This window comes from Pinus tabuliformis, chromosome 1_2 (assembly GCF_031772625.1).
Source record: "Pinus tabuliformis cultivar Carrire ecotype Pingquan chromosome 1_2, CPIR1, whole genome shotgun sequence".
Taxonomy (NCBI): Eukaryota; Viridiplantae; Streptophyta; class Pinopsida; order Pinales; family Pinaceae; genus Pinus; species Pinus tabuliformis.
In genome coordinates, this window is record NC_142298.1 from 74,541,044 (window position 1) to 74,829,401 (window position 288,358).

General features: G+C 39.0%; 2 pseudogenes; both read right to left on the reverse strand.

The window, feature by feature from the left end:
• Window positions 1–80,532: 80,532 nt before the first annotated feature.
• Window positions 80,533–81,899, reverse strand: LOC149204485 (eukaryotic peptide chain release factor subunit 1-3 pseudogene; annotated as a pseudogene).
• Window positions 81,900–237,172: 155,273 nt separating this feature from the next.
• Window positions 237,173–238,420, reverse strand: LOC149204486 (eukaryotic peptide chain release factor subunit 1-3 pseudogene; annotated as a pseudogene).
• Between the last annotated feature and the right edge of the window lie 49,938 nt (window positions 238,421–288,358).

The window sequence follows — 288,358 nt, forward strand, 5'->3', positions numbered from 1 at the left end:
CCAGTTTTGAACCTTTTCATATCTTTCATGGAGCCTTGCACTCTTCTTCCCTCGAGGTGTTTTTCGAATCGTGAAGATGTCTCCATCTTGGGGAAGATTTTCGATCTCTTGTCCACTCACATGTATGATGGTGAAGGCAAAGTGGCCTAGCCTGAACACTTACAAAACTTTCTTTCTGTGATTCATGAGGAAGATGAGTTTTCTTATGAACACGCTGGTTTGCTGCTTGCATACACACTTCACGAATCCCCATTTCATTGTGGGCTCAGCCTACCAGCTAACACAATACACTCATTTGAGCACTTCCATGATATTATTGAAGACATGTTCTATCATTTTAATCCAGACGATCTTGACTAAAAACAGTTACAACAACGGAGGGCTCCGCATGAATCCGTTATTGATTTTTGGTAGTGCTTCCGTGACTTGCAGTTTCAAGCTCTGAGGAGCCAGACGAAATTTGCTTATCTTTGGGACCAGTTCGAGTATTTCCTTAAGAAATATATTCGTACCAAGAGGAAGCTTGAAATCAAGCCTCTCTCAACATTCTTCATTGATGGAATTGCACAATCTCATGTGGGAGCAGGCATTGTCTCAACTGACTGTCTACCTTGCTCTCATTCAACAGCTCCACCACTACCTAGTGATGTTGAGGATCATGCTCACACACCTGTTCATCCTTCACACTCTCCCAACATCACCCCACCCAATTTTCACACTGATTTGGTTGTGAGTCCTTTGATTTATCATATGCATTCTTTTCTTCAACCTCCGTCTTCGCACTCAGGTCTTCCTCCGGATGATGTTGTCTTGTGTTTGTCCATTCTGGACTCTTCACTTTTTGTGAACAAGGAACAACCCATTGATGGAGTTGGTGTTGCGTAACCAACATGCATTGTCATTCATGAAGAGTATGAGTGGGAGCTTGAACATCAACACTTGGCGAAGGATGACTCCCTTATGTCCGAGTCCCCTCCCTTCTTTCCTAACCTCTTTGGTGAACCTATCATCCATGATTTTGCATGTGTGTCCTTATCCATAGGTGCACCCATTGTTGATGACTCGTGGGACTCACCGAATGTTAGTCTATTATTTGACAATGGAGAGGATAAGTTACTCATCAAAAATCCACTTGATCCTTTATCTTTCTTTTCCAGAAACACAGAGGATGAGTTTGTTCACTTGTCATCTACCCTTCTGTTCAATTCATCTGATCATGAGGATGCCGAAGAATTCATTGATTTTTCTGATCGTTGTGGTTGTGATCCATTTGCTTCCATTTATGATCAAAATCATGAATCTATCACAATTGATCTTTCGAAGCCACCAATGTATGATGATCTACCTGATGATGAAGTTGAGATACCCAATATTATCGGGGCACTTCAGCCTGAGAGGATGGTTATGTCATGTCCTCGCTCTCTTGGGATAGTCTCACTTCTGATCATGAAACTATTCAATCACCCAAGGCTCCTCATCACTCATCTATATGCATTGAAGATCCATCTCACTCACAGATCACACTTCCTCCACTTGAACTGCATGATGCCATTGCTCATGCATTAGAGGAGTCTTACATTGCAAGCACTCGTTTGTGATGCAAGTTATCTTTGTTTCTTTCATTTGCTTTCATGTCATAGTCAAGAGTGTGCTTATGCTTCAAAGTTGTAGGTAGTGTCACACAACACCACGATAAGTCCACGGACTGCCTGTCATGCACATGCACTCACTCATGTCTCATGGGCACTTTGAAACATGAAGTGTGGTTGTCTTCATTGTTATATATTTCTTGTTTGTTGGTTTGCACCACTGGGTTGCTCACGGACCAAGCCTTCGCCAACATGGGTCTACCAATGTGCCGATGGCTGCATTGGAAGTATCACTTCACATGATTAGGCCCTTGCACCATTAGTGTAGGAGTAGGAGTAGTTTTTTCTTTTAGTTGTTTTCTTGCATGCTTGTCTGCTTATATGATTTGTTTGCTTGTTTGTTTGCTTACATGCTTTTCTTTAACTTTCTCTTCTTCTTTTTCTTTGTTTTGATTTTTTTCAGTTCGCTTGGTTCGTTCGTAGGATAGTTTTTCAAGAAACCATGTATGGCTCTCAATACGAGCTGGGTAAAGTACAAGAGGGCTTGTACAACTATTACTACTTGTTTATCTATCATCTTGCCTCTGTGTGATGAGCTTGTTACTTTTAGTCCATGATATGTCGAAGGAAAATACGTACTGTTCAAAGTGAACCTTGGTGAAAGTACAATGCTTGCGTGCTAATTAGTGTCACCTTCTCTAGTCAGTTGTTTTTGGGTTAACCCTTGTCAGCTCAATCAAGTAGAGTAAGGTGAGGGGGGAAACCTTATCAGGCACGTCAGAGATACAATAAATTACTTCTATACTGGAACAAACTCCTCTGCTCTCAATAAGTCAGGATCCCCCTTCTGCCTCTGAAATGAATAAGTGCTATGCACAGTGAAAATGAAAATAAATAAATGAAAAGTAAAAATAAAAAATAAAAAATAAAAAAAATGAAAAATGAAAAAAGAATAAGGCAAAAGAAGAGAAAGGCTTCATGCATAAGGAGGTGATGCAAGTAACTCCGTCGGGGTACTGACTAGTCTCGCTCGCAGTGGAGCCATGATTTTGTTCCTATGTGACTCCACCGGGGTATTGTCCAGGACTGCTAGCAGTGGAGGAACACTAGAGATGAAAATAAGACTCTGACGACTATACTGTGTTAGTGTCGGTATCTTCATCCCTCCATCAGTGACCAAAATTCTCTTGTTGCATTGCATTTTAGGTGTCTCATCCAATCAGATACATTCCATTAGGATCATGGATCATCTGATGGCAGTGGCGTATTATCAATTCTCCCTCATGGTCTTTATCTGCTGGCCTATTTTTTACAAATTCATACCATTTACAGTTATTTCTGTCTTTACACTTATAAAATCCATTTTTAGGGTTTTAAGTCTCATTAGGTCTAGGGTTTGTCATCCAAGTCTTGTAAAATCTCAATAATGGTCAACAGGCATAGAGGAGGTCAAATAAGGTTTCAGAATCAAAATTTTCAATAAATCACATGCTCAATGATTGATTTTTCCTCAAAACCCTATTTTGAGGAAAAACTGAGTTTTATATTCTATGTATATAAATTTTCATGTAATTTTAATCTTTCTATATGTAATAAGTCCGTAAATGTAGCCCTGGTCACCTTGCCAAGCTCTTGCACTCCAGATCCTGCAAAAGAGTCAGAAATTCAAAGCATTAGTCCATCAGAAGGCAAAAGGCAAGTCAAACTCCCAAAACAGAGTTTTAAAAGAACAAGTGAAAAGCAAACATTAGAAAAGTGGGTTTATTTTAAATGAAAAATTAAACTCCAAGGGCATATAAAGTGTTTCTTATGATTCAAGACATCATTTGTGCCAAAGAGAGAGAGAGAGAAAAGCCAAATCGTGTTTGAGACCGAAGGAGAGAATTTGCAGCCAAAATTGTGAAAGTTCTTTTGGCGCAGCACACCTGAGTTGAGGCACGGTGCACAAAGCACAGTTTTAACATTGGAAAGTGAATGAGCGCGATGCACCAGTGGGGTGCGGCGCACCTGTTAGTGGGCATGGCACACTTGCCTTCCAAGCCCGAATTTCATCAAATCAACATTGCCAAGCTCAAAAATCCTACAAACTTCATTCAACAAGTAAGTCAAACACTCCATTGTGCCATTGCAAGAGATTTCATCAGCTTTCATGGTGTTTCAAAAGGTGAAAGATAAAACCCTAGTTTGTTGCACAGTCCATTGAAAAAGTTGTCTAGGGTTTTCAAAAATTGTCATTGTTGTTGTTTGCTCCCTACAATCATTTTCACATCCCCTTCACTACATTTCACTAATTTCATTTCATTTTCCCTCCCATTTCTCATTCACACTCATCTACCCCCCTATCCCCAAAACTAAAAACCCTAATACCTAATTCCTACTATTCCCAAACCCTAATCTGTATACCCTAACCATATCACTCCCAAAAACCCTATAGTCAACACAAAATCCCTCATTCACAGTCCCCACTCATCAATCTCTTTCATTAGATAGAAAACACCTATTCTTCATATAAAATCTCTTCATACTCATCATTGAAACACCATACAATGGCAAACATGGAGACAGATTCATCTTATGAAAGGGATGAGGAAACAGTAAGTGATTCCTCCCAAGAAATTCATGCACCAAGAAAACCACACAAAGGAAGAAAACACATCCAGGAGGAGCCCACTACACTCACAGAGCTATTATCTTGTCCTCTTGCAATGGCATGTTTCAAACATCAGTCTTGCTATCAGTTTTTTGAGATGGTGGAAACATTCAAATACCACCATGAGCTTGCTAGATTGTTTGTCCTCCATCTTCACAATGGCCAAGTCAATTCTCCAGGTGTTACATTCACTTTGACACTTGAAACTATAGCTGAAGCAATAGGTATTCCAAATGTGGGTGAATAGTGGAACAAGGGACAACTAGTGGACAAAGAGCATTATGAGCCTTATATCAAGGCTGGCTATCAGAAGCAAATCAGTAGGGTCTTTCCTTTCAGATACCTACAGGGCACATATGCTCCACTCATGAAGCTCATAATCAAATACTTCAGCTGTGAAGGCAGATTTTCTCGCTTATACACCTATCATGTCAGATTATTAATGCATTTCACTAGAGTGAGGATGATGAACATCCCCTATTTCATATGCTGGAATATTGAGAAAATGACCACATTGGTGCAAATGAAACCTCCTCATCAACAATATAACAACATCTATCACTTTGCATTGCTCAAGATTGTGGTTTTGCATCAGCTGAGTTTGCTGAATGTTTCATGGGATGATTTCATTTCACATGAGGTTTTCACAAGTCCTCAAGTGCCCCCATCAGTTTTTCATGAGGCAAGAGGGCCTTCACAACAACAAGAAGTGCATGAGACTCAAACTACCAGTGTGCCAGTATTTGTCACTTATCAAAAGGGCACAAGGAGATTATTTGCAGCAACCAAACGAGTACTATCTCCACCTAGGGTGGAAGGGGTCTCGTTTCCTTCAACAACAAAGTAGGTACAGGACAAAGGCAAACTACCATTGCATGATGAGGGGCCTTCTGAAGGTCAAGAGAGAGATTTCATTCTCATTTAGGACAATGACACTGATTTGGGCTCCCAAAGCTCAAAACTCAAGGAGATCATCCAAGAACAAGAAGCTGACATTCATGACTTATCTCTTAATCTTGAAAGAGCTAAGTGGATCATAAACTATCTTGAGCAAACAAAAAAGTAGTTGGAGGACCAGAAAACTAACATGGAGCTACAAAGCATAAGAGAAAACCAGCAAGCAGCCAAGAGGAGGAAATTTAAGTTGACACCAATAGAGCAAGAAATTGAAGCTGGTCGTGAATCTTGGCTAGAGAGGGAAAACATGCACTTGGAGAAGCTACTGGAGAAGGCCAACAAAGAGAAAAAGATGTTGAGGCACATGGCCTATCACTATTTGGCAAGAAACAAGATTTGCAAAGCGAGAATAAGGACCTTGAAGGCCAAGTTGAGGAAAACTTTGAGGAGGAAGAAAGAGCAAGATAAGCTCAATATCTTGGTTGAGGCTTACTTAGCCCAAAATAGTACTTAATGCAGGTCACTCAACCCAAATTTCAAGAAATTTGGCACACTTTTTGACAATTTTGAATTTTTGAAGGAAAAAACAGATTTTTCTGCCTAGTGCATAGCGCCACCTGGCGCTCACTTTTGCTAGGGACCTCCTCTGGAGGAAAACTCTACATTTTTGGATTCCTCATGCAAAATTATGAATACCCAGAAATTACTAGAAATTTTTGTCAAGTTTTGAGCTTCCAAAAGGGTCAAAAACACCTCAAAAATGCCCTTTTTGCCCCTTTTTGGCCACACAGGAAGCAGTGTTGGGAGAACTCACTTTTGGAGGGGCAAATGGACACCAAATTCAGAAATTCCACTTGTTATGGAAAGTAGACAGATATACCTTTCCAACAAGGCCACTTCAAGCAAATTTTGTGCATGGCAAGGCCTCCAACATCAGTTGCAAAAAAGTGCTACGCACAGGGATAGTGGCACAGCGCACAGGATGGAAAATTGCTATTTTTCCCAAAAACTCTGTTTTTCGCTTAGTTTTTTCTCAGTTTGACTTTTTCATTCTCATGGTCAAAATCATGATGTAATTTGATGTAAATGGATGGACTTTGATGTAAAAATGATAAAATTTTACTCATGGAGGTAGATACATCATGAAAAGGTAGTTTTGAACTGAATGAATCAGTTTCCTAGGTTTTAGAGGCAAGCTGTTCCACTACCTACTTTTCAGTTCTTAGTTTAGATCTTGTTGAAACAACTCCTAAACTCATGAATTCAACCCCTAAAGCCTAGCATGAGTTGTTTTTTGCCTATATCTAGTACTTTTTCAGTCATTTGTAAAGGTTGGACTCTTGTGAATGCTTTGAGCATTATTGTACATTCATCTCTACAGTTTGGGAAAGGAATAGACTAGGGTTTGCAGCATTTTGTGGGATTCTTGTGGAAAATTGATTTGGTATTGTTTTTTCCTTCTGTAATTCAATTTTACATGTGTTTATGTATGCTGTCATCTCTCTATGTTCAGCTTAACTAAATGAATCACAGATAAAGGTAGAATTCATTGATTTTGCAGTGCTCTACCTAGGGTTTGTTTAGTTATTCATGTTTTCAACTGTTTGAAGAGGATTCCTGAGACTTTCATGCCCTCTCAAACTCCTCACCAGTCTTAAGACTCTCCATTTCACTTATTTCAAAGTACTAAACCATTTACCTACCTCGCCCCACAGAAAACTCTGCAAGACTGAGTCCATTCCCCAGACCCAAATCTGCCTTTCACATTTGATCTATCAACCCACCATAAAATTCAATCAAACTCCTCTGAGCATATACCTAGCTTAAAATTAGTCTTATTATTAGTCATCTCAAGCCTCATTTGCTATATTTTCCTGAGATTGACAAGGAAAGAGCCCTCTCCCGACCTGGCTAACTACCAGGTTAAGCGTGGTTTGATGTTACCCTAGATTCTGCCTTTCTTAGCCTGAGGTAGATAGGCCATAACATAATGCTTGTGCACCTATATACCCCTCAACCCCAATCAAAAAAATTGTGTTGCCCTATCTTGGAATGTTTGTCAATCGACCAAGGGCTTGGAAAATTATACATCTTACAATCAAGTTAGTGTGACACCAAGATGAGCTAAGGATTGAACAATACTTCTGGAGGTGTTAGACTTGCTTTTCACGAACAAGGTCTATGAAGAGAGCTGGAGTTCTACCAGTGTGTCACCAAGTGTTGTAGCAGCTACAACCACCCTCCAAAATTCTTCCTTAGCCTATTTTGGAGCCTCCCTACCAACCTTACATGGCACTTTGTCTTGCTTTGTTAAGTACTCAAGCTTTAGTGTTTTCCTCACATAAAGGCAGCATGTCAATCATAGTTGATCCATTCCCATCACAGGCTACTGACCCGAACTTGGTCCAACTACAGGCTAAGTAGCTTCCCCTTAAAAATTGCACATTTATGGAGGGAAATCATCCTTCCCTCCAAGAATTGCGCAATCCTCTCTGACAATCAACTGGGCTCCAGGATTGTGCAATCCTTCCAACCAACCCTCCCAGCAGGATTTGCACAAATTTTCACAGTAATAGACTGTTCAGCCCATGATTTGTGCAAATCTGGGCAGTAGTCAGCTGCTCTGCTTAGAAATTGTGCAAACCACCTGGGCAGTTAGCCCAACTCCCAGCCAGGAATGCACATTTTTCCCAAATAGTTGAGCACTTGTGATCCACTAGTGGAAATGGTATTATAGACTATGTGTGAATTTGCTTATGTTACTTAGTGCAACAGATCGAAAAGATTGCGAGTAAAATAAAAGCATAAATAATTTTAAAACAAATTTAAACACATCAACACAACCAATTTAACAAAGGAGTTCACCAAACTTTCTGGCTATGTCTCCTAGTCCTTTCGCTTCCAGTGCTGACCTCTTTATTTTGTCTTCAATATGCTGTTACAAGTATGAGCTCAGAAACAGAGTCTCAAATAAGAAAATGGACATTACCACTACGTCCATCTCGAAATTTCGATTCAAATGAGTATAAACTCGACCATATTTGGTCACAGTGACCTCCATAGCCCCTGGAATGGTCCAAAACCACCTCTATACCTACAAAAACACCTATGCCCGCAAGAAAACCACTCTCTGCAATACAAAACCAGTTTCAGAATGCGTGTTGTGGTATGGCAGGTTTGACACCTACATAAAAATTAAATACAGTTTGGGTGACTTGAATACCAAGCTCCACCGCTTGGTCTATTGGCTCCCGGACTTGTAAGGCATTGGTATATATAGTATTTTGGAAGGTCGGTGGTTCAAAACCTCCACCCGACCCTTCCGCCATATCTCCATTTAATCCTATGGTGAATGTGGGATTGGTTCGACACTTGTGATAACAATATATATGCCGATGGTTAGCAATAAATGTTAAGGGTCCGGTGGTTGTGGGGTTGACCCTGACCGTCCGGCCCTTTTCTGGCAGTGAAATCCTGTTCAAAATAAATGTGATACCCGCACCTTCCATAACAAGAAGTAACATAGCTCAACAACCTTTCCGAGAGGTTAGGGGTTCAATCCTCCCTAACCCGAAAATGTTGGGATTTCATGCCAACATTGGGCAAATCTGAGCTGCCACGTGTCAGCACCAGATTGGCCCGTATCAACCAATCAAATCACAACACATCACCAACATTGATGACATCACCCTAGACATATGGTGCATTCCCAGGATGACATGTGTCCTGCTGACATCACCCTGTGTTGACCGTTGACCTTTGACTTTGAATTTTCTTCATTTTGCCGTAGTTTGCCTTGAAACTTTGACTGGCTTTAACTTCTTCATCCAAACTTGGATTTACGCATTGCTCACACCGTTGGAATCATATCGATGATCACTTTGATTTGATTCAACTTTCAACTGAATTTGAAGACTTTCATCTGGAGGAAAAATTGAATCCATTTTGGATCACTCCTCCCCACTAGAAGCTTTTGGACCACCAAAAGTTGGTTTTAGCTGTCGAGTAAGTGAGGATAAACTTCCTTCACTTTTCCAATCTCTATCCATCATGTTTTACTTGGATTTGTACCTTTGAGTCCAACTCGAAGATACTCAACATTTCCCCATCACAAAGTCCTTATCCTCCTCTCAAGAATTGTGTCCTCCTGTAGCTCATGGAGATACTCGAGTAGAAAATCTTCAATGGAAGGTAGCTGACCTTGCTCTTTGGGATCTTTGATCAATGAAGGCTCATACAATTGCAAGTTTTCAACATTTACAATTGAATAGATCTGCATATAAGCTGGTAGATCTATGTGGAAAGAACTTTCACCAATTTTATCAAGTATTTTGAAAGGACCATATCTAATTGGTTTCAACTTTTTACCTTCCCCTTGTAGTCTTTCTTTGTTGATGTACAACCAAACTTGATCACCAACTTGAAAACTATGCTCAACTCGATGCTTGTCATGTCCTGCCTTATACTTTGCTTGACTTATTTCTAGTTGTTCCTGTATTGCCTAATGAATTCCTGGATTTGTTCAATCAACTTGGCTGCTTTGTCCACATCACTATGTCCATCAAATTCTATGTCTTTACCAAAGGAAAAATCCAAGGGAGACTTTGGTATAAAACCAAAACACGTCTCAAAAGGAGATCTCTGAGTAGAAGAATGTTTTGCATGGTTGTAAGCATGCTGCACATAACACAAATGTTCATCCCAAAGTTTGGGATGCTTGCTACAATATGTTAGAAAATTATATATTACAGAGCAAGGGAACACATAAAATATTGCATAAATATAAACACAAAAAACGCATAAAACAAGGGAGACACAGATTTACGTGGTTCACCCAGTTTGGGCTACGTCTATGGAGAAATAGTCAATCCTTCCTTTTATATTATCCAACAAACTAAAGAGATACAACCTACAGCAGATTCGCTATAACTCCCTCTTTGCTCTCAATCTCCTCTCTCTTCTTCACTCAGAATACAGATCTACCTAGATGCAATACAATTCCCTCATATATAGCGAGGGGTTACCTTCTAGGGAAGAAAACATTAAATTAAACATAACTTCTATCGTCATATCTCCGCCTAATGAACAGCCCAGATTGACTATGAAATTACAACATTTTACAAGGCAATTTTACATCTATTCTTAGCTTTGGGGGCGTTGCCCTCGATCCCCCCGCTAGGGGGGGGGCTTCAAAAGGTCACAAGCGCCCCCCCCCGGATGCCCCCTACAGGGAATATTTTATGGGCGGTTTTGCCACCCCATTACAAACTGGGGTCCAATGCAGCGATACATTTGAATACAGAAGATAATCAGGCTCCATACCCAACAATCTCCCACTTAGATACTAATTATAGCAACTCCACCACTACTTCATTTTCTAGAAAATGACTCCACTTTGGACCTGGCTGTTTCTCATCTTCTTCATCATACTTGAAGATCAATTGAAACTGAGTAAATTCTCAGTTTCTCCCTGGTTACAACTTTTTTTAACATATCTGTAGGATTCTAGCTACTGTGTATCTTTTCCAGCTTCAACTATCCATGTTTCAACTCTGACCATATGAAAAGGTTCTTGAGCTGTATATGTTTAGTCTTGGAATGAAATGAAAAGTTATTTGCAAGATGTATGACACTCTGGCTGTCACTGCATAACTTGCCCAACTCCTACTTCTTACCCAATTCATCTAGAAACCTTTGTAACCAAACCATTTCTTTACTAGCATCTGTAGCAGCAACATACTCTGCTTCTGTTGTTGAGAGTGCAACAACACTTTGTAGTTTTGAGACCCAACTGACAGTTGTTCCACTTATAATAAACACATGCCCTCTTATGCTTCTCCTATTATCTCTATCACTCGCCACATTTGCATCAACATATCCCTATAGACCAATGTTTGAAGCACCAAAGCATAATGCTTGATTTGTGGTACCTCTCAAATACTTGAGAATCCACTTCACAGCTACCCAATGTTCTTTTCCTGGATTGTTCATGTACCTGCTTACAACTCCCACTGCATGTGCAATATTAGGCCTTGTGCATACCATTGCATACATTAAGCTTTCAACTGCTAATGCATATGGAACTTTAGACATATGAGCCATTTCTTCCTAAGTCTTGGGACACTCCTCCTTACTTGATTTGAAATGGCTAGCCTAACTGGTTTTGTATTCTGCATATTAAACCTTTTCAACACCTTTTCTATGTACTCACTTTGAGACAATGTTAATTTGCGATTCTTCCTGTCTCTAGTTATTCTCATACCAAGGATTTGTTTTGCAGCACCCAAATCCTTCATTGCAAATGAGTTTGCCAATTTTCTTTTGAGCACATTTATTTCTTGCATGTTAGAACCTGCAACAAGCATGTCATCTACATACAATAACATTTTAATATAGCTGCCATCATTTTTCCTTTTGAGATAAACACAATGATTGGAGTGACATCTAGTATAACCTTGTTCAAACATAAACCTATCAAATTTTAGATACCACTGGCTTGGAGCCTATTTTAATCCATACAAACCCTTCTTCAACATGCACACTAGTTTCTCCTTCCCTTTTACCTCATATCCTTGTGGCTACTACATATATATCTCTTCCTCCAAATCCCCATGGAGAAAGGTTGTCTTTACATCTAACTGCTCAAGATGCAAATCTTTAGCTGCTACTAAACTTAAAATAGTTCTAATTGAAGTCATTTTAGCAACAGGAGAAAATATCTCATCAAAGTCTATACCCTTTTTCTGTGCAAACCCTTTCACCACAAGTATAACTTTATACCTTTTTCTACCTCCATTTTCTTCCTTCAACTTGTAAACCCATTTATTCTGCAATGTTGTTTTACCTGCAGGCAACCTAACTAAGTCCCAAGTCTGGTTATGTGCTAAGGAGTCCATCTCTTCTTTCATGGCTTGCTCCCACTTCTTCCTAGTTTCTACCTGTACTGCTTCTTCATAACAATTTGGTTCACTAGAAGTAGTCAAAAATACATAATATAATGAAGGAGAGTATCATTTAGGGGGTCTACTTATCCTGGTAGATCTTCTAACACCACTTTCAGGTGTTTGAGGTGCTTGTTGCTGTTGTGGTTGTTGTTCTGGCTGTTGATCATTGTGATTTTCAGGCACCATCACTTTTTCTGTGATATCGTCAAGCACTATGTACTCTCTATTTTCTTTTTCCTGTTTCTTTTCCCGCGGTTGATCCTTATACAAAAAGTTTTCATTGAATATGAGATCTTTGCTCCTAATGATTTTGTGTTTTTCATAATCATAAAAGCGATAACCAAAATCATTAACACCATATCCAATAAAGGTACATTTCTTTGATTTTGCCTCAAGCTTTGTTCTATTTTCTTTATTAATGTGGACAAAGGCTTCACAACCAAAAGTCTTTAAAAGGGAGTAGTTTACCTTTTTACTTGTCCATGCCTCCTCTGGAATACCACCATCCAAGGAACATGAAGGCCCTCTGTTTATTAGATAAACAGCAATATCTATAGCATCTGCCCAAAATTGTAAAGGTAATCCTACATGCAATCTCATGCACCTTGCACGCTCCATGATTGTCCTGTTCATCCTTTCTGATACACCATTTTCTTGTGGTGTTCCTAGAACTGTCTTCTCTCTACATATTCCATTCTCTGAACAGTACCTATCAAACTCTTTGCTGCAATATTCACCTCCACTGTCTGATCTGAGATACTTCAACCTTTTTCTTGTCTCATTTTCAACCAAAGCTTTCCATTTCTTGAAAATATCAAATACATCAAATATATTTCGAATACAATAAATCCAGTTTTTTCTGGTTGCATCATCAATAAAAGTAACATAATAATGAGAGCCACCAAGAGAGCATGTCCCCATACATTTGTATGCACAAGCTCTAATTTTTCACTCTTCTTTTCTTTCCCAACTCTAAGGAATCTGACTATCTTCTGTTTTACATAAACACAATTCTCACAGAATTTTAAATCAACATGCTTCAAACCTAGCAACAAATTTCTTGAGTGAATAGTCTGCATCCTCTTCTCACTCAAGTGCCAGAGCCTATGATGCCACAATGACATATGTTCTCCTGTAGATGTTAAATCATTAACAGAATTAGAAATACCATTGCATAAATACAATGTACGAACCTTTCCTCCTTTCGCTATTACCAGGGATCCTTTAGTGACCTTCCAAGTTTTATTTGTGAAAGTAGTTACGCAACATTCACCTCCCAACTACCCTATTGAAATCAGATTTTTCTTCAGATCTGGAACATGCCTTACCTCCTTCAATAACCACTGATTTCCATTTTTCTGTTTTATGAAAACTATACCCATTCCAATGATTTTACGGGGTTTATCTTTACCCAATTGAACCTGTCCAAAATATCCTTGAACATAATCATAAAAATGTTTCCTATCAGGTGTGGCATGGAATGAGGCCCCTGAATCTACCACCCAAGCATCAATAATATTTTCTAATGAAAGAATCAAAGCATCTTGCAACACATCACCTGTTACATTCGCTTCATGATTATTTTCTTGTTGCGCGTCTCCTTCTTTTCCCTTTCGAGACTTGCAATCTTTCTTCAGGTGTCCTTTCTTCCCTCATTTCGAGCACACTATCCCCAATCTAGACTTGGATCTGCTTTTTCTTGACTCACTGTGATATCTTGGGCTCTTTCCTCTTTCCATTTTTCTTCCCCTAGTCTCTACAGTGAAAGCATTACCCGATGTCTCACCGGAGATTTTCCGTCGCACTTCCTCACTAAGGATTGCACTAACAACATCATCAAACTTTAAAGTACTAGCTCTAGAGAGAGAGTTACTAATGGCCATAACTAAACCATTCCAACTTTCTGGTAATGAGCACAGAAATAATAGAGCCCTAACTTCACCATCAACAATTACCCCTATAGAGCTTAACTTACTGGTAACTGTATTAAACTCATTTAAATGATCAGAAATAGATCCACCTTCTGACATCTTCATATTAATTAAATGCTTCATAAGAAATACATTATTTTAGGCCGAGGGTTTTTCATATAGTTTGGCCAATGTCGACATTAAACCCTCTATTGTCGTTTCCTTTGAAATATTTGTAATACCCCTTATCAGAGATATCCCTCAAACACAAGCAAACTCCAACCAGAGAAATAATAATAATGCAACATACAAAAATGTATACATGGAATATAAGCAGATACTCGAGAAATGCAGAGAGAAATGCTAAGCCATTTTATTATACTGAGTAATGGAAAGAGTACGAGAGGTGATCAGAAAGATAGCACCTCGACTTGCACATGGCAAGTGAAGAAATACACTCAGAATGGTAAGGAAATGGCCTCTCTCTGAACTGCGTCCAAAATGTTGGAGAACTATTGTGCTGCTGCTACTGCTGGAATCAAATGAGGATTTGGGGCTACTCCCCTCCTCAGAAAATGTTGAAACTTTGGAATCAGCCTCTAATCAATAAACCCAGAAAAGCCCAGAAAGCTTTTCTGAAATAGCTGACCCCCAAAAATCACCCCCTTGGGGATCTACGCAATCCCTCAAGGCTCTGCACTACCCCTGAAGAGAATCCTCCAAAACTCCACCTGAAACTCTACTAAAATCATCCAATAGGCAAGGGTTGATCCCTTGCTCAATCTCCCAGCTCAAATCCTCCATACAAACCCAATCCGGAGCTCCTACCAAAGGAGACTGCATCCTCCCCTCTCAAGACTGCGCAGTCATCAAAATGCTCAGCTCCTCCTCAACTCCAGAAATCGCTCCTCCTGTAAAATACTGATGAAACTACCTTGACTAGGTAGGCACTCGAATTGCCTGGGGCTAAGGTTGAGATCTCTGAACGGAGACACTCGATGCACTAAACAGTGCTACAGACAGGCAAAACAGCCAGCGTGCTCTAAGTTGAAGTGACTAGCTCAAATGAAACATAATCAAATAATCAAAATGAGGAGGCTCCTCTCTCCTTTATAGCGTTGGCCTCTCTCAAAACCCTAAGGCCCACCTCCTCCAACGTAACCTCTCTCTTGCCATGTGTTCCTTCTCCATCTGCGTAGTCCCTCTAAGAATCTACGTGGGCCCCTTCTCTACATGGTCCTTGGACCCCCTTGGATCCCCTTTTAAGTTACAACATTGTGCTACTAGGAATGAATTTATTCATAAAGTTAGTTATGTCCCCCCTTTCCTCACCTTTTTATTTATAAATAACTATAGAAGGCAAAATTGAGCAAAATCGAATATTCCAATTAGCCATAGCTAATTAGGAATATTACAGTCTCCCCCGGCAAAATGTTGCTTGTCCTCAAGCAACTGAAGTGATGGATGCTGCAAAATTTTCTCACTCTCCCAAGTGGCATCCTCATCCGGTAGATTCTTCCACCTCACCAAGAATTCCCGGACCATCCTGCTCCATAGCTACCTGTCCCTGGTATCAATAATAGCCTCTAGCTGCAACACCAAATGCCCCTTATCATCCGTGGATGGTAGCTCATCTGTCACTGTCACCTGCTGCCCCAACGCCTTCTTCAAGAATGATACATGAAAAACGTTATGAATCTTGCTCCCTTGGGGTAGCTCCAATTCATATGCAACCTGTCCAATCCTGCATATCACCCTGTATGGCCCATAAAAGTGGGGCTTGAGCTTACCAGCTCCCTTCTGCTTCAGTGACGACTATCGGTATGGCTGTAATCGTAGGTAGACCAAGTCCCCTACCTCAAACTATCTCTCCACCCAACCCTATCAGCATATAGTTTTTGTTGGTTCTGCGTTGTAGCCATATTATCCTTGAGAGCTCAAAGGATATCCTGATTCTCTTGGATCCAAATCTTGGCTCTCAGAGCCTTGCTAGCACCAAACATCACGTCAGCAAAAGATAAAGGATGATATCCATACAAAGCATAGAATGGTGACATACTAATGGACATGTGATGTGTAGTGTTGTAGCAGTAGTACCCCAGATGCAGCCAGTTATGCCATGCTCGCTGCTACCCACTGACATAGTTACGCAAGTAGCCCTCTAGCCACTTGTTAACTATATGTGTCTGCCTGTTCATATGTGGGTGATAACTGGTACTTGATGTCAACTCCATCCCCACCAACTAGAAAAGCTCCTGCCAAAACCCACCCATGAAACAGTTTTCCCTGTCACTGACGATGGTCTTAGGAAGACCATGTAACCTGAAGACCTCTCTGAAGAACAGCTTGGCCACCTGCGCTACTGTGTAGTGTGAAGATATGGCGAAGAAATGTGCGTACTTTGTCAGTCGATCAACGAAGACAAAGATACAATCCTTGCCCTGCACCATGGGCAACCCTGTGATAAAGTCCATTGAAATACTCTCCCATTTCCCCTCCGGAATGGGAAGAGGTTGCAATAATCCTGTGGGATGGCTCATCTCCCCCTTGTAACTCTGGAAAATATTGCACTCTCAGATATGCTGGAGTACATCCTCCTTGAGGCCCTTCCATGAGAACCTCTCTCTAATGGCCTTGTAAGTTTTGGTAAACCCCTGATGGCCAGCCAATGGTGAATCATGTGATGCCTAAAGTATCTCCTTCTTGAGCTGAGATCCCTCAATAAAAAAGATCTGGTCCGTATAGTAGATTATCTTGTCAATTACCCTATACCTGTCATCCCACCTGCCCATCCAGAACATCACATGAAAATCTGTCCTTGGAGTACTCGACTAAGAGTCGAGCCCTCCAGTATGTGTCCAAGCTCATAAGAGACAATGTGGCTGGTCTACATGAAAGGGCATATGCTAACACGTTGTTCTTACCCTTGACATACTCAATGTCAAAGTCATACACTTGGATCTTACTAATCCACTTCTGCTGCCTCTCCTGTAGTTGTTTCTGCTCCAAAAAGAACCTAAGGTTGTTGTGATCAGTCCTCACCCTGAACCTGTTACCCACTAAATACTGCCAGAATTTGGCCAATGCATGCATAATGGCCAGCATCACCTTCTCATATATAGAATACAAACTCTCATGCGGAAGGAGCTTCTGGCTCTCAAAGGCTATAGGGTGACCTCCCTGCATAACACTGCATCGATCCCCTCTCCTGACGCATCACACTCCAAAACAAATGGCTACGAAAAATCAGAAATACAAGCACTGGTCCCTGCACTGTATCTGACCAACTGAATGCCCCCTTCCTCGTCAGATTTGTCAGGGGTGCAGTGAGAAACTCTTGACAAACTTCCGGTAGTAAGTACAAATGCCAATGAATCCCTGAAGTTTTGTCACTTTCCTCGGTTCCAGCCAATCTTCGATGGCCTTGATCTTCTCCTCATGGAATCTCACTCCGTCCACCCTTATGATGTGTCCCAAGTACAACATCTCTGTCAACCCAAACTCACACTTGGAGAGCTTGGTGTAGAACTGCTACTCCTCCAAGATGCACAACACTGTTTCAATGTGCTGGAGATGCTCCTTCCAAGTCCTGTTGTAAATGAGAATATCATCAAGGAACACCAACACAAACTTCCTCAAGTGACTGCGGAAGATGTGATTCATGTAGTGTTGGCATTATGATGTATGTGTTGTACTTGATGGCAACCCTCTCATAGAAGATCATCTCACTTTTATACATTCAGATAAATCTACAGAAGAAATATCAGATGTGACAGAGTGCATGGGTTACCGGACAGCACAAAGGGATCAGATGACAGTTCACAAGTAAGCTTTGCCATCAAGTCCAAAGGGGGAGATTGTTGGCATTATGGGTAAAGTGTTTTCCTTGATGGCAACTCATTCAGGTGATAGATCATAGTACTTCAAGTCAGCAGCAGAGATTGATGATCAGCTATCAAATATTGAAGAAAATAAGGGGTACACAGGTACACCTTACAGACGGTGCGTACACGCAGGCCGGTGTTACATACAGTGCGTACATATCCGCAGTTATCCCATTCAGGAGGTGTGTACCCCCAGTTCACTTACTTCAAGGCAGATAAAAGCACACGTGGGGTTTCTTATGTTTAACCGTTGGTATTTAGCCGACAGTATTGTGTTACTATGGTTTTGGCTCGTGGTATTGATCCATGATTTGAGGAAGAGCTTGCCTATATAAAGCAAAGGAGATCATTTGGCTTGAGTATGCTTGGGTTGAATATCTTATGGGAGTTTGATCTGAAATACTATGATCTCGTGGTGAGTAATGTCTAGATCTATAAGGCGAATCTTCTAATGGGTCGAGATCATCTTGGCGCAAGATCAGATCTGTAGATCTGATAAACTGGGGTATGCTTGAAGTCCGAAAAGCACCTATAACCTCAGGACGCAGGCGCAACACAGTGAAGGTGCGGAGGTACGCGGCACCACAGAAGACGCAGGTGCGGAGGTCCGCGGTGCCACAGAAGGCGCAGCTGCGGAGGTACGCGGCGCCACAGAAGGCGCAGGTGCGGAGGTCCGCGGCGCCACAGAAGGCGCAGCTGCGGAGGTACGCGGCGCCACAGAAGGGGCAGCTGCGGAGGTATGCGGCGCCACAGAAGGCGCAGCTGCATAGGTACGCGGCGCCACAGAAGGCGCAGCTGCGGAGGTACGCAGCGCCACAGAAGGCGCAACTGCGGAGGTGTGCCGCACCACAGAAGGGGCAGGTGCGAAGGTCCGCGGCGCCACAGAAGAACAATGCGTACTTGTACGCAGGCATTACATGGGCGAAGCTACGTACTTCTCTTGAAATATATTTAGCTGTCCATGTTTATCATTGTTGTGTTCTGGGTTTTGAAGTGATGTCTGGTTTCTGATATTATGACAGTATTCTGAGAAGTGATAGAGTATGTTTCAGTTTTGATAGATGAATGGATCGGGTTCATAATGACTTATCTTCATGTGATCTGATGGACTAGATCTGGTTGATGACTCACTTGTATATGTATGGATCTAGTGCTTGGATGATTCAGAAGCTTGTTTATGTTGTTGTTGGGTCCAGTATGAAAATTGGATGAAATGTGGCCTTTCAGATTATGTGTTGTGCTTCAGTGTATCCAGTCTGAAAATTGATGAAACGTGGTACCTGGAGGAGAAGAAGATTGTAGGCCGGTGCCTACATACTAGTATCTAAGCTAGTACAAGAGCAAAGGGGGTTGTAGCTCCCGTACTGGTATAAGACTGCACCAGTACAAATATTGTAAAAGGATTTTCTTATTAAGAAGAAGATTGAGATGACTTGCAGCAGGTGGTTTTCTCCCGCATTGGGTTTCCACCTTATATCATGGTGTTCATATGTGTGCCTTATGTGTGATGATCTAATTTATGTTACGGCATCTGTTAACTGATAATATGGTTAATAATGTTCTAATGCACTCATTAAAGATCAATTAACTTAATCATAAGAAGTTGTGGAAGTAGCATATATGAATCAGAGTTTGGAAATGAAAAAGTTTTATTAATGTGATAATACTGATTCACCCCCCCTCTCAGTATTATTTCCAACATGTAGGACTAGAATGTAACTGGGGTGTTGGTTAGCCCAAAGGGCATCTCCAAAAACTCAAAGTGCCCATAGTGACACCTCAAGGTGGTCTTGGGAATGTCTTGCTCCCTCACGCGAATCTGATGGTAACCAGATCTCAAATCAATCTTTGAGAAGAACTGTGCTCCTCTCAACTCATCCATAAACTCATCGATCTTATGTATGGGGTACCTTTTCTTTAGGGTTTTCTTGTTCAGGGCCCTATAGTCAATGCACATCCTCAATGTGTCGTCCTTCTTCTTCACCAACACCACGGAAGAAGCAAAAGGACTCGTGCTCAGCCGAATGTGCCCAAGAGTCAACAACTCCTGAATGGCCTGCTCAATCTCATCTTGATAGGCCTTGGGATGCCTATATGGGGTAGTAATCACTACCTGTATGCCCTGCTCAAGCTCAATGGTGTGCTCAAACCCCCGGTCCGGTGACTGTCCCAGCGGAATCTCCCCAAACACTGTGGCATACTAGTCAAGGATGGACTGTATCTCTGGGTGCATCGTCTACCGTGTAGTCCCTGCCTCTGTTGCACGCAACTCCACTGCCCACTCTACACCTTCCTTCTGGAAGATTGCCTCCATCCGATGAGCCAAAACAGTCTGGGGTGGATATGTGTGTTATCCCCATATCTTCTCATGCCTCCCTGTCTTCTCATCATCCCACTCCATCTCTAGGGCTTTCCAATCTGTCATGACCTTCCCTAGAGTGATAAGCCACTGAACACCCAGTATCATGTTGGCGTCTGGAATATAAACCATGAAAAAGTGGCCAGTCAATGTGTAGGTGCCCATCGTCACTGATAACTCTAGAACATAATGAGTACACACCATGGTCTGATCGCTTGGGACCAAAACTAAAAATCCATCGAAGCTCTCTGTCTGTATACCTCTTCGCTCAACCATCTATGCATCGATGAAGTTGTGGGTTGCCCCACTGTCAACCGAAACTGATACTCGTTGGCCACATATTGTCCCCCATACGCGCAGCGTCAAATACTTGGGAACTCCTCGCAATGCTACAAGGGCCCCTCTGGTAGGTGCAAAAGCTGCACCACCTACTACTGGTGGTGGAGGTGGCAAAGGATCCTGTACGGCATGACTGTCTCCTACCTCCACATCATCCTCCCCATCCTCTTCCCAGTTGCTCTCAGAGAAGACCTCAATAAAGTGTGCTTTTCCAGCAGCACATCTATGTCCCGGTGCCCACGGCTCCTGACAGGTAAAGCACAACTGCTTCTTCTTCAGCTCCCTCCTAGCAACATCATCAAGCTGTGCTCGTCCTGGATTCCCCTTTGGAGGTGGAATCCTCACATCCTTCCCCTTAGGCTGGAAAGCCTGTCTCTGGGGGTAAGGTGTCTAGGTCCTGGGTAAGGCATCCTATAAGTCTCGGGTCCTGCTAATAGCATCCTGGAGTATGGCTGGTCTAGTGGATCTGACTAGACCCCGAAGTGGCTCTGCTAACCCCTCAACAAACATGTAGATCCTCTGTGTCACGGATAGATCTGGCACCATCATTGAGATCCTCAAGAAGTTTGCAATGTAGGTCTCTGGGTTCCTAGTCTGTTTGAGCTCGTCAACTCAACAAAGTGTTGTTCTGGATCCCTCCGGTCAAACCTCTCTATCTGTCTCCTGGTGAAGTCGGCATATTTCATCATTATGGAGTGTCCGAGTGTAACCAACCCATGGAACCACCAGTCCTGGGCCTCACCATCCAAATGTAATGTCGCCATCTTGCTGGCCTCTGTCTCCGACATCTGGTTAAGCTGGAAATAGATGTCTAGCTTCTCCACCCAAGACTTTGCCAAACTGTTTGATGAGCCATCAAATGTAGGCAAGTGGAATCTACTAGTTGTGTGGTGGGTGTCTCCATCATGATAATGCCAGTACCCTCTGTGATGATCGTAGGGTCTACTATCTCGCTAGAGCTGAACAAAGTCTCTGAATGAGAGAGAATCCCTGAACTCTTGCACATAGGCCTGGTACTCTACAAAAATAATTGCCCATATGACCGAGCTCTGCCTCGTGCTAGGTTCCTGCCCCCGTGTCTGCTCCTAGGAAAGTGGGCATGGTAGAGCGTGTAGGGGCGTGTGAGGCCATTTGCTGAGTAGTATCATGTTGAGTGGCACCTTGCTCTGGAAAATGGTGGGATGTACCCGATCCGTCACCAACTTGGAGAACCCGTGGGTTCTCATGCTGTCTAGCCTCGACCGCCGTGAAGCTCTGCCCATCACCTCTATCTACCTCGACAAATCCTGCACTTATTTGAGGAGCATGTCCACAAATCTCTTCCCGTCCTCATTTGCCATCAGATCCTCCTTCTTTGCGTCCACCACAGGCTCCAACTGTTTTGTGTTCACCACAGGCTCCTCCTGTTCTGTGTCCACCACCCAAACACAGTCTCCCTCTCCGTAGGTGTTCTCCAACCTATGCTCAATATATCTGTATTTCCTACCTCTGTGATAGATGTAGGGCTTCTCCCTCGGTGTCATAGACTGCTAGCTCCACAGGCTAAGCCAGATCTATGCTCTGATACCACTGTAATATCCCTTATCAGAGATATCCCTCAAACACAAGCAAACTCCAACCAGAGAAATAACAGTAATGCAACATACGATAATGTATACATGGAATATAAGCAGATACTCGAGAAATGTAGTGAGAAATGCTAAGCCATTTTATTATACTGAGTAATGGAAAGAGTACAAGAGGTGATCAGAAAGATAACACCTCGACTTGCACAAGGCAAGTGAAGAAATGCACTCAGAATGGTAAGGAAATGGCCTCTCTCTAAACTGTGTCCAAACTGCCGAAGAACTACTGTGCTATTGGTACTGCTGGAATCAAATGAGGATTTGGGGCTGCTCCCCTCCTCAGAAAATGTTGAAACTCTGGAATCGGCCTCTGCTCAATAAACCCAGAAAGCATAGAAAGCTTTTATGAAATAGCTAACCCCCGAAAATCACCCCCTTGGCGATCTATGCAATCCCTCAAGGCTCTGCACTGCCCCTAACGAGAATCCTCCAAAACTCCACCCGAAACTCTACCAAAATCCTCCAATAGGCAAGGGTTGATCCTTGCTCAATCTCCCAGCTCAAATCCTCCACACAAACCCAATCCGGGGCTCCTACGAAAAGAGACTGCGTCCTCCCCTCTCAAGACTGCGCAATCATCAAAATGCTCAGCTCCTCCTCAACTCCAGAAATCTCTCCTCCTGCAAAATACTGATGAAACTACCTTGCCTGAGTAGGCACTCAAAGTCCCTCGAGGCTAACGGTAAGATCTCCGAACGGAGACACTCGATGCACTAAACAGTGCTACAAACAGGCTAAACAGCCAGCGTGCTCTAAGTCAAAGTGACTAACTCAAATGCAACATAATCAAATGATCAAAATGAGGAGGCTCCTCTCTCCTTTATAGCATTGGCCTCTCTCAAAACCCTAAGGCCCACCTCCTCTAACGTAGCCTCTCTCTTGCCACGTGTTCCTTCTCCATCTGCGTAGTCCCTCTAAGTGTCTACGTGGGCCCCTTCTCTACATGGTCCTTGGGCCCCCTTGGCTCCCCTTTTAAGTTACAACATTGTGCTACTAGGAAGTGACTTTATTCATAAAGTGAGTTATGTCCCCCCTTTCCTCACCTTTTTATTTATAAATAACTATAGAAGGCAAAATTGAGCAAAATCGGATATTCCAATTAGCCATAGCTAATTAGGAATATTACAGTTATTTGAGGCTGAGGGTTTTTCATATAGTCTGGCCAATGTCGACATTAAACCCTCTGTTGTCATTTCCTTTGAAATATTAAACGCTACCGACGTCGCTAGGCACAACCATATTTTTCCAAGTACTTTTCTGTCGAGAATATCCCATTCTGTTTTTGTCATACTCGTCATCTTCTTTGTCTTTTTGCTCAATGGTTGGTACATATATATTTGGTACAAATAATCTTCCATCTGCATCTTCCATGGCTGGTAGTTTTGGCTGTTAAATTTTTCGACCCTAAACCTACCATCTTCCGCCATTGCTCCCACTCGAACCAGGAACCTTTCTCTCCTGTGAATTTATCAGCCAAAAATACCTTCGACTCTAATACCAGTTGTTAGAAAATTATATATTACAAAGCAATGAAACACATAAAATATTGCAGAAATATAAACACCGAAAACGCATAAAACAAGAGAGACACAAATATACGTGGTTCACCCAGTTCGGGCTATGTCCATGAAGAAACAACCAGTCCTTCCTTTTATATTATCCAAAAAATTAAAGAGATACAAACGACAGCAGATCCGTTGTAACTCCCTCTTTGATCTCAATCTCCTCTCTCTTCTTCACTCAGAATACAGATCTTCTAGATAGACACAATACAATTCCCTCATATATAGCGAGGGGTTGCCTTCTAGGGGAAAAAACCCTAAATTAAACATAACTTATACCGTCAAATCTCCACCTAATGAACGGCCCAGATTGACTATGAAATTACAACATTTTACAAGGTAATTTTACATCTATTCTTAGCTTCGGGGGCACTACCCCCGATCCCCCTGCTAGGGGGGGGGGGGGCTCCCAAAGGTTGCAGCCGCCTCCGCCCCCGGAACCCCCCTGCAATGAATATTTTACGGGCAGCGCTGCCGCCTGATTTTGAACTGGGGTCCAATTTGGTAGTACCTTTGAATATAGAAGATAATCAGGCTCCACACCCAACACAATATCCTCAAAGCAACTGTTTCACTGTCCTGTTGACCACTTCTGTCTGACCATCTATTTACGGATGAAATGTCATGCTATTCTTTAACTTTGTGGCCATTAACTCCCATAGAATTGACCAAAATTTCCCGACAAATGGATAATCTCGATCGGATACAATAGAAGTGGGTAACCCAAAATGAACCCATACATTTTGAAAGAACAACTTTGCAGTTTGTTCAGATGTGACTTGTTTATTACATGGTGTCAAAATAGACATCTTACTAAACCTATCCACAACTACATACAAATAATCATGACCCTTTCTAGACTTTGGAAATCCCCCAACAAAATCCATGGAAACACTTTCCCAAGGACAAGAAGGAATTGGTAATGGAGTATACAAGCCTAATTTTCTATTACTTGGCTTTCTTGTAGCCCACATAGTACATCCTTTAATATATCTAGAAACTATCTCATTCATTCGTGGCCAATAGCAGAATCTTTGTAATTGTGCAACTATTTTACTTACACCAAAATGACCTGATATGAGAGAAGTATGTGCTTCTTGAATAATATTAACTCTTTTAGTTTGTGGAATGCATAACTTTTCCAAATGATATAATAGTTTGTCCTTTATGCAATAATCCAATTCTTCTACCTGCTTTCCATGACTTGAAGTTGCATATACATCCTTAAAATTTGTCTTGAGCATATTGTTCAATGTAACTTTCATGAATTATTGAATTCTTCTTAAGTATTGTGGATGCATTTATGATTGGTCTTGATAACATATCTGCAACCTTATTATGTATGCCCTTCTTATATCTGATAACAAGATTAAATTGTTGTAGAAAACCCATCCACCTATAATTTTGTGATTGTTGCAATTTAGTTTATGAGCGTAAATATTGAATTGGTTGATGATCTGTGTGTATGATTGTTTCTTTACCCATTATGTAATGTTTCCACTTTTTAACACAGAAATAATGCATATAATTCCTTATCATATGTAGGATAGTTAACTACTATTGAGGTGAATTTCTCAGAATGAAACCATATAGCCTTTCTGTGTTGCATCAACACTGCCCCCGTGGCATATTCACTTGCATTTGTCTCGATCTCAAATGGATGCTGAAGATATGACAGTGCTAGTACTGGCATTGTACTAATCATTTCTTTCAATGTGTCGAAGGATTTCTGTTGTTTGCCTCCCCATTGAAACACATGTTTCACACTTGCCAAAGCATGTAAAGGAGTTGCAATCAAAGAAAAGTTAGCAATAAACTTTCTTGAATATTGTGTTGCCCCTAAGAAACTTCTAACTTCTGTAGCAGTATTGGGCTTAGGCCAATTTACAATGACTTTGACCTTAGAGGGATCTATCTTCAATTCACCACCCCCTACAATATAAGCCAATTAATTCAAAGATGTTATGCCAAATTCACATTTTGACAGTTTTACATAAAGATTTTCTCTTTTCAAAACATCTAAAATCTGCTTTACATGCTTTACATGTTCATCCCATGTTCTACTGAAAAAAAGAATGTCATCTAAAGAGACTATTACAAAATCATCAATGAATGGCCTAAATACATCATTCATGACTCACATGAATGTAGCTGGAGCGTTAGTTAAGCCAAAAGGCATAACCATCCATTCATAGAGTCCTTGCTTCGTTTTGAAAGTAGTCTTCCGTACATCCTATTCTGTAACTCTGATCTGATGGTAGCCGCTTCGCAAGTCCAATTTAGATAAGTAAACAGAATATTTTAACTGATCTAACAAATCATCAATACGAGGAAGAGGATAACAATTCTTTATTGTGATTTTATTTAATTCTCTAAAATAAATGCATAGTCTCCATCAACCGTCCTTCTTTCACACTAACACAATGGGCGATCTATACTGTGATGTGCATGGTCGAATAAACCCTTGATCGAGCAAATCATGTACCTGCTTCCTTATCCCTGCATTCTCTAGAGCTGATAACCTATACATTCCAATGTTAGGTAGTGGAGCATCTTGCTGCAAATAAATCTCATGTTCTATCTCTCGCTTGGGTGGAAGCCCTTTAGGCTCTTGAAACAAAATATCATAATCGGAAACAACTTTAACTAGATCTACTTTCTGTTTAGGATTACAGCCTTAGAAAGCATTAGATTTATCAATATCCTTTGCTTTTGCAATCATAAGTAAAAATTGTTTACTTGCATTTACTATTATTTTCATCTGTCCAAAATTTATGAGAGAAGTTATCTTTGAGTTTATGAGCCCTTACAATATATTCAATTCCATCCTTAGTGAGTTGATACTTATTTTTAGTTCGATAGAAGATATCATTTCTATCATACAAGTATGGACTTCCTAATAAAATTCCACATATGTCCAATGGGACTATGTCTAACTCAACCACATCTACAAACTTTGACTCAATAGGAAAATGAAGTTTACATTGTTTCTTAACTTGTAGCTTAGTTTTATCACACACCCAACCTAATGGATATGGATTTTAATGAGGTTTTGTTTCTAGACCCAACTTCTTTACAATTGCTTCAGAAATCAAATTAACTTGTGACCCACTATCAAATAAAGTAACAATTTTAGTATGCTTGGAAATGACTCTTATATGAAATAGCTCATTTCCTTTCCTCTCATCATTATCATTATCAATAGAATGCGAAGAAGTACTTGTAGATGCTTTAGAATCTTTACCTTTTATACCTGTAGCTATAACCGTTGCCTCGTCACTTGAATCTGATCCCAAGTCCTTTTGAATAGCAACAACATTCTTTCGCTCTTTGCTCCCAAACTTCTTAGGCTTCAATTCCAGATGGAATGACCAACAGTGTGCCTCATCGTATCCTTTCTTCTTACAATGAGTGCATGAAGGTTTATCCTTCTTCACAGTGATTGTTTTCTTCTCCTTCCATCACATTTTCTTCTTGCTTTTATTCTTGCTTTCAATAGGTTTGTATGATTTCCCAACATCATGGATTACACTTTTGTCTCTAGCTTCTAGATGAGTTTCTTGAACCAACAACTAAGCTAGTTGGATTAAACATAAGTAAGGTATGCCTCAAATAACTATGAATACCACCTATGTATTTCAAAAATGTTTCTGGTGAGTCCAATGATATGCCTAATGTTAAAGCTCTCTTACGGAATTCCTGAGTATAACTTTGAACACTTTGACCTTTTAATTGACGTAGTGTTTTCCAACTCGTCATTACTTGTTGCATATAAGCCAAAGGATACAGTTGCTTTTTAATGGTATAAACAAATTCATTCCAAGCTGAAATGATTTTACCATGATTTTGGATATCTTCTTGTGTCTTGCATTCCCACCATACAAGTGCGGTTCCTCCAAATCGAAGGCTAGCAAGCTGGATCTTCTTCCTTTTTGAAACAAATTTCTGCACCCTGCAATATACTTCAATTTTTCTTATCCAATTATCAAGCTTCTCGGTGTTAATTTCTCCATCATAAATCGACAAATCAAATCTTACACCTAATTTGATCAAAGAGGATTTCTTCTTTTTCTTTTTAGAAGGACTAGATTTATGAGAATAAGAGGATGATGATGACGATGATGGTGATGAGGGAGGAGATGGTGGAGGAATAATTTCTCCCTTTCCTTTATCTTCTTTGTCTTTAGGTGATGAAGTGCCTTCACCCTTACCCTTTCTTAACTCATTATACATCTTTTCCACCATTGCACGTATCATCATGAAACTATCCAAGAATTGAGATTCTGACCCAAGTGTGTTTTCTTCCGTCATTATTCATTGTGAAAAGACCCTTCCAGTTTTTGGATTTGCTTCAACAAGCTCTCTTTCACCTTGTTTAAGCCTCAACCTAGTAAGCATTCAAATATTCACACAAACTTGTCAAACCTTAAAAACCTTGCTGCTCTAATACCACTTGATCCACTAATGATAAAGGTATTATAGACTATGTGTGAATTCACTTATGTTACTTAGTGAAATGGATCGAAAAGATTATGAATAACATAAACACATAAATAATTTGAAAACACATTTAAACACATCAACATAGCCAAATTTAATAAAGGAGTTCACCAGACTTTCTGGCTACGTCTCTTGGTCCTTTCACTTCCAGTGTTGACCTCTTTATTTTGTCTTCAATATGTTGTTACAGGTATGAGCTCAAAAATAGAGTCTCAAATAAGAAAATGGACATCACCACTGCATCCAGCTCAAAATTCCGAGTCAAACAAGTATAAACTCGACCATATTTGGCCACAATGACCTTCAAACCCCCTGGAATGGTCCAAAACCACCTTTGTACCTGCAAAACCACCTCTACTTGCAAGAAAACCACTCTTTGCAATAGAAAACCACTTTTGGAATGTATGTTTTGGTCTAGTGGGTTCAACACCTACATAATAATTAAATGCAGTTTTGGCGGCTTGAATACCAAGCTCCACCGCTTGGTCTATTGGCTCTCGAACTTTGTTAAGGCATTGGTATATATAGTATTTTCGAAGGTCAGCAGTTCGAAACCTTCGCCGAACCCTTCTGCCATATCTTAGTTGATTATATATATATAGCATATACCATTTAATCCTGCGGTGAATGTGGGATTGGTTCGACACTTGTGATAACAATATATTCTAGCGGTTAGCAATAAATGTTAAGGGTCCGGAAGTCGTGGGGTTGACCCTGACCATCTGGCCCTTTTCCGGCAGTCAAATCCAGCGAAATCTTAGCCTTTCTGTGAGGTCAGGGGTTCGATCCTCCTTAACCCCAAAATTTTGGGATTTCATGCCAACATTGGGCAAATCTGGGCTACCACATGTCAGCATCAGATTGGCCTATATCAACTAATCGAATCACAACACATCACCAACCTTGATGACATCACCTTGGACATATGGTACAATACCAGGACGACATGTGTCCTACTAACATCACCCTGTGTTGACCGTTGACCTTTTACATTTCCTCATTTTGCCCTAGTTTGCTTTGAAACTTTGACTAGCTTTAACTTCTTCATCCGGACGCGAATTTATGCTCCATTCACACCCTTGGAATCATATAGACGAGCACTTTGATTTGATTCAACTTTGAACTAAATTTGAAGACTTTGATCTGGAGGCAAAACTGAATCCATTTTGGATCAACTTGCATGCATGGACAATCCAGTTGACCTGTTCTACCCGGGACTGAGGATACTTGACTTGCATGCATACATGACTTGATCTTCCCATAATAGCAAGAGACAACATGCAAAAGGCATCCCATGATTTAGGGAACTATTTTTAGCAGCCGAAGATTACATGAAAAGTTGTTTTAGAATTTTCCCTCCAAGTGTCATTTTTTCCTAGATTTGTGGCATGCGCGTCATGAGACCAAACTTATTTATTCGACGCATCAGATCTCATTCATTCACATCGATATTGGAGCTCTAACATCCCACAACACATCCAAGACTCTTTGACACATCCGGCTCAGCTATTCACGGGTAAGTAGCCTCAACTTTTCTTTTTAAGCATTTTTGTCACTTTTTGTGTATTCGCTTGCATGTGTGTTGTTTGCTTGATTTATTTGAAATCCTACTATTTTTTACATGTATTCTAGCTTTTCCTAGCTTTGTTTCAGTTTTCGTTGCTATCTCACTGTTGTCACATGCATGAAACTGTTTTGCACAAATATTCACCCAACCGGTGAACTGCCTCACCCACATGCATGTTGATTTGTTTGTTGAATCTTTCATTCATGTTTTTCATGCACTGTCAATCACTTCTACTATCACTTAGTGTCACCATGCATTTATTGTCTTAGTTTCTTTCAGTTACCCATCTACGAGTTGGGCAAACTTTGGCCTGGGCTCTGCCTTCACCAAGGTTGCATTACGTAATCTGGGAAAGGAAGGCTCACCTTCCTTTACAAAAATGTGCATTCTTGACTAGCACTGGCATCCAGGACTGTTTTGTGCCTTTCTGGAGGACACTGGCTACATGCCCTAAGAAATTGTGCAAATATGTCCCTGGGCCAGAAGTCCTTCCCAGTTGGAATTGCGCATTGCACAATCCCAGCAGCCAGCTTCCTGAATCGATTGCACATTTCGTTGATCTAGCATCCAATCCTACCTTCCAGAAAACCCAGATTTCCTTTTGTGCAGTTTTGGTAGCTATTCACTCAGCCTCCCAATAAAATTTGTGCAATATTTCTCATCAGTTCCCCAGGTATGTGATGTGTCCTTCCCCGATTTTCTTTGTTTTCACTGACATATTTCTTTCCATGCATGCTTCTTGTTTCCAGATCTTTTAGGTGTTCATATGTCTCAATGGCTTCCAATAGAACAAGATCACAGGACACTAACGGACTTGCAGCTGGAGCGACAATTCAGCAAGTGTCCTATAGTCTGTTGATTTATGAAGGTACGAAGTTGTATCTATACAAGGACATCAAACTAAAGTGGCAAGAGGTTAATTAAGCATTCACAGGAACTTTTGGGGAAGACATCGAAGACTATCAGGTGTACGTGAACATTCACAAGTCCGACTTGTACCGGATTGCATGCAGATACCCCGCATTCCCATGTGCAGACATGATTCACTAGATCATCTCTCACACTGACCCTGAGACGATGACCTTGAGCAGTGTCAGTGGGACGAAACTTGCAACCTTCTAGGCATGAGATTATGATGATATGTATCAGATGGCTGAACCTGTGACTGTCATGACCCCTCCATTCAGCTTTCCCAATAATAGAGCTCACTCCAGAGACATTATGAAGGATTGGGTAAAGGAGCTAGCTCACTTTAGGATGACAACCAACCAGATCTATAAGAAAAATATATTGAAGAAGGCATACTAATACTTGGTCATATTCACATGTCGATTGAGTGGCCAAGCAAGCACTGAAACCTTTCCTCAGAGTTGGGTGATCGCATTGGACCAACTGGCTAGAGAAGGAAGACCATGCAACTGGTCCAGCATACTGGCTCACCAGCTAAAGGAAAAACTCACAAAGGCTTGATAGTCACTCGAGGGTATGCATGTAGAGATTTATATGTCTTCTTACATTCTAGATGCAGTCTGTGCCCGACATGAGTTCCTAGGCTTGGAGTGGGCATGGTCATCGACGGAGACTATTGTGAGCCCGTATTTCAAGATGTTGTCTGAATGTTGCCTTAGAGGAGTGATCATATGGTTGTCCAACCATTTTTTCACCCCAGTTTACAAGCTGATATTCAAACAGGATCCACCTTGCATGTCTAGGGAAACGAGGAAGGCATTGCTAGGCATTGCAGATTGGTATGCCTCATGTCCGGCATGTACATCGGAGTGTTCAGTGCGAAGAAGTATCTGCATGTTCTACCAAAGTTCACCTTAGACATGCTTGTCATGCAGGAAGTAGCGTACCACATCTCGACAGGATTTATAGCTAGACTGTAGCAGAAGAAGAAGGCACCTTGACCTGCTCTTCCATTGTAGATTGGGTTATATGAGATCCTAAGTATCAAGAAAGTGGATGTCAAAGTAGAACAGATGAGGAAGTATCCTTTCAACCTCTAAAGCTTCAACCCGTGTGACCCACATTTCATTGTGAAGGATCATTGTGTGAGAGTTCAATTCAACTAGACCCATGGGGCATGTCATTAGGCTGAGGAGGACTCATGGAGGTACTACTACAATTCCTCCAGACCCAATGAACAGGTCAGATTCGCTGTAGAATTCTTAGCACAACAACATGAAGCAGCATCACGAAGAACAACATCAATAGCAGTAGTACCAGCAACAACAGAGACAACAGATCCAAGCATACCTATGCATGACAAAGGGAAGAGGAAGATTGTTGACCACATGGAGGAGGAGAAAAGATGCAAGTTTCAAGCAGATCCACTTGTAGACAAGAAACTATGGCTATTTAGGCAAAGAGGTAGCAGTGCATCGTACTAAGGCAGAGGGATAAGAAGATAATGAAAGAAGTAGAGAACGAGTTGCATGAGCTGAGGGAGAAAATCCGGAAAGAACAAGAGTTGCACCAATAGGAGAAGGAATTGTAGCAGCAACAAATATAGCAGGGGGTGCATCACGTGTAGATAGACGAATCAACACCCATACAAGTAGTTGATTCATTTGAAAAGCTAGCATCAGGCGAATAGGGTGAACCATTGCAGGGGCAAGACTTTGCTCATGAGATAGAGCAGACACTTGAACAATTGGATGCAGACATGGAGCAACAGGAGTTGGAATGGGATACCGACCTCATGCCTCACCACAAAGAGGCCAAATCACCCCACTTCATTGCATCCTGATGATGAGAAAGTCTCAAATGACCAAGGGGGCATTGAGATACTTGGTAGTCAGCCGGAAGCAGAGATGCACAACATCTCCTTTGATGAATCTCATCACAGAGTTGTGCAGTCTCAGAGAGTACCGACTCCGGAGGACCAAACATCCCCTATGCAAGTTGAAGAACAAGTGATCGTGACTGATGTGCATAGTCATCCAACTGCTTTGGCCGATGCAACTAGAGTGTATGTTGAAGCCACTAGCTCAAGTGTTTCTTTCCTCATAGTTGAGAATGAGCGAATGACAAAGGAACTACAGGTGGCCAAGCAAGGAGGAGACATAGTGACAAGTTCATCTCGAGCTGAACTGAAGAAGGCAATACTAGATGAAGTATTTTCCATGGATACAGTTATGCGAGCATTGTACTCCAAGTTTGGTACCGTGCACCAAGCAGTCGTCCATCTCCATGGATGGCAGCAACGATGTGCGAGAAGAACACACATCTTGAAGAACATACATGTTGTTGTTGATAACATGCAAGCATGGATGATGAAGTACAAGGGAGCCCCGCTTCACTTGCCAAAGATGATGAAGGCCAATGCGGTCGAGCTGCAAGCACATATTCGAACTTAGATCTGAAACTATGAAGACCTACCATAACTCATCACTATCATACAAGCTTCCCATGCATGAGTATTTAAGAGAATTGATGTTATAGTGCACAACCACATGATCCCATCACTTGGGACTCTCACCCAGGAAAAGAGAAAGAAGTAGGTCTGACAGGAGCTTGACTCGTACTTCGATGGGTTGATGCACACTGCCACGAGCCCAGACTTTCCTATCAGTGTAGACATCATGCACAAGTACATCTCTGGTCTGGTCACATTGAAGACAATGATGTGCATGCTCTCAGATGAGTTAGATAGAGGAGCCTGAGAATTGTACCCATATGCTATGGAGGCAATGTACATGTTTCAGAAAGATGTCACAATAGAACACATGGACACTATCAAGGACTACCAATCTTGGCATCAATATGTCATTGTTGATCAGCATGAGGATGTCGAGTTGTTCGACTTCAATGGTTTTCTAAGTCCGAATGATGTCTAGTTTTCCTTGTTCAAGCCATTGTTCACATGGGTACATGTGCATTGTAATGTTGAGTCATGTCGAGTGTAAGTCAAGTCCCAATAGTGGATGTTACATTCATAGAGTAGGTGAAGAGTCATGAGGGTAGTGAATGGTAACAAAGGGGAATGTGAAGGGTCACCCCACCCTTTGCTATAAATAGCCCCTCATAACTCATTGTATAGGCTTTTGGTCAACCAAGCTTCTACTAAGACTATCTTGAAGAAGGATTGGACAATATTGTAATGTGCCTTGGCTTCTCCACTACACAGAGCTAGTACATCTCTTTGGAGGAGCAGGCAAATGTGGTTGTAACGTTCCACTATTGGGGCTAGTAGGTTTACATGGATGTATTGTATGATTGAGACTTACACTTCTTTATATAATAAGAGCCAACACATTTTCATGCATATGTTGTTATTGTAGTTGGACTGTTCTAATTGCCTTAATGATATATGTTTTTTAACTTACGTACTTGTGTGTGAATAGATTCACATGCAATTATATGAATCTTTTTGTTAATGTGTTGTACACGTTTTTAATGTTGCCATCGTCCATGTCAACTGCTCTGCCCGACATCAGACAGACCTTTCACATGAACCTTGCTGTAATAACCATCGCACTCGTCTTGGACTAATCCATGAGTGTTGTACATGTTATCTTACCTTGTATGATGTGACTGCCACATCTAAGTGGATTGCTCTGCTAGAAGTTGTGCATGTACTTTGTGTTGTGTGTTCCTAGCCCAGTTAGGACTAATCCCTTTCAACCTAGAACTCACCTTCAACTTATTCTCCCTTTGAAGTGTTAGAATCTCTCATACACCTTCCTTGAATAACTGCATCAGTCACACCCTTGCTACTGACAGAGTTATCTTACTTTCCTCTGTGCGACATCGTGGTCAGGGCATTACCTTATGACCCACTGCTGGGACTCCTACACCAAACGGTCTAAGGTCTAATTGTGACTTCTTACCGGGAGATCCCCTTGACATGTTAATGGGTCCAACACTATCAATAGGTCCCCTACATCCTTCAAGTGTCAAACCAATGAAACTCCTTATGGTTTCACACCCACAATCTTGGCTGAAAATCCCACACCTTGGGTTCTAATCCCACAAAGCTACTTGTGGTGCTCCTTCCTCCAAAACCCAAACCCTAAGGCTTAGAGTACCTCCCAAGTTACCAATCTCAACACTTCATTTTAACAAGCTAGGTACTTCCAAGAGTAGGAATTAATTCATCATCATCACTATCACTATTGGTGACACTATCCCAACTCATACTACTCATAACTACAGTAATTCCTATAGCATGAACTACGCCTCTCTCAGACGTGTCACTATCATTAGAATATTCATGCTTCTTCTTCTTCTCCTAAAATTCTTCTAGGTATTTCCATGATTCCTTCTTTCCAGTTGTATAAGTACTCTTTCTCCCCACTGACCATGCCCTCTTCTTAGGTTTCCCATTGCCCCTTTGAACCTACAAAGTCCCACTAGAAATCATCTCCCTCTGAACCTCTAGAACTTGGACCTTCTTCTCTAAAACTTGTACCTACTCCTCTGAAACATGTACCTATTTTTTTTCTTCTTCTCATGATCTATAATTTTACCCACCAACCTATATAGACCATGCTCTCTAACTCTAATCACAACACCTATAAATATAGAGCATCTAGGCTTGAGTCTCGCCTTCCCACCCTAGATTAACACCTCAAAACCCTTATGCTCAATCGTTGAGACAGAAATCACATTACATATGAGTCCTGGTACAAATAGATCATCCTGAACTCACATCACTTGAACCTAACTCCATCTTGAATGGCATGACACTTGATTTTGCTATAGGATAAAATGCACGATGTATGGAGAATGGAGATACCCTCGAAGGTCTTCTTGAGACCTTTGGTAGACTATAAGATTATCTGTGATCGTCACAAAGTTACATGCATTTCCATAAACAATAACTAACTATCAAAGCAAGATAGATTCATTAACTCAAGCCTTCATGTAGATTTGATGGAGAGCACAATGCAGCTAGGCGGAAGTCCCCTGAGCCGGCTCCAGATCAAGTCCTGCACATAGAAGAGACAAGAATAATCACAACATACAACCTTGATAATTGATATATGAATATATAAAAGACATATAATTACACATAACTAAGCTACTCATGCTAAAAGGTATTTGAAAAACAACTAAATGAATGATAGTACCAACACCACGAAGTAGACAGTACAACTGCACTTCTATATTAATGTTGGAAGAGTGATTACAACCATATATTGCATCAGCCTTCCCTTATCCCTCCAGCTCTCTCTCTCTCTCTTCTTACCAACTTCTTATGCTTAGATTTGAGACTATGCTCGACAAGAAAGTATGCTATCCTTTTAAATGATCTGATCTCTATCACAATAGCCTTAGCTCTACTTATGTAGCATTCAAGTTAGGGTTGCCAAGTTCCTCCATGAGTTTCTTTAGGTAAAATCAATGATGTTGCCATGCTTTTTAGCTCTTTCCCATTTTCCTCCTTCATTAGGATTAGAAGTCCCACAAATAGGTTGAACTTTAGATGTTTCCTTACTTTTCTGAGTACATTTAAGAGGGAATATAGAGATATTTATGAGTCAATTCAATCCTTTGACCTCTAGATTCTCATTAGGATCCACTAACATTGTCCTCGAACCAACAAGTAGAGTTAGTGGGGTCACTAACACTCCCTTAGGCTTATATAGAAGCTTTATAAATCATGTTTTCAGTGTACAGACAACGTTAGTGTGGAAACAAGGCCTGTGATTTTGGCTATTGCTTCATCCATCATGTCTTTCTCCTCTGAGCTGATGAGGAGGTCATTTTGATGTATAACAGATACCCCTAAAGTGTGAGATCAAAGGCTATGATGATGGCTAAAACACTTTACTTAACTATAATTTTCCTTCTTTGACAAAAAGAGAGAGAGGATCGGAGCTTCGAGTGGTATAGGAAAAGTGATACAACACACACACACACACACACACACACACACACACACACACACACACATATATATATATATATAACAACTAAAATCATGTCCTGAGTCAGGCATTCCTACACTCAGTAGCTATATTAGAGTGATTTTCTCGTAAAAGAGATATGACGATTTTGGCCGCCGGTAAGCATAATGCGGATCCGGTGTCATAATAGGATCATTCTGATGATCTGCCTCCAAAAAAGAATATATGCAACTTGGGAGAGGAAACAAGGTTGAGTGATGCAAGCCTCTACCCAAGGTCTTGATTTCCGGTTCACCGAACAGCATAGATCAATACATGTGAATATATGCATTGATTTCAAACATGCACGAAATCATTTGATTACCAGTCAATAGTGGAGACCATTAACAGACTTGACAAAATCCACCAATAATGGTGATGGTCTCCAAGATACACAGTACAATCTAGCGAGTGTGAAAAATGTTTTTTGTCGTCAAACACATGTAGAATTGCTTAACCAGGAGCTAATAATGAGAACTACTAATCAAACAAAAGGTGACCTGCCACTAATGTCTACAAGTACTAAGGCATTGAATGTGTTACTGGGTTGTCTTACTAGATAGAGTGTTGAAGTCGATAGGAAGATACCTGTCGAAAGGTTGGAAATAATGTGTCCTACATCAATCGACATGAAACAAGACAAGAATGATTTGTTTTTTGAGGAATATTTGATTATTGGGTCTAAATGAAAGAGGGCATGATGAAAGGATATGCTTGATGGGTTGATGGAGGAAACAAAAGATTAACCCTTGAACAATAGAAGGCACAACAATGGTTTTAACCATGAAACACTAGACTCATGAACACCAAAGAGTGTAGGATACAGAGATGCAAGAACATCAGGGTATTTAGGCTAAACTCATAGGATGGTAGGGTTCATATTGAGAGGCCATCATAAGGAAGGTTTATCTGAGGAAGTGCCATGTTAAAGGGAATGACTGCTTCCAAACCACGCTTTCTAATATTGAATACAATTGTACTATCCACTTTGCCCCACCTGATTAGTTTAGTGAGTCCAGATGGGTAAACTCATCGATATTTTCATATTTTAAGAGTCTGAAAAGGACTGTAAAAAGAGTGACTCTATGCCCTATCTGATTAGTTTAATGAGTCCAAACAGGCAAACTCATCGATCTTTTCATGTTTAAAGAGCCTGAAAAGGATCATAAAAAAGATTGACTCTATACCTCGTCTATGTGATTTAATGAGTCCAGGCAAGAAAAATCGGAAGTCTTTTCATATTTAGAGAGTCTGAAAAGATCATAAAGAACGACTCTAGGGTGGTCCCTTTATCATAGTTTTTAACAAGGTGCGACAAAATTTTAATAGTATACCTAGATCGGTTACTTTTCTGTGAGTTAATCTATTGAGTTCTGATAAAGAGAAACCTATGTTCAATAGATGTTGACCTCATTTTGTTATGAGTATGAGGAGACGAACTAAACTCATTTTTCATCGTGAATTTTTAATGAGTCATGCGACGACAAACTCAATACCTGCATCAAATTTTAATGAGTCAAATGAAGAAAACTCCAGATATCTTTTTCAGTTTAGTGAGCAAGGAAAAAAGAGGTAAAAGAACTGCTCATTCCTTCTTCATAGATTGAGCGAGCCCGAAGAAGGGAAAAACTCGGGGATTTTTTCGATTTAAGAGCAAGAAATGGTCCCAAAAAAGTAAGTGTTGTGGTTGTTGTCGTAGATTTTTAACGAGCCCGGTGACAAAAATGTAGGATTTTTCAGTTTAATGAGTGAGAAAAGTATCTAAAAGAATTCTCAAGTCATCTTTATAAATTTTTAACGAGACTAAAGAAAAAACTCGGGATTTTTCAGTTTTATGAGTGAGAAAAAAGTGCCTAAAAAGAATGCTCTAATGATCTTTTTCAGTTTAATGAGCTAGAAAAAGAGCGAAAAATAGTTGCTCGGATGGTCGTTGTATGTGTTTAACGAGCCCAAAGATGAAAAAGTCAGGGACTTTTCAATTCAAGAGTGAGAAAATATCCCATAAAAGAACATGCTCATATCTTCTTTGTAGTAGTTTAACGAGCCCAAAGAAGGAGACTCGAGGTTTTTCAGATTAACGAGCAAGAAAATACCATAAAAAGAATGCTCACTCTTCTTCATGGTAGTTTAACGAGCCCAAAGAAGGAGACTCGAGGATTTTTCGGATTAACGAGAAAGAAAAATACCATAAAAAGAATGCTCAATACTTCTTGATCTCATGCTTGACAATAGAAGGGTCTATGCCATGCATTTCCTCACAAGACCAAGGGAAAACATCGCAGAAGTCCTTAAAAGGGTAGGTGAAGCTCACAATTTCCTCAAGATTGTGATTGGCTCCAATATGTATGTTTTCCATGATGCCTGCCTTGACTGAAATATCTATGAGCAATGTCTTTGAAAGATTTTCCATGTTTCCCTCCGAGTCCAAAGTTTGGATAGTTGTATAAGGTGAGGAAACGATTTCAGGTGCGTTAGATGACAAGATTTGAAGAGGCATCATGTCCGAATTAGATATCGAAACACGATAGTGTGTGTCCTCCCAAGGTCACTCTTCTAAACTCATGATATCTCTAATAGCTTCGTCCGTAGGTAGGACTTGATTGAGTGGATCAAAAGAAGGAGCAATTATGGAAGGGGCAATGGTACAGTTGGTCGTAACCAAAGTGACCGGAGATTCAGATGTTGATTGAATGGCTTGGTAGGCCAATTCAACAGGTGACAACGGAATTTGTTCTCTGTAAGTGTCAATGTCTGAAGGAGTCGATAGGATCCATGGATCATTCTGTCCATGAGGAATGGATGAAAGGATATTCACTGTTTGTGGAACCTTTGGTAGCTGAAGAGGGAAACAACCCATCATGGAAGAAGCCTTCAAAAGACCGGTACCGATACTGACGTAAGAGTTAGGTACACCACCCACTAAGGGTACAGAGCTGCTAGGTAACAGGGTGTAATCTAGGGTGCAAGAGGATAACTAGTCCATTGTGACTATCTTTCCATCCAAGGGAAATAGGATGATGTGGAAGACCGCAGGAACAATGGCATTCATGGCCTAAGTACAACTGCGGCCCAAAAGCATATTATAATCGAATTTATGGTCCACGACTTGATATCCACCATTATCGTTTTCCCACTCAAAGTGATGGGGTAGCTAGCTAGGTGATCTTTTGGGATGAAAGTGTGGCCATCAAAAGCTTTAAGCGAATTCGACGGTGGGGATAGGGTTGGAGAACCCAAAGCAAGCCAACATGAAGTCGACATGACGCAGGTAGAAGCACCTTCGTTGATGACGGTTCTATGTATACCTTTACCTTTCAAAAATATTTGCACCTGAAATGCAAGCTGGTGGGAAAGCAGAGGTTTACACTTTTCCATATTGAAAATTGCAAGCATGGAATCCTATGGGTCGATACCACCAATGGCCAAAAGCAAAGCTTTCCTTTGTGCTGGACATGTTTGTAATACTTCGAGAATCAACATAACTGATGGCTTTTGTGCCAAGTCTTCTACAATGCTCTAGTTTTGGGCGGTACATGTAGATGTATTATGTGTTGTGCGTCAAAGTGCCCCTTTATGGGGCAAATCAAAACGTTAGCAACTAGCCTTTCAATATGAAAATCCTTAGGCGACGGTGCGTTTTGACTTGAGGAAGGTTCCTCTACATGAGCGACAGGAGCTCCATAAGATTTGGCTCTTGTCTGTAGATCTATTGTTTCAAAGGTGTAAATGGTAGAGGGTCCTTCACCAACTAAAGGATGTTGCGAACCACCATTTCCCCCTTGCGAGGGTTTGGGTTGGTTTGCAATAAGGTGTTGCTGCTACTGAGTGGGGAAAGGATTATTCAGGATATCCGGGGTCCTATTAGTATCTTTTTTAACAATGAAATCTGTGCATTCTTGAAGACGCAGGCAGCAATAGGTCATGTGGTCTTCAGCATAGATTTTGCAAGGGAATCTGGTGGGTTTTTCCTTTCCATCGTCAAGAGGCGTAGTAGCCTTCTGCTTTGGGTTTTGCTGCTTTGTTGACTACTCCTCAAAAGGAGAGGTTTTTTTCTTATTCTTCTTGTTCTTACCACTGGGTTTTTGTGTAGATTACATAGAGTTTATCACGGTGGTAGGAAGAGAGGTCAATTTGGTAAGGGGTTCCATTGACATCTAGCCAATGTGACATTGAGTTGTTTCACAGCCACCCCAGAGGTTGCACCGATAATCCCATCGGCATGTGCTCTGGGTTGCTAAGTAGCGGGAGAATTGGAGTTGCGAGGGGCATTGGGGATTACATCGTAAAGAGTGCCAGATTGAAAATATATCAGATCTAAGTGTTGGGCATGACCTATGGATTGGTCTTCTATGACTGCACCACCTAAGGTGACATCCTTAGCAATTTGGGGGCGTAGAGACTTGTAGAACTAGTCCGCTAAGAGATAGTCTGGGATGGGAACTTTGACTAACCTCCGCCTACGGCTCCATTCATGTATATGATCAAAGATGTGGGTGGCAGTATCCTGATGTAATGGAGTGAGTAGTTCCATCTCAGTCTCATTGCGGATGGGTAGCTAGAAGTGCTTTAAGAATTCCATCGCTAAAGCGTCAAATGTATTGACTGACGTGCGTCGTATCTCAATGTACCACTTGGTTGCGTTGCTAGTAAGGGTGTGAAGGAAAAGACGTAACCGGATACTATCATCCACCATGGAGTTAGAAACACACCAAAGATGATAGGTGGTGATATGGGTACCTAGATCCTCCCCTTGTTTCCCTTCGAACTTAGGGATGTCTATTAGAATTTTATGCGGGATTGGCAGCCAGAGTAAGTTATGATAGATGGGGTCATTTGTAATTTTGTACAAGTCGGGGATATCCAATGTTGCCAAGAAAGGAAAAGTGTGTGATGCCCCCGAATTGGACTAAGGCGATGACATATGACTTGAGGATCCTTGCGGTCTTCCCATCATTTAATTCCCAATATTATACAAAGGTTGCGTGGTATAGTAGTTGCTTTGGGGTATGGCATTGTAATGTGGATTTCCATGGGGATTGTGATGTTGGGGTATAGAATTTCCCCCAGGATAAGCAGTGCCCCCTTGACTCATTTGAGGTTGTGAGTAGGGTGTCCCCATGGATTGGTTGGGACCTCCTTGAGGATTTTTTCCAGCCACAAAGCTAGCCATATGTCCTTGACTACCATAAGGGGTATTCATGTCAATCAATGACTGACCATGCATGCCTGAAAACGGAGGGGGAATTGTTACGTTCCCAAGCGGTATATGCATATTGGGAGTGCCCCTCGATACTTGAATCTAGGGATTAGAAATATACAATGGATACCAACAATATTGTTGGTTGAAGGGACCCGCGCTAACTGTGCTATATTGAGTGTTATAAGGAGTGTTGTATGTAACACTTGTCAAACGTTGGGTTGTGTTATATTCTTTCCATGACTAACCCACGTAGTGAACTGAGGGGTTAGAGGCGGGGGGGGGGGGGGAAGCCGCCCCTTTGTTGCACCAATTGCGCAACAGGGGGGGGTCACAAGGGGTTTGAGAGGGGTGGGTAGCCCCCCCCTACAGGGTCCAGGGCAGTGCCCCGGGGAAATTTTTTGGACCCTATATTAGGTTGGGTGAGCCTACCTATGGTTTTTAGTCCATGGTTTTGGATGCGATGGTTTTCCGTCCATGGTATTGGATGCTTCGACATGTATAAATATGTATTGTAACATTGAAAGGAATATAATGAAAAATCAAGCTAGTAGTCCCGATTTTGGGATCCAGAGGAAAATATCTGTGTACCTGTGTTATGCTCTCGCATTGTTTATTTTCTATGTTTTAGAATTTGTATGCAGGTAATTTCTGTACAGGGGTTAAAACCTACATTTGGTATCAGAGTTGTTTTGGCTTGAAGGGGACACCCTTGTTGCTGAGGGGTTTCACTCAGGCCTGTGTTAGACCCTGTTTAGTGGGAGATTTGTGGGATCGATTCTGGTGGTGAAAGAAGATGGCGAGCAGTGGAAAGATAGAGATCGATAAATTTAATGGTCAAAGTTTTGAGTTATGGAAACTGAGGATGGAGGATTTGTTGGTGGATAAAGGTCAATGGATCGTGGTAGATCCAAGTACTAAACCAACGAGAGTGTCTGATGAAGAATGGAAGAAGTTGGATCCGAAGGAAAAGAGCACAATATGATTGTGTGTCTCAAATTCAGTATTGGTGAATGTATCAGGGGAAGCTACGACGAAGGCTTTGTGGGACAAGTTAGGGACTTTGTACCAATCTAAGTCTCTAGTGAATAAATTGTTCCTACGGAAAAAGTTGTATAACCTGAGGATGAAAGATGGAGACTCAGTGAGAGAGCATCTAAATGCGTTTAATATTGTGGTAAGTCAATTATCGTCTGTTGTTATCAAAATTTCAGATGTAGAAAAGTGCATTAGTTTGTTGTGTTCTCTACCATATTCATGGGATAGTCTGGTTATTGCAATAGGTAGCAATGCAACTGCCTTGCAGTTTGATGAAATAGTCTCATCCTTGCTGACGGAGGAGATGGGACGGAAAAATATGGAAAGCCAAAATGGTGTTGCCTTGTCTGTACGAGGACGGTCCCAAAACATAAACAAAAATAAGTCATCGAGTGGGAGATCTAAATCTAGAGGGAGATCTAAACCTCCAATAAAACCTGTAAAGGTGGTGTGCTGGAAATGTGGAAAGGAAGGGCACTACAAAATGGACTGTAAATCTAAAGCTCCTGACAAAGGAAAGGGATCTGATGATGCTTCTTCTGCAGAGGCGAAAACCACCTCAGATGAAGGTGGGGATGTGTACTTGGCTTCTTCAAGTACACATGTAGATCATGAGGCATGGTTGATTGACTCAGGTGCATCCTTTCACTTCACTCCCCATAGAGAGTGGTTCTGCGAGTATGATAAATACGATGGTGGTGATGTCTTCTTAGGGGATGATAGGAAGGCTAGAATCGTTGGTCGCGGAAAAGTAAAGTTGAAGTTGCAAGGTGGAAGGGTTAGAAAACTTTCGGGTGTTTTGCATATTCCTGCATTAGCTAGAAATCTGATTTTTGTAAGCAAGCTAGATGATGCAGGTGTAAAAACAATGTTCGAGAAATATACTGGCAAGATGGTTCGGGGAGCACTGGTATTGATGCGGGGAGTTCGAACTAGAACTTTGTATAGGCTGCAAGGTAGCACTATTATTGATGGGTGCAATAGTTCTGTGGTTCCTAAAAGTGGAGGAGAAAATCTAGTGGTCTCTAGAGAGAAGACCATGTTGTGGCATCAAAAGCTTGGACATATTGGAGAGAAGGGCCTTCGAATACTTCATGGTAAAGGTATGGTAGAAGGTATGAGTAATAGCTCTTTGGATTTTGATTTCTGTGTAAATTGTGTATATGGGAAGAAGAATTGGGTGAGTTTCCCTTCTGGTGGTAAGAGGGCGAAACAGATATTAGAGCTTGTGCACAATGATGTGTTTGGACCTGTGAAGGTTCCATCACTAGGTAAGTCTGTGTACTATGTATCATTTATATATGACTTCTCAAGGAATACATGGATATATTTCCTTAAGAAGAAATCTGAAGTCATTAATAGGTTTAAAGAATTTAAGGCTCTGGTGGAAAACCAGACAGAGAAGAAGATAAAGATGTTGAGGACAGATGACAGTAGAGAGTTTTGTAGTAAGGAATTTGAAGAATTATGTAAGAAGTGTGGTATAGCACGGAAGAAGACTACTCCATATACACCTCAGCAAAATGGAGTTGCAAAAAGACTGAACAAGACGTTGATGGAAAGGGCAAGAAGCATGCTCAGTGGTGTCGGGTTAGGACAAGATTTCTGGGCAAAGGTGGTGGAGACAACATGTTACCTAGTCAACAGATCACCTTCATCAACGTTGGAGGATAAGACTCCACAAGAGGTATGGACTGGTAAGAAACCCTCTTTTTCACATCTGAGGGTATTTGGATGTGGTGCATATGTACATGTTCCAAAGGAGAAATGAACCAAGTTGGATAGTAAATCCGAAAAGTGCATCTTTATTGGGTATAAGGATGGTTTAAAGGGTTAGAAGCTTTGGAACCCAACAACAAGGAAGGTTGTGTACAGCTGAGATGTGGTGTTCAGAGAGGTGAAAGATGTTATTAAACATGAAGTCCAACCAAAGGAACCTGAGAAGATAGAGTTTGAGCTAAAGGAGGAAGAATCAAACTCTATAGCAGAGGAGGAATCAGAAGATGAAGAGCCACAAACTCCAGGTGTAAGAAGATCAGTTTGAGAAAGAAGGCAGCCATAAAGGTATATTCCATCTGATTTCTGTTCAAATTTTGCTTTATCTATTATTAATGATGACCCTAGAACTATGAAGGAAGTAGTTGATTCAGAGGATGGAAAACTCTGGAAAGAGGCCATGGATGATGAAATGGCATCTTTGCACAAAAATGAGGCTTGGGATCTAGTGGAGTTGTCGACTAGAAGGAAACCCATTGGTAGCAAATGGGTGTTTAAGAAGAAGAAAAATGCAAAAGGAAAGATGGAGAAATACAAAGCTCAGTTGGTAGTAAAAGTTTATTCCCAGGTGCCGAGAATTGATTTTGGTGATATTTTTTCTCCTGTTGCCAAGGTAACTTCTATTAGGTTACTTTTATATGTTGTTGCTTCTTTTGATTTTGAGGTAGAATTGATGGATGTGAAGACAACATTTCTTCATAGGGATCTGGAAGAGGAGATCTACATGAAGAACGCTGAAGGCTTTGCAGTGAAGGGTAAGAAAGAACTGGTATGCAAGTTAAAGAAGTCTCTGTATGGGTTAAAACAGTCACCAAGGATGTGGTATTAGAAATGTGATACATTTATACGGGGACTTGGATTCACCAGAAGCAAAGCAGATCACTGCGTGTATTTTAAATTAATTGGTGACCATGTTATTTATCTAGTCTTGTATGTGGATGATATGTTGCTAGTTGGAAATGGCAAAGAAACTATCCAAGATTTGAAGACCGAATTGTCCTCCAATTTCGACATGAAAGATCTTGGTTCTGTAGACTATATTTTGAGCATGGAAATTAAAAGATATTAGGTAAAAAGGAAGCTCTGGTTAAACCAAAGGAAGTATGTCGAGACAATACTACAGAGGTTTAATATGTCGGGTAGTAAACCGGTGAAGGTTCCTATTCCTGTAGGTGTAAAGTTTATTTGTTGAATAGTGTCCCAAGGCATAAGAAGAGGAAGAGGATATGTCCTATGTTCCATATGAAAGTGTAGTCGATAGCCTGATGTATGCAATGTTCTATACTAGACCAGACATTGCACATGTAGTGGGAGTATTGAACAAGTTTATGCCAAAACCAGGTAAGGAGCACTGGACAACAGTGAAGCAGGTTTTCAGGTATTTGCGTGGCACTACTGATTATGGTTTGTGCTACCAAGGAAGACTAGGATTGGACAGAGTGTTGGATATTTGTGGCTTTGTTGATGCAAACTGGGTTGGATATCTGAATCAAAGAATATCTACAAGTGGGCATGTTTTCAACCTATTTGGAGGTGCATCCAGTTGGATGAGTAAGAAACAATATGTAGTGGCACTATCAACTACAGAGGCAGAATACATGGCAGCCACTCATGCAAGCAAGGAAGTATTTTGGTTGCAGATATTGTGCTCAAGTATGGCATTAGTACAGGGAGATATAATGATAGACTGTGACAACCAAAGTGCAATTTTCTTGGCAAAGAACCCTGCTTATCATTCAAAGACAAAGCACATTAAAGTTCAATATCACTTTGTGAGGGGTATGATAGAATACAAAAAGGTGTTGTTGGTAAAGGTGGACACTTTGAAGAATACTTCAAATGCATTGAAAAAATCTGTGAGCTCTGAGAAGTTCTCCTAGTGTAGAGAAACAATGGGCATTTCAGGGGTGGAAAAATGACTAAGCTCTCCTGTGGCCCCTTGTGGAAAGAAAACAACAAGTGGGAGAATGTTGGGTTGTGCTATATTCTTTCCACGACTAAACCACGTAGTGAACCAGGGGATTAGAGGGGGGGTGAAGCCCCCCTTTCGTTGCATCGATTGTGCAGCAGGGGGTTTGAGGGGGGCAGGTAGTCCCCCTCTATGGGGTCTAGGGCAGTGCCTCGGGAAATTTTTTTTGGACCCTATATTAGGTTGGGCGAACCTACCTATGGCTTTTAGTCCATGGTTTTGGACGCGATGGTTTTCAGTCCATGTTATTGGATGCTTCGGCATGTATAAATATGTATTGAAACATTGAAAGGAATATAATGAAAAATCAAGATGGTAGTCCTGATTTTGGGATCCAGGGGAAAATCTCTGTGTATATGTGTTTTATGTGTTATGCTCTCACATTGTTTATTTTATGTGTTTTAGAATTTGTATGTAGGTAATTTCTGTATGGGGTTAAAACCTGGTATATAGTTTGACACTAAAGGGGTGGAACCCGGCATAAGCTAGGTTCCACTCGTGGAGGCTGTCATGTGAGGGTTTGTACCTGGGACAAATGGGATAGCAGGGTTCGCCATCAAAGGTGTGGTAGTGATTGTCGACTGGGGAAGTGGTGGGGGGCCAAAAGTGTCCAAAAAGTCCCATGACCCGTTAGTCGTCGACAGGATGGGTGGAAGTGTTCCAACTAAAGATAAAGGAGGTACAGGCGCAACGCGAACCAGGAGTGGGTCCAACAGATTCGTGATCAGAGGGTTATATGGAGGAAGAAATCCTGGAGTAAAGAATCATCCGATAAACATGAATGTTCGATTGTCCAAACTGATTCTGTGTGAGATCTTGGAGACTGATTTCCCAAAGATGGGGAATCTAGTTCACTAGAGATCGACGGATCTTCCAAAATGAGTGGAGGAAGTCCTAACAATCGTCTAGATTGACAACAAGGGCTGGATGTAGCCATGGTGGCTGATAATTTTTATCAATAAAATTTATTTTGATGTTTATTAAATTCTCAATGATAACACTCTGGCACTTAAAAAATAAAATACACTAAGTGAATCAATAAGAAAGCAGAGAGAAATGACCCTGTCTGATAAGCACCAATCACTGGAGATGAAACCTAGTATCACAATGAATAATAGAGAGGGATGGCCAAATGTACAGTTACAGTTACTCTCGTGAAGACGAGCACCCTCCCAAAAATAGAAGATAGAGTAGGTCCATCTGTGTTAGGTACCAGGGTAGCCCACCCCAGTCACCTTGCATAAGTCCCTAAAAGTATGGCCACTAAGGATACCTCAGATCATAGACACTACTAGGGGGGACATAGTCGCAGATAGTACACTGTGTGGGAAGGATACCTAAGTCCCCGACTCAGCTCCGAAATCCCTGAATGGATCCCCAATACAAAGAATACCAATAGGAGTTGTAAGTGAAGGCGGGATACCTTCACTTACAGTCCGATGTTGTCTAATATTTACCTTTGATTTTACTGGAGTGGTCCCGGTAGTATGAGTGAAGAAGGAATTTTCTCTCTTTTAATGACACTATTTTGGTTTCTGACCTTGGGCAGTTTAATCACACTACCTATCCTAAGATCCTAGCCTTAACTAATGTTTGTTTTCTCTAGAAAGAGTTACTGATTGATTTTAGGTATATTTTAAGTGTAATTTTTTAGTGTCTTCGGTAGGGGTGTTGACGTATGATATTTGGTGGGACTTAGACTCAAAATCATGCAAAAGACAATGCTTGTAAACATTAAATTCGATAAAATAAGTTGTATTCTACAACGGAAAGTATTTCATACATCAATATTCGTTCCATGCATCCTTTTCATTACAACCCTAGCATAGCCGATAGAAATTTTTCAATGCTTTCTAACAACTATTGAAACCAAATAATGCAGAACTTAACCAGCTAAGTAGAATAATGAATAAAAAATTTTGATTTTTCCATTATGAAAATAAAAACTTTTAAGAAGAAAAGCTATTTCATTTAAAAATAAAAAATAAAAAAATATTTCAGGACATAGATCTTGCAAATAAAATACAGCTACAAATCCCTTATCAATCCAGAAGCAAGTTTCCTAACCCTTTGAGGTCACGAACACAACTGCATATCAAAATTTGGGTGACTAATGCTATGTGCTAGAGGCCACAGAGAGTTACTAGAGGTACTAACGCATTGTTTATGCAGACACAGAGCTTTATAAAGCTCTATTTACATTGTTAACCTGTGTTAGTGTGGGAAAACACTTCAAAATAGGGCTTTGGGGATCAGATCCAGGGCTAAATATATGAAGGAAGAGTGCTCCAAGGTCTTGATGGGTCAGAAAAGGAATGCAGAAGTACAGGAAGGTCTAGAATAAGGATGAAACTAGGAACTTTTTGGGTGGACCAAGAACTAATGTACAGTCCCCAGCAAAGTTGCCAATTCTGCTATAGGATACAATGCACGTTGTATGGAGAATGGAGATACCCTCAAAGGTCTTCTAGGGACCTTTGGTAGACTATAAGATTATCTACGGTCGTCACAACGTTACATGCATGTCCATAAACAATAACTAACTATCAAATCAAGACATATTCATTACCTCAAGCCTCCATGTAGATTTGTTTGTGAGCACAATGCAGCTAGGCAGAAGTCCCTTGAGTCGACTCCAGATCAAGTCCTACACATAAAAGAGACAAGAATAATCATTGCATACAACCTTGATAAGTGATACATGAATATAAAAAATACATCTAATTACGCAAAACTAAGCTACTCATGCTAAAAGGTATTGGACAAACAAGTAAATGAATGATAGTACCAACACCATGGAGTAGACAGTACAACTTCAGTTCTATATTAATGTCGGAAGAGTGATTACAACCATTTGTTGCATCAGCCTTCCCTTACCCCTCCATATCTCTCTCTCTCTCCCTCCTTACCAACTTCTTATGCTTATATTTGAGACTATGCTTGACAATCAAGTAAGCTATCCTTTCAAATGATCTGACCTCTATCACAATAGCCTTAGCTTTGCTTCTGTAGCATTCGAGTTAGGGTTGCCAAGTTCCTCCATGAGTTTCTTTAGGTAAAAGCAATGATGTTGCCATGCTTTTGTGCTCTTTCCCATTTTCCTCCTTCATTAGGATTATAAATCCCACAAATAGGTCAAACTTTAGATGTTTCCTAGCTTTTCTGAGTAGATTTAGGAGATAATATAGAGATATTTATGAGTCAATTCGCTCCTTTTACCTCTATATTCTCAGTAGGATCCACTAATGTTGTCCCCAAACCAACAAGTAGAGTTATTAGGGTCATTAATGCTCCCTTAGGCTTACAGAGAAGCTTTATAAAGCATGTTGTCAGTGTACAAACAACGTTAGTGTGGAAACAAGGCTTGTGATTTTGGCTATTGCTTCAGCCATCAAGTCTTTCTCAAATGAGCTAATGAATAGGTCATTTTGTTTTATAACAGATCCCCTAATCTCTTTCTGACTATTATTGCCCAAAGTCATGTGCAAATTCGAGTCCCACTTAGCTAGAGTCTCGAACACATCTTGCAAACCCATTGTTATCTATGATAACCCCCCTTTTTTATACCCTTTGTTTTTATAACTCTAGCCTTAAATCCATTTTCCCTTTATTTATTTAAAAGTCCCAAACATGAAACCTGAACTACCCCTGATGTAATAAACCAGAACCCACTCCTAGATATGAAATGGCATAAAACACAATATAATAAGATGTTGGGTCCACCCATGGTTAAACCTCACACAAATTCCTAATCCCAATCACAATCTTGTTTTAATCTGAGGCTCTAAGGCCTTTTCACCCACCCTCGTGCTATGTTTCTCTTTATCGGCAAGGTGGGGGGGGTTTGAAAATGTGGTTTCACCATTGCTACATGTCCTCCCCTCATCATTTCGCACCCCCCTTCTCAATAACATAAACCACTTTGACCACCCTCTGAAAATGGTTTTCCCTGCTCCCGCCATAACCCACAATCCCAGTTACATCACCCTCTACTTCTACTTCACCACCACACCCCTACTTCCACTTATCTCTTTCTACCTATCACTTTCCACCAATGCTCCTCACCCCACCTTCACGTCATCTCACAGACTCCATCCACATGCACCTACGCATCCATGGACATCCACTCTTGTCCTGATAGTATGTTCATTCCCTTCAATCCCCAACTGCCATGTGGCCAATCCTGCATGAATAGTTCTGAGAGAAGTGGCCCTCTTGCTTTCCTTCGTAAACACACACCACAATGGGATTTCCAGATTGATCAATGGTCTATATCAACAAAAAATTCTGCTCCATGAGACAACAAAAGTGTTTTTCTGCATTTCTTGAGTAGCATGGTCATTAAAGGGACAGAAAGAAAACATGTTAGAGACACAATGGAACAATAATGGAACTTTCAAACACATTTCAAACAAAAAACAAAATGCTTATCAGTAATATAAACAATATTGCTCATTTAAAATCCCAGAGACAGTGCAACAGAATTCAAAAGGATGAATAATCTGAATTTCCACAAATACAACACCAAGGCCACAACAATTTTATTTCCCTAAAAAATTGTAACTGTTAGATAGGCTCTGTTCATACGACTTCCATTTGTATTCAAATTTTGTTGTAACATAAATCTCGATGAAGTCTCAAATTTTTATTAATCGGATAGGAACAGGTCTCTAGAACAATGGATTGAATCAAGCCTAGGTGGCAAGATATGTAAAGAGATCTTTCTCTATAAATAAGTAGATTTCTGACTCTAAGAAGGGTTGATTTGGAATGTGAGAAACTGGCCTTCTGTAATATTTTGTTCTTGTAATAGAAAACTACAGCACTCTATTTTTTTACCTGATATTCTTATTATGGCTTTTATGATTTTTTATTATGTTGATATTAGTTTTAGATAGTATCTTGATTACTTGGAAATCTGTCATACAACTCCAATTTCCTTCATTTACTGTGTATCACTGTGGGTGTTCATTTGTATTAGTTTTAAAACCATAGATGCCTCAACTTCCATTAAACACTATTTTTTATCATTTTTTGTTTTAATTTGACTCCATGCCCAATGTTGGCAGTTATCACATTTTTCTTCACCCACAAAAATCACAAAAAGGAGATTAAAGTTAGTCATCTGAATTTTGAGTTTATCACAAGTCATTTTAATAATATTTTGAGAGAGACCTCTCAGATTGGAAGGACTAACTTCCATTATAAAGTTTTCTTGAAATAGTTTCATTTGGTTCAAGGTTGATACCACCCAACCTGTCCCAGCCAATTGATGACATTTTGGTGCATCTGTCGGGAGTCTGAAAGTTATATCATCTTGGATGTTTCATTTCAAAAGCTGAGCTCTTTAGGTAGTAGGAGATCATATTGTTCGAGGCTACATTTCTACCTCAGTGACTCCACTAATACTTTAAAGTTAAAGGTGGCTTTTATGAAGATTCATACAAGGAGAAATCTAGACACTAATCCACCAGAAATAGTTGATGATCCAAAAAAAATCTCAGAAAAGATGCTAGCTCATCAAAATCAAGTACTTCATTTCTCTTAATATCTACCTCATTACCCTCAGGAGATATCAAATATATTGAATGTATTATATTTGATGAAGATTATAAGCCTATATTGCTCAAATCTAAATCAAAGAACAATTTACCAAAACTAGAGTTAGATTCTATTTTGAGATTCCTAAAGAAGTTAAAGATAGGTTTTGGGAAATTTTTGCATTAGAATTGTCACTTGAACAAGAGTCTTTAGAAAAACTAAAAGAATTTGATCCTTTTTAACTTTTTTCAAGAAAATAAATTGGTTTCTCTTTACTTGAAAGAAGTACTTTTACTTCGAAAACAAAAGTCTCTATCACTCAAGCCCCTTCGAGTACATCTGCTTTCATCACTACCCTTACTAGTTTCATTTTTACCCCTGATGTTGGAATTTCTGCTAGTATTTCTGCTATGGCCACCCCTATTAGATATGCTCCTCTTGTTTTATCAGCCGTACTTCATGACTTACCTCAAGGGTACTCCACTACAATAAAAAAATTTAGAAGTGCGGAGGGGATAGCTTCAGAACAACATGTTGACCAGTTTAATGACTTTATAGACCTAGAAGAGGTAGATTATGAAGATGTTAAAATGAGATTGTTTGTATAAAGTTTCATTGGTGAGGTGAAAAAATGGTTCAAAGCTTTAACCCCTAGGAGTTTACATGATTGGAATGAATTAGAAGATGCCTTCTTAAGGAAATGGGGAAGTAAAGTTAATCATGTACAAGCCTTGACTGAATATAATATTTTGAAGAAAGCCAACCATGAATTAGTGCAAGATTTTTCAAAAAGATTCAATAAAATCTATAATTCCATTCCTGCTCACATTAAGCCTCCCCTAGGAGCTGCTCAGTTACACTATGTTGAAGCCTTTGATTATGAGTTTTCCATCGTAATAAGAAAGAGATAATCTATTACCTTAGCTAACATGCAGAATGATGCTGTGAAAGTGGAAGTTAATATGGCTGCAACAAAAAGATCTAAAGTGGATAATGTTGAAAATGCAACAAGATGATGGAGCTTAGTGAAAAGAAGTCGCCTTCACTAAGTGGGCCCGCAGGCTATTTTTGGCGCAAAGTCTATTTTTAGACATATGGATCATGGTCTATGAGTTGCAGGATGCTATTTATGGATGATTGGTCATGTTGGTAAAAATAGATGGACCTCTATTTTTAGACATATGGGCGAAGTCTACTTTTAGATTGCCAGTCAAAAAATAGAACAGTAGAATATTATTAGCTCTTAATAATATTTGGACTATAAACATTATCTTATCCTCTTGCAACACTTTAGTTTGAGCTACGGATGTGGCACATGCAACTACCAGAAGGAAATACGCTTTTCCTATGGGTTAGTTGAGCTATTGCATGATGGACTTTAGTTAGAAATCAAGTGATTGAGTTTGGTGGAGTTGATTGAGGAGTCGATGGAGTTGTGTTTAGTTTGACTTAGTTGAACTAGTTGTATTTAGTCTAACTTCCAAATACACTAGTGATGAGTGATGTGAATTAATTATTAATTAATTCACTAATTATTAACTCATAAATCAACTAAAGAATACATCAGTTAACTCAGTGCATGGACAGTTCAGTGGAGACAAGTTTTAGAGGTGGGTGAAAGGGTGAGACTACTATCAGTTGTGACTATAGCTGTGCATGAGATTTGCACAATCATTGATTGAGATTGCTAATGAGGATTGTGTAGTACAAGCCAAGGGAATTCGAACTTGGATCTGATCTATTCTCAACTTGGATTGCACAGTAGAGGCATGCAAACAGTGGAGGAGATTTGAACCCGTGACTTGTTCAGATTGAGCTAGTTCGTGTGTAGCATGTGGAGATAGTACTGAGTACTTGTGAGGAGTATTGTACTATGTATTGTTACATGTTCTCTATCATTATAATATACAGATAGTTGGGGGTTTTCAGCTGTATGCTTTCCCCATTACATACTGTGTTGATATGTGTGATTGATGTTTCAATGTGCGCATGCGATTGTTTTTTAATTCCGCAAATTGATGATCAATGGTAGAGGAGTTTATGTATTATGCATGCATTCTGCAAATAGTGTATAATCAGGATAATATCTGTGAATAAGTGTTATATTATTCAAATTTCTACATGGTATCAGAGCGAAGTTGATCATCATATCTATTATTCAGAAAGTGATTACATTTTATTTCTTCAGGCAGAGTCTGTAATCGGGCCAGGTAGCCTCTGGATTCATCCTTCTTTTTGAAGGTGAGATATCCGGTAAATGCCCATACAGTCAATCTCTGTACAAGAAATACTTTGTTCTCACGAATTTTAGATCAGAAGCGGTTGAGTTTTGAGCTGGTGGAATTTGAATTTGCAGCAGTGTTTCCTTGGTGTCAAAGTTGAAATGTCTTTCAATGAATTGAGATTGGAGTATGCCCTTGAAGGCAGCTCTAATTATATTGCATGGAAATACAGGATGGAGGCGGTGTTAGATGACAATGGGTTGAAGGAGTTCATAGATGTTGAGGTCCCAAAGCCTACTGATGCTGCTCAAGTTGAGGCTTGGCAAAAGAAGACATCAAAGTGTCGAAGGATTCTGTTGGAGGGTGTGAAGGATCACATTGTATCCAGCCTGCATGGAAAGGCTTCTCCATACTTGATGTGGAAAGCGTTGACAGATTTATTCCAAAGCAAGAGTGACCAGATGAAGTTGGCACTCAAGGATAAACTCAGAAACATTAAGTGTGAGAAAGGAGACAGTATGTCCAAGTATCTCACGAAGTTCACCCAATGCTGGGATGAGCTGGGAAGTGTGGGGGTGACTATCGATGATGAGGACTTGGTGAGCTTGGCTCTCCTTGGTCTTCCAAAGAGTTGGCATTCCTATCAGGACTCTGTCAATGGTCGGGAAAAATTTCCAGGATGGGAGAGACTTTGGTCTGATCTTGTGCAAGAGGAGATCAAGCGGAATACCAGGGACGGATCTTCATCAAAGGCATCTAATGAAGAAAATTGTGCTTTGGCTGCCAAAGCAAAGAAGGGAAAGAACAAGAAATCTTCTCATTCCGGTGCGAAACGCAAGAAGTAGGACATGTCCAAGGTGAAGTGCTTTCACTGTCACCAGCACGGACATTATGCCACAAATTGTCCGCAGAAGAAGAAAAATAAGCAAGTTGCTGGATCTGCAGCGGAGAGGCCTTAGCCTCGCAGTTTGGGTTGGATTTTTCGCTGATCGCATGCTTCGTATCAAGTGTGATGGGATCGGTATGGTTCTTGGACAGTGGTGCGTCTTTTCACATGCCAGGAGATCGAGATTTGTTTTCTGATCTGGATGAGAAAGATCTTGGAGTGCACATCGAGATGGGAAATGATGGTAGATACAGTGCGACCAGTATCGGTACCATTTCCTTTGAGAGGGAGTCTGGTAAACCCTTCGTATTGAAGGAAGTGATGCATGTTCCAGGATTGAAGAAGTATCTTATCTCTGTGGCGATGTTAGAAGACAAGGGATATGATGTTGTCTTCAGCGAGGGAAAGGCTTTCCTGCGCAATAAGACAACTGGAGAAACCTGGAAGATAGGGGTTCGAGTCAAGAACCTTTATCAATTGCATGTAGATGACTGCATAGCAATGGCATGCAAGGTAGAAGGATTGGTGAGCCGGGATGATGACGAGTTGTGGCACTGGAGATTGGGCCACCTTCACCATGGAGCTTTGAAGATACTGCAGCAGATTTCTACTGGGCTTCCTAAAGGCACTCTTGCGCAGTCAGATCAGTGCAAGGGGTGTACTTTGGGAAAATTTATGAAAGCCACCTTTCACGAGAAGGATAGTCACGCCATGATGATCCTTGAGAGAATCCACACAGATGTGTGTGGACCTTTCTCAGTAGCTTTGATAGCAAAGCACAAGTACTATGTGATATTTGTTGATGACTTCTCTCGAAAGTGCTGGATCTTCTTCATGCAGAAGAAGAGCGAGACATACTCAAAGTTCTATGAGTTCAAAGCACTGGTCGAGAAGGAATCAGGGAAGAAGGTGAAGGCTCTTAGGAGCGACAATGGTGGTGAATTCATCTCTGGTGAGTTCATGGACTTCTGCAGTGCAGAAGGGATTCGAAGAGAGCTCATAGCTCCCCATAACCCACAGCAAAACGGGGTTGCTGAGCGGAAGAACAGAACAATCGTGGGTGCTGCACAGGCGATGTTGAATGATCAAGGCCTACCCCTTCACTTGTAGGCGGAGGCATGCAATATTGCAGCATATGTGTAGAACCATTGTCCTCACAAGATACTTGGCATGAGTACACGCGGGGAGGCTTATTCTGGTAAGAGGCCTGATATTTCCCATTTGAGGATTTTTGGTTCTCCTGTTTACATGCATGTGACGAAGGATGCCAGGAATAAGCTCGAGCCGACCACAAAGGTTGGGATATTTGTGGGGTACACTGATATGCCCCACAACTATCATGTGTATTTGCCAAATAGTCGCAAGACTGTTGTGCGACGGGATATCAAATTTCAGGAGGAGAAAGCCATGAAGTGTTCGCTTGAGAGGGAGCCACACTTGCATGCAGATGAGGAGCTATTAGTTCCTAAGGATGAGCTTTAGGATGTGGATCAGCCACAAGATGAAGTTCATGGAGTGGAAGAGACCACTCATGCAGTGCCAACCATCAGAGGGCGAAAGCGCACTACAGAAGCTGAGCGACTGGCTCAAGATGCAGAGAAGGTTGTAGGACCACCTACAGCACAGCGCAAACAGAGACAGTCACCTGATCGGTACACTGGATACATGGCTCTTGTGAGAAAATGTGTCGTGACTGAGCCATCCTCTTTCGAGGAAGCTGTGGAGGATCCCGCATGGGTAGATGCCATGGTGGAAGAGTATGATTCGATTGTCAGAAACAGTGCATGGGAGATTGTCCCAAGACCAGAGGGGAAATCAATGGTGGGTTCGAGATGGATCTACAAAGTGAAGCAGGCAGATGACGGGAGTGTGGAGAAGTACAAGGCAAGATTTGTTGCCCGAGGCTTCTCACAGATAGAGGGGATCGATTATGAGGAGACCTTTGCACCTGTCGTAAGGTATTCTTCCATACAGACGATTCTTGCTCTCTCAGTGTAGATGGGGTGGCACATCCATCAGATGGATGTGAAGACTGCATTCCTCAATGGAGTCATTGAGGAGGAGATGTACATAGAGCAGCCCGAAGGTTTCGAGATCTTCAGCAGCGAGTCACATGTGTGCAGGCTCAAGAGAGCGTTGTATGGGTTGAAACAAGCACCTCGTGCTTGGCACACACAGATAGATAGTTATTTCACCGGACTTGGATTCTCCAAGAGTGAGGCAGATCCTAACCTATACCAGTTTTTGGTGGAGGGTAAGTTGTTGATCATTGTACTTTATGTAGATGATTTGATTTTGACAGGAGATGAGCTGTTGATACTTTCATGCAAGGAAGATCTTGCTAGAGAGTTTGAGATGAAGGACTTGGGCCTCCTTCATTATTTCATGGGATTGGAAATTTGGTAGTGCAGTGATGGACTATTTGTTTCTCAGGGTAAGTATGCTTGGGAGGTTAGAGGAAGGAGGATGCTACTTTAGCAGAGGTAGTGGATGCCACTGTTTATTGACAGTTGGTGGGGTCGCTTATGTATCTGCTCAATACACGACCCGATATATGCTATGCTGTTAACCAGCTTTCACAAGTTATGGTTAAGCCAACCAAGCTCTTCTGGAAGGCAGGCAAGCATGTATTGTGTTATCTCAAAGGCACATCGGGATATGGATTGTGGTACAGACAGGAGGATGAGGTGAAGCTATGTGGCTTCACAGATGCAGATTAGGCAGGGAGCCCAACTGACAGAAAGAGCACATCTGGAGGGATCTTCAGTATCGAGTCGACAGTAGTTTCTTGGTAAAGCAGGAAGCAGAGATCCGTGGCACTCAGTTCAGCAGAGGCTGAGTATATGGCAGCAAGTTTGGCTTCATGCGAGGCTATATGGATGAGGTAGATCCTGGTCGGGTTGTTCGGGTCACACTTGGAGCCTACTGTGATTTATTGTGATAACCAAAGTTGCATTAAACTCTCAACTAATCTAGTATTTCATGATAGATCCAAGCACATCGACATCAAGTAGCATCATATCAAAGATTGTGTGCAGCGGAGAATCATGTTACTTTCATACATTCCCACGGAGGATCAGGATGTCGATATCTTGACAAAGGCTCTCACCAGGAGCAAATTCGAATACCACAGAGGCAGGATAGGGGTTGTAGATAATCCATATCTTGTTGAGAGGGAGTGTTGAAAATGCAACAAGATGATGGAGCTTGGTAAAAAGAAGTCGCCTTCACTAAGTGGGCTCGCAGGCTATTTTTGGCGCAAAGTCTATTTTTAGACTATGTCTATTTTTAGACATATGGATCATGGTCTATGAGTTGCAGGATGTTATTTATGGATGATTGGTCATGTTGGTAAAAATATATGGACCTCTATTTTTAGACACATGGGCGGAGTCTATTTTTAGACTTCCAGTCAAAAAATAGAATAGTCGAATATTATTAGCTCTTAATAATATTTGGACTATAAACATTATCTTATCCTCTTGCAGCACTTCAGTTCGAGCTACAGATGTGGCACATGCAACTGCCAGAAGGAAATACACTTTTCCTATGGGTTAGTTGAGCTATTGCATGATGGACTTCAGTTAGAACTCAAGTTATTGAGTTTGGTGGAGTTGATTGAGGAGTTGATGGAGTTGTGTTCAGTTTGACTTAGTTGAACTAGTTGTATTTAGTCTAACTACCAAATACACTAGTGATGAGTGATGTGAATTAATTATTAATTAATTCACTAATTATTAACTCATAAATCAACTAAAGGATACATCAGTTAACTCAATGCATGGACAGTTCAGTGGAGACAAGTGTTAGAGGTGGGTGAAAGGGTGAGACTACTATCAATTGTGACTATAGCTGTGCATGAGATTTGCACAATCATTGATTGAGATTGCCAATGAGGATTGCGCAGTACAAGCCAAGGGAATTCAAACTTGGATCTGATCTATTCTCAACTTGGATTGCGCAGTAGAGGCAGGCAAACAGTGGAGGAGATTTGAACCCGTGACTTGTTCAAATCTGAGCTAGTTTGTGTGTAGCATGTGGAGATAGTACTGAGTACTTGTGAGGAGTATTGTACTATGTATTGTTACATGTTCTCTATCATTATAATATACAGATAGTTGGGGTTTTCAGCTGTATGCTTTCCCCATTACATACTGTGTTGATATGTGTGATTGATGTTTCAATGTGCGCATGCGATTGTTTTTTTAATTCCGCAAATTGATCATCAATGGTAGAGGAGGTTATGTATTATGCATGCATTCTGCAAATAGTGTATAATTAGGATAATCTCTGTGAATAAGTGTTATATTATTCAAATTTCTACAGCTAAAGGAAATTAAAAGGAGGAAGAAAAGTATTCCACCTCTTCTGATGTTAAATTTGATACCATGATGAGAACAATGGAAATACTCATCGATGGATTAGCCCTTGGAAATAATCCTCCTACTGCACAACCTAAGACACAAGTTAGAAATCCAAACTTCAGAAGGGTTCAAATGCAACAGAGGCAAAGAGAATAGAGAAATTAGCCTGACCAACAAGTTAGGCCTCCTTTCCATCAAAACCTAGTAGTTGATGATGAAATGCCACCAGAAGTCGGAGAGGATACCATTCACTATCTGGATGAAGATGAGAAAGGAATGTTTTTAACAAAAGAAGAACATGATGAGTCTTATAATGAATTGCATGGTGATGAAACTAAGCCATAATCAAAATACTTAGAAGGATATCAACATGTTATTCTAGATATGCAAAATCAGTATGATTTGAGAAACATAACAAAAGAAAGAAATCCCAACAAAAGAAGTTGAGAAGGCACAACTAATTTTCAATTTGGAGAATGAATCTCAAAGATAAATATTGTTGTTCCATTTGGAGAAATAATAAGAATTACAAAATACAGAAAGAAAATTGTTAGGATGCTTTATGCTGAAGTTGCATCATCTGATATTTTGAATTTGCATGAAGATCATCCTATTGTGTTCCTAGGGCCAAGAGAAGAAGATGAGAAGAAGGAAGAGGTACCACCTTTCTATGTGAGTTTAAAGATCCATGACATGCCAGTACATAATGTTATGTTATATTCAAAGGCATATCATACAATTTAATGCCTAAGGTCATCATGGAAAGATTAGGTTTAGACATAACCAGGCCATACAAAGACTTGTTTTCATTTGATTCAAAAAATGTGAAATGTATAGGTCTAATCAAAGATGTGGTTGTTGCTTTAAGTCAAATTCCTACTAAGACTATATTGATGGATATTATTGTGGTTGATATTCCACCAAATTTTGGCATGTTTCTATCAAGATCATGGGTTGCCAAAGTCAAAGGAACTATTCAGATGGATATGTCCTATGCTACTATCCTGGTTTTTGGTGAACAAAGGAGATTATACAGAGAATCTAGGATGGCATATATGGTTAGCAACAAAGACAAACCTCAAAAATTTCTAGTATATGCAGTGGAGATTGAATTGGGCTCATCTATACTCTTCAATGAAATCACCAACAACACAGAAAATCAGCATGCAGAAAAGGAGCAACAAGTTGAAGAAATTGATAGGAAAGGGTGGTGGCACATGAGCTTTGATGGTGCTACAGGAAGAGATGGAGTTGGTGCAGGCATATGGATAATTAGCCCAAGAGATGAAAGTAATTGTTTCTCTTATAAATTCAATTTCGATTGCACAAATAATATGGCAGAGTATGAAGCATGGATTTTGGGTTTAGAAGTATTGAAGAATTCAGGTGCAAAGAAAATCTCTCTTTTTAGTGATTCAGAATTGATCATCAAACAAGTTAACAACACCTATCAAATGAAGGATGTTAGGATGAGAGCATACGGAAATCTGATTCTTGAATTACTGGAAAATTTTGAAGAGTATAATTTCACCGTCAAGCCTACAAAACATAACAGTGTTGCAGATTCTTTGGTTGTTTCACCATATTTATTTACAATTCCAATTCATTCCAGAAATAAAAAATATGAAGTTGAAATTAGGCATAGACCTGCAATACCCGATAACATACTAAACTTGAAAGTGTTTGATAATGATCAACAATTCAGAAATTTCTTGGAATTGAAAGAAGAATTTGAATCTATTCAAGTTGACCAGCAAAACATCTATGTTGAAACAAAATCCAATATCGAAATTCTTCATATTAAAAACAATTGTATTCCAAAGGGACTAATTCCTCTTAAGAAGTTATTTGACCAGAATGATGTGGCCCAAAATCTGAAGATGAAATTTGATGATGAGGAGGTTGAGACTTATAATCTTGGTACTGCAGAAAATCCAAAGAATGTCAAGTTGTCCAAATTTCTTTCTCTTTAGGAAAAACAAATATGTCTATTTTTATGAATAAATATGTAGATCATTTTTCATGGAGTTATGCTGATTTGAAAAGCTATGATCCAAATGTTATTCAATGTACCATACCAATAAAAGAAAATGAAAAACCTTTAAAGCGAAAACTGAGAAGGATAAATCCATTTCTTTTAGCATTAATTGAAAAGGATATCAAAAAGTTGTTTGAAGAAAAGATCATAGTACCATTGAGGTTTTCCAAGTGGCTAGCTAATCCAGTGCGTGCGAGAAAGAAGAATGGAGAAATTAGGATATGCATTTATTTCAAGAACTTGAATAAAGCTTCATTAAAAGATAATTATCCACTTCCCAAAATGGATCATATTTTGCAAAGAATTGTAGGATCACAAAGGATGTCGATGCTAGATGATTTCTCGGGCAATAATCAGATATTGGTACATCACGATGATCAAGAGAAGACAACTTTTACCACACCCTAGGGAACATTTATGTATGCAAAGATGCCTTTTCGACTTATGAATGCAGGAGAAACTTTTCAGAGAGGTATGGATATTGAATTTGCAGATGAGATAAACAGGTCTTTAGTAGTATATTTGGATGATATTACTATGCTTTCCAAAAAGGAAGAAGAACATCTCAAACAATTGGAGAGAGTCTTTCAAAAATGCAGAAAAATCGGTATTTCTCTAAATCCTACTAAGAGTATTTTTTCTTTAACAAAGGGAAAGTTGTTGGGTCATATTATATCAAAGGAAGGAATTAAGATTGCTCCAAGTAGGGATTCTACTATCCAGAAAATTGGTCAGCCCAGAAATAGAAAATAAATTCAATCTTTTTTAGGCAAAGTGAATTTTGTGAGAAGATTTGTTCCTAACTTTGCAGAAATTGTGAAACACATCACAAAGATGCTTAGGAAAGATTGTGATATTAAATGGACAACAGAGGTTAAACATTCATTTGAAGAATAAAAAAGGCTCTTACTCAGGCTCCAATCCTTATAAATCCTGATTTTTCAAAGCAATTTCTGGTTTTTACTTTTTCTTCAAAACACATAATCGCTAGAGTATTGTTGCAGAAAGTACAACAAGGTTATGCTATTTCATTTTTCAGTAGAACACTTGGAAATTCTGAATTGAAATATATCATGGAGAAGCAAGCTTATGCTTTAGTGAAATCTCTTAAATATTTTCGAGTGTATGTCATTCATTCACATTATTGCCTATGTACCTAATGTTGTAATAAAGGACATATTAATTCAAGCTAATCCAGATGGTAAAAGGAGTAAATGGATTTCTACTCTGCTGGAGTATGATTTGGAAATCATACTTACAAAATCGGTAAAAGGACAAGGGTTGGAAAATTTGATGTCTCAATCAAATTTTGACTGTCTAGATATAAATTATGTAGCTGAAAATTAAGATACAATTGAAGATGAAGAGTTGATCCCTGTTGAAGAAAAGTTTACAATGTCAGATTGGTATAAAGATGTTATCTTTGTACTACAAAATCATAGATCTCCTCCTGAACTAACAAAGTCAAAATCCAGATTTTTCAAGTTGAAATCAGTGAGATATTATATTTTGAATAAATGTTTGTATTGGAAAGATTCAAGTGGAATACTTCTTAATTGTCTATTGGAAGATGAAGTTGAAAAGGTGATCGAAGAGTTTCATAAAGGTGATTATGGAGGACATCATTACTGGAGAGAAACAACAAATAATATACTCAGAGCATGATTTTATTAGGCTTCAATGTTCAAAGATGTATATGGAAAGGTTACTGCTTGTCATGAATGTCAAATATTTGAAGGAAAAAGGAAGTTACTCTCATTGCCTTTGAAGCCCATTTTTGTTGAGGCACCTTTCCAGTAATGGGGGCTAGATTTTATTGGCGAAATACATCCTACATCTTCAAGCCAACATCGATGGATCCTAACCGCCACTGATTACTTCACAAAGTGGATTGAAGCTATTCCCACAAGGCAAGCTACAGATGCAGTCATTATTCAATTTCTAGAAAATAACATCATGTCAAGATTTGGCTGCCCAATGAAGATCATCACTGATAATGCCCAAGATTTCAAATCAAAGAGGCTGGTAAGCTTTTGTAACCAGTATAATATCACTCTTGGCCATTCTACAACTTATTACCCCCAAGATAATGGCTTAGTTGAATCATCAAACAAAAGTCTAGTAAGAATCATTAAGAATATTTTGCAGAAAAATAAAAGATCGCAACATTTAAAGCTCCAATTTTCTCTGTGGGCTGACAGAATTTGTACTAAAATATCTATAGGAGTTTCTCCTTATGAGTTAGTTTATGGAACTAAAGCTGTTTTTCCTAGTTCTCTTGAAGTTCCTGTCATGAAACTGTTGTAGGGACTAGAAGAAGAACCGACTACTATCCAAAGGAGGATCAACCAAATAATTGCTCTGCAGGAAAAAAGAGAAGAAGTCTACATCAATCATCAACAATCTCATAACAGAATTAAAAATACTTTTGACAAAAATACCAAAGAAGGAAATTCCAGTCCTCAAGACGTAGTTTTGAAGTGGGAAGCTAAGATTGAAGATAAAGGAAAACACGGAAAGTTCAAGAATCTCTGGAAGGGGTTGTATAAAAAAAATGCTTACCATGGGAATAATACATTTATATTGCAAGATATGGATGGTCAACTATATGCAGGAGGACTAGTTAATGACAGTTTTCTCAAACATTATATCTCTTGATCCCGTTAAAAGAAATACCATTGTATATATTCTATTTTTTTCTTTCTGTTTTTATCATTTGCAGGTGTGGATGATATATTTGACAAGTTTGAGCTTGAAGTGAAGGCCATAAAAACTTGGAGATTATGTCGTAATTTTAAGTTTTCAATAAGGAAATTGGTCTACTAGTTCTTTACTACACCATAGGAGCGCAACATCCTCATTGGAGCCATTATTATCTATGATAACCCCTTTTTTTTACCCTTTGTTTTTCTAAATCTAGCCTTAAATCCATTTTCCCTCTATTTATTTAAAAGTCCCAAACATGAAACCTGCACTACCCTTGATGCAATAAACTGGAACCCACTCCTGAATGTGAAATGGCATAAAAAGAAATCTAATAAGATGTCGGGTCCGTCCATGGTTAAACCTCACACAAGTTCCCACTCCCGATCGCAATCCCATTTTAATCCAATGGCTCTAAGCCCCCCCCCGCTATGTTTCTCTTTATTGACAGGGGGGGTAGAAGGTCGTTTACCCACTGTTACATGTCCTCCCCTCATCATTTCACACCCGTCCCCTCTCAATACCATAAACCACTTCGACCCCCCTCCGAAAATGATTTTCCCCACTCCACCATAACTCACAATCCTAGTTATGTCAGCCTCCACTTCCGCTTCATCGACTCTCCCCTACTGCCACGTAGCTCCTTCTACCTATCACTTCCCATGAACGATCCCGACCCCACCTTAAAGTCAGCTCCCAACCTCCATCTACATGCGCCAACCCAGCCATGGACGTCCACTCCCATCCTGATAGTATGTTCATTCCCTTCAATCCCCAGATGTCATGTGTCCCATCCTGCATGAATAGTTTTGAGAGAAGTGGCCCTCCTACTTTCCTTGATAAATGCATAACACAATGGGTTTTCCAAACTGATCAATGTCCAAGATCAACGAATGCTTCCGCTCCATAAGACAACAAAGTGTTTTTGGTGTTTCTTCAACAGCATGGTCATTAAAGAGACAAAAAGAAAATCAAGCAGAGACATAGTGGAACAGTAATGGAACTTTCAAACATGTTTCAAATAGAAAACAACATGCCTACCAACAAGATAAACAATATTTCTCATTTAAAATCCCAGAAATAGTGCAACAAAATTCGAAAGGTCGTATACCCTGAATTTCCACAAATACAGCACCAACGCTACAATAGTTTTATTTCCATAAAAAATTGTAACTATTAGATATGCTCTATTCATACGACTTCCATTTGTATTCGAATTCTGTTGTAACAGAAATCTCAATGAAGTCTCAAAGTTTTATTAATCAGATAGGAACAGGTCTCTACAAAAATGGATTGAATAAGGCCTAGGTGGCAAGATATGTAAAGAGATCTTTCTCTATCAATAAGTAGATTTCCAACTTTGAGAAGGGTTGATTTGGAATGTGAGAAATTGGCATTCTATAATATTTTTTTCTTGTAATAGAAAATCTGCAGCACTCTGTTTTTGTACCTAAGATTCTTATTATGGCTTTTATGATTTTTTATTCTATTGTTATTAGTTTTACATAGTATCTTGATTACTTGGAATTATGTCATACAACTCCAATTTCTTTCATTTATTGTGTATCTCTGTGGGTGCTCATTTGTATTAGTTTTAAAGCCATAGATGCCCCATCTTCCATTAAACACTGTTGTTGATCATTTTTTGTTTTAATTTGACACCATTCCCAATGGTGGTAGTTATCACATTTTTCTTCACCCACAAAAATCACAAAAAGAGTTCAAAGTTAGTCATATAAATTTTGAGTTTATCACAAGTCATTTTATAAATATTTTGAGAGAGCCCTCTCATATTGGAAGGACTAACTTCCATTTTAAATTTGGTTTGAAATAGTTACATTTGGTTGAAGGTTGATACAACCCAACCTGTCCTAGCCGAGTGATAACACCCGTCATGTGATTTTATGCACCACTTTCCATGTACCATGCAGCCTCGTCGATGGTACCCATATATAAATGAGAGATCAAAGAAAAGTCTTGAATCTCCAATCTCCTAGAGAGGTCATTAATATTGATAGAAGTGGTGATACCTACAACTTACTTCCCCCTATTCTTCTCATCATCTCCCTGCTTCTTCCACAGGCACTTCATCAAATAATGACTAAAATCTCTCCAATTAAAATAATTTATCTTACTCAAGTCCTTCTTCTACTCGCCCTTCATTCTAGCTGCAAGTGCCACATCATCATCTGAAATCTTCTTGTTCGAATGAAGATCCTTGTCTCAAAACTATTTCTCAATGAATTCATCCCATAACCTATTCTAGTATAGCAACATGTCACTAGAAATTATCCCCTTGATGAACGACTTCCACTCTAGGGTAAACCCCTTCAACGCGACCCTCAACATATCAGAATCTGAAGCAGTCTCACAGATGGTGAAAATATCATCTCGAACCTACGACAACCTCATCAAATATGAAGTCACCCCTTCACCCTACATCATCTTGGTGTCCTTCAACTTATCCTACAATACAAATACTCCGTTCTCGTTCTTATTATGGAAAAACTTATGAAGATCCTTTGACATCTCATGGGTAGTGTTCTTCCTAGACATATGAGGTATTGAGGAATCTTTGATACCATCTAGGATGATCAACTTCACCTTTGTATCCAACTCTTCATAGACTTCTAGCTCCTTAGGGTATGTTAGCTTCTTGATTGGTTTCTCGATGAAGTCCCAGATCTTGTTCACCATCCAAACCAACTTGATTTGTTCCTTCCATGTACTATAAATGGATAACTCTTCCATCCTTTCCTCATACTGGATCCCAACTTGCAACTTCAACATTGCTACGAGCCTTTCAACATCAATGTGACCAACAACCTCTTAATTTGTACTTCGTTGTGCACACTAGGATTCACTAGCCCTTCAAAGTACCTCTGATACCATGTTATTTTTTCATGATACGAGAGTCTAGGTTATAATCTTACAATCACTAACAAGATACTCTGACAATATAGTTGATGTAGTCGACGATCACAACTCCTCTTGTCATACCCTGAACAAACTAATGGTCCTTATGCTCCCAATCTGCAACTCCTACCTCTATCAATGTACCAACTCCTTTAGGCCACTGGACATGGCTCCAATCTACTCTCTAGTTGATAATTAGTCCATCAACGTATCAACACATTGAGACTCTTTTTGAGTTGTTAACAAATTTTTGTGAACAAATCTCAATTTCCCACTACTGCTCCTCAGCTCCTTTGGGACTTCTTTCATTTAATTTCTTGTTGCGTTGCTCCAATGAAGACAAAATTTGAGCTAAAGGGATTCCACCTATCACTGCAAGATTTCCTTCTCTGAAAATGAACTTGGGCTGATGTGATATGCTCTCTTAACCTCCTTTCTTGTCCTTCAAGAATTAATCATGGGCTCACCCAATCTTCACTCGTCCTTCCAACTGTCAATGTACTTTTGGAAACTGACCTAGGGATAGTTTTAGCACCTACTTGTTGCCCTCAAATAACTACAAGATTCCCAACACACGTTTTTCCAATTTGTATGTATCCTCTAGCAACAAATTCAACTTGAATACATCAAAATCATACCTTTCTATGTCTGTTCACACTGTTGTAGATTCAAATCTTGTTAGGGAAACCAAACAATCATTTTTGACCCTTCCTTCTTGCTCCAACAATACTCCAAATATGTGACTTTCCTATGTCCTTAAAATTATCCTATTCGTTGTTTCTTTAGGTGGGTCTGCACCTAGTTTTAGGGTGTTATCACCAAAAAAATTGTCATCTAGCCTAATTTACTAGATGGATCGAAGTACACCATGTAAAGCCAATTTTACTATAGTAAAATTGCTTTCACTATGAGAAATTACCTAATAAACCACCTTTGTTAAGCAAATTTATAGTTAAACCCATGAAGAATAATTAAATAAATCCTTATTTGTTTATTATTCCTTAACTATTTCCTTGAGTTAAGAAATAAATCATTTATTTATTTATTATTTCTAAATAAAAGTTTAAATATTTTTTCCCTCCTAAACAAATATAATAAAATATTCCATGTGGTTATTCCAAGAATGGGATCAGTAATATTTTATTATTGCTCATTACTCAAGAATAACTCAATATTTTGTTATAAATAGAAGGGTTTTCCATTCATTATTCACTTTTGATTATTTTCATTGTTGCACTCACTGTTGTAACTCTTATTATTTTCACTGTCGCACACCATATTTTTGTTTGGTTTATACATTATAGAGGAGAGAGACTCTAACCAAGCTGAAGACGTTTGAGGATAGCCAAGAACCCATCCCATAGAGCACGACTGGTAACATTTATTTGTTCCATTCACATGTGTTAATAAAACTACTATTTGTATATCTGGTTTCCATTGGATGATTGGAGTTATTAATCTTTCTTTTTGTTGTTTAGCTATGATTATGGCATACATCCGGACTTTGGAAGGTTTTGTTTCTTCAGTCACTACAGATCTACAATGTTTAGCAGCCATTTATATTGTTTAGATTGTTTGTCATCCACAATCTTAAGTGGGTTCTTTTCATACATCTTTGAGAAGAAAACATTACAACAAAATTGGTGATTCCAATGGGTTTTTTACTTTAGATCCAGAAACCTGGGTGAACTTCGGTTTTCAGCTTAGGGTTTTTTTTTCAATTCTCTTAATGTTTCCTAGGTTTTTAACCATAGACCTATTAAATTTCTGACTTTCGCATGCTTCCTGGTCTTTTCTACAGCTCACAGGAACCAACCGCGACAAAGGCAACACTTTTTTCCTAGATTTACCAACCGAGATCCACGAAGTATAAATCACACTTTTTTGCCAAAAAAGTGCGATCTAGAGGCCAAAACGCACGTAACAACCCAAAAAGTGTGATCCCTACAGAGAAACAAGTCAGTACCTGTGATTTCTGGGTTTTAGGGTTTTTCTCATATCTGTTTCTGGGTTTTGTAGAGAGTTGTCTGTTGGGTTGTCTGGCCTTTGTCTCATCCCACTTAGGCCTTGATCCACTCTAATTTACTTGTCAAAGTTGAATTTAACCTCACCTAGGGCTTCTAGTACGCTTCCAACTTTCTAGGGGGAGTTTAGTTGAGTGAGTAGTCTAAGTTTCTGTAGCGCTTTCAGCCACATTTTCCAGATCTGTACCCTTTTGTTTCAGATCTATTAAGATAGGTTTTTACCATCCATAGTTTCACATTTAAACTTGTTTGGTCATTTTCCTTAGGGTCCCATTAGTTTCCCTAGGTGTTTCACCCATCTCCCTATCTTTTTGCAGCGATCTTCCTCTCTAGTTTTTTGCTATTGTTTCACCACTTTCTAGTAGCTTCGTGTCACTTGATCCTTGTCACATCGACATTTAGATCTCTTGGCCATTTTAGTATATTTTCCATCGATTTAGCCACCATGAAGTATAGTGTCTGCAAACCCAGTTTGGGTGGGGTTTAGTTAATTGTTTTGCTGTTCATTTTCTGTTATTTATTTTAGTTTATTTTCAGCAAGTTTTTTCCTTTTTTTACAAACTCAATTGGCTTAATCAATCAATACACTTGCACACACAAGAACACCTTAAGCGAAGGGCGCTTGGTTTACACCGCCAAGCCAAGACTTAACATAATAAATTTATCTCCTCGCATCGAGACAAAGATATATTGTTGATCTCCCTTCACCATTTCTATGTCATGTATGCCTTATCACCATTGCACCACCAAGGCATTTGTTGCAGAGACTATTAGGCCTTCACCCCCAATTTCCCCTTGGGCATATTACCCCTCCCCATTGGGTTTGAGTTCATAGCCCTCTGAGTCCCCATATCGACTCTTCTCTTGGTCCTTCTGATTCCTCATATGGTTCCGAGCCTCCTTCATTGCATATCGTCACCATGTTTGGACCCACAACTGGTGCAGGAACCACCTCGGTTCTATCTCGGTGGTCACATTAAGTAGAACAGTCTCAATAACCACTCCAACGGCCCCCATGCTCCCCTTTATAGCTGGGTTAAATCTACCAGATTTTAACTAGTTGATAAATGACCCCTTACACCATGACGTTGGTTGGCTCTCTATGCCAACTAATCTTCTCTCCGACATCCAAAGTTTGAGGGTAATGCTGGAGAGGGTCCTACCAACCATGTTCGATCCTTCCACATGTGGTGTTCATCCAACTCCATAACCAATCACTTCATTCATCTTCAGCTCTTCCAATGCATGCTCAATGGAGACGTTGAAAAATGGTATGTCTATACAGTCATTCCATACCTCCCTCATCCTGGAAGTGCCAAGCAGGATATGTCTATACCGTCATTCCATACCTCCCTCATCCTGGAAGTGCCAATGCACCGGGGGAATCTCACATTTCTGACAGTATCATTAGATCCCTTTCACACTCTTTGCCATATACTCAGCAAAGTTATGGCTACCCGCAGGGGGCCACCAGTTCCTCCAACACTTATGCCCCTCCTGCTAGCAACATGTTTCCAGGGCCCCAACCCGTCTACCAAACTATTGCTCATCCTTATGCATAGTCGAGTGTTCCAGCTCCCCAAGCATTAGTGTTGTAGCCTCCCATGCATCCTCAGCCCCAACAATTGCCGCCCCCTTAGGGTCAGGTGTTTGCACAGCAGAGTGCTACCAATCCCCCAAATTCGAAGAAAAAGAATAAGGAGAAAGGTAACAAGGGTAACCAAGGTAATCAAGATAACCAACTTAGTGAACCCCAAGGGAACCAACCTAACACCAACAACTAGTAACAAGGTGGCCAACCCAAGAAAAACAAGGTTATTCATACGACCAAGCCTTGCACATGTTGTGGTGTACATGGCCATTATACACATGAGTTTCCTCTTTTACCCTAGATGCGCCAAATGTGGGAAGCTCAAGTAGCTTCTAGAGGTCAACAATCGCCTCAGAATCCTGCGCCAACTCAACCGACAGTGCTCACACATCCTTTCCCTTAGCAAGGATTTGTTGCTGCTCAACCTCAGCTAGGTCAAGTAGTATATCTCCCCCAACCTTCTAGTATAGGTGACTACCAGATCCTTATGATGAACTCTAATGAGGTTAACCCCTCCAATATCAACCTACAAACTTGGGCGTGTCAATATGACAAGCCCTTGACTTCGTCTACTACCAAGTCCAAAACCAAAGTATTTTTTGAGCCTCTTACGACGCCAAATGGTCCTTTACAGATCCCTCAACCCAAAGTTGAGGCCATTTACAAGATCCCAAAGGGGCTATTACACCATAATGCGGCTTGTAACAGAGTTGCCCATACATACAGTATAATAGATGACTTGGCACAATCACCTGTTGCCATGTCGATGTTAGAAGTCCTCTAGTTGTGCCCATCCTAAAAGAAAGCTCTACTAATTGCCTTAGGTGCAGTGGATCCTTCCGACGATTGTTTGATTGTCTTCTCGGTTGATACATCAGAACATCCCCCATTGCCTTCATCTTTTTCTTTCTAGATACCAGTTAGGGTCCATAATGCCATCATCTCTAGATGCATTATTAATGAAGGTGCATCCACCTGTGTGATGTCTACTGCTGTTTGGAAACAGCTTAGGTCACCTGATTTGTCCCCCTCCACCATCACTTTGTGTGCTTGGGATGGACACCCCTCCCAGCCGCTTGGCATGTACCACAATTGTCTAGTGACCCTTGCGGGCAAGAATGTCCATGTCGACATTGAAGTCATTGATGCTCCTTTGGATTACACCATTCCCTTAGCTCATAGTTACACATATTCTATGTCAGTCGTCACATTTGTGATGTTCTGCAAGATGTGCTTCCCCCATGAAGGGAAGATCATTACCATCGATCAATTGACTTACTATGAGCCATCATCCATGACCTCCCCCAAGTCTATTATCTCATCGGTGTCTAATAAACAATCTTCAAATCCTTCAACCAGTGTTTCACCCGTAGTCTATAAAGATTCCTCATTATTGGGTACTTTCTCTGGTCCTCCCCCTCCCATCTCAGAGCCTACCTCTATGAGTGTTTTCATGTTACAAGTGTCACAGGCTGCTCTTAAGCAATCTGGTACACCTGATCTACAACCAGCTCCTCAACAGCCTATTGTTGCTCTTCCAACTGAACCCTCTAGACCCACTCCCCAGGACCTCCTCCATTTGTGGGTACCTCTCCTATGTTCCCACAAGGAACTATTCCTCTAGGTATCAACTATCCAGGAGCTATTCTGTTAGGACATTATCCTGTCAGCAAGATACCTTTCTTATTCCCCCCTCCCGAATTTTTTTTTGTACCTGTCATGGCTTAAATGGTCCTTCCTAACATGAATTTGGGGATCCCAGTTTGGTACATCAATCCCCCTGCAAACATTTTGCCTGGTCAGCCAAGACCATATCATGCTTTGACCCCGGTTCAACCGGTCCCCATGACCCCTGTCGTTGCTTCAGTTCCATCACAACCTCAACAGGAACCAGCTCCTGTTGTGAATGCATCCAAACAAGGGGGAAAATATAAAAGGAAAGAACCAAAGGACAAGGTTCCTCAACCTCCTCCAGCGCCTAAGGTCTTAAATTCGACACCCCCATGTGCTTTATGTCAATTTGTTGGGAAAACCACCAAAAATTGTCCTAAACTTCCTCAACTTAAACCCTTGGTTCATGAAGCATTCCCTAAGTCGAACATTTTAGAAGTCCATGTTAAGTTACCGGTCCCACCTAAGAAACTAAAAAAGTTGAACACAAATCACCCTTGTGCCCTGTGTGATCAGCATGGTCACTATTCTCACTGTTGCCCTCGTCTCGATGAATTTCATGATTTCCTTGGGGCAATTCACAAATACGAGGTCAGTTGTAGTGGATCATCTAACCCTCTACCTGTGGATTCTAGTACCACAAGTCAACCAGAATGGGGAGACTCTGGCCCCACTATTGTGATCCCCCCCCTACCCCCAGATATTGAGATGACGGACACCACATACCCCATTCTTTACCTGTCGTCATCCTTGAGTTCCTCGTAGATAAACCTTTTTGAGGTTTCTGCACATGCTTCTATCGAACCTCTTTTGATAGAATCCCAGGTCTTAACATCCGTAGATCCTCCATCTACTAGTCCGTCGTTTACCATTCAAGATGATGCGTATGTGAACCTTATTTCTTAGGTTGATGCACCAGGTAATGATACTGCATCATGTAGTCAGTCTTCCTCCCGTCCTGCCATCTCTCAGCCTGATGACGACACCATGGAAGTTATGTCTACCCCTGATTACCCCTACCCTTGAGTAAGGGAGCATTTCTTTAGAGGATTTTGAAGGCCATCTCCTTCCTAATTCTCCCAAGGCACTCTACCTCAGGAAACTTCGCTCATAGCACATCCCTTTTATTTGTGTGTCTTTATTTCTTCCATGAAGTTAGGTTGATTACATCATCTCATCAGTTATCTTTTGCACCTTTTAGATGGATCCATCATCCACACTATATATCAGTCATGCCAGTGGTGCAAGTCAGTTTTCTTGGAATCTAGCCTCAGTAGCCTAGGCCATTTTTACCCCCTTGCATACATTAGTCCTTTCAAACGACGTTTGCATTGGATCTGCCACCAATAATCAAGCCAAATGTGATGCAGTGATAGGTTTGTTAGTCGATGTCCTCGCTCATCTCACCCTTCATCTTCATGTTTGTCTAGGTTCCTTACTACTTGTCATGCAATTGAATGGTGTCTATCATATGCATAACCAAGTCCTATTTAGAAAATATCTATGAGTGAAGCTATTGGAACATGAATTTGAAACCATTACTTTCAATCATGTGCCTAGAGCCCAAAATCACTATGTAGATACCATTGTGAACAACATTCTAGACTGAAATTTATCACATGTATACCACATAAGATAACCATAAGAAAAACAAATGATGAACCATCATCGTCATATAAAATGCATAATCATATTATGTATCATAAAAGTGTTTGGAGCCATAACTCTAAATACATCCGACATGCCCACAACATGTTACAAAAATCACAATCAATGGGACCCACATGTCCTTGCATCTAGTCACTATCCGGCGGATCTCGCGCCAAAGGCTCTGCTCCACCTGCACATAGATCACATACTTCTTGACTTGCCATCGCCATGCATCACATGATACCTCGCCACTCTGAGGGAAGACCGATGCACTCATCTGTGTATCGATCCTCTAAGTCATGCCATCTGCGCTCTAAAACCCCGATCAAGAGTACATCAAACCTACAATGCAAATCAGCAAGCAGTGCAGTATCCTCTGGACCCTACTATGATGATGATGTCCCTCGATCTACAGCCCCACGCGCTGTGGCTCGGTATGCATATCCTGCCAGATTTATAGGTGATATGTCTGCATAAAACATATTTCACACTCAATACCATCTACATGTGATAGAAATATAAAATGCACCATAAAAACATAGCAACTTAACACTTACCATCTTGTCCGCATGCTCGTCCAGCAGAAGTGGCAAGTCAGGATCCCCCTGATAGTTCATCCCGCTATAAGGGTAATCGTCAATGTAAAGGGGAATCTGATCCCAATGTGTGAAAAACTCAGGTCGGAACACCCATCCGACTCCCCCTCCTCCTCTCCACAATATCTGCCCCCAGCGGCAAATCCTGGGCTCCTGTGGACCCCCATCTTGGATCTGTACATGAGGATGGATAGTGGGTATCTTCTCAAAGAAGAATGAACATAGTATTGTACCAAAAGCACAGTCATGATTCACTTGCCTCTTGCAAAGACTCAATTGTCGTTTCACCAATGATAGCATCATCTAGGCCCACCCATAGTAGGTCTCGACCAAAACACTCTCAACTAACATCATCTGCCCACCAGTGATGTGGTGGAACACCTGGCTTCCCAAGACCCGTAGCATAGCTGCGACAACAACCTGTGTCTCTAGCCTCTCTAGATCAACAAGTGGGATAGTCGTGCCCTTGACACAAACACCCCGTTGACAATGGCGCTCCACGAACTCAGTAATGTTCCTCCCACAAGGTAACACTGGATGAATATCCCCCACCACTCCAAGGGGAGGCAGTCCAGTTAAGAAGTAAATATCCTGTAATGTGAGGTCGATCTTGTGCCCCTGCACAACAAAGACCTCCTGGTCTGGATCCCAATACTTCATAATTCTCGATAGCAAAAGCTCACCTACCCTCATCAGTGGGTTCTCTACCAACTTCAGAAACCCATAACGAGCCACTGCCCCTCAAACCACCTAATCCCCCTGGCCTAATTGATCATCTAGCCTAATTTACTAGATTGATCGAAGTACACCATGTAAAGCCAATTTTACTATTGTAAAATTGCTTTCACTGTGAGAAATCATCTAATAAACCACCTTTGTTAAGTAATTTATAGTTAAAACCATGAAAAAAAATTAAATAAATCACTATTTATTTTATTTTCTTCTAGGAATAATTAATTAAACCATTGTTTTATTATTATTCCTTATCAAATTGATCCAATCATGAAAAATAAATAGATATCAGCATTTATCTTATTTTCTCTAAGAATAATTAATTAATTATTATTCTTTGTTAAATTTGATTAAATCCCTTAGGAATAATTAAATAAATCCTTATTTGTTTATTATTCCTTAACTAATTCCTTGAGATAAGAAATAAATCATTTATTAATTTATTATTTCTAAATAAAAATTTAAATGATTTTCCCCTCCTAAACAAATATAATAAAATATTCTAGGTGGTTATTCCAAGAATGGGATCAATAATATTTTATTATTACTCATTATTCGAGGATAACTCAATATGTTGTGCAACTTCCTTGACTAGTCCACTTCAAACCTCAACCCAGTCTGCAACAAGTACAGGAATTACACCTCACAAAAATAGAAAAGTCTACCTCCCAAACATCCCAAAAACAACACCAAACAATTTGGCCTCCACTTATATCCACTTGTCCTCGAAATAGCCAGAAAAATATACTTTCTCTAGCCTCCTTCTCCTTCACTCATATTTTTCCCTAATATGCAGCTCAAACAGATGTATTCATATGAATTTCGTTGCACTTGGATGTTCCAAATAGCCTCAACAAAACTCTAATTTATACAGTTCTTATGTGGTTCCAATGAATTTTCATGAGGAGCATACTTTACCCTTGTCGAATTGACTTTTTGTGGCACAAATCCAACCAACATACAAATAGTTTAATGACACTCAAGCCACATGACATCATCTTGTGTTTAATGTGTCCCCTTGCTCCTCTAAGGGTCTCGTACATCCTACAAGTGTCAAACAAATGAAACTCCTTGTGGTTTCACACCCACAAGCTTGGATTCAAATCCCACACCTTGGGTTCTAGCCCACAAAGTCACTTGTGGTGCTCTTTCCTCTAAAACCCTGAACCCTAAGGCTTGGAGTACCTCCCAAGCTACCAATCTCAACATGTCCACACAAAAGGGATATTGAAAGATGAGGATGAAGTAGTTTTCAAATCCTTAAATCCTTTGGCATTTTCTTCTAGTTCCTTTGAATCCTATTCTTCTTGTTCTTGCCTCATATTCCTTGTTTGTTCTCCACTCTAGTTATCAAAATTTGGGGAGAATCTTCCTAATTTATCCCCACTAAAATGCATGTGTTCTTATCAAAATAATTTATTAAAGATGGAAAATAAGACCACTTGCAAAAGGAAACTTTTGAGAACTTTAATCCCTTATCCATTTATAGTTGAATCCCCATTCATTAGTGCCTTCTTGAATGTTTTAGCACTTCCCCAAGAATAGTGAAAAAATGTGATTAGCTATAGAATTGCAGTAAGAAAAGTTGTTGAATTCCCAAGTTACACTTAAGTTATCAACAAGGGGAACCATAGACTTACACAATTTTGGAATACATTCATTACCTATTTTTACTCATTTAAAACTATGTAATATTCTCATTCTTAGAATAAGTTTAAGTTAAATGTATATTTTTATTCTTCACCAAGTGAGGCCCAAATTCAAAAATCTCCATATTCTTTATACTAAATTGTTATATCATAACCAATGGTGTTACAATATAAAGAACTCAATGTCGGGGTCCTACAAAATGCATGATGAACGTTCATACATATTCTCTAATTCCTTGACTAGATGTACTTAATCCTTTAGATTAGAGGCGTTAAACTCTTCTCTGAGAACAAGACAAGAAATGGTCACCATTTTATCATTATAGACTTATAAAACATGTAAACGAAGGTAGAATAAGGTTAATTTCCCATATAAAGAATTGGTCACCATTTTACCACTATAGAACATTTCTTGGAAACCAAACAAAATTACTCTGGAGTTAGATTTTTGATTTTGGTACATCATCAACTTATGAGATATTTCCCAATTTAACCAATCATGGGCTTTGAATATATCAAGCTTAATTATTATACCAAGTATTTTGAATTTTTTGAGGGTGTGCACTACTTCATGGGTAGTGAATATCCCTTCTAGAATTTGGCAGCCCTCCACAAACCTTGTTTGTTCTAGGGAAATTATTTGGTTGAGGAGGAGTTTGAGCTACTTGAAAATTACAACCAAAATGATCATATACATTTAACTTAAACTTAACATTGCAAAGAAATATTGGTCAAAAGCCACTAAGATCACTGGATTTTCCATTCTTTGGAATAATAGTGAGAAATGTAGCATTAAGACCGGACCATAATTGATGAAGACAACCCAACTCCTCAATGAGAGCATGAATTATTTACCAATGAATGACTAGAAATCTTTGAATAAATTTGTTGTAAAATCATCTAGGCCTTGAGCCTTGTTTCTGGGAATGTCTACAAGTTGTAGGTAGAGACAAGTGCAGCAAGGCAAGGAGGTCTCAGAGTAGAGAAGTAGTGGTTGAGTGAGAGCAAGATAGAGCTCTCAAGATGGAGCCTTAGCTGGTATCTCAATTTCAGTCTAAGCTAGTTGGAAGTTGGGTGGGCCAACAAGATGATGAGGAGCATAGCCTAGGGTTAGCGGAGGCAGCCATTCAATCAAAGACTTCCAGTATAGGGAGAGTTCGAGCTAAGTGGGTAGAGGAATTGGTTAAGAAATGTAAAAAAGAGTTGAGTCTCCCAACATCAAGAAACATACACAGAGGTACATCAGGTTCATGACACTTATGACTAAAGTGGGGGACTCAAAGAGCATGGTGGGAAGGAATAGGTCTTCAAAGTAGGTTCTATAGAAGAAATCTAGGAAGTCTTCTAGTTCAAAGGGAGTAGCTACAATAGCGGAGAACATGGTAGTGTTGGAGACAGATCCAGGTGGACAAGGTTCTTCTAGGAAAACCTTCCTCGCTAAGATGGAGTGTTGAAAATAATAGCAAGAAAGGGTTCCTTGAATTGTGCCTTAATCAAGGGGACCACAACAAGTTATTTTTTAGCATGTTCAAATTCCTATAAGTTAGGAGTTAATCCCTATAGGTCAGGACAAATTACTAAGATTTAGGATGAGTCCATACAAATTAGAACGAGTTCCTCTAATTTAAGATTAGTTCCTAAAAGTGAGGAGTTATGAAGCAATTAACTGATGTGTTAAAGTGGAACGCTAAGTTATTAGTCTTCTAGTGTGAGTTAATTGAGGAAAAGAACATGTGTTTCAGTGTCAAGTCCTTGATTTGTAAGAATTTTGCACAGGTTTATGTGCGGATCTTGTGGGAGAAGGTGGGCCAAGAGAAGCTTGTATGCATAAATTTATGAGGAAAGGATCAATAATCTTGCAAAGGTTTCAAGCCTAGTTCAAGGTAGGAAAACAAGGTTGTTTTCAGATTGAAACAAGTTGTATTTGTAAGAGATCTATTGTTTAAATTTCTTCAATAAAATTCTCAAGCAAGCAAAGGGTTTTCCTAGTTGGGTTCATGGTGTTGGACCTTTCATGACCCATGCATAAATATGGTGATTTTCATTAACCATCATCATTTCATAAATAAAAAATGACTTTTGATGATGGCCTTTTAACGACCCTCACTACTAATACATATAGAGGGACAAAAAGTGATCGTCACTATTCCTTATGAATAATAAGGCACGGTGGAATCGAACCACCAACCACCTGCTTGTAAAGTAGGTGCTCTTCCATTGAGCTAGCACCCTTCAAAGAATTAGACTTTAAAAATTTATAAAGTTTTATGCAATCAAACATAATTTCTCAAACATTTAATTCACGATTTTAGAATGATGCTAAGTAAACAAAAAATTGCACTAAATCCCATCTAACTTTAATGGTTGTTTTCTCAAGCATTTTAATTCAGTATTTTAAAATAATAAGTAATAAAAAATAATTATTATGCAAATAATTTAATTTAGAATTTTAGAAAAATAAGTAATAAAAAAATAATTTTTATTCTCTACAATTGTCATTCTCTGCACGGAGGCTTCATTTGGAATATTCTCATGCACTCTACCAATAAATTAATTAATTAATTAATTAAAAAAAAAAAACAAAAAACAAAAAACAACGCTTAATTTTACCAGTTTATTTAGTCCCTAGGTTTCGGGTCCCATACTACCCATAACCTCCAGGATCCAACCTATTTCATTATATTATTTTAGGTCATTAGATGACAAGTGCTGTATGCAAAGCATGAAATAAAAACCAGGCTATGGAGAACCTGCATTAGCACAGCAAACGATTCAGACCTCCGTTCCAAAGCCAATATGGCTAGCAGGTGTTCCTGCCACATTCAGAGAGACACTGAGATTTTATATATTACAATTATATCAGACTCCAATTATGTAAAAATATTTCAAATTTCAAGCAAAATTTATTCACTGTAACAATCATAGAACGCAGATAATAAGAAAAGTGAAGTCCCATAACAAAACATAACTGCAAGCTGTGCAATGAAAATACTTAAAATATCGAATCATTTACTGTGCACTGTTGTATTATCTGTAAAAACCCCACCTTGACATGATCCTTGAATGAAAAAACCTGTTTCCAGTATGACCCAATGAAACAGAGACATGATCCTTGAATGAAAAAACCTGTTTCCAGCATGACCCAATGTAACAGAATATGCCTATCTCAAATTTGCCTAGTCTTGAAAATAAAACAATTGAATTCCGAAGGCCTGATGCCAAGCTGTAGTCGGCATTCTTAGGATACTTATTCAGAATCTTCATACACATCCTCCACATCGGACAACTCATCAAAAGTCCTCATATCCAGCTGGTAACGAAGGATCCCACCAATACCACCAAATCCCCTGCAAAACTGAGAACCTTCCTGCGATTTGTTGGTCACAAATTCAAGAGTGCAGCCAAAATTCTTGTATTCATTTGCGAACCACTCCAACAAGGATATTTTGTCTTGAACTTTCAACTCAGCATGTGAGCCTAGGTCCCTGAAATTGTTTTGATCAAGTTCTCCATCTTTGCTCAAGTGCTTAGTGACAGTTTCACCAGTAACAGAATTCTTCAGAGTATATCTATTGACATTTAAGCTCTCCCACACAATTAGGATTTCAACAGCTCCCATCTCCAGCGCCTTTAAAGAATCATCCACACCAAATACGTACTTGCCTGTATCCTGGCTGATTTCATCAAAACATTTACCAATCAAGCGCTTTTCCTGAACAAACTTAACAGTTGACAGAATCTCAGCAGCTAGTTCAATCGCTTGATTAAATCCATTCTCTCCTCCATACGACACATCCACAACATTCAATATCTTAGCCTGAAGCCTTGGGTCAAACATGTCAGATTGACTCAGCTCTGTCTTAAAGTCTGCGGATCCAGCCAAAATCAAACCAGAAACATTGGGTTGACTCGTTGCTGAATTAATGTAAAACTGAGTTGCCAGCTCTGCTGTTTTTCGAACATAGTTGTGACGCTTCTCCATCCGAAGACGTGCAAACCGCAGGGCTGACTGCCCTCCCCTTCCGTGCTTTTTAGGCAGGTCTACAGTAAACTTGTGAAGCACTTCACGAGTGTTACCACTCAGAGTACCAAAAAGGGTGCCATTACCATCCATAACTATAAAACCAAATTTATCATCAGACTCTAGAAGTTCATTCAGTGCCTCTGTATGGAACTTATTATCACAAAGATAAAGAGAGGCATTAATAGGCTTGAAAGGCTCAAAATCAATAGTAACCTTCTTCTCTTTTCCGTCTTCTGTGACAATAGTTCCTGTGTACAGCACCAAGCCATTAGGCGGAACCCTGCTGTAGAGCAGAAGTTATTGCTGAGCAGAAGTTATTGCTCCCAAAACCGATTGCCGGTTCACTCGACTCTTAATGTTTGATGCGGTCCCAAACTCATCACCTAGCATTTTAGTGACACGTGAAATTTGATCCTTTGGCGGTATTACCAAGGAAATCATACTTGTACCATTGCCCCTGGCTGCCTCCAGGGCCTTGATTAACTTCTTGATCTTCCATATCTCAATGTTCTTATCAGTTCCCTGTCCCTCCACCATCTTTAACTAATTGAGCCTAGGTACGCAAATTTTACAAGGGCAAACTGCAGCCTTTGTCAGTCCTCTCTTTAAATTGGTGCTGATATTATCAAGACGGCTATTGGCACCTACAAGACCACACAAGAATAGAATAATTTAGAGAAGAGTGTTCAAATCCTACGTTTCTAACCCTAATCCCAAAAAGAGAAGATGCCTCTGCAATGGGATATATAATATCATCTCAAAAATAATAGCGTCCGGACCAGGACCAAGATTTCAGCTGAACAGGGATAATATTAAAAGAACAAGGAACAAAGATATGCTTCTTAAACTAGAATTCGCCATGGTATCCAGCACAGAAATGCTTGCTAAAACCATTACTTTGCCAAAGTAGCCAGACCCAAATAGACAGAAGCGAACATCAGAAGGCTGAATTTAGTCAATTTGGCATCCAGAGCTAAATTACATCCAGCCTACTGATCGAAATTTGGAAGAACTTCTAATACCCTCCCTAGAAGCTCAATCAGTCGATGACATTCAGTGGAATGCGACGAATCCAAATGGTGAATGAAACGCATTGCAATTTAATTGAAGGGGATGAGAACAATTTCATTCAGAATTATGTCAAGCACGTGAAATATGTATATACAATTTTAAAATTGGGACAGGATGCAGGAAGCAGTATGAATGTTGCACTCAGATATTGGTATCCCCCATTCAAAATATATACCATGAAGCTCTGAGCAGTGAGAGCTAATAAGGAATAACCAGCATTCCCTCTTCCTTTTCGAAGTTCATGGTGCAATGAGAGAAAAGGAAGAGCTATCAGCAGAGATAGCGAGAAAACGAAGAGCTATCAGCAGAGATAGCTAGACAAGAGCTTAAAGCAGTGTTCGAATCTTTCTTAAAAGCTAAATTCCCAGGCTCTGGTGTGTGGACAGTGGTGTTCTATTTGGATATTTAAGATCTGATTGAGGATCGAATGAAAGAGAGTCTTCGGGGAAGGTAATTAGTTCCATCATCCCAAAAAAGGATAATTCTCAATACTTTGAGGAGTTCAGGCTAGTAAATTTATGGAATATCTTTATAGCAAACAGGTTAAAGAAAGTTTCTTCCTGAATCTTTATCTGAAGAGCAGTTAGGCTTTTTACGTTGAATGCATATTCATGATGCTGTATCGGTGCTTCAAAAATGAATTCATTCCATTAAAGTAAAGATGATCCCGGCATGGTTTTAAGGCAGATTTTTTTTTCTAGAAAGAAAATCTTTATATTATATTGAGGAGATATACAGCGAAAAGGTTCAGATGGTCCTGTAGCATCTGAACAACCATGAGGCATATCTATAAACAGGCAGGATCTATAAACAGGCAGATGAGGAAAAATGCAGGAAATTCAAAGGAAACCAAATTATTGGCCTTACCCGATAATTTGCCAACAGGCAACGCATCCGGATTTGAAACTCTCAGAAGCAACCGTCCCGCTAAAAATTGCCAACATGCAACGCGTCCGGATTTGAAACTCTTCTAAAACCCCAATACAATCATTAACTAATTACCCTCTAAATCCGCCCTAAAAATTTTGGATATATACAGTAACTTGTGTTTATTTTCTTATGGATAAGGATGAAATTGGCGTCGGTTTGGGCAATGACGAGGGTGATCTGTTAATAAAATTTGACTAAATTTTTTAATAATAATTTTAATTTTTTTTTTTAATTATTATTGAAAGTAAGTTATGTAATTTTTAGTGCTATTATAATTTTTGTTATGGAATTTTTATTTTTATTTTTAGCTATATAAATAAACGGAATATTTTTTTTTTAAATTGGGTAATTGTAATAATTAGTATTTAAAGTTATAGTTTTTTTTTTTAATTTTTATTAAATTTTAGGTAAAAGTGGTAAAAGATTTAAAAATTAGTGTTTAGTTAAGTTATATCATTTTATCTTTATATGTAAAAGAATATTGTAAAAAGATTATGTGTTAAAATGTAATGTGTATGATGTGAATAATCTTTTGAGTGGTGTGAGAGATATAACATTTATAGGTCATGTGAAAAATAATATTAAGGGTTTAAACATGGGATTAAAAGGACTCTAAAACTAGAGACACTTTTCTACATGAGCTCTTAGACATAGAATAGACCAAATAGTGGTGGTGTAGTGTTGAGTGCTTTGTTGTCATATGCTTTACATGTAGTCCATCCAAAGGCATCAGCATATAATTACCAATTTATTTGATATGCTTATTGGTGATGGTGTTATGCTTGGGCATTGTCTTCCTCCTTCAAAGATGCATTGAAACAATCTATCAATATTAACATGGAACTATCTTTTGGAGACCATGCATCTTGACTACTAACATTTTTTGAGTGTCACATTTGTCACACTTGTGATGGAGAAGTCATCAAAGGAGTGGAAAGATAACGAAGTTACAAAGGTTACAAGGCCTTTATAATTATTGGACTTGGGCAAGAAGCATTTATGTGTAGAGAGGTTTTATTTGCTATTATTAGCAAATCAAATGTGTATTTTATACAGAGATATATAAAAGTGATTAATGTTTGTTACAAGAAAGTTTGGACAAGTCTCATGATTCTTAGCGAAATGGGGGAAGATATATGAGAAAAATTATAAATTAAAACACCTTGAATGAGATAACAAGAAAAAGGGTTTCAAAAGAGAGATGTCACATGGAAACCATGTTATGGAAGCATTACACCTACCCATCGATTCATGCATGGCATCATGGTGCTTATCATAGCCACCATGGAGTGTAGTGCCTTCAAGCCCAATAATAATGACCATCCATTCATCACCGAGCCCAATAGCATCTGAAAAATAACTTTATGTGTTTTCATTGATTCTATTATAAAATCACAAATATTTATGGTACGATTTGAATCTTGAGTTTTCATTGTGCAAATCAAACCATTGAGTTTCATGCAAATCAAACCATTGGGTTTCAAAAGAGAAATGTCACGTGGAAGCCATGCTATAGAAGCAATACACCTACCCTTCGATTCATGCATGGCATCACGGTGCTTATCATAGTCACCATGGAGTGTAGTGCCTTCAAGACCAATAATTGTGACCATCCATTCATCGTAGAGCCCAATAACATTTAAAAAATAACTTTATGTTAGGAAGGAGCAACACATAAGAGACAATGCAACAGTAAGGAAAGAGGCAGTTCGAACTGCTGGAGTTGTAGGGAGAAGGTAGCAGAAGAAAAGGAGAAGGTATAAGATGTTGGAACAACACATCATAAAAGGAATAGAGGCTATTTGAACTGCTGAAAGAGGATAGTTGAATTGTTGAAAGAGAACTCAGAGAAAAATTCCCCTCGGACTCTGGAATTTGGCTCGGGAGCGATAGCTGCAAGTGAGGACTGGCTACAATTGTCTATGGTTGGGTGGAGATTCATTATCCCAGACTCAGTTTCCCACAAGTTTTTTAAGATAAGTGTCTCTTATGTGATCTCAAGATTTTATTAACAATAAATATGTGTCTACATTCTGATTGAATTGAAATTGTCATTGTATGAAGTTTAGTTTGGATTTCATTGCTTATAAAAGCTTACTAGAATGTTGTTGGGTGTTGAGCATGATTATCTTCCTTATTCGAGGTCTTTTTTCAGTCGTGTTTGGATCCCAGACCCTAAGAGGCGGTTGTGGGGGGGATTCCCCCCCACTAGTGCTAATGGGGGGGCAACAATTCTTTGGAGCCCCCCCTTAGCGAGGTTCAGGGGCAGCGCCATAGAAGCAAAAATTAAAGAAAAATTGCCTTGTAAAATATTGTAATTTCGTAATCAATCTGGGTCGTTCATTTGGTGGAAGATCTAACAATAGAAGTTATGTTAATTTAGGGATTTTTTCCCTAGAAGGCAACCCTCGGTTTATATGAGGGAATTGTATTGTGGTTGTGTATTATTCTGTGTGAGAAAAAGAGATGATACTATGTTAGAGCGAAGAGAAAGTTACAACAAATTTGTTGTAGGTCGTATCCCTTCAGTTTGTTGGATAATATAAAAGGAAGGACTAATTGTTTCTCTATGGACGTAGCTCAAATTGAGTGAACCACGTATATCTTTGTCTCTCTTGTTTTATGATTTTTTTTTTGTGTTTGTGTTTTCACAATATTTTATGTGTTCCATTGCTCTATGATTAAATTTCTAACAAATGTTGCTTCAAAGGTGTTGGAATGATGTGGAAAATTATTTCTTGAATAGATGGTTACAGTCATGGTACTCAACGTAAATTATATCGTAATTGTGTGTGCATAATGGTTAATTTTCTAATGGGAATAAAACCTTACTTCTTTGCACTATAGAAGGGATTGCCTCACATTCACAATGAGTGTGTATGTTTCCTGGATTTGGAATGATCTTGTATTCATGTTATATGTGTGATGAGTCTTGTTTTCTCATAGATAAACGCTTCATAATGCATGTTCTAGGTGTTTCCACGTGGTTGCTAACCCTGGTAGATTCCATGATTTAGGAAGGTGAATCTGAGATATGGCTAATTTCATTCTAGTTAGGGATAGTTATGGTCTCGGTAACAATGTTAGAAATAATAATAAGCTATCTATGTATAAGGCTAGGCTAGAGAATCTAGTTGTCTGCATAATGGATTGTTGTTGATATTGATCTTCATAATGAATGAATATTATGATGAGCTCACAAGTGAGAATTACATAATTATATGGTGTACAATTTTAGCTTCACTATAATGAAAATGTTGTGTGAATATGGAAGTTTGGATTGCGCAAGGATATGGGGATTTGACTAAATGTGAGCTCAGTCCTTTTGAATTGAGTTAATGATAAATTAGAACCACCATATACCATTTTTTGAAAACTTGTGTTATTCCCATGACACTAGTAAATTCATGGTGTAATTTGCATAAAGAGGCATATAAACCTCATTAAAAGAAATGTAACAATGCATAACAGTTCCCAAGCCTTCGTTGTGAGGTCAAGCGAGAATCCATTAATTCTTAAGGCATATATCTATATGTGGGTCTCTCTCTCTCTCTCTCGCTCTCTCTCTCTTTGTGTGATATATATATATATATATATATATATATATATATATATATATATATATATATATATATATATATATATATATATATATATATATATATATATATATATATATATATATCTAGATAGATATATCTATATATATATATAATATATATATATAGTTGAGTAGACATTAAGAATATTGGGCTCAATGCCCAAGTTTTGTTATCATAGGTCATGATATATCGTAAGGGCAGAGTAATAAAACTTACAACAATCCTTTAATGGTAGCTCAATCTATAGGTCTTCTCCAAGGGACTCTTGGTTTAACTACGGGCATCACAAATCCTGTATGGCAGTGATTATCTATCAACATGGATATATCTATATATATATATATATATATATATATATATATATATATATATGATGATGATGATGATGATGATGATGATGATGATGATGAGTAATTTCCGTGCACCATGCAATATTTCAAGCCAATTGTATAAGCCATTAGTGAGAGTCAGAAGGTCGGGGTTGGGTCACACAAAGCTAAAGCAGTTTTGTTGGCAGTAAGTTGGGTCGACCTTTGAGTCAGGGTTGGAAGGTCGGGGATGGGCCCATGGGAGGAAAAAATGGTAATTGATAACATAGAGAGGCCTGACCTCCAATTAAGAGCCCTATTGAATCATGCGACCACATTATATATGGTGGGGTTATATATATATAGTCAGGGTTGGAAGGTCGGGGACAGGCCCATGTGAGGCAAAAATGGTAATTGATAGCATAAAGAGGCCCGACCTTCGATTAAGATTCCTATTGAATCATGCCACCACATTATATATGGTGGGGTTATATATATATATATATATATATATATATATATATATATATATATATATATATATATATATATATATATATATATATATATATATATATATATATATATATATATATATATAAGGATTATGACTTGTTGTGTTACATATATGATATACATATATGGTGCATTGGAGCATAGAGTTCAAATCGACTGTGAAGGCTTATCGTCATAGATCAATGGCAGAGGATGTAGCAGGCCTCACCCCCTATAACATCAACAAGGGAATGGGGAGGCCCTGCTACCACCAGGATCGATGCAAGGATTATGACGGGTTATGTTACATATATAATATACATATATGGTGCATTGGAGCATAGAGTTCAGATCGACTATGAATGCTTATTGTCATAGATCAATGGCAGAGGATGTAGCGGGCCTCACCCCCCATGATGTCAGCAAGGGAATGGGGAGGCCCCGCTACCACTAGGTTCATCAGATGGGCATCAAGTTTGGATGGTGGAGATTCCGACAAGGGCTCCTCCCCTATGATGTTAGTGGAAGAGAGTCGAGCCTCACCCACCATTAATGTGATCAACCAATTCTTAGTCATCAGATCATGTGAGTGAGTCCCCATGCTTATATGAGCACTGTGACATGGCTTGTGAATCATTTTATATGCATGTCACATAAACCACCACATAGGTGGACGTGTAATATATTTGTAATGTAAACCATCAGTACATGGACCCCAAACCACATGGGCAATGTTATGTATTCCATTATAATGTATAACATGTAGCAGTGCAAGTGTCATGACATAAGTATATATAAGTTCATATATTATTACATTATGTGAATGGGTTTGCATGGTATGGGTCATGCTAAGTTGACCACTAGATCTAATTATATCAGAGTGATATGCCACGTAGGTGCCACGTGGTAGAAAAGGAGAAATTAACTATGTCAAATGAATAAAAAATTAAAAGGGTGTAACTTCAAATCCAGGAGTCTAAATTGGTCGAAATTTTATATCACCAGAAACATCTTGCTAGGACGAATGCAATGGTAACATCTATTTTCAATTTTGAGAACTCGAAAGAAAGGATAAAAAAAATGTCCCATTTCTCTAACTGTACAAGAGAGATTGGATTAATAATTGAACACTTGATTGAGGTTAAGGTGGGATGTTACAGGTGGTATTAGAGCATCCAAGTTCAACAACTGGACTAAATGGATCTATCATGAGAAAATGATAGCAAAGTTCCTGAAAAAGGGCTTTCATAATGAATTTTAGAAAATTAACTAAACTAATGTTTAATCGGTTTGTCGCTCACATAGTAGATATGCTACTATGTGAATTAAGTGTGTAGCATGATAACAATGCATGGATCCTTGGTATTGGGAAGGAGCTCAACTCTAAGTATAATATTTGAATGTGAGTAGGACGGTATCCTGCTCATAATATTGATTTGAATTGAATATTAACTGTAATAATGTTAGCCATATAAATGCCTTGGCAATGCATGTATTTTCCATCTAACATCTTAGGGTTTTGGACAATTGGTGGTTGTGGCCTTGGAAGTTGTTTTTTCTTTAATTATGAAAAACTCCCTATAGGGCGATGAGTTAGTCATAGCATATCATCACCATTGGTCGGGTGAAGCGATCATGTATACTTGGAACAATTACGCACAAGAATTTTCATGCGACTTGAGGGATTTGGGGAAGGAATTCATGTGTGATTTGCACTCGACATACCACCATTTGACTTAGTAAAGGATAGACATATGTATTATTTTCTAGTTGGAATGTAAAGATCCCATGGTCTGAATGTTGTTGAGGCCAAGAGCCTTGGTGCATGTTGGCTACTTTTATATGACAATTTAGCTATTATGTTCTTCTTTATGAATACTTGCCTTTTGTGGTTAATGACTTCCTTATTTAAGGAGGGGGGGACCTGGTGAATGCTGATGTTGGTTGGGAAAGATAGTTGATTTCTACTTATAGTTGAACCTGTCAAGGGAAATGAAATATTTGAGAGCTGATATGTGCATGTGCATGTAACAATTCTGGTTTCTAAAAATCTATGATCTTATTTATTGTTGAAAATGCAACACGAAAATCCTAATTTAATTTTTGTTATTGAATTTTTATTTTTATTTTTAACTATATAAATAAATGGAATATTTTTCTAAAAAATTGGGTAATTGTAATAATTAATATTTAAAGTTATAGTTTTTTTTTTTTTTTTAATTAAATTTTAGGTAAAAGTGGTAAAAGATTTAAAAATTAGTGTTTAGTTAAGTTATATCATTTTATCCTTATATGTAAAAGAATATTGTAAAAAGATTGATGTGTTAAAATGTAATGTGTATGATGTGAATAATCTTTTGAGTGGTAAGGGAGATATAACATTTATAGGTCATGTGAACAATAATATTAAGGGTTTAAACATGGGATTAAAAGGACTCTAAACCTAGAGAGACCTTTGTACATGAGCTCTTAGACATAGAATAGACCAAATAGTGGTGGTGTAGTGTTGAGTGCTTTGTTGTCATATGCTCTACATGTAGTCCATCCAAAGTCATCGGCGTATAATTACCAATGTTATTTGATATGCTTATTGGTGATGGTGTTATACCTGAGGGGCATTGTCTTCCCCCTTCAAAGATGCATTGATATAATCTATCAATATTACATGGAACTATCCTTTGGAGACCATGCATCTTGACTACTAACATTTTTCGCGTGTCACATTTGTCACACTTGTGATGGAGAAGTCATCAAAGGAGTGGAAAGATAACGAATTTATGAAGGTTACAAGGCCTTTATAATTATTGGACTTGGGCAAGAAGCATTTATGTGTAGAGAGGTTTTGACTTGGTATTATTAGCAAATCAAATGTGTATTTTATATAGAGATATATAAAAGTGATTAATGTTTGTTACAAAAAAGTTTGGAATGGTCTCATGATTCTCAACCAAATGGGGGAAGAGATATGAGAAAAATTATAAATTAAAACACCTTGAATGAGATAACAAGAAAAAGGGTTTCAAAAGAGAGATGTCATATGGAAGCCATGTTATGGAAGCATTACACCTACCCTTCGATTCATGCATGGCATCATGGTGCTTATCATAGCCACCATGGAGTGTAGTGCCTTCAAGCCCAATAATAGTGACCATCCATTCATCGTCGAGCCCAATAGCATCTGAAAAATAACTTTATGTGTTTTCATTGATTCTATTATAAAATCAAAAATATTTATGGTACGGTTTGAATCTTGAGTTTTCATTGTGCAAATCAAACCATTGAGTTTCATGCAAATCAAACAATTGGGTTTCAAAAGAGAAATGTCACGTGGAAGCCATGCTATAGAAGCAATACACCTACCCTTCGATTCATGCATGGCATCATGGTGCTTATCATAGTCACCATGGAGTGTTATGTTACATATATAATATACATAAGGATTATGACGTGTTATCATAAGGATTATGACGTGTTGTGTTACATATTTAATATACATATATGGTGCATTGGAGCTTAGAGTTCAGATCGACTTTGAAGGCTTATCGTCATAGATCAATGGCGGAGGATGTAGCAGGCCTCACCCCCTATGATGTCAGAAAGGGAATAGTGAGGCCCTGCTACCACCAAGGTCGATGCAAGGATTATGATGGGTTATGATACATATATAATATACATATATGGTGCATTGGGGCATAGAGTTCAGATCTACTATGAAGGCTTATTGTCATAGATCAATGGCAGAGGATGTAGTGGGCCTCACCCCCTATGATGTCAACAAGGGAATGGGGAGGTCCCACTACCACTAGGGTCATCAGATGGGCATCAAGTTTGGATGGTGGAGATTTCGACAAGGGCTCCTCCCCTATGATGTTAGTGGAAGAGAGTCGAGCCTCACCCACCATTGATGTGGTCAATCAATTCTTAGTCATCAGATCATGTGAGTGAGTCCCCATGCTTATATGAGCACTGTGACATGGCATGTGAATAATTTTATATGCATGTCACTTAAACCACCACATAGGTGGACATGTAATATATTTATAATGTGAACCATCAGTACATGGACCCCAAACCACATGGGCTATGTTATGTATTCCATTATAATGTATAACATGTAGCAGTGCAAGTGTCATGACATAAGTATATATAAGTTCATATATTATTACATTATGTGAATGGGGTTGCATGTTATGGGTCATGCTAAGTTGACCACTAGATATAATTATATCAGAGTGATACGCCACGTAGGTGCCAGGTGGTAGAAAAGGAGAAATTAACTATGTCAAATGAATAAAAATTTAAAAGGGTGTAAATTCAAATCCAGGAGTCTAAATTGGTCGAAATTTTATATCACCAGAAACATCTTGCTAGGACGAATGCAATGGTAACATCTATTTTCAATTTTGAGAACTAGAAAGAAAGGATAAAAAAAATGTCCCATTTCTCTAACTGTACAAGAGAGATTGGATTAACAATTGAACACTTGATTGAGGTTAAGGTGGGGTGTTACAGGTGGTATCAGAGCATCCGAGCTCAACAATTGGACTAAATGGATCTATCATGAGCAAATGATATCAAAGTTCCTGAAAAAGGGCTTTCATAATGAATTTTAGAAAATTAACTAAACTAATGTTTAATCGATTTGTCGCTCACATAGTAGATATGCTACTATGTGAATTAAGTGTGTAGCATGATAATAATGCATGGATCCTTGGTATTAGGAAGGAGCTCAACTCTAAGTATAATATTTGAATGTGAAGTAGGGGTTTTTTTAATTGGGAAGGTGTATTGGGTTCATATTGGTAGGGGGTTAAATAATATGATTTTTAGGGTATTTTCCAATATGTATTCAAATTAAGGGTAGTGTTTAATATGCCACGAACGCATGTGATAGGTCACAGGTTCATTGAGTGAAGCCCCCATGCCAAGACACTAATCCTCTTCTCTGTCACTATTGAGATCATCATCATCATAGCTATACCATAACTGCTCCTTCATCTAGACCTTCATCACTGTTGTGCCAGTGCTACACCTTCATTGAGAATTTGATGTACCACTGCTTCACCTTCACCAAGAATCTTATTACACCAATGAGATATCAATTTAGAGGTATATATATAGTTGTACCAAAATCTTCATCTTCGTTAGAATCATGACTGTTATCATGCTCACAGTAATTCCGAGGACATAATGTGTCTAGGATATATATATTATACCGAGATCCTTCTCTATCAGGAATGTTGAGATTATGATTGTATCTTTGTCTGCACTGTGATCTTCACCGAGATTGTAGCCCTGTTCTTGTTGTACCGAGGTCAACTGCAACTATACCGAGACTGTATTACAGTGACCCTGTAACTAGGCCGAGACTGCAGCGAAGTATGCGAGGAGATCATTGTACTTATCACCAAGATTTTGTACCTTCCTGTAACCATCTGAGATTGCAGACTTGTCTAAGATTCTTCCTTTCTGTAGTGACCCTACATGCCTATTTATAGTTATTATGTCTCCATAAATAAGCCAACATGTCACAGTTAAAGGATGTGTCTATTATTTGAGCCGACTTGACATTAATATATATTTTGAGGCCAACATAGCCACTCTTCTTCAACGTTTAGCTTGCAGACTTTTTCTTGTGCTTGTCTTGGAGGGTTTTTTACACTTTGTACACATTACACATGAAATTTATTGTTTGACATCCTAAGGCTCTCAATGGGAGCCACTAAATAAATAGACCTCTTTCTCATGAAACCCATGCAACAAGGAATAATAAATTCATTTTACAAAAATCATAATTACAATGTCATGAAGACCGAACCTAGTTACAGTTTCTTCAACACTCCCTCTTAACTAGGGAGGTATTCATGATGGTACTTGGTCATTCTCAATCTGAAGAATTTCTCATAAGAAGAATCGGATTGGTAACCCATTTGTATAACATCATAGTAACCAACATTGTTTCCATAGCAAGGCCTTGACTGACAACTACATCTCTCATTAGATTAGAGCACATTGTTGAAGAGACCAATGATTATAGACACCTTCATCATTATCTCTCAAGGTACATACCCACCTGGGTGTTCACTGAGTATGACCTTCTAGGACTATTCTTATCTTAGGTTCCCAACCCTCAAAGAATATCAGTCCTCTTGCCTACTCTTATCTTGGATGCCCTACACATCCTCAAAGAGCATCGAATTCCAGATGATTACCCAACCCTCCATTCTTTCTTCCAATGTGAAGACAAGAATGTTGTGTCTATCTCTCCCTCTCAACTAGGGAAGATATGCCCAAGCTCCCTCTGATCGGGAACTTGCCCAAGCTCCATCTGATCAGGAACTTGCCCAAGCTCCCTTTAATCAGGAACTTGTCAAAGGTCCCTCTTAGCTAGGGACATTGTTATACATCAACAACTTCTTCTTCATGGGTCCTTTAGCTGCTTGATCAACTTCTCTCCTTGATGTTGTGAAATTTAGTTGAGCTTCTTTCTTGTAGGGAAACAACCATCGATCACTTACCTCCTTAGTTCGTCATGTCATTTCTTTCTTCATGGAAATTGGCCTTCTTCATATCTGGAACCTTTGTTATATGACTACTTCTTTCTCATCATGCTTCTTCCATCCATCACATGGATGCTAGTTGTACTTGTATTTACAACTCTTGTTCGAGTAGCCTTGCATTATCCACATATTATTCAAGAAAACATTACATCAAATTATACATTACAAGATGGTTCTTAATCATGATATATTTTTGTAGGTATCAGCATCCTGCATACATGTTGACACATCTCTCAAAGATATCCATTGTTAAGGGTCTTCATCTTTTCCATTAGTCTAGCCTTCACATCTTTCCAGGACATTTTCCAGTCAAGTCTTCTTGATCTTTTGGATGTTGATCACCTTCATCAAGGTTGCATATCTCACGATCTCTTCCTTCCTCTAACATTCCATTCCCATTATCTTTCAATCAAAGTTTCTTCATTGTAGTCACCCACCTCATACTTCGTATGAGGACATATTATGTTGATTTCCTCTAGTGTGACTTATGCCTTCCTGCATCTTTTCAGGGGAGGAGATCCTTTTTCTCTTGATCATGCTTAAATGATCCATGTTACCTACAACCATATGACATGAAATTATAATATTAAACACAAGAATACATACCTTATTTAACCTTCAGTTCATCGAGGCTTCTTCCAACAACTTTCTTGATTGAAAAGATCTTCAATCCCTTGATCTGCTTCATGTCATCACACCATCATATCATGGGTTCAGTAAGTTGGAGTTCTTGTTGAAACACTTGCTTCCTCTCTATATTAGAGAACCCTCCGATGAGGATTCCATCAGAGAAGTTTTGAGGATCTTGTATATCCCCAACTGGAAGATGTTTTCCTTTTTGACTTGATGTATGATGATCCTTGTCCTAAACGACTCTTTCCTTCAATGTCCATTGAGGTTCCCAAGAGCTATATCCTTCATGTTTTGTCTGTCATGGATTTTTTCTTCATGATTCCCATGGTGATGTCACGAGATCTTGTTTCTAATGATTTCATGATGCTACGATGCATCCTATCATCATTGTCATATCTTATAATAGAATCTTATGATAGAACCCTTTTGTGAGGGATACCATCTTACTCATGGGAGAAATTTGTTATTCCCTCTTTTCTTGGCCCTTTTCTTCAGCTTCCTCCATCTATCTAGTGATATGAGCTTCTTTCTATAAACTTTCCATAGCATTGAAATTTAGCTATCCTATTCTGTCTTGCTTGAGGACCAAACTTGCCTTTCCTTTCTGCACATGTTTTAGTCCTTTAACCTTCAATAATTTTTCTATCGACTTGTCTTTCTCTATTTAGCATAGATACCATATGTTTTCGAATGAGGTAACTTCCTTATCTCATGGATACTTGTTACCTTGATTATTTTTTAGTGCATTATAGATCAATGATGCTTATCTCCCTTCCTAGATCTTGTATGAGACCTTATGAATATATCCTACATCCTTTGATACCATTTACTTTCATGAAGATCAGATTTCATGTGACCTTCTTCATTGCACCTTCATAGAATGAGTTTATCATATACATCTATTTGATGTCTCTAATGTTGTTATATGAGGGGATCTTTCATAATTATCCATTTCCATGAATTCAGAGGAGACCTTTTGATATGTTCAATGACTTCAACTACTTTGATAACTATGTCTATCCTCCTACTTTATGCAATGAATCTTGATAACCCATCCAACTTATAGATGTCCTTGCAATCATGAAGTCATTTAACCAAACTTGATTATAACATGAGAAGATACTTACTTGTCATGTGAAGATGAAATATGCACCTTGTTGATTTCTTGAATAATTTCCTTCAATGAGATTCTTGCTTGAGCTTCCTGAGTTCCAAGACTTTCCTTGAGACTTCCTTGCATTGTTCACCACCAAGAATTGTTGCTTTTATAATATGTTGAGATTACTTGATCCCTTGAATGTGAAGGTGTGATATTTAAATCAATAATTTTAAGAGCATTATCATGATGCTCATCTGAGATGTGGCATTGTGTTCTCCTTCTAAACTGATATCGTTGTAATGTATGATTTAATTGTATATCCTTGTGGTCTTGTTGTGATTCTCCTTGCTGGAGTAGAATCTTATAGATCCTTGTTTGAGTTGACTAGCATGAACAAGGATTTCCTTTGAGACATTATAACATGTGAGAGGACTGCTTCTCAGATTTTTCGACCTTCTCCAAGATGATGTGATTTTTTACTTTGAGTTCCTTTGAGTTATCTTGCTTTGTACACATCTTGATAAGGTTCTTGGTGGCCTTTTAGATGATGACTGTGAAGAAAAGGTTCTTGCTGTTGTAGACTACTTGTTGTAGACTTGATCCTTCAATCTAGAAAAAATCCCTTTAACTTGCTTTGATGCCCTTCTTGAAGACTGATCCTTGTATGTCTCTTTTGTTGCCCTTTCTTTGACTTTAGCACCTTAGCTTTGATTCCATGTTGAAGAATCTAAGGCAGTTATAATTAATGAGATTCTTCTAGTCATGATAACTATTTGTGAGGTGTTTTCAATGTTTCTTCTTATTCCAATCTTCACTTATTATTATTTGAGTGTGTCTTCTTTAGTTCATCAAATAGCTATAAAAAAAAAGAGACAAGAACACAATATGTTGGCATTCTTCCAGGGCCAAAACCTCTCCCTCTTGGAGAGGAAAAACCGCACAAAATTCTTCTTATAGAGATTCCAATTGACAAATATCAAGACCATGACCTTTGACCTACTAGGCCACTCCAAGACCAAGACACCAATCCTCTTCTTTGTCACTATTGAGATCATCATCATCATAGCTATACCATAACTTCTCCTTCATCTAGATTACTGTTTCACCATGACTGCTTCTTCATCTAGACCTTCATCATTGTTGTGCCAATGCTACACCTTCATTGAGAACTTGATGTACCACCGCTTCACCTTCACCAAGAATCTTATTACATCGATGAGATCTCCATTTAGAGGTATATATCTATCTTTACCAAAATCTTCATCTTCGTCAGAATCATGACTGTTATCATGCTCACATTAATGCCAAGGACATACTGTGTCTAGGATATATATACTATATCGAGATCCTTTCTCTATCAGGAATGCTGATATATATACTATACAAAACCTAGTTACACTTTCTTCAACATGGTAGGTTGTGGAGGAGTCCACTTGAATGGCTTTAGGTGGATCATCCTCGTATTTTGTGTTTGTAAATTCAATGTTTGCTAAGTGTTTGGCTAGGATATTGATCTTCCTATCCATCTTACTGATCTGTCTTTGTGCTTCATCTAGTTGTAAAAATCTTTTTTCTTCTTCTTCTGACCTTTCCATAAGGACCATATATCTTCAAGATGTCCACCACTTGAAGATATATGGTCTAATTAGATCTAGTACAACAAATTTCTAGCACCCAACAATTAACTTGTTCTATTACATCAATGTCAAATATAAAACTTCTCTTTTGTCGAGCCTTATCCTTAGCTTCTACAATTACTTGTTTGATTTGTGATGGGGTGTTCATGTAGCAACACTCAATGACAAGCTGAGCTCTTGAAGTGGTAGTTTCCTGCCCATTTCTCCTACCACTCCTTCCCCCATGTTCTTTTCCTCAAGGAATTCTGTAATTGTTGTTGAAAACGCTAATGATTTTTCTTTCCCTTAAGTATTTTTCCTCACTCATTTTCCAAACATCTTTGTAACTTTGAAATTGCGATATTGTGTTTGTTTTATTTCTATATGCAAATTTCTATAAAATCTATAAATGAGAATAATTTTAAGAAGATTAAAGGAGGCATGGTATTTGCAAGACATAGGAGACATCCATGTGTCAAGAGGTTTGGTGTGACATTGTTAAAAAAGTAGAGGTCAACAAGATTACATCAAGATTCAAAACAATCTTAAAGGTTGTCTTGGAAAATCGAGAACTGGCGTGCACAAACTATTTCATCTAAGAACATAAACTCTATAGTGGAAAATATTTTATGATGTACTCATTTGTGATAGACTCGGCTACATTTCCATTTTTTAAATGCATTATAAATATGTCATGTATTTTAATTACAAAAAAATGGGTTGAGTTAAGGGACACATATTCCAAATCCTGGGGGATGTCACTTGCCTGGGTGGTTGGATATTTTCTTGTTGCAAGAAATAAAAACTGAATTGGTCATGTCAACTCTTGAAAGTTGGGTGGTGAAATCTAATGCGTGATATTTTTCAAAACTGATGGTTGCAAGAGGAGAAATGAGGCTCATGCTTGCTTTAGAAAATTTTACAAGGCAAAAGGAAAATAAATTAAAAGAATAGTGGGCAAGCCGCCAGTTAGTATGGTATGATGGCCACCCATTGCAACGAGACAACCAACAAAGAGAAAAAATTGGAACTTGTTGGATAGGTGGTTCCCTTCCAACTAGTTGGCAAGATTGTGGTAAGTAGAGGTCCCTAGCTAGAAGAGAAAATTTGAACAACCAAGGAGTAGTGTAGGAGACAAGGGCAAGAAATATCATTCGAACGATAGGAGGGGAGGCATTTGATGGTCATACAATGCAAGAGAGAGATCAAGGTAACAACATTTTTTTATTAGGAAGGATCTGCGCATAAGATACAATGCAACAGTAAGGAAAGAGGCAGTTCGAACTGTTGGAGTTGTAGGGAGAAGGTAGCAGAAGAAAAGGAGAAGGTATAAGTTGTTGGAACTACACATCTTGGAAGGAATAGAGGCTACTTGAACTGTTGAAAGAGGATAGTTGAATTGTTGAAAGATAACTCAGAGCAAAAGGCCCCTCAAACTCTGGAATTTGGCTCGAGGGTGATAACTGCAAGTCAAGACTGGCTACAATTATCTATGGTTGGGTGGAGAGTCATTGTCCTAGACTTAGTTGCCCACAAGTTTTTTCAATATAAGTGTCTCTTATGTGATCTCAAGTTTTTAATAACAATAAATATGTGTCTACATTATGATTGAATTGATATTGTCATTGTATGAAGTTTAGTTTGGATTTCATTGCTTATAAAAGCTTACTAGAATGTTGTTGGGTGTGGAGCATGATTATCTTCCTGATTCAGAGGTGTTTTTTAAGTCACGTTTGGATCCCAGTCCCTAAGAGCGGGGTGTGGGGGGTATTTCCCCCACTAGTTCTGTTCGAGTGGGGGGCAACAATTCTTTGGAGCCCCCCCTTAGTGTGGGTTCGAGGGCAGCACCACCAAAGAAAAAATTAAAGAAAAATTGCCTTGTAAAAAATTGTAATTTCGTAGTTAATCTGGGTCATTCATTTGGTGGAAGATCTAACAATAGAAGTTATATTAACTTAGGGATTTTTTTCCCTAGAAGGCAACCCTCGGTTTATATGAGGGAATTGTATTGCAGCTATGTATTATTTTGTGTGAGAAAAAGAGAGGATACTATGTGAGAGCAAAGAGAAAGTTACAACAAGTTTGTTGTAGGTTGTATCCCTTAAGTTTGCTGTACAAAAGCAAGGACTAGTTTTTTCTCTGTGGATGTAGCTCAAATTGACTGAACCACATATATTTGTGTCTCTCTTGTTTTATGATTTTTTTGTGTTTGTGTTTTCACAATATTTTATGTGTTCCATTTCTCTATGATTTAATTTCTAGCAAATGTTGCTTCAAAGGTGTTGGAATGATGTGGAAAATTATTTCTTGAATAGATGGTTATAGTCATGGTACTCAACTTAAATTATATCGTAATTGTGTGTGCATAATGGTTAATTTTCTAATGGGAATAAAACCTTACTTATTTGTACTGTAGAAGGGATTGCCTCACATTCACAATGAGTGTGTATGTTTCCTGGATTTGGTATGATCTTGTATTCATGTTATATGTGTGATGAGACTTGTTTTCTCATAGATAAATGCTTCATAATGCATGTTCTAGGTGTTTCCACGTGGTTGCTAACCTTGGTAAATTCCATGATTTAGGAAGGTGAATATGGGACATGCTAATTTCATTCTGGTTAGGGACAGTTGTGGTCTCTGTAACAATGTTAGAAATAATAATAATCTATCTATGTATAAGGATGGGCTAGAGAATCTGGTTGTATGCATAATGGATTGTTGTTGATATTGATCTTCATAATGAATGAATACTATGGTGAACTCCCATGTGAGAATTACATAATTGTATGGTGTACAATTTTAGCTTTGCTATAATGAAATTGTTGTGTGAATATGGAAGCTTGGAATGTGGTGGTGTGAATTCATGTTAGTGTGTTTTGAACTATTGACACAATTGTGCTTGGGCATGGTGAATCATTGCGCAAGGATATGGGGATCCATGGTTATTTGACTAAATGCGAGCTCAGTCCTTTTGAATTGAGTTAATGATAAATTAGAGCCACCATATACCATTTTATGGAAACCTGTGTTATTCCCATGACACTAGTAAATTCATGGTGTAATTGGCATAAAGAAGCATATAAACCTCATTAAAATAAATGTAACAATGCATAACAGTTCCCAAGCCCTTCATTGTGAGGTCAAGCGAGAATCCATTAATTCTTAAGGCATATATCTATCTGTGGGTAGCTCTCTCTCTCTCTCTCTCTCTCTATATATATATATATATATATATATAGAGAGAGAGAGAGAGAGAGATAGCATAGAGAGGCCTGACCTTCGATTAAGATTCCTATTGAATCAGGCCACCACATTATATATGGTGGGGTATATATATATATATATATATGCAAGGATTATGACGGGTTATGTTACATATATAATATAAATATATGGTGCATTGTTGCATAGAGTTCAGATCGACTATGAAGGCTTACCCTCATAGATCAATGGCAGAGGATGTAGTGGGCCTCACCCCCTATGATGTCAGCAAGGGAATGGGGAGGCCTCGCTACCACCAGGGTCATCAGTGGGGCATCAAGTTTGGATGGTGGAGATTCCAACAAGGGCTCCTTCCCTGTGACGTTAGTGGAAGGGAGTCGAGCCTCGCCCACCATTGATGTGGTTGATCAATTCTTAGTCATCAGATCATGTGAGTGATTCCTCATGCTTATATGAGCACTGTGACATGATGTATGAATAATTCTATATGCATGTCACGCAAACCACTACATAGGTGGACGTGTCATATATTTATAATGCGAACCATCAGTACATGGACTCTTAACCACATGGACTATGTTATGTATTCCATTATAATGTATAACATGTAGTAGTGCAACTGTCGTGACATAAATATATATAAGTTCATATATTATTACATTTTGTGAATGGAGCTGCATGGTATGGATTGCGCTAACTTGACCACTAGATATAATTCTATCATAGTGATATGCCACATAGGTGCCATGTGGAAGAAAAGGAGAAATTAACTATGTCAATTGAATAAAACTTTAAAAGGGTGTAACTTGAAATCCAGGAGTCTGAATTGGTCGAAATTTTATATCACCATAAACATCTCGCTAGGACGAATGCAATGGTAACATCTATTTTCAGTTTTGAGAACTTGAAAGAAAGGATAAAAAAAAATGTCCCATTTCTCTAACTATACAAGAGAGATTGGATTAACAAGTGAGCACTTGATTGAGGTTAAGGTGGGGTGTTTACAGGTGGTATCAGAGAATCCAAGTTCAACAATTGGACTAAATGGATATATCATGAGAAAATGATAGCAAAGTTCCTGCAAAAGGGCTTTCATAATGAATTTTAGAAAATTAACTAAACTAATGTTTAGGTGTTAAAAGTTGGTCTATAATCGGTTTGTCACTCACATAGTAGATATGCTACTTGGTGAATTAAGTGTGTATCATGGTAATAATGCGCGGATCCCTGGTTTTGGGAAGGATCTCAACTCTACGTATAATATCTGAATGTGAGTAGGATGGTATCATACTCATAATATTGATTTGAATTGCATATTAACTGCAATGATGTTCACCATATAAATGCCTTGGCAATGCATTTTTTTGCTATCTAACATCTTAGAGGTCTAGACAATGGTGGTTGTGGCCTTGGAAGTTGTTTTTCTTTAATTATGAAAAATTTCCTATAGGGCGATGAGTTACTCATAACATATCATCACCATTGGTCGGGTGAAGCGATCCTGTATACTTGGAACAATTAAGCACAAGAATTTTCATGCAACTTGAGGGATTTGGGGAAGGAATTCATGTGCGATGTGAAATCGACATACCACCGTTTGACTTAGTAAATGATAGACATGTGTATTATTTGCTATTTGGGATGTAAATATCTGATGGTCTGAATGTTGTTGAGGCCAAGAACCTCAGTGCAGGTTGGCTACTTTTGTATGACAATTTAGCTATTATGTTCTTCTTTATGAATACTTGTCTTTTGTGGTTAATGACTTCCTTATTTAAGGAGGGGGGGACTTGGTGAGTGTTTGCCTATGCGTGTGGGTGTTGCCTATGGCACCATGATTGGATGACTATATATATATATATATATATATATATATATATATATACATATACATATACATATACATATACATATAGATATATATATATGTATATATATATATATATATATATATATATATATATATATGTATATATATATATATATATATATGTATATATATGTATATGTATATATATATATATATGTATATGTATATATATATATATGTATATGTATATATATATATATATATATGTATATGTATATATATATATATATGTATATGTATATATATATGTATATCTATATATATATATGTGTGTGTGTGTGTGTGTATATATATGTATATATGTATGTATATGTATATATGTATATATGTATATATATATACATATATACATATATACATATATACACACACACACACACACACACACACACACACACACACACATATATATATATATATATATATCCATTGATTGTGAGACTACTTGCATGCACATAACATACTTCACAAATGGGAAAAGTAATAAGTTTTGAAGTGATATATATGTATATGATAGTCAAATTTATAAGATACTTGTTATTTCTTCCCTTATACAAAGAGGGTGAATAAAATTAATGATTTTGGTTGGGAAAGATAGTTGATTTCTACTTATAGTTGAGCCTGTCAAGGGAACTGAAATATTTGCGAGCTGATATGTGCATGTGCATTTAACAATTTTGGTTTCTAAAAATTTATGAGCTTATTTATTGTTGAAAATGAAACAATAAAATCCTAATTTAATTTTGTTCTTGAATTAAATTAGGAATAAAATTGGAATTCCATATCTCATGACAACTTGTATTAGTTAAATAAGTTAATTGGCTCAATTAATTTGAGTTGAGGGTCTAACTAGAGTCATGTAGAGTGTCTCCTACATTATAGGAGCCCTGGTTGACTTTATTTTGAGTTGTAATTAATTAATTAATTAATTCTAACCGAGTTAAAGTCAGTTAAACTAGTTCCAACTGATGGAGGAACTAGTGGGAGGCCTAGTAGTGTGGTGCTTCCTGCAGTCGAGTGTGGTGTTGCCTGAAGTGCAATGTGGTGCTGTCTGAAGTGCAGTGTAGTGCTACCTAAAATGTAGTGTGGTGTTTCCTGAAGTGTAGTGTGGTGCAGCCTGAAGTGCATTGTGGTGCTGCTTGAAGTGATCAAGCAGTAAACTGACGATTCACTCATAAATAACTCATGCATGTCCGATATGATCAAGACCCAGTTGAAATTGGAGTTCAGGGATAGTGTACTATCAGTCGTATAATCATATGAATTGTACAGGTGGTGGATGTAGTTAGAGGAAGGCCTATGATGGATTGTGCAATTTCTTTGAGGAATTTCCCTAACTAATATGGGGCTAATTCCCAAGGAAACAATGCAAGGAAGTAGCATTTTGGAAGGCTAGGAAATTGGCTAAATGTTGGCCAGAGTCAGCCTAGGAAGCTATGAGACAGATAGAGATAATGCAGATGTTGCTTGGGCTTGAGAAAAGCATTGTAATCTTCTCATATTTTCTGACTAATGCAATATACAGATAGCAGGGGTTTTTAGTTGTGGCTTTCCTGAGGAAATCATTGTGTAATGTGTTGATTGAATTCCTTCTCTTGTATGCTTTGTGATTCGTGATCATTTAATTTTTTCTGCTAATGAGTAGAGTAGATTCAAGTCTTTTATTTTATCATATTACAATTAGTATTTTAAATCTACAAGGAATTTCTACATGGTATCAGAGTTCAAATCACTATAGATTAGGAGAATACGGGTTTGCCTTTTGTAGGTGAAATCAAATTTGTAGTATCATACTTCAGATCTAGCAGGATGTCATTCTACGGATTGAGACTCAAATATGCCCTTGAGGGTAGTTCGAACTATATTGATTGGAAGGATAGGATGGAGGTAGTGTTGGACGACAATGATCTTAAGGAATTCATAGACAAAGATACTCCTAAGCCTCCAGAAATTGATGCTCACGATCTGGCAAAGTGGAGGAAATGTGTGGCAAAGGTGAGAAGGATTATCCTAGAAGGAGTTAGAGATCATATTGTCTCAAACATCCATGGTAAGGAGACTCCATATGCAATGTGGAAGGCCTTGAAAAAAATGTTTCAAAAAAACAGTGACCATGGGAAGATGGCACTAAAGCACAAGCTTAGAAAAATCAAGATGGAGAAGGACGACACAATACCAAAGTATTTGACCAAGTTCCCCCAATGTCGGGATGAGCATGGAAGTGTTGGTGTTACAGTTGTTGAAGATGATCTGGTCAACCTAGCACTTATAGGCCTTCCCATGAGATGGAATAGTTACCAAGACTTAGTAAATGGGAGGGAGGAGTTACCAGAGTGGGAGCGTTTGTGGTCCGACTTGGTGCAAGAAGAGATTTGACGGAACACCAGAGATGGATCCTCATCGAAGCATGATGATGAGGAGAATTGTGCCTTATATGGAAAGGTGAAGAAAGGGAAAGGGAAGTCATCCCATTCCAAATCAGATTCCAGTCAGGGCAGCAAGAAGAAGGACATGTTGAAGATTAAATGTTTTCACTGTCACGAGCTGGAACACTATGCCATGAAGTGTCCGCACAAGAAGGGCAACAAGAATCCCTTGAGAGGAACAACATGTGAGGCTCTTACTTCACAATTAATGTTGGTTTCACCCTCATCGCTTGCATGGTGACATCGGTGATGGGTAATGTGTGGTACCTAAATAGTGGAGCCTCATTCCATATGACCGACAACAAATAGTTCTTCAGTGACTTGGAGGAGAAGGACCTATAGATGCACATCGAAATGGGAGATGATGGGAGGTATAGCGTGACCAACATCAGTATTGTTACCTTTAAGAGGGAGTTTGGTTGTCCTATCACATTAAAAGATGTCATGTATTTTTCAGGTTTGAAGAAGAATTTGGTTTCACTTGCCATGTTGGAGGACCCTGGCTACGTTGTGATATTTAGCAAAGGAAAGGATTTCCTTCATCACATAGCCTCAGGACGAGTGAAGCGGATCAGGGTTTGGGTGAAGAACCTCTATAAATTGGATGTAGAAGACTGTGTTGCTTTGAGTACAAAAGTAGAGAAGGTGCAGAACTAAGACATCGGTGAGTTGTGGCATAGAATATTGGGTCACTTGCACCACAGAGCTTTGAAGATCATGCAACAAATTTCTACAGGAATTCCCAAGGGTACACTAGAGCAAAGAGATACATGCAAAGGGTGTACGTTAGGGAAGTACACCAAATATTCCTTTCATGATAAAGATAGTCAAGCACAAGCGATTCTTTAAAGAGTTCACTCAAATGTCTGTGGACTATTCTCAACAGCCTCCATGACCAAGCATAGGTATTATGTAATATTTGTAGATGATTTTCCTCACAAATGCTGCATTTTCTTCATGCAGAAGAAAGATCATATGTTCGCTAAATTTTGTGAATTTAAAGCACTTTTCGAGAAAGATACTGGAAAGAAAGTTAAAGCTCTGAGGAGTGATAATGGTGGAGAATCTGTGTCGAATGAATTCAAGAAATTTTTTGCATCAGAAGGCATTCAACGAGAGTTAATAGCACCCAATAACCCACAACAAAATAGGGTGGCTAAAAGGAAGAACATGAGTGTTGTAGGAGTTGCACAGGCGATATTACATGATCAAGGCCTACCATTGCATTTATGGGCTGAAGCATGCAACATAGTTGTATATGTGTAGAACAGAAGTCCTCATCGAATTCTCGGGATGAGCACACCAAAAGAAGCTTTTCAAGGTAAGAAACCAAATGTGGCACACTTCATAATATTTGGTTCATCATTTTACTGTCATGTTACCAAGGATTCAAGGAAAAATCTAGAACCAATTACTAAGTTGGGCATATTTGTGGGGTACATTGATACACCTCACAACTATCGGGTGTACTTGCCATCTCATAGGATGACAATGATTCGTAGAAATGTGAAGTTTGATGAAGAGAAGGCCATGTGATGTTCCCTTGAGGGGGAGGTTCAATCACGTGGAGAAGAGAATATTTTAGCTCCAAAAGAAGAACCTCAGGATGATGTGGAACAGCCACATGCAAAGGAGCAGAGAGTGGAAGCACCCACTCATTCAGAGACTTCCAGAGATGGAAGGAAGTGCACTAGAGAGGCTTAGGTTGATGCATGATGCTAGAGAGAATGTGGGAACACCCGCATCACAACGCATGCAAAGGAGGTCACCAAATTAATACACTAGATACATGGCTCTGATGAGAGAGAGTGTAGAGGTTGAGCCATCCTCATTCGAGGAAGTAGTGCAACAACCAATATGGATTGATGCCATGGTTGAGGAGTATGACTCCATTATCAAAAACAATCTTTGGGAAGTGGTCCCAAAACCAGCAGACAACTCAGTGGTGAGTTCCATATGGCTTTACAAGGTAAAGCAAGTAGCAGATGGGAGTGTGGAGAAACACAAGGCCAGATTTTTGCCCAGAGGGTTCTCTCAAGTCGAGGGAATTGATTACGAGGAGACCTTTGCTCTAGTATCAAGGTACTCTTCAATCAGATTTATTATAGAACTTTCAACGTAGATGGGATGGAAGATACATCAAATGGATGTGAAGACAACATTCCTAAACAGTGTGATTGAGGAAGAGGTGTACATTGAGTAGCCGAAAGGATTTGAGACCTTCAATAGAGAGTTGCATGTGTGCAGACTCAAGCGAGCATTGTATGGAATGAAACAAGCACCCCGTGCTTGGTACACCATGATTGACAACTATTTCACCAAGTTGGGCTTCACCAAAAGTGAAGCAGATGTGAACCTTTACCATATTTTGGTTGAAGGTAAATTGTTGATTATAGTATTATATGTCGATGATTTACTTCTAACAGGTTATGGGAAACTAGTAAAATCTTGCAAATAGGATCTTATAAGATAATTCGAGATGAAGGACCTAGGGCTCATGCATTATTTCCTTGGTATGGAAGTATGGCAAGGAGATGAGGAACTATTTGTCTCTCTGGGAAAGTATTCCAACGAGATAATGAAGAATTTCCACATGGAGAGAAACAAACCCATGGAGACTCCTCTAGTAGGTAATTGGAGGAAGGAATATGCCACTTCAAGTGAAGTAGTGGAGGCTATTGTTGGCTTGATGGGGCTTGACCTAGGTTCAACGTTATCTGTGCCAACCAAAAAAACCATAACTACTGGCCCTTTTGGTAATAACCTGCATAACGCATGGTGCAGTCTCACCTAAAGTAGTATTGGGGGATGCTAGAACTAGGTTTCTGCATCCAAAGGCCTGTGTAATGGTTTCCTGAAGTTCTTATGGCTTAGATCTACCTTCATGCAACTCTAATCCTTCCGAATAGATAACTACTGTAAATCTATCTAAACGACTTCCAGATCTTCACGAAGGTATTTAAGTGTACTTATCATGCATAAATATTATAGATCTACCACTTTCGCGCAGTAAACAAGCATTAATTCATATAAATAATAACACAAAGCGAAGATATATAAACTTTGTAGAAGTAAATAATAAGACACAGATGCATCAATTTCAGCCCAAAACAATCTTTATTAAGTATAAGCATTCAATTATAGGCTTCTTTCTCATGCGCACTCAACTGCAGGGGCCTGCGCACTCAGCTTACGGACTTATCAAGGTCTCTACCCACTCAGTAGCAGGAGCCTTCCCCTTTCACCTAAGTATAGGAAACAGACCTTTCTTGCCTTAGCACCTTTCCCTTACAATGATTCTTCGCTATTAGATACCTTCTAAGACTCGCTATGGTTCATCTATATATAGCATTTGCTTTACAATACCATGGTCCATGGACCATGGGCGAGTCTCAAAACAACTCTATCACCTACCCAGCTAAGGGATTAAAGCCCCTTTTACTTCTACTATCTTCGCACTCTGCTTCCACATTTCAGGGAGATTTTACATTCGCTACAAAAAGATATCACAAAATTTGCCCAAAACTCAACAAAACTGACCCCAGGGACCTCATCCCAACAACTACTATTTACAGGAAACTTGTGGGTTCACTTATGTATTTGGTGAATGCACAACTAGACATATGTTTTGCAGTTAACCAACTTAGTCAAGCATTGGTTAAGCCAAGCAAACTATATTGGAAGGCAACTAAACTTGTGTTGAGATACCTTAGAGGCACCACTCAGTTTGGTCTTTCATATAGGAGGGACTGAAGCTTAAAGGCTTCATAGATGCAGATTGGGCAAGGCTTCCATCCGAAAGGAAGAGAACATTAGGGGGAATCTTCAGTATTGAGTTAGCAATAGTCTCTTGGTACAACAGGAAGAAGAGATAAGTTGCACTCAGTTCATCAGAAGCAAAGTACATGGGTTCTAGTCAAGTAGCTTGTGAGGCTATATGGACAAGGAAGATCTTTGTTGGGTTATTTGGTTAGTAGATGGATCCTACAGTGATTTACTATGAAAATCAGAGTTGTATCAAACTCTTTGAGAATCCAGTTTTTCATGATCAGTCTAAGCATATCGACATCTGATATCACCATCTACGAGATTGTGTGCATAGGAGAATCATGTTGTTGGATTACATTCCTACAAAGGAACATGATGCAAATATTTTGACAAAGGCATTGTCAAGATTAAAATTCGAGTTTCAGAGAGGCAGGACCAGGGTAGCAGATAATCCCTTTCTTGTTGAGAGGGGGTGTTGAAAATGCAACAAGAAAAGCCTAATTTAATTTTTTCCTTGAATTAAATTGGGAATAAAATTGTAATTCCACATCTCATGACAACTTGTATTAGTTAACTAAGTTAATTTGACTTAGGTTGCTCTGTTAATTCGAGTTGAGGGTCTAACTAGAGTCATGAAGAGTGTCTCCTACCTTATAGGATCCCTAGTTGAGTTCATTTTGAGTTGTAATTAGTTAATTCAGTCTAACTGAGTTAAAGTCAGTTAAACTAGTTCTAACTAATGGAGGAACTAGTGGGAGTTTTAGTAGTGTGGTGCTTCCTAAAGTGCAATGTGGCACTTCTCGAAGTGCAGTGTGGTGTTGCTTGAAGTGCAGTGTGGTGCTGCCTAAAGTGCAGCGTGGTGCTGCTTGAAATGATCATCTAGTAAACTGATGATTCACTCATAAATAACTCATGCATGTCAGATTTGAGAAAGACCCAGTTGAGATTAAAGTTCAGTGATAATGTACTATTAGTTGTATAATCATCCGAATTGTACAGGTAGTGCATGCAGTCAGAGGAAGGCATATGATGGATTTCACAATTTCTTTGAGGAATTTCCCTAATTAATAGGGGGTAATTCCCAAGGAAACAACGCAAGGAAGTAGGAGCTTGGAAGACTAGGAAATTGGTTAAGTGTTGGACAGAGTCAACCTAGGAACCTGTGAGATGTATAAAGATAGTGCAGAGGTTGCTCGGGCTTGAGAAAAAAATTGTAATCTTCTCATATTTTCTGACTAATGTAATATACAGATAGCAAGGGTTTTTAGCTGTGGCTTTCCCCAAGAAATCATTGTGTAATGTGTTGATTGAATTCTTTCTCTATTATGATTCGTGATTTTGCGATCGTTTAATTGTTTCTACTGACGAGTAGTGTAGATTCAAGTATATTGTTTTAGCATATTACAATTAGCAGTTTGAATCTACAAGAAATTTCTACATTTATTTCAATGGATTTTGAGACATGTGGCTAATATGTAAACTGATATATGTATACAGTTACAGGGTAGTGTGCTTGGTACAACAAAGCAAGGCAACTAGTATATTGGCTTTATTTTTTAGTGCGCTAACAACTGAGTGTATGTGGAAACACATAGCAAGACACGGCGATAGTGAAAGGAAACATGTATCGTGGCATGGTGCAGTAGGATATGGACCAAGACCATCGAGAACGAGAAATAGGGACATCCCTCCAAAGGAAAATAACCTTCAATAATTTGGATGTTGAGCTCAAGGACTTGGAATTTGAGCTAAAGATTTGCAAGGTAAAACTTAGAAATTTCACCAGTAAACAACAAGAAATAGCTTAGTGGAATGTTGGGCTACAAAAACAATTGCAAAGGATGACATATCAAACTGATTCCTCAAAAAGGAAAAATGGCATTGGTGGGAAGAGGCCTCATGAAATTGAAAAGAAGAGGATATTCTCTTGTTGGTGTTGTGGAGAAGAGCATCTGAAAAAGGATATTCCCCGCATGTAGAAGAAGAAACAAATTAGCCCCTACAAGACATAGGGATATCAATCAATAATTCAGGACACCCAGAAGGAGGAGGGGGCACTCCCTCAAGCTCCTTGACTTTTATTAATTTTTTGCTTCTTTCTTGAATTTTCTGAAATTTCTGCTTCTTCCTTGACTTTTCATCAAAGAGAACTTGTATCATTGTCATGGAGAGTTAGGTTGTTACTAGCTTGTATCATAACTCAGCTTACAAGAACCTCTATCATATTGGCTTGAATTCAAAATTGTGCTCAAATTTGAGATTTTCCTAATCTCAGCATGATCTAGTCATGTAGTAACAAACCAAGAGCCTTGGTCCTTCTCCTATAACAAATATATAATGTTAGACATGTTCTAGGTATTTTTCTTAAGACTTAGACGAAACTTAGACTTAGACTTTCTGCCTTTGCATGTAAGTCCAATCTGCGACTGTTCCCCCAAGTAGAATTGTTGTAGTTGGTAACCTTAGTGACCATAATCGTAGGGCTATTACCCGAGGTGAATGATAGAGGGAAGATCCTGTTGTACCTAGAACAGACGTTGACTAGACTCACTTGTACTTTTTGGGGTGTAATCTTCACTCGAGATGGCATAAGTGAAGTTACTTGCACCAGATTGTCTCATTAAGTAGGATGTCAGTGTAGCTGGTTCCACTCGCTCATATCTACAACCACTTTTTACTTTGATTTCTGTGACGTTGGATTTCATTACCAACTAGTGATTTCATTGTGAAAAGCTTGTTTGCATGGTTTGAATCCTTAAATGTTTTAGCGTGTGTCAATTGTTTGTTTTTAATTTTTATAGATTTTAGGATTGGATTGTGAATATTATTGTCCTCACACCAGAGATCAACCTAAAACTTCGAAAATGTTATAATCATTTCAACAACAATGTGATCAATGCCCTCTTAAGTTGTACTTCATTGTTATTCACTGTGCACAAGAACAATTTAGTTTGAAAATCTAGTTGATGTAGTCGATGATCACAACTCCTCTTGTCATACCCTAAACACATTATTGATCCTTGAGCTCCCAATCTGCAACTACTGCCTCTATTAATGTACCATCTCCTTTAGGTCACTGAACATGGCTCCAATCTTCTCTCTAGTTGATCATTAGTCCATCAACTTATCAACACATCAAGACTCTTGTTGAGTTGTTAACAACTTCGTTTGTGAACAACTCTCAACTGCCCACTACTACTCCTCGGCTCTTTTGGGACTTCTTCCCTCTAATGTCTTCCTACACTGTTATAATAAACACAAAATTTGGGTCAGAGTGTTATCACTTATCACTACAAGATGTACCTCTCCAACAAAGTACTTGGGCTTATATGATCTACTCCCTTGACCTCCTTTCTTTGTCCTTCAAGAATTATTCCCAATCTCACCTAATCTTGACCCTTCCTTCCAACTATCATTGTACTTCTTATCAACTGTTCAAGGGCTACTTTGAGCACCTACTTGTTTCCCTCTAACAACCACAAGATGCCCATTACACATTTGCCCAATTTGGACCTATCCTCTAGTAATAAATTCAACTTGAATACATCAAAATCATACCTTTCTAGGTATGTTCACATTTTTGTAGCTTAAGATCTGATTAGGGAAACCAAACAGTCATATTTTCACCCTTAGTTAATGCTTCAATAGTCCCCCAAGTATGTGGCCTTCCTCTATCCTTAATATTCTCCCATTCATTGCTCCTTTAGGTGGGTCTACACCTAGTTTTAGGGCTTGTGTCTTCCTTAACTAGTCCACTTTAGACCTCGACCTAATCTGCAAAAAATACAAGGATTATGGCTCACAAAAATACAGAGTTTTTCCTTCCAAACAACCCAGAAACAACACCAAAAATCTCAACCACTAAACAGTCACAACAATATGCCTTTGTTATCCTCCTTCTCCTTCGCTTGGAGTCTACCCTGATCTACGCTCAAACAGATGTATTATTATGAATTTCATTGCACTTGGATGTTCCAAATAACCTCAATGAACCTATAATTTATATGCTTCTTATGAAGTGCTAATGAAATGTCATGAGGGGCATACTTTACCTTAGCCAACTTAACATTTTGTGGCATAAATCCAACCAGTGTATAAATAATTTAATAACTCCCAAGCCACATGAAATTTATTGGTGTTTAAGGTGTCCCCTTGCTCCTCTAAGGGTCCCCTACATCCTCCAAGTGTCAAACCAATGAAACTCCTTATGGTTTCACACCCACAAGCTTGGGTGAAAATCCCACACCTTGGGTTCTAAGCCCACAAAGCCACTTGTGGTGCTCCTTCCTCCAAAACCCCAAACCCTAGGGCTTGGAGTACCTCCCAAGTTACCAATCTCAACACTCCCTTTTAGCGAGAGAGGTACTTCCAAGAGTAGGAAGTAACTTGTCATCATCACTATCATTGTTGGTGACACTAACCCAACTCATAGCACTCATAACTGCAGCAATTCCTATAGCATGAACTATGCCTCTCTCAGAAGTGTCACTATCTTTGGAAGCCTCGTGCTTCTTCTTATTCTCCTAAAATTATTTTAGGTATTTCCGTGATTCTTTCTTTCCAGTTGTATAAGAACCCTTTCTCCCAACTGACCATGCCCTCTTCTTGGGTTTCCCATTCCCCCTTTGAACCTACAAACTCCCTTTAGAACTCATCTCCCTTTGAACCTCTAGAACCTAGACCTTATTCTTTAGAACTTTTACCTACTTCTCTGAAACATGTACTTGTTTCTTCTTCTTCTCATGATCTATAAGCTTACCCATCAACCTATATAGACCATGCTCTCTAACTCTAATCACAACACATATAAAGATAGAGCCTCTAGGCTTGAGTCTCGCCTTCCCACCCTGGAATAGAATCTAAAACCCCTTATGCTCGATCGTTGAGACAAAAATCACATTATATTTGAGTCCTGGTACAAACAATACATCCTGAACTCACATCACTTGACCTAACTCCATCCTGAATGGAACGACACTTGATCCCCTAATCTCTTTCAGACTATTGTCACCCAAAAGCATGTGCAACTTTGAGTCCCACTTAACTAGAGTCTCGAACACATCCTGCAAACCTGTTGTTACCCTTTGTTTTTCTAACTCTAGCCTTAAATCCATTTTCCCTCTGTTTATTTAAAAGTCCCAAACATGAAACCTACACTACCCCTGATATAATAAACCGAAAATACTCTCAGACGCGAAATGGCATAAAATGCAATCTAATAAGATGTCGGGTTCACCCATGGTTAAACCTCGCATAAGTTCCCACTCCTGATCGTAATCCCGTTTTAATATGATGACTCTAAGGCCTTTTCGCCCCCCCACTATGTTTCTCTTTATCAGCAAGGGGGGGGGGGGGGGGGGTCTGAAAATCTGGTTTCCCCGTTGCTACGTGTCCTCCCCTCCTCATTTCGTACCCCCCCTCTCAATACCATAAACCACTTTGACCCCCCTCCGAAAATGGCTTTCCCCGCTCCCACCATAACCCACAATCCCAGTTACGTCACCCTCCACTTCTGCTTCATCGTCACTCCCCTACTGCCACGTAGATCCTTCTTCCTAACACTTCCCACCAACGATCCTGAACCCACCTTCACGTCATCTCCCGGCCTCCATCCACATGCGGCAACCCAGCCATGGACGTCCACTCCCGTCCCGATAGTATGTTCATTCCCTTCAATCCCCAGCTGCCATGTGACCCATCTTGTATGAACATTTCTGAGAGAAGTGGCCCTCCTGCTTTCCTTCATAAACACAAACCACAATGGGATTTCCAGATTGATCAATGGTCCAAATCAACGAATGCTTCCACTTCGTGAGACAATAAAAGTGTTTTTCGGCGTTTCTTCAGCAACATGGTCATTAAAGAGATAAAAAGAAAACATGGCAGAGACACAGTGGAACAGTAATGGCACTTCCAAACGCGTTTCAAACAACAAACAACATGCCTATCAGCAAGATAAACAATATTTCTCATTTAAAATCCTAGAAACAGTGCAACAGAATTCAAAAGGACAGATACTCTGAATTTCCACAAATATAGTGCCAACTCTACAACAGTTTTATTTCCCTAAAAACTTGTAACTGTTAGATAGGCATACGACTTCCATTTGTATTTGAATTTTGTTGTAATAGAAATCCCAATGAAGTATCAAAGTTTTATTAATCAGATAGGAATAGGTCTCTTGAAAAATGGATTGAATCAGGCCCTGGTGGCAAGATATGTTATGAAACCAACTCACAAGAAGATAGAAAAGATATATCAACGACTTCAAAATTAGCCTTTTTGAGGGGGCAACCTCCTTTACATTACAAAAATAAATAATTATTTGATGATACAAATGACAAGACCTCCTTTCTATATATAGGAGTCTAAGGGGTCCCAATACAATCAGAGCCTACATAACAATAATATTGTAGGGGAACAACAATAACAATAGTGGGATTCTATGGGGCATAATAATACCAACATGGGGACTATATGGGCACAATAATACAATAAGGGGGTTGCACTAATAACAAGAAGGGGTCATACTAGTAGTATAGGGACCTAACATTCCCCTCTCCTTCAAAAAGTGTTGTCCTCAACGCTTGAGTCGTTTTGGATGCTTATGTATAAAATTCTCATCCTCCCATGTGGAATCTTCAGCGGGTAAGTTCGTGCACTTGATGAGTTACTCTGAAATTGATCAATTTCGTAGCTGTCGATTTCTTGTTTTTGTGACTGCTTCAGGTTCCAATATGATTTTTCCTTCCTCATCAAGTTCTGGAAATATTGTTTGAACTTATATCTTCTCACCTATAACCTTCTTTAAGCATGAAACATGGAAAAATGGGTGCACTCGGGAAGTTATAGGAAGATCCAATTTGTATGCCATAGTACCAATATTTTGTAACAGATTGTATAGACCATAATACTTTGGTGATAATTTATTATCCTTCTTAGCTTGCTTGAGGGACATTTGTTTGTATGGTTGTAGTCGTAGAAATACTCATCCACCTACATCAAAACTTATTTCATTGCAATGTTGATCTTCCTATTGTTTCATTCTATTCTGCGCCAAAGCGAGGTTATCCTTTAAGATTTTGAGAACTTGTTGTTGATGCTTGATATGATCTTCCATTGCTTGAACCTTAGAATTCTCTTTTAAAGATGATGTGATGGACGATGGATGATATCCATAAAGTGCCATAAATGGGGTCATTTTTGCTGCAGTATGGAAGGAAGTGTTATACCACCATTCAGCCATAGGCAACCACTTGAGCCATTATGTTTGTTTATCATATACAAAGCAACAAAGATATCCTTCCAAACATTTATTCACTATCTCAGTTTTCCCATCAAATTGAGGATGATAAGATGAGCTATGAGCTAACTGAGTACCCAAATATTCCACCTCTTGGAGTCCAAAGAAACTTTTGGAGATTTTTGCATATAATTATTTCTCCTCCAATAGTTTGAGCACACTGTCAACATGTTGAACATGATCCTTCCAAGACTTGCTATAGATTAGTATATCATCAAAAAATAGTAACACAAATTTCCTAAGGAAGGGCTTGAAAATGGAATTCATCAAACCGTGAAATGTAGAAGGTGCATTGATAAGGCCAAAATGCATGACCAAAAATTCATAACGACCCTCATGAGTTCTAAATGTTGTTTTTGGAATGTCTTCGTTCTTCATTCTGATTTGATGATATCCTGAACGAAGATCCAACTTGGTGAAGTAAATTGCTCCACGTAATTCATCCAATGATTCATCAATGATGGGAATGGGAAATTTATCTTTAATAGTAAGCTTGTTGAGTTCCCTATAATCTGGACACATGCACCATTATCCATCCTTCTTGTATACCAATACCACTGGAGTAGAGAAATAACTTTGATTAGGTTGAATTATACCAACCTCTAGCATTTTTGCAACCATACGTTCAATTTTACTCTTTTGGGCATATGGATATCTGTAAGGCTTGATGTTTGGGGGAACACTTCCTAGAATCAAATGAATAGCATGATCATGATCACGAATAGGTGGGAGGCCTTTGGGAGTCTCAAATACTTTGGAATGATTGTCCAAAACTTTTTGGAGATCTGGAGAAATAGATGATTTCGATGTGGGAACTTTTAGTGAACATAATTGTCCAATTACGCCCCATTGTCCTTTCTTTAGAAGCTTTTTCATGTTGTTAGAGATGATTATCTTTCCTGATTTCCCTGCGATACTCCTTAATTCAACTTCCTTTCCTTCCCAAAAAAATTTCAAGAAAAGTTCTTGAAAATTAAAATCTATCGTACCCAAAGATTGTAGCCATTGGACTCCTAGTACAACATCCGCACCAGCCATTGGAATGGAAAGAATTGGACTATTCAAGACATTCTCCCATGGATAGCTTGATATTATGGCACTTTCCAGAGAAATTTATGGTTCCTCCATTTGCAACCATTACTTGAGACTCTGGTGTTGGATATAGGAAGCAATTCAATTCCTTGGCTATCTTATAATGAATAAAATTATGGGTACTACCCTAATCAATCAACATTATTACCTTTTTATTCTTGATATGCCCTTCTATCTTGAGAGTTTGAGGAGTGGTAATTCCTATCAATGCATTACAACATATGGTCAAATTCATTTCTTCTTTCTCTAGGATTGGTTCCTGGTGTATATCTTCTTCTTTTGATGTTTCTTGTTCCTTTTCTTTCTCCTCTTCCCCATATATGTAAATTAATTTCTTCTTAGCACACTTGTGACCTTTAGTGTATTTTCTATCACAATTGTAACAAATCCCTTTCTCTCTTTTTTCTTCCTATTGTTGTGGTGTCAACCTTGTAGGTGGTGAAAGGCTAGGAGAAGCAGCACTTCCATCTTTATAGTTGTGAGTGGTAGGCTTCCTTGTTGCAATTATTTTGCTTTCCATTTTTCTTGCCAATCTGAATGCCTTCTCCAATGAATCAAGTTCCCAAAGGCAAACCTCATGTTGGATATTATCTTTTAAAGTCCCTATGAACACATCAATCCTATGCTCCTTTGGAATATATTTTCCCTTATATTCAATTTTTGGAAGTCCTCAATGTGATCCATCATTGAACCCTTTTGTTTGAGATTTATCAATTGGATAAAAAATGTGTTGCTTTTTGTATCCTAATAATGTGTTATCATTTCTTCCGTAAAAATTTCCCAAGTAATAAATTGTTTATGAGAGCAAAGCCATCAATACCATACAAATTGATTTGGTTCCAAATATAAAGTTGCAATGTGTACCTTTTGTGTTTTTTGCACATTATGGAGATCGAAATATTGCTCCATCTGTAGTATCCATGTTACGAGATCCTTGCCATCAAACTTCCTCCTATAGATCTTTGGAACATGGTGGGTCTTCAATCCCACATTAGAGTCTATGAAATCATGATTAACATTTCTTTTGTTCTCATCATGAGTTTCCTTTACTATCCTTTCGCCATTAGTAAGCATTTATTGTAGAAACTTTGTCAAATATTTCTTCAAACCTTCCTTGTTAACTTTAATTTTTTCTTATATACTATCCATATTAGCTTCCACGCCCTTTGAATTCCTTCAAACTAAATTTTCAACCAAACTTATGCAAAAAAAAAAAACTATACACCTTTTTTCACTTTGTAGGAGATCGATATTGAATTTGTTGTATATCTGAAATTTCAGATCTCTAAGGTTTGAAATTACATCATACAGTAGCCCTCTGAGTTCTCTTTCCAATCCCATAAGTGTGATCAAGATTGGATTCTCCAAAGAAGAGTTATGTTAAATATCCCACGATGACTTGATTATAGATTGGTTCAGTAGAGCGAACTTGTATGAAGTTCCACGTGTCACATCTTCGAACTTAGGATATAAAACCAATACACAGTATACTACAGGCCATCTTATTTCTGTAACTTTTTATGAAAGTTCAATAGGATGCTCAGAGAGAAAGTTATGATGATTTTCCCCAGGTCATCTGTTTGGGATGTAATTCAATAGCCTGCAAACACCCTAAATGTCTGGGACCATATCTCCGAAAATATAGCGAAACAAGATCTAAAATTCAGGCTCAAGCTTCATCAAGATTGTAGCTCAAATTGGTTTTGATTTCAAAGTCTGAAACTGCGTAGAAGAAAAATTATAGAGAAAATTCCACGATGACCTATTTGCGATGGAATTCTAGAGCTTGGCAAAAACCCTAACTTCCACAGATCATATCTCCATAAATATAGCGAGACAAGATTTGAAATTCGAACCTGAGGTTCAGAACGATTGTTTCTCAAATGGGTTTATTTTTAATTTCTAAAACTTCGCAGAGAAAAAATTATATCGAAAATGCCACAATGCCCTGTTTGGAGTAGCGAAACCCTAGAATCCAAAGCTCTGATACCAAATGTTATGAAACGAACTCACAAAAAGATAGAAAATATAGATAAACAACTTCAAAATCAGCCTCTTCGAGGGGGAAACCTCCTTTACATTACGCAAATAAAAAATTATTTAATGATACAAATGACAAGACCTCCTTTCTATATATAGGAGTCTAAGGGATCCTAATACAATCAGAGCCTACATAACAATAATATTGTAGGGGCACAACAATAACAATAGTGGGATTCTATGGGGCATAATAATAACAACATGGGGACTATATGGGCACAATAATACAATAAGGGGGTTGCACTAATAACAATAAATGGTTACGCTGGTAGTATAGGGACCTAACAAGATATGTAAAGAGATCTTTCTCTATAAATAAGTAGATTTCTGACTCTGAGAAGGGTTGATTTGGAATGTGGGAAGCTGGCCTTCTGTAATATTTTGTTCTTGTAATAGAAAATGTCCAACACTCTACTTTTGTACCTGAGATTCTTATTATGGCTTTTATGAGTTTTTATTCTATTTTTATTAGTTTTACATAGTATCTTGATTACTTGGAAATATGTCATACAACTCCAATTTCCTTCATTTACTGTGTATCATTGTGGGTGTTCAGTTGTATCAGTTTTAGAGTTGTAGATGTCTCAACTTCCATTAAAAAATGTTGATGATCATTTTTTGTTTTAATTTGACTCCATGCCTAATGGTGGCAGTTATCACATTTTTCTTCACCTACAAAAATCACAAAAAGAGATCAGAGTTAGTCATTTGAATTTTGAGTTTATCACAAGTCATTTTATAAATATTTTGAGAGAGCCCTCTCGGATTGGAAGGACTAACTTCCATTCTAAATTTGGTTTGAAATAGTTTCATTTGGTTGAAGGTTGATACAACCCAACCTGTCCCAGTCGAGGGATAACATTTTGGTGCCTCTGCCGAGATGTTGAAAGTTATATCATCCTGGATGTTTCATTTGAAAAGCTGAGCTCTTGAAGGTAGCAGGAGATCAGATTGTTCGAGGTTGCATTTCTACCTTGGCGACTCCACTAGTACTTTCAACTTAAAGGTGGCTTCTAAGAAGATTCATACGAGGAGCAATCTAGACCCTAATCCACCAGAAAAAAGTTGATGATCCAGAAAAAATTCTCAGAAAAGATGCTAGCTCATCAAAATTAGGTACTTCATTTCTCTTAAGATCCACCTCATTACCCTCTGGAGATATTCAAGATATTGAAGGTATTAGCTTTTATGAAGAGTATAAGCCTATATTGCTCAGATATAAATCAGAGAATGATTTACCAAAAATAGAGTTAGATGTTATTTTTAAGATTCCTAAAGAAGATAAAGATAGGTTTTGGGAAATTGCTGCATCAAAATTGTCACTTGAACAAGAGTCTTTAGAAAAAATAAAAGAATTTGATCCTTTTAAACTTTTTTCAAGAAAATAATTTGGTTTCCCTTTACCTGAAAGAAGTAACTTTAATTCGAAAACCAAATTCTTTGTCACTCAAGCCCCTTCGAGTACATCTGCTTTCATCACTACCCCTACTAATTTCATTTTTACCCCTCTTGTTGGAATTTCTACTAGTATTTCTGCTATAGCAGCCCCTGTTAGATATGCTCATCTTGTTTTACCAGTCGTACTTCATGACTTACCTCAAGGGTACTCCACTAGAATAAAAACTTTTAGAAGTGAGGGGATAATTGCATAACAACATGTTGACCAGTTCAATGACTTTATAGACCTGGGTGAGGTATATTATGAAGATGTTAAAATGAGATTGTTTGTACAGAGTTTCATTAGTGAGGTGAAAAAATGGTTCAAATCTTTAACCCCTGGGAGTTTACATGATTGGAATGAATTAGAAGATTCCTTCTTAAGGAAATGGGGAAGTAAATTTAATCATGTACAAACCTTGACTGAATATAATAATTTGAAGAAGGCCAGCCATGAATCAGTGCAAGATTTTTCAAAAAGATTCAATAAAATCTACAATTCCATTCCTGCTCACATTAAGCCTCCCCCAGGAGCTGCTCAGTTACACTATGTTGAAGCCTTTGATTATGAGTTTTCCATCCTACTAAGAGAGAAAGGATCTGTTACCTTAGCTAACATGCAAAATGATGTCGTGAAAGTGGAAGTTAATATGGCTGCAGTAAAAAGATCTAAAGTGGCTAAAGGAAAGTTAAAGGAGGAAGAACAACCTTCCACCTCTTCTAATGTTAAATTTGATACCATGATGAGAAAAATGGAAAGACTCATGGATATATTAGCCCTTGGAAATAATCCTCCTACTGCACAACCTGAGACACAAGTTAGAAATCCAAACTTCAGAAGGGTTCAAATCCAACAGAGGCAAAGAGAACAAAGAAATCAGCTTGGCCAATAAGTTACGCCTCCTTTCCATAAAAACCTAGTAGATGATGAGGAAATGCCACTAGAAGTCTGAGAAGATACCTTTCATTGTCTTGATGAAGATGAGAAAGGAATGATTTTAACAAAAGAAGAACATGATGAGTCTTATAATGATTTGCATGGTGATGAAACTAAGCCACAATCAAAATACTTAGAAGGCTATCAACATGTTATTCTAGAGATGCAAAATCAGTATAATTTGAGAAACATAAATGTTCCTGTAGTTGCAAATAAAAATCAGCCTAAGAAAGATGCTCCAAAGATTATAGAACAAAAGAAATAAACTCCTACAAAAGAATTTGAGAAGACACAACCAATTTTCATCTTGGAGAATGAAATCTAAAAGATAAGGATTGTTGTCCCCTTTGGAGAAATAATAAGAGTTATAGAATACAGAAAGAAAATTGTTAGAATGCTTTATGCTGAAGTTGGATCATCTGATATTTTGAATTTGCATGAAGATCATCCTACTATGTTCTTAGGTCCAAGAGTAGAAGATGAGCAGAATGAAGAGGTACCACCTTTCTATGTGAGTTTAAACATCCATGACATGGCAGTACATAATGTTATGTTAGATTCAGGGGTATCACACAATTTAATGCCTAAGGTCATCATCGAAAGATTGGGTTTAGACATAACCATCCATACAAAGACTTGTTTTCATTTTTAAAAAAGGGTGAAATGTATAGGGCTAATCAAAGATGTGGTTTTTTCTTTAAGTCAAAATACTGCTGAGACTATATTGATGGATATTATTATGGCTGATATTCCACCAAATTTTGGCATGTTTCTATCAAGATCATGGGATGAAGATCATGTTCCTATCCTACTATCTCGGTTTTTGGTGAACAAAGGAGATTATACAAAGAATCTAGGATGGGATATATGGTTAGCAGCAAAGACAAACCTCAAAAATTTCAAGTATATGCAATACACCTATCAAACCAAGGATGTTAGGATGAGAGCATACAGAAATATGATTCTTGAAATACTAGAAAATTTTGAAGAGTATAATTTCACCATCAAGCCTAGAGAACAGAACAATGTTGCAGATTCTTTGGTTGTTTTAGTAAGTTTATTTACAATTCCAATTCATTCCAGCAATAAATATGAAGTTGACATTAGGCATAGACTTGTTATACCTGATAACATGATAAACTGGGAAGTGTTTGATAATGATAGATATAGGTTGGGTGACTATCGTCAATTCTATCATGGCTAGACTTCTCAAAGGAGTGTGTGGGAGGATTTGACAAGGAGAGTTCAAGAGTGAATTAAATTTAGGGGTTTGATGTAAAGGAGCTTGTAGTTGAGTATCCGGGGTAATAAGAGGAAAATTTTGATAAAGAGGAGTTCCAACAATGTGAATAGGAGTTTGAGGGTGAGTAGGCTCTTCCTCAGTAATTTCCTCTATACTCAATAGACTAGGTGGAAGTTATTCTTCTTTAGCACTCGAAGACAAATGTTATGGATGATAAAAAGGTAGAGGAGTGTAAGAATAAGTTCCTAAAGTGATTTTTGGTTCCTCAGGTTGTAAGCTTTCTAAATCTTCAAATTCAGGTTCTATAACTTCAGGTTGTAATGTCTCAATAACTTCAAGTTGAGAAGTTTCAAGTGTCTCCAACTCACTAATTTTGATGGATGTAACTTCAGGTTTGGTACTAATGGGATGTGGTTCTAGATGGGGTAAATTCCGATGTACCAAGTTTGGTAGTTTGCATTTTCTTTTTTTTACGACGTCAGGATGTTTCCTCTATAGGTAAAGAAGGAAATATTTTAATTCTATGCAAATGACGAGGGTGTTCTTCCATGGTTAATTAAATTATTTTAGAAATTAAAAACACAATAAAAATAAAAAGGGGTAACTAGGCATACAAGGTTTACCAAGTCACTGTGAACTGCAATATATGGTTAAGTACGTGCAGGAAATCTCCCTAAATGTTGTGTTTGGTGTATCACAATTAACAAGGTGTCTAACACGGTTACCTATGGTAGGATTGCAACCTAGTGGGGACTTCCAAAATATACTCAGAGGTATGTGGAAGTGCAGTACATATTAGTGTTGTGTAATGTGTAACCGTATGATCGGGGTGTTCTGATATAGTCCGATGTACGTGGAGAGTCATCCTATATACCCAAAGGTATTTGGAAGAACATTCCGATATACTCCAATTTACATGGAAAACCAACCATCCTCGGGATGTAATGCTAACAAGTAACGACAACTCCTACGTTTAACAATGTTGGAGCACATCTTCTAGCATATACCACCAAATGTGTCGTTAATGTTCCAAATTATCCTTAGATTAATTGATAAATTTTAATGTTGATCTTGATTAAAGTTTCAGTTTCAAGGCTTGAAACGAATTCACCGGAACTTCTAGAATGCAACTAACATGAGGAAATGAAGGGAAGAAGCTTCAAAAAATGATGTTGTGAACAAGAAATTCCAAACAAGATCTTAAACTTTCACTATTCTAATGCAAAAATTCAAAGCCCTAATGCATGAAGAAATGAAATTTTCTTTTTCATTTTCAATTTTCAATGCAATAAAAAATGAAATATGATTAGATTATTGAATAAAAAACATTCACATAAATTAGAACTGTAACGTGGAACTCTTTTAACAAATCAATTACCAACCCATATGATTGGAAACCCTAATTGACAAGAAGAAACAAAAATGAATCAAACTCTTATCAAAAGGAAATAAAACTCAATTCCAAACAAATTGATGGCTTTACAAAGACCTTGCATGGAATAGAGACTTAGGAAAACACTACAAGAAAAAAAAAAAAAAATTCAAAGGAAGGAAAGGAAATGCAAAAAAATTTCACTTACAAGAGTCATCATAGGTCATCTATAACAACTAATGTGCGTCATCGCACTTAAAGAGAGAGACAAGTGTGTTGGGACACTATCTCAGAACATAAAGTGTGTTGGGTAAAATATGCTTAAAACATGCAAAACTAAACCTAACCAAGCTCAAAATTATGCTTTTCTAGGCCTAATAATTTTCTGAACAAGTAAAAAAGAGTCATTTTCATAGGTCCTAAAAGTCTAGACAAAGGAAACCATTAAACAACATATTTCTCCCCAGTTGATTTTCCAAGTTGTTTTATGGATGATTTCCTTTTACAGATAGAAGCAAACTCCCTAGATCTAGTGGCCTAATCTAGAAACAACCAAGACAAAATTTCTTTCCTTTCCTTAGAAAAATTTGTAATGTGGAAAAAATAATTACTTGAAACCCAATGTAGACTCTCTTCTTCTCCCCACTTGCAATATTTAGCTCCAACTCCAAATTCTATAAGTGGAACCTGCAAAACATCTAAAACATGCAAGAGAACCAAAACATACAAATAGGATATACAAATATCTCTAAACAATAATCCAATGAGCCATTGTTATACATATCCATAAATGAGACATAATGTATAGGAAAACAATGCATTTTGTATTAATGAAAGTAGGAAAAGATTACAACCCTTTGAAATCCTTGACATTGTAGATCTCTCCAAACTATCTTGTCCTTACTTTGTCACAAAGAAAGCCTTCAATCATTCCTCAAGTACATGGATGGATTATCGACCTCTAGACACAAATGGGCGGCATGAGGGCATAACTACGAGTCTCCAAAATCAAACCCAATCCTAATAGTAGACAATGAATTTATAGGATAATGAGGAGGTTGTAGATCCATAAAACTAGGGTAATATCCACTTTAGAAAGGGATAAGCTCCATGGGATAAGAGATAAGGCCCCATTTGTAGGAATTCAAGAAAAGAATGAAATTTTCCATGATAGAAGCCTCTAGAAGAAAAAGCTTCGAAATTATTTTTAATTTTTTCCTCATTTCAAGGGCCATTGCAATTGCAGTAAAAGCAACCTGCATTGAAAAACGATTTTCCCTTTGATGCAACATGCTTCATCGCACTGTTTAAATTGAGAAAGTGAAATGTGGACCTAAATTAGGGTTTTTAGCCAACTGAGAATGCAGAATTCTTGGAACTTCTAGAAAGGGGATTTATTTTCCTTTACAAGGAATGATTTCAAGTTGTGAATGGATGATGATTGATATAGTTTCAAGGTCATTTGGTTGAATGTGATAAAATGGATTGTAACAAACATATCAACACATCGAGACTCTTGTTGAGTTGTTAAAAACTTTATTTGTGAACAACTTTCAACATCCCACTACTGCTCCTCGTATCCTTTGGTATTTTTTCCCTCTAATGTCTTCATGCGCTACTACAAGGGAGACAAATTCCAAGCAATAGGGTTGCAACCTATCACTACAAGATGTCCTTCTCCAAAAATTAACTTGGGTTATTGTGATCTACTCCCTTGACCTCATTTCTTTATCCTTCAAGAATTATTCCCGAGCTCACCCAATCTTCACCCTTCCTTCGAGCTTTCAATGTCCTTCTTGGAAACTAATCAAGGGCTACTTTGAGCACCTACTTGTTTCCCTCCAAAAACTGTAAGATGCCTAATACACCTTTTTCCAATCTGTACCTATCCTCTAACAAACAATTCTACTTGAATACATCGAAATCATACCTTTTTAGGTTTGTTCACACTGTTGTCACTTCAGAATTAGTTAGGGAAACCAAACAGTCTTGTTTTGACCCTTCCTACTTACTCCAACAACCCTCCAAGTATGCGACCTTCCTTTGTCCTTAATCTAATCCCATTCACTACTCCTTTACGTGGGTCTACACCTAGTTTTAGGGCTTGCAACTTCCTTGAATAATACTCTTCATACCTCGGCCTAGTCTGCAACAAATATAGGAATTGTGGCTCACAAAAATAGATAGGACGACCTCCCAAATAGCCAAGAAAAAACACCAAACAACTCGTCCTGCACTCATATCCACTCGGCCTCTAAATAATCACAAAAATATGCCTTTGCTCGCCTCCTTCTATAGAAAATTAATAGAAATTTTCTACTACTGATGAATTTGAACTGAAAACAAGAGATTACAAATTTCCTCTACGGAATGTAAATCATAATTTAGAAACACATGCAATGACATGTAACCATCAAAACCATAAGAACACAATGATTTACAGGAGAAACCGACTAGGAAAAACCCCTCCATTTATTTTCATTAATTAGATGAGAATGAGTAATTATTACAATGTCTTCCTTCAACTCTAAAGTACTCCCAGCACTATAACCTTGTTCTCCTTCTGATTGTCCTGCTCTTGCCAATGTTGAATTTCCACGATCTTGGGTCTAGGTTAGAATCTTAAAATCTCTGATGCTACCAAACAAAGAATCTCAACAAGAACTACTTTGCACAGTGGAAAATATAAAGCAGTAAATCACATATGCACAAGTATACACAATTTTTAACAAATATTATACAATAATGTACAACCCAATATTCATTATATTAAACAAATCTTAGTAATACAATAGTCTATGGTATACAAGATACAACGAAAAACTTTTTGCGAAGACTCTATGTCATATCTTGTCTTGTCGGTCCTTCGCTTCTGTACTACTAACTAGTGGCCCCTTGGTCCTTCAAAGGACAACACATCAAGACTCAAGGAGGGATGCAACCTAACAGTGATGCAAGTCACTTATGCTGCATGTACATAGTCTAATCCAATCTTCTCTCTACGCTGGCCAATACCTGAGCTCTAATATGCCTTCTAGTAGCCTCTTTCATCCATCAAGGTGCTACACATAAGGCTACAAACTTCACCCAATCTTCAACTATCTTCATCACTTCAAGACTTCTACTCTAGGGCTACTTTAAGTAGCCAACATCACTACAACAAAACCCTGTGATTAACGTCCCTTTTTTCTTCCTTTTTTGCGTCTAGAGCTCATTTTTGGTGCTATTTGTGTCCATTTATCAAATATGGTGCAAAAATTGATGCAAAGTTTGCACCGATTTTTTCACCATGTCTTACACCAAGTTTAGCACCAAGTATTGTAATAGGTTTTGCATTAGGTTTTACACCAAGTTTTACGCCAGGTTTTATGCCAAGTTTTGTGCCATCCTTTGCACCATATTTTGCATCAAGTTTGGCACCTAATTTTGTTTCACCAACTTTTGTATCATTTATTGCATCCACTTTTTGCGCCTACACTTGCATCAACTTTTTCATCATCTCTTGCATCCTCTTTTGCATCATTTTTTGCATCATTTTTTACATCCATTTTTACAACATTTTTTGCATCCCCTTTGCGTCAAGATTTGCATCAACTTTTGTGTCTCATATTGCATCTACTTTTGCATCGAATTTTGTTGCATCAACTTTTGCATCATATTTTTCATCCATTGTTGCACCCATGTTTACGTCTACTTTTGCATCCCTTTTTGCATCTTATTTTTCATCTTCATTTGCTTCTTTTTTTGCATCTATCATTACATCCACTTTTTTTGTGACACTATTTGTACCATGTTTTGTACTTACTGTTGTACCCACGTTTGCTTCCAATTTTGCATCCATCTTCGCATCCACTTTTGCATCAAAATATTGCATCTATTTTTGCATCCACTTTTGTGTTGGGTTTTGCATCTCATTTTGTATCATCTTTTGCATCTACTTCCATTGCATCCATATTTTTCATTTCTGCTATTGCACCCATGTTTACATCCACTTTTGCATCCCTTATTGCATATTGTCTTGCATCCAAGTTTGCATCTTTTTTTGTGTTTTTTATTACATCCACTTTCTCATCCACTTTTGTTGTGCCATATCTTGTGCCTATCATTGAAACCCACATTTTCTTCCAATTTTGCATCCACATTTGCATCCTCTTTTGTGTCCAAGTTTGCATCAAATAATTTTTATGTTTTTTGCATCCCATTTTGCATCTACTTTTACATCCACTTCTGATGCGTCCAATTTTGAATCTAATTTTGTGTCCACTATTGCACCCATGTTTGGTTGATGTTTACATCCATTTTTTAATCCAATTTTGTCTCCTTTTTGCATCCAAGTTTGTGTCTTTTTTTTTTGTTCATTGTTGTATCCACATTTATTTCACAAGAATTCATGCTAATTTTTATGCCTACTATTACACCCATGTTTTCTTCCACTTTTTCATCCATGTTTGCATCCTATTTTGTGTCCAATTTTGCATCAACTATTGCATCTACTTTTTCATCCACTTTTGTGTCAATTTTTCTGTCTTGTTTTGCATCTACTTATGTTGTGTCCACTCTTCATCCAATTTTACATCTATTGTTGCCCCCATTTTTTTTTTACTTTTGCATCCATTTTCAAACACTCATATATTTTTTGCATTGATGATATTTCTTATAACATTAACAATTATGAACAACTGATGACAATGTCAATAATTATGACGATGATGATAATGAAGATGATGACGATGACATGAGTTGTGATTATTATGATAATCAAAATGATGATAAAGATGATGGGGTTATAATGACAATGATGATGATGAAAATGATGATGGTGATGCTAATGACCTTGGACAATCTTCCCAATTTTTAAATGTTGTCATGGTCATAATCATAATCATTATCTTTAGAGTCATCTTCCAAGTCATCATCATTTGATCATCATTATCATTATTCTCATCTTCGTCACCATCAACGACAATAATGGCATGAATGATGATTATGATGTTCATGACGAAGTTGACAACAATGATGACAGAAATTACATTAATTATGATGATGGGGATGATGAAAATTATATTGACGATGATAATGGTAGTGATGATGATGATCATCGATCATCTATAAAAAATAAACTTGTCATTTCTCTTGCATATATCATGTGTCCTAACAACCCTTTTTGAGCACTCGTAATATTTTTTGGGTTGATGATATTTCTTATGACACTTATAATTATGAACAATTGACGACAATGTCCATAATGATGATGATGATGATGACGACATGAATGGTGATTATGACGATAATGCAATGATGAGATTGATGGTGGTGATGATGATGATAATGAAGATGATGACACTCCCTCTAAACTAGGGAGATACTCATAATGAGACAAAAAAGTACTCTCAAATTGAAATATTCATATAAGAAGGGATCTGGATTGATAAGCATCAACGATCATTTACATCATCATAGCCAACATTGTCAAAATAGAAAGGCCTTGACTAACAAGTTATATCTCTCCATTAGATCATAGCACAATGTTGGGAGGCATAAATTTGGACACCATTGCCTCTTTAGGCACTTACCGCACTAGGATGTTCATCAGGCATGTCCTCGCATGATCATTTCCTAATCCACTGTCATAATATTTGACACCAAGAAATGCCGATCCTCATGACTATTCTTATCTTGGATTAATGTACTTGACTTATGGCGGTTAGTCCTAGTCAAAGCACAAATTCTCAAAGAATATTGGTCCCAGATGTTTATCTAATCCACCATTCTCCCTACTGGTGTCTTTAGTAGGCTTACGACTGTTAGTCTCGGCCATAGTACATGACAAATGGATAATATGGTGTCAATGCTCACTCCCTCTCAACCAAGGAGGAGACATCCACAAGCATAAACGTTTCTCAAGAATACCCATCATTTTCATAGGGAATAACATCATTAATTTGTTTTCATCGCATGACACCTTTATGATTAAGCATTCATAGATTTGTGGCAAAATATTTCCCCTTTTGTCATTTGTGATGAAAGAAAATCAAAAAGTGAAAGCCAAAAACATTAAAGATACACTATAATGATTTATCTAAGTCTAAACTCTAAGGTTAAAGTGAAAATTTATGTAAATATTATATCTATGAGTTGTTCAAAACTTATGAAAACCTTATTCCCTAAGTCCTATATATAAGAAAAATCAAAAGAAAGAAAAATAAGGCCCAATGAATGGTAACTCATGTATTCACACCCTCTTTGGAAAACATATGAATATATACACTCCTAGTCACACTTGATCACATGTTTGTGATGGTTAAATCATGAAGTCCTCTTTTCCCCTTTCATTTTAACTTCATCATTTAAGCACCTAATTGAGGATCTAGGGAATTTTTCTTGCCTAAGGGTTTCATGTCTACTCTTGGTTTACTTATGTCACACTACGGTCAATCATGTGACGGAGTGAAATACTTAAGTTTGTGGAGTTATTAGAACAGTGTATTAAGTTAGTCACCACACACACATGTATTACATGTCATTGATCCACATGTGTGGGTTGGAGACTCATTGCTTGAGAACTTTAATGGATACTACTTTAGGGCCTTGATGGTATATCTTACAAAATCTCTTGGTAAACATTGTGATTCATCCTTTCTTTTCCTCGAGACACTTGATAATATTGAAGTCACTCCCAATAATCCACGGAGATGGGGAGTATAAATTACTTGTGCTGGAAATAGAATTGAGAAATAGAGGTTTTCCATTTGCAATATTGGAGTCATAGACATTGGATACATGGTAGTAGTCCTCGATGTCAATTAACTAAAATTATATTGTCATAATGCGAAAAGAGGTAAACATATTGGTAACCTTGATGTCCTGATCATTCCAAATAATAGCCATTCCACCCAAGTATATCTAATAATCAGTCACTACTACTTGGAAATTCCTCCCCCATTATCTAATTATATGAGGTAGAACCTCACTTAATATTTGTATTTCTTATATCAACATTATTGATGGGTGCTTTGCGTACCATTTTTCTTTTAGGAGTATTTGTTTTCTTGTACTATTGAGGTCCCTCATGTTCCATGAGACTATTTTCATGGAGAATTTACATAGAAAGGAAGTATAATGTGACTAAAAAAAATGTTCCAAGATTTAAGTTATTGGACAATGCCACTTCATGACTCCTATATTTCCTTAACCTGGGACTGAATGGTGAACTTGATAGCCTTAAGGGAAATATACCAATGAAAATCTCAAAAAGAGGTGACTTTTGACTTTATCACATACAAGTTAATATACTAAAAAAAATATCCATAAAAATTTCATCAATCAATGAATCTTTAAAAAAAATATCCAAAACAATTTCATCAAGCAATGAAGCATTACATTATAAATTACAATCTATAAAACTTTTGGGAAATTTTTTCTAAACCATGTTCAAAACCAACATATTTAATATTAATATTTAACAATAATATGGAAAATAACACATTTTCATAAATTAAATAACATGTTATCAATCCTAAGAAATGTCACTAACATAAAACTAAAAAGCATGCAACTAATGGGAGTGACCACTCAAGGCCACCATAAGACAATTAATCTATTAAGACAAGGATTAATGGAGAAAGAAATCTACAAAGGACAAAGGCAAACCTATTTTAACTTTATTGTTTTATTAGGTGCAAGTTGAACATCTCAAGATATAATAAAGAGAAGAATTAATTTTATTTCATTAAGAAAACCCAAGCACATTCTATAACTTAGCAAGGAAGAGATGTATAATACCCATCTCAGCGACACAACGCATGGCATTAAGTTACTTTTTTATATATAATTTAAACTTATATCATAAAATCACAAATTTAGAATGAATGGATGTTTAAAATCCATTTTTATAAAAAGAAAATATAATTTTTGTTATAAAAAAAAACCAGAAACTAAATATATTTTTTTAGAAAGTAAAAAAATACTAAACTGAATATATATTAAAAAAAAACTAAACTTAAGCATAATAATAATAATATTATTATTATTATTTTTATTTTTTATTATTTATTTTTTATTTTTTATTTTTTATTTTTTATTTTTTTATTTTTTTTAAATATTTTTTAGAATTTTTTTAAACACTTCCCTCCATTCTAAGAAGCAAAAATAATAATAGAAATAAAGACGGACCAAAAATATTCCTTTCCTTGGTAAGTGTTTCCCACCATTCATTCCACTCACTCGACCTATTTCATAAAACATAGATAAGTGTTATTTCACACTCTTTTGGCAAAGCCTATTGAGCTTCTCTTATGATATATCTATTCCTTGATGGAGTCCTTGATATATTGATCAAGTTTTGATTCCTTGGAGATTAATTAAAGCAAAGAAAACATGAGTACTCTTAATTCCAAGTTCAATGCCTCTAATGGTGGACACAAGGCAAGGGAGGGGTTGTTATCATGGTCATAACTCCAAGTTCATTGTCTCTGATGGTGGACGAGGCAAGGGAGGGGGTTGCAGTGATGGTCGTGGTCGTGGAGTTTTCTCTTTTACATTATATTTAGGGAGTTCAAAGCAATTTGAATGGAATCATTGTCGTCACTAGGTATAATGGATTAAGTGTGATAATGGATAAAATGAAGTAATTATTTGTGAGCATTTGTTCTTGAACGAACATTAGGATCCATCTTATTATAGAGAAAAGTACATGCATTAAAAACAACTCAATATTTCATGTGACATTCATATTGTATGCGACTTATTTTTCATTAAAAACAATTTACTTTTTCATGTGACATTTTTTTTTTTTTAATTTCTTCTATTTCTAATCTGAATTACAATTGTAATTTGAAATAAAGCTTCCAGTAAATATTAATTTACCAATTCTGCGTGGAAATCATAAGAAACATTCACAATATAATATGAAGAACAAATGGGTACCTACTTCATATGGATTAAAAAACGCTTCTACTACTTAATGTCAATTACAAGTGTAATTTTAGTCAGATCTCCAGTATATCTTAAGCCATATTTTCATTTTATTTTTAGTACTATTAAATGTTATTATGTCCTACCTCATTTTATTGTTAGCACTGTAATAAAAATATGCATTTTTCTATAGAATTAGTACTAACATGTAATATTGATTTTTTTTCCAGAACGCTATAGGTAATGACCACGAAGATGATGATATAAACTATGTTTAGATTACATCGTATATCAGAGATGATGATGATGAGGATGGTGATGGCATTGGTGATGATTATGTGGATGATATTATCAGGATGGTCAGGATGATGATCATGGAAATGATCATGAGGATGAGCTTGACTATGATTTTCGTGGTGCTAGCTAGCCATGCATTATTTTTATATTTAGTTGGATGTCTTAATATGGTAATCATAAATTTGAATGTTAGTTTATTTGAATAATGATGATGATACTATCAGTACTATCTTGTTACCTTATGAATATGTTGAAAATTGTTTACAATTTTTTTATGAAGAATTATTGTGTATGATGAGATTCCTATTTTTTATGGATGTTGTGAATTTACCTTAGCATAATGATATCTATGAAACATTTTTATTTGGTAATCTTACATTGAATTTTAGTTGATTTGATTAAATATGATGATGATATTATCATTTTTATCTTGTTATTTTATGTATATATTGAAAATTATCAACATTATTTTGATGGAGAATTATTATGTATGATGATATTACTATCTTTTGATGGATGTTGTGAATTTACCTTAGAATAATGGTGTTTATGAAATATTTTGATATGATAATCACACATTTGAATCTTAGGTGATTTGATTAAAGATGATGAGGATATTATTAGTATTATCTTGTTACTTTATATATGTGTTGAAACCTGTCAATGCTTTTTTATGGAGAATGATTATGTATGATGATATTACTATTTTTGAATGTAATGTTGTGAATTTACCTTGGAATAATGATATTTGCAATAAATGTTGATTTAGTAGTAATATATGTATATTGAAAATTGTCAATGAATTTTTGATGGAGAATTGTTATATATGAGGATACTGCTATATTTTTTATGAATGTTGTCAATTACCCTTAAATTTGTTTACAAATACTAAGTTATGAATTTGAATTGTGATATATTCTTAAATGTGTTATACATGAAAATACCTCCTCATCATCTTGGAGGAGAATATTATGTTGTTGGTTGAAATACCCCTTTCTCCTAAACTATATAATTCTATAATACAAGTTACCATGAGGACCACGGTATCCTAGTCTATAACAAGTTGTCCCCTTCATCTAACGTTTGTTACCAAAATTCTCACATTAGAGGAATTTTCAACTCAAAAAATAACCACCTAAGAAAAAATTAAGAAACTAATAAAATAATGCCATGTAGACAATTTTTTAATATATCATTTTTATTATTCTTTTACCAAAATTATCCAAATAAATCTCACATTTATCAAAATAACTGTATCTGTATTTTATATTTAAATTAATATATTAGCACAAGATTTAATAAAATTTAAATTAAAAAAGTAAATTTAAATTAAAAAAGAAAATTTAAATTAAAAAAACAAATTCAAAATTTAAAGGAAATTTAAATTTAAATTTAAATTACCCAAATAAATGTCACTTTTATCAAAAATAACCGTCTACATGTATTTTATATTGAAATTAATTTATTAACACAAGATTTAAGAAAATTTAAATTTAAAAAGGAAAATTTAAAATATAAATTTAAATTTAAGTTACTCAAATAAATGCACTTTTATCAAAATAACAATATATTTATATTTTATATTCAAATTAATTTATCAATACAACATTTAATAAAATTTAAATTAAGAAAGTAAATTTAAAATTTAAATTAAATTTAGATTTAGGATTTTATATTTAAATCTATTTATTTAACACGCCATGATTTACCCTTCATTAAAAAAATTCTCGATATTCTAACTTTTATAGGTTAAGATATTAATTTTATTTTTAATATTTAATATAGTTTTGGGTCACTTGGGCACCATTCACAGTTAAATTAGGTAAGTTATATTATTAAAAAAAAATCCACTGCCTAGTCACACCTGTATGTCTTTTAAATTTTAAAGGATTTTGATTGGCTTACACATTATGACATGGAAATTCAATGTTAACATTTTAAAATGAAAATTCCTCTAATGCGAGGAAAAAAGCTCGAGTTAACTAGAATTTGACACTCTTGTTCACTTTCGGAAACTCATATGGTGGAATGTAATCTATTTATCCTCATCTTTAGATTTTTCGTAAAAAAATAAAAGCATACAAAAGTGGGAAAGAACCATAAATCATGGGGAAGCTTTTTCCTAAGCACAAAAGCATCTAAAAAGTGGAAAATGCCATTTTTATATGAGGAAACATTATTCACCCAAAAGATTTTGCCAAAATTGAACTAATGAGGAATTTGGGAAATCTTCATAGCCTTCACTTTCCTATATATTGGAGGCTTGGCCATTGAGGAAATGATGGGAATTCGTGTATTGTCACACTGCTAAGATCTATCTTGAGAGGGAGAGTTTTGGAGCTAAGAGTTGGGGGAGATGTTTTTGCAACTACATTTGATGGTTGTAACTTTCCTCCAAGTCCTTTATTAATATAGATTAGTTGTTCTTCCTTCCATATCCTACTATTCATTCTTTACTTATCCTATTTAACTAATGAATGTATGGGATTTTGATTTTGATTTATTTATTCAGTGATATTGATATGTTTATGATAGTTTCAATTATCAAGATATTATGTTGTGAAGTTTTCTTTGTTCTCTCTCTTGTGTGTAGGACCAAGATTTGGAGCTATCTAGGAGCGCTTCCCAACTACACTAAAAACTCCAACAAGACCTGCATGCAAGGACTCACATGAATTCATTCTTCTTTTCTTAATCTATACTCTACATCTTGATCTACTAAGAATCCTGAGCCTTAGAACAACCTATCTATTAACCAGTCTATCTTAGGTTTCTGGGATAAATTGAGAGGGTTTTATGTTCATCTAACTGTGCATTAAATCATACAAAAAAATGATATTTATAAACTATAATATATTTCACTGTGTAATAAAATTAGTAAAATGGAAGTAAAAGTAAAACTCTAAACAAGAAGCCAAAAGTGGATGTAACCATTGATGCAAAATTGGAAGTAGAATTGGATGTTAAACTAGCCATCAAAACAAGGCAAACAATGAGACAAAAAGGGTTTTAAAGTAGAATTAAAAAAGGGTGCAAAACTAGACACAAAGAAGGGAACAAAATAGGGCATACAAAAAGATACCAAATTGGGCACAAACAAGGATGCAAAAATGGACACCAAAATGAGGATGTAAAGAATGGTGTAAAATTAGGATGCAAAATTGGGTGCAAAAAGGATGTAAGAAAAGACACAAAATAAGAAGAAAAATAATGGTGAAACTAAGGATGCCAAAAATGATGCATAACTAGATGAAAATTCAAACTAAAATCTAGGTGCAAAATGAGATGCAAATGTGGACACAAAATGTGGCAGAAAAAATGATGCCAATTTGGATTCCAAAAAGGATTCAAAATTAGACACCAAAAAGGATGCAAAATTGGACATAAAAAAAGGTGAAAAACTGGACACAAAAGTAGAAAAAAAATGGTGCGAAAATGGGCATAAAAATGGCTCAAATTTGGATGCAACGTTGGATGCAAAATGAGGTGCAACAAATGATTCAAAACTTGGTGCAAAAACAAATGCAAAAGTAGACGAAAAAAATAGCTCAAAATTGAATGTAACATTAGACACAAAATGGGATTCAAAGGTGGACGCAACACATGGTCCAACATAGGGTGAAAATTTAGATGCTCAAAAGGATGTAAAATTGGATGCAAGAAATGTTGTTAAAAATGATGCTAAATTGGATGCAACAAATGATGCAAAATTAGGTGCAAAATAGGATGCAATGAAATGAAAAAGTGGATGAAAAAAATGGTGCAAAAATGGATGAAAATTTTGGCACTAAATCAAATTAAACATATGGTGCAAAATTAGATGCAAAAAATGGTGTAAAAAAAGGTAGAAAAATTGGTGCAAAAATAGATGTAAAAATAAGTACAAAATTAGAAGAAAAAAAATGGCATAAGACTAGATGCAAAAACTGGCACAAACTTGATGCAAAAAAAGGCACTAAATCAAATGCAAATGATGGTGGAAAACTCGATGCAAATTTCAACACAAAAATAGAAGCAAAGAATGGCACAAAATAGGAAGCAAAAAATGATGCAAAAATATATGCAAAAAATGGCACAAAACTAGAAGCAAAACCTGTTGTAAAACCAAATGCAAATCTTGGTGCAAAATATGATGCAAAAAATGATGCGAAATTTGGCGTAAAAAAAAGATGTAAAATTTGGCACAAAAAAGGACGCTTTAAAAATTGTACAATAGAGCTAGATTTAGTGCCAGGCTGCTCATCCCAATGGAGAGAAAAATGCACTAAAATCTGGTGCTAAATCTAGCGTAAATTGCATGTTTTGTTGTAGTGCATGTTGCCCTCCACCAGACCAATGGCACCCAAGCCAATCACTGCAAGATCTTCTCCTAATTGGAGTTTCTTCATGTCCAAGACAACTCCAACAATTGGCTCCCACAGGCTGCTAGAAAAACCGATCCAAAACAATTCAAATATTTGACCCAACATAAGACACTAATGGAGAAAAATATATGCCTCTGCACTTCTATTCATGGGTAGTGCTTTGATCATTGGTTAGGGCTCCCACTCTAACCTATAGAAACCCAACAATCATGCCCAAAGCACACCTTAAATAATGTGAACTCCTCTCCTCTACAAGTTAGTTGACCTCGTTGTTTGAGGAGGCACCTACAACTCCATGTATACGATTGTTTGACCCTCAAAACAACATCTAGAGGCCTGCGCCTAATAACCATAGAAAGACCCCTTACTTGGCATGTTTCAGGAGGATTCCCTTGCATTTTCTTTCACATAACAGTCCCTTATTATTGCAGCCCTCCAGCAAGGTAACTTGGCCCTCCTTCCAGCACTCGGTCACCTAAATTTGGCCTCCAAATGGACCTTCGAACCCTCACTGGCCTATCCTCCTTACTGCGGCCCTCAACAGAAACATTCCCTCTCCTCTACGAGCTTTTATGTTGTGATATGTTGCACTTTTGGATGGCCTAAATGACCTCCACTCACCTCTTATTTATACACATAAAGAGGGCTTCTCCAAACGTCCTATATGGGTTGTCCAACTATCAAGGAGGCTTACTAAACTTAAGCTGACCTTAACTCATATGGTGCCAACCCAACAATTAACTTCAAAAATTCATATCTTCATTTCTAGAGTTCTTATTTGAGTGATATTTGAGGCGTTGGAATCGCCATGCCAAGCTCTATCACCTCAAATTTTCTCATGCTCAAATTCTTCACGGTTTTGGCCCAAATACCGATGGTTAAAAAACCCTAGGCTTGGGTTCCAATCCCACAAGTGACTCTTGTGGCACTTTTCCCTCCAAACCCCAAACCCTAGGGCTTGGATTACCTCCCAAGCTACTAAAAATTCAACACTCCCTCTTAGCGAGGGAGGTACTTCAAAGACTAGGAAGTAACTCATCATCATCATTGCTACTTGCAACACTTGCCGAACTATTCGCGCTCACAATTGTAGCAATCCATGTTCTGTGAACTACGCCTCTCTTGGAAGTGTCACTGTCACTACTAGAAGCATCTTGCTTCTTCTTATTCTCATGTATCATTTTCCAATCCCTTTATGATTCCTTCTTGCCAGATGTGGAAGCACCTTTTCTCCCCATAGACCATGCACTCTTCTTTGGCTGACAAGTATCCCTCTGAATCTGCAAGCTCCCGCCAAAACTCGACTCCCTCTAAGTCTTTGGAATTTGGACCTTCTTATCTTGAAGGTGGACCTTCTTCTCGGGAACCTATACCTGCCCCTCTAAAGCCTACAGCTACACCTGCTTCTCTGGAACCTGCACCTACTCTGCTTCTTCCCATGATCTATAGGCTTTCCTGCCAGTCTATATAGACCATGCACTCTAACTTGAAGAACAATCCCATCTAATCTAGAGCCTCTATGCCTGAGTCTTGCCTTCCCATCCCGGAATAAGACCTAAAACCCCTTCTTCTCAAGCATCGAGATATATATCATGCTATAGTTGAGTCCTGGTACAAACAATACATCCTAGACCTACATCACACATCTTGTCTCCATTCTAAATTGCACAACTATCGATCCTCATATCTCCTTCTAACTCTTGTTTCCCAACACCATGTGAAACTTCAAGTCCCATTCAGCTGGTGATTTGAAAATGGGGCTTTTAGGCTTCTTCTCTAACTTACAAGAACCTCTCCCACTTCCGAAGCTTTAAATTTTCCCAAGTCTTAATGATTAACCAATGTGGAATTAAGAAATGCTTGAAAATATGGGTGTATGCTTGTATTTGCTTTCAACTGATTACATGCTTTAATTTCTATTGTTGTGTTGTAAGTTGATGTGCTTAAACTAATATATAAATGCATATAATAGTAAATAAAACAGCAGAGACAATGCAGCAATGAAACATACACAGAAACAACAATTTAATTAGGAGTTCACCCACAACTCTTGGGCTACATCTCCGTGAGCTCTAGTCAACTCAACTAGGCTCTCTGGGGTTATGGTATTAGTCCTTTTTACAAGCTCTTGGCTCAACTCCTGCTGTTTTTACACAGAAACAGTGGGTTCAGACACCATTTAATCCCCTGGCTCTTGAAGCTCTGGCTCTTGGCTCCGGATCTTGGCTCTGGCTCTTGGCTCTGACTCTGGCTCTTTGGCTCTGGCTCTGGCTCTCTGGCTCTTCAGCTCTGGCTTTTTTTCTGCCTTCTATCAGTTCACAACCCTCTTGGATTTTCACTTGGATTCCAAGTGACTCCCTCGGCTGCTCTTTTGCTTCTGCGCTGCCTCTTTTGCCTTGGCTTCCTGCTTTGGTTTGGCTTTCAGTAACAAACCCCCAATGATCAGCAAAAACAACCAACAATGACCAACAACCCTTGTTCTCGGTCGTTCTGTGGCTTTTAAGCCAAATCGGCGTTGTCTATTCATTGTCCCTCTTGGGCTCTCTATCTTTCTGCCACAGTCCACTCAAATCCCTTCTCTGAGCGTTAGCCATCATTGCTAAACGCCCTTGGGGATGAATGCCACCTATTTCGTAACAGGAGGGAACTATCGGCGCTTGAAATCCTTAGAAACAGTCGTTCTCTATTTACACAGAGAACGCTATAAAACACGAGAAAATCCGCATAAAACATTGTTCCGAACTTAAAATTTTCATAACCGCTTTTTATATCCCTATCGAGTCCGCCTGAAATTGCTATCGCAAGTCGCTTCGGCCCTGTTCCAAGGTTTTCGCTTTGTATTTTAAAATTACATTAAAATATTGAAAAATCTCGTGACAATGGCTTTGGTCCAGAGCTGAAATACTATGTATTGGCATTCATAGCCCCGTCGGGTCCGCATATATATATATATATATATATATATATATATATATATATATATATATATATATATATCACAAGTCACGTGTATCGCGGGGACCCGGGGTAAGCCATATGGTGTTACTGCTGCCGACGCCGATTGCGATCCATCGATATCGGCAATCGGCATATTGCGCATCGCAGGGTCCTTCCTTTGCCTCGTGGCATCGCCGATTGCAATCCGCCGATATCGACAATCGGCATATCGCTTGGCCTAGGACCTTTGCCTCATATACACTACCTGCCTCCGATCCGACCCACCGACCCGATCATCGGAGGTCGCCGATCAAGGGTGCCTTCCACTTGACTTTAAGTCCTCCCCTTGGCCTCATGCAATTTCCTCTTTTGAAGGGTTTTTTGCCCATTTTTAAAAGGATTTTTGCCTCTTTCCCAAAGAAAAAGGGGGACTTCTTTTTATGATAACTCGTTCATCTGAAGTCCGTTTTCACCCATTCAAGTTGCGTTGGATTTAGAATGAGGAGATTACTACAATGAGACTATTTCCGAGAGTAGTCTGCGATTTTCATTTTCCTTTGATTTACAAAGGATGTGTGCCATTTGGCACCTTTCACCTCTTATATGAAGTCTTTTAGACTTAGAGGTTTATCCAGGATCCATTTTTGGATCACGCCTTCCCACTAAAAGAAACTTTGGTCTCCAAAAGACTGATATACTGATCTGAACAATAAATGAGAGTGACTCACCCTCTTCTTTCAGCCTCCGTACACTTGCCTTGCATAGTGCCCCTGAACCAAAGTTTCTGACCACTTCCCTTCTTGGATGGGCTGGTCTTCCTGGGAAGAACTGTCTTCCTCCTTGCATTTTTGCAGAACTTCTGCTATACTGGTCATAGAAGGTGGTTTGAACTTCTTTCCCTTGATCATTGATCCAAGGTGGCTCAAACAAATGTGAAGTTCATTTGCTCCACAAAACTTTCATTTGTACCTGTTTGAAAGGCTGCTAACAACAACTGTTAACAACAACAGGCATACAGAAACCTGCTACCCGATTTCCCCTCTGCAAAACTTCGGAAATATCTGAAGCATCATCATTATATTAACCTTCCTCTCGCATTCCTCCTCTCCACCATCATCCCGAGAAGCATTTAAGGTGTGAAGCTTTCTCTGAGGCCAATCGACTCCGAGGAAGCAAGAAGTGGACAGCTCACTCAGAAAGCAGCCATCAAAAAGATCAGCAAGACACTACAAGCAAGCCGACTCTTCAAGAAGATAACAGGTATATCAAAAGTCATTTGCAAGGTTACTCGCTTCTAATCTGTTTTGCAGACATCGGAAGCTACCCTCTCGAAAGAGTCTTGGGAAATGATGCATGCGCACTGTGCAAAGACCACTGTTTTTTGATCTCCCGTTTCATGAAGCACCATAATGACCTGCGTGAAGACTTCATTCCAAACGCAAGAAATTAGAGAAGCGCAAGAAGGAAATCGAGAACCTCCAAGACAGATGTGAGCACCTAGAGGAGGCACTCAAGCACATTCAGTCCATCACAGCAAGTATCTCTACTGACCACAAGGCGGACCACATGGAGGAAACCGTCAATCAATTCTGGTGTTAATCTAATGACCTGTAAAGTCTGCCTATTAGATGGCATTTTTGTAAAACAGTATAGCAGGCATCTTTTTCAGTTTCTCTTCTTCAAGCTAATCTATAAAGCTTCCAGGGCTGCATCCCACCTCAGTTTCTTCTCTATCACTCTTCTTCCAGCTATGCTTTCTGCAGTCTTTTATAATACACTCGATCTCGTTAAAAAAAAACAACAACAGGCATACAGACAACAACTGGATGGACTAAATTCCTGCTTCAACAAAGAAACAGATTTCACATCTTATGAAAACCTCCATGTCTTACATCTACATACAAATGATGGACTAGATAACAAGCCCACAAAACATGCCTTTAAACAAATGACCCTTCAAGTCAAGCATGTAGAAAAAGACCATTAGGACTCTTTTTCAAAAGATGAAACACTTCATCATTATCTCCATTTGGAGACCAAGTTAACTTCTCCCAAGTCAACATGGCATCACATGCATGTCAAAGCAATCAACCCTGAAATTTAATTACACATACATGTTCAAAAACAAGGAAATCATCAACATCCCTGTGTTCATGCATCTCATGCTCATGCATGCATTTCATCCTTCAACTTTCACTTAAGCACACTATACTTTCGAAGCTGAAATGAAATATAATGTAGATGCATCAATAGACATGCAATCTCAACCGGATAAGAACTCTAACCGGTCCTTACCAATCCCTTTCAAAGGTACTACCTTTGTCTCCACATCAACATCATCATGTGAATCATTCTGAGAAACATCATTCATGGAATCTTCACTTTCATTTCAGCCATCTCTCTTTCCACTTTCTTCAGCTTTTTTGGAAGCATTGATGGATTTAGAGTCCATCATTTTGCAACAAGATGTCCTTGCTTATGGTAGTAAGTGCACTACATGTGCATCCTCTTGACAGCATGATTTGCCTTGTCCAATGGACCTTTGGCTTCTTGCTTCTTTTCCTTCAAAAGTTTCCTGTGTGTATCCATTCTCTTCCAACATCTGGAAACATGATGGTTATCCAAACCACAAAAGGAACATGCAATTATTTTCCCATACATATGTGGAAATTTATCATGCTTTGTACAATCAAAAGGAAAATGTTTAGAACCAGATTTATACCTTTCTCTTTCACCTTTACTACCTTCAGGAGGAGGTGAAGCAAATGAAGAAGTGGCTCCCTTTGGAACACCATCAATCTCTTCAAGGCTATTGGAGTCTCCCTAACTCTTTGGTTCAAGTGTGTGCTTCCGAACACTTGCATTCTGCAAATGATGTTTCAAGCCATTTCATTCCTCTTGGATACGACCTTCACACTTCTGAGGTAGAGGACATGAAATGAAACTCCTTCTTGGGACTTTTTCAATGGCCTTCATGACAGCTTTGGAACTCTGTCCATAAGGCTGTCCATAGCCAAGACCCAAATATTTAGGCCTTTCCTCAACCATTATTGGTTCAAAAATACTTTGCACGTGCTTTCCCAAGCCCTTTCCTTCATAGCCCATCTTGGACATTAGCTTGGAACCTATGCCTTTAGTGTGTTTTTCAAAAGAACCAATATAAGCATCCTTAGAGGAATTTGAAGACAAACTGGAATGGTTTACCTCTTGTTCAAGCTGATACTTGACTAAGGCTTCTTGGGCAACAAAGAGCTATGTTTCTAACTCATGCATCCTCTTCAGGTTCATATTTGCAATATGAAGTTGCCTCTCCATTTCCTGCAATTTTTCAGCAAGCAACTGCTTCTCTTCCTTCATGGAATTCAACTGCTCTCTAAGTCTACTTCTCTTTCTTCCATCCTCATACACTTCTCTTACCATATCCATCATGGTGGACAATTATTGCTTCATGTCTTCATCAAAGAATCTTGTGAAGAACGCAGAATTTGAGGACCCACTTGTAGAAGTTGTCATTATGTCAATAAACAAAAAAACTTCAATAAGATAAATAAAGAGCTTATTCAACAACCTTTTACCTCTGCAAGCTCAGAAAATAGTCAGTGTGCAAAGCAAGCATACAATCAACCTCTTGCTGTTCAAACACCTTTCAGACAAGCAATCTTTGCTCTGTCAATCAAGAATTCTAATATAACCTTCCTTGAAGGTGGGGTTAGCCAATCTTAAGCTCTGATACCACCTGATCTGAAAATGGGGCTCTTAGGCTTCTTCTCTAACTTACAAGAGCCTCTCCCACTTCCAAAGCTTTAAATTTTCCCATGTCTTAATGATTAACCAATGCGGAACTAAGAAATGCTTGAAAATATGGGTGTATTCTTGTATTTGTTTTCAACTGATTACATGCTTTAATTTTTTTTGTTGTGCTATAAGTTTATGTGCTTAAACTGATATATAAATGCATATAACAGTAAATAAAACAACAGAGACAATGCAGCAGTGAAACACACACAAAAATAACAATTTAATTAGGAATTCACCCACAACTCTTGGGCTACATCTCCGTGAGCTCTAGTCAACTCAACTAGGCTCTCTGGGATTATGGTATTAGTCCTTTTTACAAGCTCTTGGCTCAACTCCTACTGTTTTTACACAGAAACAGTGGGTTCAGACACCATTTAATCCCCTGGCTCTTGAAGCTCTGGCTCTTGGCTCTGGCTCTTGGCTTTGGCTCTTGGCTCTTGGTTATAGCTCTTGGCTCTGACTCCGGCTCTTTGGCTCTGGCTCTAGCTCTCTGGCTCTTCAGCTCTGGCTTTCTTTCTACTTTCTATCAGTTCACAACCCTCTTGGCTTTTCAATTGGCTTCCAAGTGACTCCCTCGGCTGCTCTTTTGCTTCTGTGCTGCCTCTTTTGCCTTGGCTTCCTGCTTTGGCTTGGCTTTCAGCAACAAACCCCCAATGATCAGCAACAGCAACCAACAACGACCAACAACCCTTGTTCTCTGTCGTTCTGTGGATTTTAAGCCAAATCGGCGCTGTCTGTTCATTGTCCCTCTCGGGCTCTCTGTCTTCCTGCCACAGTCCGCTCAAATCCCTTCTCTAAGCGTTAGCCATCATTGCTAAACGCCCTCAGGGATGAATGCCACCTATTTCGTAACGGGAGGGAACTATCAACGCTTGAAATCCTTAGAAATAGTCGTTCTCTGTTTACATAGAGAACGCTTTAAAACACGGGAAAATCCGCAGAAAACACTGTTCCGAACTTCAAATTTTCATAATTGTGCTCTATATCCCTATGGGGTCCGCCTGAAATTTCTATCGCAAGTTGCTTTGGCCCCGTTCCAAGGTTTTCCGTTTGTATTTTAAAATTACATTAAAATACTGAAAAATCCCGTGACAATGGTTTTGGTCCAGATCTGAAATACTATGTATTGGCATTCATAGCCCCATCGGGTCCGCATATATATATATATATATATATATATATATATATATATATATATATATATATATATATATATATATATATATATATATATATATATATATATCACAAGTCGCGTGTATCGTGGGGACCCGAGGTAAGCCATATGGTGTGACTGCTGCTGACACCGATTGCGATCCGCCGATATCGGTGATCGGCATATCACGTGTCACATGGGTCCTGCCTTTGCCTCATGGCATCGCCAATTGCGATCCGCCGATATCGGCGATCGGCATATCGCTCGGCCCGGGGCCTTTGCCTCATATACACTTCCTGCCTCCGATCCGACCCGCCGACCCGATCATCGGAGGTCGCCGATTGGGGGTGCCTTCCACCTGACTTTAAGTCCTCCCCTTGGCCTCATGTGATTTCCTCTTTTGAAGGGTTTTTCACCCATTTTTAAAAGGATTTTTGCCTCTTTCCCAAAGAATAAGGGGGGCTTCTTTTTATGATAACTCCTTCATCTGAAGTCCGTTTTCGCCCATTCGAGTTGTGTTGGATTCAGAATGAGTAGATCTCTGCAATGAGACTATTTCCAAGAGTAGCTTGCAATTTTCATTTTCCTTTGATTTACAAAGGATGTGTGCCATTTGGCACCTTTCACCTCTTATATGAAGTCTTTTAGACTTAGAGGTTTATCCATGATCCATTTTTGGATCATAGAGTCTCAAAAACCTCTTGTGATACTGTCATATGTTTTGTCACACCATTGTCCACGTATCATCCATCGTCATCAATAGTACCTTGCTAGAAATGAGAGATCATGGCAAAGTCCTCCTCCTCTAATCTCTTTGTGAGATCATCTATCTCAGGAGAAGTGGCAACACTGGTGAACTGCTTTCCTTTCTTCTTATCGTCATCTACCTTCTTCTCCATCAAACATATCGACGAAAAAATGACCCATCTCGCCATAGTTTAAACACTTGACCTTACTCAAGTCCTTCTTCTTCTTACCCTTCATTCGTGCTGCAAGTGCCACGTCATCATCGAAATTATTCTTCTTTGGATGAAGATCCTTGTTTGGAAACTCTTCCTAAATGAAGTCGTCCCACCGCCTATTCTAGTCTGGAAACTTCTCCTAGCAACAATCCCTTTGATGAAGGGCTTCCATTCCTTGATGAACTCTTTCAAAGAAATCCTCACCATATCAGAATCTGAAATAGTCACATCGATGGTAGCAAGCTCATCTTTGACCTGAGACAATCTCATCAGATACGAAGTCACTCATCTATGTTTTGTGGACGCATTTAGGCTCAGAGCGTATTTGTCTTCATTATTATATCTTTTATGTTTGTTGATTCACATGAATGTGTTGTTTGTGAACCATGCATTCACCAACATGGGTCGACCAATGTGCCGGTGGTTGCATTAAAAATATCACTTCACGTGATTAGCCCATGCATCGTTAGCTTAGGAGTAGGAGTAGTGTTTGCTTCTTTTCTTGTTTTCTTGCATGCATGTTTTCTTCTTTCTTTCTGTCATTGTTTGCTTGCTTTCTTGTTTTCTTACTCGCTTTGCTTTCACATTTTTCTACTTCTCTTCACTCCTTTAGTTGTTTGTTTGCTTGTTTACGTTTGTAAGTTATTTTTGCATGAAACCATGTATGACTCTTGAAATAAGCAAGGGTAAAGTGCAAGATAAATTATGCAATTATCAATACTTGGTTAGTTGTTGTCATGTCTCTGTATGTGTAACTTGTTGTCTTCAATCCATGATACGCCAATGGAAAAATACGTATTGTTCAAAGTGAACCTTGATGAAAACACAACGCTTGCGTGCTAACTAGTATCACCTACTCTAGTCGATTGTTTTTGGGTTAACCCTTGTCATCTCAGTCAAGTAGAGTAAGGTGAGGGGGGAAAACCTAACAAGTATGTCAGAGGTATGTACAAAATACTTCTCTGAAGAAACAACCTCTTCTGCTCTCAATAAGTCAGGATCCCTCTTCCACATTTGAAATGAATAAGTGTTATGCACAGTTATAAAATGAAAAAAAATGAAAAATGAAAATGTGAAAAAGTTTGAAAAAAATGAAAAATGAATAAGGTGAAAGAAGAGAAAGGCTTCCAAGGCAGAGAATTGATGCAAGTAACTCCACCGAGGTACTGACTAGGCTCACTGGCAGCAGAGTGATGCTTGTGTTCCTATGTGACTCTGCCAGGGTACTATCCAAGCCTACTGGCAGCAGAGCAACACCAGAGATGAAATTTAAACTCTAACTATCATATTGCTTGTGTACCAATATACCCCTCATCCCAATCAAAACAACTGTGTTGACTTGGCTTGGAATGTGTGTTGACCGACCAAGAGCATGGTAGGTGCTACATATTTCAATCAAGATAGTGTGGGAGTCAAGATGATCAGAGAACTAAACATTACATCTGGAGGTGTTAGACTTGCTTTTCACAAAACAAGTTTCATTTAGAGAGCTGGAGTTATACCAGTGTGTCACCAAGTGTTGTAGCGGCTACAACAACCCTCCAAAATTTTTCCTTAACTTCGTTTTGGAGCCTCCCTACCAGCCATACTTAACAGCATGTATTGCACTGTTAAGTACATAGGATTTAGCTGAGTTTCATTGGCTTGCCAGCCTGTGCATGTCAACTTGTTTGTATCCCATCACAGGTTTCCATTCCAAACATAGGTAAATTTTTCGCTGAGATGTTCACTCGGAAAATTGTGCAATTCTGGAGGGGAACCAATCTTCCCTCCATAAATTGTGTAATCCTTGCTGGGCTACCTGATGAGCTCCTGAATTGCGCAATCGAGCAAGGAAGCCCTACATAAAAAAAATTGTGCAATCCAACCCGACACTGGGCTTCAACCCATAAATTACTCAATTCTAGGAGGTAGTGACCTACTAACCCCAGAAATTACGCAATTCCTGAGGGGCAACTAGCCCTGCTCAGCCTAGAAACTGCGGAAATCCCTTTTCCTGACTTGCAGATTGTTGCATGTGCCTTCAGGTTGACCAGTTCCCTCCGGGACTGAGCAATCCTGATTTTCATGCATGGGATGCTTTTCCCGAAATAGCAAATAACAACATGCAAAAAGCATCCCTAAATTTTAGGGATCTATTTTTAGCAGTTGGAGGTTACATGAAAAGATCGTTTTAGAAACTACCCTCCAAGTGTCGCTTCTTCCCAAATTTGTGGCATGCGTGTCATAAGCCTTAGACTTATTTATTCAACGCTGCAGAGATCATTCCTCACATTGATCTTGGAGCTATGACATCCCACAACACATCTAGGAGTCTTCGGCACATTCAGCTTAGTTGTTTTCAGGTAAGTCTACTTTTCATGTCATTTGCTGCTTTTATGTCGCTTTTCGTATTTCGCTTTGTATAAATGTTGTTTCCTTGGTTTTCTTAAACGTCTGTTGTCATTTTAATGTATATTAGCTTGTACAAGCATCATTTCAGTTTTTATTTGTGTCTCACTGATGTCGCATGCAGGAAAATGTTTTGCAATGACGATCTTTGTTACGACGAATCATTTCACACACTTGCATGTGTTCCCGTTTTATGAATCTTGCATTCACTGTTTACATGCATGATCATTCAATCTTTCTTACACTCAGTCTCGCCATGCATCCAAACCTTTTCATGTTTTTAGTCGCCCATCAGCGAGTCTGAGCTGCCTTGGCTTGGACCTTGCCTTGCCCGGACAAAAATGCACATTTCTAGAAGTGAAGGCTCTGCCGTCCCTCCAGAAACTGCGTAAAACTGGCTAGCACTGACCTCCAGTCTTGCATTGCGCAATTCTAGGAGGTAGTGCCCTGATGACCTAGAAAATTGTGCAATGCAGTCTCTGGGCATGCATGCCCTTGCTGACTGAAACTGCATTGCATAATTTCAGTCCTCAGCAAGCAAGCCAGACTATGCATTGCACAGCTCCAGCAGTCATTCAGCCTCTTGACAACCCAGACTGTGCCTTGCATAGTTTTGACAATCAGTCTCCCAGCCTCCCGGTGAAAATTGTGCAATCTTTACTGCCAGTCACCCAGGTCTGTTGCATGTCAGTCCTCATATTTGTTTTGATTTTCAAATAACAAATTTCTTGCCATGAGTATTGCTATGTCTCCAGGTATAGTAGGTGTTCGTATGTCTCTTAGCAGTATAGGTACAATGGTCTCCAAGAAACCAAGGTCAAAGGACACCGTTGGAAGTGAAACTAGAGATGCAGTTGAACAAATGTTTATGAGCTTACCTGTTTACGAAGACACCAAGCTGGTCATAGACAAATACATCAAGATGAAATGGTAGGATATCAATGATACATTCTCATGCACATTTGAGGAAGATCTGGAAGACCGCAGGGTCTATGTCGACGTCCACAAATCTGGATTATACCGAATTGCATGTAGGTATCTCGTGTTTCCATGCGCGTAGATGATACATTGGATAGTCTCACACACTAATCCTGAGACGATGATGTTGAGAAGTGTCAGCAGGACAGAGCTTGCTACCTTCAGGGCGAAGGACTATTAGGACTTGCCACAACCGGTGAACACAATGGAGAAACCCTTTAGCACACGCAGCAACGCATACTCCAGAGATATCTTGAAGAGTTGGGTGAAAGAGCCAGCCAAGTTTAGGAAAAAACCCAGTCTAGTTTACAAGAAGAAGATACTGCGGAAGGCATATAAGTACTTGGTCATCTTTGCAGACAGGGTGAGCAGTCGCAGGAGCAAGACTTAGCTCAAGAGATTGAATAGATGCTAGAGCAGATGGATACGGATGTGGTGCAGCCAGAGTCCAAACAGGATATTGACCTCATGCCTCATAACTGAGAGGTCACCCCACCAGCTTCACCAAATCTAGAAGTAGAGCAAGTCCCAAGCAATCAAGGAGACACAGAGATCCTTGAAGACAATCCAGAGACAAAGATGCACAACATATCTTTCGACGAGTCGCAACACAGAGTTGTGCAGTTGCACAGAATGCCTACTCTAGATGTCCACACATCTCTTCCATAGTTTGAAGAACGAGTAATCGTATATAATGTGTGCAAGCATCCAACAACATTGGTTGATGCTACCAGAGCATATGATGAGGCGACTAGCTCAAGTGTTCGATTCTTGATAGCAGAAAACGAGCAAATGGTTAAGGAATTACAAGCAGCCAAGCAGGGTGGAGAACAGGTTACATCATCCACCAGAGCAGAGTTGAAGAGAGTGATACTGGATGAAGTACCATCCCTCGAAACAATCATGTGGTTGTTGTATTCCAAATTTGACACTATGCATAAGGAAGTTGTCCATCTCAACGGTTGGCAGCAGCGATGTGCTAGGAGAGCACGCATCTTGTCAAATCTGCACACTAATGTTGACCGCATGTTGACATGGACAATGAGGTACAAAGGAGCCCCATTGCATTTTCCAAAGATGGTGAACCCAAAGGAAGTTGATTTGAAGGCATGCATCCGGAGTCAGATCCGGAACTATGAGGAACTCCCGCAACTCATAACCAGTTTGCAGGCTTTGCATGCACGGGTGTTTAGAAGCATGGATTTCATTGTGCACATGCATGAGATCCCATCTATTGGCACACTCACTGATGCAAAGTCAAAGAACCAAGTCCGAACGGAGCTGGATATGTACTTTGACAATTTGATGCGTGTAGCCACTAGCGCAGACACTATGCATTAGTATGTTGCTAGTCCAACTACACTCAAGACTATGATGTGCATTTTAACAGATGAGTTGGATAGAGGTGCTAGATGAGTGTACCTAGATGAAACGGAAGCGAGAGTTCTCTTTCAGCGGGATGTCGCCATTGAGCACGTGGACACCATCACGGACTACCAAGCTTGTTATCATTTTGCCACCATCAATCATCATGAAGATGTCGAAGAGTTGGTCTTCCCACAATTGTCCGAGTCTTAGTAGTGTCTGTCATGGATTTCTCAAGCCTATTTTGTCTCACATGGGTACATTTGCAAATTGTAATGTAACATCTTATAAAAGTGAAAGACCAAGTGTCAATGGTCGAATGTAACTGTCATGTAGTAGTTGAAGAGTCATGAGGGTAGGTGAATAGTCACATAGGAGAATTTCAAGGGTCACCCCGCCCTTTTCTATTTATAGAACCTCATAACTCATTGTAAGGGATTTTGGGAACCAAGCTTCCTATAGGTGTATCTTAGAGAAAGCTTGGAGTGTATTGTAACAAGCTTTGGCTTCTCCACAGTGCAGAGCTAGTATATCTCTTTGGAGGAGCAGGCAGCAGTGACTGTAATGTTCCACTGTCAGAACCATTGGTTGGTAATGGTTGCATCATATCATTGGATCTTTCACTCTTAATATAACAGAGCCAACACGTTTCATGCATATGTTGTTATTGTATTTCAACGATCTTGGTTACTCTAATTATATATGTAGTTGATTGCTTATGTATGTATGTATGGACTCTCTCTATATATGCATGTACGAATCTTACTGAGATGTGATGTTGGTTTAACCATAACTTTGGATCGTTGGTTTCCCTGCCTTCCAACTTGTGATGTATCTTTGCTCGTATGTTCCCTTTAAAGCTGCGTGTTTCCACAGATTTCCAAGGGGCGCACTCATTCCCCTTTCCATGTGTTAGAACCCTTCATACACCTTTCTTGGCTTGTTGCGCTGGTCACACCCTTGCTACCAACAAGGAAATCCTTCTTGCCTCTGCACTTAACAGTGGTTAAGGTGATACCGTATGAGCAACTGTTGGGACCCCTACACAAAACGTTCTGAGGTCTAGTTGGCACTTTTTACCAGGGAGATCCCTAACATGTTGGTGGGTCCAGCACCGACAACAGGTGGATCTCAAAAAAATACCAAAATGTAGGGGGTTTTAACCTTCCTAAAACCCCTTAACTCTTATTGACCTGCGCTACTTGTGCTCCGCTCCTCAAAATGCTGAGACTTATAATATTTTAACAAAATTGCCACAGGGAACCCCGTCCCAACAATTCCAATATATCTTGGTAGGCTTCACCATGGCTTGACTCAATTGATTAACTGCATAATATATGTCAGGCCTTGTGTTCCCGAGATCCATCAAGGATCCCATAATTTTTCTGTAGAGGGTAGCATCTAGTGCCTCTCCTGAAGAACCATGCTCCTTCATCCAGTTTGTATCTGGAGTTGTGTCCATAGGCTTACAGTTCTCCATGTGAAATATCTGAAGTATTTCAGATGAATACTCCCCCTGACTCACAAACAACTCACCATCACCCTATCATACTTCCATCCCAAGGAAGTAATGCATCAATCGCATGTCCTTCATCTCGAATTCTCTTGTAATATCCTCCTTGCAAGAGTATATCAACTACTCATCCCCTGTAAGTATCAAGTCATCAACATACAATACCAAGATAAGTAACTTTCCATCTACCACAATATGATAGAGATTAGCATCTTCTTCACTTTTGGTGAATCCCAATCCATTGATATATGTGTCAATATGAGTGTACCATGCTCGAGGTGCCTGCTTGAGAGCATACAAGGCTCTCCTGAGTCTGCACACATGTGTCTCCATGCCATATGTCTCAAATCCCTCTGGCTACTCTATGTAAATTTCTTCCCTAAAAAAACCATCGAAGAAGGCGATATTCACATCCATCTGATGGATCTTCCATCCCATCTATGCAGCTAATGCTAGAATGGTTATGATCAAGGAATATCTTGCCACTGGAGAAATTTTTTCCTTATAGTCCACTCCCTCTATTGCGAGAATCCTTTGGCCACATATTTGGCCTTATACTTCCTGATGCTCCCATCAATTTCATCCTTCACTTTATAGATCCATCTAGAACCAACCACTGGCTTTATCTGTTCTTGGCACCACCTCCCATACACTGTTCTTCATGATGGATTCATACTCCTCCACCATGGCATCAACCCACACTGGTTGAGATACTGCTTTCTCAAATGAAGAAGGCTATAACTTAATGAATTCTGTCATGAGGTGCATATACCTAGTGTATCTATCTGGTGGCCTCCTCTTCCTGCGTAAAGGTTTTGGGCCTCCCACATGTTCTGTGCATCATGTACTAATCTGTTAGCTTCTATAGTTCTCTTCCTCCCCTCTCTAGAAGATTCTGGTTGAGTAGGTGCCACCACTCATCCTCTTGTCTTCTCCTCCATATGTGGTTGATCCTCAACATCCTCAAGCTCTGCATGAGGCTCCTCCTTTGGAGATAGAAACTCCTCCTCTAGTGGGATACTCATCTCTCCCTCTAAAGACCATCTCATAGCATTCTCCTCATAAAATTTGAGATCTCTCCTCATTATACATCCTATAGCTATGTGGAGTCTTTGTGTATACTACAAAGACTCCCATCTTAGCTGTAGGATCCAATTTCTTCCTGTTATCCTTAGAGACATGACAATACATAACAACTCCAAAAATTCGAAAATGAGATACATCTAGCTTCCTCCTAGAGAAAACTTCTTTGGGTGTGATCATGGCAAGTATTTTATGATGGCCCTTGTTATGCAAATAAACTGTTTTGTTGAATGCTTCTTCCCATAGATGTAATGGAAGCCCTTGATCATGCAACATGGCTCTTGTTTCTCCTACTATGCTTCTATTTTTCTGTTCAACCACCCAATTTTGCTATTTGTTATGTGGTGCTATCATTTCTCTTCTAATCCCCTCTTTGGCGCAAAATTCCTTGAAGGTGTTAGAAACAAATTCTCCTCCATTGTCACTTCTCAAGGCTTTCAATTTATGACCAGTCTCCTTTTCAACCAATGCTTTGAATTCAATAAATTTGGAAAACACTTCATCATTTTTCCTCATGAAGAAAATCCAACATTTTCTAGAAAATTCATTAACAAAAATTACATAATACCTATGCTTTGTTGTAGAGGTTTTCGAAAATGGTCCACATACATCAGAGTCAAAAAAATTCTATTGTGATTTCAAGCTCTGATACCATGTAGAAAATTAATAGAAATTTTCTACTACTGATGAATTTGAACTGAAAACAAGAGATTACAAATTTCCTCTACAAATATGTGGAATTTAAATCACAATTTAGAAACTCATGCAATGACATGCAACCATAAAAACAACAAGAACTCAATGATTTATATGGGAACCCAATTGGGAAAAAACCCTCCTCTACTTTTCATTAATCATATGAGAATGAGAAACTGTTACAATGTCTTGCTTCAACTCTGAAGCACACCCTACATTGTAAACTTGTTCTCCTACTAATTGTCCTGCTATGGCCAACACTTAGCCAATTCAAGCCTCCAACTTCCTCCTATTTCCTTGCACAATTCAGGAGAAATTGCACTACTAAATAATAGGGGAATTCCATATTTTCTTGCGCAATTCCAATGGAATTGATCATCTACTTAATTACCAAGCCTATACACTCAACTAGTATACAATTGATAATTACAATGTGCCTTTTCCTCCACTCCAGCTAGGAAATTCAAATTCCATGCATGTCTAGGCTATTTTTAGTTTATTGACTAGTTTAACTGAGAGATTAGTGAGTTAACAACAATTCTACTACTCAACTAACCTTCAACTGACTCAATTAATTACTTGAGCTCAATTAACTGAGTTCAACTAAAAATAATTAGACTAGAATGCTAAATTTTAGCAATCACTACATGCACAACTCTACTCAAAGCCTATAACTCTAATTTACTAACTTAACTAGTAGACAAGGCCATATCACTCTAGCTAACAGCAATCCAAGTTATCTTGGTGATGTGGAAAATCAAATTACTCAATTTGACTAAGGCACCAGTTAAATTGAGCCTTTCTTGTTACAATTTCTAACACCTTCTCCTTTGCTTTGAGTATACCCTAATCTGCGGCTCAAACATATGTATTCCTATGAATTTAGTTGCACTTGAATGTTCTAAATAGCCTTAATGAACCTCTAATTTATATGCTTCTTATGTGGTTCCAGCGAACTGTCATGAGGGGCATACTTTACCCTAGCTGACTTGAACTTGTGTAGAACAAATGCAACTAGCATACAAATAATTTAATAACTCCAAAACCACATGACATCTCTTGGTGTTTAAGGTGTCCCTTTGCTCCTCTAAGGGTCCCCTACTTTGTCCAAGTGTTAAACCAATTAAACTTCTTGTGGTTTCACACCCACAAGCTTGGGTGCAAACCCCACACCTTGGGTTCTAAGCCCACAAAGAAAATGATGGTGCTCCTTCCTCCAAAAATCCGAACCTAGGGCTTAGAGTACCTCCCAAGCTACCAATATCAACACTCCCTCTTAGCGATGGAGGTACTTCCAAGACTAGGAAGTAACTCGTCATCATCACTGTCACTACTGACGACACTATCCCAACTCCTAGCCCTCATAACTGCATCAATTCATGTAGCATGAAATACGCCTCTCTCGAAAGTGTCACTATCACTAGAAGCATCACGCTTCTTCTTCTTCTCCTGAAATGCTTTTAGGTCTTTCCATGATTCCTTCTTTCCAACTGTAGAAGAACCCTTTATCCCTTCTGACCATAAGATATTCTTGGGTTGAACATTCTCCTTTTGAACCTGCAAACTCCCTTTAGAACTCGGCTCCCTCTGAACCTCTAGAACCCATACCTTCTTCTTTTGAAGATATACCTACTCCTATGAAACTTGTACCTAGTTCTGCTTCTAATGATCCATAGGCTTTCTCGTCAACCTATATATACCATGATATATAACTCCAATCACAACACCTGTGGAGCTAGAGCCTCTGGGCCCGAGTATCACCTTCTCACCTTGGAATAACACCTCAAACCCCTTTTTCTTGATTGTTGAGCCATACATCACATTATATTTGAGTCCTAGTACAAATAGTACATCATTAAATCACATCACCTGACCTGAATCCATCTTAAATGGAAAGACACATGATCCCCTAATCTCTTTCTAACTCATGTCACCCAACACCATGTGCAAATTTGAGTCCCACCCAGCTAGAGTCTCAAACACATCTTGCGAACATGTCATGTTCTTCGATGCGCCACTAACCACGTACCATTCAGCCTCATCGACGGTACCTAAGAGAAATGAGAGATAAAATCAAAGTCCTCACTCTCCAATCTCCTAAAGTGGTCACCAATCTTGGTAGAACTAGAAACACCTACAACCTGCTTCCCTTTATTCTTCTCGTCATCTCCCTGTTTCTTCTTCGGACACTTCGTTGAATAGTGACCAAACTATTCGCAATTAAAACAATTGATATTACTCAAGTCCTTCTTCCTCTTCCCCTTCATTCTCGTTGCAAGTACCACCACATCATCTGAATCCTTCTTTTTCAGATGAATATCCTCGTCTCACAAATCTTCCTGAATGAATTCATCCCACAACCTATTCTAGTCTGGCATCTTATCCCTGGAAATGATCCCCTTGATGAACGACTTCCACTCTAGGGTAAAACCATTCAAGTAAATCCTTACCATCTCAAAATCTAAAATAGTCTCACCAATGTTAGTAAGCTCATCTCGAACATGAAACAACCTCGTCAGATACAAAGTCACCCCTTCACCCTACATCATCTTGGTGGCCTTCAACTTACTCTGCAATACCAATACACAATTCTCATTCTTATACTGGAACAAATTCTTAACATCCTTTCACATCTCATGGGTGGTGTTCTTTCTAGACATATGAGGTATTAAGGAATCCTCATCACCATATTGGATGATCAACTTCGCATTCGTATCCAACTCTTCATAGACTTCTAGCTCCTTATGGTTTGTTGGAAAAGTCTTAGATCTCACTCACCATCAGAACCAAGTTGATCAGTTTCTTCCATGGACTATAGTTGGATAACCCTTCCAACCTGTCCTTACACCAGAGACCAACCTAAAACTTCAAAATTGTTACAATCCTTTCAACAACAATACGACCAATGCCCTCTTAAGTTGTACTTCCTTGTGATTCACTGTGCACAAGAAAAATTTACTTTGACAATATAGTTGATGAAGTCGACAATCACAACTCCTCTTATCGTACTCTAAACACATTTTTGGTCCTTGTGCTCCCAATCTGAAACTACTACCTCTATCAATGTACCATCTCCTTTATGTAACTAAACATGGCTCCAATATTCTCTCTATTTTATCATTATTCCATCAACGTATCAACACATCGAGACTCCTATAGAGTTGTTCACAACTTCGTTTGTGAACAACTCTCAACTTCCCACTACTGCTCCTCAACTCCTTTGGGACTTATTCCCTCTAATGTCTTCCTACACTCCTCTAATGAAGACAAAATTTGGGTCAAAGTGCTATCACCTATCACTGAAATATGTACCTCTCCAAAAAATTACTTGGGCTTATGTGATCTACTCCCTTGACCTCCTTTCTTTGTCCTTCAAGAATTATTCCCAATCTCACCTAATCTTCAACCTTCCTTCCAATTATCAATGTACTTCTTATCAACTGATCTAGGGCTAATTTATGCACCTACTTATTTCCCTCTAACAACCACAAGATGACCATTACACGTTTTTCCAATTCGGACCTATCCTCTAGTAATAAATTCAACTTGAATACATCAAAATCATACCTTTCTAGGCATGTTCACATTGTTGTAGCTTAAGAACTGATTAGGGAAACCAAAAAGTCCTATTTTGACCCTTATTGCTTCAATATTCCTCCAAGTATGTGGCCTTCCTCTATCCTTAATCTTCTCCCATTCGTTGCTCCTTTAGGTGGGTCTACACCTAGTTTTAGGGCTTGTGTCTTCCTTAACTAGTCCACTTTAGACCTCGGCCTAGTCTGCAAAAGATACAGGGATTATGGCTCACAAAAATAGAGAATTTTTCCTTCCAAACAACCCAAAAACACACCAAACATATCAGCCTCTAAACAGTCACAAATATATGCCTTTGTTATCCTCCTTCTCCTTCAATTGGAGTCTACCCTGATCTGTGCTCAAACATATGTCTTCTTATGAATTTTGTTGCACTTGGATGTTCCAAATAACCTCAATGAACCTCTAATTTATATGCTTCTTATGAAGTGCTAATGAAATGTCATGAGGGGCATACTTTACCTTAGCCAACTTGACCTTTTGCTACATATATCCAACCAGCATATAAATAATTTAATAACTCCCAAACCACATGAAATCTCTTAGTGTTTAAGGTGTCCCCTTCTCTAAGGATCCCCTTACATCATACAAGTGTCAAACCAATGAAACTCCTTATGGTTTCACACCCACAAGCTTGGGTGAAAATCCCACACCTTTGGTTCTAATCCCACAAAGCCACTTGTGGTGCTCCTTCCTCCAAAACCCCAAACCTTAGTGTTTGGAGTACCTCCCAAGTTACCAATCTCAACACTCCCTTTTAGCGAGGGAGGTACTTCAAAGAGTAGTAAGTACCTTGTCATCATCACTACCACTGTTGGCGACACTAGCCCAACTCATACCACTCATAACTGCAACAATTCCTACAGCATGACCTATGCCTCTCTAGGAAGTGTCACTATCTTTGGAAGCCTCATGCTTATTCTTCTTCTCCTAAAATTCTTTTAGGTATTTCCATGATTCCTTCTTTCTAGTTGTAGAAGTATCCTTTCACCCCACTGACCATGCCCTCTTCTTGGGTTTCCCATTCCCCCTTTGAACCTACAAACTCCCTCTAGAACTCATCTCCCTCTAAACCTCTAGAACCTAGCCCTTCTTCTTTAGAACTTGTACCTACTCCTCTGAAACATGTACCTGTTTCTTCTTCTTCTTCTCATGATCTATAAGCTTACCCATCAACCTATATAGACCATGATCTCTAACTCTAATCACAACACCTACAAATATAGAGACTCTAGGCTTGAGTCTCGCCTTCCCACCCTGGAATAGCACCTCAAACCCCTTATGCTCGATTGTTGAGACATAAATCACATTATATCTAAGTCCTAGTACAAACAGTACATCCTAAACTCACATCAGTTGACCTAAATCCATCCTGAATGGCACGATACTTGATCCCATAATCTCTTTCAAACTATTGTTGCCCAAAAGCATGTGAAACTTTGAGTCCCACTCAGTTAGAGTCTCAAACACATCCTGAAAACCTATTGTTATCAATGATAACGCCCCCTTTTTTTTACCCTTTGTTTTTTTAGCTCTAGCGTTAAATCCATTTTCCCTCTATTTATTGAAAATTCCCAAACATGAAACCTACACTACCCCCAATGCAATAAACCAGAACCCACTCTCGGACGCGAAATGGTATTAAACACAATATAATAAGATGTCGAGTCCACCCATGTTTAAACGTCGCACAAGTTCCCACTTCTGATCGCAATCCTGTTTTAATCCAACGACTCTAAGGCCGTTTCACCCCCCCCCCGCTATGTTTCTCTTTATCGGCGGGGTGGGGGTCCAAAAAGGTGGTTTGCCCACTTCTACGTGTCCTCCCCTCATCATTGCACAACCCCCATCTCAATACCATAAACCACTTTGACCCCCCTCTGAAAACGGTTTTCCCTGCTCCCGCCATAACCCACAATCCCAGTTACGTCACCCTCCACTTCCGCTTCACTGCCACTCCCCTTCTGCCACGTAGCTCCTTCTGCCTATCACTTCCTACCAACGATCACGACCCCACCTTCACGTTAGCTTCCAACCTCCATCCACATGCACCAACCGAACAATGGACGTCCACTCTCGTCTTGATAGTATGTTCATTCCGTTCAATCCCTAGCTGCCAAGTGGCCCATCCTACATGAACATTTATGAGATAAGTGGCTCTCCTTCTTTCCTTCATAAACACGGGCCACAATGGTATTTAGAGATTGATCAATGGTCCAAATCAATGAACGATTCCTCTCCGTGAGACAACAAAAGTGTTTTTCGACGTTTCTTCAGCAACATGGTCATTAAAGAGACAATAAGAAAACAGGACAGAGACACATTGGAATAGTATTGGCACTTTCAAACACATTTCAAACATCAAACAACACACCTATCAGTAGGATAAACAATATTTCTCATTTAAAAGCCCATAAGTAGCGCAACAGAATTCGAAAGGTCGAATACTCTAAATTTCCACAAATACAGCACAAACGCTACAACAGTTTTATTTCCCAAAAAAAATTTAACTGTTAGATGGAATCTGTTCATACAGCTTCCATTTGTCAGTGTAACTAGTTCCACTCTCTCATATCTACAACCACTTTTTACTTTGATTTATGCGACGTTGGATTTCATTACCAACTAGTGATTTCATTGTGAAAAGCTTGGTTGCATGGTTTGAATCCTTAGATTTTTTAGCGTGTATCAATTGTTTGTTTTTACATTTTAGAGATTTTAGGATTGGATTGTGAATATTATTGTCCTTACATCGGAGATCAACCTAAAACTTCGAAAATGTTACAATCCTGTCAAAAACAATGTGACCAACGCCCTCTTAAGTTGTACTTCGTTGTGATTCACTGTGCACAAGAACAATTTACTTTGGCAATCTAGTGGATGTAGTCGACGATCACAACTCCTATTGTCGTACCCTAAACACATTGTTGGTCCTTGTGCTCCCAATCTACAACTACTGCCTCTATCAATGTACCATCTCCTTTAGGTCACTGAACATGGCTCCAATCTTCTCTCTAGTTGATCATTAGTCCGTCAACGTATCAACACATCGAGACTCCTATTGAGTTGTTAACAAATTCGTTTGTGAACAACTCTCAACTACCCAATACTGCTCCTCATCTCCTTTTGGACTTCTTCCCTTTAATGTCTTCCTACACTGTTCTATTGAAGACAAAATTTTGGTTAGAGTACTATCACCTATCACTGCGAGATGTACCTCTCCCAAAATGTACTTGGCCTTATGTGATCTACTCCCTTTACCTCCTTTCTTTGTCCATCAAGAATTATTCCCAATCTCACCTAATCTTCACCCTTCCTTCCAACTATCATTGTACTTCTTATCAACTGATATAGGGCTACTTTGAGCACCTACTTGTTTCCCTCTAACAACCACAATATGCCCATTACACCTTTGTCCAATTTGGACCTATCCTCTAGCAATAAATTCAACTTGAATACATCAAAATCATGCCTTTCTAGGTATGTTCACATTGTTGCAGCTTAAGATCTTATTAGGGCAACCAAATCATCCTATTTTAACCCTTACTTATTGCTTCAATAGTCCTCCAAGTATGTTGCCTTCCTATGTCATTAATCTTCTCCCATTCACTTCTCCTTTAGGTGGGTCTACACCTATTTTTATGGCTCGTGTCTTCCTTAACTAGTCCACTTTAGACCTCAGCCTAGTCTGCAAAAAATGCAAGGATTATGGCTCACAAAAATAGAGAAGTTTTCCTTCCAAACAACCCAGAAAAAACACCAAAATTCTCAGCCTCTAAATAGTCACAACAATATGCCTTTTCTAGCCTCCTTCTACTTCGCTTGGAGTCTACCCTGATCTACGCTCAAGCGAATGTATTCTTATGAATTTCGTTGCACTTGGATGTTCCAAATAACCTCAATGAACCTCTAATTTATATGATTCTTATGAAGTGATAATAAACGGTCATGAGGGGCATACTTTACCTTATCCAACTTGACCTTTTGTGGCATAAATCCAACCAGCATATAAATAATTTAATAACACCCAGACCATATGAAATGTCTTGGTGTTTAAGATGTCCACATCCCTAAGGGTCCTATTGTAGCAGCTACAACCACCCTCCAAAATTTTTCCTTACCCTATTTTGGATCCTCCCTACCAAACTTACACAACACTTTGTCTTGCTTCTTCAAGTCCTCAAGCTTTAGTGTTTTACTCGCACAAAGGAAACCTATCGATCACAGTTGAACCATTCCCCTCACAAACTACTCACCCGGACTTGGTCCAGCTACAGGATGAGAAGCTTCCCCTTGAAAATTGTGCATTTTTGGAGGGCAACCAGCCTTCCCTCCAGGAATTATGCAATCCTCTTTGACAACCTGTTGGGCTCCAGGATTACGCAATCTTGCCAGCCAACCCTCCCAGCTGGATTTGCGCAAATTTTCCCAGCAGCAGGCTGTTCAGCCTAGGATTTTCACATCTGGGCAGTAGTTAGCTACTCTACCTAGAAATTGTGCAAACCTAGTAGGCAGTCAGCCCAGCTCCCAGCCAGGAATGCGCATTTTTCCCAAGCAATTGAGCACTTGCATGCATGGACAATTCGGTTGACTAGTTCCACCCGGGACCGAGGAAACTTGACTTGCATGCATGCATGACTTGATCTTCCCGGAATAGTAAGATACAACATGCAAAAGGCATCCCATGATTCAGGGAACTATTTTTAGCAGTCGGATGTTACATGAAAAGTTGTTTTAGAAGTTTCCCTCCAAGTGTCTCTTTTTCCTAGGTTTGTGGCATGCATGTCATGAGACCAAACTTATTTATTTGACACATCAGAGCTCATTCATTCACGTTGATCTTAGAGCTTTGACATCCCATAGCACATCCAGGACTCTTCAACACATCCAACTCAGCTATTCAAAGGTAAGTGGCCTCAATTTGTCTTTTTCAGCATTTTTGTCACTTTTTGTGTATTTGCTTGTTTGAGTGTTGTTTTCTTGATTCATTTGAACGCCCGCTGTCGTTTACATGTATTCTAGCTTGTCCTAGCTCTGTTTTAGTTTTCGTTGCTATCTCATTGTTGTTGCATGCATGAAACTGTTTTGCACGGATGTTCGCCCAACCGACGAACTGCCTCGCCCACATGCATGTTGATCTGTTTCTTGAATATTTTATTCATGTTTTGCATGCACTCTCAATCACTTCTACTATCACTTAGTGTCACCATGAATTTACTGTCTTAGTTTCTTTCAGTTGCCCGTCGGCAAGTCGAGCCAACTTTGGCCCAGGCTCTGCCTTCACTAAGGCTACATTGCGTAATCTGGGGAAGAAAGGCTCACCTTCCTTTCCAGAAATGTGTTATCTTGACCAGCAATAGCCTCCAAGACTGTTTTGCACATTTCAAGAGGACAGTGGTTGCTTGGCTCAAGAAATTGCGCAAATCTGTCCCTGGGCCAGCAGTCCTTCCCAACTAGAATTATGCATTGTGCAATCCCAGCAACCAGCTGCCTGACTGGATTGCACATTTCATTGATCCAGCATCCAGTCCTGCCTCCTTGATAGCCCAGACTGCCTTTTGCGCAGTTCTAGCATCTAGTCACATAGCCTCCCAGTAAAAGTTGCACAATCTTGCTCATCAGTTCCCTAGGTATGTGTTTTGTCCTTCCCCGAATTTTCTTTGTTTTCACTGACATATTTCTTGCCATGCATGCTACTTGTTTCCAGATCTTTCAAGTGTTCATCTATCTCAATGGATTTTAAGAGAACAGGATCACAAGACACTGATGGAGTTGCAGCTAGAGCAGCAGTTGAGCGGGTGTCCTCTATTCTGTCGATCTATGAAGATACGAAGTTGTATCTAGAGAACGACATCAAACTGAAGTGGCAAAAGGTTAATGAAGCATTCGCAGGCACTTTTGGGGAAGACCTAAAAGACCGTCAGGATTACGTGAACATTCACAAGTCCAGCTTGTACCAGATTGCATGCAGATACCCTGCGTTCCCATGCATGGACATGATTCACTAAATCGTCTCTCACACTAACCCCGAGACGATGACCTTGAGCAGTGTCAGTGGGACAAAGATTGCAACCTTTTGGGCACGATATTATGATGAGATGTATCAGATCACCAAACTCATGACTGTTGTGACCCCTCCATTTAGCTTGCCCAACAGTAGAGCTCACTCCAGAGACATTCTGAAGGATTGGGTAAAGGATCCAGCTTACTTCAGGATGACACCAAACTAGATCTACAAGACAAAGATATTGAGGAAGGCGTACCAATACTTGGTCATATTCGCATGTCGACTAAGTGGCCAAGCAAGCACTGAAACCTTTCCTCATAGTTGGGTGATCACATTGGACCAACTGGCTAGAGAAGGAAGACCATGCAACTGGTCCAGCATACTGGCTCACCAGCTGAAGGAAAAAGTCACGAAGGCTCGACAGTCACCTGAGGGTATGCATGCAGATATTTATATGTCCTCTTACATTCTAGATGTAGTCTGTGCCCGACATGAGTTCCCGGGCTTGGATTGGGTATGGTCACTGGCGGAGACTATTGTGAACCTGTATTTCGAGCTGTTGTCCGAATGTAGCTTCAGAGGAGTGATCATGCGGTTGTCCGACCATTTTGTCACCCTAGTGTACAGGCTGATATTTCAACAGGATCCACCTTGCATGTCAGAGGAAGCGACGAAGGAATTGCTAGGCATTGCAGATTGGTATGCCTCACCGTCTCGCACGTTCATTCGAGTGTTCAGTGTGGAGAAGCCTCTGCATTTTCTACCAAATTTCACCTTGGACATGCCTGTCATGCAAGAAGTCGCGTACCACATCTCGGTAGGATTGACAGCTAGACTACAGCGGAAGAAGAAGGCACCTTGGCCCGCTCTTTTGTTGTGGATTGGGTTATATGAGATCTGAAGTATCAAGCAAGAAGATGTCAAAGCAGAATAGATGAGGAAGTAACCTTGCGACCTCTGAAGCTTCAACCCGTATGACCCACATTACATTGTGAAGGATCATTGCGCGAGAGTTCAATTCAACTAGATCCATGGGGCATGTCATTGGGCCGAGGAGGACTCATGGAGGTACTTCTACAATTCCTCCAGACCCAGTGAACAGTTCGGCTTCGTTGTAGAGTGGTTAGAACAGCAGCATGAAGCAACATCACGGAGAGCACAAACAATAGCAGCAGTAGCAGCAAAAATAGAGGCAACATAGCCAAGCATACCTGTGTGCGACAAAGGGAAGAGGAATATTGTCGACCGCATGGAGGAGGAGAAAAGCTGCAAGTTTCAAGCAGATCCACTTGTAGAACAAGCAGCTATGGCTATTCAAGCAAAGAGGTAGCAGCGCGACAAGCGCATCACGCGAAGGCAGAGGGATAAGAAGAGAATGGAAGAAGTAGAGAAGGAGTGGCATGAGCTGAGGGAGAAACTCTACAAAGAACAAGAGCTAGGCCAACAGGAGAAGAAAGAAGAGCAACACCAAATACATCAGAGGGTGCATCATGTGCAGGCAGACGAAGCAGCGCCTATACAAGTAGTTGATTCATCTAAAAAGATGGCATCAAGCGAACACGATGAACCATCGCAGGGGCAAGACTTTGCTCATGAGATAGAACAAGCGCTTGAACAGTTGGATGCAGACATGGAGCAGCAGGAGTTGGAATAGGATACTGACCTCATGCCTCACCACAAAGAGGTTGACTCACCCGCTTCATTACATCCTGATGATGAGCAAGTCACAAATGACAAAGGGGGCACTGAGATCCTTGGTAGTCAGCCGGAAGTAGATATGCACAACATCTCCTTTAACGAATCTCATCACAGAGTTGTGCATTCTCAGAGAGTACCGACTCTGGAGGACTAAACATCACCTGCGCAAGTTGAAGAACAGTGATCGTGACTGATGTGTACAAGCATCCAGCTATTTTGGCCGATGCAACTAGAGTGTATGCTGAACCCACTAGCTCAATTGTTTGTTTCCTCATAGCTGAGAATGGGCGAATGGCGAAGGAACTACAGGTGGCCAAGCAAGGAGGAGACTTGGTGATAATGTTCACTCGAGCCGAACTGAAGAAGGAAATACTAGATGAAGTATTGTCCCTGGATACAATTATGCGAGCATTGTACTCCAAGTTTGGTACTGTGCACCAAGAAGTTGTCCATCTCCATGAATGGCAGCAGCGATGTGCGAGAAGAGCACGCATCTTGAAGAACATACATGCCAATGTTGATAACATGCAAGCATGGATGATGAAGTACAAGGGAGCCCCGCTTCACTTGCCAAAGATGATGAAAGCCAATGCGGTCGAGCTGCAAGCACGTATCCGGAGCTAGATCCGGAAATATGAATACCTACCACAACTCATCACTAGCATATAGGCTTCCCATGCACAAGTATTCAATAGCATGGATGTTATAGTGCACACCCATGCGATCCCATCACTTGGAACTCTCACCCAATCCAAGACAAAGAAGCAGGTCCGATAGGAGCTTAACTCGTACTTCGACGAGTTGATGCACACCGCCACTAGCCCATACTTGACTATCAATGCAAAAATCATGCCCAAGTACGTTGTTGGTCTGGCCACATTGAAGACAATGATTCGCATTCTCTCAGAAGAGTTGGACAAAGGAGCCCGAGCAGCGTACCTAGATGTTGTGGAGGCAAGGTTCAAGTTTCAAACGCATTTCACAACAGAACACACGGACACTATCAAGGACTACCAATCTTGGCATCAATATGTCACTGTTGATAAGCATGAGGATGTCGACCAATTGGAGTTCTATGATTGTCTAAGTCTGAATGATGTCTAATTTGGCTTGTTCAAGCCATTGTCCACATGGGTACATGTGCATTATAATGTTGAGTCGTGTCAAGTGTAAGTCGAGTCTCAATAGTGGATGTAACAGTGATAGAGTAGGTGAAGAGTCATGAGGGTAGTTGAATGGTCACAAAGGGGAATGTCAAGGGTCACCCCACCCTTTGCTATAAATAGTCCCTCATAACTCATTGTATAGGCTTTTGGTAAGCCAAGCTTCCACTAAGACTATCATGAAGAAGGTTGGGACAGTATTGTAATGCACCTTGGCTTCTCCACTACACAGAGCTAGTACATATCTTTGGAGGAGCAGGCGAATGTGGCTATAACGTTCCACTGTTGGGGCTAGTAGGTTTACATGGATGTATTGTATGATTGAGACTTACACTTCTTTATATAATAAGAGCCAACACATTTTCATGCATATGTTGTTATTGTAGTTGGACTTCTATAGTTGCCTTAATGATATATGTTGTTTAACTTATGTAATTGTGTATGAACTGATTCACATGCAATTATATGAATCTTGTTGTTAATGTGTTGTATATGTTGTTAATGTTGTCACCATCTATGTCGACTGCTCTATTGGACATCAGACAAACCTTTCACATGAACCTTGTTGTAACAACCATTACACTTGTCTCAGACTGATCCGTGAGTGCTGTAAGTGTTACCTTACCTTGTATGATGTGATTGCCGCATCCAAGTGGACTGCTCCGCCGGAAGTTGTGCATGTCATTTTGTGTTGTGTGTTCCTAACCGAGTTGGGACTAATCTCTTTCAACCTGGAAATCACCTTAACCTTCTTCTCCCTTCGAAGTGTTAGAACCTCTCATACACCTTCCTTGACTCACTACATCAGTCACACCCTTGCTACTGACAGAGTTATCTTACTTGCCTCTGTGTGACATCGCGGTCAAGGAATTACCTTACGACCCACTGCTAGGACTCCTACACCAAATGGTCTGAGGTCTAATTGGGACTTCTTACTGAGGAGATACCCTTGACATGTTGGCGGGTCCAGTACCGTCAACATTTCTGGCACTAGAAGGAGGGCCTGATGACAAGTTGTTTCCTCTCATCCAGTTTTGAACCTTTGCATATCTTTCATGGAGTCTTGCACTCTTCTTCCCCCAAGGTGTTTTTCGAATCGTGAAGATGTCTCCATCTCGAGGAATATTTTCGATCTCTTTTCCACTCACGCGTATGATGGTGAAGGTGAAGTGGCCTAGCTTGAACACTTAAATAGCTTTCTTTCCATGATTCATGAGGAAGATGAGTTTTTTGACGAACAAGCCAGTTTACTGCTTGCATACACACTTTGTGAATCCCCATTTCGTTGGGTGCTCAGCATATCGGCTGACACAGTGCACTCATTTGAGCACTTTTATGATCTTATTGAAGACAGGTTCTATCATTTTGATCTAGGCCATCTTGACCGGAAACTGTTACAGCAACAGAGAGCTCCGCATGAATCCGTTATTGATTTTTGGTAGCGCTTACGTGACTTGCAGTTTCAAGCTCCGAGGAGGCAGATGAAATTTGCTTATCTTTGGGACCAGTTTGAGTATTTCCTTAAGAAATCTACCCGTTCCAAGAGGAAGCTTGAGATCAAGCCTCGCTCAACATTCTTCATTGATGGAACTGTGCAATCTCATGTGGGAGCAGGCACTGTCTCAACTGACTGTCTGCCTCCCTCTCATTCAATAGCTCCACCACTGCCCAATGATGTTGAGGATCATGCTCACACACTTTTTCATCCTTCACACTCTCCCAACATCACTCCACTCAATTTTCGCGCAGATTTGGTTGTGGGTCCTTTGATTTCTCATATGCATTCTTTTCTTCGACCTCCGTCTTTGTACTCAGGGGTTCCTCCAGATGATGTTGGCTTGTGTTCATCCATTCCGGACTCTTCACTTGTTCTGAACGAGGAACAACCGATTGACAGAGTTGGTGTTGCACAACCAACATGCGCTATCATTCATGAAGACTATGAGTGGGAGCTTGAACATCAACACTCGACGAAAGATGACTCCCTTCTATCCGAGCCCCCTCCATTCTTTCCTAACCTCTTTGGTGAACCCGTCATCCATGATTTTTCATGTGCGTCTTTGTACACGGATGAACCCATTGTTGATCACTCATAGGACTCACCGGATGTTAGTCTATCATTAGAAAATGGAGAGGATAAGTTACTCATTGAAAATCCACTTGATCCTTCATTTGTCTTTTCCAGAAACACAGAGGATGAGTTTGTTCGATTTTCATCTACCCCTCTATTCGATTCATCTGATCATGAGGATGCCAAAGAATTCATTGATTTTTCTAGTCGTGGTGGTCGTGATCCATTTTCTTCCATTTATGATCTCGATCATGAATCTATCGCAGCTGATATTTCGAAGCCACCGGTGTATGATGATCTACCTAATGATGAAGTTGATACACCCAAGATTGTCGAGGCACTTCAGCCCGAGCTGATGGTTATCTCAGGTCCTTGCTCTCTTGGGGTTAGTCTCACTTCCGATCATGAAATTTTTCAATCACCCATGGCTCCTCATCACTCATCTTTATGCATTGAAGATCAATCTCACTCACAAATCACACTTCCTCTACTCAAACTGCACGATCCCATTGCTCATGCATTGGAGGAGTTTTACATTGCAAGCACTCGTTCGCGATGCAAGTTATCTTTGTTTCTTTCATTTTCTTGCATGTCACAGTCAAGAGTGTGCTTATGCTTCAAAGTTGCACGTAGTGTCACATAACACCACGATAAGTCCAAGGACTGCCTGTCATGCACATGCACTCACTCATGTCCCATGGGCACTTTGAAACACGAAGTGTGGTTTTATTCATTGTTATATCTTTCTTGTTTGTTGGTTCGCACAACTGGGTTGCTCGTGGACCAAGCCTTCACCAACATGGGTCTACCAATGTGTCGGTGGCTGCATTGGAAGTATCACTTCACGTGATCAGGCCCATGCACCGTTAGTGTAGGAGTAGGAGTAGTGTTTTCTTTTAGTTGTTTGCTTGCATGCTTGTTTGCTTATATGCTTTGTTTGCTTGTTTGTTTGCTTTCTTGTTTGCTTACGTGCTTTTCTTTCACTTTCGCTTCTACTTTTGCTTTGATTTGATGTTTTTCAGTTTGCTTGTTTCGTTCGTAGGATAGTTTTGCATGAAACCATGTATGACTCTTGAAACGAGCTGGGTAAAGTACAAGAGGGCTTGTACAACTATTACTACTTGGTTATCTATCATCTTGCCTCTGTGTGATTAGCTTGTTACTTTTAGTCCATGATACGTCGAAATAAAATATGTACTATTCGAAGTGAACCTTGGTGAAAATACAATGCTTTCGTGCTAACTAGTGTCACCTTCTCTAGTTAGTTGTTTTTGGGTTAACCCTTGTCAACTCTGTGAAGTAGAGTAAGGTGAGGGGGGAAACCTTAATAAGCACGTCAAAGATACAATAAACTACTTCTCTGCTGGAACAACCTCCTCTAGTCTCAATAAGTTGGGATCCCTCTTCCATCTCTGAAATGAATAAGTGCTATGCGCAGTGAAAATGAAAATGAAAAACTGAAAAGTCAAAAAAAAAAATGAAAAATGAATAAGGTGAAAGAAGAGAAAGGCTTCCTGCATAGGGAGGTGATGCAAGTAACCCCGTCGGGGTACTAACCAGGCTCGCTGGTAGCGGGTCCATGCTTGTGTTCCTATGTGACTCCACCGGGGTACTGTACAGGCATGTTGGCAATGGAGCAACACCAGAGATGAAACTAAGACTCTGACGACTATACTGCTTGTGCACCTATATACCCCTCAACCCCAATCAAAACAATTGTGTTGCCTTGGCTTGGAATGTGTGTCAATCGACCAAGGGCTTGGCAGATGCTACATCTTACAATCAAGTTAGTGTGAAACCAAGATGAGCTAAGAACTGAACAATACTTCCGGAGGTGTTAGACTTTCTTTTCACGAACAAGGTCTATGCAGAGAGCTAGAGTTCTACCAGTGTGTCGCCAAGTGTTGTAGCGGCTACAACCACCCTCCAAAATTTTTCCTTAGCCTATTTTGGAGCCTCCCTACGAACCTTACACGGAACCTTCTATTTCTTCGTCAAGTACTCAAGCTTCAGTGTTTTCCTCACACAAAGGCAGCCTATCAATCACAGTTGATCCATTGCCCTCACAAGTTGCTCACCCAGACTTGGTCTAGCTATAGGCTGAGAAGGTTCCCCTTGAAAATTGTGTATTTTTTGAGGGAAACCAACCTTCCCTCTAGGAATTTTGCAATCCTCTCTGACAACGTGTTGAGCTCCAGGATTGCACAATCCTGCCAGCCAACCCTCCCTGCAGGATTTGCGCAAATTTTCCCAACAGCAGGTTGTTCAGCCCAGGGTTTACGCAAATTTGGGCAGCAGTCAGCTGCTCTGCATAGAAATTGTGCAAACCTCTTGGGTAGCCAGCCCAAATCCCAGCCAGGAATGCACATTTTTCCCAAGCAGTTGATCACTTACATACATGGATAGTCTGGTTGACCAGTTCCACCCGGAACCAAGGAAACTTGACTTGCATGCATGCATGACTTGATCTTCCTGGAATAGCAAGAGACAACATGCAAAAGGCATCCCATGATTTAGGGAACTATTTTTAGCAGCCGAAGGGTACATGCAAAGTTGTTTTAGAAGTTTCCCTCCAAGTGTCACTTTTTCCTAGATTTATGGCCTGCGCGTCATGAGACCTGTTGTAGCATCCAATGTCCTTTTAATTTTATTTTCAGTTTTATTGCAAAGATGGAAAAAAAATCAAATATTATGTTATAATGGAAATAAGAGGAAATGCGGAAATTTGAAAGAAATTACTTATTTTATATTACTAATGGCTTTTGAATGTGAGAAACCCACGAGAAGATCTGAGCTTGGAAGGCAACAAATCCAAAGGTAATCGCGCGGTTAACAAGTGCAATGGTTAATTCAAAATCGGACGCGATAAATTATAAAATGGGGTTAAAACCTTAGTTAATCAGGGTCGTCCGCTTTAAGGCAGCAGATCCGACGGATATCGCATCGAAAAGTGAACGGGTTTTATTTTAAATTTCGGACCTAAGAAATCCTTTAACCGTAGTTTAGTTTCCTATCGGGTCCGTGAGGAAGTCAAAGGCTTGTTGAAAAATCAGACGCGATAAGGTTTTGTTTAATAGGTCTAAAGTCTTGTTGAGTTCCGAAGGATCAGATCGTCCATTGAATGGGTGATCTGATGGTGATCGTGCTCAAATGTGCACGTGGGTTCACAGCTCAGGTGGATCCGATATGTAATGAATTGGGGCTTAATTCCTTTGGTTTCCAGCGATGGTGATTGGTCGTGTTTCCTTGTGTTTTGGCCAATCACAACACTTCTGATATGTACGTGGGCCCATAACCCACAAGTCTACGCACGGAGTTCTTGTAAAGTGGCAGTTTGTTTTGTTAAAATAGTCTAATTGTCATCAGGACGTCTACAGGGTTACAGCTTGCAAAATAACACTCAGACCACATAGTCAAGCCACGGATTCGAACAATGAACATCCATCACCTTCTAATTTCTATTACCTCTCATTATTTTGTTTTCTTCAGGATAATGAGGTGTCTTTTACCCTCCATTGTAATATTCTATAATAACTTCTACTTTAAACAATTAGGAGATAGTTAAGCAGTTTGACAGTTTTGGGTGATTACCAAATGTCTCATAATGTATAAAAAGAGGAAAATTTACAGAGAAAGGGTTCGAAATTTGAAGAACCTGGAGACTAGGCCATTGTATTCTTGATAAAAATGTTGATTAATGAAAGAATCAGAAGTTTTCCACACATTGTTGGGTATGATTTTGTAACTTCTCTGTTATGTGTCATCATATGTCTTCTTTCCTTTAAGTATAGTAATGAAGTTGCAGGTCTTTGTTTACTTGTGTGAATAAAGTTAAAGTTCCTTAAAAGAGTGCTCCTATACTTAAAACTCCTACCTCTGCAATTCTTCTAAGTTACAGATAGTAGTTTCTGTGTAAAACAACATATTGTCTTTAACTTTCCTAAGTGTCACAGATAATAGTTTATGTGTAAAACAACATATTGTCTCTGACTTCTCCAAGAATTCTTCATTCAGCATTTATATTCAGAAATCAAATGGCATTCTGAGACTTTCATGTCACCTAAGTATTGAGGGTTTAAAACTAGGTCTTTCAGGTCCTTCATTTGAGAACACAACATACAACTAAGTTATATAAATAATAAACATTAATGTCTTAAGCACAATTTCTACACAGCCAAGAAATTGGTTTCTTAAGGGACAACAATACCAAACTTATTTATTCGACACATCAGAGCTCATTCATTCACATTGATCTTGGAGCTCTGACATCCCACAACACATCTAGGACTCTTCAACACATCCGGCTCAACTATTCACAGGTAAGTGGCCTCAACTTGTCTTTTTCAGCATTTCTGTCGCTTTTTGTGTATTCGCTTATGTGAGTGCTATTTTCTTGATTTCTTTGAATGCCTGTTGTCTTTTACATGTATTCTAGCTTTTCCTAGCTCTGTTTCAATTCTTGTTGCTATCTCACTACTGTCGCATGCATGAAATTGTTTTGCACGGGTGTTTGCCCAACATGCGAACTGCCTCACCCACATGCATGTTGATCTGTTTGTTGAATCTTTCATTCATGTTTTGCATGCACTATCAATCAATTATGCTATCACTTACTATCGCCATGCATTTACTATCTTATTTGCTTTCAATTTCCCGTCGGTGAGTCGGGCCAACTTTGGCCCGTGCTATGCCTTCTCCAAGGCTGCATTGCGCAATCTGGAGAAGGAAGGCTCACCTTCCTTTCCAAAAATGTGCATTGTTGACCAGCACTGGCCTCCACAAATATTTTTCACATTTCTAGAGGACAGTGGCTGCTTGCCCCAAGAAATTGTGCAAATCTGTCCCTAGGCCAATAGTCCTTTCCAACTGGAATTGCGCATTGAGAAAACCCAGCAGCCAACCGCCTGACTGGATTACGCATTTCGCTGATCCAGCATCCAGTCCTACCTCTGAGACAGCCAATAATTCCTTTTGTGCAGTTCTGGAAGCCAGTCACTCATCCTCCTAGTACAATTTGCGCAATCTTTATCATCAGTTCCCCAGGTATGTGTTGTGTCCTTCCCCGGATTTGCTTTGTTTTCACTAGCATACTTTTTGCAATGTGTGATGCTTGTTTCCAGATATTTCAGGTGTTCATCTGTCTCAATGGATTCCAAGAGAACATGATCACAAGACACTGATGGAGTTGCAGCTGGAGCAGTAGTTGAGTAGGTGTCCTCTAGTTTGCCGATCTATGAAGGTACGAATTTGTATCTAGACAAGGACATCAAACTGAAGTTGCAAGAGGTTAATGAAGCATTCAAAGGAACTTTTGGGGAAGACCTCGAAGACTGTCAGGTGTATGTGAACATTCACAAGTCCAGCTTGTACCAGATTCCATGCAGATACCCCGCGTTCCCATGTGCAGACATGATTCACTGGATCGTCTCTCACACTGACCCCGAGACGATGACCTTGAGCAGTGTCAGTGGGACGAAGCTTGCAACCTTCTGGGCATGAGATTACGATGAGATGTATCAGATGGCCAAACCCGTGACTGTCATGACCCCTCCATTCAGCTTGCCCAACACAGAGCTCACTCCAGAGACATTCTAAAGGATTGGGTAAAGGAGTCAGCTCGCTTTAGGATGACACCCAACCATATCTACAAGACAAAGATATTGAGGAAGGCGTACCAATACTTGGTCATATTCGCATGTCGACTGAGTGGCCAAGAAAGCACTGAAACCTTTCCTCAAAGTTGGGTGATCGCATTGGACCAATTGGCTAGAGAAGGAAGACCATGCAACTGGTCCGATATACTAGCTCACCAACTGAAGGAACAAGTCATGAAAGCTCGACAGCCACCCAAGGGTATGCATGCAGAGATTTATATGTCCGCTTACATTCTAGATGCAGTTTGTGCCCGACATGAGTTCCCAGGCTTGGAGTGGGCATGGTCACCGGTGAAGACTGTTGTGAACCCGTACTTCAAGTTGTTGTTTGAATGTAACTTCAGAGGAGTGATCATATGGTTGTCTGACCATTTTGTCACCCTAGTGTACAGGCTGATATTTGAACAGGATCCACCCTGCATGTCAGAGGAAGTGATGAAGGCATTGCTAGGCATTGCAGATTGGTATGCCTCACCGTCCGGCACGTTCATTTGAGTGTTCAAAGTGGATAAGTCTCTGCATGTTCTACCAAAGTTTGCCTTGGACGTGCTTGTCATGCAAGAAGTAGCGTACCACATCTCGACAGGATTGATAGCTAGACTGTAGCGGAAGAAGAAGGCACCTTGGCTCGCTCTCTTGTTACTGATTGGGTTATATGAGATCCAAAGTATCAAGAAAGTGGATGTCGAAGCAGAACAGATGAGGAAGTATCCTTTTGACCTCCGAAGCTTCAATTTGTATGACCCACATTGCATTCTGAAGGGTCACTGCACGAGAGTTCATTTCAACTGGATCCATGGGGCATGTCATTGGGCCTAGGCGGACTCATGGAGGTACTGCTACAATTCCTCCAGACCCAATGAACAGGTCAGCTTTGTCATAGAGTGGTTAGCACGACAGCATGAAGCAACATCACAGAGAGCACCAGCAATAGCAGTAGTAGCAACAACAACAGAGGCAGCAGAGCCAAGCATACATGTGCACGACAAAGGGAAGAGAAAGATTGTCGACCGCATGGAGGAGGAGAAAATCTCCAAGTTTCAAGCAGATCCACTTGTAGAACAAGTAGCTATGGCTATTCCGGCAAAGAGGCAGCAAAGCGACAAGGACATCCCGCAAAGGCAAAGGGATAAGAAGAGAATGGAAGAAGAAGAGAAGGAGGTGCATGAGCTGAGGGAGAAACTCTGGAAATAACAAGAGTTGCGGCAATAGGAGAAGGAAGTGCAACAGCAACAAATACATCAGGGGGCGCATCACGTGCAAACAGATGAAGTAGTGCACGTACAAGTAGCTGATTCATTTGAAAATCTAGCATCAGGCGAACAAGGTGAACCATCGCAGGGGAAAGACTTTTTTCATGAGATAGAATAGGTGCTTGAACAGTTGGATGTAGATATGGAGTAGCAGGAGTTGGAACAAGATACCGACCTGATTCCTCACCAAAAAGAGGTCGACTCACCCGCTTCATTTCATCCTGATGATGATCAAGTCTCAAATGACCAAGGGGGCACTGAGATCCTTGGTGGTCAGCCAGAAGCAGAGATGCAGAACATCTCCTTTGATGAATCTCATCACAAAGTTGTGCAGTCTCAGAGAGTACTCCCTCCGAAGGACCAAACATCCCCTACACAAGTTGAAGAACAAGTGATCATGACTGATGTGCACAAGCATCTAGCTACTTTGGCCAATGCAACTAGAGTGTATGCCGAAGCCACTAGCTCAAGTGTTCGTTTCCTCATAGCTGAGAATGAGTGAATGGTGAAGGAACTACAGGTGGCCAAGCAAGGAGGAGACTTGGTGACAATGTCTTCTCTAGCCGAACTGAAGAAGGCAATACTAGATGAAGTATTGTCCATGGATACAGTTATGCGAGCATTGTACTCCAAGTTTGGTACTGTGCACCAAGTAGTCGTCCATCTCCACGGATGGCAGCAGCGATGTGCGAGAAGAGCACGCATCTTGAAGAACATACATGCTGCTGTTGATAACATGCAAGCATGGACAATGAAGTACAAGGGAGCCCCACTTCACTTGCCAAAGATGATGAAGGCCAATGCGGTCGAGCTGCAAGCACATATTTGGAGTCAGATCTGGAACTATGAATACCTATCGCAACTCATCACTAGCATATAGGCTTCCCATGCATGAGTATTCAATAGCATAGATGTTATAGTGCACACCCACATGATCCCATCACTTGGGACTCTCACCCAGGTGAAGACAAAGAAGCAAGTCCAATAGGAGCTTGACTCATACTTCGACAAGTTGATGCGCACCGCCACCATCCCAGACTTGCCTATCAGTGCAGACATCATGCGCAAGTACGTTGCTGGTCCGGCCACATTGAAGACAATGATGTGCATGCTCTCAGACGAGTTGGACAGAGGAGCCCGAGTAGTGTACCCAGATGCTATGGAGGCAAGGTTCAGGTTTCAGACAGATGTCACAGCAGAACACACGGACACTATCAAGGACTACTAATCTTGGCATCAATATGTCACTGTTGATCAGCACGAGGATGTCGAGCAGTTGGAATTCTATGGTTTTCTAAGTCTGAATGATGTCTAGTTTGGCTTGTTCAAGCCATTGTTCACATGGGTACATGTGAATTGTAATGTTGAGTCATGTTAAGTGTAAAGCGAGTCTCACTAGTGGATGTAATAGTCATAGAGTAGGTGAAGAGTCATGAGGGTTGTTCAATGGTCACAAAGGGGAATGTTAAGGGTCACCCCACCCTTTTCTATAAGTCGTCCCTCATAACTCATTGTATAGGCTTTTGGTCAACCAAGCTTCTACTAATACTATCTTGAAGAAGGCTTGGATAGTATTGTAACACGCCTTGGCTTCTCCATTGCACGGAGCTAGTACATCTCTTTGGAGGAGCAGGCGGATGTGGCTGTAACATTCCACTATTGGGGCTAGCAAGTTTAAATGGATGTATTGTATGATTGAGACTTACACTTCTTTATATAATAAGAGCCAACACATTTTCATGCATATGTTGTTATTGTAGTGGGACTGTTGTGGTTGCCTCAATGATATATGTTGTTTAACTTGCGTACTTGTGTATGAACTTATTCACATGCAATTATATGAATCTTGTTGTTGATGTGTTGTGTATGTTGTTAATGTTGTCACCGTCCATGTCGACTACTCTGTCGGACGTCAGACAGACCTTTCACATGAACCTTGTTATAACAACCATCACACTCGTCTCAGACTGATCCATCAGTGTTGTACGTGTTATCTTACCTTGTATGATGTGACTGTCACATCCGAGTGGACTGCTCCTCTGGAAGCTGTGCATGTCCTTTTGTGTTGTGTGTTCCTAGCCAAGTTGGGACTGATCCCTTTCAACCTGGAACTCACCTTCACCTTCTTCTCCCTTCGAAGTGTTAGAACCTTTCAGACACCTTCCTTGACTCACTGCATCAGTCACACCCTTGCTACTATCAGAGTTATCTTACTTGCATCTGTGCGACATCGCAGTCAAGGAATTACCTTACAACCCACTGCTGTAACTCCTACACCAAACGGTTTGAGGTATAATTGGGACTTCTTACCGCGGATATCCCCTTGACATGTTAACGGGTCCAGCACCGTCAACAGGTCTCCTACATCCTACAAGTGTCAAACCAATCAAACTCCTTATGGTTTCACAACCACAAGCTTGGGTGAAAATCCCACACCTTGGGTTCTAATCCCACAAAGCCACTTGTGGTGCTCCTTCCTCCAAAACCCAAACCCTAAGGCTTGGAGTACCTCCCAAGTTACCAATCTCAACACTCCCTTTTAGCGAGGTAGGTACTTCCAAGAGTAGGAAGTAACTCGTCGTCATCACTATCGCTATTGGCGACACTATCCCAACTCATACTACTCATAACTGCATCAATTCCTATAGCATGAACTATGCCTCTCTCAGGAGTGTCACTATCTTTGGAAGCCTCTTGCTTCTTCTTCTTCTCCTAAAATTCTTTTAGGTTTCCATGATTCCTTCTTTCCAGTTGTAGAAGTAACCTTTGTCCCCACTGACCATGCCCTCTTCTTGGGTTTCCCATTCCCCCTTTGAACCTACAAACTCCCTCTAGAACTCACCTCCCTCTGAACCTCTAGAACTGAAACTTCTTCTCTAGAACTTGTACCTACTCCTCTGAAACATGTACCTATTTTTTATTCTTCTTCTCATGATCTATAAGTTTACCCATCAACCTATATAGACCATTCTCTCTAACTCTAATCACAACACCTATAAAGATAGAGCCTCTAGGCTTGAGTCTCGCCTTCCCACCCTGGAATAACACCTCAAACCCCTTATGCTCGATCGTTGACACAGAAATCACATTATATCTGAGTCCTGGTACAAACAGTACATCCTGAACTCACATCACTTGACCTAAATCCATCCTGAATGGCACGACACTTGATCCCCTAATCTCTTTATAACTATTATCGCCCAAAATCATGTGCAACTTCGAGTCCCACTCAGCTAGTGTCTCGAACACATCCTGCAAACCCATTGTTATATATGATAACCCCCCTTTTTTTTACCCTTTGTTTTTCTAACTCTAGCCTTAAATCCATTTTCCCTCTGTTTATTTAAAAGTCCCAAACATGAAACCTGCACTACCCTTGATGCAATAAACCAGAACCCACTCCCAGATGAGAAATGGAATAAAACGTAATTTAATAAGATGTCGGGTCCACCCATGGCTAAACCTCGGACAAGTTCCCAATCCCGATCACAATCTTGTTTTAATCTGACGGCTCTAAGGCCTTTTCAACCCCCCACCTATGCTATCTATCTCTTTATCGACAAGGGTAGGTCCGAAAAGGTGGTTTCCCCATTTCTACGTGTCCTCCCCTCATCATTTTGCACCCCCCCTCTCAATACCATAAACCACTTTGACCCCCCTCCGAAAATAGTTTTCCCCACTCCCATCATAACCCACAATCCCAGTTACGTCACCCTCCACTTCTGCTTCACCACCACTCCCCTACTACCACATAGCTCCTTCTGCCTATCACTTCCCACCAATGATCCTGACCCCACCTTCACGTTAGCTCCCGACCTCCATCCACATGTGCCAACCCATCCATGGATGTCCACTCCCGTCCTGATAGTATGTTCATTCCCTTCAATCCCCAACTGCCATGTGGCCCATCCTGCATGAACAATTCCGAGAGATATGGCCCTCCTAATTTCCTTCATAAACACACACCACAATGGGATTTCAATATTGATCAATGGTCCAGATCAACGAACGATTCCGCTCCGTGAGACAACAAAAGTGTTTTTCGGCGTTTCTTCAGTAACATGGTCATTAAAGAGACAGAAAGAAAACAGGTCAGAGACACAGTGGAACAATAATGGCACTTTCAAACGCGTTCCAAATGGCAGACAACATGCTTATCAGTAGAATAAACAGTATTGCTCATTTAAAAGCCCAGAAACAGTGCAACAGAATTCAAAAGGCCGGATACTCTGAATTTCCTCAAATACAACACCAACGCTACAACAATTTTATTTCCCTAAAAAATTGTAAATGTTAGATAGGCTCTGTTCATACGAATTCCATTTGTATTCGAATTTTGTTGTAACATAAATCCCAATGAAGTCTCAAAGTTTTATTAATAAGATAGGAACAGGTCTCTAGAACAATGGATTGAATCAGGCCCAGGTGGCAAGATATGTAAAGAGATCTTTCTCTATAAATAAGTAGATTTCTAACTCTAAGAAGGGTTGATTTGGAATGTGAGAAACTAGCCTTCTATAATATTTTGTTCTTGTAATAGAAAATTTGCAGCACTCTATTTTTGTACCTGAGATTCTTATTATGGCTTTTATGAGTTTTTATTATGTTGTTATTAGTTTTACATAGTATCTTGATTACTTGGAAATCTATCATACAACTCTAATTTCCTTAATTTACTGTGTATGACTGTGGGTGTTCATTTGTATCAGTTTTAAAGCCATAGATGCCTCAACTTCCATTAAACACTATTTTTGATAATTTTTTGTTTTAATTTGACTCCATGCCCAATGGTGGCAGTTATCACATTTTTCTTCACCTACAAAAATCACAAAAAGAGATCAGAGTTAGTCATCTGAATTTTGAGTTTATCACAAGTCATTTTATAAATATTTTGAGAGAGCCCTCTCAGATTGGAAGGACTAACTTCCAGTCTAAAGTTGGTTTGAAATAGTTACATTTGGTTGAAGGTTGATACAGCCCAACCTATCCCAGTTGAGTGATAACATTTTGGTGCGTCTGCTGGGAGTCCGAAAGTTATATCATATTGGATGTTTCATTTCAAAAGATGAGCTCTTGAAGGTAGCAGGAGATCAGATTGTTCGAGGTTGCATTTCTACCTTGGCGACTCCACTGATACTTTAAACTTAAAGGTGGCTTCTAAGAAGATTCATACAAGGAGCAATCTAGACCCTAATCCACCAGAAATAGTTGATGATCCAGAAAAAATTCTCAGAAAAGATGTTAGCTCATCAAAATCAAGTACTTCATTTCTCTTAAGATCTACCTCATTACCCTCTGGAGATATTCAATATATTGAATGTATTATATTTGATGAAGAGTATAATCCTATATTTCTCATATCTAAATCAGAGGACAATTTACCAAAACTAGAGTTAGATTCTATTTTTGAGATTCCTAAAGAAGTTAAAGATAGGTTTTGGGAAATTGTTGCATCAGAATTGTCACTTGAACAAGAGTCTTTAGAAAAACTAAAAGAATTTGATCCTTTTGAAATTTTGTCAAGAAAATAAATTGGTTTCCCTTTACCTGAAAGAAGTACCTTTACTTCGAAAACAAAATTCTCTATCACTCAAGCCCCTTCGAGTACATCTACTTTCATCACTACCCCTACTAGTTTCATTTTTACCCCTCATGTTGGAATTTCTGCTAGTATTTCTGCTATGGCAGCCCCTGCTAGATATGCTCCTCTTGTTTTACCAGTCGTACTTCATGACTTACCTCAAGGGTACTCCACTAGAATAAAAACTTTTGGAAGTGAGGAGGGGATAACTGCAGAACAACATGTTGACCAGTTCAATGACTTTATAGACCTGGAAGAGGTAGATTATGAAGATGTTAAAATGAGATTGTTTGTACAGAGTTTCATTGGTGAGGTGAAAAAATGGTTCAAAGCTTTAACCCCTAGGAGTTTACATGATTAGAATGAATTAGAAGATGCATTCTTAAGGAAATGGGGAAGTAAAGTTAATCATGTACAAGCCTTGACTAAATATAATATTTTGAAGAAGGCCATCCATGAATTAGTGTAAGATTTTTCAAAAAGGTTCAATAAAAGCTACAATTCCATTCCTGCTCACATTAAGCCTCCCCCAGGAGCTACTCATTTACACTATGTTGAAGCCTTTAACTATGATTTTTCCATCCTACTAAGAGAGAGAGAATCTATTACCTTAGCTGACATGTAGAATGATGTTGTGAAAGTGGAATTTAATACGGCTGCAAAAAAAAAAAGATATAAAGTGACTAAAGGAAAGTTAAAGGAGGAAGGAAAGTCTTCCACCTCTTCTGAGGTTAAATTTGATACCATGATGATAACAATGGAAATAATCATGGATAGATTAGCCCTTGGAAATAATCCTCCTACTGCACAACCTGAGACACAAGTTAGAAATCCAAACTTCAGAAGGGTTCAAATCCAACAGAGGAAAAGAGAACAAAGAAATCAGCCTGACCAACAAGTTAGGCCTCCTTTCCATCAAAACCTAGTAGATGATGATGAAGTGACACCAAAATTATGAGAAGATACCATTCACTGTCTGGATGAAGATGAGAAAGGAATGTTTTTAACAAAAGAAAAACATGATGAGTCTTATAATGACTTGCATGGTGATGAAACTAAGCCACAATCAAAATACTTAGAAGGCTATCAGCATGCTATTCTAGATATGCAAAATTAGTATAATTTGAGAAACATAAATGTTCTTGTAGTTGCAAATAAAAATCAACCTAAGAAAGACGCTCCAAAAATTACAGAACAAAATAAAGAAACCCCTACAAAAGAAGTTGAGAAGACACAACCAATTTTCAACTTGGAGAATGAAATCTCAAATATAAATATTGTTGTCCCCTTTGGATAAATAATAAGAGTTACAAAATAAATAAATAAAATTGTTAGAATGATTTATGTTGAAGCTGGATCATCTGATATTTTGAATTTGCATGAAGATCATCCTATTGTGTTCCTTGGGCCAAGAGCAGAAGATGAGGAGAATGAAGAGGTACCACCTTTCTATGTGACTTTAAAGATCCATGACATGACAGTACATAATTATGTTAGATTTAGAGGCATCACACAATTTAATGCCTAAGGTCATCATGGAAAGATTGGGTTTAGACATAACCAGGCCATACAAAGACTTGTTTTCATTTGATTCAAAAATGGTGGAATGTATAGGTCTAATCAAAGTTGTGGTTGTTGCTTTAAGTCAAATTCCTGCTGAGACTATATTGATGGATGTTATTGTGGCTAATATTCCACCAAATTTTGGCATGTTTCTATCAAGAGCATGGGCTTCTAAAGTCAAAGGAACTATTCAGATGGATATGTCTTATGCTACTATCCCGATTTTTGATGAACAAACCTCAAACCTTTCTAGTATATGCAATGGAGACTAAATTGGGCTCATCTATACTCTTCAATGAAATCACCAACAACATAGAAAATCAACATGCAGAAAAGGAGCAACAAGTTGAAGAAATTGATAGGAAAGGGTGGTGGAACATGAGCTTTGATGGTGCTGCAGGAAGAGATGGAGTTGGTGCAGGCATATGGATAATTATCCCAGGAGATGAAAGTAATTGTTTCTCTTATAAATTCAATTTCGATTGCATAAATAATATGGAAGAGTATGAAGCATTTGTTTTGGGTTTAGAAGTCTTGAAGAATTTAGGTGTAAAGAAAATCTCTTTTTTTGGTGATTCTGAATTGATCATCAAACAAGTTAACACCTATCAAACCAAGGATGTTAGGATGAGAGCATACAAAAATATGATTCTTGAATTACTGGAAATTTTTGAAGAGTATAATTTCACCATCAAGCCTAGAGAACAGAACAGTGTTGCAGATTCTTTGGTTGTTTCAGCAAGTTTATTTACAATTCCAATTCATTCCAACAATAAATATGAAGTTGAAATTAGGCATAGACTTGCTATACCTGATAACATAATAAACTGGCAAGTGTTTGATAATGATCAGCAAGTCAAAAATTTCTTGGAATTGAAAGAAGAATTTGAATCTATTCAAGTTGACCAGCAAAACATCTTTGTTGAAACAAAAGTCAATACCGAAGTTGTTCAGCTCAAAAACAATTGTATTCCAAAGGGACTAATTCCTCTTAAGAATTTATTTGACCAAAATGATGTGGCCCAAAATCCGAAGATGAAATTTTATGATGAGGAGGTTGAGACTTATAATCTTGGTACTGCAGAAAATCCAAAGAATGTCAAGTTGTACAAATTTATTTCTCTTTAGGAAAAAAAATATCTAGTTTTGATGAAGAAATATATAGATATTTTTGCATGGAGTTATGTTGATTTGAAAAGCTATGATCCAAATGTTATTCAACATACCATACCAATAAAAGAAAATGAAAAACCTTTCAAGTGAAAACTGAGAAGGATAAATCCATTGCTTTTTCCATTAATTGAAAAGGAGATCAAAATCTTGTTTGAATCAAAGATCATAGTACCATTGAGGTTTTCCAAGTGGCGAGCTAATCTGGTGCCCGTGAGAAAGAAGAATGGAGAAATTAGGATATGCATTGATTTCAGGAACTTGAATAAATCTTCATTAAAATATAATTATACACTTCCCAAAATGGATCATATTTTGCAAAGCATTGTAGGATCACAAAGGATCTCGATGCTAGATGGTTTCTCAGGCTATAATCAGATATTGGTACATAATTATGATCAAGAGAAGACAACTTTTACCACACTCTAGGGAACATTTATCTATGCAAAGATGCCTTTTGGACTTATGAATGTAGGAGAAACTTTTCAGAGGGGTATGGATATTGCATTTGCAGATGAGATAAATAGGTCTTGGTAGTATATTTGGATGATATTACTGTTTTTTCTAAAAAAGAAGAAGAACATCTCAAACACTTGGAGAGAGTCTTTCAAAAACGCAGAAAATTCGGTATTTCTCTAAATCCTACTAAGATTATTTTTGCTTTGACAAAGGGGAAGTTGTTGGGTCATATTATATCAAAGGAAGGAATTAAGATTGATCCAATTAGGGCTTCTACTATCCAAAAAATTGGTTAGCCCAGAAATAGAAAAGAAATTCAATCTTTTTTAGGCAAAGTGAATTTTGTGGGAAGACTTGTTCCTAACTTTGTAGAAATTGTGAAACACATCACAAAGATGCTTATGAAAGATTGTGATATTAAATGGACAGCAGAGGTTAAACATTCATTTGAAGAATCAAAAAGGCTCTTATAAGGCTCCAGTCCTTATAAATCTTGATTTTTCAAAGCAATTTCTGGTTTTTACTTTTGCTTCAAAACACATAATTGCTGGAGTATTGTTGCAGAAAGGACGGAAAGGTTATGCTATTCCATTTTTCAGTAGAACACTTGGAAATTTTGAAGTGAAATATATCATGGAGAAGCAAGCTTATGCTTTAGTGAAATCTCTTAAAGATTTTAGAGTGTATGTCATTCATTCACACATTATTGCATATGTACCTAATGCTGTAATAAAGGACATATTAACACAAGATGGAAATCATACCTACAAAATTGGTAAAAGGACAAGGGTTGTAAAAGTTGATGTCTCAATCAAATTTTGACTGTCTAGATATTAATTTTGTAGCAGAAAATTCAGATACAATTGAAGATGAGGAGTTGATCCCTGTTGAAGAAAAGTTTACAATGTCATATTGGTATAAAGATGTTATCTTTGTACTACAAAATCATAGATCTCCTCCTGAACTAACAAAGTCAAAATCCAAATTTGTCAAGTTGAAATCAGTGAGATATTGTATTTTGAATAAATGTTTGTATTGGAAAGATTCAAGTGGAATACTTCTTAATTGTCTATTGGAAGATGAAGTTGAAAAGGTGATCGAAGAGTTTCATAAAGGTGATTGTGGAGGACATTATTACTAGAGAGAAATCACCAACAACATAGAAAATCAGAGCAGGATTTTATTGGCCTTCAATGTTCAAAGATGTATAGGGAAAGGTTGTTGCTTGTCATGAATGTCAAATATTTGAAGGAAAAAGGAAGTTACTCTCATTGCCTTTGAAGCCCATTTTTGTTGAAGCCCCTTTCCAGTAGTGGGGGCTAGATTTTATTGGTGAAATACATCCTACATATTCAGGCCAACATCGGTGGATCCTAACCGCCACTGATTACTTCACAAATTGGATTGAAGCTATTACCGCAAGACAAGCTATAGATGCAGTCATTATTCAATTTCTAGAAAATAACATCATGTCAAGGTTTGGCTGCCCAATGACGATCATGACCGATAATGCCCAATATTTCAAACAAAGAGACTGGTAAGCTTTTGTAACCAGTATAATATCACTCTTAGCCATTCTACAACTTATTACCCCCAACTTAATGGCTTAGTTGAATCATCAAACAAAAGTCTAGTAAGAATCATTAAGAATATTTTGCAGGAAAATAAAAGATCACGACATTTTAAGCTCAAATTTGCTCTATGGGCTGACAGAATTTGTACTAAAAGATCTAGAGGAGTTTCTCCTTATGAGTTATTTTATGGAACTGAAGCTGCTTTTCCTAGTTCTATTGGATTTATGGTCATGAAACTGTTGTAGGGACTAGAAGAAGAACCGAATGCTATCCAAAGGAGGATCAACCAACTAATTGCTCTGCAGGAAAAAAGAGAAGAAGTCTACAACAATCATCAGCAATCTCAGAACATAATTAAAAAGACTTTTGACAAAAAGACCAAAGAAGAAAATTTCAGTCCTCAAGACGTAGTTTTGAAGTGGGAAGCTAAGATTGAAGATAAAGGAAAACATGGCAAGTTCGAGAATCTCTGGAAGGGGCCGTATAAAATTTCATCTTACCATGGGAATAATACATTTATATTGCAAGAGATGGATGGTCAACTATATGCAAGAGGACCTGTTAATGGCAAGTTTCTCAAACATTATATCTCTTGATCCAGTTGAAAGAAATACCATTGTATATATTCCATTTTTTTTCTTTTTGTTTTTCTCATTTGCAGGTGTGGATGATATATTTGACAAGTTTGAGCCTGAAGTGAAGGCCATAAAAACTTGGAGATTATGTCGTCATTTTCAGTTTTCAATAAGGCAACTGGTCTACTGGTTCTTTACTGCACCACAGGGGTGCAACATCCCCATTGGAGCCATTGTTATCTATGATAACCCTTTGTTTTTCTAACTCTAGCCTTAAATCCATTTTCCCTCTGTTTATTTAAAAGTCCCAAACATGAAACCTACACTACCCCCGATGCAATAAACTGGAACCCACTCCTGAACGTGAAATGGAAAAAAACGCAATCTAATAATATGTCAGGTCCACCCATGGCTAAACCTCACACAAGTTCCCACTCCCGATCGCAATCTCGCTTTAATCCAACGGCTCTAAGGCATTTTCGCCCCCCCCCCCCCGCTATGTTTCTCTTTATCGATGAGGGGAGGGGTCCAAAAAGGTGGTTTCCCCACCGCTACGTGTCCTCCCCTCATCATTTCACACCCGCCCCCTCTCAATACCATAAACCACTTCGACCCCCCTCCGAAAACGGTTTTCCCCACTCCGCCATAACTCACAAGCCCAGTTATGTCAGACCCTGCTTCCACTTCATCGCCACTCCCCTACTGCCACGTAGCTCCTTCTACCTATCACTTCCCACCAACGATCCTGACCCCACCTTCACATTAGATCTCGACCTCCATCTACATGCACCAAACCAGCCATGGACGTCCACTCCCATCCCGATAGTATGTTCATTCCCTTCAATCCCCATATGCTATGTGTCCCATCCTGCATGAACAGTTCTAAGAGAAGTGGCCCTCCTGCTTTCCTTCATAAATGCAGAACACAATAGGATTTCCAGATTGATCAATGGCTAAGATCAATGAACGCTTCTACTCCGTGAGACAAAAAAAGTGTTTTTCGGTGTTTCTTCAGCAGCATGATCATTAAAGAGACAACAAGAAAATAGGGCAAAGACACAGTGGAACAGTAATGGAACTTTCAAACATGTTTCAAATAGAAAACAACATTCCTATCAGTAGGATAAACAATATTTATCATTTAAAATCCCATAAACAACGCAACAGAATTCGAAAGGTTGGATACTCTGAATTTCCACAAGTACAGTGCCAACGCTACAACAGTTTTATTTCCCTAAAAAATTGTAACTTTTAGATAGGCTATGTTCATACGAATTCCATTTATATTCGAATTCTGTTGTAATAGAAATCCTGATGAAGTGTCAAAGTTTTATTAATCAGATAGGAACAAGTCTCTAGAACAATGGATTGAATCAGGCCCAGGTGGCAAGATATGTAAAGAGATCTTTCTCTATAAATAAGTAGATTTCCGACTTTGAGAAGAATTGATTTGGAATGTGAGAAACTGGCCTTCTGTAATATTTTGTTCTTGTAATAGAAAATCTGTAGCACTATGTTTTTGTACCTGAGATTCTTATTATGGCTTTTATGAGTTTTTATTCTATCGTTATTAGTTTTACATTGTATCTTGATTACTTGGAAATCTGTCATACAACTCCAATTTCCTTCATTTACTGTGTATCATTGTGGGTGTTCATTTGTATTAGTTTTAAAGCCATAGATGCCTCAGCTTCCATTAAACACTGTTGTTGATCATTTTTTTTTTTAATTTGACTCCATGCCCAATGGTGGCAGTTATCACATTTTTCTTCACCTACAAAAATCACAAAAAGAGATCAGAGTTAGTCATCTAAATTTTGAGTTTATCACAAGTCATTTTATAAATATTTTGAGAGAGCCCTCTCATATTGGAAGGACTAACTTCGGTTTTAAAGTTGGTTTGAAATAGTTACATTTGGTTGAAGGTTCCCAACCTATCCCAGCCGAGTGATAACACTTGTCATGTGTTTTTACGCACCACTTTCCATGTACCATGAAACCTTGTCGATGGTACCCATATATAAATGAGAGATCAAAGAAAAGTCTTGAATATCCAATCTCCTAGAGTGGTCATTAATATTGATAGAAGTGGCGACACCTGCAACTTACTTCCCCTTATTCTTCTCGTCATCTCCCTGCTTCTTCCACAGACACTTCATCAAATAATGGCTGAAATTTCTGCAATTAAAATAATTTATCTTACTCAAGTCCTTCTTCTACTTGCCCTTCATTCTAGCTACAAGTGACACATCATCATCTAAAATCTTCTTGTTTGAATGAAGATCCTCGTCTCAAAACTCTTCCTAGATGAATTCATCCCATAACTTATTCCAGTATAGCAGCTTGTCACTGGAAACGATCCCCTTGATGAACGACTTCCACTCTAGGGTAAACCCCTTCAACGCGACCCTAAACATCTCAGAATCTAAAGCAGTCTCACAGATGGTGAAAATCTCATCTCGAACCTATGACAACCTTGTCAAATATGAAGTCACCCCTTCACCCTACATCATCTTGGTGTCCTTCAACTTATCCTACAATACAAATACTCAGTTCTCGTTCTTATTCTGGAACAAATTATGAAGATCCTTCGAAATCTCATGGGTAGTGTTCTTCCCAGACATATGAGGTATTGAGGAACCTTTGATATCATCTAGGACAATCAACTTCACCTTTTTATCCAACTCTTCGTAGACTTCTAGCTCCTTAGGGTATGTTGGCTTCTTGATTGGTTTCCCGACGAAGTTCCAAATCTTGTTCACCATCCGAAGCAACTTGATGTTTTCCTTCCATGTACTATAAATGGATAACCCTTCCATCCTTTCCTCATCCTGGAGCCCAACTTGCAACTTCGACATTGCTACGAGCCTTTCAACATCAATGTGACCAACTACCTCTTAATTTGTACTTCGTTGTGACTCAAATTCACTAGCCCTTCAAAGTACCTCTGATACCATGTTATTTTTCCATGATACTATAGTCTAGGTTATAATCTTACAATCACTAACGCTACCAATCCAAGTATCATAACAAATTTATACTTTGCACAACGGAACAATATACAACAATAAATCTACTAGTGCACAAATATAAACATTTTTTTACAATTTTCAATAACCCAACTTTGTTATATTAACAAATTGATAACACAAATTTCTAGGGATCTCGTACCAGGGATAATGGCACTCATACATTCACTATTACAAGAATAAAAGAACAAGATACTCTGACGATCTAGCTGATGTTGTCGACAATCACAACTCCTCTTGTCATACCATGAACAAACTAATGGTCCTTATGCTCCCAATCTACAGCTCCTACCTCTATCAATGTACCAACTCCTTTAGGTCACTGAACATGGCTCCAATCTGCTCTCTAGTTGATAATTAGTCCATCAACGTATCAACACATCGAGACTCTTGTTGAGTTGTTAACAAATTTGTTTGTGAACAACTTTCAATTTCCCACTACTGCTCCTCAGCTCCTTTGGGACTTCTTTTGTCTAATTTCTTGTTGTGCTACTCCAATGAAGACAATCTTTGAGCCAAAGGGCTTCCACCTATCACTGCAAGTTGTCCTTCTCTGACAATGAACTTGGGCTGATGTGAAATGCTCTCTTGACCTCCTTTATTTGTCCTTCAAGAATTAGTCCTGGGCTCACCCAATCTTCGCTCTTCCTTCCAATTGTCAATGTCCTTCTTGGAAACTGATCTAGCGATAATTTGAGCACCTACTTGTTGCCCTCGAATAACTACAAGATTCCCAACTCACCTTTTTCCAATTTGTACCTATCCTCTAACAACAAATTCAATTTGAATACATCAAAATCATACCTTTTAATGTATGTTCACACTGTTTTAGATTCAAATATGGTTAGGGAAACCAAACAATCATGTTTTGACGCTTCGTTCTTGCTCCAACAATCCTCCAAATATGTGACCTTCCTATGTCCTTAATATTCTCCTATTCATTGTTCCTTTAGGTGGATCTGCACCTAGTTTTAGGGTGTTATGACCAAAAAATTGATCATCTAGCCTAATTCACTAGATGGATCGAAGTACACCATGTAAAGCCAATTTTACCATAGTAAAATTTCTTTCACTGTGAGAAACTACCTAATAAACCACCTTTGTTAAGTAATTTATAGTTAAACCCATGAAGAAAAATTAAATAAATCACTATTTATTTTATCTTCTTCTAGGAATAATTAATTAAACCATTGTTTTATTATTATTCCTTGTCAAATTTGACCCAATCATCAAAAATATTCAGATAAATCATTACTTATCTTGTTTTTCTCTAAGAATAATTAATTAATTATTATTCTTTGTTAAATTTGACTAAACCCCTTAGGAATAATTAAATAAATCTTTATTTGTTTATTATTCCTTAACTAATTCCTTGAGATAAGAAATAAATCATTTATTTATTTATTATTTCTAAATAAAAGTTTAAATGCTTTTTCCCTCCTAAACAAATATCATAAAATATTCCAAGTGGTTATTCCAAGAATGGGATCAATAATATTTTATTATTGCTCATTATTCGAGGATAACTCAATATTTTGTTATAAATAGAAGGGTTTTCCATTCATTATTCACTTTTTATTATTTTCATTGTTGCACTCACTATTGTAAATCTGATTATTTTCATTGTCGCACACCATATTTTTGCTGGGTTTATACATTATAGAGGAGAGAGACTCTACACAAGTTGAAGGCATTTGAGGATAGCCAAGAACCTATCCCATAGAAGGGGGCTGGTAACATTTATTTGTTCCCTTCACAGGTGTTATAATAAACCTATTCTTTTCATATCTGGTTTCCATTGGATGATTGGAGTTATAAAACTTTATTTTTGTTGTTTAACGATGATTGTGGCATAGATATGGACTTTGGCAGTTTTGTTTCTATCAATCGTTGCAGATCTATAATGTTTAGCAACCATTTATATTGTTGAGATTGTTTGTCATCCACAATATTAAGTGTGTTCTTTTCTTACATCTTTGAGAAGAAAACACTACAACATAGGGTGTGCAACTTCCTTGACTAGTCCACTTCAAACCTCAGCCTAGTCTGCAACAAATACAGGAATTGCACCTCACAAAAATAGAGAAGTCTACCTCCCAAACATCCCAAAAACAACACCAAACAACTTGACCTCCACTTATATCCACTTTTCCTCGAAATAGCCACAAAAATATACTTTCTCTAGCCTCCTTCTCCTTCACTTGGAGTCTGCCCTAATATGCAACTCAAACAGATGTATTCATATGAATATCATTGCACTTGGATGTTCCAAATAGCCTCAAAGAACCTCTAATTTATATGATTCTTATGTGGTTCCAATGAATTGTCATGAGGAGCATACTTTACATGTTGACTTGACCTTTTTTAGCACAAATCCAACCAACATACAAATAATTTAATACCTCCCAAACCACATGACATCTCCTTGTGTTTAAGGTGTCCCCTTGCTCCTCTAAGGGTCTCGTACATCCTCCAAGTGTCAAACCAATGAAACTCCTTGTGGTTTCACACCCACAATCTTGTGTTCAAATCCCACACCTTGGGTTCTAAGCCCACAAAGCCACTTTCGGTGCTCCTTCCTCCAAAACTCCAAACCCTAAGGCTTGGAGTACCTCCCAAGCTACCAATCTCAACATGTCCACACAAAGGGAATCTTGAAAAATGAGGATGAAGTAGTTTTCAAATCCTTAAATCTTTTGACATTTTCTTCTAGTTCCTTTGAAGCCTATTCTTCTTGTTCTTGCCTCATATTCCTTGTTTGTTCTCCACACTAGTTATCAAAATTTAGGGAGAATCTTCCTAATTTATCCCCACTAAAATGCATGTGTTCCTATCAAAATAATTTATTTAAGATGGAAAATAAGACCACTTGAAAAAGGAAACTTTTGAGAAATTTAATCCCTTCTTCCTTTATAGTTGAATCCCCATTCATTAGTGCATTCTTGAATGTTTTAGCAGTTCCCCAAGAATAGTGAAAAAAAAAAGTAGTTAGCTATAAAATTGCAGTAAGAAAAATTGTTGAATTCCCAAGTTATACTTAAGTTACCAACAAAAATCATAGACTTGTGAATTGTTGTGCAAAATTTATAGACTTACACAGACTTACACAGTTTTGGAATACATTCATTACCTATTTTTATTCATTTAAAACTATGCAATATTCTCATTCTTATAATAAAGAAAAATATTTTTCTACATATACTATATACATTGAGATAACCAAGTTTTATATGTTAAGCTTGATAACACTTTATCAAGAGTAAATTTAACTTGAAAAGACCATAACGAAAAAGAAAAAGAAATCTACACTTAAATCTTTATGAAATCTTTTGTAAACTTAAAATTCTCTATCGTTTATTGATAGAAATAACCTTTTATGCTTATATATTCTCAAGGCACTTTACAAACCTTCTTAAATGGCATCATTCTTGATTGCACTGCAATATATGTCTCAATTGATCTTGTGTGTAGCCATAGAATACAATAATTTTAAGTTAATTCTATATTTTTATTCTTCACCAAGTGGGGCCCAAATTCAAAAATCTCCATATTCTTTATACTAATTTGTTATATCATAACCATAGGTGTTACAATATAAAGAACCCAATTTCAGGCTCCTACAAAATGCATGATGAACGTTCATACATATTCTCTACTTCCATTGGCTTGACTAGATGTACTTAATCCTTTATATGAGAGGTATGATGGTAGCGGTTGTGTTAAACTCTTTTCTGAGAACAAGACAAGAATTGGTCACCATTTTAACATTATAGACCTATAAAACATGTAAAGGAAGTTAGAATAAGGTTAATTTCCCATATAAAGAATTGGTCGCCATTTTATCATTATAGACTTATAAAACATGTAAACCAATGTAGAATAAGGTTAATTTCCTATATAAATATTATTTTTTATTTGATTATGAACCATTCCACTTGTAACTCTATTTACAAAACAAGGCAAAGAAAAACTAGTCATTGCCCAACAATAGAACATTTCTTGCAAACTAAACAAAATTACTTTGGAGTTAGATTTTTGAATTTGGTACATCATCAAATTATGAGATTATTCCAATTTGTAACTCTATTTACAAAACAAGGCAAAGAAAAACTAGTCATTGCCCAACAATAGAACATTTCTTGCAAACTAAACAAAATTACTTTGGAGTTAGATTTTTGAATTTGGTACATCATCAAATTATGAGATTATTCCAATTTAACCAGTCACGGGCTTTGAATATATCAAGCTTAATTATTATTCTAGGTATTTTGAATTTTTTGAGGGTATGCGCTACTTCATGGGTAGTGACTATCCCTTCTAGAATTTGGCGGCCCTTCCGGAGAAATTATTTGGTTGAGGAGGACGAGTATGAGATACTTGAAAATTACAACCAAAATGATCCTATACATAGCATTACACAACATTGCAAAGATATATTGGTCAAAAGCCACTAGGATCACTGGATTTTCCATTCTTTGGAATAATAGTGAGAAATGTAGCATTAAGACCAGACCATAATTGATGAAGACAACCCAACTCCTCAACGAGAGCATGAAATTACTAATGAACGACTAGCAATATTTAAATAAATTTGTTGTAAAACCATCTAGGTGTCAAGCCTTGTTGACGGGAATCTCCTTTACCACCTCTTCCGCTTCCAAAAAGGTAATTTCTCTCATTAGGGTTTCATTTTGCTCTGAATTGATAACTTTAGGGATATGGGCTATAATGCGATCAATAGCCTCCTCTAAATCAGGGTCTATCTCTGTGAGAATTTCCTAGAAGTAAGACACCAACTATTCCTCCACTAATTCATGTTGAAGGAGTTGATACAATTGTAAGAGAGAAGATACAATTGTGGTGTCTATGCTTAATCATGGATTTGTGGAAAAAAATATTATTTTTCTCCCCTTCTCTAAGCCAATGAATCCTTGACTTTTGTTTCCACAAAATTTATTTTTGCTTGCGTCTCTACTCTAATCGGTGGATTAGATAACCCTCCTCTAATTTTAGTGTTTCTAAGCATCCCTCCCGGGTAATCTTTTATCGGATCTCCTACATATGTGTCTCAATATTGAGTTTATCATATATAATATTGCCAAATTCCAATCAATTCAAGCTTTTGGTCTTTAATTTCAATTCCTTAGTTTCAACTGAAATGTGTTCATCTAGTTCCTCCCCTGGACATTAATCTCCTTCAACCATCCATCTGCCTTTGTTAAGAAGTACGGATTCTGGAGCCAAAAACTTTCAAAACAAAATGGACGATTGTGTGGGCCTATCCTCAGATCTACCTCTAAGTGGATCAGCCAATGGTTAGACCCTAAATAAGGTAGAATGCCAACTTCTACAAATATATCCCTTCCTAGAAGGTCCTCAGAGAATAGGAAACATATAGTCGACTAGCGACTTGATGATGCCCATCTCCTCGGTTATTGTAGGTAAAATATTCCATTGGTGGTGTCTATATCAGCAACTCTCATATTTTAAATGGCATCCCTGAACTTGTTGGCCATTGAATCTTATCGGCATATGCCTCTTTTCTTCTCTTCTATATTTTTTATGAAGTTGAAGTCTCCTCCGATTATATAGAATTCATATTTATGAAGACTTCTTACTTCCTCTAAATCATCCAAAAACCCATTTTCTCAACAGGATTGGTAGGGCCATAGATAGTAGATAACAATACCTCCTCCTAGCCCCCCCACATAGTGGAATTGTCTTGATAAGATGTTCCTGTACACCCTCCAATACTGAAAAAATATATCCTTGGTACTACAGGTGCCGACCAAAACTCTCATGCTACCTTTGGCATAAATGGCCATTGATTCACACCCCCTCCAACATCTATCCAGAATCTCTACTACCTTCTTACTAGATACTTCAATTTCTTGTAGAATAAGGATCTTTTGTTTCTCCTTCATGATTTTGTTTCTCAAGTACCTCTACTTCCCCTTGCAATTGAGGTCCCAAATGTTCCTTGAGACTATTTTCATTGGGAAGGGGATATGACTGGGAGAAAATATCTTGATATGAGTGTATTCAATTTCTTGTAGAATAAGGATCTTTTTTTTCTCCTTCATGATTTTGTCTCTCGGGTACCTCTACTTCCCCTTGCAATTGAGGTCCCAAATGTTCCTTGAGACTATTTTCATTGGGAAGGGGATTTGACTGGGAGATAATCTTGATATCAGTGTAGATCTAGAGCCACTGATAGAAGCAAAACTTGTCAAAGCCCTGATCTATGCCACAATCATAGTTAAACATAAAAGAGAAATTGTAATAACTTCAATCATCCAATGGAAATCGTACAAAGAATAGTTTTATTATAACACATGTGAAGGGAACAAATAAATGTTACCAGTCCTCCTCTATGGGATGGGTTCTTGGCAATCCTCAAACCTCTTCAGTTCATGTAGAGTCTCTCTCCTCTATAATGTATAAACCCAACAAATGAAATGTTTGAGCTCAATGAGAACTCAAAATAGAAAAAAAATGGTGGTGGGCAATGAAAATAATCAGAGTTACAGCAATGAGTGCAATAATGAAAATAATCAAAAGTGAATAATGAATGGAAAACCCTTCTATTTATAACAAAATATTGAGTTATCCTCAAATAATGAGCAATAATAAAATATTATTAACCCATTCTTGGAATAACCAGTTGGAATATTTTATTATATTTGGTTAGGAGGGAAAAAATATTTAAACTTCTATTTAGAAATAATAAATGATTTATTTATCATCTCAAGGAATTGGTTAAGGAATAATAAATAAATAAGGATTTACTTAATTATTCCTAAGGGATTTAGTCAAATTTGACAAAGAATAATAATTAATTAGTGATTAATTAATTATTCTTAGAGAAAAATAAGATAATTAATGATTTATTTGTTTATTTTTCATGATTGGGTCAAATATGACAAGGAATAATAATTGAACAATGGTTTAATTAATTATTTCTAGAAAGAAATCAAATAAATAGTGATTTATTTAATTATTCTTCATGGGTTTAACTATAAATTACTTAACAAAGGTGGTTTATTAAGTAATTTCTCATAGTGAAAGCAATTTTACTATGGTAAAATTAGCTTTACATGGTGTACTTTGATCCATCTAGTAAATTAGGCTAGATGATCAATTTTTTGATGATAACACTACCTATCCAAAATTAATAAGAAATTCACCCACATTCTGGATTACCTCTCTTGTGTTTTTCTATCTTTTTTATTATGTTTTTCTGCACTATGTGTTTAATTGTAGCAAAAAAAGGCTTCATTTGACATGTGCCTTAGTCAAATGGAGATTCAAATTTCCACATCAGGAGGATGACTTGAGTTGCAATTAGTAGGAATGACATGGCCAAGTCACTTAGATAAGTCAGCCAATTCGAGTTTGTGGGAAAGAATTAGAGTTGTGCATGAATTGATTGCTAAGATCTAGCAATTTAGTGGAGTTATAGTTAGTGAAACTCAATTATCTGATCTCTAGTCATGAATAGAGTCAGCATGAGTTCAATTTAGTTGTAAGTGTTTTTAACTCACTCATCCCTCAGTTAACTAGTCAATTTACTAAAAATAGCCCTAATCATGCATGCAATTGTAATTGCCTAGTTGAGTGAAGGAAAAACGCATTTATGTAATTATTTTATATTATTGAGTGTACAGTGTTTGCCTGTAGCAGGTGAACTAAATTTCTTAGGAATTGCACAAGGAAATAGGAAGAAGCAGGAAACCTATTTTGGCTAAGTGTTGGTCAGAGCAGGAGATCAATATTGCAATGCAAATTGAGCTTCAGGGATTGAAGCAATCATTGTAATTGATCATTGTCTCATCTAATATAATATAAACAGAGGAGGGGTTTTTCCCAATTGGGTTCCCTAGTAAAAATATTGTGCTCGTTGTGATTGAATGACTGCATGTGTTTTTATTATATGTTTTCATTTCCGTAGATTGAGTAGAAGAAATTTGTGTCTATTGATCTCATTCTAATTTCATTAGCAGTCGAAAATTTCAAGTTATTTCTACACTATGGCCCTTACCTCTATTGATCTGGGAGGGGCCTTTAGCGGTTGAGCTAGGGGTTCTACTTTCCTCTTCCTCACACTGACTTTGTTACCTCCAATCAGTAAACAAGTGGAAGATATGTTTTTGTTCCACTGCGATGTTATTTAAATCAACTCTTGCCCATGATTTGATGTTCCTCTGCACTGAGGTTTTTTTTACAATCCTCTGTTTCCAGAAGTGATCTTGTGTTTGCAAGCATATCTTAAGTACATGTGTAAGATTGTTAGTAGTTGCCTAATTATCGCCAAAGAGTAGGTCTTTTGAAGGACAACAAGAGCACTAGTAGTGGAAAATATATTGAAGCCCAAGAATTTGCAAACTTTGAAGGTGGGCAGCTTCCAATCCCTAAGTACAACCTCTTGTGAAGGACTACAAGTTTGTTAGTTGGCAGGTGTTGGAGTGCTCTCTAGGGTAAGTTGGATGGCGTACTAAGGGTTGAGAGCAGACCACTATTTAGAGGGAGCATTGGACTTCATTCTGTGGAAAGGGAGGATCACAATAGTGCTAGAAGATAATGGGGTGGGATAATTCATCAAGTAGGCGATAGTGCCACCCCAAGATCATGTAGCTACATCAACAAAGGTAGATGTGTTTCCTTCCCAGTTTGAGAAATATTTCTCATTGATTGCTTGCATGGCAAGATCAACAAATAGTAGTATTTGGTATATTGATTCAAGAGCATCCTTCCACATGGCCGAGAATAAGAAGAGTTTCAACCACCTAAAGTAGAAGGACATGTAGTTTCAAATTGAGCTAGGAGATGATGGTCAATATGCAGCTAGAGGAGTTGGTACTGTTAGTTTTCAGGTGGAGTAAGGTAATCCTCTTCATCTTGAAGATGTTCTCCATTTTCCAGGATTCAAGCACATCTTGTTTTGGTACCTACCCTTGAGGACAAGGGATATGAAAGCATCTTCAGTAAAGGTAAGGCATACCTCCAACACTTATATTTTGGATCTAAGAAGAAAATATTTGTGAGGGTGAAGAATCTCTACAAGTTGTAGGTAGAGACAAGTGCAGCCTTGAGCAGCAAGGCAACGAGGTCTCAAAGTAGAGAAGTGGTGGTTGAGCGAGAGCAAGATAGAACTCTCAAGATGGAGAGTTAGCCAATATATTAGTTTTAGTATAAGTTAGTTGGTAGTTGGGTGGACCAACATGCTGACAAGGAGCATAGCCTAGGGCGAGTGGAGGCAGCCACCCAATCAGAGACTTCCAGTATAGGGAGAGTTCGAGCCAAGTGGGAAGAATATTTGGTTAAGAGAGATCAAAAAAGAGTTGAGTCTCCCAACATCAAGAAACATACACGGAGGTACATCGAGTACATGACACTTATGACTAAAGTGGTGGACTCACAGAGCATGGTGGGAAAGAACAGGTCTTCAAAGAACATGTGTTTACGTCTCACAGATGAGTTGCATGAGTAGTTAACTCATGCTAACTCAATCAATTACAAAAGTAAATCCTGAATTATAAACTCACTAAACTTAGCCATTCGAATTGCTTCAAAAGGAAAGAAAGGTTGTTTTCAGATTGAAACAAGTTGTATTTGTAAGAGATTTATTGCTCAAATTTCTTCAATAAAATTGTCAAGCAAGCAGAGGGTTTTCCCAGTTGGGTTCATGGGGGTGGACCTTTCATGACCCATGCATACATATGGCAATGTTCATTAACCATCACCATTTCATATATAAAAAATGACTTTTGATGATGGCCCTTTAATGACCCTCACTAGGGACAAAGAGTGATTGTCACCATTCCTTATGAATAATAGGGCACGATGGAATCGAACCACCAACCACCTACTTGTAAAGTAGATGCTCTTCCATTGAGCTAGCACCCTTCAAAGAATTAGACCTTCAAACTTTATAAAGTTTTCTACAGTCAAACATGATTTCTCAAACATTTAATTCAGGATTTTAGAATGATACTAAGTAAACAAAAAAATTGCAATCAATCCAATCTAACTTCAGCGGTTGATTTCTCAAGCATTTTTAATTCAGTATTTTAGAATGATAAGTAATAAAAAAAAATGTTATGAAATCATTTAATTTAACATTTTAGAAATATAAGTAATAAAAAAAATTGTTATTCTCTACCCCCAAAAGTTTAGTAAAAAATAATTGTCATTCTCTATACACAGGCTTAATTCCTTCGAAAGGCATATTGATCTTTAAATGAGTATATCGTATATGCATAAAACCTTGAACATCCGAGATACTACCATCCTCGAAAAGGGAATATATTTACTGAATTTTCCCAAATTTATATTTCGGTGAAACTACGGTTATGTAACTGTGTAGTCAACCAATGACAAAGACTACGGTTCTGTAACTCTACTTGGAATATTCTCATGCCTGTACCAATATAAATAAAGCTTAATTTTACCAGTTTAGTTAGTCCTTGAGTTTCGAGTCCCATACTACCCATAACCTCCAGGATCCAACCTATTGCATTATATTATTTTAGGTCATTAGAGGACAGTGCAAAGCATAAAATAAAAACCAGGCTATGGAGAGCTTGCATTAGCACAGCAAATGATTCAGACCTCCATTCCAAGGTTGACTCGTTGCTGGATTAATGTAAAACTGAGTTTCCAGCTCTGCTATTTTTCGAATATAGTTGTGACACTTCTCCATCCGAAGATGGGCAAACCGTAGGGCTAATTGCCCTCCCCTTCCTTCCCTCTACAGTAAACTTGTGAAGCACTTCACGAGTGTTACCACTCAGAGTACCAAAAGGGGTTCCATTACCATCCTTAACTATAAAACCAAATTTATCATCAGACTCTAGAAGTTCATTCAGTGCCTCTGTATGGAACTTATTATCACAAAGATAAAAGAGAGGCATTAATAGGCTTGAAAGGCTCAAAATCAATAGTAACCTTCTTCTCTTTTCCGTCTTCTGTGACAATAGTTCCTGTGTACAACACCAAGCCATTAGGCGAAACCCTGTTGTAGAGCTTCAACCTTTGTTGAGCAGAAGTTATTGCTTCCAAAACCGATTACCGGTTCACTCGACTCTTAATGTTTGATGCGGTCCCAAACTCATCACCTAGCATTTTAGTGACATGTGAAATTTGATCCTTTGGCGGTATTACCAAGGAAATCATACTTGTACTATTGCCCCTGGCTACCTCCATGGCCTTGATTAACTTCTTGATCTTCCATATCTCAATGTTCTTATCAGTTCCTTGTCCCTCCACCATCTTTAACAAAGGCTTAACTAATTGAGCCTAAGTACACAAATTTTAGAAGGACAAACTACAGCGTTTGTTAGTCCTCTCTTTAAATTGGTGCTGATATTATCAAGACAGCTATTGGAACCTACAAGACCACACAAGAATAATTTAGAGAAGAGTGTTCAAATCCAACGTTTCTAACCCTAATCCCAAAAAGAGAAGATGCCTCCGCAATGGGATATATAATATCATCTCAAAAATAATAGCCTCCGAACCAAGATTTCAACTGAATAGGGATAATATTAAAAGAACAAGGAACAAAGATATGCTTCTTAAACTAGAATTCGCCATGGTTTATCGAATTCTACGGGTGGAAGCTCATAAATTTTATGTTCCAATTTGGTAATAATCCACTTAACTCCAGAGCACGCCATTTTCCCGGAGAAAGCTCGGAATACGATGGCATTCGGTGGATTGTGTTCTGTGTAATTTTCTTTTGGTGCGAGTGTAGGCCAGTGGGGTTCAATTTGGAGCTAGAATCTCTATGCAATTCCCCGTCTGGGTCGGCTGCCAAGAAGACCCCGTTGCGAAAGGCTTCCTCCTCTGGTCTTCTTGCTACTGAGGAATCGCCTGCCCAAGCGTTGGCTCCAACTCCACCTCGCCATGGTGGAAAAATGGCTAGGAGCTCACGGCGAGGTGCCGACGGGTCATGAGGTGGTAGAGGTGGAGGATGCCTGGGGGTTTTCCGAGGAGGATGTGTTAGGAGAGGTGGCAAAGAGGGGATGAGTAGGGGGGATGCAAAGAATAGTCGTGGGAGGTGGTGGACATCGAGGTGGAGTGAAAAGCGGACAGGGAGTGTCTAAAGCTCAAGAAGGGCAAGTCCACCACCAGTGTTATGGGGAAAATTTTCGATACCTAATTGTTAATCTAATGAATCGAATGGATGATGATGAATGCATCCGGAGATAAGATCATGCGCTGCAGATGGCAACCTTGGAGCGTCTACACTACGTCTAGAGTCAACTCAGGGTGCGTGTAGTTGTGGTGTGGAGAGGTCAGAATCTGCTCTCAGAGAAAGTCGAAAAGCTGGAGACCTGGATGGCACACTTCGAAGGGCACGTCCAGTGCGACTTCTACCATCCACTACCTCCTAGAACTGCCCTGGACAACCTTGCATCCATTACTTCTGGTGACTAGTATGCTTTCAGGAGTATTTTTTGTTTCAGCTGTGTTCTGGTGCCTATGGCGTAGTCGGTTCTAGTTTCCGCCTTTAGAGGCCCTTTTGTATTTTTGTCATATGGTGAAATTTTTGGTCAACAAAACCGGTCAGGGTGAGACCACCTACTTTTACGGCATCTATATGTTCTCCTTTCTCCGAAATTAACAAAAGATTGACTTACAAAAAAAACAATATTGTAAAAAGATTGATGTGTTAAAATGTAATATGTATGATGTGAATAATATTTTGAGTGGTGAGGGAGATATAGCATTTACAAGTCACGTGAATAATAATATTAAGGGTTTAAACATGGGATTAAAGGGACTCTAAAACTAGAGAGACTTTTGTACATGAGCTCTTAGACATAGAATAGACCAAATAGTGGTGGTGTAGTGTTGAGTGCTTTGTTGTCATCTATTCTATATGTAGTCCACCCAAAGTCATTGGCATATAATTACCAATGTCATTTGATATGCCTATTGGTGATGGTGTTATACCTTAGGGGAATTGTCTTCCCCCTTCAAAGATGCATTGAAACAATCTATCACTATTAAGATGGAACTATCCTTTGGAGACCATGCATCTCTACTACTACCATTTTTTCCGCATCACATTTGTCACACTTGTGATGGAGAAGTCATCAAAGGAGTGGAAAGATAACGAAGTTACGAAGGTTACAAGGCCTTTATAATTATTGGACTTGGGCAAGAATAATTTATGTGTAGAGAGTTTTTACTTGGTATTATTAGAAAATCAAATGTGTAGTTTATATGGAGATATATAAAAGTGATTATCATTTGTTACAAGAATGTTTGGATGAGTCTCATGTTTCTCATCTAAATGGGGGAAGAGATATGAGAAAAATTATAAATTAAAACACCTTAAATGAGATAACAAGAAAAAGGATTTCAAAAGGGAGATGTCACATGGAAGCCATGCTATGGAAGCATTACACCTATCCTTCGATTCATGCATGGCATCATGGTGCCTATCATAGTCACCATGGAGTGTAGTGCCTTCAAGCCCAATAATAGTGACCATCAATTCATCGCAAAGCCCAATAGCATCTGAAAAATAGCTTTATGTATTTTCGTTGATTCTATTATAAAATCACAAATATTTAAGGTACATTTTGAATCTTGAGTTTTCATTATGCAAATCAAACCATTGAGTTTCATGCAATTTTCATTGTGCAAATCAAACCATTGAGTTTCGCTCAATTTTGTGTTATATATATGTGTGTGTGTGTGTGTGTGTGTGTGTGTGTGTGTGTGTGTGTGTGTATATAACTTTATGTATTTCCATTAACTCTATTATAAAATCACAAATATTTATGGTATGGTTTGAATCTTGAGTTTTCATTGTGAAAATCAAACCATTGACTTTCAAGCAATTTTGTGTTATATGTGTGTGTGTGTGTGTGCGCGCGCGCGCGCGCGTCTGTGTAGAGAGAAAGAGAGAGAGAGAGAGAGAAACGTATATTACATTATATCATATCAAAAAAGTACATTCAAATAACATCTAGTTGTTCTTACTGACCCGCCAATAGGGAAACCAGACCAATAAGACAACTTCAATTTCTTAGGATTATCAAAATACATCCACCAAATAGTATAACTAGTATTATAACGAAGATATCTAAAAATGGTTTCTTTGCTATTGTTTATCATAGACTTTCCCAACTGATTTAATTATCTACAACTATAACAAAAAGTAGAAAACATAATATAAATTCAAAAGAAACATGTGCTAGGTTGTGGAGGAGTCCACTAGAAATGTTTTAAGTGGATCAAACTCATCTTTTGTGTTTGTGACACAGGAGGTTGACAAAAATGAGGTGGTAGTCTGGAATTAGACTACTAGTTAACTTTGTAACCAATCAGCTGTGCTTAAATGGATTATGTACGTGTATTTCCCCCTGAGGGTCCCGCTTACCTGACCAATCATCGTCGGTCCCTTGTTGACTTCTCCTTTTGTTGAGCGCTTCAATCCACATCATTGATCTCACTTCTCCAGATCCAATGGATATTGCATCGTCCACTCATCAACTTACCTGGACGATCTTTGCCATAGATGTGACCCGTCCAATCAAACGGTTGTCACGCAATCTTGCGCAGATTCTTGCACGAATGATATCAAGTCGGGAGTACACGAGAAAAGTGGTTTTCTCGTGCTATGTGTCGACCGCTAAAGGTAATCGCGTGAAATTTCCCAATACCATTTACAACCTTTAGGGCACGCGAGATACCGCTTCCCACTTATGAAATACAACCCACATGCTTAATTCATACTTTAAGAAAGGCGCTTTAAGGAAAGGTTTAGCGCTTAAGTACAATATTAACCCTTAATACGAATCGACTGAGATTTATAAATAAAATGTATAAATAGAGGAAAATACCCGATTAGGGTCCAGAACACCGATACACAGCTACAAATGAATTTCTGCACCAGAATAGTGCGTCCACACCACACTTCATCAATTATTCAACAAAATGGAAATTACAGAGTCTTGGCCCTCTCGGCTCGATTACAACAGTTTGTCTGACCTTTGTTTCAATCTCAAACCCTATCTCTCACTCAAAACTCTCGCTTACTCACTCTATCTCGATCATCCAATCTTTTTGTCATTACATTCTTTTTCCTTTTATGAATCAAATCCTATCCTAACTGCATTGACAACTCGACCTCTACTTTTATCAACTCAACCATTAAATCCCTATTCTCAAGCTCTGATACACACCTATACTAATAACTTATCTCCTATTCTAAAAATAATACAATATTATATTATTACAATAATTGAGATAAAGATTAATTCGAGAGATCCAACCCTCTCTACTAAAACTGATTTTTGACCACTCAGGTCAATGAAATTCATCTCTTGTTAGCCACAACATGTGAACATACAATCACATTGTTGGCTAAGTCTGGATGCTCCTGCATCAGACTCCTGGGGAAGAAAATAATTCTTCATCAAACTTTCAGGATTTACTCCATACTTCTGTAATTATGTTGTTGTTATCCAACTAGCATCCTCCACTGGTTGTCCCTTCCATTTGACTAGATACTGAAAATAAACCTATCCTCTGGTTCTTTTGGATACTCTTTTCTCCAAAACAGATTCCACCTCTTTCTTGACTGTCTTTGGCATTTGTTCTTCCCAGTTTAAAGTTTGAACTTCATCTCCTACAGGTTCCTTCTGTAGCTCTGACTCTGTCTCCTTGTATGGATACAAATCTGCAACATTGAAAATAGGTGATATTCCAATCCCTTCTGGCAATTCAATTTCATAAGCATTAGTTGAAAACTTCCTCACAATTCTGCATGGTCCTATCTTTTTCATCTTTAGTTTATTGTAAGTCCCAACAGGAAATCTTTCTTTTCTCAAGTATACCATCACTAGATCTCCCACTTGGAATTCCTTTTCTCTCCTCTTCATATCAGCTCTCTATTTGTATTTGCCACTGCTTTCCTGCAATCTGTCTTTGACATCTTCTTGTAGTCTCTGCATCTACTTTGCAAACTCTTCAGCTTTTGCACTTCTTGTCTCTTGTTTACCCAAATTTCTGAGTTTATACACACCTCTTGGATTCATTCCAAAAACAATCTGAAATGGACTCATCCTAGTACTTCGGTTTGGAGTGTCATTATAAAAAAACTCAGCTTGAGCAAGTGCTAAATCCCACTTCTTCGGATTGTTATACACTAAACTTCTCAATATGTTTCCCAAGCTTCTATTTACCACTTTGGTCTGTCCATCTGTTTGAGGATGGTATGCTGAACTGAAACTAAGGTTGGAACCTAGTTTCTTCCAAAGAGTTCTCCATAAATGCCCAACAAACTTTGTATCCCTATCAGACACAATACTTACAGGCAATCCATGTAACCTTAGAACCTCTAAAAAACATATATTAGCAATATGTGTTGCATCACTAGTCTTTTTACATGCAATGAAATGTGCCATTTTGGAAAATCTATCTACCACAACATAAATGGAATCATTCCCTCTTTGAGTTCTAGGTAACCCCAAAACAAAATCCATACTAATTGCATCCCATGGTCAGCCTGGTATTGGAAATGGCTGGTACAATCTTGTATTTTTGCTTCTCCCTTTAGCATGCTGACATATCCTGCACTTCTCAACAATTATCTTAACATCAGTTTGCATATTTGGCCAATAGTAAAAATAATTTACCTGAGCAAAGGTTTTGTCTTATCCAAAGTGACCAGATAATCCTCCACTGTGTTTCTCCTTGATTATGTTTTCCCTCATAGAACATTTGGGAATGCATAATTTGTTATCTTTAAACAATAAACCTTATTGGATAAGATAATCTAACCACTGACTTCTGTTATGAACTATTGGATTTTGTACAAATGCATAAATATCTTTGAATTTTGCATCATCTTTATACATATCAACCATTTCTTCAAATCCTACAACACTAACTCTTAATTCTTGTATAATGAAATCTACCCTGCTCAAAGCATCAACAACTTTGTTCAACTTACCACTTGTGTGTTTTATCACAAAAGTAAAAATCTGTAAAAACTCTACCCACTTGGCATGTTTTTGGTTCAATTTTGGCTGGTTGTTTATGAACTATAATGCATGATTTTCAGAATATAATACAAACTCCTTTGGTAGCAAATAATGTCACCATTTTTTTAAAGCTTGCACAATAGCATAAAATTCTTTATCATAAGAAGAATACTTCTTCTTAGCTTCATTTAGTTTCTCACTAAAGTAGGCTATTGGTCTCTGTTCCCAACTCAAAACTTCTCCAATTTCAACTCCACTAGCATCAGTTTCAACTTGGAAAACTTTCCCAAAATCAGGTAAAGCTAAAACTGGTTTCTCTGTAATTTTCTTCTTCAACAACTTAAAATTTCGGTCTGCTGCTTCTGTCCACTTGAATGGCTGATTAGTCTCTTTGATTGTTTCAATAATTGGTGCACAAATCTGACTAAACTTCTGATAAATTTTCTATAAAAACTTCCAAGACCATGAAAGCTTCTTACCTCAAATATGTTTCTTGCAGTAGGCCAGTTCCAAATTGCTTGGACTTTCTCTGGATCCATTTTCAAACCTTCTTTAGAAAATACAAATCCCAAATAGATTAATTCTTCTTTCATGATACTACATTTCTTCAGATTTATCAGCAGATTCTCTTTCTGTAGAGTTCTTAATACCAACTTAAGATGCTCTAGGTGTTCTTCTTTGCTTCTACTGAAAACTAGAATATCATCAAGATAAACAATGACAAACTTTCCTGCAGATTCCTTCAAGAATTCATTCATTAATCTCATGAATGTGCTAGGTGCATTAGTGAGTCCAAAAGGCATCACTAACCATTCATACAACCCACTATTTGTTTTAAATGTAGTCTTCCATTCATCTCCCTCTCTAATCCTTATTTGATGATATCCACTCTTTAGATCTATTTTAGAAAAATACTTTGACCCACTCAAACAATCCATCAAATCATCCATGCATGGTAAAGGAAATCTATACCTGATAGTAATCTTGTTTATGGCTCTAGAATCTGTACACATACGCCATTCACCACCTTTCTTTGGACTGAGTACTGTTGGTACAGCACATGGACTAAGACTCTCTCTGATTAATCCCTTATCCATCAATTCCTGTACTTGTCTTCCAACTTCTGCATTTTCTTGAGGAGTTAACCTATATGCTGCTTTGTTTGGAAAACTTTCTCCAGGTATTAGATCAATATGATGACTAATACTCCTGATGGGTGGTAATGCATTTGGCAACTCATCCACAATAATATCAACAAAATCATTCAACAGAGTTTTGATTTCTTCAGATAAATCATCTAAGTTTGTGGAAGTTAAAATTACCTTAGGTCTCCTTATGACAACAAAATGCATCTATTCATCCTTCTTGACTTCTTGCAGCAATTCTTTCCCACTCATCAGCATAACACTGTTTCCAGGCGCTTCTTTGCCTGCTTCATCCTTCAATGGTAGCAGTGTGTGTTTATTTCCATCCTTCTCCAGAGTGTAAGTATTTCTTCTCCCATCATGGATATCTTTCCGATCAAACTGCCAAGGTCTTCCTAGCAATATGTGGCATACATCCATTGGCATTACATCACACAATATCACATCCTTATAAGTACCAATCTGTATCTCTACCTTGCATTGTTCTGTCACAATAAGTTGATGTCCTTTTTGCAGCCATGATACTTTGTAAGGAGTAGGGTGTATTGTTTTCACTAGTCCTAACTTATCCACCATTTCTGTAGAAACAAGGTTATCAATGCTTCCACTATCAATTATCACTTTACAGCATTTTCCTTTGGACTTGCATGTAGTTCTGAATAAACTCTTTCTCTGAGCTGGTTCTCCTGTCTCTTTCTTTGCCTTAAGCAATACCCTTTTCAACAACAAGGATTCTCCTACTTCAGGTGATTCTTCCTTGTTTGCAATTTGAGGTTTTTCTTCCCTTGCCTCAGCCACATTCACATTCCTCTAATTTGTTACTTTATTATGAGGACAGTCCCATGATCCATGTCCCCATTCTCCACACATGTAACATCGAATTTCTCTTCCTTGGCCTCTTCCTCTGGGCGAAAATCTTCCTCTACTAAATTCTCCTCTCTGTGGTGGTCTACTACTTGAACTTCCTGCTTCACCCTAAGGGTGCTGAAATCTTGATCTGGTAGTTCCTCTACCTCTTGCTGAACTTTTTCCTCTATTCCTCTGATTTTTCTTCCTCAACATCTTCTCTTCTGCCTTCAAAGCTGCTTGATAGGCATATTCAATTGTCTTCAGACTCAGCAAGTTGATTTCATCATGTATGTCATATCTCAACCCATTTATGTATCTGGCTACCTTTTCTACATCATCCTCTGCATGTCCTGCTCTAATACTCAGCTTGTAAAACTCTTATGTGTATTCTTTGACAGTCATTCCTTTTTGCCTCAAATTTTGTAACTGTTTGAAAATATTTAACTGATAATCTTTTGGCATAAATTTGGCTTTCAATCTACTTACCATTTTATCCCATTGTTTGATCTTGGACTTCCCTTTTCTTGCTCTGGATGTTTGTAATTCATCCCACCAGATAGCTGCATGACCCTTCAATCTGGTAACTGCAAATTTCACCTTCTTTTTGTCATCAACCTCCTCCTCATAGTCAAAATACTTATCCAATGAACTGATCCAGTCCATCAACTCTTCTACATTGAGATTCCCATCATACAAAGGTATTTCCATCTTTGGTCTTCCACTTTCTTTGCCCAATATCTTGAGAACTTTGGCAACTTCACTTTCATCCTCTTCTTCTTCCTCAGAAGATTCTTCTGTAACACTGGCATCTCCTTCATCAGTTGCTCTCCTCTGAGCACTCTCCATTGTCTCCATCCTTGTGTGTAGGCTCCGGATCTCATCCAGCAAAACTGCATTTTCTATAGGTCTGCCCCGACCTATGCTAGCTCCTCTCCTTGGTGGCATGTTTACTGTAGAAAAACTCAATCTCTATGCTCTAATACAAAAATGACGCAGGAGGTTAACAAAAATGAGGTGGTAGCCTGGAATTAGATTACTGGGTAACTTTGTAACCAATTAGTTGCACTTAAACGGATTCTGTACGTGTATTTCCCCCTGAGGGTCCCGCTTACCTGACCAATCACCGTCGATCCCTCGTTGACTTCTTCTTTTGTTGAGTGCTTCAATTCGCGCTGTTGATCTCACTTCTCCAGATCCGATGGATATCACATCATCCGCTCATCAACTTACCCAGACAATCTCCGCCATCTATGTGACTCGTCCAATCGAACGGTTGTCGTGTAATCTTGCGGAGATTATTGCACGAACGATATCAAGTCGGGAGCACGCGAGAAAAGTGGGTTTCTCATGCTATATGTCGGCTGCTAAAGGTAATCGCGTGAAATTTCCCAATACCATTTACAACCTTTCGGGCGCGCGAGATACCACTTCCCACTTATGAAATAAAACCCATATGCTTAATTCATACTTTAAGAAAGGCGCTTTAAGGAGAGGTTTAGCACTTAAGTACAATATTAACCCTTAATACGAATCGACTGAGATTTATAAATAAAATGTATAAACAGAGGAAATTACCCGATCAGGGTCCAGAACGTCGATACACAGCTACAAATGAATTTCTACACCAGTGCGTCCACACCACACTTCATCAATTAGTCAAAAAAATGAAAATTACAGAGTCTTGGCCCTCTCGGCTCGATTACAAGTTTGTCTGACCTCTATTTCAATCTCAAACACTATCTCTCACTCAAAACTCTCGCGTATTCACTCTATCTCGATCATCCAATCTCTTTGTCATTACATTCTTTTTCCTTTTATGAATCAAATCCTATCCTAACTGCATTGACAACTCGATCTCTACTTTTATCAACTCAACCATTAAATCCCTATTCTCAAGCTCTGATACACACCTATACTAACAACTTATCTCCTATTCTAAAAATTATACAATATTCCAATTATTACAATAATTGAGATAAAGATTAATTCGAGAGATCCAACCCTCTCCACTAAAACTTATTTTTGACCACTCAGGTCAATGAAATTCATCTCTTGTTAGCCACAACACATGAACATACAATCACAATGTTGGCTAAGTCTGGATGCTCCTACATCAGTTTGTAAATTCAATGTTTTCTAGGTGTTTGGCCAAGATATTGATCTTCCTGTCCATCTTATTGATCTGTCTTTGTGCTTCATCTAATTGTAAAAATATTTCTTGTTCTTCTTCTGACCTTTCCATAAGGACTAGATTGTTTTAATCTACCAGTAGATGTCCACCACTTGAAGATATATGGTCTAATGAGATCTAGTACAACAAATTTCTAGCACCCAGCAACTAACTTGTTCTATTACATCAATGTCAGATATAAAAATTCTCTTTTGTCTAGCCTTATCCCTAGCTTCTACAATTACTTGTTTGATTTGCGATGGGGTGTTCATGTAGCAACACTCAATAACAAGCTAAGCTCTCAAAGTGGTAGTTGCCCACATATTTCTCCTTCCCCCATGTTCTCTTCCTCAAGTCATTATGTAATTGTTGTTGAAAACACTAATGATTTTGCTTTCCCTTAAGTATTTTTCCTCACTCATCTTCCAAGCATATTTGTAACTTTGAAATTGCAATTTTGTGTTTGTTTTATTTCTATATGAAAATTTCTATCAAATCTATAAATGAGAATAATTTTAAGAATATTAACGCAGGCATGGTATTTGCAAGACATAGGAGGCATCCACGTGTCAAGAGGTTTGGTGTGACATTGTTAACAAAGTATAGGTCAACAAGATTACATCAAGATTCAAAACAATCTTAAAGGTTGTCTTGGCAAATCGATAACTGAAGTGCAAAAACTATTTTGTCTAAAAACATAAACTCTATAGTGGAAAATAATCTATGATGTACTCATTTGTGACAGACCCAGTCACATTTCCATTTTTGAAATGCATTGTAAATATGTCATGTATTTTAATTACAAAAAAATGGGTTGAGTTAAGGGACACAGATTCTAGAGTCTGGGAGATGTCACTTGCTTGGGTTGTTGGATATTTTCTTTCTGCAAGAAAGAAAAACTGAATTAGTCATGTCAACTCTTGAAAGTTGGGTGGTGAAATTTAATGGTTGATATTTTTCAGAATTGATGGTTGCAAGAGGAGCACACAGGCCCATACATGCTTTGGAAAATTTTACAATGAAAAAGGAAAAGAAATTAAAATAATAGTGGGCAGGCCACCAGTTAGTATGGTATGATGGCCACCCACTGCAGCAAGACAACCAACAAAGAAACAAATCTGGAACTTGTTGGATAGGTGGTGCCCTTCCTATTGGTTGGCAAGATTGTGGTAAGTAGATGTCCTTATCTAGAAGAGAAAATTCGAACGACCAAGGAGTAGTGTAGGAGACAAGGGCAACAAAGATCATTCGAATGGCAGGAGGGGAGGCATTTGATGGGCATACATTGCAAGAGAGAGAGCAAGGAAACAAGAGTTTTTTATTAGGAAGGAGCAGCGCATAAGAGACAATGCAACAGTAAGGAAAGAGGCAGTTCGAACTGCTGGAGTTGTAGGGAGAAGGTAGCAGAAGAAAAGGAGAAGGTATAAGTTGTTGGAAGAACACATCATAGAAGGAATAGAGGCTATTTGAACTGTTGAAAGAGGACAGTGGAATTGTTGAAAGAGAAATTAGAGCAAAAGTCCCCTCAGACTCTGGATTTGGCTCGTGGTCGATAACTACAAGTGAGGACTGTTTACAATTGTGTATGGTTGGGTGGAGAGTCATTGTCCCAGACTCAGTTGCCCAAAAAATTTTCAAGATAAGTGTCTCTTATGTGATCTCAAGATTTTAATAACAATAAATATGTGTCTACATTTTGATTGAATTGATATTGTTGTTGTATGAAGTTTAGTTTGGATTCCATTGCTTGTAAAAGCTTACTAGAATGTTGTTGGGTATGGAGCGTGATTATCTTCCTGATTCAAAGGTCTTTTTTCAGTTGCATTTGGATCCCAGTCCCTAAGAGGGGGGTGTGGGCGGGTTTCCCCACACTAGTCCTCCAGGGGGGGGGGAATTCTTTGGAAACCCCCCTTGGCAGGGGTTCGGCGACAGCGCCACTGAAGTAAAAATTAAAGAAAAATTGCCTTGTAAAATATTGTAATTTCATAGTCAATCTGGGTCGTTCATGTGGTGGAATATCTAACAATAGAATTTATGTTAATTTAGGGATTTTTTCCCTAGAAGGAAACCCTCGGTTTATATGAGGGAAGTGTATTGCGGCTATGTATTATTCTATGTGAGAAAAAGAGAGGATACTATGTGAGAGTGAAGAGAAAGTTACAACAAATTTGTTATAGGTTGTATCCCTTCAATTTGTTGGATAAAATAAAGGAAGGACTAGTTGTTTCTCTGTGGACATAGCTCAAATTGAGTGAACCACGTATATCCATGTCTCTCTTGTTTTATGATTTTTTTTGTGTTTGTGTTTCCACAATATTTTATGTGTTCCATTGCTCTATGATTTAAATTCTAACAAATGTTGCTTCAAAGGTGTTGGAATGATGTGGAAAATTATTGCTTGAATAGATGGTTACAGTCATGATACTCAACTTAAATTATATCATAATTGTGTGTGTATAATGATTAATTTTATAATGGGAATAAAACCTTACTTCTTTGTACTATAGAAGGGATTGCCTCACATTCACAATGAGTGTGTATTTTTCCTGGATTTGGTATGATCTTATATTCATGTTATATGTGTGATGAGACCAGTTTTCTCATAGATAAACGCTTCACAATGCATGTCCTAGGTGTTTCCACGTGGTTTCTAACCCTGGTAGATTCCATGATTTAGGAAGGTGAATCTGGGATATGCTAATTTCATTCTGGTTAGGGACAGTTGTGGTCTCTGTAACAATGTTAGAAATAATAATAAGTTATCTATGTATAAGGTTGGGCTAGAGAATCTGGTTGTCTGCATAATGGATTTTTGTTGATATTGATCTTCATAATGAATGAATACTATGGTGAACTCACAAGTGAGAATTACATAATTGTATGGTGTACAATTTTAGCTTCACTATAATGAAATTGTTGTGTGAATATGGAAGTTTGGACTGTGGTCTCGCATTATTTTTCTTTATATATATGTGTGTGTGTGTGTGTGTGTGTGTGTGTGTGTGTGTGTGTGCATTCATGTCAGTGTGTTTTTCAATATTGACACAATTTTGCTTGGTTATGGTGAATCATTGCACAAGGGTATGGGGATCCATGGTTATTTGACGAAATGTGAGCTCAGTCCTTTTGAATTGAGTTAATGATAAATTAGAACCACCATATACCATTTTCTGGAAACGTGTGTTATTCCCATGACACTAGTAAATTCATGGTGTAATTGACATAAAGAAGCATATAAACCTCATTAAAAGAAATGTAACAATTCATAACAGTTCCCAAGCCCTTTGTTGTGAGGTCAAGCGAGAATATATTAATTCTTAAGGCATATATCTATATGTGGGTATCTCTCTCTCTCTCTCTCTGTATATATATATATATATATATATTGTTGAGTAGACATTGAGAATATTAGGCTCAATGCCCAAGTTTTGTTATCACAGGCCATGATATATTGTAAGGGCAGAGTAATAAAACTTGCCATGGTCCTTTAAGGGTAGTTCAATCTATAGGTCTGCTCCAAGGGACTCTTGGTTTAACTACAAGCATCACAAAGCTTGTATGGTAGTGATTATCTATAAACATGGATATATATATATATATATATATATATATATATATATATATATATATATATATGTGTGTGTGTGTGTGTGTGTGTGTGTGTGTATATATATATGATGAGTAACTATCGCGCATCATGAAATATTTCAAGTCAATTGTATAAGCCATTAGGCAGAGTCAGAAGGTTGGGCTTAGGTCACACAAAGCTGAAGCAGTTTTGTCGGCAGTAAGTTGGGTCGACCTTTGAGTCAGGGTTGGAATGTCGGGGACGGGCCCATGGGAGGCGAAAATGGTAATTGATAGCATAGAAAGGCCTAACCTCCGATTAGGAGTCCTATTGAATCATGCCACCACATATATATATATATATATATATATATATATATATATATATATATATATATATATATATATATATATATATATAGATGAAAGGATTATGACGGGTTATGTTACATATATAATATACATATATGGTGCATTGGAGCATAGAGTTTAGATTGACTGTGAAGGCTTATCGTCATATATCAATGGAAGAGGATGTAGTGGGCCTCACCCCCTATGACATCAGCAAGGGAATGGGGAGGCCCCGCTACCACCAGGGTCGCCAGATGGGAATCAAGTTTTGATGGTGGAGATTCCGACAACGGCTCCTCCCCTGTGACATTAGTGGAAGGGAGTCGAGCCTCTCCCACCATTGATGTGGTCGATCAATTATTAGTCATCAGATCATGTGAGTGATTCCCCATGATTATATGAGCACTGTGACATGGTGTGTGAATCATTCTATATGCATGTCGTGCAAACCACCATATAGGTGGATGTGTAATATATTTATAATGTGAACCATCAGTACATGGACCCCAAACCACATGGACTATGTTGTGTATTCCATTATAATGTATAACATGTAGCAATGCGAGTGTCGTGACATAAGTATATATAAGTTCATATATTATTACATTATGTGAATGGGGCTGCATGGTATGGGTCACGCTAACTTGACCACTAGATATAATTCTATTAGAGTGATATGCCACGCAGGTGTCACATGGCAGAAAAGGAGAAATTAACTATGTCAAATGAATAAAAATTTAAAAGGGTGTAACTTCAAATCCAGGAGTCTAAATTGGTCAAAATTTTATATCACCATAAACATCTCTCTAGGATGAATGCAATGGTAACATCTATTTTCAATTTTGAGAACTCGAAAGAAAGGATAAAAGAAAATGTCCTATTTCTCTAACTGTACACGAGAGATTGGATTAACAAGTGAACAATTGATCGAGGTTAAGGTGGGGTGTTTACAGGTGGTATCAGAGCATCCAAGTTCAACAATTGGACTAAATGGATCTATCATGAGCAAATGATAGCAAAGTTCCTACAAAAGGGCTTTCATAATGAATTTTAGAAAATTAACTAAACTTCTATAATCGGTTTGTCGTTCACATAGTAGATATGCTACTATGTGAATTAAGTGTGTAGCATGGTAATAATGCGTGGATCCCTGGTATTGGGAAGGAGCTCAACTCTAAGTATAATATCTGAATGTGAGTAGGACGATATTCTGCTCATAATATTGATATGAATTTCATATTAACTATAATGATGTTAGCCATATAAATGCCTTGTCAATGCATGTGTTTACCATCTAACATCTTAGAGGTCTGGACAATTAGTGGTTGTGGCCTTCGAAGTTGTTTTCTCTTTAATTATGAAAAACTTCCTATAGGGCGGTGAGTTACTCATAGCATATCATCATCATTGGTCGGGTGAAGCGATCTTGTATACTTGGAACAATTACGCACAATAATGTTCATGCGACTTGAGGGACTTGGGGAAGGAATTCATGTGTGATGTGCATTCGACATACCACCATTTGACTTAGTAAATGATAGACATATGTATTATTTTCTAGTTGGGATTTAAAGATCCCATGGTCTGAATGTTGTTGAGGCCAAGAACCTCGATGCAGGTTGGCTACTTTTGTATGACAATTTAGCTATTATGTTCTTCTTTATGAATACTTGTCTTTTGTGGTTAATGACTTCCTTATTTAAGGAGGGGGGGACTTGGTGAATGTTGACGTTGGTTGGGAAAGATAGTTGATTTCTACTTATAGTTGAACCTGTCAAGGGAACTGAAATATTTTGAGAGCTAATATGTGCATGTGCATGTAACAATTCTGGTTTCTAAAAATATATGATCTTATTTATTGTTGAAAATGCAACAAGAAAATACTAATTTAATTTTGTCCTAAATTAAATTGGGAATAAAATTGGAATTCCACATCTCATGACAACTTGTATTAATTAACTAAGTTAATTTGACTTAGTTGGCTTAGTTAATTCGAGTGGAGGGTCTAACTAGAGTCATGTAGAGTTTTTTTTGAGTTGTAATTAATTAATTAATTTAGTCTAACTAAGTTAAAGTCAGTTAAACTAGTTCCAATTGATGGAGGAACTAGCGGGAGGTCTAGTAGTGGGGTGATGCCTGCATTTGAGTGTGGTGTTGCCTGAATCGTAGTGTGGTGTTGCCTGAAGTGCAGTGTGGTGTTGCCTGAAGTGTAGTGTGGTGTTGCCTAAAGTGCAGTGTGGTGTTGCCTGAAGTGCGGTGTGGTGCTGCCTGAAGTGTAGTGTGGAACTATCTGAAGTGCAGTGCGGTGTTGCCTGAAGTGCATTGTGGTGCTGCCTGAAGTGCATTGCGGTGCTGCCTAAAGTGATCAAACAATAAACTGATGATTCACTCATAAATAACTCATGCATGTCAGATCTGAGAAAGACCCAATTGATATTGGAGTTCAGGGACAGTGTATTATCAGTTGTATAATCATCTGAATTGTACGGGTGGTGGATGTAGTCAGAGGAAGGCCTATAATGGATTGCACAATTGCTTTGAGGAATTTCCCTAATTAATAGGGGGATAATTCCCAACGAAACAATGCAAGGAAGTAGGATCTTGGAAGGCTAGGAAATTGGCTAAGTGTTGGCCAGAGTCAGCCTAGGAAGATGTGAGACAGATAGAGATAGTGCAGAGGTTGCTCGGGCTTGAGAAAAGCATTGTAATCTTCTCATATTTTCTGACTAATGCAATATATAGATAGCAAGAGTTTTTAGTTGTGGCTTTCCCCAAGAAATCATTATGTAATGTGTTGATTGAATTCTTTCTCTTGTATGCTTCGTGATTTTGCGATCATTTAATTGTTTCTACTGATGAGTAGAGTAGATTCAAGTCTATTGTTTTAGCATATTACAATTAGTAGTTTGAATCTACAAGGAATTTCTGCATGGTATTCGACCTTAAATCACTATACATGAGGAGAATATGAGTTTGTCTTTTGCAGGTGAAATCGAATTTGCAGTATCATACTTTAGAGCTAACAGGATGTTGTTCTATGGATTGAGAATCGAATATGCCCTTGAGGGTAGTTCAAACTATATTGATTGGAAGGATAGGATGGAGGAAGTGTTGGAAGACAATGAGCTTAAGGAATTCATAAATAAATATATTCCTAAGCCTCTAGCAATTGATGCTCAAGATCTGGAAGAGTGGAGAAAATGTGTGGCAAAGGTGAGAAGGATTATCCTAAAATGATTTTGAGATCATATTGTCTCAAACCTCCACGGTAAGGAGAATCCATATGCGATGTGGAAGGCTTTGACATACATGTTTCAAAAAGTCAGTGACCACGGGAAGATAGCACTGAAGGACAAGCTCAGAGAAATCAAGATGGAGAAGGGTGACACAATACCAAAGTACTTGACCAAGTTCCCCCAATATCTGGATGAGCTTGGAAGTGTTGGTGTTACAGTTGTTGAAGACGATCTGGTCAACCTAGCACTTCTATGCCTTCCCAAGAGCTGGAATAGTTACCAAGAATCAATAAATGGGAGGGAGAAGTTACTAGAGTGGGAGCATTTGTGGCCTGACTTGGTGCAAGAAGAGATTCAACGAAACACCAGAGATGGATCCTCATCTAAGCATGATGATGAGGATAATTGTGCCTTAGTTGGAAAGGTGAAGAAAGGGAAAGGGAAATCATCCCATTCCAAATTAGATTTCAGTCAGGGCAGAAAGAAGAAGGACATGTCTAAGATTAAATGTTTTCACTGCCACAAGCTGGAATACTATGCCATGAAGTGTCCTCACAAGAAGGCTGACAAGAAGCCCCCGGGAGAACATCAAGCGAGGCTCTTGCTTCAAAATTAGAGCTGGATTTCACCCTCATCGCTTGCATGGTGACATCAATGATGGGTAGTGTGTGGTACCTGGATAGTGGTGCCTCATTCCATATGACCGACAACAAAGATTTCTTCAGTGACTTGGAGGAGAAAGACCTCTAGATGCACATTGAAATGGGAGATGAAGGGAGGTATAGCGCGAACGACATCGGTAGTGTTACCTTTAAGAGGGAGTTTGGTTCTCCTCTCACATTAAAATATGTCATGCATGTTCCAAGTTTGAAGAAGAATTTGGTTTCACTTGCCATGTTGGAGGACAATGGCTACGATGTGATATTTGGCAAAGGAAAGGCTTTCCTTTGTCACATAGCCTCAGGAAAAGTGAAGCAGATCAGGGTTCGAGTGAAGAACCTCTACAAATTGGATGTAGAAGACTGTGTTGCTCTGAGCACAAAAGAAGAGAAGGTGCAAAGTCAAGACATCGGTGAGTTGTGGCATAGAATACTGGGTCACTTGCACCATGGAGTTTTGAAGATCATGCAACAAATTTCTACAGGAATTCCCAAGGTACATTAGAGCAGAGAGATACATGCAAAGGGTGTACATTAGGGAAGTACACCAAAGCTTCCTTTCATGATAAAGATAGTCGAGCGCAAGTGATTCTTGAAAGATTTCACTCAGATGTGTGTGGACTTTTCTCGACAACCTCCACAACCAAGCATAGGTATTATGCAATATTTGTAGATGATTTTTCTCATAAGTGCTACATTTTCTTCATGTATAAGAAAGAACAGACGTTCGTTAAATTTTGTGAATTTAAAGCACTTGTCGAGAAAGATACTAGCAGGAAAGTTAAAGCTCTCAGGAGTGATACTAGTGGAGAATATGTGTCGAATGAATTCAAGAACTTCTATGCATTAGAAGGAATTTGACGGGAGTTAATAACACCCCATAACCCACAACAAAATGGGGTGGATAAAAGGAAGAACATAAGTGTTGTGGGAGTTGCACGGGCGATGTTACATGATCAGGGCCTACCGTTGCACTTGTGGGCTGAAGAATGCAACACAGTTGTGTATGTGCAGAATAGAAGTCCTCATCGAATTCTCGGGATGAGTACACTAGAAGAATATTTTTCAGGTATGAAACTAGATGTGGCACACTTCATAATATTTGTTGTTGCTCAAAATTTGAGTAAACTCATAGGGAGATAAGTTGAAAATTAGTTTTTCCTTTTTTCCCTCTAAAATTTGATGATGTAATCTAATCTTATTTTATTATTTCCACTGCTATTTTATAATTTCCTTAAGAGGCTCATTTTAGACCTCAAAATCCCCCTAATGATATGGTGATGTTCATTCACCGTCACCATTTCATATATAAAAAATGACTTTTGATGATGGCCCTTTAACGACCCTCACTATTGATACATATATAGGGAAAAATAGTGATCGTCACCACTCAAGAATAATAGGGCGCAATAGAATCAAACCACAAACCACCTTCTTATAAAGCAGATGCTCTTCTATTGAGCTAGCACCCTTCATATAATTAAACCTTGAAACTTTATAAATTCTAAATTTTAAAACTTTAATTAAATTATAAAACTTTGTAAGGTCTTGTAGATTTCATTGGCTCAGTTGGCACAAACAATTGTCCAATAGATGCAAAACATCATTGTTTTAGAATAATGTAGGAACTTTCACATGGTTAATACGCTCAACCACCTAAAAATTAGTATCAAAGCCGATTGTTTAAACTTGAGACTAACCAAAGTACAAACCCAAAGTCCCCATGTTCTATGGCTCTTCTAATACAAGTTTGTAGATGAAATAAAGCACTGAAGAACTTAAAAATTGTATACAGTTATAACAAAACTTGACAAAAATAGGCATTATAACTATTATGATGATTGAATATCAAAATCATGTAGAGTAGGCAATTCAACAAATATCAAAGTTTCAACTTCTTGTGCATGCCTTTGGGAAACACTAATATACTATTGACAAATACAAATACACATTACAGCATTCCCTCATATCAATGACAGACACAGCCACACGGTCTCCAAAGCAAACACAACATTAAAAAGTATCTATACAATTAGCATTTAATAGTAAACTTCTAAGTCAAAATGTGAATATATATAGCACCAAAACTGACACATAATGTTAGGTCCTTGCAAAGCCCTTTGAGCAGAATCCATATGCTTAAATGTAAATAATCCAATCCCCTTGACTTTAATCCCTTCCTATTGGTCGACAATATTGTGGTAAGTAGAGATGCTTGTCTAGAAGAGACAATTCGAACAACCAAGGAGTAGTGTAGGAGGTAAGGGAAAGAAATATCATTCGAATGGTAGGAGGGGAGGAATTTGATGGTTAGACAATGCAAGAGAGAGGGCAAGGCAACAAGAGTTTTTTAATTAGGAAGGAGCAGTGCATAAGACAATGTAATATATGTGCCTAGCCTAAAGAAAAATCTAGTTTATGTAGTTGTACTTGAGGATAGAGGATATGATGTGGTGTTCAGTAAAGAGAAAGCTTATCTAAAGCATGTTGCTACTGGACAAGTAAAACACATTGGTGTTTGAGTTAAAAATATCTACAAGCTAGAGGTAGATTGTTCCATGCATGCAGTTATACCTCCAAGAGTGAGGTGGGGCGATGTAGAGCCTTAGTTCTAGAGTTGCAAATATTAGGGAAGTGTCCATAGGAGAGAAATAATAGTTTTAGTATACTCTTCTCATGAATCATTACCCTTGCTACAGGGGCCCACAATATTCAGTAGTAGAAGGATCAGTGTTAGTTGATGTAGTCGAATCCTAAACGACAATTGCAGAGGCTAGTAGTAGTCAGAGACTCATGAGACAATTGCAACTTAGAGACACAGTTGATTCATTATTCTGGATGCTTCTCAGTTGCATTTGTTGTGGTAGCAACAACAACAGTGAGAGGGAGTGTTAGTTGTGTTACAGTATGTTCCTACATAGGAGTAGGATAGGGGTTGTGAAAAACCATTTTCTTGCTAAGAGTGAGTGTTAAATTGTAGAAATAAAATGCTTCATTTGACTTGTGCCTTAGTCAAACGGAGAAATTTTAAATTTCCACATCAACAAGATGACTTGAGTTGCAATTAGCAGGAGTGACATGCCGAAGTCACATAGTTAAGTGAATCAATACAAGTTTGTGGGCAAGAAGTAGAGTTGTGCATGAGTTGATTGCTAAGATCTAGCAATGTAGTGGATGTATAGTTAGTGAAACTCAGTTATCTGAGCTCTAGTCATGGATAAAGTTAGTATGAGTTTATTTGAGTAGTTATAACTATAGTTGATTCACTGATCTCTCAGTTAACTAGTTAATTTACTAAAAATAGCCCTAATCATGCATGTAATTTGAATTGCCTAGTTGACTGGAGGAAAAACACGTCAATGTAATTATTATTGTATATTATTGAGTGTACAGTGTTTGCATGTAGAAGGTGAGCTAATTTCCTCAGGAATTTCTTCTAAGTGTCCTAACTGGAAGAAGGAGAAGTCCATTAAGGATCATGTAGTTGCATCAACAAAGGTAGATGCATTTCCTTCCTAGTTCAAGAAATATTTCTCATTGATTTCTTGCATAGCAAGCTCAACAAATAGTAGTATTTGGTATATTGATTCATGGGCATCCTTCCACATGGCCGAGAACAAGAAGAGTTTCATCCACCTAAAGGAGAAGGGCATGCAGTTTCAAATTGAGCTAGGAGATGATGGTCAATATGCAACTAGAGGAGTTGGTATTGTTAGTTTTCAGAGGGATTCAAGTAATCCTCTTCATCTCATATATGTTCTCTATTTTCCAAGATTGAGGCAGATCTTGTTTCGATAGCTACCCTTAAGGACAAGGGATATGAAATCATCTTCAGTAGAAGTAAGACATACCTCCAACACTTAGCTTCTTGATGTAAGAAGAAGATAGGTGTGAGGGTGAAGAGTCTTTACGAGTTTTAGGTGGAGACAAGTGCAACCTTGAGCAACAAGGCAAGGAGGGCTCTGAGTAGAGAAGTGGTGGTTGAGTGAGAGTAGGATAGAGCTCTCAAGATGAAGCCTTAGTCGGTATCTCAGTTTCAGTCTAAGCTAGTTGGAAGTTGGGTGGACCAACAAGATGATGTGGAGCATAGCCTAAGGTGAGTGGAGGCAACCACCCAGTCAGAGACTTCCAATATAGGGAGAGTTCGAGCCAAGTAGGAAGAGGATTTGGTTAAGGGAGATCATAAAATAGTTGAGTCTCCCAACATCAAGAAACAAAAACAAAGGTACATTGGGTACATGACACTTATGACTGAAGCGGTGGACTCACAGAGCTTGGTGGAAAAGAACAGGTCTTCAAAGAAGGTTCTATAGGAAAAAGCAAGAAATATTCTAGTTCAAAGGGAGTAGTTGCAATAGCGGAGAACATGGTAGTGTTGCAGACAGATCCATGTGCATGAGGTTCTTCCAGGATCACCTTCCTCGCTAAGAGGGAGTGTTGAAAATAATGGCAAGAAAGAGTTCCTTGACTTGTGCCTTAATCAAAGGGACCACAACAAGTTATATTTTAGCATGTTCAAATTCCTATAAGTTAGGAGCTAATCCCTATAGGTTAGGATGAATTCCTAAGATTTAGGATGAGTCCCTACAAATTAGAATGAGTTCCTATAATTTAAGATCAATTCCTAAAAGTTAGGAGTTATGAAGCAATTAATTGATGTGTTAAAGTGGAAGGTTGAGTTATTAGTCTTCTAGTGCGAGTTAATTGATGAAAAGAACGTGTGTTTAAGTCTCAACTCCTTGATTTGAGATAGGACGAGTTGCATGAGTAGTTAACTCATGCTAACTCAATCAATCACAAAAGCAACTCCTTAATTAGAAACTCACTAAACTTAGCCATTCAAATTTCTTTAAAAGGAATAACAAAGGAACAATTTGATTCATTGTCTTGTAAGCATGAGTTGGTGAGACAGGACAATAGAGCTCGCAGGTTTGTGAGAAGGTTGCACTAGTTTATGTGTGGAGCTTGTGAGAGAGAGGTGTGCCAAGAAAAGAGTGTGCGCATAAATTTAGGAGGCAAGGGTCAACAATCTTGAAAGGGTTTCTGTTGACACCTAATCCTCAACGGATGGGTGAACTGGAACGTGAACAGTCATCAAGAAGATGAACTGATCCGTTCCATTTATGTATATAAATGATAGTTAGCTAATGAATTAATGCAATCAGTTTTTCTCTGCCCATTATGGAGTTACCCTGGCCTGACATGGTATCAGAACACAGGTCCCAGATTCCTTGTAACTCCTCTGGCCATAATGCCTCTGCCTGAACGTTTGCTTGGCACCTCTGCCTGAACGTTTCCCTGGCGCCTCTGCCTGAACGTTTGCCATAATGCCTCTGTCCTACGTGTCATTGGGTCTCTGCGCATCGGTTAAGAATCATTGATTGTTCTGCGGCCTGTTCTCGCTCTCCTCCCTCTCCGTCAAAGATTTATCAGATTTGGCGAAGCGAAACGCGAGTGTGGGTCCCGATGAGGCACTGCAACTGCTATGGGCTTCGCTGGTTTCCACCACGCCTTTGAACGACGTTTTCCATTGGGTAAGAACATGGTTCAAAGGTTGGAAGGTCATACAGACACTGTTATCTCTGTTTCTTGTAGTCCCATTGAAAATAAGATTGCTTCTGGTGCTTTGGATAGAACTGTAAAGCTTTGGGTTCAAGATAAGTAACTGAAGCTTGTGGGAGCACCACGTTGTGCATATGTATTGTAAATTTCTTCTGCTAATGGAAGATAAAATGTTGAACACTCAGAAGGCTGTTGTGTTTATCTGTGCATTCCAAAGAGAGATTTATAGTTAGGTCACATTGACTGCTATCTTTCCTCCAGTACTCTATTGAGTTGATCACTTTTTGTGCTTTAGAAAATGAGGAATATGGGTTCAATTTACGAATCTCTATCCTGTGTTTAATATTCCAATAATGTTCTTCACACAATTTTGTTTGGAGAGAAGAATTTAGTTATTTTGATCTGGACAGACGTGAAAGTTATAACCAGAGTGCTGCTCTCTCTACTTGAAGGTCAACGTCTCTACGAAAGGACGTGTTGTTTGGTGCTCGTCAAGAGAATGCTGCTGTCATGTTATATTTTTTGTGTTGCAGTGCGGAGGCTGTATTTCTGAATTTTGAATATGCATTTTCAAGATAGTCATTAATCGAAAGAAGTTTTGTTGCAAGTACTCGGCAGTGTAATCCATAGGTCGCATACAGAAGAAGGTGCACTATTTGCTTTTAATGGAGGTTTAGCAGAAGACGACATGTTGAGAGCACGTTGAAGCATTCTTTGGGAGAAGACGACATGTTGAGAGCACGTTGAAGCATTCTTTGGGAGAAGACGACATGTTGCGAACAGCATTGTAGAGAGAAAGCGGGGGTGCCGAGAAGTGCTAATCGGCCCTCAGCACGATTGCCGGATTCGAGGCCGTCCTGCTGGTTCTCTACACCAGTGAATTAAAAACGTTTAAAGTATTTATATATTACGCTGCTTTCAAAATAGTGATATATTAATACAGAGAAATGATATAGTCATATACTGCATTGCATATATATTGAAGTGATATATTGATATATATTGAAGAGATCCCTTGAAGCTTTTTTTCAAAACATAGTAATATTGCAGTGATATAAGAAATGCTGATGCAAACGTTAGAAGAAAATAAAGTGCATAAGGCTGTGGCATAAGGATTTTTTCAGCAGAAGTTTTTTTTATCAACAGAAGTTTTTTTTTAGCAGAGATATTCTTTTACAGAATGCATTCAATCATTTCTATGGTAGGAATAGTTCTCACTGGCAAGGAGAACTATTCAGAATGGTCTCGGATGGTAAAACACACCCTCATCTACAATGAGTTGTGGAAAGGAGTGTGTGTCAGAGAAGAAGACAAAGACCCTGTGCAGCCTACATCAGATAAAGAACTTGTCATTTGGGAAAACAAGAACAGCAAAGCCTATGCATTGATCGCAGCATCTGTAAATGAAGAAGTAAGTCGTCATATTTCATCCTATTCCACTGCCTTTGAAGCTTTACAAAAGCTGAAAGAACTCTATGATTCACATTCTGCACTTGAAGTTGTTCAGCTCATGATTAAACTCTTCACTCTTGAACTGAAAAATAATGATCCCCTTGCTCTTGCATCTGAAATAAAATCTATAATGCATGATATTAAATCCACTAAGGTTGAGTTGGATATCTCTCTTATTGCCTTTCTCAAAGCACTCTATCCTACCTACTCCAATTATCTTGAGTCTTTACAAGCAAATGGAAATCTTAAAGACATAACCTTTGAGTCTCTTGTGAAAAAGTTTTCTGAAAGAGAGAAAGCCTTTGGAAAGAAAACAGTCCCTGAATCTTCTGAAGAGACTGTTTGCCTTGCTCATAAAGAAAAGCATCCTGCTCAAGATTCTACAAGAGGAAGAGGTGGACGAAGAGGAAGAGGAAGATACTTCAGAGGCAGGGGGGGCAGACATTCTCAAGGTGAAAAAGCAGATCTGCATTGCATTCGCTGCAAACGAAATGGATCACATGATGCTTCTACATGCAAGCTACCATGGGACAAAATTGAGCAGAGAAGAAATCAGCAGAAAGGTAAAACTGATGACACAGAAAAAGGTAAAGCACCTGAATCTGCTCACTATATTGAGGCACAATGTAACATTGGAGTAAATGAAGATTTGTTTAATGCTTCACTTGCTTCTTCGAAAAATGATTGGTTGCTTGATTCAGGAGCAACCTCTCATATGACTCATAGGAAAGATTTTTTTGAAGATTTCACTGACAATGTTGATAAAGCAGTATACTTTGCAGATCAGTCAAAAATCAAGCCATCAGGGCTTGGCACAATCAGGCTTAAACTGCCTAGTCTTCCAGACTTTCTTCTGGATCATGTTCTATATCTCCCACAGCTCAAGAGAAACTTGCTGTCCCTGGTCCACATCCGCCAGCAAGGTCACTCCATTCATATGTTTGATGGAAAGCTTGAGGTAAGAAAGGCATCTGACCACTCACTTGTCATGAGGGGTATAGAAGAAGAAAGACTTCTTAAACTGCAAGGAACCTCTGCTCATGCACAACATTTCTCATATATTTCTCATCATGAAGAAGGTACACTTCCGTCAAGTTTATTATGGCATGCTAGATTTGGACATTTAAACTATGATAGTCTCCGCTTGTTGAAGAAAAATGGTGTTGCTGGTTTGCCTACAATTCCTAGAAAACATAAGCAATGTGATGCTTGCATTCTAGGAAAGCATAGCAAACAGTCTTTTCATGATTCACATTCAAGAGCACATAGGAAGCTTGAACTCATTCATTCAGATTTATGTGGTCCAATGCCTGTTCCTTCTGCAAATGGAAATAAATATATCATGACATTTATTGATGATTACACTAGAATGTGTTGGGTTTATTTATTGAAGAACAAATCTGATGCTTTTCAAACATTCAAGAATTTTCATAAATGGATTGAAAATGATGCACAATCTCATATTGGGTCTATTCGCACTAATAATGGAAAAAAATATACATCAAATGAATTTGAACACTATCTTTGCCAACATGGGATTAAACATCAAACAACTGTGCCTTATAATCCTCAACAGAATGGTGTAGCTGAAAGAATGAACAGAAAATTTTGAATATGGTACGATCCATGCTTTTCTTCAAAAATGTAAAGATAATGTTTTGGGCTGATGTTGTTCTATGTGCTGCATATATAAAGAATAGATGTCCATCTAGTGCTATAAGAAACAAGACTCCTTATGAATTGTGGTATGGACATGTTCCTTCGGTAAAACATCTCAGGATCTTTGGTTCCACCTATTATGCTTTAATACCAAAGGTACATAGAAACAAACTTGGTGCTAGAAGTCGTAAGTGTATCTTCCTGGGGTATTCAAACACCTCTAAAGCATACCGTCTCTACGATGAAGTAAATAAAAAGTTTGTTGTATCTAGAGATGTCATTTTTCTTGAATCATCCAAATCTGACAATGTTGTTGAGCGGCAACTTGATCGCTTGGATAGATTCACAAAACCGAAATCATTTGAAGAGTTTGATAATCAGATTCCACATCTTGAAGGGGGGATTCCTATACTAGATCAACATGTGGAATCTTCTTCTGAAGAACAATCTCCCCTGCATGACACTCCAACAACGGATGATGCTTTAAGTGATGTAATTGATAGAATTGGGAGACTCAATCTTGATTCAGTCCCAACTCAATCAACAGATCAGCCTGGACCATCTCAGAAAGGTCCCCCAAAGTGGCTGACAAAGACACTTGAAAGTGTTCATCCTGATGAAATTGGAAAAACAGGAATCAGAAATACAAACCGACAAGATGGAGGTGATGTAGATAACTCTAATTCACCTGTTGATATGGATGTTACTTATGATTTTGAATTGAAATTGTCTACAGATTTTGAACCAACTTCCTTCAAAGAAGCTGCTTCTCGTGATGAATGGAAAGAAGCGATGCAGAAGGAGTATGACGCCCTCATAAAGAATGGCACTTGGAAGCTGGTTGATCCTCCATTTGGAACCAAACCAATTGGCTGCAAGTGGGTCTACAAGAACAAGTACAAAGCTGATGGCTCACTTGACAAGCACAAAGCTAGGCTTGTGGCAAAAGGTTTTGCACAGAAGGAAGGGGTCGATTATGAGGAAACTTTTGCCCCCACAGCAAAATGGGCCACCATCCGGACACTCTTTGCACTAGCTGCTCAGAACGGTTGGAAAGTCCATCAAATGGATGTAAAAACTGCATTCTTGAATGGAGATCTAAAAGAGAATGTTTTTATGTCCGAGCCTGAAGGATTTGTTGTGAAAGGACATGAACACAAAGTATGCAAACTTGTGAAGTCCTTGTATGGCCTCAAACAAGCACCACGAGCCTGGTATGAAAAACTAACTGAGCATCTTCTGAAACTCAACTTCAAACATTTTGATCTTGATGATGCAACTTTATTTGTCAAGAAAGTTGGCAAAACAGTTGTATATCTTGTGGTATATGTAGATGATCTTTTAATGATAGGGAAAAATGAAAGCTATATTGCATCCATAAAGAAAGAATTAGGAAAAAGTTTTGAAATGACTGATTTGGGCTATGTTCATTACTATCTTGGCATTGAAGTAACCCAACATCCAAAATCCATATTTCTTTCTCAAAAGAAATACATTGGAGATTTGTTAAACAGATTTGGCATGACAGAGTGCAATCCTCTTTCTATTCCAATGGAACAAAACTTGAAGCTCACATCTATTGAAGTAAAGGAATTTGAGGATGCAACAAAGTATAGACAGCTTGTAGGAAGTCTCATCTACCTCACTACTACCAGACCAGACATTTCATTTGCTGATGGAATCCTCTCCAGGTTCATGCAAAAACCTTGTGAGGGACATTGGTTTGCTGCAAAAAGAGTTCTAAGGTACTTGAAGGGAACTCAAGACCTTGGAATCAAGTATACACAGGTGGATGACTTCAACTTGATTGGATACTCTGATTCAGACTTCGATGGAGACAAAGAAACTGGGGTATCTACTTCAGGATATGCTATGAGTCTTGGATCAGGAGCTGTCTCCTAGAGATCACGCAAACAATCAGTACCAACAGATTCCACAACAGAAGCAGAATATGTGGCAGCAGCTGAAGCAACGAAAGAAATTGTGTGGCTCAGGAAAATTCTTGAAGATTTGCAGGTAAAACAAATACAATCAACTCCACTCATGATTGATAACAACTCTGCAATAAAGTTGGCCAAGAACCCAAAGTTCCATGATCGTACTAAGCACATCAATACTAAATATCATCTGATCCGACATCATGTTGAGGCCAAAACAATCCATCTCCGTCATTGTTCCACAAACGAGCAAATTGCAGACATCTTCACCAAAGCGCTTGGAAGAGAAAATCTTGAAAGATTCAGAACGATGCTTGGACTCACCAACATCCCTTCAGATTAAGGGAGGGAATGTTGACACCTAATCCTCAACGGATGGGTGAACTAGAACGCGAACAGTCATCAAGAAGATGAACTGATCCGTTCCATTTATGTATATAAATGATAGTTAGCTAATGAATTAATGCAATCAGTTTTTCTCTGCCCATTCTGGAGTTACCCTGGCCTGACAGTTTCAAACCTGGTTCAAGGTAGCAAAGCAAGGTTGTTTTCAGATTGAAACAAGTTTTATTTGTAAGAGATCTATTGCTAAAATTTCTTCAATAAAATTGTCAAGCAAGCAGAGGGTTTTCCCAGTTGGGTTCATGGTGATGGACCTTTCATGACACATGCATACATATGGCAATGTTCATTAACCATCACCATTTCATATATAAAAAATGACTTTTGATGATGGCCCTTTAATGACCCTCACTACTGATACATATATAGGGAAAAAGAGTGATTGTCACTGTCAGACCAGGCAGTAACTCCTCAAAATCAATTCGTTATATTCATTCAGGTTGGTCTTTATTATATACATGAGGGAGAGACTATTCATTTCATCTTCCAGTGACTCTTCATATTTTCCATTATTTATTTACATCAGTTACACTTATTCACCCAATCCTGATGATTAGGTGTCAACATTCCCCCCCTTAATCTGAAGGGATGTTGGTGAGTCCAAGCATCGTTCTGAATATTTCAAGCTTTTCTCTTCCAAGCACTTTGGTGAAGATGTCTGCAATTTGCTCATTAGTGGAAAAATGGTGGAGATGGATTGTTTTGGCCTCAACATGATGTCGAATCAGATGATATTTAGTATTGATGTGCTTCGTTCGATCATGGAACTTTGGGTTCTTGTCCAACTTTATTGCTGAGGTATTGTCAATCATGAGTGGAGTCAATTGTACTTGTTTTACCTGCAAATCTTCCAGAATTTTCCCGAGCCACACAATTTCTTTTGTTGCCTCAGCTGCTGCCACATATTCTGCTTCTGTTGTGGAATCTGTTGGAGTTGATTGTTTGTGTGATCTCCAAGAGACAACTCATGATCCAGGACTCATAGCATAACCTGAAGTAGATACCCCAGTTTCTTTGTCTCCATCGCAGTCTGAATCAGAGTATGCAATCAAGCTGAAGTCGTCCACCTGTGTATACTTGATTCCAAATTCTTGAGTTCCCTTCAAGTACCTTAGAACTCTTTTTGCAGCAGACCAATGTCCCTCACAAGGCTTTTGCATAAACCCGGAGAGGATTCCAACAACAAACGAAATGTCTGGTCTGGTAGTAGTTAGGTAGTTGAGACTTCCTACAAGTTGTCTATACTTTGTTGCATCCTCAAATTCTTTTCCTTCAATGGATGTGAGCTTTAAGTTTTGTTCCATTGGAGTAGTAAGAGGATTGCATTCTGTCATGGCAAACCTGTTCAACAGATCTCCAATGTACTTCTTTTGAGAAAGAAATATGGACTTCGGATGTTGAGTTACTTCAATACCAAGATAATAATGAACATAACCCAAATCAGTCATTTCAAAACCTTTCCTCAATTCCTTCTTTATGGATGCAATGTAGCTTTCATTGTTCCCTGTCATCAAAAGATCATCTACATATACCACAAGATATACAACTATTTTTCCAACTTTCTTGACAAATAAAGTTGCATCATCAAGATCATAATGTTTGAAATTGAGTTTCAAAATATGCTCAGTTAGTTTTTCATACCAGGCTCGCGGTGCTTGTTTGAGGCCATACAAGGATTTCACAAGTTTGCATACTTTATGTTCATGTCCTTTCACAGCAAATCCTTCAGGCTGGGACATAAAAACATTCTCTTTTAGATCTCCATTCAAGAAAGCAGTTTTTACATCCATTTGATGGACTTTCCAACCGTTCTGAGCTGCTAGGGCAAAGAGTGTCCGGATGGTAGCCCATTTTGCTGTGAGGGCAAATGTCTCCTCATAATCGACCCCTTCCTTCTGTGCAAAACCTTTTGCCACAAGCCTAGCTTTGTGCTTGTCAAGTGAGCCATCAGCTTTATACTTGTTCTTGTAGACCCACTTGCAACCAATTGGTTTGGTTCCTAATGGAGGATCAACCAGCTTCCAAGTGCCATTCTTTATCAGGGCATCATACTCCTTTTGCATCGCTTCTTTCCATTCATCATGAGAAGAAGCTTCTTTGAAGGAAGTTGGTTTGAAATCTGTAGACAAATTCAATTCACAATCATAAGAAACATCCATATCAACAGGTGAATCAGAGTCATCTACATCACCTCCATTTTGTTGGTTTGAATTTCTAGTTCCTGTCTTTCCAACCTCATCGGGATGAACACTTTCAAGTGTCTTTGTCAGCCACTTTGGGGGACCTTTCTCAGATGGTCCAGGCTACTCCGTTGATTGAGTTGGGACTAAATCAAGATTGAGTCTCCCAATTCTATCAATCACATCACTTAAAATATCATCCGCTGTTGGAGTTTCATGCGGGGGAGAGAGTTCTTCAGACGAAGATTCCACAGGTTGATCTAGAATAGGAATCCCCCCTTCAAGATGTGGAATCTGATTATCAAATTCTTGAAATGATTTTGCATTTGCGAATCTATCCAAGCGATCAAGTTGCCGCTCAACAACATTGTCAGTTTTGGATGATTCAAGAAAGATTACATCTCTAGATACAACAAACTTTTTATTGACTTCATCATAGAGACGGTATGCTTTGGAGGTGTTTGAATACCCCAAGAAGATACACTTACGACTTCTTACACCAAGTTTGTTTCTATGTACCTTTGGTATCAAGGCATAACAGGTGGAACCAAAGACCCTGAGATGCTTTACCGAAGGAATGTGCCCATACCACATTTCATATGGAGTCTTGTTTCTAATAGCATTAGATGGACATCTATTCTTTATATATACAGCACATAGAACTGCATCAGCCCAAAACATCAATTTTACATTTTTGAAAAACATCATGGAGCGCACCATATTTAAGATTGTCCTATTCATTCTTTCAGCTACACCGTTCTATTGGGGATTATAAGGCACAGTTGTTTGATGTTTGATCCCATGTTGGCGAAGATAGTTTTCAAATTCATTTGAAGTGTATTATTTTCCATTATCAGTGCGAATAGAGCCAATATGAGATTGTGCATCATTTTCAATCCATTTATGAAAGTTCTTGAATGTTTGAAAAGCATCAAATTTGTTCTTCAATAAATAAACCCAACACATTCTGGTGTAGTCATCAATAATGTCATCATATATTTGTTTCCATTTGCAGAAGGAATAGGCATTGGACCACATAAATCTGAATGAATGAGTTCAAGTTTTTTATCTGCTCTTGAATGTGAATCATGAAATGACTGTTTGCTATGCTTTCCTAGAATACAAGCATCACATTGCTTAAGTTTCCTAGGAATTGTAGGCAAACCAGCAACACCATTTTTCTTCAACAAGCAAAGGCTGTCATAGTTCAAATGTCCAAATCTAGCATGCCATAATAAACTTGATGGAAGTGTACCTTCTTCATAATGAGAGTTGTATGAGAAATGTTGTGCACGAGCAGAGGTACCCTGCAGCTTGAGAAGCCTTTCTTCTTCTATCCCCCTCATGACAAGTGAGTGGTCAGATGCTTTTCTCACCTCAAGCTTGCCATCAAACATATGAATGGAGTGACCTTGTTGGCGGATGTGGACCAAGGACAGCAAGTTTCTCTTCAGCTGTGGGAGATATAGAACATGATGCAGAAGAAAGTCTGGAAGACCAGGCAATTTAAGCCTGATTGTGCCAAGCCCTGATGGCTTGAATTTTGATTGGCCTGCAAAATATACTGCTCCATCAACATTGTCAGTAAATTCTTCAAAAAAATCCTTTCTATGAGTCATGTGGCAAGTTGCTCCTGAATCAAGCAACCAATAATTTTTCCAAGAAGCAAGTGAAGCATTAAATAAATCTTCATTTACTCCGATATTACATTGTGCCACAGCATAATGAGCGGATTCAGGTGCTTTACCTTTGTCTGTGTCATTAGTTTTACCTTTCTGTTGGTTTCTTCGCTGCTCAATTTTGTCCCAAGGTAACCTGCATGTAGAGGCATCATGTGATCCATTTCTTTTGCAGCGTATGCAGTGCAAATCTGCCTTTTCCCTTGAGAGTGTCAGCCCCCCCTGCCTCTGAAATATCTTCCTCTTCCTCTTCGACCACCTATTCCTCTGGAAGAATCTTGGGCAAGATTCTTTTCTTTATGAGCAAGGCACATAGCCTCTTCAGAAGAAGATATGATTGAATGCATTGTAAAAAACTGTGTACTGTGGGAAAAAAATCGCTCTTCTACTAGTAAAACAATTTGCACTTGCTGTGTAAAAGAGAAAAAAAATGCACTGTAGTAAAATATAGTTCCGATGTATATATCAGAGTTGTCGTAATGGTGACAGCTTATGGAGGAGGGAAATATATGATAATGGCAGAGTTATATATTTGCGTAGGAGAGGAGGCTCTCACGATCGTTCTCCAAGTGGCGTAGAGATGTCTGGAGTGGAACACAAGATTTGATGGGTTCCTCAAAATGGCTCTTTATCAGACTGTCGCATTCGCCCCGTTGCAGGACAGCAATAGCATTGGAGGAGGGTCGTGGAGTGGTTATGGTAGCGTTCAACGTGGAGCAGCGAGCGCACCAGCGTGATACCTACCGTGGAGACCAACCATGGAGGTTAGCGTTGCAACATATGCATCCACGCTCATGGCATTCACCATATTTCATAAAAAAAAAATATGTAAACAGATTTGTTCAACCAATCATTTACAAATATATCAAAAATACTATTCTGAATCGCTCAACAACACGCCACGGGATCAGAACTCTTAAGAAGCCGATCCAATCTCCCCCTTGTCTTTTCCAGATTTCTTAGGCAAAAGAACCTGGTGAATGTTAGGCAGGACTCCGATCTAAATTGCTCAAATAAATGTTATAACTGCTGAGAGTGCACAAATAAATGTTATATAACTGCTGAGAGTGCACAAATAAATGGTAATACCATAATACATGATACCATTCAATGTCAAGAACCAGTGGTCAATACCACTAAACGTTAAGTCGATACACCGTATATAAAACACATTTGCGCAGGAGAGGTCACCTCCACCTTTAATTCACCTTCGTTCGACTGTCACGGGACCACAACTCCTGCAGGTAGCAATTTTATTTTTTTTGGATGAAGGCTTCCAATATGCCTAACCTTCAAGGTTTAGGGCAATCTCGGGAAAAATGGCCGAAGTCACCGCATTGATAACAGCTGCCCCCTTCACCGCCGCAGTCGCCACCAACACCAGCACCGCCACCGTTGGTATAGTCTTTAGCAAAGTGGCCAGAGTCTCCACAATTGTAACAGCTTCAACCATTCACCAGAACGAGGTCTCAGTTTGGGCTGAGTGTTCTCTGTCATTTGTTCGATGACAAATGATATGAGCACAGGAAGGAACCAAATATCGGCAACGAATTCCTCAGTTCCTTATCTAATGGCTGGAGTGGGTGTCATGCTCGGTCTCATGAGCGCAGCGCGGTATTATACAACGTTATTAATAATGCTGTGTTTATGGTGCGTGGGATGGAGACCCGAGGAATGGTGGTAAGATTAGATTGAATGCAATAGCGTTTTGTATGCATAGAATAATAGTGAATCGCAGGTGGAGTAGCGTCAGGAGCATAGAATAATAGTGAATAGCAGGTGGAGCAGAGAATAATAGTGAATAGTGCGTTCAAGCCAGTGGAAGCGTCAGAGCTGCCAGACTAGCCAGTCTACATAGGATTCAGTGTCAGAATAGGGAGTTACAAAGCAGAGGGAAGCCAAAAATGGCGCTGGCTCTGATACCAGGTCAAACGAGGCAGTGACTCCTCAAAATCAATTCGTTATATTCATTCAGGTTGGTCATTATTATATACATGAGGGAGACACTGTTCATTTCATCTCCCAGTGACTCTTCATATTTTCCATTATTTATTTACATCAGTTACACTTATTCACCCATTCCTGATGATTAGGTGTCAACAATCACCATTCCTTATGAATAATAGGACATGATGGAACCGAACCACCAACCACCTACTTGTAAAGCAGATGCTCTTCCATTGAGCTAGCGCCCTTCACAGAATTAATCCTTCAAACTTTATAAAGTTTTCTACAATCAAACATGATTTCCCAAACATTTAATTCAAGATTTTAGAATGATACTTCAGAGGTTGATTTCTCAAGTGTTTTTAATTCAGTATTTTAGAATGATAAGTAATAAAAAACAATTGTTATGAAATCATTTAATTTAGCATTTTAGAAGTATAAGTAATAAAAAAAAAATATTATTCTCTACCCCAAAAGTTTAGTGAAAAATAATTGTCATTCTCTACACCCAGGCTTAATTCCTTCGAAAGGCATATTGATCTTTAAATGAATATATCGTATATGCATAAAACCTTGAACTGGGGATCCGGGATACTACCATCCTCGAAAAGGGAAGATATTTACTGAATTTTCCCAAATTTATATTTTTGTAAAACTACAGTTCTGTAACTGTGTAGTCAACCAATGACAAAGGCTACGGTTCTGTAACTCTACTTGGAATATTCTCATGCACTGTATAAATAAAGCTTAATTTTACCAGTTTAGTTAGTCCCTGAGTTTCGAGTCCCATACTACCCATAACCTCCAGGATCCAACCTATTTAATTATATTCTTTTAGGTCATTAGATGACAAGTGCTGTATGCAAATCATGAAATAAAAACCAGGCTATGGGGAACTTGCATTAGCACAGGAAATGATTCAGACCTCCGTTCCAAAGCCACATTCAGAGAGACACTGAGATTTTATATATTACAATTATGTAAAAATATTTCAATTTCATTTGCGTAAGGAAAATTTATTCACTGTAACAAGCATGGAACGCAGATAATACAAAAAGTGAAGTCCCATAACAAAACATAACTGCAAGCTGTGCAATGAAAATACTGAAAATATCGAATCATTTACTGTGCACTGTTGTATTAACTGTACAAACCCCACCTTGACATGATCCTTGAATGAAAAAACCTGTTTCCAGCATGACCCAATGTAACAGAATATGCCTACTTCAAATTTGCCTAGTCTTGAAAATAAAACAATTGAATTCCCAAGGCCTGATGCCGAGCTGTAGTCGGCATTCTTAGGATACTTATTCAGAATCTTCATACACATCCTCCACATCGGACAACTCATCAAAAGTCCTCATATCCAGCTGGTAACGAAGGATCCCACCAATACCACCAAATCCCCTGCAAAACTGAGAACCTTCCTGCGATTTGTTGGTCACAAATTCAAGAGTGCAGCCAAAATTCCTGTATTCATTTGCAAACCACTCCAACAAGGATATTTTGTCTTGAACTTCCAACTGAGCATGTGAGCCTAGGTCCCTGAAATTGTTTTGAAAGATCTCCATCTTTGCTCAAGTGCTTAATGACAGTTTCACCAGTAACAGAATTCTTCAGAGTATATCTATTGACATCTAAGCTCTCCCACACAATTAGGATTTCAACAGCTCCCATCTCCAGCGCCTTTAAAGAATCCTCCACACCAAATACGTACTTGCCTGTATCCTGGCTGATTTCATCAAAATATTTACCAATCAAACACTTTTCCTGAACAAACTTAACATTTGACAGAATCTCAGCAGATAGTTCAATTGCTTGATTAAATCCATTCTCTCCTCCATACGACACATCCACAACATTCAATATCTTAGCCTAAAGCCTTGGGTCAAACATGTCAGATTGACTCAACTCTATCTTAAAGTCTGCGGATCCAGCCAAAATCAAACCAGAAACATGGGGTTGACTCGTTGCTGGATTAATGTAAAACTGAGTTGCCAGCTCTGCTGTTTTTCGAACATAGTTGTGACGCTTCTCCATCCGAAGACGCGCAAACCGCAGGGCTGACTGCCCTCCCCTTCCGTGCTTTTTAGGCAGGTCTACAGTAAACTTGTGAAGCACTTCACGAGTGTTACCACTCAGAGTACCAAAAAGGGTGCCATTACCATCCATAACTATAAAACCAAATTTATCATCAGACTCTAGAAGTTCATTCAGTGCCTCTGTATGGAACTTATTATCACAAAGATAAAGAGAGGCATTAATAGGCTTGAAAGGCTCAAAATCAATAGTAACCTTCTTCTCTTTTCCGTCTTCTGTGACAATAGTTCCTGTGTACAGCACCAAGCCATTAGGCGGAACCCTGCTGTAGAGCTTCAACCTTTGCTGAGCAGAAGTTATTGCTCCCAAAACCGATTGCCGGTTCACTCGTGTGACGCCCTAGCGTCTTGGGCAGGGCGTGCACGATGGTTGACACGGAGGTGGAAAGGCGCGCGGGTGAACCGGGCGGGTAATCGTGCACGGTGACCGGGCGGATGGACAAACATAACACAGTCGGGTGGCGAGCCGGGCAGAGGCGCGCCCACCCTTCGGGCGGACGCACACGGGAGTCGGGTGACAGGCGAGCTGGGCAGGAGCGCGCCCACCCGCCGGGCGAACGCACACGGGTTAAGAGGCGAGCTGGGCAGAAGCGCGCCGTGATGGTTGGGCGACGAGCCGGGCAGAGGCGCGCCCACCGGGTGAACGAAACGCACGGAGGTCGGGCGGCGAGCCGGGCGAAGGCGCGCCCACCGGGTGAACGAAACGCACGGAGGTCGGGCGGCGAGCCGGGCGAAGGCGCGCCCGCCCGCCGGGCAAACACAAACGAAAGTGAGACGGCGAGTTGGGCAAGGGAGCGCCCACCCGCCGGGCGAACTGACACGGGCACGAGACGAGAACGGCGTGCGAAGGAAATGACGAACCGGTTGGGGAATCGGCGGGTCGACCCGAGGGCGCCCCGCACCAAACGGGCGGGCGACCCAAGGGCGAACCCTGCCAAGGCGCAAGTGACGAGATAACCGCGGGCGAGCAGTTACGAGTTGGCAGCGGGCCGACGAAGTAAGGATGGGCGAGCTGGGCGGAGATCGGCACAGGGGCGCGGGCAGCAAGACGAAGGCACAAAAGATAAGAAGTAAATGGACCGAAGTTTTATAAGGCGTGGTCGGCCTTGCCTTAAAGCAAGGGCCGACCCGCCCATCAAGGAAATTCGGGGTTTCGTAAAACAAAAGGATGGGCGTCGGCCAAACTTATGGAAGCCCCTAGAGGAGCGAGGGGAAACTATAAAGGCGAGCTCATTGTGACGATGGAGGACAACGAAGAGTCTGAGCGTTCTCTCTATACGCAGAAGACAGAAAGGCAATGCGCACTCTCTTGTAGTGCGAGATCTAAGTGGAACGCAGGTTGGGTTGTCAAAGGAGGCCGAGCAGTATTGAAACGTGAGGACTGTTTTAGCCACCAGAGCAACCGTCCGAGCTGAGTAAACAGGGAGGTCGAGTTTGATAACAGCTTCTTGGTTCGGGTGATAAGTCGACGTGCGCAGATCGGGTAAGAGGTGGGACTCGGGCGAGTCACCTCGGGTGAGTTCGGCGTGCAGAGGCGGACACCATATAACAGTCGGGCGGCGAGTTGTGGGCTCGGGTGAGCCAACTCGGCCGCAGGCCAAACATAACAGGCGGGCGACCTGTTATACTTCGGTACAGCGAAACGGTGTTTCGGGTGAGGTCTGCCGTGGGCAGAACGGGCGGAACCGGGCGGAGTCCGTGTGGAGGTAACAGCGAGTTGGGCGCAGAACCAACTCGGGCGCAGTTGCGGGTAAAGCCAAACGGACCGGCGAGTGTGGTTGGGAGAACCAACTCGGCCGTGTCGTGCAGCAGCAACCGGCTGGGCGACAGTGAACGATCGGCGGTGAACTGGTCGTGTGGCAGTAACCGGTCGGGCAGCGATAACCGGTAGTGCAGGCAGCGAACGATCGTGCAGCGGCAAACGGCCGTGCAGCGGCAAACGACAGTGCAGCAGCAAACGGGCGGTTGCCCGAGTTGTATCTTGGAGGAACGACGGTCGGGAGTTTGCCCGACGTCCATTGTAATTTGTCAAAGGGTGCGGCCGAGACTTTAGACCGGCGCACGGATTGTATTTTGTGGATTGGTTATAATACAAAATTGGTTGGGCAGACTCTTGGGGAGTTGCCCCTCCCATAAATTGGTTGTGCAGACTTTATTATTGTGGCATTGTTATATGTTGAATGTTATGTTAATGTTTAACGAAGTTTAGATGCACGTGACAATAATAATAAGTTAAGTTTATGTGTGAGGCGTAGTCCATAGGCGCACACTTGGGAAAAGTGGGCGCCCGTTGGTGCCGCGCGCTGCCCAATTAACAAAAAAAATATTGGGGGCGTGACAGGTGGTATCAGAGCTCGGTCAGCGAGCTGGCTTGAAAAGAAAAATTGAAGGTGAATCTGCATACAAGCAAGACCATGAGAAAAGTGGGGATGAATCGCTTGGAGTTCGTGGACTTGACATTGTATGGCAAAACCATCGAAGCATTGGTCGACACAGGAACCAAACATAATTTTATAGCGACACGGTTGGCAAAAGAATTCGGACTGACAATTACTCCAGCAAGGTTGGAAATTAAAGCCGCGAATTCTAAGACCAAGATAGCAGGACAAGTACACGACGTACGGGTGCAAATAAAAGAATGGAGAGGTCAGGAAGACTTCATAGCAATGGAGATGGAAGACCTCGACATGGTTCTAGGACAAGAATTCCTGAAAAAGAACAAGGCTGTCATTGTTCCTTTCGGTAGTGAAGTGGTACTGATGGGACGAGCGCAAGTTTGGATTTTGCCCACCCACGAGCATACGAAAGAGACCAAGGCGAAGCATATTTCAGCATCGAGCGTTGAAAGGGCCTCGAGAGACTCAAGAATGGAAACATATGCAGTGAAGTTCAAGGACGTTGAGGGAGAAGGAAAAGGAACACCTGTCCCAGACGAAATATCCGAGGTACTTACTCAATATGCGGACTTGATGTCAGAGGAGCGTCCAAAGACACTTCCACCAGAACGCACGGTGGATCACGGCATCAAGGTTGAGCCAGGGAAGCAGTCCCCGGCCAGAGCACCTTTTCGGTTGTCGGGAACCGAATTGGAGGAGTTGAAGCACCAGTTAAAGGAACTAACTGAAGCAGGATTCATCAGACCTTCAAAACAAAAGGGAGACAAGCGGTTGCTTGGTAAGGAGGCAAAGCTTGGGGAACAGCCCTTGGCTGTTGAAGTACTCTCCGAGAATTGTTCGAACACACTCAGAGAGCTGGGGGAAGTGAAAGACAATAGCGGGGAAGCACTGGGAGTGCCAAAGATCCAGGAAGGAGATCGGGAGTCACGGAAAGACCCGACGAGAAGTGAAGGACCAGACATTGAGATGGAACTGGTTGATAAAGGAGAACCTCCAGGTTCTCCCCATGCATCCTCTTAATGGATAAGAGGAGGTGGGCTCATTGTTGACTGTTCAAGGCAATGAGCCCTCACTTGAAGATTGAGCAGGAGAAAGAACGTGCAGCAGGAAATGAGAAGGGTTCTCATAGATCTGGGCATGAGACTGAACGACAGTGGAAGTAGACTCCGGGTAGGAGGTGAACAAAACTTGGCCGCGGATGAGTTGTCGGGTCGACAACGTCTTCGGGTGGGGGAGAATGTGACGCCCTAGCGTCTTGGGCAGGGCGTGCACGATGGTTGACACGGAGGTGGAAAGGCGCGCGGGTGAACCGGGCGGGTAATCGTGCACGGTGACCGGGCGGATGGACAAACATAACACAGTCGGGTGGCGAGCCGGGCAGAGGCGCGCCCACCCTTCGGGCGGACGCACACGGGAGTCGGGTGACAGGCGAGCTGGGCAGGAGCGCGCCCACCCGCCGGGCGAACGCACACGGGTTAAGAGGCGAGCTGGGCAGAAGCGCGCCGTGATGGTTGGGCGACGAGCCGAGCAGAGGCGCGCCCACCGAGTGAACGAAACGCACGGAGGTCGGGCGACAAGCCGGGCAGAGGCGCGCCCACCGGGTGAACAAAACGCACGAAGGTCGGGCGGCGGGTCGGGCGAAGGCGCGCCCGCCCGCCGGGAAAACACAAACGAAAGTGAGATGGCGAGTTGGGCAAGGGAGCGCCCACCCGCCGGGCGAACTGACACGGGCACGAGACGAGAACGGCGTGCGAAGGAAATGACGAACCGGTTGGGGAATCGGGGCGTCGACCCGAGGGCGCCCCGCACCAAACGGGCGGGCGACCCAAGGGCGAATCCTGCCAAGGCACAAGTGACGAGATAACCGCGGGCGAGCAGTTACGAGTTGGCAGCGGGCCGACGAAGTAAAGATGGGCGAGCTGGGCGGAGATCGGCACAGGGGCGCGGGCAGCAAGACGAAGGCACAAAAGATAAGAAGTAAATGGACCGAAGTTTTATAAGGCGTGGTCGGCCTTGCCTTAAAGCAAGGGCCGACCCGCCCATCAAGGAAATGCGGGGTTTCGTAAAACAAAAGGATGGGCGTCGGCCAAACTTATGGAAGCCCCTAGAGGAGCGAGGGGAAACTATAAAGGCGAGCTCATTGTGATGATAGAGGACAACGAAGAGTCTGAGCGTTCTCTCTATACGCAGAAGACAGAAAGGTAATGCGCACTCTCTTGTAGTGCGAGATCTAAGTGGAACGCAGGTTGGGTTGTCAAAGGAGGCCGAGCAGTATTGAAACGTGAGGACTGTTTTAGCCACCAGAGCAAACGTCCGAGCTGAGTAAACAGGGAGGTCGAATTTGATAACAGCTTCTTGGTTCGGGTGATAAGTCGACGTGCGCAGATCGGGTAAGAGGTGGGACTCGGGCGAGTCACCTCGGGTGAGTTCGGCGTGCAGAGGCGGACACCATATAACAGTCGGGCGGCGAGTTGTGGGCTCGGGTGAGCCAACTCGGCCGCAGGCCAAACATAACAGGCGGGCGACCTGTTATACTTCGGTACAGCGAAACGGTGTTTCGGGTGAGGTCTGCCGTGGGCAGAACGGGCGGAGTCCGTGTGGAGGTAACAGCGAGTTGGGCGCAGAACCAACTCGGGCGCAGTTGCGGGTAGAGCCAAACGGACCGGCGAGTGTGGTTGGGAGAACCAACTCGGCCGTGTCGTGCAGCAGCAACCGGCTGGGCGACAGTGAACGATCGGCGGTGAACTGGTCGTGTGGCAGTAACCGGTCGGGCAGCGATAACCGGTAGTGCAGGCAGCGAACGATCGTGCAGCGGCAAACGGCCGTGCAGCGGCAAACGACAGTGCAGCAGCAAACGGGCGGTTGCCCGAGTTGTATCTTGGAGGAACGACGGTCGGGAGTTTGCCCGACGTCTATTGTAATTTGTCAAAGGGTGCGGCCGAGACTTTAGACCGGCGCACGGATTGTATTTTGTGGATTGGTTATAATACAAAATTGGTTGGGCAGACTCTTGGGGAGTTGCCCCTCCCATAAATTGGTTGTGCAGACTTTATTATTGTGGCATTGTTATATGTTGAATGTTATGTTAATGTTTAACGAAGTTTAGATGCACGTGACAATAATAATAAGTTAAGTTTATGTATGAGGCGTAGTCCATAGGCGCACACTTGGGAAAAGTGGGCGCCCGTTGGTGCCGCGCGCTGCCCAATTAACAAAAAAAATATTGGGGGCGTGACAACTCGACTCTTAATGTTCGATGCGGTCCCAAACTCATCACCTAGCATTTTAGTGACACGTGAAATTTGATCCCTTGGTGGTATTACCAAGGAAATCATACTTGTACCATTGCCCCTGGCTGCCCCAGGGCCTTGATTAACTTCTTTATCTTCCATATCTCAATGTTCTTATCAGTTCCCTGTCCCTCCATCTTTAACAAAGGCTTAACTAATTAAGCCTAGGTACCCAAATTTTAGAAGGACAAACTGCAGCCTTTGTCAGTCCCCTCTTTAAATTGGTGCTGATATTATCAAGACGGCTATTGGCACCTACAAGACCACACAAGAATAATTTAGAGGTTGGCAAAAATATCTCACCAAATATAAGATATGAAACAACCAGAAATACAAATAAACACTGAAAGAATCACATTTAGTAAAACCAGGGAATGAGGTCATGAAATGGCAAATTAACAATTTCTTTAAATTTCTAACAGTTATTGTCAGTCAACTCATTATGTAAAACTAGGGAAACCAGACTTCAGAGTCAAAACTTCAATCTTGCCTACTAAATCAATCTCGAAACTAAAGGTTGCTCAAGTTATTACAAACTTTCTTTTCTTTTCCATCTCCTGCTAAGAATTTGCAAGTCTCAAAATAAGGACCCAAAACAAAAGGGAAGCAAGAACTTCGAACTACTTACACAGCTCCAGAGATTAGGAAACAAATTGACTCGTAGAAAATCAACCCTTAACAAAAGTTGGAAGTAATTATTACAAAAGAAAAATTAAAATAGAGGAAACCTTCTTGACACAAATCAAGAACGCAATTGTTAAAAGAGGGTGACAAGAACACAACATTATTCTATAGAATCTGAAGAGAAGCCCGAACAAAATGTACAGATTTTTTCAAGCAACAGGACCTTGGTGTAAGACCGTGTCTAAAATAAAGAAACAAAGACCTTTGAGAAACTCTGAAGTCTGTAAAAGAGATAGACAAAACTTCCTACTTCCTCTGTCCTAAAGGTGATCTCTAAGCATCTCAACAACAAACTTATGGCACCAACTTCAGAACTAGAAGAGGTGATGCTCCTTTTTTTACAGAAATGTAAAGGGCAGGACCAGATGAGTTTCCAGCAATTTTCTTCCAACACATGAGGGGCACAGATAAAAGATTTTGGAATCAGTTAAAGCAACCAGAACTGGAATCAGTAGAAGGAACCTGGAGATGAGGAAAATTCAAATCCAACGTTACTAACCCTAATCTCAAAAAGAGAAGATGCCTCTGTAATGGGATATATAATATCATCTAAAAAATAATAGCCTCCGGACCAAGATTTCAGCTGAACAGGGATAATATTAAAAAAACAAGGAACAAAGATATGCTTCTTAAACTAAATTTGCCATGGTATCCAGGACAGAAATGCTTGCTTCACCCATTACTTTGCCAAAGTAGCCAGACCCAAATAGATAGAAGCGAACATTAGAAGGCTGAATTTAGTCAATTTGGCATTCAGAGCTAAATTACATCCAGCCTACTGATCGAAATTTGGAAGAACTTCTAAGACCCTCCATAGAAGCTCAATCAGTCGATGACTTTAGCCAGGCCTACTCATTGAAGTCATCTCATGCCACTTTCAATAAATGGTAGGAATCACCATTCCAGTTGGTCACAAATAACAAAGATATGCTTCTTAAACTAGAACTTGCCATGGTATCCAGGACAGAAATGCTTGCTTAAACCATTACTTTGCCAATGTAGCCAGACCCAAATAGACAGAAGCGAACATCAGAAGGCTGAATTTAGTCAATTTGGCATTCAGAGCTAAATTACATCCAGCCTACTGATCGAAATTTGGAAGAACTTCTAATACCCTCCATAGAAGCTCAATCAGTCGATGACTTTAACCAGGCCTAGTCATAGAAGTGATCTCACGCCACTTTCAATAAATGGTAGGAAGATGGAGATCACTATTCCAGTTGGTCACAAATTACGAAAGTTTGAACCTTCTATTGCAAGTTCAGATATGTTTCAATTTGCAGAACCTAAAAAGACTGAAGGTGGTCATTGTAGGATATGCAAAACAAAAAAACCAAACTCACAGAGAAACCTAATAGATGTATAGGATCAGATTGCTAAAACTTTTGATCAAAGGAAAAGTTTGCAATGTTGAATACTCTTAAATAGGACAAAAAACAAAAATTCAAACAATAACGAGAAAATCTTGATGTATTAAATTGCAGACCATGCAATATAATACATATGATATAAAGTACTCTTTAATGATATAATTTAACAATAACGAGAAAACATCTGTAGACGTAGTTTAAATAATATAAATTATAAACAGGCAGATGAGAAAATGTGCAGGACATTCAAAGGAAACCAAATTATTGGTCCTACCCAATATCGCACTGTTTCACTTCCTTCAAACGCTCAGAAACAACCCTCCCGCTCAAAATTGAAGCATCCGGATTTGAAACTCTTCTAAAACCCCAATATAATCATTAACTAATTACCTTCTAAAATCCGCCCTAAATAATTTGGATATATACAGTAACTTGGATAAGGATGAAATTAGCGTCGGTCTAGGAGCTGCATAGGGTGATATGGTAATAAAGTTGGACTAACTTTCAATATTTTATTTTTTAGATTTTTCTAATAATAATAATTTTAATTTTTGTTTTTTTTTTTAAAGCTAGGGTAGTTTCTTCTTTTTCTATTTATAAACCAAGTTATTTCATGTACAGAAATTTGGTGGCCTCAACATGCTCAGATAGGAAACCAAATCTGTTGGCCACCTAAGTCTGTTATAAGCCATCCAGTAACAAAATTTAACCAGTCTTTCAATCCAAGCTAAATAAACTTCACATCTAAAAACACTATTCAGGTTCCGGACTAACATAAAACACAGGAAAAGAAAATGCTATCTGCTAAAAAACCAAAACTAGAAACTGAAAAAAAACTATTCCTTTCGATCCTCTTTGTCAGATTCCACAATAGCTAGTGCAGTAGTAGAGTCGCCTGGCGCTAGAGACAACTTCATCAAACGTTGTTGGATCTCATCTAGCTTACTGTCTTGCATAATCAAGATAATTTGCAGGTTTTTCATGTCCTTTTTGATATTGGGCATGCCTTGTGCTATTTCTGCCATCTCCCCCGCCACCTGCTCTAGGGCTCTGGCCAGTAAGCGCTTCATAACCCAGTACACGTGCAGGGCTTGTCTATATAGCGTCATCCTGCCTCTGGTGTGCCCTGGGTCGGGGACTATATCCCCCCATTCTTCCATCTCTGGCTCAGAATCTTCTTCCATGACGCTATCCTCCATCTCCTGTATTAGCTGACGAATATCAGCATTCGTCCCTTCTCTGTATGCGCAAGCGGCTTCATGGACAGCCGTCTTGATAGATTTCCTGCCTTTTCTCTGATCTACTAGTGTCGAAGTTGTAGGATCGCTTCTACACGGCTGGCTCTAGCGCCCTCTGCCCCCACGACCCCGGCCTCTGCCCAGGCGTGCCATCTTTTCCTTTACTGACTCCTGCTTACAATTATCAACAGCAAATGTTAGCTTTCTATGAACTTCTATCTTCCCATCAGCCAGCATGTCCTTGTCGCTTAGCATACCTTCCCCACTCCGGCCTCCCCCGTCACTCTGGAGAATCGATGGACTCTCCCCCCCTGGACTAAGGTTGGTGGTCAAGCCCTCTGTCATCCTGTCCTTCTCATGGAATTCAGCCATGGGTTTCCAGGGTTGACCCTTTGCCTTACTAATACATTCCCCAGGTATGCCTATGCTCTGTTTCTCTCGCTGCCTCACAACGTCGTCCTCAGACCCGCCCAGACACAACCCCTCCCCTGCGAGTCCCAGATTTCCCCCCTCCTCCAACATACTATGCGAGGCAGAGTGAATTGCAGGAGGTAAGCCAAAGGAAACATACCTGGAATTGAGCTCGGTCACAGAAGATCTTTTCGCCCTCGCTACCCTGTTCCCCTCCTTCCTTTGCTGCAAACTGGGCTCTCTTCCTACACTTGCCACCCTCATGAAACCCTTTATGTCACGCCCCTACACCTTCGGTACTCTTTCAACCACTTATAGCGAGGTGCGGCACTACCAATTATTTTCTTTTAACCAATACTTACGATTGTAGACTACGCCTAACATTCCATACTTAGTTTATTTTTCGTTACCAAGTATTAGTTTTATCCTTTATACAAGTGAAAGCCCATAAGATTCACATAAACAGCATTATACAAGAGAAATGCACAATAGTATAAAGGGTGGGGCAACTCCCTGCAATATGAGTCTGCCCGAATCAATATAATTTTCCACTTTTACAAAGTACAAGTTAAATCTTGGGAAACCCCAAATTTACACTTAGCCAATTTTCACAACTTTGGCAAACTCAGTTGCCCAGCTCGTCGGCGCCTCCGCACTGTCGCCGCACGACTCACCAACCCTTCGTTCACCTTGTCACACAATCGTGTTGTTTTCCCAACTTGGGCGTGCCTCCAAGTCGCCACACACGGGCGCCTCTAACCGAGACACACCTCCATTCACAATCTCAACACTCCACCAAGTCACACCATGCACACTTGCACAATGGACGGGCGCTCACCCGAGTCACCCAAGAACCCGTGCCAAGTCGTCGCACAAACCGGGTACCACACCCCCGTGCACGCCTCACTCCAACCGGCGGGCGCTCCTGCCCGCGCCCTTCACCCAACACTAAGACAAACGACTTGCTAGCGTGTGGCCTTGCCCGAGAACAGGCGCATCTCCAACCTGCGCCTATCTTCTTTGCTGCCACGCACTTCAACCGTCTATCTTATTTGAGCGAAGATGTTCGAAGGTTGAGCAATGGTCAAATGAGCTCCATCGCAATACTAATATATATGGGTGGCAAGGCAAGTTGGCTCACCCGGCCGACTCGTCCTCCACGCCTCAACGCACCCATACTTCTTGCAATATCCCATCGGCTTGCCTTCAAGTCATAGGTCGGCCTCATATGTGTTAACACCACGCTCCTACGCATATAAAATCCAGCTCGCCCTCCTCATATGCGCATAACTCCATCGCATCTCTAAGACGAGCTCGCACCTATGCTGGAACGTTGTTCGTTCAGCTCTAACCGCACGCGCACTATTCCACCCGCAGTCGCACTCCACCCGGTGGGCGGGTCAAAGACTGGAGGTCCTTACATCCTCCTCCACCTAAAGTCGTTGTCATCCTCGACAACATACCATCATGGTAGCCATCCACCAAGATCATCATCAATGTTTGTCTCACCCATGATGTTAACTCCTCCACATACTGCAACCGTCCCTGCAACATATGTAGAACCATCGTCTCCATCATGTCTCGTCCCAGCAACCATCTGTCACCAAGATCACCATACCAAGGTATACACCCCATCGGTATGTCATACATCGGAAATCATCTCAATCCATGACCATCGACTACCTCGTCGCAATCTCCACATGCTGCTCCCCATCGTGGAAGGTTGGTCCCTCCATCTCAAGCTACATGCTTCCTGCAACCTCTCATGTGTTGTCCTCATGTGAACTGCTGCCATGATACTCCAACAAATGCTAACACATCTCTGTACTCTTCGCGACCCCATGTTTGAACTAGTTGGGTAGCTAATCCAACTGTCACGCTCAAACCATGAGAGTGAACATCCTCATGCCATCATCAGTCGTTTCTCAGAACATCCCGTCACATCCTCAACTCGATCAAGAATCCATCTCCATATAAGTAAGCCATGCTCAGGTCCATGAAGTAGTCCTCGTCTCATCTGCAACATTCTGTCCATGATGTCTGGTACTAATGTGCTGCATGAAATCAGCGACATCTATCCCAACATCGTCATCCATATGTGTATCTCCTCAATATGAAGAGATCATCTCATCAACCCAACTCTCGATGTGCCACATCCAGGTCCATGAAGCAACCTCCATCATATCTGCAATGTGCCATCCCTCAAGTCAGCCTTGGAAACAAGTATACACCTGTCTCATCTCCCATGTGTTGCCCATGATCATAGATCAATTAGCTCCCATGTGTCAAAAGTGGTTAAGTCTTGGCTCAACCCATGCCCAAGTGTTGCCACCAAGGCATCATCATCGTCGTAACTTCATCACTCCAAAGTGTCTCATATCGATCCTCCACATAAAGTCACTCTTCCAAGCCACACCCATACATGTACTCAGAAGTATGCACCCCATCCTGCACCAAAGTCTCTGACCTCAGCTCCTCAATGCATCAGATCCTCCAAGGCCACCATATATGAAGTCCCTAAAAGTCACAACAATCTCATGTCATCATGAGCTCCATGAGTCATCTCCAACCAACATCTTAGCAAGCATGCAAGTCTCGGCCCAAAGGTCTCTGCAAGATGCCTCAGCTCTCCATGTAGTAGGAATGCTCCATAATCTGCTCACAACTCCATCCAAGTCCATGGCCTTGTTGTACAAGAGTGCACAACCTCTCCATCGGCTCATAAGTAAAACATCTCCATGTCACATCAGCAAATCCATCTGCACAACATCCCTGCCTTGGCACTCCTCATTGGATGCCCATAAGTGACACCTCTATAAGTGCTCCTGCATAATGTCCCTGCATAAGACTGCCATGCTCCATGTCTCCAACCTGATGTCCATGACTAAGTTGCCCATGTAGTCCAACCAAGTAGACCCATCACAACAATCGGTCATCCTCATCCAAGTCTGCAATCTTCGGTCTAGTGAACTTAGTCACCCAACCATATCATCATCACATGAGTCTCTCCATCATAGCTTCCCCACTAAAGGTTCCACCAAGACTATCTCTTGGTCTCGGCCATGAGAAGTCCACCCAAGCAACTCAAGAGTGTGCCCTCCAATCTGTCCATGAGTCATGCCGGGCACTTAGCCAATCCTTCATGTGGCTAAAGCATGACCCAATCCTCCACAATGATCATCATGTTCCTCCCTTGTCACGGGCCTTTGCACCTTCTACTATAAGGTCACAAACAACCCCAACAAGTCCTGCAACAGTCAACAATCCTTGCTTCTCCATACAAGGTCTCATCATAGACATCCATGGTAAGATGCTCCCTAGCATCGACAAACTGACTTTGCCCTTCCCTACATACGGCCCATCTACCAAATGCTCAAGTGAAACACAAGTATCAATAGTACTTACATCATCATGAGGCTCCTCCATGTGAGTATCCCCATCCATCCATGTCTGCAAACTGCATGATCCTGGTCCAACTTGATCAATATCAAGTTCATCCTCCATCGTTGTCACATATGCAACATCCCCAATCATCACGGCTTCCTCTTCCTGGTCAGCACAATCTGCAACTTCATCTTGCTCCATTGTCCAACCAAGTTGAAGAAGTTCATCTTCAACATTCTCTTCCAAGACTTCAAGTTCCTTTCGAATCCGGGGGTTCTCTTCTTTCATCCGCTTCAACCTGTATAAGGTAAGCAAGAGCTTCCCTTCACATTCTTCCAAACCTACCATGCCTTGTCGTTCAGCTTGGTCCAAGCACAAGGCTTCACCTCTGCTAAACCTGTTTCGCCATTCACCTGAATCACCCTGATATTCCACCTGTCACCTGTAAAACTTGAACTTCCTTTCAAGTCTTCAGTCTTCGTAGAATCAGCTCCTTGATTTAGTGCACCAACTCTGATACCACCTGTCACAAAGTGCAGGTGTGTATCAGCTTCAATGTTTCAATACCAGCTCCCCGACACTAGCTCTGATACCACCTGTCACGCCCCTACACCTATGGTACTCTTTCAACCGCTTATAGCGAGGTGCGGCACTACCAATCGTTTTCTTTTAACCAATACTTACGATTGTAGACTACGCCTAACATTCCATACTTAGTTTATTTTTCGTTACCAAGTATTAGTTTTATCCTTTATACAAGTGAAAGCCCATAAGATTCACATAAACAACATTATACAAGAGAAATGCACAACAGTATAAAGGGAGGGGCAACTCCCTGCAATATGAGTCTGCCCGAATCAATATAATTTTCCACTTTTACAAAGTACAAGTTAAATCTTGGGAAACACCAAATTTACACTTAGCCAATTTTCACAACTTCAGCAAACTCGATTGCCCAACTCGTTGGCATCTCCGCACGGTCGCCGCACGACTCACCAACTTGGGCGCGCCTCCAACTTGGGCGCGCCTCCAAGTCGCCACACATGGGCGCCTCTAACCAAGACACACCTCCGTTCACAATCTCAACACTCCACCAAGTCACACCGTGCACACTTGCACAACGGGCGGGCGCTCACCTGAGTCACCCAAGAACCCGTGCCAAGTCGTCGCACAAACCGGGCGCCACACCCCCGTGCACGCCTCACTCCAACCAGCGGGCGCTCCTGCCTGCGCCCTTCACCCAACACCAAGACAAACGACTTACTACCATGCGGCCTTGCCCGAGAACGGGCGCATCTCCAACCTACACCTATCTCCTTTGCTGCCACGCACTTCGACCTGTGTCTATCTTATTTGAGTGAAGATGTTCAAAGGTTGAGCGATGGTCAAATGAGCTCCATCGCAATACTAATATATACGGGTGGCAGGGCGAGTTGGCTCACCCAGCCGACTTGTCCTCCACGCCTCAACGCACCCATACTTCTTGCAATATCCCGTCGGCTTGCCTTCAAGTCATAGGTCGGCCTCATATGTGTTAACACCACGCTCCTACGCATATAAACTCCAGCTCGCCCTCATCATATGCGCATAACTCCATCGCATCTCTAAGATGAGCTCACACCTATGCCGGAACACTATTTGTTCAACTCTAACCGCATGCGCACTATTCCACCCGTGGTCGCACTCCACCCGGTGGGCGGGTCAAGGACTGCAGGTCCTTACACTTTCCATCTACCCTACATCCCATCCCACTACCGCTGCCATTTCTTCCCACCTCTCCCCCCACACTCCTGCCACTTTGCTTCCTCGACATTCCCACAGACATGCAGGATGCCACCACGTCCAGTTGATCCAGATTGAGGGCAGTAGGTGGCCATCCTGGCCGTCCTCTCCCCTGTGTTGTCCTTTGGCTCGTACACTCCCCCTTCATCACCCCGATTGAGGGCCACCTGTATCTGCTATCTTGAGATCGTGTCTTGATGGTAATCTTGGTCAAGGATTGCTTTGAGGGGCTCTAATCTGGGCTCCTCAAGTTGGGGTGGCCAAATACTATCCAGCTTGCCTCCTTGCTCATTACTTCCCCAATTAGCCAAGAAATCAGCTGCTCTATTGCCTTCCCTTCTAACATGATTTATTATCATATATTCAAATCGCTTTATAATGGCTTCCAATTCTTGGACCAGGCTAGCCGTCCTCCAGCTTTTCACAACTTTTTCCTAGGTCTTACCATTATTAAGTTTCCTTATCATATCAATAACAAGTTGGGAGTCTCCTTCTACCTCCAGGTTGTTGTATCCATTTCTTGTCGCTATTCTTAATCCTTGATAGACTACGGTAAGCTCTGCTTCGTTATTGCTCATGACACCACCATGGTCTGAGAATACCCATCTTGTCCTACCTTGGTCATCCCGGAAGATGCCTCTGAGCCCTGCCAGCCCCGGGTTGCCTTTGGAGGCTCCATCAAAATTCAGTTTGATGAAACCTGCAGTAGGGTGAGAGAAATGGGTAGGGCTATTGTTGTTTAAGCTGGGAGGTTTCCACATCTGAGGAGCTACCATTTTTTGATCTAGGTTTAGCTTGGTCAGAATTTGTTCTCCATCAGGTGTCGTCTTCCAATCCTCTTGACTCCAAACCTCCACTAGAATAGTTTCTCTGATATGACTCATGGTTCTTTTCCAGACTTGCGCTTGAGGTAGCTCTTTGTTTTGAAAGATTCTATGGTTTCTTTCTTTCCATATCATCCACATATTCATACCGACAGCTAGACTCCAAGCTCTTCTCACCACTAGGCTCTTGAATTGACCGCACCCCCATTGTTTGATTGTTTCTTTGATGTTTTGATGATCTCTATTTATCCTTCCAAAGAGTCCCCTGATTTCTTCCCATTGCTGCTGGGCAAAAAGACAAGAATTCAAGAGGTGTTCTGATGTTTCCTGATCCTGTTTACAAAGACTACATCTGGGGGGACCCTGAATTCCTTGCTTTTGAAGTTGATCCCATGTCAGAATGTGACCCTTGCACACAAGCCATAGGAAGTGAGTCACTTTTGGCCACCAATTTCCTTGCCAAATTTGTTTCCATAGGGGTGTTAGGTCGTCTTGTTCCTGTTGCGTGATGAGATTGTAGGCTTCTTTGATCATGAAGGTTCCTTTCGTTGAATGACCCCATCTCAATATGTCTGGACCTGTTATGATAGCTACTTTCCTTTTCATCATTTCTTTTATATACAACTCTCTTTGTTCTGCATCAATATTCCTATCCCATTCTTCCGGGTTTTTCCAAGTTCTCCATAACTCCTCTTGGTGTTCTTCATTCCAGAACTCACTAACATAATTCAAACCCTCCTCTTTAGCCCTTTGGCATGTGTTTCTTAGTCCCTGAACACCATTCAGTCTCTCCCTTTGTTGCCAGGGTTCTTCCCAGAATTTGGCTGAATTTCCATTCCTAATTTCCCAGAAGACATGCTTGGATATTATGTCTCTATTTTGACTGGTTAGGTTCCATATTGTAGAGCCTTTTGGGATTTCCTCAAGTCTTAAGATTTCTTCTATTTTTGCTGGCATGTTATATTTTTTCGTCCAGATTCTTTTCCATAGGTTTCATCCTCCCACCATCCATCTCCACCAGATCTTCGCCCCCATTACTTGATTCAAAGTATGGGGGTCTCTCAATCCCAGTCCCCCTTCCTCTTTACTTTTGATCAGGCCTTTGTCGGATATCAGTGCCCATTTCTTTTGTTGCTTCGGTCCTCCCCAGAGGAATTTTTTGAAGATCTCCACCATTTTGGCGCATGCACCTTTGGGGGCAGTCGTTGCCAAGAGTTGGTATATTGTAATCGCTTGTAAGACCACCTTGACTAATACTACTCTTCGTGCTATATTCAAGGTTCTGAAGGACCAATTTTCCAATCTGCTAGTGAGTTTCTCAATTGTTTGTTGCCAATTCGCCATCTTTAGATGATTCAGAGCTAAAGGGGTGCCGAGATATTTTGTAGGTAAATCACCCGAGTGGAAACCCAATAATCTAGTCAGGTAGGATTTGACATTTCCGATAGTATTGAAGAAGTATGTGCATGATTTCTCCTTGTTGATTTGAGTACCAGATGCTTCCATGAAGAGGTCTAGGATCCCTTTTATTCTTTTTACTTCCCTAAGAGAAACTACGCAGAACAACATGATATCGTCAACAAATTGTTGGTGTGTGATCGGTAGGTCATTACCCCATATCCGGAGCCCTTTGATTTTCCTTTCCCGCAATTCTTTTTTGATATATCTTCCCAGCCCTTCCACCACAATGATGAACAGGAAGGGGGACAAAGGGTCCCCCTGCCTCAATCCTCTAGAGGCGTTGAAAGTTGTGGATGGCGTCCCATTCAAAAGAATGGAGAAATTCGGGGTGGAGATCATATCCAAGACCCAAGAAATCCATCTATTGCAAAAACCAAAGGCCACTAGTACCGATTTAAGGTATGCCCAATTCAGATGATCATAAGCCTTAGAGAGGTCCAATTTGATCATCATTCCAGCTTCTTTTTTGGATTTCAGAGAGTGCACTACTTCTTGTGATGCTACCAGGCCATCCAGAATTTGGCTGCCTTCAACGAATCCGGTTTGTTCCAAAGAGATAATGCTAGAAAGGATTGGCTTAAGTCTTTTGGCCAAAAGAGTTGCAATAATTTTATATATTACATTACAAAGAGCAATAGGTCTAAAACCTTGGGGATCTTCAGACTTAGCAGTTTTAGGAATAAGAGACAGAAGAGTAGAGTTTAGGCCTGGACATACCTTCTAGTTTCTTCGAGATTCTTCCACCACGTCCAGAATGTCTTGCCCTAAGAATTTCCACCCCGCTTGGTAGAATTCCACTGTGAAGCCATCTGGTCCAGGAGCTTTATTCTTCTTCATCCCTTTCACGATCTCTTCCACTTCCTCCAGGGTGGCTGCTCTCATAAGGGCTAGGTTTTGGTCTCTGGTAATCATACTTGGTATCTCATTGCAGATTCTCCCAATAGCTTCTCTTCTGTCTTCTTGGGGTTCAGTAAGGAGGTCTTTGAAATGACTTACCAGAGTCTGTTCCATTTCCTCATGCTGAGTTAGGCGTAGTCCTTCTACGTTCTTTATGGAGAAGATTCTATTTCTTTGTCGCTGCTGAATCATGGCCTGATGGAAGAAATTCGTATTCCTCCCCCCTCTTTTAACCAATTCACTCTTGATTTTTGTTTCCAAAGAATCTCCTCCTGTTTCCTTCTTTCTTCAATTTGGCTTACCAGAACCCCTTCTTCTCTAGTGAGTTCTTTGCTTCTACCTGCGATTATGATTTCTTGCTGAAGTTTCTTCATTTTCTGGTCAAGTAGTTGCTGGTCCTTGAAGATGTTCCCAAATTCCTCTTTGTTCCATTTTTTTATTTTCTCTTTTAATTCCTTTAATTTCGATTGGAAGGTATACATTTTTCTCCTTCCCCTTTGTTGGCTTTGTTTCCACCATTCTTCCACTTTCGTCATGAACTTTTGGTCTCTAAGCCAAATGGCCTCAAACCTGAAAGGGCACTTTTTGGGACTAGCTTTGATGTCAATTTCGAGTTTGATCGACCAGTGGTCAGAACCCATTCCCAGAAGGATCATTGCTTCAATGAAGATATCTCGGTTTATTATCTGTTCTGATATTAGGAATCTATCTAGCCACGAGGCAATTTGGTGTGTGCCTCCTCTTCTGTTGTTCCATGTGTGAATCCCATTTATCGTTGGTATGTCGACCAGTCTTTGTTCAATGATCATATCTCCGAAGGCTTCCATATCCGGATCTGACCTTCTGAGGCCTCCTCTTTTTTCTCCTAGAGATGTGATCATGTTGAAGTCTCCTCCTACAATCCATGGATTTTCTGGGAAGAGACTTCGAATTTTTCCCAAGTTCTGAAGGAAAATCCTGCGCTCTCCAGGTATATGTGGTCCATACACTCCAGTGAGAAGGACCCATTCCTGTGATCCAATATTCCTAAATTTGCCCGAAAGAATTCGAGGTACACTTACCTAATCTTCAAATTGAATCTCCTCTGGGTTCCAGAGAATTGCCAGGCCCCCTGCACTTCCTATGGCATCCTGACCTATTATCTCATAATGCGGCTTAAATTTGCTCATAATATCTTTCATTTTCTATTCGCTGATCTTTGTTTCTTGGACTATCATTATATTGGGCTTATCTCTCTTAAGTCTCTCTTTCAGATATCTCTGTTTCCCCCTACTGTTCAGTCCTCTAATATTCCATGTTGTAATTATCATTTTAACAGTTTGAGGGGTTGTTGGAATACCTCTGACAGAGGCACGACTCTTCCTGAATTTACTAGCATTTCTCCAACCATTTGAATGGTTTCGCTCATAGGTCTTCTTCCCCGTTTTCTTCCTCCCTTCCCTACAGTACCTGTTTCTGTGCTTTGTCCGCCTTGCGATCCTAACTATTCTGGTTGATTTATTATGACTGCCCCTCTTTTCTCCTTGTATCGTTGGAACATGTCTTTGTATAATTGCTTTTGATCTTCTGGGATGAATCTCTCATCCAGATGCCTCCATTCATGTAGAATTCTCTTCATGACTTGTTCCTCTTCACTTCCTTTGTCCTTCTGGGAGTCTATCTCCATTTGGGTCTGGTCTTGAGGGTTTTCTGTTCTTTCCCCTTCCTTTTCTAGCTCCATACTTGTTTGCGTCTTATTTTTCCCTTTGTCTACCTTTATAGGTTCTATTGTTTCTTCGTCACTATCTTCACCTTCCTCTTCCATTTCCTCTTCTTGTAATACCACGAACTTATTTTGATTTACCTGAGTTGATTCCTTAGAAGGTGGTTTTTGATTTGTCGGGCCTTTTTGAGGTTTTCTCCGGTGAGGCACTTCTGTAAAACCTTCATCATCCTCCCTGCCCGCCTCTTCCTCCTTCCTCACTTCTTCCTTCTTCCCAGTATCCGTTGATGCTCCGGCTGCATTCAAAGGGCATGATCTGAAGAGATGACCATATTCATGACATCTTCTGCAGCGGAATGGAATGTGCTCGTAGTCCACTGGTTGTTGCCACACCTCATCATGATATTCCACTTCAATATAGTCTGGGAGCAGTTCCGTGATGTTCATGTAAACACAGATCCTGGCATAGGATGTATATCTACCCCTCCTAGTGGTGTCGGCCACTTTGACAAATGTCCCGATTGAGTTCCTGATACCTTCCAAAATCTTTAGATCCCAAAACTCGATTGGGAGTCCAAACAACCTGACCCATATTGGTGCCGCTAACATTTTCTCCTTGTCTGGGTTATAGCATTCTTCCCAGTGCCTCATAAAGAGACCTGCGTTGTTAAAGAAATAGGGTCCCTCCTCAAAAACCCTCTCCTTATCCTCCAGGTTGGCAAAAATGACCGTGAAGAAGCCCTTAGCGCCTAATTTTAGGTCAATATGTCCCTTGGGCTTCCATCTCTGTTGTATCCATTTGGCTAGTTCTTTTTCAGATGGCCATGATCCCACAAACTTTCATATCAAAGCATGGTCTTTCATATATCCTCTGTATTCTTCTAGTTTGTTGTTTGGGATTACAAACCTGGTTTTCTTCGACGCTCTAGGCAGACATTGGTTTCCCAACCCCGCTTGCCATCGAGCCCCATGACCGACGCATCCTTACCCCATTTCCCTGTGAGTCTGTTCGATCCATTCCTGCTTGTCTCGCCTGCTGCTACATTTTTATAGGAGGGGATCTCTCCCCCCCCACCCAAGTCTGTCATTTCTTTGTCAGCCCCGCCTGTGTTCTGTCCACCTTCCTCCAAGCGTCCCGTGACTCTCCCTTGTCCTGATCTGGTGCAGGTGGCTGCAGGCTATCCCTACACCCTGTCCAAGGCTCAGGTCCGCCTGTGGCAAACCCTGCAGAAACCCTAACCCTAAACGCGAACCCTCATCGCTATCCTCTATCCACTCATTCTCGCACATTCATTTTTCCCCTTTTTTTATAGTTATTATTGAAAGTAAGTTATTTAATTTTTAGTGATATTATGACTCTTGTTATTGAATTTTTATTTTTAACTAGAACAAATAAATAAATTTGTAAAATATATAATTTTTTTAACTAAATTTATAAAATATATAATTAAAAAAATATTTATAAATAAAAATGTGATATAATATACTCTCAATCTTCAAAAATTCAATTCAAGAAATTATTTTATTAAATTTTTAATTTAAATAATTTTCAAAACACTTATAAAAGTCATTATAGTTTTGATATTTTCATTTTCTCATATTAAAATATAAAAATATTATAATAATCTTACCATTTTAATTTTTAGCGATATTTTCATTTTCTCGTATTAAAATATAAATATATTATAATAATCTTAATCTTTTAAATTTTAGCAGATTAAAATTAATAGAAATAATATCACTAACCAACCTTATCATCCATTTTGTGAAGCATAAATATCTTTTTCATTTACACTAGATTAGATTTAAAATTTTGTTAATTTAATTTCGTTGAATAATTAAGGTAAAGTGCATTTGAACTTAAAAAAAAAAAATTAGGTAATTGTAATAATTAATATTTAAAGTTATAGTTAATTTTTTTTTTTTTTTAATTTTTATTAAAGTTTAGGTAAAAGTGGTAAAAGATTTAAAAATTAATGGTTAGAGAGAAACGTATATTACATTATATCATATAAAAAAAGTACATTCAAATAATATCTAGCTGCTCGTACTGACCCGTCACTAGGGAAACTAGACCAATAAGGCAGTGTCAATTTCTAGGGTTATCAAAATACATCCACCAAATAGTATAATTACTAATATAACAAAGATATCTAAAAATAGTTTCTTTGCTATTGTCTATCATAGACTTTCCCAACCGATTTAATTATCTACAACTATAACAAAAAGTAGAAAACATAATAGAAATTCAAAAGAAACATGTGCTAGGTTGTGGAGGAGTCCACTTGAATGGTTTTAGGTGGATCATCCTCGTCTTTTGTGTTTGTAAATTCAATGTTTGCTAGGTGTTTGGCCAGGATATTGATCTTCTTATCCATCTTATTGGTCTGTCTTTGTGCTTCATCTAGTTGTAAATATATTTCTTGTTCTTCTTCTTACCTTTCCATAAGGACTTGATTGTTTTAATTTACATGTAGATGTCCACCACTTGAAGATATATGGTCTAATGAGATCTAGTACAACAAATTTCTAGCACCAAACAACTAACTTGTTCTATTACATCAATGTCAGATATAAAACTTCTCTTTTGTCGAGCCTTATCCTTAGCTTCTACAATTACTTGTTTGATTTGTGATGGGGTGTTCATGTAGCAACACTCAATAATAAGCTAAGCTCTCAAAGTGGTAGTTGCCTACACATTTCTCCTACCTCTCTTTCCCCCATGTTCTCTTCCTCAAGGCATTATGTAATTGTTGTTGACAACATTGATGATTTTTCTTTCCCTTAAAGTATTTTTCCTCACTCGCCTTCCAAGCATATTTGTAACTTTGAAATTGCAATTTTGTGTTTGTTTTATTTCTATATGCAATTTTTTATAAAATCTATAAATGAGAATAATTTTAAGAAGATTAAAGGAGGCATGGTATTTGCAAGACTTAGGAGGAATCCACGTGTCAAGAGGTTTGGTGTGACATTGTTAACAAAGTAGAGGTCAACAAGATTACATCAATATTCAAAACAATCTTAAAGGTTGTCTTTGAAAATCAAGAATTGGTGTGCACAGACTATTTCATCTAAAAACATAAACTCTATAGTGGAAAATACTTTATGATGTTTTGTAACAGACCCGGTCACATTTCCATTTTCTAAATGCATTGTAAATATGTCATGTATTTTAATTATTAAAAAATGGGTTGAGTAAAGGGACACATATTCCAAAGATTGGGGGACGTCACTTGCCTGGGTGCTTGAGTTAAGGGCCACCAGTTAGTATGGTATGATGGCCACCCACTGCAGCAAGACAACTAAAAAAGGAAAAAATATGGAAATGTTGGATAGGTGGCTCCCTTCCTATTGGTTGGCAAGATTGTGGTAAGTAGAGGTCCCTATCTAGAAGAGAAAATTCAAACAACCAAGGAGTAGTGTAGGAGACAAGGGCAAGAAAGATCATTCAAACGACAAGAGGGGAGGCATTTGATTGTCATGCAATGCAAGAGAGAGAGCAAGGTGGCAAGATTGTTTTATTAGGAAGGAGCAACACATAAGAGACAATGCAATAGTAAGGAAAGAGGTAGTTCGAACTGCTAGATTTGTAGGGAGAAGGTAGCAGAAGAAAAGGAGAAGGTATAAGATGTTGGAACAACATGGAAAATTTTAGGGGCTAATGTTCGCCCAGTGGGCTAATTTTCCATGATTTTTCCACAAAAAAGATTCGCCAATTTCCAATTTTATAAAAGGCAATTCGCCCAAATTTTAGAATATAAAATTATTTTACCTTAAAAATCGCCAACATTATATAGAGACTATATATAAAATAATTATAAATTTGAATAATTTTACAAATATATCAATAAACATTTATAATTTGCATATTAGGGATTAGTGAGATTCGCCAATGTTTTAAACTTCAAGAAAATTTTCCATCCTTAAAATTTTCCTTGTGGAACAACACATCATAGAAGGAATAGAGGCCATTTGAACTGTTGAAAGAGGATAGTTGAATTGTTGAAAGAGAACTCAGAGAAAAATTCCCCTCAGACTCTGGAATTTGGCTCAGGAGCGATAACTGCAAGTGAGGACCCGCTACAATTGTCTATGGTTGGGTGGAGAGTCATTGTCCCAGAATCAATTTCCCACAAGTTTTTCAAGAAAACTGTCTCTTATGTGATCTCAAGATTTTAATAACAATAAATATGTGTCTACATTCTGATTGAATTGATATTGTCGTTGTATGAAGTTTAGTTTGGATTTCATTGCTTATAAAAGCTTACTAGAATGTTGTTGGGTGTGGAGCATGATTATCTTCCTGATTCAAAGGTCTTTTTTCAGTTGTGTTTGGATCCCAGACCCTAAGAGGGGGCTGTGGGGGGGATTTTCCCCCACTAGTGCTGCTAGGGGGGGGCAACAATTCTTTGGAGATCCCCCTTAGCAGGGGTTCGGGGGCAGCGCCACAGAAGAAAAAATTAAAGAAAAATTTCCTTGTAAAATATTGTAATTTCGTAATAGATTTGGGTCATTCATTTGGTGGAAAATCTAACAATAGAAGTTATGTTAATTTAGGGATTTTTTCCCTAGAAGACAACCCTCGGTTTATATGAGGGAATTGTATTGGGGTTGTGTATTATTCTGCGTGAGAAAAAGAGATGATACTATGTTAGAGCAAAGAGAAAGTTACAACAAATTTGTTGTAGGTCGTATCCCTTCAATTTGTTGGATACTATAAAAAGAAGGACTAGTTGTTTCTCTATGGATGTAGCTCAAATTGAGTGAACCATGTATATCTTTGTCTCTGTTGTTTTATGTTTTTTTTTTGTGTTTGCGTTTTCACAATATTTTATGTGTTCCATTGCTCTATGATTAAATTTTTAACAAATGTTGCTTCAAAGGTGTTGGAACGATGTGGAAAATTCTTTCTTGAATAGATGGTTACAGTCATGGTACTCAACGTAAATTATATCGTAATTGTGTGTGCATAATGATTAAGTTTCTAATGGGAATAAAACCTTACTTTTTTCACTGTAGAAGGGATTGCCTCACATTCACAATGAGTGTGTATGTTTCCTAGATTTTGTATGATCTTGTATTCATGTTATATGTGTGATGAGACTTGTTTTCTCATAGATAAACGCTTCATAATGCATGTTCTAGGTCTTTCGACGTGGTTACTAACCCTGGTAGATTCCATGATTTAGGAAGGTGAATCTGAGATATGGCTAATTTCATTCTAGTTAGGGATAGTTGTGATCTCGGTAACAATGTTAGAAATAATAATAAGCTATCTATGTATAAGGTTGGGCTAGAGAATCTGGTTGTCTGCATAATGGATTGTTGTTGATATTGATCTTCATAATGAATGAATATTATGGTGAAATCGCAAGTGAGAATTACATAATTGTATGGTGTACAATTTTAGCTTCACTATAATGAAATTGTTGTGTGAATATGGAAGTTTGGATTGCGCAAGGATATGGGGATTTGACTAAATGTGAGCTCAGTCCTTTTGAATTGAGTTAATGATAAATTAGAACCACCATATACCATTTTCTGAAAACTTGTTTTATTCCTATGACACTAGTAAATTCATGGTGTAATTTGCATAAGGAGGCATATAAACCTCATTAAAAGAAATGTAACAATGCATAACTGTTCCCAAGTCTTTGTTGTGAGGTCAAGCGAGAATCCATTAATTCTTAAGGCATATATCTATATGTGGGTCTCTCTCTCTCTCTCTCTCTCTCTCTCTCTCTCTGTATATAAATATATTGTTGAGTAGACATTGAGAATATTGGGCTCAATGCCCAAGTTTTGTTATCATAGGTCATGATATATCAAAAGGGCAGAGTAATAAAACTTACAACAATCCTTTAATGGTAGCTCAATCTATAGGTCTTCTCCAAGGGACTCTTGGTTTAACTACGGGCGTCACAAAGCTTGTATGGCAGTGATTATCTATCAACGTGGATATATATATATATATATATATATATATATATATATATATATATATATATATATATATATGTATATATATGTATATATATGTATGTACATATATACATATATATATATATATAGATATATAGATATATATATATATATATACATGTATATATCTATATATATGTATATATGTACATACATATATATATACATATATATACATACATACATATATATATATATATATATATATATATATATATATGATGATGATGATGATGATGATGAATAATTGTCATGCACCATGCAATATTTCAAGCGAATTGTATAAGCCATTAGTGAGAGTCAGAAGGTCGGGGTTGGGTCACACAAAGCTGAAGCAATTTTGTCGGCAGTAAGTTGGGTCGACCTTTGAGTCAGGGTTGGAAGGTCGGGGATGGGCCCATGGGAGGCAAAAATGGTAATTGATAGCATAGAGAGGCCTGACCTCCAATTAAGAGTCCTATTGAATCATGCCACCACATTATATATCGTGGGGTTATATATATATAGTCAGGGTTGGAAGGTCGGGGACAGGCCCATGGGAGGCAAAAATGGTAATTGATAGCATAATGAGGCCCGACCTTCGATTAAGAGTCCTATTGAATCATGCCACCACATTATATATGGTGGGGTTATATATATATATATATATATATATATATAAGGATTATGACTTGTTATGTTACATATATAATATACATATATGGTGCATTGGAGCATAGAGTTCAGATTGATTGTGAAGGCTTATCGTCATAGATCAATAGCAAAGGATGTAGCAGGCCTCACCCCCTATGACGTCAGCAAGGGAATGGGGAGGCCCTGCTACCACCAAGGTCGATGCAAGGATTATGACGGGTTATGTTACATATATAATATACATATATGGTGCATTGGAGCATAGAGTTCAGATTGACTATGAAGGCTTATTGTCATAGATCAATGGCACAGAATGTAGTGGGCCTCACCCCCTATGACGTCAGCAAGGGAATGGGGAGACCTCGCTACCACTAGGGTTGTTAGATGGGCATCAAGTTTGGATGGTGGAGATTCCGACAAGGGCTCCTCCCCTATGATGTTAGTGGAAGAGAGTTGAGCCTCACCCACCATTGATGTGGTCGATCAATTCTCAGTCATCAAATCATGTGAGTGAGTTCCCAAGCTTATATGAGCACTGTGACATGGCATGTGAATCATTTTATATGCATGTCACGCAAACCACCACATAGGTGGACGTGTAATATAAGTATAATGTGAACCATCAGTACATGGACCCCAAACCACATGGGCTATGTTATGTCTTCCATTATAATGTATAACATGTAGCAGTGCAAGTGTCGTGACATAAGTATATATAAGTTCATATATTATTACATTATGTGAATGGGGTTGCATGGTATGGGTCATGCTAAGTTGACCACTAGATATAATTTTATTAGAGTGATACGCCACGTAGGTGCCACGTGGTAGAAAAGGAGAAATTAACTATGTCAAATGAATAAAAATTTAAAAGGGTGTAACTTCAAATCCAGGAGTCTAAATTGGTCGAAATTTTATATCACCAGAAACATCTTGCTAGGACGAATGCAATGGCAACATCTATTTTCAATTTTGAGAACTCAAAAGAAAGGATAAAAAAATGTCCCATTTCTCTAACTGTACAAGAGAGTTTGGATTAACAATTGAACACATGATTGAGGTTAAGGTGGGGTGTTACAGGTGGTATCAAAGCATCTGAGTTCAACAATTGGACTAAATGGATCTATCATGAGCAAATGATAGCAAAGTTCCTGAAAAAGGGCTTTCATAAAGAATTTTAGAAAATTAACTAAACTAATGTTTAATCAGTTTGTCACTCACATAGTAGATATGCTACTATGTGAATTAAGTGTGTAGCATGATAATAATGCATGGATCCTTGGTATTGGGAAGGAGCTCAAATCTAAGTATAATATTTGAATGTGAGTAGTATGGTATCCTGCTCATAATATTGATTTGAGTTGGATATTAACTGTAATGATGTTACCCATATATATGCCTTGGCAATGCATGTGTTTTCCATCTAACATCTTAGAGTTCCGAACAATTAGTGGTTGTGGCCTTGGAAGTTGTTTTTTCTTTAATTATGAAAAGCTGCCTATAGGGCTATGAGTTAGTCATAGCATATCATCGCCATTGGTCGGGTGAAGCGATCATGTATACTTGGAACAATTACGCACAAGAATTTTCATGCGACTTGAGGGATTTTGGGAAGGAATTCATGTGTGATTTGCATTCGACATACCACCATTTGACTTAGTAAAGGATAGACATATGTATTATTTTCTAGTTGGGATGTAAAGATCCGATGGTCTGAATGTTGTTGAGGCCAAGAACCTCGGTGCATGTTGGCTACTTTTATATGACAATTTAGCTATTATGTTCTTCTTTATGAATACTTGTCTTTTGTGGTTAATGACTTCCTTATTTAAGGAGGGGGGGACTTGGTGAATGCTGATGTTGGTTGGGAAAGATAGTTGATTTCTACTTATAGTTGAACCTGTCAAGGGAACTGAAATATTTTGAGAGCTGATATGTGCATGTGCATGTAACAATTCTGGTTTCTAAAAATCTATGAGCTTATTTATTGTTGAAAATGCAACACGAAAATCCAAATTTAATTTTTGTTATTGAATTTTTATTTTTATTTTTATGTTTAACTATATAAATAAATGGAATATTTTTTAAAAAAATTGGGTAATTGTAATAATTAATATTTAAAGTTTTTTTTTTTTTTAGGTAAAAGATTTAAAAATTAGTGTTTAGTTAAGTTATATCATTTTATCCTTATATGTAAAAGAATATTGTAAAAAGATTGATGTGTTAAAATGTAATGTGTATGATTTGAATAATCTTTTGAGTGGTGAGGGAGATATAACATTTATAGGTCATGTGAACAATAATATTAAGGGTTTAAACATGGGATTAAAAGGACTCTAAAACTAGAGATACTTGTGTACATGAGCTCTTAGACATAGAATAGACCAAATAGTGGTGGTGTAGTGTTAAGTGCTTTGTTTTCATATGCTCTACATGTAACCCATCCAAAGTCATCATCATATAATTACCAATGTTATTTGATATGCTTATTGGTGATGGTGTTATACCTGAGGGGCATTGTCTTCCCCCTTCAAAGATGCATTGAAACAATCTATCAATATTAACATGGAACCATCATTTGGAGACCATGCATCTTGACTACTAACATTTTTTGTGTGTCCCATTTGTCACACTTGTGATGGAGAATTCATCAAAGGAGTGGAAAGATAACAAAGTTATGAAGGTTACAAGGCCTTTATAATTATTGGACTTGGGCAAGAAGCATTTATATGTAGAGAGGTTTTGACTTGGTATTATTAGCAAATCAAATGTGTATTTTATATAGAGATATATAAAAGTGATTAGTGTTTGTTACAAGAAAGTTTGGACTGGTCTCATGATTCTCGGCCAAATGGGGGAAGAGATATGAGAAAAATTATAAATTAAAACACCTTGAATGAGATAACAAGAAAAAGGGTTTCAAAAGAAAGATGTCACATGGAAGCCATGTTATGGAAGCATTACATCCACCCTTCGATTCATGCATGGCATCAGGGTGCTTATCATAGTCACCATGGAGTGTAATGCCTTCAAGCCTAATAATAGTGACCATCCATTTATGGTAGAGCCCAATAGCATCTGGAAAATAACTTTATGTATTTTCGTTGATTCTATTATAAAATCAAAAATATTTATGGTACGGCTTGAATGTTGAGTTTTCATTGTACAAGTCAAACCATTGAGTTTCGTGCAATTTTGTGTTATATGTGTGTGTGTGTGTGAGTGTGTGCATGTAGAGAGAGAGAGAGAGAGAGAGAGAGAGAGAGAGAGAGAAACGTATATTACATTATATCATATCAAAAAATTACATTCAAATAACATCTAGCTGCTCTTACTGGCCCGCCACTAGGGAAACCATACCAATAAGGCAGCTTCATTTTCTTAGGAGTATCAAAATACATCCACCAAATAGTATAACTAGTAATATAACAAAGATATCTAAAAATAGTTTCTTTGCTATTGTTTATCATAGACTTTCCAAACTGATTTAATTATCTACAACTGTAACAAAAAGTAGAAAGCATAATAGAAATTCAAAAGAAATATGTGATATGTTGAAGAATCTAGGGCAATTATAATTAATGATATTCTTCTAGTCATGATAACTATTTGTGAGGTGTTTTCAATTTTTCCTCTTATTCCAATCTTCACTTATTATTATTAGAGTGTGCCTTCTTTAGTTCATCAAATAGCTATCAAAAAAAAGATACAAGAACAAAAGATGTTGGCATTCTGCCAGGGCTGAAACCTCTCCCTCTTCGAGAGGAAAACCTGCACAAAATTCTTCTTATAGAGATTCCAATTGACGAATATCAAGACCATGACATTTGACCTACTAGGCCACTCCAAGACGAAGACACATGCCAAGACACTAATCCTCTTCTCTATCACTGTTGAGATCATCATCATTATAGCTATACCATAACTTTTCCTTCATCTAGACCTTCATCACTGCTGTACCAGTGCTACACCTTCATTGAGAATTTGATGTACCACTGCTTCACCTTCACCAAGAATATTATTACACCAATGAGATATCAATTTAGAGGTATATATATAGTTGTACCAAAATCTTCATCTTCATTAGAATCATGACTGTTATCATGCTCACAGTAATTTCGAGGACATATTGTGTCTACGATATATATACTATACCGAGATCCTTTCTCTATCAGGAATGCTAAGATTATGATTGTATCTTTGTCTGCACTGTGATCTTCACCCAGATTGTAGCCCTGTTCTCCTTGCATCGAGGTCAACTGCAACTATACCGAGGCTGTATTACAGTGACCCTATAACTAGGCCAAGACTGCAACAAAGTATGCGAGGAGATCATTGTACTTATCACCAAGATTTTGTACCTTCCTGTAACCATCCGATATTGCAGTCTTGTCCGAGATTCTTCCTTTCTGTGGTGATCCTACATGCCTATTTATAGTTGTTTGTCTCCATAAATAAGCCAACATGTCACAGGGAAAGGATGTGTCTATTATTTGAGCCGAATTGACATTAATATATATTTTGAGGCCAAAATAGCAGCTCTTCTTCATCGTTTAGCTTGCAGACTTCTTCTTGTGCTTGTCTTGGAGGGTTGTTTACACTTTGTACACATTACACATGACATTTACTCTTTAACATCCTAAGGATCTCAATGGGAGCCACTAAATAAATAGACCTCTTGCTCATGAAACCCATGCAGCAAGGAATAATAAATTCATTTTACAAAAATCATAATTACAATGTCATGAAGACTGAACCTAGTTACACTTTCTTCAACACTCCCTCTTAACTAGGGAGGTATTCATGATGGTACTTGGTCATTCTTAATCTAAAGAATTTCTCATAAGAAGAATCAGATTGGTAACCCATTTGAATAGCATCATAGTAACCAACATTGTTTCCATAGTAAGGCCTTGACTGACAACTCTATCTCTCATTAGATTAGAGCACATTGTTGGCGAGACCAATGATTATAGACACCTTCATCGTTATCTCTCAAGGTACATACCCACCTGGGTGTTCATTGAGTATGACCTTCTAGAAATATTCTTATCTTGGGTTCCTAAACCTCAAAGAATATCGGTCCTCTTGCCTACTCTTGTCTTGGATGCCCTACACATCCTCAAAGAGAATCGAATTCCAGATGATTACCCAACCCTCCATTCTTTCTTCCAAAGTGAAGACAAGAATGTTGTGTCTATCTCTCCCTCTCAACTGGGGAAGATATGCCCAAGCTCCCTCTGATCAAGAACTTGCCCAAGCTCCCTTTTAATCAGGAACTTATCAGAGGTCCCTCTTAGCTAGGGACTCTGTTATACATCAACAACTTCTTCTTCATGGGTCCTCTATCTGCTTGATCAAATTCTCTCCTTGATGTCGTGAAATTTAGTTGAGCTTCTTTCTTGTCGGGAAACATCCATTGATCACTTTCCTCCTTAGTTCGTCATGTCATTTCTTTCTTCATGGAAAGTGGCCTTCTTCATATCTGGAACCTTTGTTATATCACTACTTCTTTCTCATCATGCTTCTTCCATCCATCACATGAATGCTAGTTGTACTTGTATTTACAACTCTTGTTCGAGTAGCCTTGCATTATCCACATATTATTCAAGAAAACATTACATCAAATTATACCTTACAAGATGGCTCTTCATCATGACATCTTTTTGTAGGTATCAACATCCTTCATACATGTTGACACATCTCTCAAAGATATCCATTGTTAAGGGTCTTCATCTTTTCCATCAGAGCCTTCATATCTTTCCAGGATATTTTCTAGTCAAGTCTTCTTGATCTTTTGGATGTTGATCACCTTTATCAAGGTTTCATATCTCATGATCTCTTCCTTCCTCTCACATTCTATTCCCATTATCTTTCAATCAAAGTTTCTTCATTGTAGTCAACCACCTCATACTTCATATGAGGACATATTATGTTGATTTCTTCTAGTGTGACTTATGCCTTCATGCATCTTTTCAGAGGAGGAGATCCTTTTTCTCTTGACCATGCTTAAATGATCCATGTTACATACAACCATATGACATGAAATTATAATATTAAACATAAGAATACATACTTTATTTTACCTTCAGTTCATTGAGGCTTCTTCCATCAACTTTCTCGATTGAAAAGATCTTCAATCCCTTGATCTGCTTCATGTCATCACACCATCATCTCATGGATTCCATAAGTTGGAGTTCTTGTTGAAACACTTGCTTCATCTCTATATTAGTGAACCCTCCGATGAGGATTCCATCAGAGAAGTTTTGAGGATCTTGTGTATCCCCGCCTGGAAGATGTTTTCCTCTTTGACTTGATGTATGATGAGCCTTTTCCTAGATGACTCTTTCCTTCAATGTCCACTGAGGTTCCCAAGAGCTATATCCTTCATGTTTTGTCTGTCATTGATTTGTTATTCATGATTTCCATGGTGATGTCATGAGCTCTTGTTTCTAATGATTTCATGATGTCACGATGCATCTTATCATCATTGTCATATCTTATAATAGATTCTTATGATAGGACCCTTTTGTGAGGGATACCATCTTACTTATAGGAGAAATTTGTTATTCCCTCTTTTCTTGGCCCTTTTCTTCAACTTCCTCCATCTTTCTGGTGATATGAGCTTCTTTCTATAAACTTTCCATAACATTGAAATTTAGCTATCCTATTCTGTCTTGCTTGAGGGCCAAACTTGCATTTCCTTTCTGCACATGTTTTAGTCCTTTAACCTTCAATAATTTTTGCCATCAACTTTTCTTTCTCTATTTAGCATAGAGACCATAAGTTTTCGAATGAGTTAACTTCCTTATCTCATGGATACTTGTTACCTTGATTATCTGTTAGTGCATTATAGATCAGTGATGGTTATCTCCCTTCCTAGATCTTGTATATGAGACCTTATGAATATATCCTACATCCTTTGATACCCTTTACTTTCAGGAAGATAAGATTTCATGTGACCTTCTTCATTGCACCTTCAGAGAATGAGTTTATCATATACATCTCTTTGATGTCTCCAATGTTGTTATATGAGGGGATCTTTCATAAGTATCCATTTCCATGAATTCAGAGGAGACATTTTGATATGTTCAATGACTTCAACTACTTAGAGAACTATGTCTATCCTCCTTCTTTATGCAATGAATATTGATAACCCATCCAACTTATAGATGTCCTTGTAATCATGAAGTCATTTAACCAAACTTGATTATAAAATGAGAAGATACTTACTTGTCATGTGAAGATGAAATCTTCACCTTGCTGCTTTCTTGAATTATCTCCTTCAATGAGATTCTTTCTTGAGCTTCTAGAGTTCCAAGACTTTCCTTGAGACTTCCTTGCATTGTTCAGCACTAAGCACTACTTCTTTTATAATATGTTGAAATTACTTGATCCCTTGAATGTGAGGGTGTGATATTGAAATCAATAATTTTGAGAGCACTGTCATGATGCTCATGTGAAGAAAAGGTTCTTGGTGTTGTACACTGCTTGTAGTAGACTTGATCCTTCAATCTTGACAAAATCCCTTTAACTTGCTTTGATGCCCTTCTTGAAGACTAATCCTTGTATGTCTCTTTTGTTTCCCTTTCTTTGACTTTAGTACCTTATCTCTGATTCCATGTTGAAGAATCTAGGGAAGTTATAATTAATGAGATTAATCTAGTTATGATAATTATTTGGAGGTGTTTTCAATTTTTCTTCTTATTCCAATCTTCACTTATTATTATTTGAGTGTGTATTCTTTAGTTCATCAAATAGATATCAAAACAAAGAGACAATAACAGAATATGTTTGCATTCTTCCATGGCCAAAACCTCTCCCTCTTGGAGAGGAAAAACCGCACAAAATTCTTCTTATAGAGATTCCAATTGATGAATATCCAGAACATGACCTTTGACCTACTAGGCCACTCCAAGACCAAGACACCAATCCTCTTCTTTGTCACTATTGAGATCATCATCATCATAGCTATACCATAAATGCTCCCTCATCTATATTACTATTGCACCATGACTGCTCCTTCATCTAGACCTTCATCATTGTTGTGCCAATGCTACACCTTCATTGAGAACTTGATGTACCACTGCTTCACCTTCATCGAGAATCTTATTACACCAATGAGATCTCCATTTAGAGGTATATATATAGCTTTCCAAAATCTTCATCTTCGTTAGAATCATGACTGTTATCATGCTCACATTAATGTCGAGGACATATTGTTTCTAGAAATATATACTATACTGAGATCCTTTCTCTATTAGGAATGCTGAGATTATGATTGTATATTTGTCTACACTGTGATCTTCTCTGAGATTGTAGCCTTGCTCTCCTTGAACCGAGGTGAAATGCAACTATACCGAGACTGTATTACAATGCCCCTGTAACTAGGAAGAGACTACAACAAAGTATGGGAGGAGATCACTATACTTATCACTGAGATTCTATACCTTCCTGTAACCATCCGAGATTGCAGACTTGTCAAAGATTTTTTCTTTTTGTGGTGACCCTACGTGCCTATTTATAGTTGTTATATATCCATAAATAAGTCGACATTTCATAGTGAAAGGACATGTCTATTATTTGAGCCGACTTGACATTAATATATATTTTGAGGTTGACATAGCTTCTCTTCTGCATCGTTTAGCTTGCAGACTTCTTCTTGTGCTTATCTTGGAGGGTTGTTTAGACCTTTTACACATTACACATAACATTGAATCTTCGACATCCTAAGGCTCTCAATGGGAGCCACTAAATAAATAGACCTATTTCTTATGAAACCCATGTAGCAAGGAAAAATAAATTCATTTTACAAAAATCATAATTACAATGTCATGAAGACCAAACCTAGTTACACTTTCTTCAACATGATAGGTTGTGGAGGAGTCCACTTGAATGGCTTTAGGTGGATCATCCTCTTATTTTGTGTTTGTAAATTCAATGTTTGTTAGGTGTTTGGCCAGGATATTGATCTTCTTGTTCATCTTACTGATCTATCTTTGTGCTTCATCTAGTTGTAAAAATATTTTTTGTTCTTCTTTTGACCTTTCCATAAGGACTTGATTGTTTTAAGCTACCAGTAGATGTCCACCACTTGAAGATATATGGTTTAATTATATCTAGTACAACAAATTTCTAGCAACCAACAACTAACTTGTTCTATTACATCAATGTCAAATATAAAACTTCTCTTTCGTCGAGCCTTATTGTTAGCTTCTACAATTACTTGTTTGATTTGTGATGGGGTGTTCATGTAGCAACACTCAATAACAAGCTAATCTCTTGAAGTGGTAGTTGCCCGCACATTTCTCCTACCTCTCCTTCCCCCATGTTCTATTCCTCAAGGAGTTATGTAATTTTTGTTGACAAGACTGATGAATTTGCCTTCCCTTAAGTATTTTTCCTCACTCATCTTCTAAGCATATTTGTAACTTTGAAATTGCAATTTTGTGTTTGTTTTATTTCTATATGCAAATTTCTATAAAATCTGTAAATGAAAATAATTTTAAGAAGATTAAAGGAGGCACGATATTTTCAAGACATAGGAGGCATCCACGTGTCAAGAGGTTTGGTGTGACATTGTTAACAAAGTAGAGGTCAACAAGATTACATCAATATTCAAAACAATCTTAAAGGTTGTCTTGGCAAATCGAGAACTGGCGTGCACAAACTATTTCGTTTAAAAACATAAACTCTATAGTGGAAAATACTTTATGATGTACTCATTTGTGATAGACTCGGTCACATTTCCATTTTTGAAATGCATTGTAAATATGTCATGTATTGTAATTACAAAAAAATGGGTTGAGTTAAGGGACATGGATTCCATAGATTTGGGGATGTCACTTGCCTGGGTGGTTGGATATTTTCTTGTTGCAAGAAAGAAAAACTGAATTGGTAATGTCAACTCTTGAAAGTTGGGTGGTGAAATTTAATGCTTGATATTTTTCAAAATTGATGGTTACAAGAGGAGCACGCAGACCCGTGCTTGCTTTGGAAAATTTTACAAGGAAAAAGGAAAAGAAATTAAAAGAATAGTGGGCAGGCCACCAGTTAGTATGGTATGATGGCCACCCACAGTAGCAAGACAACCAACAAAGTAAAAAATATAGAACTTTTTGGATAGGTGGCGCCCTTCCTATTGGTTGACAAGATTGTGGTAAGTAGAGGTCCCTATCTAGAAGAGAAAATTTGAACAACCAAGGAGTAGTGTAGGAGACAAGGGCAAGAAAGATCATTCAAATGACAGGAGGGGAGGCATTTGATGGTCATACAATGCAAGAGAGAGAGCAAGGTGGAAGGATTTTTTTATTAGGAAGGAGCATCACTTAAGAGACAATGCAACAGTAAGGAAAGAGGCAGTTCGAACTACTAGAGTTGTAGGGAGAAGGTAGTAGAAGAACAGAAGAAGGTATAAGATGTTGGAACAATGCATCATAGAAGGAATAAAGGCTATATGAATTTTTGAAAGAGAACAGTTTAATTATTGAAAGAGAACTCAGAGCAAAAGTCCCCTTAGACTCTGGAATTTGGCTCGGGAGCGATAACTACAAGTGAGGACTGTCTACAATTTTCAATGGTTGGGTGGAGAGCCATTGTCCCAGACTCAGTTGCCCAAAATTTTTTCAAGAAAACTGTCTCTTATGTGATCTTAAGATTTTAATAATAATAAATATGTGTCTACATTCTGATTGAATAGATATTATCGTTGTATGAAGTTTAGTTTGGATTTCATTGCTTATAAAATCTTACTAGAATGTTGTTGGTTGTGGAGCATGATTATCTTCCTGATTCAGAGGTCTTTTTTCAGTCGTGTTTGGATCCCAGTCCCTAAGAGTGGGGTGTGGGGGGATTTTCCCCCGCTAGTGCTCCCAGGGGGGGTGAAACAATTCTTTGGAGCCCCCCCTTAGCAAGGGTTCAGGGGGAGCATCACCGAAGCAAAAATTAAAGAAAAATTGCCTTGTAAATTATTGTAATTTCATAATCAATCTGGGTCATTCATTTGGTGGAAGATCTAACAATAGAAGTTATGTTAATTTAGGGATTTTTTCCCTAGAAGGAAACCCTTGGTTTATACGAGGGAATTGTATTGTGGTTGTGTATTATTCTGTGTGAGAAAAAGAGAGGATACTATGTGAGAGTGAAGAGAAAGTTACAACAAATTTATTGTAGGTTGTATCCCTTTAGTTTGTTGGAAAATATAAAAGGAAGGACTAGTTTTTTCTCTGTGGACGTAGCTCAAATTGAGTGAACCACGTATATCTGTGTCTCTCTTGTTTTATGATTCTTTTTGTGCGTTTGTGTTTTCGCAATATTTTATGTGTTCCATTGCTCTATGATTTAATTTCTAACAAATGTTGCTTCAAAGGTGTTGGAACGATGTGGAAAATTCTTGCTTGAATAGATGGTTACAATCATGGTACTCAACGTAAATTATATCGTAATTGTGTGTGCAAAATGATTAATTTTCTAACGGGAATAAAACCTTACTTCTTTACACTGTAGAAGGGATTGCCTTACATTCACAATGAGTGTGTATGTTTCCTAGATTTGGTATGATCTTATATTCATGTTATATGTGTGATGAAACTTCTTTTCTCATAGATAAACGCTTCATAATGCATGTTCTAGGTGTTTCCACATGGTTGCTAACCCTCGTAGATTCCATGATTTAGGAAGGTGAATCTGGGATATGGCTAATTTCATTCTAGTTAGGGATAGTTGTGGTCTCTGTAACAATGTTAGAAATAATAATAAGCTATCTATGTATAAGGCTAGGCTAGAGAATCTGGTTTTCTGCATAATGGATTATTGTTGATATTGATCTTCATAATGAATGAATATTGTGGTGAAGTCACAAGTGAGAATTACATAATTTTATGGTGTACAATTTTAGATTCGCTATAATGAAATTGATGTGTGAATATGGAAGTTTGAATTGTGGTCTTGCATTATTGTTCTTATATATATATATATATATATATATATATATACATCCATGTGCATTCATGTCAGTGTGTTTTGCACTATTGACACAATTGTGCTTGGGCATGGTGAATCATTGCGCAAGGATATGGGGATCCATGGTTATTTGACTAAATGTGAGCTTAGTGCTTTTGAATTGAGTTAATGATAAATTAGAACCACCATATACCATTTTCTGGAAACCTGTGTTATTCCCATGACACTAGTAAATTCATGGTGTAACTGGCATAAAGAGGCATATAAACCTCATTAAAAGAAATGTAACAATTTATAACAGTTCCCAAGCCCTTCATTGTGAGGTCAAGCGAGAATCCATTAATTCTTAAGGCATATATCTATATGTGGGTATCTCTCTCTCTCTCTCTCTTTGTATATATATATTGTTGAGTAGATATTGAGAATATTGGTTTCAATGCCCAAGTTTTGTTATCATAGGCCATGATATATCGTAAGGGTAGAGTAATAAAACCTACAACATTCCTTTAATGGTAGCTCAATCTATAGGTCTGCTCCAAGGGACTCTTTGTTTAACTACGAGCATCACAAAGCTTGTATGGCGGTGATTATCTATCAATGTGGATATATATATATATATATATATATATATATATATATATATATATATATATATATATATATATATATATATATATATCTATATCTATATATATATATAGATAGATAGATAGATAGATAGATAGATAGATAGATAGATAGATAGATATGATGATGATGATGATGATGATGGTGATGATGATGATGATGAGTAATAGTTGCACACCATGCAATATTTCAAGCCAATTGTATAAGCCATTAGGCAGAGTCAGAAGGTCATGGTTGGGTCACACAAAGCTGAAGCAGCTTTTTTGGCAGTAAGTTGGGTCGACCTTTGAGTTAGGGTTGGAAGGTCGGGGACAGGCCCATGGGAGGTAAAAATGGTAATTGATAGCATACAGAGGCCCGACCTCTGATTAAGAGTCCTATTGAATCATGCCACCACATTATATATGGTGGGGTTATATATATATATATATATATATATATATATATATATATATATATATATATATATATATATAGATATAGATATAGATATATAGATATATTTGGTTGTGGTTCACGGACACCTTGGTCAACAAGTGGTCACTATGCCCACGGAAAAATCTGGGTTGATCAACCCTGAAGGGAATTTAGCCCCGTAGCCCACTAGCTAGGCCTAACCCCAAGGGCTTCGGACAGAATGGACCCTGTGCATTGAAGCATAGAGTTCAGATCGACTATGAAGGATTATCGTCATAGATCAATGGAAGAGGATGTAGTAGGCCTCACCCTATGATGTCTGCAAGGGAATGGGGAGGCCCCACTACCACCAGGGTCGATGCAAGGATTATGATGGTTTATGTTACATATATAATATACATATATGGTGCATTGGACCATAGAGTTCAGATTGACTGTGAAGGCTTATCGTCATAGATCAATGGCAGAGGATGTAACAGACCTCACCCCCTATGACGTCAGCAAGGGAATGGGGAGGCCCCGCTACCACCAAGGTCATTAGATGGGCATCAAGTTTGGATGGTGAAGATTCTGATAAGGGCTCCTCCCGTGTGACGTTAGTGGAAGAGAGTCGAGCCTCACCCACCATTGATGTGGTCGATCAATTCTTAGTCATCAGATCATGTGAGTGATTCCCCATGCTTATATGAGCACTGTGACATGGTGTGTGAATCATTTTATATGCATGTCACGCAAACCACCACATAGGTGGACGTGTAATATATTTATAATGTGAACCATCGATACATGGACCCCAAACCACATGGACTATGTTATGTATTCCATTATAATGTATAACGTCGTAGTGCGAGTGTCATGACATAAGTATATATAAGGTCATATATTATTACATTATGTGAATGGGGATACATGGTATGGGTCACGCTAACTTGACCACTAGATATAATTTTATCAGAGTGATATGCCGTGTAGGTGCCACGTGGTAGAAAAGGAGAAATTAACTATGTCAAATGAATAAAACTTTAAAAGGGTGTAACTTCAAATCCAGGAGTCTAAATTGGTCGAAATTCTATATCACCAGAAACATCTCACTAGGACGAATGCAATGGTAACATCTATTTTCAATTTTGAGAACTCGAAAGAAAGGATAAAAAAAAATGTCCCATTTCTCTAACTGTACAAAAGAGATTGGATTAACAAGTGAACAATTGATCGAGGTTAAGGTGGGGTGTTTACAGGTGGTATCAGAGCATCCAAGTTCAACAATTGGACTAAATGGATCTATCATGAGCAAATGATAGAAAAGTTCCTACAAAATGGCTTTCATAATGAATTTTAGAAAATTAACTAAACTAATGTTTAGGTGTTAAAAGTTGGTCTATAATTGGTTTGTCGTTCACATAGTAGATATGCTACTATGTGAATTAAGTGTGTAGCATGGTAATATTGCATGGATCCCTGGTATTAGGAAGGAGCTCATCTCTAAGTATAATATCTGAATGTCAGTAGGACGGTATCCTGCTCATAATATTGATCTGAATTTCATATTAACTATAATGATGTTAGCCATATAAATGCCTTGGCAATGCATGTGTTTACCATCTAACATCTTAGAGGTCTGGACAACTGGTGGTTGTGGCCTTGGAAGTTGTTTTTTCTTTAATTATGTAAAACTTCCTATAGGGCGGTGAGTTACTCATAGCATATCATCATCATTGGTCGGGTGAAGCGATCCTGTATACTTGGAACAATTACGCACAATAATGTTCATGCGACTTGAGGGATTTGGGGAAGGAATTCATGCGTGATGTGCATTCGACATACCACTGTTTGACTTAGTAAATGATAGACATATGTATTATTTTCTAGTTGGGATTTAAAGGTCTCATGGTCTGAATATTGTTGAGGCCAAGAACCTCTGTGCAAGTTGGCTACTTTTGTATGATAATTTAGCTATTATGTTCTTCTTTATGAATACTTGTTGTTTGTGGTTAATGACTTCCTTATTTAAGGAGGGGGGGACTTGGTGAATGTTCATGTTGGTTGGGAAAGATAGTTGCTTTCTACTTATAGTTGAACCTGTCAAGGGAACTGAAATATTTTGAGAGCTGATATGTGCATGTGCATGTAACAATTATGGTTTCTAAAAGTCTATGAGATTATTTATTGTTGAAAATGCAACAAGAAAATCCTAATTTGATTTTGTCCTTGAATTAAATCAAGAATAAAATTGGAATTCCACATCTCATGACAACTTGTATTAATTAACTAAGTTAATTTGACTTAGTTGGCTCAGTTAATTCGAGTTGAGTGTCTAACTAGAGTCATGTAGAGTGTCTCCTACATTATAGGAGCCCTAGTTGAGTTTATTTTGAGCTGTAATTAATTAATTAATTTAGTCTAACTAACTTAAAGTTAGTTAAACTAGTTCCAACTGATGAAGGAACTAGTGGGAGGTATAGTAGTGTGGTGCTGCCCATAGTCGAGTCTGGTGTTGCCTGAAGTGCAGTGTGGTGCTGCCTGAAGCGCAGTGTGGTGATGCCTAAAGTGTAGTGTGGTGTTGCCTGAAGTGTAGTGTGGCGCTGCCTGAAGTGCAGCGTGGTGCTGCCTGAAGTGCATTATAGTGCTTTCTGAAGTGATCAAATAGTAAACTGATGATTCACTCATAAATAACTCATGCATGTCAAATCTGAGAAAGACCCAGTTGAGATTGGAGTTCAAAGACAGTGTACTATCAGTTGTATAAACATTTGAATTGTACATGTGCTGGATGAAATTAGAGGAATGCCTATGATGGATTGCACAATTTCTTTGAGGAATTTCCCTAATTAATAGGGGCTAATTCCCAAGGAAACAATGCAAGGAAGTAGCATCTTGGATGGTTAGGAAATTGGCTAAGTGTTGGCCAAAGTCAACCTAGGAAGCTGTGAGATAGATAGAGATAATGCAGAGGTTTCTCAGGCTTGAGAAAAGCATTGTAATCTTCTTATATTTTCTGACTAAGGCAATATATAGATAGTAGGGTTTTTTAATTGTGGCTTTCCCCAACAAATCATTGTGTAATGTGTTGATTGAATTCTTTCTCTTGTATGCTTCGTGATTTCGTGATCATTTAATTGTTTCTGATGATGAGCAGAGTAGATTCAAGTCTATTGCTTTAGCATATTACAATTAGTATTGAATGTACAAGGAATTTCTACATGGCATCAGAGCTTAAATCACTATAGGTGAGGAGAATACAAATTTGTCTTTTGCAGGTGAAATTAAATTTGTTGTATCATACTTCAGAGCCAGCAGGATGTTATTCTATGGACTGAGACTCGAATATGCCCTTGAGGGTATTTAGAACTATATTGATTGGAAGGATAGGACGGAGGCAGTGTTGGAAGACAACAGGCTTAAGGAAGTCATAGAAAAAGATATTCCTAAGCCTCTAGCAACTGATGCTCAAGATCTGGCAAAGTAGAGAAAATGTGTGGCAAAGGTGAGAAGGATTATCCTAGAAGGATTTTGAGATCATATTGTCTCAAACCTCCACGGTAAGGAAAATCCATATGCGATGTGGAAGGCATTGACAAACATGTTTAAAAAAAAAGTGACCACAGGAAGCTGACACTAAAGGACAAGCTCAGAGAAATCAAGATGGAGAAGGGTCACACAATACCAAAGTACTTGACCAAGTTCCCCCAATGTCGGGATGAGCTTGGAAGTGTTGGTGTTACAGTTGCTGAAGAAAATCTGGTCAACCTAGCACTTCTAGGCCTTCCCAAGAGCTGGAATAGTTACCAAGACTCAATAAATGGGAGGGAGAAGTTACCAGAGTGGGAGTGTTTGTGGTCCGACTTGGTGCAAGAATAGATTCAGCGGAAAACCAGAGATGGATCCCCATCTAAGCATGATGATGAGGAGAATTGTGCCTTAGTTGGAAAGGTGAAGAAAGGGAAATGGAAAGGGAAATCATCCCATTCCAAATCAGATTCCAGTTAGGGTGGAAAGAAGAAGGACATGTCGAAGATTAAATGTTTTCACTGTCATGAGCTGGAACACTATGCCATGAAGTGTTTGCACAAGAAGGCCGGCAAGAATCCCTCGAGATGAACAACAGGTGAGGCTCTTGCTTTAAAATTAGAGCTCGATTTAACCCTCATCACTTGCATGGTGACATCAGTGATGGGTAGTGTGTGGTACCTAGATAGCGGAGCCTCATTCCATATGAGTGACAACAAAGAGTTCTTCAATGACTTGGAGCAGAAGGACCTCCATATGCACATCGAAATGGGAGATGATGGGAGGTATAGCGTGACTGACATCGGTACTGTTACCTTTAAGAGGGAGTTTGGTTATCCTCTCACATTAAAATATGTCATGTATGTTCCAGGTTTGAAGAAGAATTTGGTTTCAGTTTCCATGTTGGAGGACCGTGGCTACGATGTGATATTTAGCAAAGGAAAGGCTTTCCTTCGTCACATAGCCTCAGGACAAGTGAAGTGGATCAGGGTTCAGGTGAAGAACCTCTACAAATTGGATGTAGAAGATTGTGTTGCTTTGAGCACAAAAGAAGAGAAGGTGCAGAGCCAAGACATCAGTGAGTTGTGGCATAGAATATTGGGTCACTTGCACCATGAAGCTTTGAAGATAATGCAACAAATTTCTATAGGAATTCCCAAGGTACACTAGAGCAGAGAGATACATGCAAAGGATGTATGTTAGGGAAGTACACCAAAGCTTCCTTTCATGATAAAGATAGTCAAGTGCAAGAGATTCTTGAAAGAGTTCACTTAGATGTGTGTGGACTGTTCTCGACAACCTCCATGACCAAGCATAGGTATTATGTAATATTTGTAGATGATTTTTATCATAAGTTTTGCATTTTCTTCATGTAGAATATATATCAGACGTTCACTAAATTTTGTGAATTTAAAGAAATTGTCGAGAAAGATACTGGCAAGAAAGTTAAAGCTCCGAGGAGCGACAATGGTGGAGAATATGTGTCGAATGAATTCAAGAACTTATGTGCATCAGAAGGAATTCAACGAGAGTTAATAACACCCCATAATCCACAACAAAATGGGGTGGCTAAAAGGAAGAACATATGTGTTGTGGGAGCTGCACAGGCGATGTCACATGATCAGGGCCTACCGTTGCACTTGTGGGCTAAAGAATGCAACACAGTTGTATATGTGCAGAACATAAATCCTCATCGAATTCTCAAGATGAGTACACCAGAAGAAGCTTTTTCAGGTAAGAAAATAGATGTGGCACACTCCATAATATTTGTTTCATTAGTTTACTATCATGTTACCAAGGATGAAAGGAAAAATCTAGAACCAACAACTGAGTTAGGCATATTTGTGGGCTACACTGATACACCTCAAAACTATCGGGTGTACTTGCGATGATGTGGAGCAACCATATGCAGAGGAGTAGAGAGTGGAAACACCCACTCATGCAGAGACTTCTAGAGATGGAAGGAAGCACACAAGAGAGGCTGAAAAATTGATGCATTATGCTAGAGAGAATGTGGGAGCACCCACATCACAACACAGACAAAGGAGGTCACCAGATCGGCACACTAGCTACATTGCTCTGATGAGCAAGAGTGTAGAGGTTGATCCATCCTCATCCGAGGAAGTAGTTCAGCAACCAAGATGGGTTGATTCCATGGTTGAGGAGTATGACTCCATTATTAGAAATAATGTTTGGGAAGTGGTCCCAAGACCTGCAGACAAGTCAATGGTGAGTTCCAAATGGCTTTACAAGGTAAAGCAAGTAGTAGATGGGAGTGTGGAGAAACACAAGGCCAGATTTGTGTCCAGAGGGTTCTCTCAGGTTGAGGGAATTGATTACGAGGAGACCTTGCTCCAGTAGAAAGGTACTCTTCAATCAAATCTATTCTAGCACTTTCAGCATAGATGGGATGTAAGATACATTAGATGGATGTGAAGATAACATTCCTCAATGATGTGATTGAGGAAGACTTAGTGTACATTGATCTGACGAAAGGATTTGAGACGTTAAACAAAGAGTTTCATGTGTACAGACTCAAGCGAGTGTTGTATGGACTGAAACAAGCACCCCGTGTTTGGTACACCATGATTAACCAGGTTGGGCTTCACCAAAATTGAAGCAGATGCGAACGTTGACCATATTGTGGTTGAAGGCAAATTGTGGATTATAGTATTATATGTCGATGATTTACTTCTAACAGGTGATGGGAAGCTGGTAAAATATTGCAAAGAGGATCTTGTAATAGAATTCAAGATGAAGGACCTAGGGCTCATGAATTATTTCCTTGGTATGGAAGTATGGCAAGGAGATGAGGAATTGTTTGTCTCTCGATGAAATAATTCCAACGAGATAATGAAGAAGTTCTAAATGGAGAGAAAAACACCCATGGAGACTCCTCTAGTAGGTAATTGGAGGAAGGAAGATGCTACTTCAGGTGAAGTAGTGGAGGCTACTATTTACAGGAAACTTGTGGGTTCACTTATGTATTTGGTGAACACATGACTAGACATATGTTTTGCAGTTAACCAACTTAGTCAAGCAATGGTTAAGCCAACCAAACTCTATTGGAAGGAAGCTAAACATGTGTTGAGATACCTCAGAGGCACCACTCAGTTTGGTCTTTGGTACAGACGGACAGAGGGAGTGAAGTTTCAAGGCTTCACAAATGCAGATTGGGAAGGGATTCCATCCAAAAGAAGAGCACATCAGGGGGAATCTTCAGTATTGGGTCAACAACAATTTCTTAGTACAACAGAAATCAGAGATCAGTTGCACTCAGTTTAGCAGAAGCAGAGTACATGGGTACTAGTCAAGTAGCTTATGAGGCTATGTGGATGAGGAAGATCCTTGTTGGTTTATTTGGTCTACAGATGGATCCTACAACGATTTACTGTGACAATCAGATTTTTATCAAACTCTTTGAGAATCCAGTGTTTCATGATTGGTCTAAGCATATCGACATCCGATATCACCATCTACGAGATTGTGTGCAGAGGAGAATCATGTTGCTGGAGTACATTCCTAAAGAGGAAAAGGATGTAGATATTTTAACAGAGGCATTATTAAGATGCAAATTCGAGTTTCAGAGAGGCAGGATCAGGGTAGCATATAATCCCTTTCTTTTTGAGAGGGGGCGTTGAAAATGCAACAAGAAAATCCTAATTTAATTTTTTCCTTGAATTAAATTGGGAATAAAATTGTAATTCCACATCTCATGACAACTTGTTTTAGTTAACTAAGTTAATTTGACTTAGTTGCCTCAGTTAATAGTTGAGGGTCTAACTAGAGTCATGTAGAGTGTATCCTATATTATAGGAGCTTTGGTTGAGTTTATTTTGAGTTTTAATTAATTAATTTAGTCTAACTGAGTTAAAGTCAGTTAAACTAGTTCCAACTGATGGAGATACTAATGGGAGGTCTAGTTTTGTTAAGTTATGTTATGTTCTATGCTTATAACAATTTACTTCTTTTTCTTATTATATTCCACCGATTAGCAATCACATGTACATAAAGTAAAGTGCAGATAGAACATTAAACGATCGACAGAAAACAAGCCAAGACAAGAGACACAAGATGTGGCGGCTAGCCAGGGACAAACCCCACAATGTGTGGGGAAACCCTTTGATCAATCTTCTTTTATCTTCAATAATTCAGCAGAGAGAAATAGTACAATAAATCTGATTCATATCAGTAGTAGAAAACCCTAGATCAGTAGCATCAGCATTAGCAGCTTCATTATCAAACTAGGGCAGACCATATCTCACAAACCGACAGTCGGATTGACTTCATTCCACCACCAAAAGTTTCAGCTTCCAGAGGAGGTTCAGATGAACCTACAACGCAATTTAGATGAGGAGATCTTCTAGGCCACGCAAGTCAATATTTACTTCTGCAGTTGCAGCTTCAGTTTCAGCAGTTTCCGGCTTCAAACTAGGGCAGTCGATATCTTGCAAACCGTTCGTCAGATTGACTTCATTCCACCACCAAAAGTTGCGGCTTTCAAAGGAGGTTCAGATGAACCTACAGCACAGTTCCAAAGATGAGATCTTCTAGGCCACGCAAGTCAATCTTTACTTCTATAGTTGCAGCTTCAAATTCAACAGCTTCCGGCTTCACATGTGTGAGAGAGAGAGACCCATTTCAGCGCAGTAAAGAAGAGACTCATATCTGCAGTAGAGAGAGAGAGATGTGATGAGATGAGTGAGTCCAAATGAGGAAAAGTCCTCTTATATTTATACACAACGTTGGTGGGTGAATAGATGCGACTGTTGGGCTTCTGAGCCTACATGAGTTGTAGGTCGGCTTGATAATAATTCCATAATCAAAATAAATTCATATCTCCATGAATACTTATCGGAATCGGATGATCTTTATATCAATCCTACACCTCTCGACGAGAGGAATCTAATAAAAATATTATCAACCATGAATAAGATGACCCACATGAAGTTTTTCCCTGGTTGCCAATTTTAACAAGTTGTGTGGTCCTTCCTGAAGTGCAATGTGGTGCTTCTTGAAGTGCAATGTCTGAAGTGCAGCGTGGTGCTTCCTAAAGTGATCAACCAATAAACTGATGATTCACTCATAAATAACTCATGCATGTCAGATGTGAGAAAGACCCAGTTGAGATTGGAGTTCAACGACAGTGTACTATTAGTTGTATAATCATCTGAATTTCATAGGTGGTGCATGCTATTAGAGGAAGTAATATGACGGATTACATAATTTCTTTGAGGAATTTCCCTCATTAATAGGGGCTAATTCCCAAGGAAACAACACAAGGAAGTAGGAGCTTGGAAGGCTAGGAAATTGGTTAAGTGTTGGCCAGAGTCAACCTAGGAAGTTGTGAGACATATACAGATAGTGCAGAGGTTGCTCGGGCTTGAGGAAAGAATTGTAATCTTCTCATATTTTCTGACTAATGCAATATACAGATAGTAGGGGTTTTTAGTTGTGGGTTTCCCTAGGAAATCATTGCGTAATGTGTTGATTGAATTCTTTCCATTTTATGATTCGTGATTTTGCGATTGTTTAATTGTTTCCGCTGATGAGTAGATTAGATTCAAGTCTATTATTTTAGCATATTACAATTAGTAGTTTGAATCTACAAGGAATTTCTACATTTATGTCAATGGATTTTGAGACATGTGGCTAATATGTAAAATGAAATATGTATACAGTTGCAGGGCAGTGTGCTTGGTACAATAGAGCAAGGAAACTAGTATATTGTTTTTATTTTTTAGTGTGCTAACAACTAAGTGTATGTGGAAACACATAGAAAGAATCAATGGTAGTGAAAGGAAAAATGTATCGTGGCATGGTGCAGCGGGATATGGACCAAGACCATCGAGAACGAGAAAGAGGGACATCCCTCGAAAGGAAAAGAACCATCAGGAATATGGATGTGTAGCTCAAGGACTTGGAAGTTGAGTTAAATATCTGCAGTGTAGAACTTAGAAATCTCACCAGTAAAAAAAAAGAACTAGCTGAGTGGAATGTTGAGCTACAAAAATAGTTGCAAAGGATGAGATATAAAACTAATTCCTCAAAAAGGAAAGATGAAATTAGTAAGAAGAGGCCTCATGAGATTGAAAAGAAGAAGAGGATATTCTCATGTTGGTGTTGTGGAGAAGAGAATCTAAAAAAGGATTGTCCCTGTAGGTAGAAGAAGAAAAAAATTAGCCCCTATGAACCACAGGGACATGAATCAACAATGTAGGACACCCATAAGGTGGAGGCAGAACTCCCTCAAGCTCCTTGACTATTCTGAAATTTTTGCTTATTTCTAGATTTTTGTGAAATTTCTACTTCTTCCTTGAATTTTCATCAAAGAGAACTTGGATCATTGTCATGGAGAGTTAGGTTGTTACTAGATTGTATCATAACTCAACTTACAAGAACCTCTATCATATTGGATTGAATTCAGAATTGTGCTCAAAGTTGAGATTTTCCTAATCTCAGCATAATCTAGTCATATAGTAACAAACCAAGAGCCTTGGTCCTTCTCATATAACAAATATGTTTCAGCCCTAGCAGAATAGAGATAATGTTAGACTTGTTCTAGGTACTTTTCTTAAGACGTAGACCAAACTAATTCCAAGTGCCTTAGGGTTTTATTAAGACTTAGACCAAATTGAATTCAAGTGCTCTAATCTAGGTTTTGATGGTTTATTAGCAATCATATTGTAACGAACTCCTCCCAAATCTACCCAAGTAACTGTCTAACCGGGTTAAACATGTGACGAGAAGTTACTATGATATGATTTGACTCCCTATGTGTCAGTTAAGGAATTGGAATCAACAGAAACCCACAACAAAGACCTTCTATACCTGCTACAGGACTCCCAGAAGCCTTTGTAGTCATCCCCATGACCAGCCCTTGGGTCCACTAATTGTTTAGCACATCAACCCCTTGGATGCTCCCTTGATATGTAAAATGGTGTGTCTAGGAGGCTCTAGACACTCCCACAACAAGGCATGCATGCATTTGGTTACTTTTCTCCCCAGTTTTGTGTTTGTGACTCCAGAATTTGTGCCACTTTTCAAGCTTGTAATTCGAGCTTTTAAAATCCATAATTTACATGATAACAAGACTTACAAATCAAAAACTGACTCTAGGACTAGGCATGACCATCCCCAATCGGGACTGACATTTTTTCAAACACTTGGCATCAATGTAATATATAGGACACCAATAGAAGACAAACCATAAATGAATGATAACTCATATGAGATTTGATAAGAAGGATCACCACCCTCTTCCCTTAACAGTTTTGACATCAATTAGGTCTTGCATCCATTATCCTTTCAGTTACAAGTAAATACATGAAATAACCATGACTATAACCAGTCACATAACCATTCTTATAACTGACATTAAACCATGTAAATAGCAAATAATGAGATAAAAGTTATTAAGGCCACATAATAGCAAGTACAAAAGCAAGATAACTTAACTTTTATTAAACATAGGCAAGAGTCGACCAAGTTCGAGACTTCCACATTTCAACCGACCATAGACATGGATGAACCAAATATTCTTTTAGCCAATCACCCCCGTGCCATATTCCAAGCATGAATGTGGGATCTCATGGATAAACCAATCCAAAAACAACCAAGGGAACCCAGAGGTTAAACCACCTCCACCTCACCAAACCATGATCTCACCAAAACCGGCATGGAGATCACAAAACAAAACTGAGCTTGGA